The following is a 288,358-nucleotide window of genomic DNA, read 5'->3' as shown; positions in this document are numbered from 1 at the left end:
TTAGAAAAGGAGTTCTAAAATACAGAAATAGCTAGGGGGTCAGATTTTGGTGAAAGGACAGCTGGCTGGTTGACAGGAGGTGACCAGGACAGTTTCTTAAGTTTGAGGCTTGATATTTATGGTTTTTAGTATTTTTATTATTGGCCATGACACAGAAAAAGAATCAGACTAATAAAATGTGCTGACAACATGAACTTGCAATGTCCTCTCCAAGTGGGAAAGGGGATGAGAAAACCACAGAGACAGAACAAGAAGACCTTGAAGACTGAATTAATATAGATGGGCTGAGGTTCAGAGAATAATAGAATCCTTTAGGTTAGAAAAGACCTTTAAGGCCATCGAGTCCAACCATTAACCGAGCAAAGCCAAATCCAGCAAAATTCACTAGTATTATGTGGAAGGTTGTGCACATGTGGACAAACAAGAAACATCGTTAAGCTCATCAATTACAAGTGTTAGTGAATGAGGAAAACCCATAAAAAATCCTTAGCAATAGGAAAATTATAAATCTGAAATAATGCAACTGTTATTCTATATCTAAAATATATGTAGATGTGTGTTTATTTGTATTTTACTTATGTGTATATAATTTATGTATGAATATATATATGTAAAACTATACACAGTAGTGAATCAGGTGTTGTGTTTCAAGCCTAACAGGAAAGTATTTCTGCCATTGTTCAAGATATGTTAAAAATTAATATGATCTGGTGCATACATCCAAAATCCAAATTACACCATCTGTAGCTCTTGAAATATTTGCTGTATTATTAGTCTAACCACATAGAGTGCTGAGTTCTCGTTCTCATGTTACTGTTCAAATTAGGACTGATAATTAGGACTGTTCTGTGTGTCACCTGCAGACCTCTGAATACAGGCTGATATAATTTTTGTATATAGTGATGATCATTTTTTAGCAAAAAAAAAAAGAATCAAATCTCTGTAAGGATACAGAGAAAAGCTAGTAAGATCATCAGGGAGTAAGGAAGCTATCGTAATGAAAATTAGCAAGCAACACAAAGACTAGAGAGACTAAATCTAATAAATAGATTGAGGCAATAAAACTCCAGGGAGAAAGAACTATTTAAGCTAAAGAACAACATTGGTACAGCTCAAGTGGGAATAAATTGGCCATGAGGAATTTAGGCTGATAATTGGAACATGATTTAAAGCCACAAGAGTAATAAATGCCTTTAACAGTGTTCTATCAGAAGAAATGGGAGTAAAAAAACCACAAAGCACTCTAAAGTTGCAGTTTCACCAATGTATGGCAGAAATTATGTGAGGGGGATGTTTGAGGAGCAAGAGACTCAGCCTGACCCAACACAGGCTTCATTTTAGGTTGTTTGGAGTTCAAATCTCAAGGCTAAAGTGCTTACTTGTCTTTACTTGAACCCTGAATAATAGGATCCAAGTCTCCTGACTTTGCATTTCCAAACTTTCTGCTTACCAGAACAAGGCTTCAGGGAATCCTTTTGGTTTCAGGATGTAATCAAGGAACAAAGGCTTTGCAAATGAGTCTAAGGTATTTGTGTTCTGGTGTTGTTCAGAGTTGATGCTGCTAGGAGTTTCTGTCCCATCTGCCTTCACTTTTAAACACTGCCAAACTCACTACAATAATTTACTCATCTGACACTTCAGCAGCAGTCAAATAATTATTTAAGCAGGACAAAAGCAACTCCATCTTTAAATTAACTATGAACCAGAAATTAGAAGGATGTTTCCTGCCCATGCTTGTGTAAGGATTATGACAATTAATATGTACTAATTGGTAAGAAATGTTAGTTAGTCCTACAGAAGCAGTAATTTCACTAAATGTAGCATGGCTGGAAATACTGACTGAAGGAGCAAGTGACCAGGCTGGTCCTTTTGCCTTTGCAACTATTCCATCTTCTATGTAGGTGTGCCCATTGTGTGAATCTCTGCCCTCAGTCAGCGGCTTGTTAAAAAAAAACAATTAACTGCCAAATATTGATCAACGTCTGGAACGTGCATCCATTTTTGATTGTACATTAATGGCATTTATCACATTTATCAGGTATTGCAAATGAGTAACAACTCATAGGGGATTTGCCACATACCTTTTTTTTCTCTGTATGCAAAAAGCATTACAAATACAGCCTTGGGTACTGACCGAGGTCATGCATACAATGTGAACATTGTTCCAGGAAGCCGGTTCCAGCTCAGGAATATTGTCTCCTTGGTTATATATTGCAAATGTTACTGTAAAACAATGTTTAAAGTTGCAATGGCAAGTGTTTAAAAACTAGAAAGCACAGACTTGATTTGGGCTTTTCCTTTATTTGTTCAGTATGGCAGTGTATTTTACAACAGGTTCACATACATTTTCTGCATCTTTGTGCTTCATTTAAGTCTCAGGGTACTGTCTGAAAAGGAATTAAATATATTTGGTCAGACCCTAAATATCCAGACTAATCCTGTCTCTCCTTTCAAAAAAATTCCCCTTTCCAGTATAATTTAATTGTTAATCCTTAAAATAATTAAATTATGTATGAATTCAAGTCAGGTAGAGTATAGTAAAACAAGCTACTTGCATACTTGGAAGCACATATGCTGGCAAGATTTGCTGAGCTCAGGATGTAAAGCAATTTATCTACTTTGCTCAATAGGGCTGAAACACACATTAAATAAGATTCAGGTTGTATAACAGAAGCAGATTTCAGGATCATATTCTTCCATTGTTTTTTTTTTATTATATTTCAGCACCTAATTTTAAATTTTATATAATTTGCTTGGTGTTCAAATAGCAAACTGAATTACAGGTTTGTAAGCAATCAGATTTCTGATGAGATTAAACCACAACCTATAGCAGTTCACCATGTACCTAAAAAGAAATGTTTGTTGTTCAGTTTTTTTATTAGAAAATTTGAATGGAAATTAAATTATACTATAAAATTAAGTTACACCATTATTTTCCTTATGCTTTTAATTTTAAACATTTCATAAAAAGAACACATTTAAAATATGACCTAATTAATTTAGAAGCTATTTCTTGAAAAATGTCTATAACAGCAACAGATGGCAAGAAGAAAAAGAACAACAAATTCCTGTTTTGAATATCATCCAACTTGACAAAGAACCAGCTGCTAAAATAAGTGGTGTCAACATCTAAAATGTACTTTAAAATGAAACTTGCTTAGATCCATTAAATGCAGAATGCTTTAAGGAATAAAAGTTCATGGTTTGTTCTTGTTTATCACTGTTCTACCTACTATTTTTTACATTTTCTGATAACTGTCAACACTTGTCATATTAGTAAGGACAGACAGATGGAAGGGTAACCATATCCACTTTAATAAACAAAAACAAAGTTGTGTATACTGTATGTGATATGGAACAACATAAACAAAACTATAACCAAATTTCATTTCATGAGTCCCTTTCTTTATGAGTTGAGTAGAAAATATATTTCAGCTGCTTTTAAAAAAATGCTAGCATTTCTTTTCTTTATAGCAAAGGACCTTTTAGAAGAAGGCTATCAAAACACAGGTTTAAATCTTTCCTGTTTTATTTTTATTGTGTTGTCTGATGCAATTCTTATTTTTATTAGGATAGGTGCATGCTTAGTACTTTGGTTTTGGTTTTACACTAGACCCTGCTATTCTAAATTAAGCAGTTTACTTTCCCCTGTGTTTTATTTTAACATCTTTGGGTTCTGTCAGGATATTGAAAAGTTTGATTAGAGGGAAATCACATTTATTTAAAATCAAGAATTCTGTCATGGCCTTTAAAGTACAGCCCTGTACTTGGAGTTGTGTCCCAGAGGAAGCTCAGGAACCATAAAAGCCCTCTAATCAAAAAGCAAAGAGGAAAGCTCTGCTAAACTTGGGAGAAAGATGTCATTGCTGTGTGTAGCAGGGTAGAAGCAGGAACTGCTGACAAATGCACAAAGGTAGTCAAACTCCAAAAGCATGCTGGATGCCCTTTATGGAAAGGATCACCAATTTCCACTGCAGGTCAGTAACAGTGCTGGAAATTCAAGACAGATACTTTGATTCTCAGCCATGGGAGGACGCAACATTGACTCTCTTATCCTTTTTTGCCTGTTTTACAGAAGATGGTAGAATGGGGATTGCATAGGGACAAAAAAATGCTCTGTTTCCCTCACATATGTGCTGCAGAATAGGGCTTAGCCTTTGCTTTTCTACAAAGTAACAACAGCAATCATGGAAGGACAAGGTTGCTTTCAGATCTTATTGGTAGTCCAAATTCCAAAATCAAATTCTGCATCTAAGGGTTGCTCATCAAAATGTGAAACAAAACTAATTTGGATCACCATCAAAAACTCAAAAATCAGAAGGTGCCGCCAATGTTTTTCAGGAATTATACTGAAGATTAAAAGAAAGCAAATTAAAACCAGAACAAACCAGAGATGTTATTCTTTCCCCCAGTCATAGAAAACAGCCTTTGACAGCCTCTCTTTACAATTTCTTCTTTTTCCATCAGCTACTAACTAATTGCACTATACTGTCTGAACTCTGCACTACTGACTGTCTGCTAGTTGCAAAACTAGCTGCCAACTTTCAGAAAAAGAAAGATGAAAGATGTCAATTTATTAAAAGAAAAAAATGTTGCATTTCTAATATCTACAATTTAAATTTTTCCTGGATGCGTGGACATCAGTCATTTCTGGGCAGCCCTCCTGTTGTGCTTCCTTTAGGTGGAGAGACCTTTCCTTTCATATTAGATCAACCACCAAACAAACCCAATGCCACCAGGCAAGGCACAGACAGTTACAGCAGCATTGTCTCTCAGCCTTGCCACAGCTTGGAAGCACCTATGGAGTCACAAGAACTAAAGGTGTCAGGGTGTTCAGGATCTTTGCTGCAGAAACTGGCAGCTTTAGTCGCAGAAACTGGGAGCTTGATCCTCAGAAGCTTGTGCTAGGCTTAAGGACTGGGAATCCCTCTACATATCCTTCTAAACAGCATTTCCTAGACAAGTTTTGATAGCCTAAGTAGTCATTCACCTCACATTAATAAAAAAAAAAAAATAAAGAAAAAATCAATCTAACAAAAACCCACCCCCAAAAACCCAATATTTTTTTTCTATAAACTGGAGGAGAGAATTTTGTTGCCAATATGTTTTCCATTTAAAAGATTTTGTTTCAAGCAGATTAAATCATCACCAGTATTTCCTGTAAACTGAAAAAAATATTCTAGCAATCTGTAAAGAAATGTTTTCTTCAATCTCACATACCTCTTTATATACTTAGAGATACATACCCTTTGGATATATACCTAATTGACTAATGGAGAAGCAAAAAACACTTGAACATCCTATCTTTACAGTTAAGGAGAAGACTGGTCTTGAAGACAAGAAAAAAGTCTTAATTATTCAGTATAAAAAAGGGGACAAAGAATCTGCAAAGAGTACATCAGGGATAATGCAAAGAAAATGTATAGTATGTTGTAAGACACTGCTCTGCAGACAGACCGGGGAATGAAGATATTCCTGGGCTAATGTTTCCTCAAGTAATTCCACATAATGCTTTTTGAAGATCCATATATAGTCACGACAGATTTGATCTGCTTGGAAGGCTCATACATTAAAATGCTGTGGTCATTGTTGCAATGTTTGTGTCGCTTTATAGGGATTATTGCCATTTACTGTGAGCAGCTGTCTGGCACAAGGAGACCAAGGTAAAGAACAAGTGAACTGATCTTTAATTTCATTACCAAAACTCATGGCATGATTTTGATAACTTTCTTGATTGTGTACTAGGTTTCCTTATTTTTGCTGGCTAGAATAGCTTCAAATTATGTAAAATAAAAATATTTCACCAAATCCAGGTACAAACAACCAATTTATTTTATTCTTTGTTGAAGTTATAAGAAAAGAAAGGATCACTGCAGAACAAGAACAAGTAGTGAAAACTCAGCCTTAGTGGAAAAACATAAATTTTTCTCTGCTCTATTCCTTTTAGTTGCAAACACATCAACTCCCAAACTCTCTTAGAGAAGTTAGTGACTTTTCCTGACAAGAACAAGTGAGAGAGCACCAGTGGGATTCTTTCAAAGATGTGAAATCTCTTTACTACAGGTGCTTGGGGGAATTCATTATCAGCTTCATGCCTTTCCTCTAACAACAGTCATCCTTCAGGGGAAGGAATCTTCAATATGTTGTTGAAACTGTGGTAGGTCCCTCAGTGACTGAGTGCCATACACTCTGAGCCACTAATTGAAATATCATTTTAACCATTCCTACTAGAGATGCTTTGGTTCTCAAGCTGATACCTCAGTAATTATCATAGGCATAAAACTGGTTTCAGTATTTTATGTCCATAAACCACTTTCTTAATACTATTACTTGTCTCAGTTCTTTGTTTTTATCTCCTTCTTTCTTCATCTCCATGTTTATATGCTTTGCTTTGATACAGAATTATCTGATATGTGCAAGACTGGAAGAGGTAATATATGAGAAAGTCAAGCATTATATATTATACATATATTCTGTTTCTTTATTGTATTAAAATGATAGTGGAAAACAGTCTTTTTTAGAAGCATGTAAAGTTTGAACATGCAAATCAAATCTCACATGATCTTCTCAAAACTGAAAAATTTATGTATATTTTGATGTATACTGTCCACCTATTTGACAAGCTATTCCTTTAATAGCTTGTCAAATAGGTGGACAGTAAAATACCTACACCCAGGACCAAAACAAAAAGAGACTCTGTGTGTTCAAACTATGGGAGCTGGTGAGTGTGCTCTGTTTCCCAGTTTACCACCAGAACCCAGACAATCTCTAGTATCTATGACCTTTAGCTACAATTGGCCCGTACTTAGTCCTGGCTACTCTGTGGCTCTATGCTCCCAACCACAGAAGTCTTGAAAATAAGAAGGAGCTACAAATATATAGTAGAGATTAAGTAGTTGCTTATCATTACCTTTTTTTTTTTTTTTTTTTTTTTTTTTTTTGCAGGGGGTGGGGAGGTGAAGGCAAGGAGGCAGGGAAGGAGTGGTTTTAAGAGCATCTGTATGTCAACACTTCAGTATATCTGATTTTTTTTTTTTTTTTTTTTTTTTTTTTTTTTAGTTTTCTGAACTACCTTTTTATAAGTAGAGTATGCTCATCAGAGCCTGGTGAACATAAAGGCCTATGATAACCTTGCCCATCTAAGATGTGGGAGGAAATATGCAGAATAGTATATTTTTGGTTAGAAAATGTCCTTCACTGCCAGGTTCTTCCCTTGCATATACACAGCTGCATGATGAACAGGAACCCTTGTTAGGGTCTCCTCCACTTTGCACGCCACCTAGTGCAGTGCTGAGAATTATTTATGTCTATACAAAGAATCATTCATTTTGATTGCAATGCTAAAAAGCATAAGTAAAACAACCTTTAACCAGCTGTTTTCACAAAAGTAAATGACTATTTATTATATTCTTTATAATTAATGAAGACCAAAGTACTTACTATGATGAATGCCAATAAATACTGTCTAATATGCAAAAAAAATTTCCCATTTACATTTTAATGAGATTTGAAATGTTAATGAAGGGAGTCTCATAATTAACTTAGTGAGTGTCTCAAATAAAAGTGAACTTTGTTAGATAAATTAATATTAGTTCCTCATTAGGATGCTCTAATAGGTGAAAATAATTAATGTTTTAGCTAATATTCTGAAAATAAATAAGTATTTGTTCACAGTTTGTCAAATATTTCTTAATTATAAACAATGAGCTCATCAGTAACACGTGACCTTTCAAATTCATTCCACATGTAACACAAATAACAGCACTCATATCACACTCTTTTTTTAGGATAACAAAGGATTTTAAGCCATTTAAAAACAAAACAAAACAAAACCAACAACATAACGTATCTTTGTACTCATTTGCTTCCCATTTGGTTGCTTGACAGATGCTGAAATGAGGGTCTGTTGAAGTTCCACTTTTTTTTTACCAAGATGCTTAATGTAATATCAGTTGAGATAAATATGAGCGCAATTGTCTTTCTGTGACAGATTCATGGCATCCAGAAAGGAAATTGATGTCCAGTATATTTACCTGCTTTCATTTGTGAATATTCTGTGAAAAGTGCTCTTTCTGAGTGCTTTCAAGTGGGGACATGTAAAAGGCCCTGGATTTGTTCCATGTACACCCACCAATGGAAGACAAACAAAAGAGGACTCAACCATCTGAACAGCTCACTGCCAAATTGATTTGAAATGGGAAAAAAAGGAGAAAAACACAGTATTTTTGTTGGATCCACCTCTTACTCCCTCCCAAAGATTTTTTTTTTCCTAAGTCAAAAAGAGCATTGACAGAAAATTTTGAAGGATCTCTAGGATTGCACAAACTACTGGATTAAATATTAGATAGATACCTCACTTATTCACATCTCAGTAAGGACTTAGTGAAATCTAAACAGATTCCAGGAGGACTATTTCCTAAAGAAAGTTTAAAACATAAAGGTCACATTATGAATACATAAAAATGCTAATTCACACATACATTCAGGAAGGAATATACACAATTTACTGCAATGCCAAAACAAAATTTATAACCACTGTTTTAACCATTTATCTTGGCATAATGGTATATTTATAGCCAAGCTGTTTAAAATATAAATTGTCCTTGCTTCTCCCCAAAATGTATAAATAAATGAAACATTCAACCTTATATTGCAACAATAGTTTGTTACAACACCCTATATACATAGTTCCCATAACTTCTTACTTAACAAGGTTGATGATCCTGAAAATACAGAAACACATGTAGCTCCAAGGAATACATTGATAGGCATATTTGTCATGTTCAGCCTCTGATCCACGGAAGTGAATCCAGTGGGCTGGCAAGGCTTAACACGCTCTGGAGCACTCAATCCCAGGGGCAGTTAACAAATAGTTCCTTGTGAAACAGTTGTATTGAAAGGTCACAGTATACCTTTTGTGCTTGTTGTGTTAACCTCATAACTTAGTTTGCTTCTGGGGAAGGGAGCAAGGAATATACATCACTGTACCTGTCTGTTTTTCACAGGCCAGCATGATTAGATACCTATGTATAACCACACCCGGTTTGATTATCATACCTCTGAAGTCATATGGAGTGCTTTCAGATTCTGCCACTATGCCCCCTAAATAGGTGCACAAATCACCAATCTGATATTAATAGGTGCTTTCTCTAATGGGTGTTGTCTCCAGCTGAGTTTATAAAAGTAGTCTTACTATGCTTGCTGGATGCAAATTTCTGTTTAAATTTGCAAGACTGCACTGAAATTCTAGCAACTGTTTCAGAAGGAGGCACACAGCCTGCTTCTACTGATGGGAAAAAATATTTGAAGGTCACTCGATTTTCAATTCCTCATTACTTTCTTCTATTCCTGTTCTGTGGCTAAGAGATTGCTCCTGAAATGCCACATCTGCCACATCTCTCTTCTTTTCAGACAGCTGAAACTATTCTGGAATAACTGCAATGTGCAATAAAAGCCTTCAGTATTGGAAATTATCATCAAATTGCTCATGAGATCAGGGCTCCCTGAAGATACCAGGGAGTTGTGACATTGGACCAGCAGATGTGGTCATACGTGACTATCAGGGTTTCTATGTAGTTTTCACATAGCAGACATTTTCCCTTCCAGGTGGAGTGCTCTGTTTCATGGGCAACACAGCAAGTATGGCAATGAGACCAGTGCTGGAATTGCTCACTCACTATTCCTCATCGATGAGGAATGTCATGAGAAGTTTTGAGTAAATCAGCAAGTGCTTACTGCAATGGGAGAGCACTCCTTGTGATGCCTTAATTTTTAGCTTTCATATTTTCCAGATTCTCTACTGCATTAGTATATAACTCTGAACTTCATACAAAGTGTTAGCAAGTTCTCCTCATAGTTTAGTTAGACAAAACAATCCTTTTCCAGCCCGAGAACCAAGGATACCTTTGAAGCTTCAGGGCCAAAAAGTGTAAACAACAGTGAATTGAGGAGAGCAATCTGGTAGGATGGCACTTCATAACCTGAAGCTGTAATTGGACAATTAACCCCAGTATGTAAATGGACCAAAACATATAAAAGTGTGAAAACTCATGAGCCAGCATCCATCCTGGGTGTAGCCCTGGCCAGGCTCTTGTACTGCCCAAGGTGTATCCTTTGAAGGCCTTTTTAATAAATACCTACTTTATTCCTTTAACACTGTCTAGCCTCTGCTCTAGGTAGCCTCTCAAGGCATCACTTGTTCTGTTGAAATGTCAATATGGAACACACAATAGACATTGTAGTAGTGTATTTTCTGAAAATGTCTGTGACCTTTAACATTTTCAGATCTTGTAAGTCTGCTGAGTAATTACATGCTGTTACCCTCTTGTGGTGCTAAACATCTTGATTTAAGTTCAAGCTATTTGACTATGGAGGAAACCAACCTCAAAGGTAAAAGTGGTCTAAGGGAGATGACCTCCTATTCCAGCAACAAACCATAAGCACATATTCCATGGGCAACATATACTGAGATGAGTTCAAAGTCTTTAAATTGAATCAAACACAGATTTAAGTGAGCATTCACCATAATATGGGAGGAAAAAAAACCCCATGAAAGATGGCAAGAAATGGAGATACAGATAATGTAACAATAGCGACCAGACCACATGAAAAATTGCAGTTTTATCGAAGAATAGCTCATGTTATACTGGGTGAAGATACCTTTCTTTCTTGCTTGACTTTTAGAAACATTAATGTGTTACAATTTATATGGAGAGGTTGGAATAGTACCTAATATTTTAATTAGAGATATCCAGCTTCTTTTTAGAAATACTTGGAAAACAGTAAAAGGGACCTACATGTTACAGGATTAGTCTTGACAGATCTCCATACTTAGCAGGCCTGTTTTGCTACAAATGCAAATAGCTAATACAAAGCATCTAAGGCTTAGTGATCTAGCGACATAGCAGTGATTTGCCTTTGGGAAAAATCAATTCTATCAGCTTTGTTAGGAAGCAGAAATTAGCAGTCTTGAACAAATAGTCACTCCTGTAGCAATGTTTATCACTTTCTGAATGACCAGAATAGAAAGACTCCTTTTACTCTGTCTCCTCTTGGTTAACAGCAGATGCAGCCTTCCTTTTCTCTTGTATTTTCCCATCTCTCTGCTTTTCCACTGAGTGATGAAAAATTCAAAACAAGAAAGAAAAACAACAGCAGGAAAACTGTGACTAGGAAATGTATAGTTCTCCAAATGTTCCTCATTTTTCTTCCCAGTCCTTGGGTTAACATTATCCTCTGCATAGAATGAAAAATGTCCCAAATATACTCCCTCTATTTGGCTTAATTTTTATTTTTTTCTTCTTATCTGGCAGGGGACACAAAAAGACCAGGAGAGAAAAGAGGTGAGACCCGCCCTCTACCTTCTCAAAAGGGAGGAGAAATCAGCAGTGGGACTGGTTCTCCTGCAGGAAAGAGGGTTGCGTCCTCCTCCTTTTCCCAACCAAGAGGCAAAGGACATCTTGTTACAGGTTTCCACAAGTTTTCCAGAGCAGAGTAGATAAAATGAGCTTACCAATATTTTCTCCTATCCAAATACTCAGGGATTTTGGATGTGGTAAGTCAGGTAGCACAGTCCAGAAATTCAAGACATGTCTTGCTCTGTGATTTTGAATATGAGTCTTGCCTAAAAATATTGTATTTTGGAAAGGACACATCATTGCTTTTTCTTCTTCAAGAGCAATCATGTCACATCTTCATAATTTGATATTGTAATGACAACTGGTGAATTGTCTATTAGTCTTTATTTTTACTGACATGGTAGAGTAGTTAATACTCTACCATGTCAGTCAGCCTCACCAAACCTTGATGTAATAGAATAAGGTATTGCATGAAATACTTTTCATATGATTGATGCTATGCTAGGTATTAGTAAAATATGGAGAAATCAAACTAAAAGAAATTTAAATCAGTAAAGAGAGAAACAGAAATAAAAGGGATATGTAATATTTTTGCCAAGGAAGAAAAAATTATTTTGAGGTTTGGAATTAATGCAGTATTCATAAAGCCAACTTTTCTATCCTTAAAATTAAAACCAGTCATATTCTCAGAATTTGCTTTGAAAAGAAATTATAATTTTCATTGCTTGAGACCTTTCAAAGAAGCTTTTTTTTATTATTTTATCCTTAATCTTTATATTTAAAATTACTGTTTTATTATACAGATCACATACTTTATAGTATTCTGTTCTAGAAAGATCTGTGAAGCACATGAAACAGCCTTCAGAAAAAACAGTACCATGTGCTTTTGCCTTCTGTTGCAAGTTCACCACTCTTGCTTACAGAACCCACTCAAACTTCAATTAATTGAACATCTTTCACATTCTCCACTTCTACTAAAGCAAAAGAAGAGTGGAAATGGAGGACAACATTTTGAGATTTACTGGGTTTACACAAAGCATTTTTCCCAATTGATTTGGAGTGACTGATACAACTGTGAGTGTAATTCCATTCCCAGTATTTATGTAGTTGGCATTGAAGTTTCTCTGTCAAATGTACTTTGCTAGAGTGAGTGGGAAGATTGGAAGAGACAATAAATTGTCTTGATCACTTTGGCTTTTGAGTTTTTTTCAAAGCTAAAGCAGTTGTTTCCTTTCAACAAAAATTGCTACTTTAGGAACTAGGAAATCTAGTATTTCTCATTTTGCCTATTTGTAGGAAAACTTGGCATGTGTTCTTTCTCTAATTCCTAATACAACTGAGCATTTCTTAGAAATAAAAGGGTCATACATATGTATGTAACTGTGTGTAATACACACAGACATAAACAAAGTCCTGACCATGGGAATGCGGTGATGATAAAGTAGCATTAACTGCTCTCACTTATGTTACTCTTTTCATCTTTAAGGCTTGCCAAATTTAAGAATTTATGGTTCATCATGAGACCAGCCCAGGAAATGGGACTTTTACCTGTATGAATAGTTTCATTGAAGAGAATAGCATTACCCACAGCAGTAAGCAATGGCCTACCTTGTGTTTCTGTGGTATATTTCAGTCAAGTTTATGGGAAGTTTTAAATGTGGGATGTGAATTACTAAGCCAAGTACCAAGCTGTGCTGCGCAGAACTATGAGATAATGCATCCTCCATATGGTAGAATAGAAAGAAGCTTAAAGGTATACATGTAAATATTTCAGAATTAAATCCTAGATAAACATGCCAAATACAAGGAATTTCAAGCACAGTATTCTTTTCTGTAAATGAAAAGCACAGCAGAAATCTAATGAACCCTAAATTAACTGTGGCTGTGCCCTCCTAATCTTAGTATATTACTAAGTATATTATATAATACTTAATGTTAGTATATTATCAGTTAGTACTTATTATCAGCAGGTCTCCAGTACATATACAGACCTTCTTTTGATCTTTGCTGTGCCTAAACTAAGGCAGGAATGGGTTCACGTCTATGAGTGTTTGTAGGAAAACTTCCCAGTCTGATCATCCAGGAGCCAGTCTGGCAGTCACACCTTCACCCCTGGGCTGGGGCTGCAGCCCTTTCTTGCTGGGTGGCTGCAGTGAGCTGACAGGTGCCCTGCTTGGCTCCCTACACACCCCACACTCAGAGGCAGACCACGCTTCCATCAGCCTTAGATTTCCCGTAGCAGAGTCTCAGACATCTCAATCCTTAAAATGATTTTATCTTGGTGCAATAGCTAAATAAGAAAATATCATCTCAAGCTGGTGCCTCTGAGGAGGACCCCAAACAAAGGAAAACCTGAGGAGGACCCCAAACAAGGGAAACCCTGGGCTTTTATACCTTCCCAGTCTAAGCACAGGAGGATGTGATGTCCTCAGCTGCTGCTGTATCTTTGAGAGCCCAGTCCCCTGGCTGGGCCGTAGGTCCCAGGACCTTTGTTCTGCACAGGGTCAGCATTTCATGGACCCTTGCCTGGGGCTCCCATCTAGAGCTCAACCTGGAGCTGCACCCCAAGCTACCTGCACTGAATGTATTCCTCAACAACAGTGAACTTTTTTGTATTTAATTTCAAAATAGATGTCTAAAGAGTCACTTGTAAAAAAAAATCTGCAGGACACAGTGATAGAAAACAGAGTAGGAGAAGTGGTAAAGGTAAGAGTTAGTTTCTGTAATAAATATGTTAAGTCTACAAGTGCTTCTTCTAGTTCTGTGATTTTACATGTATCTGAAATTTTAGTGATGTAAATTCTCTACAAAGAGTAACTGTATCTTAGAAGAATTACTTGTCCAAGGGTTTTCTTCTGGTTTACAGTCAAGTAGAGGTATGAGCAATTAACAGGAAAAAGATATCACAAATCATGTCTTTTCATCTATTTTGCAAAGTGTAGGATTGATTCTACATACCCACTCTTGCTATTCTTCAAATGACTAAGAATCCCTGCTGTCAGAAATACACTAACCTGGATACTGCAAATGTATCAGGACACAGTCTTGTTTATTGGTCTTTTGGATACTTAATTACTAGAATTGTGTTTAGCTGGTAGATATGTACTCTGAATGTTTTACTGGTTTCTGTGATTTCCTCTCCGTATGCAACAGGCAATTGGTTATTTGTCATTTTGCTCCTGTGCAGTATGAGTGCCTATCTTGGCTGTTCATACAATGACAGATAGACTATAATTATTTTAAGACTTGACTGGAAAATTCTTTCAAAACTGTTGCAAATCAGCCCTATTTTTATTTGGAATATATTAAGAATAAAAAATCCCAGTTTATTTTACCCTTCATTTGCACAGAGTATTTTTGTATCATATTTACCTGATAAGGCCTTTCTCAAATTCTTTGGCAATGGGAAATATTACAACAATAACAATAAATTTAAAGGAATGTTCAAGTACAAAGGTGGTCTATATATATACACTATTTCCTACATCCTTCTGGAATCACAGTCAAGTTCTTGTACTTAAAAAAAATCAGTAATGCCATAATGGAGAACCTAATTTCAGGCCGGTTTTTTGTGGGCTGAAATTTGAAGACAATAATTGGTGGCACGGTGCTCATCTGGTTCTATTAACATGTAGCAAAAAGGACTTTAACTTTTTTCAGATGTGTCCTGATGAAGCAAAAGGGAATCTCTGAAAATATGATACTGCTGTATGCCCACAAATCTTGCTTAGAAAAAAAATATACTTCTGGTGGCTGCATCATGATGAAGACATACTCACCAGGTAATGACTCAACACGGCCTTCTGTCTCTTGTGTAAGTGGGTAGGCTGCGGGAATAAAGTTTAAAAGTCAAAAGACAAGAAAATTGCAGCTTTGGATAAAAATTTGAGATATGGTAGACTCAAAGATCTATCCCATCTTAAAACTCACTTGCAACCACTCCTCTAGCCAAACTCATGCTCATTTGGACAAGAACTGAAAGAACAGGGAGATTTCAAATCCAAGCTTGTTTACAGAACAGTGTAATGCCTATATTAGACTTTTCAGTATAGTATTAGCCCTAACCACAGCAGCAATGTGCTTCCACACCCACTGTGGGAGTCCAGAGGAGCCAAGAGCGTGCAGTGCCTGGCCTCAAGCACCACAAAATGATGGGGTGACAATTTTTTTCCAACTAACAGCAGAAGCAGGCCACACAAGCTGTCATCTTCTAACTGCCCTAACATTTCCATAATTTATGCTACTTCCAAGTCAAGTAACTTATACAGGTTTGTTCAGCTTTAGAGAGAAAAAACACACAACATTTTGAATTTGAGGTGTACATTTATGATCAAATTACATTCTATATTGAAAATTCATCTTAAAGGAAGCAAAAAAACCCACAAAAAAACCACTTGCAATATTCTAGATAGCATATGCAATTCTACCTTTACCTTGCATTTTACATGCTTGCAAACATTGGCATTTGTTTGTACTCCTAAAATATATGAGTGAAATTCTAAATGATGTATTTTCTTGAAATCAGAAGTACTGTTAACACATCAGCCATGGTAATGTATATGAGGATGAGTGCCCATGTTCTACCCTTTATGAATCTTTGTGGATTCCTATGTTCATCTTTACAACAAGGTAAACCAGCTTCACTGCTTGTACATATCATAATATCCCACCTATACATTTGTATAGGTGGAATTGATGTCTCAAACTTGAGTCAAAAGATGTGCATGTTGTTATAATACAGCACTGCATTATAAATTACAAATATTAGTTACAAATATTACAAATATTAGAAGAAATAATGTTGACATGTGAGAGTACTTCCCTTTAAAGAAAACCTTGCAGAACACTACAATTTGTTCATATGAAGGACTTATACTTCTTACACTGGGCAGGGTATGAGATAAGATATGAGATATTTTGTGTTTATTTAATATATATCCTAGATTTGGTTTTACTTTGTCAGTCTTAGTTATAATCCAGCTGGAGAAAATGTAAATAAACTCACTTCTTCCATGATAATAATTTTAATATTCAAATACAAGCAGAAAAAAATGTGCTAAAAAGAATTGTGCACAGTTGTATATTTGTAATCAGAAAACCTACACACCTTGAGACTTAGAAAATTCATACTTCCAGACAAAAAGTACAAATGTCAACAGGATAAAGAAATCAGTGATAGAGAGCTTTTTGATGTAGAACAATAAGACTATAAAGGATTTACGCCTTATCACTTCTGGGGAAAAAGGAGTACTGAAATGAAATTTAAAAATATTTATAGCTTCCAAAGCTTCTGAATTTCAAAAGGGTTGTTCAATTTTTGAAACAGTCAGCTTTAGGACTCACAGGTGAAAAATTGTGTTTCCAAAAATTGTGTTTTGGAAAAGAATGAAAAAAAACCCCAAATATAAAACAAACAAACATTTTCAGGACAGTTTTGACTATTTTGCTCTGTTCTATAATGTTTCTTAAATAGGATGTTATTTCAATCTCCATCCCTCCTATTTTTTCTGCAGATATAAAAAAAAAACTTTTAATAAATAAATGATTCTTGAATAATTTGATATTATAATTAAATGGTAAAATCATAAAAGGAGCATCAGTGCCACTTAATAAAGTTTACATTTCCGTATCTAGTGTTAGGACAATCTCCTTAAACAAAGAAATCTGGTTCATACTTTTACAGGCAGTCATTCTGGAAGGTTCCCTTTCTCTTTTCTTTCTCTTTATTTATTTTTTTTTTTAACTGGAGAAATCTCACTACTTGACATTATTTTCTGTACACCATCAAAATGTGCAGACAAAATTTCCCCTAACTGGCAGTATGTATCCCTCAAACACTGACAACTCAGAGACACCAAAATTATTCTATTAAATTAGTAAGAATCCTGATATTTATCTCCTCTAAATGTCACTATGTGTCAAATAGAGTATAAAAATTATATCCAATGATAAGAGTCTCAGTCAAGTTGAAAGATTCATATTTAAAAAGAAATGCCAGGCAACATTTAGAAATAATTCAAGAAATAAAATAACTCTTTTCAATTTATGAGGTATATAAATGGGATATGATGACAATTTATAAAGTTCAGTCTGTAATCAGAACTCCATTTCATTATCTGGTTTTGAAATAAATCACTTTAAAATAGCCCCAACATTTAAAGTTTCATCAGACCTTTACTGAAAGATCAGCCCAACTAAACAACCAATATTTGCTATTATTATCGAATCCCTGTAACTGAGCAACATTTAGCAAGTTTGCATAATCAATACCTCTCCTCCAAGCAGAGAGAGCTATAAAAGCTTTACCCTCTATAAAAAGGTCTGAAACAGTACGAGAAATCCCTATGAGGGCAAACGCACAAATGAAAATATTTACCAGTCAATAAAATGGATCCCATTGCCTTCTGTTTACAAAGCAGGTTGCACACCACATGTAGCCCAAGTTAAATTGTTCTCAAGTTTAAAATGTTTTTCACTAATGTCAAATGAAAAATCTATTCTGCACCTCTGACAATAATAACAATATAGCAAATTTCATGCTAAGTAATATCTTTTCAATTTTTCTTTCTTCTCATCTGTTCCTAAGTACTATTCCAAAGGCATTAATTCACAGTTCTATAAAACAAAATGTTGCATAGTTTTTGAACTTTAAGATCTAGCTATCTTGTTTCATATTGAGAGTCACCTTTTAAATATTTAATTAGTATCACTTTATGAGGTGAGGGTTTTTTTCCAGCTTTTGCAATACTGAAATGATCTCTTTCTACCTGATGTGATTAGCATGAAACAGACAGTATGATTCAGAGATTTAATAAGTAGATTTAAGTTTTTCAAACTTTTATGAAACAGTTGCAGGGGTTTAATTTACTTACACTGCCAGAAGTATAAGTAATATTTTCTTTAATGCAGAATGGGGCAGAAGCCTGATAATCTGGTTTAGGATACCAGGCATGTCCAAGGGAGCTCTCACATCCTTGGAAACTATGGACTTCTTCTGTCATGTAAGAATGCCTGATATTGTTAGAAGGTGCATGAAGTTTTTCTGACCAGAAAAAGGGAGATATTTTTTTTTAAAATGTGCTACTTCCAGAACCTGTTTGCTTGTTGACATTTCCAGGATTTTTACTAATTTTGAGCAAAGGTTTTATTTCATAGAATCATAGAATGGTTTGGGTCTGAAGGGACCTTAAGTATTAGCTAATTCCAACCCCTTGCTGTGGACAGGGACACCTTCTTCTAGACAAAGGTGCTCAGGCCTCCATCCAACCTGGACTAAAATTTGTCATATTGTTTTTTCATGATATGTTTTTTTTTGTACCTGAAAAATTATCTATTTTGCAAGTACTTATTTTTCTTCCATTAAATTCTCATTCTGAACGGTTTCTCAAAGCCAAGATAAAATTTCAGGAGGAAAGCACAGAACAAATTCCTATATAAACCAAGAGCATAGCAGTTGTCTGCAGTATGAGTGATACAGATTGAAATTCATTGAAAGGTACAGTACTGACAGTTATCCACAACCATGACTAACTATAATATATGTAGTCCTTTAGAAGTCTTATTCTAAAATATAGCATCCTTCAAAATATTTTGATACAAACTCCTTGCTATTAGAGAGTTAACAGTTTGAATAAATCAATAAAAAATCCTTTTCAAAGAGGCTGTTTCCTCCAGTGTTTTATTGCAATTCTTTTGTATTGAAGACATTATGGCTATAAGCTCAGCTTTCTTGTTAAAAATGAAGCCATTATATCAATCTTTAGCTAATAAAGTCAGTTTATTTATATGATTTAATTACAAAAATACTTTCTCCAGTGAGACAAAGTAATTTTTTATGTTCTGCGAGTTGTGATGCATACACAGTTCTTTCTTTTTAAAGAACTAGCTAGTGCTATTTAATGCACAGTTTCTCTGAGGAAAAGAGGTAAGGGAAAAAAAAAAAAAACAGAAGAGAGTAGAGTGGAGGACTTCCTATGAAATTTTACTTCATAGTGGAAGAGTTCATGAAATTCATATTTAATCTTTCCTAGACAAGAACTCAAGACATGCATAAGGCAACTGTCTTTCCTGGGCAGTCACACATTGGTCCTGCTTACCCCTCCCTCATCCTCCATCATATCCTGTTTTTTTCTGATTTCCATTTTACATGTGAAGAAAGGCACCAGCCAAACTAAAATTCACATGAAGAAAGGACAAATAACCTGAGCAGGCAGGCTTGTAGCTCCTAGAACTTTACACACTGTCCTGACATATGCACAATCCATAAACCTTAATTTTTGTTCCATTCTCAATGTGTTTTGACTACTTGATCATAGTTCACAGGGACAGTATTAGTCAGTGAAGTCCCATGTAAACTACACAGTAGTAAAATTAGGACACAAGGCTATTGCTTCACATACTACAGCTTTGCTGTATAAATACCTAATCTCTGAAACCACACAGGATTTTGTGCTACAAACTTTTCTGTAAGGGATTCATCTTACTGTGTTTTAAAGAAAATGGTAGGAGGGCATGCTTTCATCTCAAGATCCAAATAGAATAGAATAGAGTAGAATAAAATAGAATATCTCAGTTCGAAGAAACCTACAATGATCTGAGTTCCTGACCACTTCAGGCCTTGTTGTTAGGGTATTGTCCAATTGCATTTTAAACTTGACAGGCTTGGGGCATTGACCATTTGCTAGGAAGCCTGTTCCAGTGTTTGACCATCCTCTTCATAAAAAAATGCTTCCTGATGTCCAGAATAATCCTCCTATTGCCATTAATAATTATTTGACCCATTCCCACAGGCCCTACCTCTGGATACCATGGAGAATGCTTCAGCGCCTTCCTCTCCTTTTCACCTCCTCAGGAAGCTGCAGAGAGTAATGAGATCACCTCTCAGCCTCCTCTGGTCCAAAATAGAAGAATTTGAAGTCCTCAGCAGCTCCTTGTAGGACATTCCTTCCAGGCCTTTAACAAGAATTTTTACCCTCCTCTGGAGGTATTCAAGGATCTACACATGCTTTTTAAACTGGAGGACCCAGAACAGCACACAGTGCCCAAGGTGAGGCTGCACCAAATCTGAATACAGTGGAAAAATCACTTCTTTTGCCTGGCTGGTGATGCTGTGTTCAATGGACTGACAGTCCAGGACTGACAGGGTACACAGTGTTTTCCCTCTGGACCACCTAGGGCATACACTGCTGACTCACACTGAGCTTCTGTCAACCAGCACCCCCAGGTCCCTTTCTACAGGTCTGCTCTCCAGCCACTGTTCTTTCATTTATATTTGTCTCTATCATTACTCCATCCTAGAATCTGACATTTGGACTTTGCAAGCCTCCTGTCCTGTCCCTCAAGAAAGTCAACAGTACCTCCCAGTTTGGGATCATCAGCAAACTCATTAATGTTGCATTAATTCCTGCATCCTGATCACTGATAAACAGATTGAACAGGACTGGCCCTGAGCTGCACCCTGCGAAACATTGCTGGTGACCAGTCACCAGCCAGATGTAGCTTCAATCACCACAGCCCTCTGAGCTCTGCCCTTCAGAGAGTTTTCACCCAGAGCATCCTAAACCCTCATCAGGATGTTGTGAGGGACGGCATCAAACACCTTCCTAACAGGCAAAAAACCTGCAAACATTGCCTTTCTTCATGCATGAAGTGGACCCTATAATAGACATATGTCTATATAAAATTATTTAAAGAATAATGAACTAATATTCTTCTCCATAATTTTTCCAGGAGGTGAGGTTAGACTGTAGCTTGCTACAGCAGTGCCCTTTTTGTAGATTATAATAACATCTGTCATCTTCAAGTCAGTAAGGATCTCCTCAGACTCCCAAGACTTTCATAGATGATTGAGAACAGTCCTGCCAGGACATTTACTCAATCCTTCAGAACTCGAGGATGAATCCCACCCAGCCCTACAGACTTGTGAACTTTCAGCTGATACTGCTGATCCATTATGATTTCAGTGTCCACAAATGGAGAATTCCTGTTCCCAGACTCCTCATCCTCTGACTCTGGGGCCCAGGAAGCCCAAGGTCAGTAAGGATATAAATTAATAAAGATAGAGGGAGGTAAAAAAATGTATTGAATACCTCTGCTTTTTATTCATCCATATTAGTCAGATGACTATCTTCAACAACTATCAATCCAATGGTTTTTAGACCTCTTCTTGCTATTAACATAATATAAAAGGTTCTTCTCGTTACTTGATACAACTCTGTCCAGTTTAGTGACTGTGTTCACAGGGGTTCTTGGATGAGGCAAGAGACAAGAATGTTGACTTCATGTTAAGAAGGCTTGATTTATTATTTTATGATATATATATTACATTATAACTATACTAAAAAGAAATAGAAGGAAAAGGTTTCGAGTCTCAGAAGGCTATCTAAGAATAGCAAAGAAAGAATAACAAAGATCTGTGCCTCGGATAGAGAGTCCAAGCTATCTGGTCTGTTGTTGGCCATTAATTGTAAAGATTCAAGATGGCCCAATCAAACATCCACCTGACGCATTCCACAGCAGCAGATAACCATTGTTTACATTTTGTTTCTGAAGCCTCAGCTTCTCAGAAGGAAAAAAATCCTAAGAAAAGATATTCACAAAAAGATGTCTGTGACACAGTTTCAACTGATTTTCAGCCTTTTAAGTGATCTCCCTGCATATACAAACCACAGTTACAAAGACCTCTCCATCTGCATAACCAATTGATGGATAAAAGATCCCTGAGCACAAATGAAGGAAAATTGGGACAGACATGAAGATATCTGGGAGAGAATTTAGACCTATGTCACTTATCTCAGGGAAGTACGCCTGATACTAGCCATAGCTGTTCTTACCTGGGGGAACTAAGGGTTTGTTCTTTCTAGATGATGCTGTTTGCTTAATTTGTTAGTTCTAAAGAATAGGCCTCTCAAATAACATGAGGAAGCCATGAATTTCTTTCCAACATATTCCAATCACTGTTCCAGTGTTTTCATTGCCATGGTACATCCTATAGTTCTTTTTATAGTTCATAGGTAAACTGTTGTTCAGTATCTTTCCTCAGAAAAGGCTACTACCTGCTTGTTCAGTCTTTTGTACCTAACATCATCTTATTTGCATTGCAACAAACAATACTTTGTTTTTATTTTAAAATAAAATTCAATAACTAAATGCTTTTATTTGTTTTGATATTTATCAGCCCCTCAAATACACTAGCTTTTTGTGCCAATACAGTAGTATCAATGTTAAGATGAATTTATACCTTGAACTATTTGGAGAACAGGAAAATGAAAGATATAGGAAAAAAAGTCTAAAATTGAAAATTACTTACTACTAGATGGGACTCTTTTAGGATCAAGTAGATTCCATATAATACATTCTAAAAAGATTTGGTTTATATACAGCTGCTTTCTTTTGCTTTAATTTCTTATAGAAAGGGATGTACATCATGCCAATAACAGCCCCTTTGTTCAATTTCCAAAGGAAAAAAGAGTACAAATAGGTTCTATTTATTCCTGAATACATATAAAGCAGTGCAGAAACAAAAGGAAAGTGAGTTAGCTGAGGAAGAAAGATTAGTCAGGGCTTGTTTTTTTTCCTCAAATCAATACCTTATAATTTCTTCATTAGCACACAGAGCTATGATCCCTTTTCCATGACATAAAAGATGCACAAACAGATTTTTTTTACATGATGTAATGAATCCCTTGTTGATTTAAAATGATCAAAGAGCTAAGATGAAAGCTTTAAACTCTATGATAAAACATTGATAATTGTGCTGTAATATTCAATATTGTGACCGAAATAAAGTGGTTTTCAAACCTCAAAGCTTTTAAAAAGCCATATATAATATTTTTTAAGTCTTATTGTATCAACAGTTCTATAACTACCAATTATCTACATAAGATTTTGTATTATAACTGCCAATAAAACCTGCAATTATGGCTGCAATGAAGTGTTCCATTTAGATTAAGTAGAAGATATAATCAGGTAAATCAATAAGAATTATTTTAAGCTGTTCATAAATGCTTAAGAAGATTGAATTAGTGTTGTCCAGGGCTTCTTCCATATGTTTGGTTTGATTCTAATTTATGTAATATGTCAGTACATTTAGGAAATTCATTTAAATGCCTATAATGTAAACTTATGGACAAACTTCAAAAAATGCCTAGTAAACAATTACTTGCTAATATTGCAAGCTTTTAATTGTTTGCTTAATTAGCTGATTTAATTAATGTAAATACTGCATTGCTTAAACACTTAAGATTAATTTCTATGGCTTCCTGCCATTCAACAATATATGTGAGATCAGTTCAAACAGAGAAACATGATACTACAGGAGCAGTGACATTTTTTGATATTTCAATTTTTTATACAGCACTTAAATTTATTTTATGCTAAACAGAGCTAATCAATCATTTTAATTAACAACCAGAGGTGGGCTAGGTCTCCCACTGAACTGAAGAGTGATTGCTAAGTTTTGTGTCATGTACTTCAGGGCAGATTTAGCTTATTGAGTTTGTCTGGTTGTTGAGAAAGAGTCTCAGGTATGAAAGTAGCCCCCCTTCTTTCTACATCCAAAGCAGGTCTTCATGAAAAGTGGTATTTTGTTTCGTGAACAGATATAAAACTGTTTAATGTTTGTTTTTAAACTCTGCTTTTGTCACTGTGGGTACCTTTTTGTTTAGACTTCAGGGTATTTTCAAAGCTGTGTGTAGGAGTTGAAAAATTATACATGTGAATCCCATTATTCTCTAACAGGATTTGAATGCATATATTTGCCCTAAGATTTAATTATAAGTCTTTGCAAACCTAGATCAATTAGGCAACTTAAAAACCTGCTCTTTGGGGAAATAACTGTCAGTTTCTCTTTTTCTTTAAGTGTTATTATTATACCGGAAATTTGCTCTAACACTTTTTTCTTTATGGTAATAAAATATATAAAAATATTATAAAGTCTCAGTATTTAAATCAGTCAGTACAGAATTACAGAACTGAGCTGGAAGGGATCTCAGAAGTCCTTGGTCCACCACTTTGCTTCAAAATATAAAGTATAGTTATGTGCAAGATGTTTTCCAGTTCGGAAAGATTTCCTAAAGGGGAGACTTCACAGACTCTGAAACTGGCCCGTTCTAATATATCTTTATATGTATTATTTCAATGTACAAATGAAAATGTTATTTAAACCAATTAATTATGTATTGTCCTATTATCTCCATCACAGAGAACTGGCAACTACTTTTCACTTTCAACCAGTATTTTAGATATTTAATTATTCTTAAATCTTTGGTATTCTTTCAGACAACCAATCCCAAATTGTATCATTTCCTTTCTCTATAAAAACTATCCACATCTCTGATTATATTAATTTTTCTCTTCTGAACTACTTGAATTGTTGGTGTATAGCTTTCTTGCTGGTTCTAATGGCTACTCAGAAGAGGTTACTATATTCTTGCTAAGGTTTCATGTGTGAGGAATAAAGCAGAAGAATTACCCAGCATCTTGTGTGAGCTGTACTTCATTTACATATCGCAGCATGATGTGCAATGCTCTCCTTAACAGCAGCATGACACCACTGATTGATGTGTGGCTTATGATCTGCTGAGGATTATCCTCAGATCCTTTGATATTGAATTGCTATTTAATCAACTCATGTAGAACTTCTATCTCTGTATTCATGTACCTGAAATTACAATCGAAAAGCAGAAGACGATAATTGCCTTTATTGAATTGAATCATTCATTTAAAAATAATTTCCCCCCCTGTTTTTAAAATTATTTTGAATTGTAATCCTACTCCCAGTATTCTTGCAGTTTATACCAGGACAATGCAATAAACATATTTTCTATTCCATCACCCAGGATATGAATGAAGAATAAACTAGAATTCAAGTAGGATCCACTGAGAAGCTTTAAGTAAATCTCCTACCATTGACAGTTTCTCTAAGAATGCCATCTGGTGACCAGTTTCACTGTAACACTGGTAGTCTCATCTATACTACACCTGTGCAGCTTAATTACAAAAATGTGTTAAACTGTGTCAGCCATCTTACTAAGACCACAATATAGTATATTTTGATTCTTCTACTACACATAAAACATTAAATCCAAATTAGCTGTTACTTTATTATCTTTTAAAGTCTTACAAATAATCTGGTCATCAGTCAGCGAGTGGTAAACAATTAAATTGTGTATCACGTATTTTGTCTATTCTAATTGCTGTTATTATTATTATTATTCTCCTTTTTTTCCTATTAAACTGTCTTTTTCTCAGCACACAAGTTTACTCACTTTTCCAATTCTCTTCCCCATCCTACTGTGAAGATGGGAAGCAAGCAAACAGCTCTGTGGTGCTTAGTTGTCAGCGGGAGTTAAACCATGAAAATTGTTTTTGTTGCCCAATGTAGGGTGTGATGGGTTGAGATAATAACAAATCTGACTAGAACCCATAATAATAATTTTTTATAGACACTTATTTCATTAGTTTAAAAATTTCTGGTCACAATGTTGATTTATTTGCTCTCAAATTTTGTGTGCTTGTACTTTCACTTGTCTTGTGTAATATCTTCCTTGTAGTATATGTTGCCCATCATGCTGTTTATCATCCATGAGAGCTGGGCTAATGTTATCATGTTGTTCTACTCTGTAGCGCTGTCTAATGATACTATAGAATTGCTGGTTGTGAAACTAATCTTATAGTTGTACTCATCATAGTCATCATCTCTGTACTTTGTGAGCCATCTATTGGAAATAGCAATAAGGCAGTAAGACCTTGTCAATGACATCAGCTATGCCTTTGGTTGAGTATTTCAGGGAATGCTGATGGAAAGACATGGTAATTTTCCCCTGTTGATAGACCATTTCCACCACTGGCTACCTTTTTCCTTAAATATACTTGCAGAATTATTTCTCAACACTCTTGCATGTTACTTCCTGGTTGTGTTTTAAGCTATATATGTCCTGGTGTTGTTCGTATCTATGTGAGCCACTTTTCCTATCTTTCCAAGTTTCTATCTGACCTAGTTTTCATAGTCTGCATGATCTCTTTCATGGTTTAAGTCATTTGATCTCTTGATATACTTCCTGTTCTTCCTCTGTAATTGGATAGTCTGCACTTCTGCCCTTAGTATTATCTCTTTAGGATTCAGCTGTGAATCTTAACTAAGATTTACTAAATTTGTTTCTAAGTGTTCTGAGTTTGTTAAAGTCCACCTTTTTGAAGTTTATTTTTTATTGTTCATTTTTCTTCCTAAGGATTGTGAACTCTATCACTTACTTCCTAATAAGTAGCATCAAATCTAAAATAGCTTCACCTTTCATTCCTTTATTTTTCCTTTTTTTTGGTATATAACAATTGCCATTCAATCATTCAGGGAACTAGTGACTGGACAAATTGATTATTCAGACACAAATACAGGTTTTGTTAGAAAATTATAGGCTAAGCACAGTAATCTCTCTGGCTATTGCATATTTTCATAGCAGTGATTTAAAAAACTACAGCTTGAGAAAGAATTCCTGCTTCATAACTTTTCTATAAATATGTCCACTTTGTTATGTTTTTAAATTATCCACGGTGATTGAATATGAAATTTCTAAGCCCTAAGTAACTCAGAATTCTTGAGGAAATATCAACCACTTCTTAAACCACTTCTTACTCTGTTTGTGGCCTGCAAGAAACCCTTTGCAAATACTGTGCAAGCCCACAGCCCTGGATGTCTGAAAATATAAATATAAGCAAAGCATTTTTCAGTCATTACTGTTATGGACATCGTCCCTGCAATGCTTTGCACACATATAAGATAAGCATGTAATGCTCTCAGATCAGAATGGTCACCAATTATTGACATAACAGTGTATATCGCTGCATATTTCAAAGAACAGTGGTGATTTAAGGCTCAAGTTCTGATACTACGGAAATCTCCTGAAATAACTTAGTTAGAAGAATACTGCCTCTATCCTATCAAATGGCAAATTTCATGAACTGGCTACACGAACATTCCTGAGATATCATTTTATGTCATTGATATCTAAACATGTTGAGCCATGATGTCAGTGGTGCATTCCATTATAGGATTTCTAAATATAAACAAAAGGTTCCTGACTCCACTCCTCTGAAATCTCGAAAGGTTATGGTTATGATCTCATTCAATTAAATCACTTTACACTAAGTCAAGCAGTAAAGAACAGGACACTTGTAAAAATTCATCCAGCTGAAAATGAAAAAGAAAAACAACCAAAAAACTTCACAATAAATGCATCATCTATAATCAAATCCAAGTTTTATTTCACTGATAAGCACATAAAAAATAATAATAATACATTTGAAAAATTTTCTTTTGGAGAGGGCTGACAGTTTAATGACTTTGAGATGCCTCCTTCAACCTGCATTTTATTGTCATTGCTCTTGAAAAGTAGACTGTGAAAGTAAAATTTGTTACATTCTCTGCATAAACCAATCAAGTTCATAAAACCTTAACTGAAATTATGCAGGCTTATGAACTACAAATAAAATACTTTATTTCTTATCAAGATTCCTCCCAAGTATTCTAAAGTGGATTTGTTCCTTTTTACTGCTACTATTTGCTGTGTTTGCCAAGAATGTGGGAAAATGGTTTCCATCTGAGGATGTTTGAACACATAACATCCTTTGTAGGGTAGCTTCTCAACCAGCAGTCCATGTTGCACTCTGGTATATGTGCTTGTGAAGATGGGGCAAATATTCTTAGGGTTTTCTTCAGTTTTCTTAATCTTCCAACCAAATCCAGGCATTCCCACTTTATGTGAATGCCACAGACATCATCCTGACGAGCTTTTTAATATTTCATGCAAAAATATTTCTGTCCCTCAGGGAAGGTTTAGAAGGACTCAATGACTCTTCTTCACATGTGGCTCAATAGGAATGCATGATACTGCTATTCAGAGACCTCTGGAAGAATGAAACACCATCTAGCAACACTAAGTTGTAGATATTGAGAACCCAGAGCTTTGAACAAATTCTCAAATCCTGCTATTAAGCTTTGTCTGAATACATAAAGCACTCCTACTCAGTTCACCATCTCTGAATTCTGTACCGAGATGGAGCCTGGATCTGTGCCATTACTGGTGTACTGATTCAATTAGGTACACCCATCTGAATAAATGTCCTAGATAGGCTTAGCATGTTCCATTTGGAATTAAGGCATAGTTAATCTGTTAATTGATATTAAAAATTGAAACAGACTTGATGTTTAAAATTGCAGTCAGATTTATTTTAAACACTCCTTGGCTTTTAACAGGAATGTGTTTTAGGTTTGTGTTGTATTTATTGTCTGACAGTTTGAGGTCAATAAATTCGATTGCATGCAGCTTGAACCATATTGTGAGCTTGAAAATGCGCCCTGTTCCTGGTGCTGCCATGGTCTTTATATATGGCTTCTGACAATGCTCTGAGCATCCACTTCTCTCTGAGCGAAATGGAAGTAGAACTGAAACCGGTAATTAAGAGTTGTTGTATGTCAGGTATCGGAGTGAAGAAATGCAAGCGAATCATTATTATTTTCTTTTCAGCATAGAAGTATTGAATTATTCAGTGATGGTTTCGCCAGTTAATGTACCACATTACGATAAAGCAAAGACACTTTTTGATTCCTTTGATTTTGTGGAATTCTAGTGTTTCATGTACAGCAGTCTTTCTTAGTCAGTGGCAGGTTGATACTGATTCACCCTTAACATATATATTGTAATTAATTACTTCCTTTCAGCCTTTTTTTTGGTGAAATGCATTTATGAACAAAAAATATAGCCACCATATTTTCTCATATCCTGCTGCATTTATTAAAAGTTTCTAAATTGTGTCCTCAGGTGAAATACTGACAATGTTTTATTAGTGATTCCTCCTATTTTGTCAGTAATTACAGAATCAATATTTTTAAAAGAAAATATCCACTCCTTTTAGCTATCCAGCAGAATATGACAAAATGCTGTACTACTCCATGCATTTGAAAAGTGGAATAAAAGTAGATATGTCAATTATATAAGCTCCTGACCAGCAGTATGATAACTTTGGGCAAATGCTGTCAGCAATATCTAGGCTGTGAGTTAGCTGCAAAGAGGGCACAGGATATAATTTTCTATAATTTCACAGGGGACTCCATCATCAAATCAGGCTTAAAAGCAGACTATTTTTTCTATTGGTCTTTAAACTCTACATAAAACTCTGTTCTAAATAATGAGTGAAAAATTCAAGAGATGAAAATACCATCTTTAGAACATACTAGCAATGTACAAACATCAAGAAAAGTGCATCAAGAAAAGTGCTAGCAACTAAAATTATTAGGGAAGATATTTTTAAGTAAACTTGGTAAATAAGATTGTCTTGTATGTGTCAATTGTAGCTAAGTGTTCAAATTGTTTAGATTATTTAAAAACCCTCTACTAGTAAAAGAAAAATTTCAAAGGCAAACAGGTGGAATTTCACGGACTCATAGAATGGTTTGTGTTGGAAAAGAACTTTAAGATAATATAGTTCAACCATCCTCCCATCCCTGCCCCTTCCACTAGCCCAGGCTGCTCAAAACCTTGAACACCACCAGGCATGGGGCATTCATCAGGGCATCCTGTTACACAGCCTCACCACCCTTCCAGTGAAGAATTTCTCCCAAATAGCCAATCTAAACTTACCTTCTCTTAATTTAAAGTCATTAAAGTTTCAGTTAACCCCACAGGCCAGGTTGGATGGGGATCACTGCGGGAGATGATAAAAGTGATCACTGAGTCACTTTCAGTAGTTTGCCAGCAGCCCTGGCTAACTGGAGAGGTTCCAGACATCTGGAAGCTAGCAAATGTGATGCCCACCTATAGGAAGAGTCAGAAGGAGGATCCAAGGAACTACAGGCTTGTCAGCCTGACCTTGGTGCTGGGGAAGGTCATGGGTCTGATCATCTTGAGTGCCATTCCATGAAATGTACAAGGCCCTAGGGCATCAGGCCCAGACAGCACAGCTTTTTCAAGGGCAGATCCTGCTTCACTATTCCCCTCCCATGACAGGATGGCCCACTTAGAGGAGGAAGGAAAGGCTGAGATATTGTCTGCCTAGGATTCAATAAAGCTTTGAACACAGTTTCTCATAGTCTTCTGACAGAGAAACTGGCTGCTTGGGTCTTGGACAGGCATATCCTTCACTGGGTGAAAATCTGGCTGGATGGCTGTGTCCAGGAGGTTGTGGTGAATGGAGTTAAATCCTGTTGGTGCCTGGTCACAAGTGGCGTTCCCCAGGGCAGTTCTATTTAATGTCTTTATGATCTGAATGAGGAGACTGAGTGCACCTTCAGGCAGTTTGACACTAGGTTGGGTGGGAGTGTTGGGGGAAGGAAGGCTCTACAGAGATATCAGAATAGAATCACGGACTGAGGCCAATTGTATGAGGTTGAAAAAGGCAAAAATCTGTGTCCTGCATTTGGGCCACAACAACTCCACGCAACATGACAGGCTTGGGAAGGAGTGGCTAGAAAGCTGCCCGGTGGAGAGGGGCCTGGGCTTCATGGTTGACAGAAGGCTGAACATGAGCGAGCATAGCTCAAGAAGGCTACTGGCATCCTGGTTTGTATCAAAAATAATGCAGCCAGCAGGACTAGGGCAGTGATTGTCCTTCTGTGCGCAGCACTGGTGAGCCCTCAACTCAAGTACTGTGTCCAGTTTTGGGCCCATCACTACAAAAAAAGAGCCTGAGTTACTGGAGCATATCCACAGAAGAGCAAAAAACTTGGTGTAGGGTCTGTAGCACAAGTCTGATGGGGAGTGGCTGAGGAAACTGGAAGTATTTAACCTGGTGAAAAGGAGGCTGAGAGGAGAACTTATCACTGAAAGGAGATTCTAGGAAGGTAGAAGTCTCTCCCTTCCCCCAAGGAACAAGTAATAGGACAATAGGAAATGACTTAGAATTATATCAAAAGGAGATTTAGATTGGCTGTTAGAACTAAATTCTGCACTGGAAAGGAGTGTCAAGCATTGGAAGAAGTTATTCAGGGAAGTGTTTGAGTCATCATTCCTGGAAGAATTTTAAAAGTACACAGGTGTGACACTTAGGGACATGGTTTAGTGATGGACATGACTGTGTTAGATTAATGGTTACACTCAGTAATTCTAATGGCCATTTTCAACCAAGTTATTGTAGAATTCTAAGACTCTACCACTATGATTCCATGGTGACTTTATATTGAAAATTGTCTTAAATAATTAGTATCAAAGCAATCTTTGTAAGAATTATCAGTTTCTCACACACCAGTTATACTTAGTTTTTTAAAGACTGAAGATATTGATATAAACTGCATGGGCAACTACTAATTTTAAAGAAGCTGAACCATGCAACTAGAGAAGAAAAAATAAAGACACAATATAATAAATTTGTCTCATGACAAATCTTCAGCAGAGCATTATAATATGAATGTGTATTTAAAGCATGAGGAAAGATCAACATTTTCTTGTTAGACCAAGCTTTAATGAGCATCAGTTCATAAAACATATATCAAGAACTTCATGGTTCTCTTATCGATTTAGCACACATGCTCTGTGAGTATCTAAACTGCATTTTCCTGTTTGCATGGCACCTCTGTGCTCTGTCTAGCTGCAGGAAAGTAAAATCACATTCACCTGCATGTTGGAGGAGTTGAAAGTGTTCAACAAAAGCAAAACAAGATAAGAATATGGTAAGATGAAGACTGAGTGGCCGAGCTGAATGTGTTATGATAAAGGTGAATTCTGTAGTCTCATCACTGTCAAAACATATTTCCTGTATCTTGTCTCCAGAGAAATGTATGTGATTGGTGGAAAAATGCAACTTTCTATCTTCTGATTAATGTAATGCCATTCAGTAACTGCAGATACCACATCCATCTTCAAACAGAAGCATGGTTTGTAATATTTAAGCAGAGGAGCCATGAACAGGCTACTCTTACATAAGATGGACAATAAAAATCTCACTTTTCAGGTTTTTTAATTTGTTTTCTTCAAGATAATGGAAAGCTGTAAATGTATGTAAAGATTAAAATTTAATTATTTTTAAGCTATTCAAACTTATTCAAAATGCTTCAATCACTTCATGAAGCTTGAAACCTCTTAAAACAGCGCCAAATAGCAGGCTGTAAAACATTTTATGTGTATGCATGTGGGTTTTTTTTCAACTTGAAATTTATCAAAAAAACTTTTGATACAAATATTTTTCACAGCCAGCTGAACATGAACCAGCATGTGTCCAGGTGGTCAAGAAAGCCAAAGGCATCCTGGTTCGAACCAGAAATAGTTTTGCCCACAGGACCAAGACAGTGATTGTCCCCCTGTACTCAGCACTCATGAGGTCACACCTCGAATCCTGTGTTGAGTTCTGGGCCCCTCACCACACGAAAGACACTGAGATTCTCGGGGCAGTCCAGAGAAGAGCAACAGAGCTGGTGAAGGGTGTGTAGCACAAGTCTGATAAGAAGCAGCTGAAGGAGCTGGGGGTGTTTAGCCTGGAGAAAAGGAGGCTCAGGGGAGAGCTTATTCCTCTCTGCCTGAAAGGGGGGTATAGCCATATGGTTATTGATCTCTTCTTCAAAGGAACAACTGGTAGGACAAGAAAAAATTGCCTCATGTTTTCCAGGGTATAGTTTGGATATTAGGAAAGATTTCTTCACCAAAAATATTGCCAAGCACTGGAACAGATTGAACAGGACAGCAGTAGAGTCACCATCCTTGGACACATTTAAAATATGTGTAGATGTGGTACTTGGGGACATGGTTTAGTAGTAGACTTGGCAGTGTTAGGTTAATGGTTGAATTTGCTGATCTTAATGGTCATTTTCAATTTAAATGATTCTATGATTAATTTATTTTTATCTTTTATCCAGTGAGGAAAATTCAACACAGGTGAAACTTAATGTTGCCCTTTGTCAGTGAATACATTGTCAGAAAATTAAGACGGGTCTACTTAGCTTTTCCAATCTTAAAATACACACTTTATCAACCTTAAAAAGAAAATCACTTCCCACTTAGTGATTTGACTGAATATTCTTTTAATGGCTAAGTGTAGTTTTGGAGTGTGTTTTTCAATGGATAGTTATTTCTCCATTTTAAGAGGATGATGAGATATTTGAATATCTGAAGAGAACTGAAAACTGGTCCTGTAGCTAAAAAAAGGGGTTTACAACACTACCTACTTTACACCAAATTGGAATAGCAGGAACTCTGAAGAGCAAGCAGAAGCATGATAGACATGGCAATATCCTAACCTTTCTTTAACTATTTATTCATGAAAGGCACTTCACTGTCAAGTTTATAATTCCATGTTGATACTACTTTTGGAATTTGCATTAAATGACATTTTGATTATAGTATTCAAATGCCTGTGCCCTTAAAACTTTGCCATTTATTTTGTATTCAGAAATCTTCCAGCTAAATGTCCCCATTTCCATTTTGCTCTGGATTCCACTGAGACTATATAGGAAAGAATTACTAAGGTTCTCCTTCCCAAAAGAGTCTTGTCAGGTAAAAGAAATTCAAATTATAGCATATTATGCACTAGCTCTTTGATTCTTAGCTCAAGATTATAGTTTTGAGCAAATAAGATGGTGTTTTGTTAAAAATAGACACCTTTTTTTTTTGTTTTAAATCTATCTTTAATAATAATCCAGGACATACTCAGACAAAGCAAGTGTGTGTAGTTATTATACAAATTCTCTGACCATGCCTTTGAGCCATAACCTTTTGAAACCATTGGGAGTTTCAACTAAATAATTAGATACATTCAGTGAGAGAAGAAAATTACTAATTATATTAAAACAGCAACAGGGATATGACCTCAGGAAGTTCTTAAGTCAGAAAGTGCTTGCATCTGCACAATTGGCACCTGGGAAACTATTACTATGCAATTGCCCTGTCTTCTCTTTTCTTAGGCATCTACCACTGACCAGTGTCAGTGATAAAAATGGTAGAATGATCACCTGTGTGAGCAGAATTAAGCATGTTATATTAAGCCTTACTACATACTATATTTTTTCTTTGAGTCAGATGGAACACATTTTGCTTCCACTAAAATTTCTCCTTTACAAAACAGGATCAGATCAAAATATCTGATATTTTGTAAAATGTTTTGTACCTGCATGAACTGTCATCTATCAGATTGCATTCCTCAGGCAGCCAGTTATTTTCCTAAAAGTTCACTGTAGCAAAAGTAAAATGCAAACCAGAATATTTTCCAGAATCATGGGGAGCCTGTGAGACATAGATGATGAAAATTAAGATTTAAAAGCATACCCAAGATGCCTATTAACTTTTAACAAGTATCTTTTTCCTCACTTAAATCTAAAAGCAGTGTTTCAAAAGCACATGGTTAATATTGTATTTAAAAATAAAATCAATATTCTTGGCAACAAAATGTTTCCTTGAGGAGAGAGTATTTGAATAGTTTGCTACTCTTCAGTTTTGAGAATTTTCCTATTCCTGGAACACAAAGCAACACAGAATGTAAGCATATGCTTGAAAAATGAGCAAATCCATGATCTTAATATCTGCCTAAACACTTGTTTAGACCCAGGTTAGACTGTCCACTGTCCTTCAAACTGAAGTTTAGCACAGGGTTAGACCATGACTTTTTGATGAATTGTGCTAAGGCATACACCTCTGTGCCATCTCATAGATCAGAAAAGAAGAAAAGAATTTACCCTGTGTGTACCACATAAAGTTAGTTGTACAAAATACTAAGATAATCCTGAAAGAAAGACTACTGTAGTACATTAGTACAATTTTATGCATTTTATCAAACTGTCTGATGAAATCAGCAGTACTACTTTGCCGTTACTTTGAGAGGATAGTATAGAAACCCAACACAATTGGGCATTAGTGTTGACTCTAATGAAAATTATGTAAAAAATATCAGTGTTTTGTTATGTCTTTTAATTTTACAGAAAATAAATAGTTCAACACTGTATTCCATACAATCTCAGAAGTGCTCAGATGAAGTGTTTTGGTTTTTTTTGCTGAGTAATAACTTTGGAAAATTTTAAGAGAAACCTTTTAGCATTAACTGCACTTGTTCAAGTTTTTAACACACCTTTTATTGCCAATATTTCAAGTAGAACTAATTTGGAGTGTTTTCTTTGCTTAAAAGAAAAGAAAACATGAAAGTTCTGATTGACATGATAATAAGTTTGCTATTAAAATGTTCACTGAAAATCAACTGAATAACTTCAGAGCTGAACATTTCTGTAGAAAGATGAAAGCTAAGCATATTTCACTTAAAGCTGTAATTTTTCAAAGCTCTAATTAAGGCTTAAAATATTTTTTCAATAATTCTACATTAATATTGCTAAAGAACTTCCTGTTATAAATTTGTTGTGGTAGAAAGAAGCTGTAGAATCCAAAATAGAATTATTATACAATTTTTGTATAACGCTAAATATCTTTATCAACATTGGCCTCTAGGAACATTAACTGAATTGTGTGTGTTTACACAATCACAACCATCAAGATCACTGATAAAAACCCAGGGTAGCTAAGCTATAAACCGTTGGGGAGAAAGAGGCTGTTGTTGTGTTAAGGGATGTAGTGTAAGGTTACGGGGCATTCTATTAACCTGACAGCTTAAGGTCTCAAGATTTGTCAAGACTGTGTCTTTCCACATCACCCCCTTCTGATGGCTGAAACAAGTACAGAAGTTTTCCTAAAACACAATTTGGCCTTCTGATATATTTTTCACCATTCCTTCACACATCTTTCTCGTCCTTCGCATTTGCACATAAAACCTAGAAAAACGCTATGCCACAGAATGATCCAGCACCTCCTCATTCACGGTAACTGCTAGTCAGGGATAGGCCTCGAATTGCCTCCCACCCCAGGACTAGAGAAAGTGGAATGTAACTTCTCAAACCTTTAAAAATATCATACCACCACAAGGTTGTAAACACCTACTAAAATTAACATGCATAGAAAAGCAGTGGCACAAGAAATACCTGGACATTGTAACATGGCAACAGTAGTTTGACCAGTGGTCACAGGAGCAGATCAATAGCTTGCTACTGCATCAAATCCCACTTCACCAACTGCACCCCTGTGAGTATTGTTGCATAGTAAAGCACTGGCAGCAGAATAAGCAGGTTGTCACAGCTCTGAATTAGGCAGTGCAGTCAAGCTTTTGCATTGGAGAAAATGTTCAAGGACCCCAGCCCTGAACATGATTTAATTTGTGTGATCAGAGAGTTAATCAGGATGGAAAATTTCATCAAGAATCAAGATAAACAGAGGGCTATCACTTATCTGTTACAGTTTTAAGCCAAATCTGCTGGGGAAATGTTAATTTATTACCAATTGAATTAAAGATGGATATTGTGAAAAAAATAACTAAAATATTCTTCTTCCCCTCCTTTTCTTCCTGGGCTTAACCCCCAAATTCTCTAACCTCCTCCACCCCAAATATGTAGGGGAGTGGGGAATTAGGACTGCTAGTCCATAGAAGCTCCTTCTCTCTCTCTCTCTCTCTCTCTCTCCCTCTCTCTCCCTCTCCCTCTCCCTCCCTCTCCCTCCCTCTCCCTCTCCCTCTCCCTCCCTCTCTCTCTCTCTCTCTCTCTCTCTCTCTCTCTCTCTCTCTCTCTCTCTGTCTCTCTGTCTCTCTCTCTCTCTCTCCTCCCCACATTTCTCCCTGCTCCAGCCTGGGACTTTCACACAGATTGCAGTCATTCAAGGTAAACCTGAATCTGCACGGCCTTTTCAGTTGCCATAGTTACTTCAGGGCACGTCCACCTGCACCACCAGGATCGTTCCCAGGCTTTCAGGAGCCATCCCTGCCGGGTCTCTCCTGCCCCCGGCCCTGCTCCCGCTGTCCCCTCAGGGCTCGCAGGGCTGTTTCTCGCTCGCTTCCCCTGGCTCAGCCCTGGCTGCCGGGCAGCGTTTTGCCCTCCCTTGCCCAGGCTTTCCCCGGGGCCGAGGGGCTCAGCCGTGCCCTGCGCTGGGGCTGAAACTGGAACTGGCCATGTCTACCATGCTGGTAGGTTGCTGGTTAATTTAGGTTAATTGTTGCTGAATCCTCTGACTTTGTCTCACGAACTTCAGGACACCCTGTGCGTAGGACCACAACCATTTGTGAGATCTAATGTAATTAATATTGCACCTAGAGTAAAAGTCATGTCTGGTAACTGCCAGGAATAATGTGATTGAAAATTAAAAGATTAAATTAAATCTTCTTATAGAATCCTGACTAAACAAGTATAATTCATCGTGTATTATGAGAGAATACACCAGTTAATAATAATTAAACTATGTAATGGACTTCAAGCAGTATTTTAAACATGAGCATTCATACTTAAAGCCCTCATACAGGAGCATTATGCAGATGATTCCTATAGATAAAAATGTTGTAAGGAGAGCTGTTACTGAAAGATTTTTTATTTTTGTTTTTAATTTAAGAGCAAAAATAGAAAACCAGCTTTCCTGTTATTTAGATATATAATTAGAGTCCTCATTATAGGCATAGTGGAATTTATTCTGGTGACTGACAACCATGAAATTCTAAGTGACACTCTGAGAACTCTGTCATTTATTTTCCTGCTGTCCAGCTGCATTTAAAGAACTGTCCTTCAATGTCTCGATATGAATACATTTAGACATTAGCTAATGTATCATTCTTGACATCTATTCACCTTCAGCAGTGCATTAAAAAAGACAATAAATATAAAGCAAAGTCAAGGGGTGGTCTTATCTGATGCTCAATATAATACTCTCTCTAAATCCAACCACATAAAGTTATACAGTGCTTCCAAATAGTAATCTGTTTGAGGCTGTAATGTTAAATTCTATCAAGGTTTATTCTTATTTTTAAGGAAAGTTGTTGCAGTATGTTACAAGTCCATGCATCATTACGTACCCCAAAGCTTCTGTACATATATCCAGCATTCCTTTGGAGCAGACTCTACTCTCAGTTCAGCCAGAAAAACTGTTGTCACCACCTGCTTTAGACATTATTAGCTTCACAGTCTGGAACTAAGTGCTTAAACTTCCTCCATTTTGTAAGTTTTTCTGCTTATCCTACTTGCAAGCTCAGTGCTAAGCTCATGACACAATCTCAGTAGCTGAGATGAGAATATCTGTTGAGAATATAAAGCATGCTTGTAGAAGATTGATAAGTCATAGAAATAAAATCATTGTATGGAAATGTTTCCTTCATGCAAATATCACACTTTATCAGATATGTGTCATAAAGTATTACTCCAGAAACTAAACCTAAATTGCACATAAAATGTGGATAAATTTAAGAGAGACATACATAGCAAAGCTGGTACTATTTTTAAGCAATATACAAAAATTAAGCTTGAGCTGCTGCTGTGGCCTATTCACATCATCCTGATCTCTGTTCTAGTCTTCTGATTCCAGGTGTTGTGTTCTTCTCTGCTATTGGCAAATTTTCCCTTCCTTCCTGTGTAATAAGTGACAGTACACCTTCTGGCATACTGGGAATGCCCAATCACTTCCTCTGGGCAGGGGGAGTTTTCCACTGTCTTTTGCAACCCTGTGGGTCCCATGCAGTCCTCTGGTGGAAGGGGCTCAGGAATGGGCTGTGGGCTGTGGCCTCTCCAAGCTGGACCTGTCCAGAGCTGATTTTCAGCACAGCTACAGAATTGGCTTTCCTAGTGGGCACATTCTTCTCCCCCAGCTTTGTTAACCTCTCCTTAGACCTGAGATAACTGGACAAAAGCACCACCTTTTTCTTATCTCAAATTCCTCTCAGGTGGCTTAACTCGCAGCCCAAATCTCCAGGTATTTGCAGAGGCATATTCAGGGGAGGGGAGGTGGTAGCAGATGAGCAGTTCTCCTTTGCACAGTTTGCTACAGAGGGCGAAGACCTTCAGTGAACTTAACAGTGCTTGAGGCAATTGTGATTGTTAAGTCTCTTGCAGCACACACACACACACACTCACAGAAAAAAAGGTCAGTCTAGTTAAAAAGCTATATAGCACTTAAAGATGCCAGTTTACAGAGATGTGAAACAAATCTAAATTGGAATGATTTCCTCAGAAACTTGTCAGTATCTGTTAAGCCTTTACACTGACAAAAGAGAAAACAAACTTAAAGGGAGTATAAAAACCATTCTGAGATTACAATGGATTATCTTAATGTTACTTTATCCTTATTGTCATTAAAAAAGAATTTATTCCCAGAACCTAAAAAATCAGTATTTAATTTTAATATTTCTGCTGAGTGTATGTTTAAAGAATTCCTTAGGGAGGAGGAATTCCGTATTTCTAATGTATCACTAATAGCTGAGGCTGTGTGGAAACACATCCAAGTCATAATCTAAGCACAGTCAAGGAAACAGTGCAGAGTAGGAATGATAGTAGTAGTTTTAAGAGTTCCTTGTTTATAGAGTTTTTTGCACATGCTGTTTTGACTTTTCACCTGACCTGAGTTTCGTACAAAGGGAGACATGAATACCCCATTGTCTTTATACTTATGACTGGTATCTGGGTAGGCTTTAAAAACTTTTTTTGGCAAGCAGTGCAGCACCAAATGTGAAACAGCATGTGCAAAGAGGAAAGAGCTAGAGTATTCATGGTACACAGATTATCAGAAGAATGTGTTTTGGAGCAATTAGGTTGTATACTGAAGCCAATTTCCTAAGTTTTCACCTTCCAGGATGACTAAGCTCTCAGTAAAGGTGGCTCACAGATTTAATGATTTGACTGAAAACTTCTCAAAAAAAGAAACATTCCTCACACTGAGGATAGCCCAAGTGCATGCCATGGTATTGTTTTCTATTTAAAACCAAACCAAACCAAAACAAAACAAAAACCCATCCTAGACATGGGGGTTGAAAAAAGAGTACCTCTAAGATTCTTTTGCAATCCTAATGTTAGAGGTGAGGCTAATCAAAACATAACAAGGCGTTGAGCTATGCCAAAACAGACAAGCTATTAAGCATATTGTCTTAGGAGGCAGTATGAATTTTATCTGGTGCTAGTTCAGTTGAAGCATTTAGTGTAACTGGTGGTATGTGGCACATTAATCAAATGAGAAGCGTTTAGATGTTCTTTGCTTTGTAAATTATAATAAATAAATGGCATTCCTACTTGTTATTTATCTACCTTCAAACTTTAATGAATATTTCTAGTGCTAATTGCTGATTTGCTATATTTAGAGGCAACAGGAACATATGGAGATAATAGCACAATGTGATATTTATGAGGTGCCAGTTCCCTTATAAATATAGAAATTGAGTAATTAGCGTTAGAAATATTCATTGGAATTTCAATGCATACTTTGGGATTTGAGATTAAATTGTGCTAAAGTTGGTGATCCTTGTCATAAATTAATATTTGGGGATTTGAAATTTAATTCACTAGCAGCATGCGTTCAACTACTGAATAATTTAGATAAAAGTAACACTGGACATAGCAAGCACATTTAGTGAAAGGGGAGGCATCAAAGGTCAATTACAGCTCTTTGACAGTGTAGAATTGTTGTTATCACAGATTTTAACACATTTGTTATTTACGCACTATGTCAACCTATTTCACTCCTTCTCTGTCTCTAGTAGAAGACAGGTGATTTAAAGTGAGACTTGCATGTTTTCCAGGTCAAGCCAGTACCTATAAAAGTATGATTTCATTACAGCAGTTATAAATGACACTATATAAACTAAATGCTTCACTGATATAGATTGATTTTGGGCTATTCTTTTAAACCACTAATAATATTTTAAACAATAATAATGAGAAAATAAAGTTGCTCATAAAGATTTAAAATCAGTTTTGTTAACTTGTGCCTTCTGAAAGCATCACATACAACAAAATCTAAACTTTAAATAAGTCAATTATTATAATAAGCCACATCAGACTTAAAAGGTTGAAAATTTAGAAGAAAAATAAAATGCCTGTACACTATTGATTGATTTTGGCAGAAGGCATAGAAAAGCCTTCCAGATGCAACTTTTGTTTGTTAACATACCAAAGCAGATCCAGTGAAGAACCATGAAGATGCTAAAATGATCTGAACACCTGATAAAATAAGGAAATGCTAAAGAGAGCTGGGATTGTTTAATGTCAAGAAGAAAATTTTTGAAGGGATCTTTCCAATATATTTATATCACTTGGGGAGGGAAGAAAACAAAAGAGAGACAGTCTTCTCAGTGATATCTAGTGAGAGACCAAGGGACAATGGGCACATACTGAAATACAGAAAACTCTCTAAATACGAGTAATTGTTTTTACCACTAAAATGGTCAAAACAGGTTGACCAGAGAGGTTTGAAGGCTATATCAGAGAGAAACTAGAAATGTGGCAAAGCACAGTCCTGAGCAATCTGTTCCCTAGTTGGCCTTTGAATAGGAAGGTTGGACTGGATTTTCTCCAAAGGTGACTTCCCTATTTAGCCATCATTCTGTGAAGTCTCTAAGTAAGAATATGTAGTAAGCCTTATTCTTTATATGAAATGCCTCTGAATCGTGATGTTGATGTGGGTAAGAGGATACAATCAAGCAATACCTTCAGTAATACCACAAACATGGTTTTCTATAGGACGTGGATTTATTTGAGATATTTTTAGTTGACTCTTAAGTAGAGGGTTTTTTGCCTTTGTGAAAATATTTACTTTGCAAAGAAATTAAGGTTAAGGACATAAATTAATCACCTTTTGAATTTCTTCCTTAACTATGCAAAAGTGTAGTAAATTCTATTGTGATTATTGTGCTAAGTAGCTTGGGTTTTACAAGAAGCTGACTCCTTATCTAAGTTAAATGTTTGGGAAATTTACTTTCATTAAATTTTATCTATATTCATATCAGCAAATTCATACATAAATTCCTATTAATCAGTTTAAAATAGATTTTAATGAAAACACTTTACAATCTGAATGAGCAAAGGCTTTTAATATATACAACAAAATTTTAACTGATTAATATTGCTGTCCCTAAGTGATAATGGATTTATAAGCTTTAAATCTAAATGCATCTGACTAGTGAATAAGTAAAACCAAATGAGTGGAAGATTTGAAGGCTTCTTGTCATTAAAAATGGACATGAACATAAGGTGATTTTCTAATTAAAGTTAAATTAACAGCCTATAATTCAAACATGATACTTTGGAATCTAAGCTGTGGGTTTATGTGATTCTGTAAGAGAATCATATGCTTCTAATATAATTTGGAAAACTTCATTACGAGAGGGGCATGTCATACCTTAATTGCAGAGATTTCAACTGCAATTTAAAACAGCAGCACATGTTTTCAGAATGAAGATCTCAAAACCTGGCATATTTATATGTCTTTCATTTCATGGTTAGCTTCCATGTTTATAACCTTTCTATATTGATTATGTGGTGTGGTGAAAGTATTCAAAAGCAGATGTGAAGTCCAAGTTTTCAGTTAATTATTTCTATGCCATTATGTGCTACTTCCTGATTTCACATCTCAGTTCAAAGAGCTCATCTAGATGTAGTTCAAAGTGATCACAGAACTACATCACATCATTTGAAACTGCACTGAAATCTCCCTCAATACAATTAGAAGAAGAATTCACCTAATTCAATGACCACTTCTGTTGTAGTATGCTTTTAAACAGATAAATAGCTCCCACAGATTCTGGCTAGACTTCTAAAGGAGAGAAAATTATTTTCTAGTTCTCCTATATTTTTAGAAGACAATGACATTAAAAAAATAAACAAAACCACAAAAAGCCCATGGAAATCTTGTGCAAAATAGATACATTTATAGAAGGTCATTTCCTAAACAATGGAAAAGATAACAAGAGCCAGAACAAGATTGTCACTGTTAATCCTTTAATTGATTGTCTTTGTGTGTATAGAATAGAGACTCCCAAATCAGCTTCTGCATTTAATCTGTTTCTTACCCTCTGTAAAGCAAAACCAAATAAATTCACCCAAAATACATGATAGTCAACTGTTGAATGAATCACAGAACTGCATGAGGAAATTAATACTTCATTACTGAAGCTGAGTCAGAACAATGTATATTAATGCAGGAATAAAACCTGAGCAAGAAGAAAACAGGGATATGTCTATATGTGTTGCTTATCCTGCAGTTAGTCAGGAAAAACAGAAACTCTTAATTTAACATTATGTGTTCTTCACAAGCAGATTTTATTCAGATTATTAATCTTGAAAAATTACTTCCTGATTTTGATACCTTTTAAGCATTTTTAATAAGAAATTTATTTTTAAAGTTCTTGGCGTGAATGTTTCTGACAAATTTTTCCAGTTGTACTGACTCTCAGGAAGCATTGATCATCATGAAGCTAGAAAATTTTCAATACTCAGAATTTAATCTTCTGCGCAAACAGGGTAGATGATAATAAGAAAAGAGTCTCAGAGTTTAACAGAACTACACAGTACATGAAAACTGGGAATATTTTCCATTAACTATTAAACTATTTCTAGCACCAAGGAAATGCTGAGGCACTAGAGTAAGCACTTCTCATGCCTTCATCAGTACTCCTGTGCTCCAGCCTGTCTTTCACTCTAGCTGTTACCTCTCATTTTGCATCTCATTTTTTCCCATGCCAGCATCTCATAATCATTATTATTCCACTCACTCTCTTCTATCAGCTCCTCCCAGTCTGTACTTACACAACCACAGGAAAGAGACGGAAGCCATGCAGCATCAAAAGCAGCAATCTTAACACCTCCTTCCTTTTCCCTGGCTCTCATTTCCACCCCTACTGTGTCTTGTGCTGGTTTAAAATGAAACATGGCTTTGGCAAGGTAATGGGCTGAGAGCAGGAAGAGTGTTTGAAGACTAGCAGATGATGATGGAAGTAGAGTGAATGATTCTTTAGGAACAGCAGCAATTTATTGCCCATTTTGAAATTACTTCCTGCCTTCACAGCATCCTAGTATATCTCAGTGAGGACCTCTGTGTCAGATTCATTTTCCTGAAATATCTCACTTCCTGGCTTCAGACTCTCTTCTGGTGCTTAAAGTGCCTCTACCCTCTTGGCTCTAGTTACCCTGTTTCTTCTCCTTACAGTGTTTTTTGAGATGGACACTGGTGAGAAAAAAAGCTGTGTCTGCCCTAATACCTATAAACAACACCTAGTCTCCTTCACTTCTGTCATCTTCAGTCCAAGTTTCTGGCCAACACAGACAGAAACCTCAAAACATTAGATTGTCAGCTTTAACTGCTTGTGTGAAGTAGGTTTTTATGTGCTTATAAAGTAAATAAATTTTATTGTGTTTTCATTTGAAAAAGAGAGAAAAAAGAAAAAAGTCAAAGTTGACACCAGGATGAATACTGAAATTTTATGTCTTTGTTTCTGGATGTAAAAGTCTTGTAACATAGGTATAAGATTAATTTCTGGGCAGAGCCTCTCCTACTCTTCACTTTTCTCTTTATAAGAAATCAAGTCACCATGGCAAGGTCACCTTATCCAAACAGCGTCATACCAACAGTTAAATATGGCAAGACCACACAAGAAAAGTAAGATTTACAGTGCTACTTTGGGTGATTGTAGACATAACTGACAGCTATTAAAAAAAAAAAAAAAAAACAAACATATTTACATAAGAAACACAGAACTGTAGAATTTAACACATTATGTCTACATAATAATTGTTTTGGATAGAAGTGCCAATCTCAAAGTCCCATATGACCTAATTTGTGTAAAAAGATTTAATCAATGGTAGGAATTTTTGGTCTTCTTGTGAGCAGTGTTAGCCCTCACCATCTTTGCCCAGTCCCACAGGGCTCCTCCTACTCTGCCCATGGCCTAGGACCCCATTTCAGCCCTATGGGCCATCAGTGTCTGCCCCAGTGATGCCACAGCAGGGCCCACTTCCAGCTCTCCACAGCCCTGCTCTGCCTGGCTGTGGGTCCTGCTGAGCTGGGCTCATCTGCGAGCCCACACCCTGGCCTGGCCTGAAGCCATTTTCATCTCCTGTGAGTTGCTGGACACCAGGGGCTGGGGCTGCTCCTGTCCCCTCAGCTGCCCTGCTCCTGGCTGGGGTAGGGAGCTGGGCTCTGGCTGCAGGATTTGCCCTGACTCCTGAGATGAAAACCTTGGCACTCACTCAAGGCCACAGGAAAACACTGGTCCCTCTGCTGCCCTTGCAGGATTTTAGTGTATGGCCATATGAAAATTAAATCACTATCATTTACATTTTGCTGTTGTTTAAGCAAAAATTATTTTCATTACCAATTCTGGTGTGGCCACACCTGGAATTGCGTGTCCAGTATGAGAGACATCGACATTCCAGAAAGAGTAAAGTGACAGGCCACGAAGATGATGAAGGATTGGAGCATCTCACCAATGAGGAAAGGCTGAGAGAGTTGGGGCTGGTCAGCCTGGAAAAGAGAAGGCTCAAAAGGGATATCACCAACATGCAAAAATACCTGACAGAAGGGTGCAAAGAGGACAGAGCCAGATTCTTCTCAGCTGTGACCAGGGACAAACCAGAGGCAATGGGTACAACCTGGAACAAAGGAGGTTCCACCTGAACATCAGAAATTTTTTTACTGAGAGCATGACTGAGTCCTGTTAGAGGCTGTCCAGAGAGGTTTTCCCTTCTGGAAGTATTGAAAAGTCATCTAGACATGGTCCTGACTACCAGCTTCAAATGGTCCCTCCTAACTTCAACCAAATGTATTCTGTGACAAAAAGGAATTGTGCCACAGAAACTGATCTTAGTGTATGGCTTATTTGGCCATATATCTCCCAACAGACTGTATACTGGAGAAAGATTAAAAAAAAAAAGAAACTTCCTTCCTTCATCCTCTCTATTGACAAGCAAGAGTTAAAGATCCTTGTATTGACTGTCGGGACAAAGAAGAAGACTACACCACCAAACAAACAAACAAATAAAAACCACCAAAAAATAGTATCTCTCTCTCCCCAAAACCCCACTCAATATGATCCCAATCCATGCATAGGCTGAGCCCACTGAGGAAGGCAGGAAATCTCTGCCATTGTGAACATCTGCAGTTCTTGTCAATAGCAAAAGTTATGTCAACATCTAATTAAACTGCTGTCAGTATGTCTTTCCTCATGAACAGAGAAAAAGATGAAAAAACTAATTAGGTCATGTTTCCTAGCTGAACAAGAGGCAAGCTGAGAAATTTAAATTCTGAAAGCTCTCTAGTAGGTATCATGAGCACTGCACTGCTCAGACATCCTTGATGGCCTGGAGCAGCTGGAGCTCAAGGGAATTGCTCTCCTGTTAATTGTCTCTACTCGTCTGTTCTTGAAATAGAAGCTACTGAAAACCTAAACTATGCACCCAGTGGTCAAACTTAATTCAAGGTCACAAAATCCATTTGACTCACCATAAAACACAAAGGCAGCAGTTGCTGACACATTTTGCACAAGAAAGCAGCTTCATGATTAACAAATTAAAAGCAGTTATAATATAAAAAATTCGTAATGTAAATCTCAAATTTATGTTTGAGCTATGAGAAAAATATATCTATGCTGTACACAAGACTGCTTTTAGTAGAAATTGATTCTCACCTAAAGGACTAAGGCTTGCTAAGAGCCTCCCAGAGGAATTCACCTAACCTCAATCAAGACAAAATTAATGAAGAAGCAGACATCTCCTGGTATATCTTGGCATATTACCTCAACATGAATTGCTCTGTCTCAACATTTTCACTGAAATTAATTTAATTAACTCATCCATTAATAATGAATGATCTACAAGCCTGAAAATAACCATAGATAATTGCTTTGACTAGAATTTTCCAGTAATCTGCCACAGAAATTGATATTTTCACTCCAGGGCAGCTTTATGATATTAAAACAATATTAGCTGGGGCATACATAGTCTGGTGCATTTTATAAACATCTTACATCTTCAAAAACAAAGTAGAAAAATATTTGTTAGCTTTTCCAAGCATGAAAATAGAAACTGATATTATAATGTATCTATTGGGTCATAAAATTATAACTTTCAATTTACCTTGTCACAGGATGAGAGATTATGAAATTGTGTTAGATCTACTGCAACTTGTCAGAAACTAAGAAGCTCTCATGATAACCAAATCAAAACCTCAAATCTCTTGCTTGACCTAATCTTGATCTTAGTGACCCTGAAAGATTTTACTGGAAATAAAGATATTAAAGCGCATTTATGGATATGCTAATTTTAAAGAGCATATGTGAAAGGAAGGTTAACAATCAAATTCATGCCACTCTTGAACTGAAAGCTATAATATTTATGGCTAATTTTTCATAAGAGATATGTCAACAACCTCATTCGGTGTCAAAACAACAAACAACTTTAATAACACTTTAAACGTGAAAAGAAATATTTTAATTACTAATTTAGTGCTAATTCATCTCTCTCAAAGTTTTGCATTACTGGTGTCAAGATAATTTACTCTTCACTGTTACAGTCTATTCTGAGTATTGCCAGGCATTCAGCCTGGAAAAGAGAAGGCTTCAAGGTGACCTAATTGTGGCTTTCTCCTGAAGAGACCCTGCAAGAAAGATGGAGACAAGACTATTTACAACAGCATGTAGTGACAGGACAAGGGGGAATGGTTTCAAACTGAAAAATAATAGATTTAGATTACAGATTAGGAAGAAATTCTTTACTGTCAGGGTGGTGAGGCACTGGAACAGGCTGCCCTCAGAAGTTGTGAATGCACCATCCCTGGAAGTGTTCAAGGCCAGGTTGGAGGAGGTCTGAGCAACCTGGTCAAGTGGAAGATGTCCCTGCACACAGCAGTGGGTTTTGGAACTAGGTAATCTTTAAGGTTCCTTCCAATCCACACCTTTCTACATTTCTATGATTTATTTAATTTTAACTCTTCCAGGAATTATCATGGGAGTTGACTAATTGAGGCTGTCCTTTCATCTAACTGCATTAATTGTTGGGACAGATTGTGATCAGCCTGTAACATGCTGGGAACTTCCTTTTGTCCTAAACTGTCCATTTTGAATTTCATGCTGATAATATCCTGACATGTAAATTATACAGATTTTTGTTGCATGCTCATTGTTGATAACCTCTTCTGCACTATTCAGTGGAAAAATGCAAACTCATCTATTGCTTCAGTAACTTTTTTTGACTAAATACCCAGTCACACAACTCCACAGACATTTGGATATTGCTGATACATTGCCATTAATTGTACATCAGGAGAACAAGGAATTTACCTAAATAGACCAAGTTCTCCAAAGAAATACTTTCAAAGGTTTCTGAAAAAAAATTAATACAACAAATGACTACCCAGTAGAAACATAAAATAAAATGTGATATTACAGATTTAACAGAAAGACAGAATTCTTAAGGACAAGTTCTGAAAATCAAAAATTGGTGATTTCTTTCTTAAGTCTTACCCAAGTTTTAGATCTTAACATACACAATATTAAGGATATCATCACTCCTTTATGTGGAAACCTTGGAATGAATGTGAGAACATTATGTTATTTACACTTTTGTTACCAAGTTACTAAAAATATTATTATTTTAATATTAAATGGAAAATAGAGTCATAGAAATGTTTAGGTGGGGAGTGACTTATAAGATCATCTTTCCAACTGCTAAAATTTTATATCTTTAACTTCTTGTATGTCTTTGGGTAGATTACATCAAATTTTTAGTCTGATTTTCTAACTAGGCTGTTTTCTAAAATAGACTGATGATTTTTTTTTTTTTTAATGTGACTAATCCAGGTATTTCAGTCAAAAGGCTCTTCCTTTTACAGGTTCTTAGTTGCCTCTTTATTCCATTCTTTATTGAATAACTTTTTAAGTGTAATTTCAAATTGAAGGTTTCATTTATCATCTCCAAAGTACAATTTATACTCTTTTAATGCAGCCAAGAGCAAGAAAAAGTCTACTAAAGTCCGCTAGCTGTTTAGATCTTTACCTGGGTGTTGGGGGTTTTTTGGGGTTATAAATCATCTTTTACGTCTATATTGTTGCAACAGCTTGTGCAATAGAGTATAGACATAAAAATACCAACCTCTTCACTACTGCTCATGAATGTTTTCTCTGAAGCATAAAGCTCCTTCAGTGCTTTGCATGTTAGTTTACTTTTTGAAAGAAGAAAAGTGCACACAGAAATACACCAACATGAACTCCTATCTAGCCCAGAAGAGGTCTAATTGAAATAAATAGCTGAATAGAGATATCAGAAGGAATTACTACGATCACTGTTATGGTCCAAGTGTTCGTTAAATTCTTTTGGTACACAATTAAAAAAAAACCTAAAAACAAAGCCACTATGAATCTCAGATCATTTTCTTTTTATTCCCTTTCTTTTTTCTTCTAAATTACAGCAATGTAGTATTTTCACTAATTAAAAATATATACTCTTTTTACTTTCATCCCCTCCCTCTCCTTTGATTTATTTTTTTCCATTTATGTCCAATAAATGACTTTGTGGCAGCTCAGAGTGGCTTTGTCTTGATTTTATTAAAGCCAGTTTGACCAAGGAAATAATATTTTAAAAACTTGAAACTTTTGCTTAGTACTTGCATTAAAAGCATCCTTCAAAAGGGAGTAGAAGGGGAACATGTCTTGTTCATAATTCATAATGCTGTCAAGTAGTAGAATTATTAGTATCTTAAAATTTTATGATATTTTCAAAAGTAAATTATAAAAATACATTAAAAACCTGACTATATTGCATTTTTCAAACTCAACATATATTTGGACTTAAGTAATAATTAGCATTTTACTAGCATTGAGAAACCGGATTTATATATCAGATAAAGTAATTTTAAAAGTTCAGCAGAAGTCATAATTCTAATTTAAACTTTAAGAAAGTGTTAAAGCTGTGTAAACCAGTGGAGCGGTATGCTAAAGCATCAGTCCGTTAACTAAATTAAACCAGATACCCATTGATTTGAAAAGACATAACATGAGTAGGTGCAATTGCCCCAAGGGAGTCTTTGCATACTAAAGTGTCTAAACTTTTCCAGTTCTGAGTTTTTGTTTCAACAGTAATCCAGGCAAGACTGCAGGTAGACCCTTTCAAAGAAAAATACTAATTTTGCAAGTAACACACCCCCCACCTCTAGCCTCTGGCTTTTTTAATCCATCTTTTTTTCTTTTTATAATATTGTATAAATTTCTATTTCCATCTTTTTAGGGGTGCACGTATTGTTGCAGTTCTTGGAGAGATTTCCTTACCTTATTTCAAAGACCCTTGCTGGTTATATACCAGGAGAAAAGTTTTTTGATGATTTTTTTTTAAGATTCTGTAAGATAAATTTTGCTAGGAATTCAAATGCCTAAACCCACAAATAAATATCAGGTAGATTTAAAAAAAGCCTTCTATTTCCCATTCATTTTGGTAGAAATTAAGTAACAAGGTCATATTCATAGGATTTGATATCAGAGGGCTGTAGTGTCTCTCCTACGAAGACAGAGCTGGGGTTGCTCAGGCTGGAGAAGGTTCTGGGGAACAACCTTCCAGTACCTGAAGGTGGCCTACAAGAGACACGATGAGGGTCTTTTTTATAAGTACATGTAGTGATAAGAAAAGGGATAATAGCATCAAACCAAAAGAGGGCAGGTTTAGATTAGCTGTCAGGAAAAAAAAAAATTACTGTGGGTGTGGTGAGACACGGGGCCTTCTGGGGCCCCTTCAGCCTTATTATTTGATTAGCCATTGATTATTTAGTCTTCACATGACACTGCACACTTTGCTTGACAGTTGAGGAGTGAGAGGGTGACTCACTAACTAGGTTTAGTTAGCCCTTTCATCTTCTCGCTCCTTGATTGTTCCTTATTTAAAGTTCTTCTCACCAGTTTGACCTGCCAGTTACCAGAAATTTTCTTCCCCATCTAGAGAGGTGGATGCTGTCCTTCTAGCAGTCCTTGATCCCCAAAGAGATTTCCACTGTAATAAAAAACAAACTGCTATTAACACTGGCTGTGTAAAGAGTTGCTGACCCTGAGCATCTACCATTTTCCCTCAAATCCTTCCTGATCATTGCCACGATCAAGAAAAAATTCAAAATCAAGAAGTGTCGAGAGCGGCGGAGGAATTGCAGCACACAATATGCGTGAATGGCAAATCCCCAAGTTTATTGAAAACTCACACATATTTATATTGGTGTTAATGAAGCTTATACATATTGCAAAAGCTGAGCTCATTATTGGTTAAAGCACACTTAGATCAACCACACCTACTTCTATCTTCTAATGATTATTTTGTTTCTATGTTTGCATTCTTCTAGCTTCTCTACCTAGGGTATTGTGACTGTGGTCACAAGGGTTTTCAGGATGAAGAAGAGATGAGAATGTTGACTCCATGATCAGAAGGCTTGATTTATTATTTTATGATATATGTTACATTAGGACTATACTAAAAAGCAATAGAAAGGAAAAGGTTTCTTCAGCAGCTAGCTAAGCTAAGAATAGAAAAGAATGAATAACAAGGATCTGTGTCTCAGACAGAGCAAGAGCCAGCTCTGCCATGAGTGGTCAAGAAATCCAAACACCCACAGGAGACCAATCACGGCTCTACCTGTTGCATTCCACAGCAGCAGATAACCATTGTTTACTTCGGTTACTGAAACTGCAACTTCTCACAAGGAAAAATCCTAAGAAAGGATTTTTCATGAAAGATGTCTGCGACAGGGTATCTACATTTTCTGGCAAGCGATTTTCTCCCCCGTCTTCCCGTTTCAGTGAAGGTCACTATGACCTTTGTCAGTGATTGGACACCGGTTACATAATCCCCAGCTTGTTTCCCCTATCCTTATCCATCGGTATCACATCGAAGTGGCTGTTCTCAGCTAGCTAATTATCCAAAAAGCTCTCTACAAAGAAGGGCCACCGTGTCCTTTTCTCTCATCCCCAATGCTCTGTAGTCATGTTTGATGTATTCTAGGTCCATGGCAGTTTCATTGCTACTAACATGGATGAGCACCAAAGCATAGTACTCTAAAGGTCTGACAAGGCTTAGCAGTCATTCCACAACATCCCAGATTCCAGGCCCTGGGAAGCAGCAAGCCTCCCTAGACAAGTCAGTTATGTCAACAGAGGGGGCCTCCACCCCCTGCAGCAGTTTCCCACTTGTGTCACTTGCCTTCCTCCTGCAGAGTCTGATTTCAGCTTCAGCTCTAGTACTTGGTGATGCATACAACACGTCTCCTACACAACATATCTCCTGCATAACAGACCATCTCCTGCTGCAGCCCTGGGCCTCCAGAGTTCATTCAGGAGCCCAGTTTGAGTCAAGGTCTCTGATGTTACAAGGAAACTTGTTCCACTTAGTGCTGGGGGTGCGCCACAGCATATCAGCCCCTTATGGAGACCAGCAAGGCTGATTCCAGTGGAGATCCTGACCTCTTCTGCACAGTTTCTTACACAAAACACTGCACAGACTATTGCACTGTGGCTGTACTCTGCTAGCTGAACTCTAGGTAATTTTAAATATGATGCCTAAGTAAAACGTCTAGTTATTTAATTTTACTTATACAAGGCATCCAGAACTCTAACTGGCAGTTCATCCAACATAAACTTCTGGTGGTCTTTCTATTTCCCAGCTGGAGGTCATGCCCTGAACTGTAGAAAAATTCTAGAGAAATTGGACTGCTAACTTCAGACTAACGGGTTACTAAAATGAACGAGAACAAATCCTGTGAGCCTTGGAAGCATTATTTTCATTCTTCGAAATGGAGTTCTGCTTCATCTTACTGAAGTGACAGGATGTTGTATTAGAAGTGTTGATTTGTACATCTGCAATTGGAATTCTTTGCATGCACATAATATATTATGCCCATGAATAGATGTATATAGCTATACTCCAGTACACTCATTTCTCTGGGATAGATGGAATACTTTATATAGAAAATTTACATCTATATATATTCTAAAAAAAAAAAGTAAATTAAATCTACTTCCCTTATCTGATGTAAGCTTCTGTAAACTTCCATCAATTTTGTCTGTGATTTTAAATTAATCTCATAATTTTCTATTAGTTTGAAATGTTAGGGCAGCTTCACAATTGATCACTGTGTGGTAAGGGTGTTACTGTTTTCTGCAGCTCCCATTGTCTTTTTGTGAATTAAAAATCCAGCCTGACAGTTTTTAAGTAATCTCTTTTAAACTCATTTGCACACTGATGATCTAGTATGAACCACCACTATTCAGAGCAGTGATAAACTGATTACTTGCAAACAGGATGAAAAAAAAATTTAAAAATGTATCCGTATTATATTTGTCCTTTTATGTAGAACAGACAATTTAATGTTAGCATAAAAATGCTAATATAAAACTAAAAGTTGTTTAATTCTAGAGATTTCAGGAGTGAACAAAGAAGTTACTAAGCAGTTTCAACTCAGAATGACTGAAATACTTCTGAACTCCTCTCCACCACCACCAAGCCCTCCAAAATCTATCAGTCTGAGGATGGTTTACTGAACAAGATTTATCTTCACTAAATTAATTTAATTTGATTTCATTTAATGTGAACATGTTCCTTATTTCTACCCCTGTTTTCAGGTTCTGGTATGCATTGCCTTTGGCCATATGGATTCTGGAAGGAAGTCCAGAAGCTAAAGCAAACTCAAATATAAAAAAGAATAGCCTAAAGCTAGAGCAGAGAATGAATAAATTGGAAATATAATTTTGTTCTGTGCTAATATGTGCGATACAATTATATTTATTTTAAGGAGTATTGGAATATTTCCCCCAGTGATGGGAAATGGAAGGAGATATCTAAATAGATAACCAAGCAGGGTTATATTACAAGTCAAGAAATGACATGACATATGGCAGTTTTTCTGCTAATTACAAACCTTATTGTGATGTATTGATTTCAACATCTAATTAGTTATTTGCATTTTTAATTATTGTCCTTTAACATAAATCTAGGACACGTTTCTGTAAAATTCAATAAAGATTTATAAACAAATTCTGCTATGAAGACATTATTTCTCATATATTTGGCATTTTTTGAGTATTCATAGACTTAAAATTTGATTACTCAACTAGAGAGACTGAAATATTCAGTACAATGAAGCGTGATCTTCTAAACTTGTACTAGCTCAAACTATTATGCTCATTTTGCACAGTTTTGGAGCACAAACGTATATTAATTCGGTATCCTGTCACCTAATATTTATCTCCTGTGATTATAATATATTATAATTATAATTATATTTTCAGGATAATTCTAAGTGCAGTGAGCTCAAGAGTCACAGGAAAATTTGCATCAAATCTTTATTTTGTGTAGAAACAACAATCACAAGAGGGAAATAAATATTCTAAACAGTAATTGAAGTACTTCTTCAAAGTTTTAAGATTTATGACAGTTCTGAATTTTCTGATATCTTTAAGATTTTTCAAGAACAGACAAAAATTGTGAGATTTGAGAGACCACAGAATTGAGAGGCATCAAAGCAGAACTATAGCCTGTGAAGACTGACCTCCAAACCAGGAGCATGTCTCCTTGAACCTGTAAATCATGCTTCACTGGCATCCTTACAAGTTAATACCCTTCTTCAAATGAAGGATCACAGAAGCCTTGCAAGGTCTTCATATCCTGCTACCATGGAAACCTTTTACAAAGCCTTTCAACTGAGATGTGAAGAGACTGAGCTGTTCCAGTGCTCTGGATTCCTCAGGCTTCTTTGCTGTCTTCTGGAAGTTCACAGAAGTTCACATTTTCATGACTTCTTACAGATCCTAAAAGGTCAATGAGACCCTTTTTTTGGTGAATTGTATGTTGGAGAGTGAATCTTCATTTGAGCACTGTGTTGAAAATACCTTTTAATTGCTTTTTACCTTAAAGATGCAAATTTTTAAATTCAAAGCTCATTAACAATTTTTGTTTATGGCATGAAAAGTCCTAGGGCATAAAATGATTTTAAAACCATAAAGGATGTCAATAAAAGCCTGAAACAACTTTGTTGCCACCACTGGATATTTCATTCTCAAGCTTTTGAATTTAGGGTATTTTTAAATCTGAGATCCTTATGAATGAACAAAACTTCACTTAAAAAATCTCTCTCTAAAGATTACACAGAAAAATCCAAAACTATAAGGCCTAAAGATTAGAAACAGTTTCAAAAACCCATTAAGTATTTTTTTAAATTCTGTTTACAGATTTTGATATTAAAAAAAAAATAATTCTTAAATCTTTTAATACCATGTGGTGGTTTCAGTTTATCTGGGCAGAAACACCATTTAAGTGTAGTTGGTTTGGTTTGCCAATCCGACTTTCCCGACCAACATACCTATTAATATAGTGGGTTTAGCACTGGCCAAATGCCAGTGCAGCCACTAGAATTATTTACTCATTTTCTGCTCCAAGATCAGAATTAGGAGGACAGCAAAGCAGGGTCTAAACTTTAAAGGGTATAAGGAAAGCTTTATTAACAAAACTAAAAGAAAAATAATAAAAAAAATCAGAATAAACCTTCAGAACACTTCTCCTTTCCCCAACTATTCTTTCTCTTCTTTCTGACAACACAGAGAAAAAATTTTCAGTCAGTTTACCACTTCTAAAATAATCTTTCTTCAGTTCACTTAGGGAGAGGAGTCTCTCCTGTCATGCCATGGAGACTTTTCCACAAGAAGCAGTACTCTCGTGGTTTTAATTTTCACAAATAGCAGTGCACAGAAATCTGTGATCATGAAGTTCCTCTCACGGTTTGGTAGCCTTCCCACAACTACCACCACGGTCATCTCAGCTTATTGGGGTGCAGTCTAGTATAGAACTGCAGCATATATGTTCTAATATAGAAACAAAAGTTTTTTTATGTCTGAGAACAGAGGTTTTCTTCTTTTATCCCCTGGGGCAAGGTTTCGTATCTCTCTCTGTTCAAGCTTCTCATTAGATTACAGCTACTTAAACAACTGCTTGCTTCAATACTGGTGCCTCTGCTCACAGCTATGGCTAGACTGCTCTGGCTGCACAGCTGTTTTCCAGCTCCTGCCATGGTCAATTCCAGCCACAGGGCTGCTTTCTGCAGGGGGCTGCAGAGCCACCTCTGTTCTCAACCACATGATTTCCCACAGTGCCACCAGGATGGTGTTGTTCAGTTATTATTAATTACTACTAAGTAATATATTCCTCTGTGTAAGGGGGCCTGCATTGATTTATCAATGCATAGTTATGGAATTTCCATCCCTGAAACATTTGTGGCCTGAGAGATACAAAAAAACCCACAAATAAATATTGTGGGAAAGGGAGAAGCCTCCAAAGAGTTGAAGACAATTACAGGGAATTCAGAGTGAGCAGTGGCTTTGACTCTCAACTAAAGGTTGGACAAAAAAGTGCAGGAGAACCTGCAAAAGTCTGGAACAGTAGAGCTTGCCTACTAGTTCTTAGTGCAGAGTTCAGAGTGATTTAAGGCATAACTGGTCTTGCCTGAAGCTCCTGTTGCTGCTGATCACCCAAACAGTCTTTTAGAGACTGTCACTACTCTTAAAAACATACAGACCAGTAATACTTTTTAAAGGACAGTGGTATATCCAAACACTTGTGGACTGGAGGTGTGTTCAGTTGTCTTAGGTGGTTTAAGAGGGTCTCAATACTCGAACTGTTGTTGTCTTCCAGAGGAAGCTGCTAGCAGTTCTCAGAGAGAACCACTTCTGTAACTGATGGATTTTCTCTTTAAGTAAAAACCAAGCTATGTTAGATCACGACATACCATCCATTCTTAAATCACAATATTGGAATATTTAACCTCCAAATTAATAAAAGCTTGCAATTTTTTTCACTTGAAAAATACACTTTCATTTACTCTTCATCTTGAACTTTCATTTATTTCACTTCTAAAGTTAAAAGTTATAACTTTTAACTTTATATAAAGATATATATTTCGTTGGTTTATTTTAAAAATCTACAAATTGGATGCTGTGGGAGTATATGTTAATATACTGTGTAATAAGTAAACACTTATTAAGAACTAAACTGTATTCAATAACTACTAACTATTTAAAAACAAAAATGCAAAGACAGAATACTTGCCACAGACATCTCATTCAATGGCACATGAATAAAGTTTGTCTTACTTTGTTTTCTGATTTTAACTACAGATTGAAGATTTAAGCAACTCAAATATTTCTAGGATACTGCTTTTGCAGCACTGTCCCTGCAATCTTTATCTACTGTCTCCACAGCAGCCCACAAAACAGGATTGCTTGGATCTGAAGGATGTGGTATAAAAATCTGCTTTTCCCATTTCCTAAAAAAAAAAAAAAAACCAAAAAAATGCCCCCCAAAAACCCCTTTTCTATTACAGAGCTAGGAAAACGAAATAGGCCTTCTGAATTTTATGAAGAACCAACAAGTAATAAATCTCTGCCTGGGGTTCAGAACATGATCTGAGCCTTCCAGAAATGTAGCACCACCTTTGATGGTGCTATGACTAAGATCTGTATAAGCAGCTATACATCTACATGGGAGCTTCTGATAATAATTGCTTTTAAAAGCATAGCACAGGGGCAGACCAGACATTAGATAGATCTGATTTTTTAAGCTGTGATTTTCACCAAACTTTAAACTTTTTGATACTGTCAGGTGCTCAGTGAAAATTATTTCCTATTAGATTTTCTGTGAACACCAAAAGTAGTGAAGCACCTGAAAGGGTAGAGATGGTCAGCCCTGAAGAAAAAACCTGGTCACTGGAGGACACAGGAATAGCCATGAACCTAAGTTAGCTTCTTTAGAATGACCTCTTGGACTTAATCAAATGTCATTGTGCCAAAAATGTTTCTGAGTATTTCTGAGGTCACTGACACTGACTTTTTTTTCTGAAAAAGTGCTGTGCAGCAAATTTCACACTGAACTTTAAACCCTAGAGAAAAGTCAGGGTTTTAAAAAACAATATGAAGGGGTTATCTTTATGTTCATTCCTCTGTGTGCAGCTGCACAGATTACAAAATAGAGCAGACTTCAGTTAAAAGGGGATCAAGTTCCAGTCAGATATACCTAAGCAGTGTATCACAATCTTATAGATATGACATTTTTACCATACTATCTTTTTATAGTACAAAATTTGATGCTGTTGTAACAAAAAGAAGACTAAGCTATATTTCATAGGCAAGTGGCTTATTCAGTCCACCAGTTCTCTGGAAAAGTTCTTGCTTTTCAGTACAGTAGATAATTTAAATTCCTGACTTAAATTCTAATGCACTGAGGAGGAGCAGTACCTGGAGAGGATACATATTCTCCAAAGAAGCATTTATTAAATCCATTTACTAAGATTACCAATGAAAAAATATCTTACAAGCCAGTAAAATGTATCAAAAATATACTTTAATTAAAAAAAATCAAAGCATTGGCACTGTCAAATTATGAAAGAAACTAGAAAATGTGAAAGATTTTGCAAAGTATCCCATATATCTGCTTTTAAGGAGGAAAAATGAAGCCAGTTAAAATTCATCTCTACTACAAAGAAACAAGTCATGTGATTTTGTGATAAAATTACCACGTATTAAGTTAAAGGAAAAAAAATTAGTCATAGTTGTCATCACACTGACTGGCAGGGTTTCTGACTCTCAGTTGTTTGGCTGGTTCTATCATACTCTGTCAGTATTGTTGAGATGGCACTGTAGAGATGGACAATACATCTTTTCTTCAAGCTTCAGTAGCAACCCTCATTGTTCACAGCTCATATTTATACAGTTTTCTAGAAGCATGATGTTTAATTTTAATTGGTTAGTAACTTGTTACTTGCATACATTCTTGCTAAATATTGGCTAGCACCCGTTCATTGCAGTTAAGTCCTTTCGCTTTTCAGTGCTTTCTTCCTTAAAGATGTTGACATTCTTTTCTCACAGGTACAGGCTGATCAAGTCAAGGACAAAGTTAGTTGTGCCTATGAGGCCTTCAGGTCAGCTGTTAGCTGTCACATTGAGAGGTTTTGGGTGGTTTTTTTGATTCTCTACTTGCTTATTTGAAGGCTGTTGCCAAAGCTAGCACAAAAGTGGTCTCATTCCTTCTTTAGACAATTATGACTCCACTAACTTCAGAGAAGATTGTTCCAAATTTACGCCAGAGAGAGGCAAATAAAGAACAAACTAAAAAGAAAGAGGCTTGATTGACTGCTGTGAAAATGATCAAACAACAAATTCTGACATAGAAAAAAAATTATTAAAGCTCAATCTCATGTCACTGGATCATCTGAAACATGCCACTGGTTTCACTGAGGCTTATTTGTTGGTAGAGCACCAGATACAAGTCTGATGCAGTCATTAGTGAAAGAAAAGCATCACTCATTGATACACTAATAGCAAAAAGAGGTAGATTTCAAGATATGTACGTCCAAAGGAAAAGGAATGACATAGACTTTTTTTTTTTTAATAAATCTGACACACTTTTCATTAACACTGCAGTGGAAAGCAATATTTAAAGCAATGAGTCTAGCATTCCTCAAGAGAATAATTTCCTTTAAAACACCTACACTGCAGGAGTATCCTCATCAGTGTCAAACCGAGGGTAGGTACAGTTGAAAGTGACAGATTTGTTTCTAAACACAGCTTTAACTTCCTTGGCTAAACATTCCTCTCAGAACTTAACAGAACATTTATGCACTCCTTATGCCCAGGTTTTGAGACTATAATTTTTTCAAGTAGCCAAATCATCACAAATTCTCTGAAAAATTAGGAGCATAGTAGAAGACAGAGATAAAAATGAAAAAAAAAAACCAAAACAAACAAACAAAGAAAAACCAGAAAAAACCCAAAACAACCAAACCTGCCCACAGCTTAACTTTATTTATAGTAGTACCTGTACTCTCTCCTCAACTTTCAAAACATGCTTGGTGGTGAGGTTACTCAAGAGTTTTGAATGACATGCATTTTCAGAATGTAATAGCATGTTTCCATTCACCAGGTTTGATTGCTTCCAATTTTAATGTAATGAGAGCGCTAGATCTGCAGCTGCTGCACAGACTGTAATCTCACTGAAGACAAAAAGCATCTTGTGAAAGAAGCTGCTAATCTAAGAAAGGGCGATAAGTTACTTGGAGAGAGCACGCAAATGAAGGTAAAATGGTGAAAAGGAACACAAACTCAGGGTAGGGGAAAATATGGGGTATCTGCCCTGCCCTATGAAACAACTGTGATCTGTTAGAGAAGGGCAGGGTGGTTTAGGAAATGTTCATGAAAGTGGAGGTCAGTTTGGAGAGCGTGGTGGTACCCCTGGAGTCCTGATTTTGCCTGTGGTCCAGACTGTCAAAGGAGAAAGGACAGGTTTCTTTCTGGGGTAGAAGACACTACTGGGACACAGGAGACTGATCTACAGAATCCAAGATGTTTAATCTGTCTTCCTTCTTCTAAACACTTTTCAAACAAACAGAGCAAATTCAACTACACTACCCATAGGCAATGTTAGTTTTGACAAGAACCGTATGACACAGGCCAGATTGTAGAAAATTACATGTCAAAAATGTTAGAGATACTCAAAAGTAGCCAAAGATGGATATTCTTCAGGATGGTTATAATTAAATGCAAACTATTGACTAAATGTAATTTAGTCTGCTTCCAAATGTAATTTTTTTTGCAACGATTACTCTCTAGGGATGCAACTACTACTATTTTTCAGTCCACTCTTCTGATTGGTGTGATATTTTCAAAAACAAAGGTACTATATATCTATATATATATATATATTTACAATAGGAAATCAAAAGCTCCTACATAAAATGTTACAGGGGAAAGATTTTTGTATGCCGTTTATAAAACCCAAAGAGAGTATTTACCCAAAATCTCATCTCTTTTAAGGTGTTTTGCAGCACTAGAGAGCTGATTTTATTGTCTACTCCAGTATGTGAATAGTCAACTGAGATGACAGCTGAAGGGTAAACAGTTTCAGCTGGAATCTTGTGCAATAAAATGTGCTGCTTTTTTTTTTTTTAATTTCTGCTTATTGAAGCCATATGTACCTTACACAAGAAATGACAGCCTTCCATTAATATCTCATTTCATACCCTGACTTAAGTCTTTTTAATTTTAAGGCTTTTTAACTTTCTATTTTGCACTTCTCAATTTTGGCCTCTTTTGGTGTATTTTCCCACTGAATTTAATAAGTGCATCATCTGGGATTTGGTTTGTATGCAAAATTCAGTGTAGAAAATTTAACTTAATCTAACTGTACCATTATGAAACAAGCCCCAAGCTCACCTTTAAAACAAACCAAGCATAAGAAGGCAAACATTTTTGGTATGAAAATCTCCTAATTTAGGAAATTTCTGAATGCTTCAACTATAGCCTGTTGATTAGTTGATAATAGCTTCTAGCCTACTAATCTAAAAGTGTCTCAAAATTTAGGCTAGATTTGACGCGCGTGAACAGCCAAAACCAAAAAAAAATACAACCGGCCAACCAACCAAAAACCTAAACAACAAACAAACAAAAAAAACCCCAAAAAAACAACCAAACAAACAAAAAAACCCCAAAACAAACAAAATAACCAACCTAAAAATATCTGTAAATTTTGAGGAGCAATAAAAAGCTAGATGAAACCTCACTTTTCAGGAATTGTCTTTTAGTAAAGCTAACTGGTGAAGCACAGGAACTAGAATCCTCTTCAGTCTTTCTAACTATGCGGCAATCTGCTGCAGCTGCAAAATTCCTGTGTTGCTGGTCTCATTACCCAATTATAAATGACAATATTTTGTGCCTTCTCTTGTTTTTCTTTGAATTCTCAGCTCAGCATTGTACAAACTTGTTTCAAAGCACTGTATAATCCTGTTATAAATTCATTGCTTTTCATTTAAAGCCTTCAGTTTAATTCTTTCCTGGATGGATCTATCAATTCATTCACTCTGAGTAGCCACACAAGGGCTTTATTTCTGGCTTTTTAATGTGCCAGTCACGGAGAGACATAATATCCAACTGCAGTATCTCAAGTGAGCTTCTACAGTACAAATGTTCACACAACTGCAAGAGAAAAACTTCATTTCATCTGGTGAGGCTTTGGTTGACACTAAGATTAAAGGCTTAACAAAAGCAATGGTCTGCTCTGTTACCATCTGAGAGTTTCTTGCTTCACCGTGCTATGAAAGACAAATGAAGGACTGCCTGACCGTTAACTTTCCCTCGTCTCGAGGGTGGCATGTGATTAAAAGGAAGGAGGGATGAGGAGGTTTGGGATCAGTCATACAAAATATCCAAATCTGTAGCCATAGGAACCTTGTCTTTTGGCCACCAAAGCATCTACCATTCAGGCTGTGGCTTAAAAACTGTTTAATCTGAACCTGATAGAAAACAGACAAAATGCTAGGTAAATGTAGCAGTAAATGAGTGCATTTCAGTATGCTAGGAACTGTTTTCCCTTTTTTGTCAGAGCAAATTAATGCATCATAATTTATTTTATTTCTTGTTCTAGAATTTAGTACACCTATACATAATTTTATTTGTTTTCCACCTTTTGGGAGAGCTTTCATTTTTATTTTTTTACAATTGAATAATCCATTTCATATGGAAAATAAAATCTTTGTCAATTTTTTTCTTCCACTTCAGGGAAAAATAAAAAGCAATGTGTTTGTAAGCTGTTGATAAAGCTAAAAATATCACAGCCAAGTGCAATAATTTAAAGGACTGGATACAATGCTTTTAGTAAAAGTTGAAAACAGTATCTCCATAGGAGTAAAAAAATATTTCTTGTTTTATATACCCATGATTATGATGGCTATTATTAAACTGTCACATCACATCAATGAGTAAACAAGCAGCTATGCCTAGATCATATTAACTATTGTGACAGCTGTAAATACCGCAGTAATGACTCTCCTGCGGGCAATAGAACAGATAAGAAAATGATTGAAGCTCCATGGGCTTGCTACACATTTACAGGTGATTCTGCAACAAGCTAGACAATCTCTTAAGCAGGAACAGCCTGTTTGCCTTAGAGGTAAGCAGATTCTAAAGAGCAAACAGAACTGCATGCTGTTGAGCAACATAACCTTTGATTATAACCTTTTTTTTTAATAAAAATTCAAACTAAGTAGTCAGAATTAAAGTGATTCTGTAAAGAAAAACATCCATCTGTGTCTCTGCTTTGTTTTCAACATATAGTTTGAGGGGTTTTTTTACAGGGTGGGAGGTGGTTGCTTTGTTTAAGAAGAGGTTGCATGCCTCAAAAAAAAATCAGGAATTCCAAATGCAGTTTTCCTCCCCTTCATACACCAGTGGAAAAACTACAAAGATGTGACCCTATGCAATCAGTATTCATTCATGAGCCTTTCCAGTTCTGTGTCTTTCTGCTTGCTTGCTCAGCAAACACCATGCAAGGAGGAAATAACAGTATGTGCCCTATATTTAAATTACTAGGGGCGAAGATTTCTGAGAAAGCAATTAGAAGTCGTGTCCTGGAGAGCCCTGAGTAGATGGGAAGAACATATTTTTTTTATGCTTGCCAACGAATACTGCAAAACATAAAAGGTCAATAATATTCAAGCCTCAGAGTCTTAATTAGCTAATTGCAGTTCCCACTTGCTTCAAGCAAAGATCCGTAAAAAAGACAAAACACAAAATAAGAAATAAAATAATGTTATGAAGCAGTGGAATTAATTTAGTTTTTGAGGAGGTTTTTTTAGTTATTTTGACTGCAGTTTTCATGTGTCTTGCAAATCTCCTCTGATTTCAAAGGGATTTAAATAATGTAGTAGAAATATTAAGATTTCAGTATCACTGCTTTTAAAGCTTTATATCAAACAAAATAAACACCTGAACACATTATTTTTATATTAAAAAAATATCAGGAAGATATTTACTAAGCACTGTGGTTTGACATATGGTTTCTGTTGAAAGATAGTAGTATTCCCTGCAGTTCGTAGAGATATTTTGACTGAGAGAAAATGAGAACGTTATGATTTTTCTGCGTTCAATGTCAATATATGGTGCTTCATGAAAAAGTGTTTTTTATTGAATTCTGATTCTTAAGATAATTTTAAGTTTAAAACTTTTAGAAAATTTCATGTTGAAGATTATAAAAAAGAATTGTAAGTAACTCCTCTTGAACAGTGAAGAAACAGAAGTTGAAAGAACAGATAAAGAAATGTCAGCAAGGTACTATTTTGTGGAAATACTGTGATTTCCACAATAACAAAAGTTTTGTGGAAAATAGTGATAAAAGTGTTGTTCTTTTTTTTTACACCATCTAAATTTTATTTATCCACTTACCTATATTTATATTAAATATAATAATTTAATTAACATGAAATATGCAATTATTAAAGTACTGACTTGATCTTTGAGCTACCTAGACATATTTTCAGCAATGCGGTACAAAAGGCAACCTGAAGCATTTAAACTATCCTGAATTGGCACATCTTTGAATTCAAATACAAAAAAATGTTTAGTACAAAACTTAGAAATGCCATTCACAAGTGAAATCAGCACTTGGAATAACGAGAATAGGCGTCTTACAGATACCTGTGAAAAATAAAAGATAAAGCACAGCTGCATAAGGCTCAGTATATGTTTCTCTCCATACAAACACATTTTGCAATAATTTCACTAAGTTCTTGAGCTGGAGAAGCTATATATGCTTCAGTAACAAAAGGCCTGTTTTCACAAGCTTTGCAGTAAGTAGCTCCAGTGCTAACTGAGCACAAGCACTTGATTTTCCATGCATAAATATGGGCCTGAATATGCAATTTATTCTCTGGTTTAAATGCTATACTTTCACTGACATTCCTCAGATGATATTCTACCAGTCCATACAGCCAGTCTTTGCTATACAGAGACATTTATATTGCCTCCTGTTCTCAAACCCTGCCTATACAAATATAGTGTACCTATACGAATAGGTGTACCAAACTTGCTTCTGCAGTGCTCAACTCATTATGCTCATCCTCTCTCCTCCAGATTTTCCCTCATGTAGCACCTGTTGTTACCACTTGATAAGTTTGCCTCTGCTTTTATAGCTAGTTTTGCTTGAATAATCAAACTTGTCAATGTAATTTTTCTTTCCATTTTCTTTTTCCTCAGTTAAGAAATAATTAAGTCACCTGAACTATTTCATCATTCTTATGGGAGTCATGATGTACACAGAATAGGAGTAAAAACACAGAGGCCATGGAAAGCCTTTAAACAACTGTCCATAACTTATGCAAAATCTAGAAATCATCATTACAATCTTTTGTCACTGCTGTCATTTAGTAATTAATCCTAGAGGCCTCATTTCATTATTTGATAGATTTGAACAGACCAGTGCAATGACAACTGAAAATTAGAAAATCCAGGTCTTAGCCCTGCATCTTTTCAATCCCATCACAACACCCCAGCAGAATACATATAACTCGGTAGAGGAGTGAAACTTGACTACTGAAGGATCTGAGCAATCCTGATCCAGACTCCTAGGACTCTAAAGATAAGGCCAACGGCAGACTTTCAGTGGTCATGGCAATGTCAGAACTGCTGAGGAATCCAATGATGGTGAGGACCATCAAGCAGTTGGATTTCACTTAGATTAGTTGATATTAACTAAAAACTCTGTTTTCTCAGGTACCTGTTTAACCATAACCCATGCTGAAATTGTAAGGTACATGGTGTTTTGAAGCAAGATCCAATTAATCATCTATATTTGACAAGAAACAGGATATCTCTTTCCATTAACTAGGCAGAAGTCAGGCTAGATGACCTCAGCAGAGGATGCCTCTGTTTATGTAAAAACTTCCAAGCCAAGTCTACCATTTTTATTTATGGTTTCTCCCATAGAAGGCACTTCAATCCTGACTGAGTCCACTCATTCCTTTGGGCAGGTCTTACTCCCAGGACAGAAGGACTCCACGCATGCCACTGCTGCTGCTGGTGCTGCACGGGGGGAGAGACACCTCTCCCAGCACCCAACACCTATCAGAAATTTGCCTGGTTCTCTGCTCTGGGTGCTGGAAAGGGGGACTGAAAGTGGTACATGAGACTTGGGTATTCCTCTGCCTCCTCATGGAGACTGATTTGAAAGTCAATACAGGGGCAATGGGGATCCAGTGCTAGAATGAGGGCTGGGGCCACAGGATGAGGGGATCACCAGGGAGCCAGTGGTCTGGGCAGGGCTGGGTGCTCCCCTGACACTACTGCTGTGCTAGGCATCCCTGGCCAGCAAACCTCACAGAGGCCCTGCATGACACCAGCCCTGGAACTGCCCAAACATCCTCCCTTTGGGCACCACAGGCAGACAAGGGGCTGATCTCCAGCAGCAGGGATCAGGGGATCCCATCTATGAGGGGCCCACAGGAATGTGGGCCTTGATGTGGGCACAGGCACCGGAAAGGGTGGGGGGCTCATACATTCTCTTGCAGCGTTGGTGTGACTTCTCCTCAGGTGCTCCCTTTGTCCCTCCTTGTTCCAGCAGGGTTGTTGCTTCACTTTAGGCTCCATGGACAGCTTCTCTGCACATGCTGTAGCACCTCTGGTTGTTGCAGTGCAAATAAGGGCCCAATATTCCAACTCCTGAAATCTTCTCATCTGTCTCCTCTCTTTGATGTTTTCAAACTCACAAAATCTCTCACCTTGAGGATGAAAATGCACAGCAATATTAACCTGGATCCTACCCAACTGTGCCAGACCAGTTGTAATTGGGATTTTTCCTTGGCACATGTCTTTAAAGGAGATAAATTCAAAATTTTACATGACCAGTGGAAAGATTTTGTCTCAGCATGGCCATCTCCACATCTCTCTGCCCAAGATGCCTACATGAAGCAAATGGATTTCCCACTGTGAAGAAAGTGATCAGCCCCAGGACTGGTCATTGCTAAACTGTGCTTGGGATTGCTTCATGCTGACAGGAGAGAAGTAACTGGCAGCTGAATGTGAGACATTGCAGAACACTTATGAAAGGAGCTGTCAGAGGTGCTGTAAGGTTGTAGGCTGCAAGGAAGCCAAAAGCTAGCTGCCTTTTGAGACACTGAGAAAGAAAAAAAGAGCTTCAAGGCTCAGATTAAAGAAGTGATATTCCTCAGAATACATAATATAAGTCCTTCACCAGGGCTTTTGCATTGTGTTTAATATCATCAGAAAGTGTACAGAGAAGCTGAATTGTATTTTTTTGACTGTATCAGTCAAGTGAGAAAGTAATGTGAAAAAATATTGCAGCTGTGTAGATGGCAGTGATCTTAATGCAAAAGCAGTGACATGTTCTCTGATGTTCTTAATTCTCTCAGAATTAAGAACATTTACTTTCATGCCTGAGGATTTAGATAGGAAAGCTGCACTCTATACATCTTTGCCTTTTGAAGAAGTGATAGAAAGCTCATGAAGCTGATGCAACATAGGTATGTTATTCATTGCTTCCTTTCTAGGCCAGTACTCAAAAAGAAAGGAAACTTTCATGTTACCAGAAAGCTATAGAGCAAAATAATGCTGCATCTTTGTGGTGAGGATACTCATACATATATACAGATGATCATTTTCTCTTAAAGCATTCCAAAGTTAAAACAACAGTCTTGAGAAAGCCGGACTCACCTACTCAATGTCCTAGTTACTAAACCACAAGGTAGTCACTCCAATGGAATTTTCAAGGAGTTCTATCTTAATAACATTAGAGCTCTATCTAAGGCATTCTTACAGGGATGCTTTGAATGCTCTCACTAGATGCTCTTAGTAGACTTAGGTTTCATTGCACCTGGTTTGTGGATTTCATCATCATAGAACACATCTCGTTGCTCACATCAAAGCAGTTCAGGGCAAGCAAAGAAAGTTGATGTCCTCCAGAGAACACACAGAAGGTGAAAATAAGATGCCCACAAGTTTTGGGCACTTGGAGGGATGTTGTAAAAGAGATGTTTTTTAGATGTCTTCTTGGATGTACATGCTTAAAGCCAACTTATGTTCTGTTTAAGAAATATACATAATTATTTTGACTGAGTCTTCTCCTTTCTGAAGCCATCTATAATTCTGTGCATGAAATATCTTATTCACTGATTTTTCATTGCATATACTTGAAAAAATGCATTTAGGAAGTGTAACTTTTGAATTTGTTTTCTGTATGATAAAGAGAGCCTACAAATATTTTGGCATAATGCCTGGTAGAAATGATTACAATACCTTACAGGAAATAAATGTAATTTAACAAGAAAATAAAATGAAGGATTTACTAAGAGTCACTTTTTAAATAAATATGGAAATTAAAAGTCTAGATTGTCCTTTTGGCTTTACTATGTGACTGACTCTCTGACTGGAAGAGATTAGCACCTTTCATAATGCAGAAAAAATAAAACTACATTCCCACCAGTAATGACAGATTTTGATGTGTGTAATTTTATATTACATAAATAATATATGATTAGAATAGATATTAATAAATCACAATTTAAAAACTTTTAACATTTTTATTTATAACAAATCAATGTAATCATCTATGTAATTTATCTTTTGTCATACCATGACTGAACATTGGATTTCAATGCTGATCTATTTTTATTTCCTATGTGCAGGTCTTAACCAAAAAGATACTGCTATCTAGCTGTACTTTTGTCAGTTTGCTTTTTTACTCCCCTACCTGTTCAAGAAGACGAAACCTCTGTATTATCTGACCACAAATAGATTCTACTCTATGTTCACCCTGCTAAATTGACTCTACTTCTTCCTTGAAATAATGGATTATTCTGACTTTTAATTGAGACAATCCTCAAATGTAAGCTTGAAGGTTTATCAGTATATGCAGGAGGTACATCAAGAATCATGCTGAAGTTTCTGCCTGTGCTTAAAGTACATGAAAGCAAGCTACAGGAAATGGTTGATCTTTTGCAGGCTTGATTTACACAGATTGTTTTCTAGTCCTGTAATGAAGTTGATTTGATTGTATCTCTTGTAATATTAAATAGCTTAGTGCTGAAATGATAACCTAAACTGGAATTCAGAGTTTGATTTTAAATGTCTATTTAATTTCTAAAAATTATTTATAAATTTTGTTACATTTGTGATTATTTTAGTTCTGCACCAGTAACTGTCATTGAAGTACATGGCGTATTTTCCAGCAATGTCAATTCATCTCTCTTGGCTAAGAGATTTTCTCTGATATTGTAGATGACACTGTAGCGTAGTTACTCCTAGACTGTGCAGCTGAGTTGGGCAAACTTAATTTAGTTTTAAAATGGCAAAACCATGAAGATAAAAATCAAATTATCAAAAAAGGTAGTTTTAACGTTCTGCCAGAAATGTTACTGAAACTGAATTAAAAGAACTTTAGTTGGATACTTTTTCTTTCTTCATGTAAATTTCTGCCTTTTGTGGTTCTTCACAGGATTCAGATTAAGACCCCTTACTCATTAATTTGTAATGTGTTGCTGTCTTCGCTCACATTCTATTGGAGACATAATGAATCCCAAAGCTGTCTTAAGACTGTTGTTAAGGTGGTATAGCTAAGTATGCAGTAGGAAAAATGTGTATTTGCCATAAATCCTCAAGTTTAGTCAACTTTCTGAAATGCTGTCTCTGAACCCCTGTATCACCTCTGTATTAGATTAGAGATCCTGGAATGTTCCTCTGATCTTGGAGTTATAGCAAACACATTGTGGTGCAGAGGGTTATAGCAAGATGATAAATTGCAGCATTTATCCTGCATATTAAATTTACTGATTATCTATGATCCAATAAAATTTGGCTTCTGACCATCTGTTACAAAGAGCTTGGAAGCTTCATTATTAGGCAATTGTTTCATAATTATTCTGAGAACATGTCTAATGTAAATTTTCTCATTTAAATTATATTATAATTTATCGAAGAAGTTTTTAATCTACTTGCTTTTTGCCTAATTGTTTTCAGCCAACATCTGCCATGTATGAAAAGCTAAAAATATATATGTAAAGAGTCATATGCATCAAGGTTCTTCACAGTATTCAGTAAACACTGCAAATGTCCAGTAACAGTTGGTATCCACATAGAAAAAGGCACTAACCATATTGAATACCCTCTTCCAGCTGTTGAGGCAGAGATTTAAGCCTAGGGAGCTGTTTTCAAATGTATTTGGCTATTTTACCATCTGTTATTTACTGACTCTCGGTGCGGTCCTGCTTCTAGTCATGTGATTTGTACAAATCAAGTCTATAGGAACTAATTCCAGAGGAATAGCTGGGATCAGTTATGTTAATAAGGTGGTGAGAATTTGAGGGTCTTTAAAGGAACCTGTAGATATGAAATGTTCAAATTTAGCAGAAAGATTCAACTTCCTTTGAGAACTATCTTTTCTGAAATTATTTTTTTTTTACTTCCCTGTGAGACATTTGGTCTTCCTGCTTCAAAGGAAAGCTTCTTATTGCATAAAGCTTTCAACTTGGCTAAAAATTTGCTCTGTAAATGGAACTGTACACCATTTATTTAAAAGGAGTTTGCAAATTTTGTCAAATAAAATCTTCCTGTCAAGAGTGAGGAGGTAGGAAGCAAACTGCTGAAGAATGTGAGGAAAGAATGCATATTAAATCTATCCTGACTACATACATGATGTTTGAGAAACCTTCAGTATTCCTCAGAACAGGAAGGGGCTTAAATGAAAAAGAAAAAAATAAAATATATAAAAAAAACCCCCAAAAAACAACGAACTAAAAAATCAACAAAATAACAAATTAAAAAACAAAATAACCCAAAAAACCTCAAACTAAACAAAAAAACCCCTGCAACCCAAGCAACTAAAGATATTAAAAGGATAAGAACTATGTAAAGGTATATTAAATCCATTTCTCTGTAAGTATAATGAGTACCTGAATGCTTCAACATTTTCATCTGCTGAAGTGATTTCTGTTATACAAGATGTAGCAAGAAGCACTGGGGTAAACAGATGAATGCTGGGTTAAAATAAGAAAGGCTAATATATTCCTGTAAGCTGTGTGAGATGGATATAAGTAGTTGGCTTTGGAGTGCAAACAGTACTTATAAATAAAATATTATATAACACTGAACTTAAAAAAGAAGTCAATTCAAAGAATATTTAAGGTGGTATTTTCTGAAACCATCCAAGACATAGAACTGGCACATCCATATGTATGTTAGTGAAGTTCATTAGAAAAATGATAGAAAGTTGATAAATACTGAAAGGAAGACTGGAAAGTAGAAATTTTATAATTTGGCAGTCGGAAAAAGAATAAAATTTTTTATTGTAGAATGAGGAAATAGAAATATTTGTAAGGAATTAGTGTCAGGATTGTTTCTAAACATAATTTGGCCAGTGCTAAAAATTTTGCTAGTAATACTCTTACAATTAGAGACTATGAAGAAACAGAAAAAAAATAATCATGCTATTTTCCTGGCATGAACTTATAACACTAATACCAAACCCAAAAATTACTGGTAGAAATATTCTGAGAAGCTCACAGGACAACTTGGAGCTGGGAACTGTGATATCTTCTGTGCACCTGCATAGTTTAAAAGTCATTGCACCCCTTACAAACCTTGACACATTCAGGATAAAATTATGTCAAGATTAATTATTCAGTGATACCTCTTGCTAAATTTAGAGACATAAGCTGGGTTTGTGTGACCAGGTTTTGGTACCAGGGGGCAACGGGAGTGACTTCTGTGAGAAGCTGCCAGGAGCTTCCCCCTTGTCCAACACAGCCAATAGGATCTGGCTCCAAGAAGGATCTGCTGCTGGCCCAGGCTAAGCCAATCAGAGAAGGTAACAATGTTTCTGCAATAACATGTTTAAAAAGCAGAAAAAAAAAAGTTATTGCACAGATCTAATTGCATCCAGAAAAGAGAGGAGTGAGAACATGCGAGAGGAACAGCCCTGCGGACACCAAGGTCAGTAGAGAAAGAGAGGCAGGAGGTGCTCCAGCCACTGGATCTGAGATTCCCCTGCCGTGCATGGAGGAGACTGACACCAGAGCAGGAGTGTGCCCAAAAGAGAGCTCAGAACCTGTGGGAAGCCCATGCTGGAGCAGGCTCCTGCTGGGACCTGCAGACCTGCGGAGAGCGGAGCCCACAGTGGAGCAGGTTTCCTGGTAGGACTTGTGATGCCATGGGGGACCCATGCTGGAGCAGGCTGTACTGAAGGACTTCTCTCTGTGGAATAATGACCTACACTGGAGGAGTTTGTGAAGAACTACTGCCTGTGGGAGGGACTCACATTGGAGAAGTTCCTGGAGAAATGTCTCCCGTGGGAGGGACCAGAGCAGGACATAGGCTCCTCTCCCTGAGCCATGGCAGGAACAAGTGCAATGAACTGACTGTAACCCCCATTCCCTGTCTCCCATGCCATTGGTGGGGAAGAAGTAGAGCTGGAATGTGGGGGGGGAGGGATGGGGAGAAGGTTATTTTTTAACATTTATTTTATTTATCATTATCCTGTTCTGATTTTGTTAGTAATAAATTCAGTTAATACTCCCAAGCTGAGTCTGTTTTGCCCATGACAGATCTCTCCCACTTCTTACCTCAACTCATGAGCCTTTTGTTATATTTGTTATATTTCCTCTCCCCTGTCCACTGATGGACCAGCTTTGGTGGGTGCCTGGCATCCAGTCAGGATCAACCCATTGCAGCTGTTATCAAGACATAGATCTTGGTCATTTCTCTGTCTTAAACTGAAGAGGCTAAATCTCTTTGTTAGCATGAAGATATTTTCTCCACAACTAGGGTTACCCTAAAGTTTCTTTTTATTCTGCAGCCTGGACATAAGAGTCCACTGCATAATTCAGTGTCCCAATAATGGCATTGATATTTTCTTGGGGAAAATCCCTGCCAAAACCCTGCATCTAATATTTCTCTACTTCCACCATTCAATTAGCTATCTGAACAAGAGCAAACAGCTTAGAAGATAACAGATGCAATAAATTGTGCCAAGTAGACTCTCCCAAGCTGTACCAGATGAATGTGTCCTGGCTTGTTTTTCAGTCTTTTTGGTAAAGCTTTCCCCAACAGACAAATTAAATGTTTAAGCTTTTACAGCAGTGCTTCTAATTCCTCTGGAAATCTAAGTATGACGCCTTTATTAGATCTGAAACATATATTGAATCATTATCTAAAGTAAAGTTTAATCTGCTTGAAGATAAAAGAGTATTACAAATAATCTTTATTCTAAAAAAATATGAATGAAAATAATTATATATGGGGTAGAATATTCCATTACCACTTCTAAGTTACCATTTGATTCTGTCACCTTAAGAGATAAATTATGGGCATTCTCTCAGCTGTTGCCAAGGTAGAACTGAATTCATAAATATGTATGGACATGTGTCATTTATGGTCATGAGCATCATAACCTCTGAATAAACAGTATTTTGTTATTTGCTACACAAACACATTAGTTTGTACAGAACCTCAAGCAAATCCCCACTATACATATATAAGCACCTTCAAAATAAACTTCAACTGGAAACTTTATCTTCAAGAAGAAAATCCATTTGTTGAAATTAAAGACAGGAATGAGTCATAAACTAATACGTTTCCTACAAATGAAATAATATTTTCCATTCAGATGTCTAGCAATCCTGTAGGTTCCTACTAAGGGACTTCTAGGACAATACAAAGATTTTAATTGGAATTAAATTTGAATTGGCACTATGTAAGTAGTTTGGACAAAACCACAAGGGTATTTGGTTTTACAAATAAACTTTTTATATGGCTTGTTAATATAACCTCAAGGCAAAGTTCTTACTAGAATTGACAATGTCCTTTCTCATTGCAGAATTTCTATACATGCCTGATTGAAATATCTTTTCTATCACTCTATCTGATATATCTATTATTAATAAGGTATGAAGGGAATACTGCCAGTTTATCAGAGTGATAACACTCATAAAAATCCTGTCCTGGCAGAAAATGAGAAGGAAATATGTACTGGTAAAGTACTGGATTTAGGATCCTATATACAGTTAGCTCAAGTTCAGCTGAAAAATTTGGCACAAAAAGTTAGGTGTCTCTAGCTCTATTTAATAACAAAGTTAATGGTGTTTATCCTTGGAGCTTGGAAGTCTCATGAGGTCCTGTAATGTTTTAAGGATGAAGAAAAAGTATGTGCTAAGACTTTGTTTTTATTTCAGAGCAGTTGGAGGACTTTATCTTTTTGGCCACTAAAACATACTTCTTTTTAGTATGAGGAAATAGAAGGAAAGGGCAAGGTATTGCCTTGTATAAACATGAACTGAATGATAGATAGATTAAAAGTCAAAATCTGTGAAGCTCATAAACATGTGCATAAGAAAATATTTTGAATGAAGCCCAAATAACTTTCTGACACTTGCCAGGATGAGCCTGAATACAGAAACCAGGCATGTTTCAGTTCAGCATCTCTTCTACAGAAACACTTCTCTTATACACAAGGAGCAAGGACTACAGTCATCTAAAATTTGCATAAATAACTGAATCTCTATTAATAGCTTTTGAAGTGTCCTTTATTTAGTAGCCTAAGGAAAGATATAGCACATATTAAATTTAGACACTAAATAGCCCCTATTTCTTCTATCATGCACCACTCATAGCCCCTATTTCTTCTATCGTGCACCACTCATTCCCTGTCTTCTCACTTGTGCCTAGAATAGTCATCCCAGGCATAGTTTGGCAAAAAATTCTTCCTGCAAACATACATATTCTGTCTCTCATTTTAAGATAACCCTACCTTTTCATCCGTGGATATAAAAATAGTCAGGAATTCTATTCGCGAGTCGAAAACCGAGGCAGCAGCTTCCCCTGCTGGCTGCTGAGGAGACGAACTCGCGGCCATTCCCCGCCGAGCCCGCCCTCGCCCTGCTGCTGCGGCGCAGGTGACGAGGGTTCAGTCAAGGGCAGCTGCAGAAGGCGAGTCACATATCAGGGTTTTTCCCAGGGAAACAGTTCATCAGTGAACACTGAGATATACTTAGTATCTGTCAAAAGAAAAAAAAAAAAAAAAAGTATGCCGGTTGAAATGCTGTTTAGTTCTGCTCTGAGGAACTCTGTACAATTGCAATAATTTTAAATATACAGGCTGCTTGCATGAACATTTTAGACTGCCAGCACATGCCAGTGTATTTTAGGTAAGTGGCTAGTTATACATAGCTTCTTTCTTCTTTTAGGGTCAAAGATGTTCTCCGAAGGCAACTATAAACAGCTGTATGCATTTCTGTGCTTTGCTTCATCAATAAAATCTTTCTAGCTCCTTTTCACTGTATTTTTTGGATATCATAGTATGTACATTCTACCAAAATGAATGGTAGTCATGCAACACTATCTGCTGTATAACTTATAAAGTATAATTGTGCCTGCAAATGGATAAGTGTTGACATTGCTGTCCGCAGGACAATACCCTCTCAACTACTCTGCCTTCTGTAATAAAGCATGCAGCAAATCACCTGCAGGGCAGAAGATAATGGACACAATGGTGCAAATTGTTATGGTCAAGACTTTCTCATTTAGCTTAAAAGAAAACCACAGGACCTTATCAGCCCAAAGGAATAGCATTGTATAGTATCTCACTCAAGGTCAGGCCAAACATTTTGGATAGACTAGGGGAATTCAGCTGCTATGAAATTTTTGAGGATTTGTGCAACCATTTGTGTAACCACCAACTGTTTATAACTAGTCACTAGGCTAGTGACTGATCATGATTATTCAAGAGGGTCATGCAATGACCACTTAAATCAAATGATTACCAGAAAGCTTTTACTATCAAATTTTATGTGTATTAATATATTTTTATGACCCCATTCACTTCAAGCTGCAGATGATGAGGAGGGAAATGACAGACACAGTTATCTGAGTCTCCTGCTGTTGAAGTAAAATAAGAGAAAATTGCATTTTTCTATTTTTTAAATATCATTTTTACTTTGCAGTGCTGAACTCCTCTGATGTCTTGTTGCTGGCAATACTATTTCAAAGCCACTTTGAAAGTAGGAAGGTCCTTGTATTCCCCTCCATCAGCCAAAAGCAATGAAGCATTACAATTCTCTGCCCATTCTATTAATAGACTTGCAACTGAAGCAGAAGAAATTCAAGGACTTTCCTTTCCTGACACATTTTACAATATCTCTCAGCACCATAGCAGAAATCAAGGTACAAAGCTTACATGTCATTTCTGATGAAGTAGAGCATTTATTTAAGAAGCTGAAAATTGATTACACTTATTTCCTAATTCCTTTGGTAATGTCTAAGAGTAGCATGGTCTCAAGCATTGTAGCACTTCCAGAGTTGCACTGAGTATATCCCATTCAACAGTCAGTGCCAGAAAAATATTGCAAGAGCTATTTTCTGCAAAGCTAATGTGGTCATGTTCACACTTATGTGAAGGAATTTTCTTCTGCAAGAACAAGCTGAGTCAAATGTTAAGGTATGGATATGATCTCAGAATATAGCCTGTGAAAACAGAGATAATGGTGGCTTGCCAACAGAAAGTCTAGTGGAACAAATTTCCTGGGTTTTCTAGACATCTTTATTTACAGATTGTAAGGCCTATATTTCCCATCCATATAAATTAGATACAATTATCCTTTCTGGTGACACTGATTAACTATATACATAAAAAAATTACTGTAGTATGAGGAACCTCCACATAGGACCTCACTGTAATCTTCTACGCAATCAAAACCCTGACACATTTACTTTTCCCAAGACTTAAATCAGTATCTGCATTTGTTCTCAGATCTTAAGCATATAAGCATGTTTTTATGTGGCAGACAGATAGGAGTTTGTTCAATTTCTCTTTCCAGTTAGACATGTCTTAGATACAAATAGATTTTGGGACCACCCTTTGGATGACTCCAGAGATTCTCATCAGTTTCCAATATTTCAAAGGTTTGAAAAGCTGTTATTTTGTTAATGATGTTAAAGACAAAATGCGAGATGAATACCCAATTTTAAAACCAGAGTAAGTAAGTGCATTAATATTTGGGCCAGGATGATCCATCTTTCTGAGAAAATACTGATTCTAGCAATCTGAATTAAATTTGTTGGAATTAATACAGTTGCTGGAGGAAATAACTTGGAGAAGGTATCAAGAGACCGCTTTATAAACATGTTTAAATCCCAGCTAATATTTCAATATCTCTGTAAATACTGCTTCTTAACAACAATCCATTCTAATTACATAACAAAGCAGTCCTCCCTCAGTGCTACATAATATATGATAAACTGACATTTAATTGAATTCAAATCAGAACTTTCTTTCTTGATGGTATCTTTTTATACATGGTTTTCCTTAAGAATTTGGGAAAAAGTAAACATTTAAGATAAATGAAGTTCTGCAAGGTGTCTAGAAAGTACTCAGATTAAATCCTAGTCACAGCAACATCATTGCAGTCATGACATAGAGAGGTTTGTACTTTTTTTTTTTCATATTGGAAAATGATCCCTCCACTTGGTATCAGGAAAGAAAGTACAGAGTATGTTAATATGTATTTTTTTTCTCCTGAACAGCAACTACACATAAATATACACATAAATACCTTAACTAGGATCTCTGTTATCAATTAAGAAAATTTACCTATGCCAGTACATGGTAAACTACCAGTTTGCCTGCAGCTAAGGACCTTTGACAGTCAGGGTCAGTTTTGAAATGAAAATTTGGCCTCTTGTTGTTAAGACGAGGATGGACTTGTTGTCTCCTCTTGACAACACAGGAACTTGACAATGACACTCTATAGATTTAGCTAAAGACAAAATTGAACCCCAGAGGGATAGGATGAGCTTAAGGGATTTAATTCCGATTGAATTGAATTGTTGAATTGTTGTGTGACTAAATCCTTAGGTCAAGTTTGAAATGTTCAATCCCAATGCATGTACCTAACAAGAAAGTAGCAATTTTACTCTTCATTAAATCAGGGAAAGGTCATGGCCTCTGTATGGTATTTATATGTCAACAAATAGTCCTACTGAAACTTGCTGCATCACATACCAACCATTCCCTCCTTCATCACCACATCCTCATTTTAGTTTACTTTCATGGCTGCCAAGACTCCTATTCCTGTCTTGATAGGTACAGATATAATAGAGGGGTAGCAGTGAATGTCAAATGTCTTGAATAGTTGGGCTATAACAAATGAGATGTAAAAAGTAAGGCTTAGCAAGTTTGCCAAGATCTTCTGATGTCTGCGTCTCTCACAGATGATATTATAAAATGAACAAAGAAAGAAAATTAAAATTTTTTAAAAATCCAAGAAAAAGTAAAAAAGCGAGGGGAGGCGAGGCTCCCTTTCAGTGATTTGTATTTAGTCTTACTGATACTTTCTTACTTATATACATAGGGCAACTGGTCACAATGAGACAGGAAAAAAAATAACAGGCAGAAAACTCTAGAACCTCACTCAAAGCAGAAAACGATTGCTTCTGGAAGGGGAAAATAGGCATGATTTTAAGATGAAATCTCAATATATTAATTTACCAGACTACATTTATTTCTTAGCAGGCAGGACCTCTGAAGGTCCCCTCTCATTTTGATAATTTTGGACGTCATCAGATATAAAAGTCATTTTTGTATGAGTTTCAGTTGCATAAATATTTATAGGTCCATTCAATTTTAAGGGTCTCAGCATTTAAAACTCTCCACCTCTTAGGGCTAAGACAGGTTACCCACATCTCAAACAGGTTCTCTCTCCTGTCTTGTCCTGTTCTCACCCCCCCTTTTCTTTTAGCAGTTCTATTGTGTCTCTAATATGAAAAATTAGTAAAAGTTGCGATAAAATTACAAGTACTCTGTAACTATAAACTCTTCTTGTGCCACTTGTAGGAGGACAAACATTTATTCACTAGTGTTTTCATGCCTATAGAAGAACTCAAAGAGCTCAAAAGTAATAATGATTTCTTTTGGGGTTTATTTTTTTTTTCTAATGAAAATGCTTAATATTTAGTCTTACAGCAATTCTTAAATGAAGAAAAACATGAAATATAAGATTTATAAAGCTCAGTTTAATATCAGAAAAGCATTTATCTGCTAGTCTTCACAGAGAACAAATGATTCTTAATTCTTTCCTTTTCTAAAAAAAAATTGTTTCTCTCACTTTTTTCTACCTTTAGAAAGCATAAACCATCCTTCTCCAAATTTTCTTCTTCCTTAGATGGGATGCTAGATTCTGACAGTATTCTTGTCTTTCTATATCTCTATGTCCCTTTTTTTCCCACCTGGGAAAACCTTTCTCATTTAAAACCCATAGGCATTGTGCTTTGTGCACAGGAGTCAGATTACCTGGGCAACCCCATTTTACTCTTACTTTTCACGTGAAAGAGCTGCTCACCTTACTGAAGCAGAAGATGCTATTAAACACAGGTCCCCCTTCTTGACTTTCATTTGATCTTACACACACAAGTAAGTGTAAGAGATAATTATTTTCTCCAGGATCTTCTATGAGAATTTAGAACTCAAAGTACAAACCAGGCAAACCTAAATGAGTCTGATTCACTGTTTGCACATAGAATTTTCAGAAAAAGGCTTACACTAAACTGTATGAATAATAAAAATACTCTGACCATTTCAATTTTCTGTGTATTTTGCTCTTACTAACTGCCTTTTTAGCTTGAGCATGGAACATTTGGAAACAATTCTGCATCAATTTTTATCTACCCAGTCCTATTGGTCAAAATAGTATCACTGCATCTTCAGGTGTTAATAAAGCTAATGAAATGTAAAAAGAATTTACACTTAATAGTTTTTCAAAGAAATAATGCTGTGAAATTTAATGAGCCTGTAACATTTGGAATGATTTTGCTTATCTAACCTATAAGAATGGAATTCTGCAAAAGCTGCAGTAGATATACTTGTACAGCATGTCATGGGAAATAGTGCAAATGCTTTATTCATGAGATCCTATTAGAACCCTTGCTTATTAAAGCATTGATGTCTCAAAAGGGTTTACAGTAGCTGTTACTGAAAAATAACCCTTCCCTCCATCAAAAGAATTAAGAATTGAGAAATGTAAACAAAAGCTTGTACTGTCTCTGAGGGGAGCACTTGAGCATATATTTAAACACCCTCCAAAGTTTCCTGTAATTGTGTAAGAAAGATAAAGTACTCTGTGGTAATACAGCAAACTACTTTAAGGAATATGATACTGTGAGATATATTTCAGTTGTATTAGCCATGGTAGTTAAAGCTATATACCAAATTCAACTGATATGCAGTTGATGAAGAACCAGAGAGACAGAGCACATGAAAGCATCTAAATTATTCTATGATTCTATCTCTAACTCACACAGGCCTCTCTTGTCCAGTCTCGTACATGCTGCAGATGGGCCTGATGATCACAAAATTGTCAGGTCTGCTGGGGAGCACTCCAGGTTTCACACCATGGGCATAACCCTTGAAAGGCAGCAGGGATAATGGGCATAAAACTATCATTACATTTTTTCTGCATGAACCAGAGAAGACTGGAAGACCTATCAGTTAGAGTTCTGTTTGGCAATGGTAGAGAATTGGAAAATATGTTTCTAGTGTTTCATTAAGAAAAATTTGTGTGGAACTTTTGCTGACTTTTTAAAACCTGTCTCCAGGTCTAAGAAAATCCAAAGGTGGTTCATAAATGAAATTTGTTCTCTCTCTTTCCCTTTTATTCACTTACCAAGCAAGTATTTTTCTGAAGTCCTTTCCCCAACCTTGTGTTAATGATATTTAATTTTTTGGTTGATTGGGTTTTGTAAAGTCTTTGGAATTCTTCTTACATTGATGTTACAAAGCACTGGATCATGAGGTTTTGGCCCTTATTTTCAGGGATCTGTTTCTTGCATTTCTCCATATCCCAACTTAGGGCTCTGTGCACTCCCTTATTCCTCACATTTACATTGCTTCTCACTCTATTCTTTCTTCTTGGAGAGAAGACAATTTAGATGTCAGCGTGTTAACTCATATGGGGAGAAGGACACACTGAGAAATAGAGAAACAGATACTGAAATAATAATCATTATTGGGTGGCTTAAATGAGTCATTTCAGCTACAGAAAAAATCCTCAAAACTATGGCTCTGCTGAACAGATGAGAGACTTTTACACTTAAACAGAACTTTTACACCTTATTTTTTTACTTTTTATTTCATATTAATCCCATTTCTGTTACTAGTTCTAGTTTTTCTGATACCTAAAGCCAGAAGAACATACCACAGCCTCTTGAAAGTATACATAACTGCAGTGGAGACAATAAGATAGCTCTCTCAACAGAGTTTCTTCTAGTGGAGAGGAAATACGCACTCCCAGTTGTCCTGCCAGCTCAGCTACATCATCTTCCTGAAAATGCACAAACAGTTAGGCCAACAGAAGAATTCTGTGTTCAGTGAAACTGCACTGACATCATGAGTTTTGAAGGTGTAGTTGCATTACATAGAGCATATGCTTTCTTTACCCACAGCTTTGACACCTTGGAAGAACAACTGAGTTCTACTGGTGGTGGTAGATGAGTACCAACACACCCTGCTATAGCTATAGCTTGAGCACTCATCACTGGTAGCAGCTCTTATAGCAAAGGCAGCAGAAGTGCAATCGTACCCTCTCTGCTGCTAAGCCTCCTCTTCCAGTTCAAACTCACAAACACCTGTGGCTTAAGTTTAGACACTGAAAAGACCATTTGAATGGTTCCGGCCCAATCTTTTGCTCCTTCTGGGAAGGTAATAATTTTCAGAAGTGAGGCAGGCCAGACAATGAGGAACCATAACATCTCTAACTCTGGCAGCAAGATTTACTGGAGCATGGTCTGTATTTCTGGCAGCCTCAGTCAGAACAGGTAAACTCAATGTACTTGTACTATGACATTCTGAAACACCTGAACATTCAGAGCTGATGAGTTGTCACTCTGTCTTTTGCTCACCTCAGTAAAAAGTATGAAGGATATCCTCATATTTCAAAAAAAGGTCTTTTGCTCACCTCAGTAAAAAGTATAAAGGATATCCTCATATTTCAAAAAGAGGTCTTGAAAGAATTCAGGAATGAGCTTAAATATAGTGTTTGCAAAAATACATTTTAAGTATCAGTTTAAATAAATATTGTTAATTTCTGTACTGACCTCTTATATATTGCAACCTAAACATCATGTTTCACCTCAGATACAGTTCTAAAAGGTTTTTGTAGGCCTCCCTATCTCTTTTTGAATGAAATTTCACAGTATTCATCTGGCACACTCATCCATGGAAATGGATCACTCATCAATGGAAATGTTAAGTACAGATAAAATTTTCTGTTCCTAAAACTTTACTTTGGAATAAAGATATGATGAAATAACAATTTATGGCAAATCTAAAAATGACAATCATGAATGTTCTACCTCCTGGACTAGCCCAGGAACTAGTTTCCCCAAAAAAAAAAAAAAGAACATAATCATTCATTAAGAGAGGGAAGAAAAGCAATGGTTGACAGTCAACAGGAAAATCAAATTAGACCTACTCATTATTTAAATGTTTTGATTTAAAAGACAGAGCTGTTAATGAGCTACCAAGACCTATAATCTGTGTGTCCAATTTCAGCAACAAAAGGAAAATCCTACAATAGATTTGAAAGAAAAAAGCCCACACAAACCACAAAAACACTTTAAATGTCAAAATATTGGTATTTGTTCAGCTTTTGGTGGGTGGTGTTTTGCAGTAGAAAGATTGTTTTGCTGTTTTTCTCCTGTTGATCTGCCAGCTATACAACAAAAGATTCTCTGAAGTTAAGCTACAGTTCCCCAGAAATAATACTAGGATCAGTCCTGCAATGTCTGATCATATATGATAGTGAGGGTAATTTTGCACAGCTTTTTGGGGAGCTCATGGGGAAGATTCTTGCAGAGCTCATGCATAAACAAAATGAAATGTCAGAGAGAACATGGGGCAATTTCAAGACTGAAAGGATGCACAGTGCTCCTAAAAGGGTACCTAGTTGTTAGTGAAAATATATTGCTGAATACAAGGATGAGAAGTGAAATGTATCTCCAATAAAAAAAATATAGCAGTGATATGCTCATGAAGCTGCTTGTGATTCTTGTAAATAAATCTCTTGTCCCATATTGTAAGCAACCAAAATTATACAATCTAATTGTCAGAAAGACAGGATTTTGCAAGCTAATTGCAAATAATGTAGCTGGAGATTCAACAATTAAAAGAGCAAAAATTGAACTAGAACAAGAAAAACAGGATCCCAAGAGATTAAATTAACAGTTTCAAATATGTATGTCTCATCATGGCACTGGTAATAGCTGATATATCTGTGTCATTATAATACTGTAAATTTAGATGCCTGTGACACCAATAATTAGGTGGTGATATTACTGCATTACTGCATCCTCTATAGCAATAACTGTGCTGTGCCTCACTTGCACAGTTCAGTGCATTTCAGCTTAGTCTTCTCACCCTGCTTTTACCTTGTCAAGCTACAGCATTCATAACCTGTGTCCAAAATGGCAGCAACAACATTTACACTAGTTTTGCCTCTCTGATGGGGAGGGGAAAAATTTGCAAGAGGACCGTGTTTTAACCCCACACAACCTGTGGTGCTTTTAACTTTCAGGAAAATGTCAGAACAGAGATCAGGTAGATCTCAGAAGAGTAACAAAGAGAAGGTTGTCTGAAGGTAGATGCACTTGAAATAACAATGAGGTCTGTGTGTGTTCAGTGTTAGTTTTGCTATAGCCTCTTCCAGAGAAGTAGAAGCTCTGTCCCTTTAACCATTACAGGATGGTTATTCATAAGGAGAGAGAGTCTTGACCTCCACAGCAGTACTATGAAATCCCTCAGATGCCTTGTCAAAAAGGTTTAATAGCATTGCAGTACAGGTGATACTGTAATAATTTACTTTTTGTTAGTAGTAACTCAAAAGGCTCTGAGGATCTGAACTCTCACATGAAGGAACCATATCCCAAAGCTAACAGATTAATGCACAGTTAAAACTTTTGGCCTTTTCTCCAGTCAAACTTTTCCCTTAGGGATGAATGGTTTAATACAGCAATCCAAAAATATATTCTGTCAGATTAGGGAGGGAAAAAAATTCACGCATCACACAAAGTTTGCTAAAAGTAACTACTAGATCTACATTGCCCATAAACCAATGCTTCTAGATCAGCTAGATAGCTTTATTGACATTGTAACCAAGATGTAGACATACCTTATTTTACTACAATTTTGGAGCAAGCAGAAGACAGACAAAGGCAAAAGAACAGACAAACATGTCCCACAGCTAGTCAGCCTGATTATTAAATCTCAGCATTAGAGATGATTGTTGAACAGCTGAGTTCTCAGGGAAACTAACTTAGAAAGCACTCATTCATTATGACCCTGTCCACTCATTTGTCTTGAAGTTAAACCATCTGTCTAGGATGATATTTTTGCCTAAATTTGAAAGAAATTTCCCTTATGTACTTTGGCTATGAAATAGTCATTTATTACCAGGCCATTTTCCGTCTGTCACAATTATTATCAAATTCTCATCTGAGACATATAAGTGCACTGTGTGTCAGTGCAAGACCATGTGGGACCCATGTGGAAGAAAATAGCTTTCCTCTCATTTATATTATCAAGCTTATGACAATAAAATTGTATAAAATCCATTATTATGGTAGTGAAAATGTTGTTTCATCAAGTGATGAACATCGTGTTAAATTTATGAAAGTGAACATTTTCTCTCTGTCCTTTCTAATTGGACAAACAAGTTTTCTTATGACTTCTAACATAAAAAAATGCAGAATCCTTTACTGGCTTCTATACTCAAGAAAAATTAATAGGAAAGTAAAATACTCAGATCTTGGTCATGCTAAAACACTAGGACTTCTATTATTGATTTTAATACAATCATCAGCATCTAGAAATTAGTATAAAAAAGCACATGTCAGATTATTGTGCTTGCTCTGAATTCTTCATGCCAGGTCCAATGCTTAGTAAAGCACCTAAAATACAGTCATGTCCAATCACCACCAATAAGAACGTCATAAGCATCCTCCTGAAAATTCCATGTGCATCCAAAAGATAGCTCTCAATACAGGATATTTCTTAGTCCTCACTTGTGGCGCACTCTGTCTCCCTCTGTTTCTTGCAAGTTATTTGCATGCTGTAGATCTTGCAGAAATTTGGAGAATATCTGACTATATCTTTCCACTGGACATATGAGTAGATATTCCCATGAGTAGTGTTGGGGTTCTCCAGTCCTGAAAAGAGTTTTGTTTTCTAGTAGGAAGGACTATATGTAGCAAAGCTTTTTTTATATTACATATTCAGAACAGGCCTTTTCAGAGAACATCAAGCTACTTCAAATTGGATTTTTCAACAGCAAATTTAACATTGACACGAGCATGATAAATAGAACTGATCAGACAGGAAAAAATGCTGTTTCACTGAAGCTGAAACACTCTGACACATCAGTTTTGATAAAGTTTTTGTCAGAAGGGTGAGAAAAAGATTAATCATTAAATTCTTAAGCATGAGTGCAATAACCTGTTTTGAGGAGTCCTACAGAAATCTAGCATTTGATTTCTGATGATCCCTCTATGACATTAACAGGCATCTGAAATGAGAAATTCAGTTCAATAGGAAATGAACTACTGCATCAGAATCTTCTATACTATAAGTGCAAAATTAAGCCCCAGGAAGTCTCCTTTGCCAAAGGCTTACTTCTTACCATTTTCTTAAGAGTTATTGGTTTTTATTGGCTTTGAATATAACCTAACACAACTTCCATCTCATCTGAAGCCCCAAAGCACTTTGTGTGAATGTTTAATAATGGCCCTTCATTCATAAGATCAGTTTAGTTCTGTTACTTGTGAAACTACTTACTAAATATAAGACATTCAAACATCTCTAGCACACCAGATGATTACCATTGCCATTATGACTGTCTTCATCTATTCTCCTCAAAGTTCAGAAGGGTATGATTTCTTCCCAAAATGAGAAATTGTAAACAATGTTTACAAACCATAGACTAGTTATTTGCTTGGGATATTTAAAATACATATAACCCTGAGAATGAAATAATTGAAAAGCAGTGATTACTTAAAGCTCATCAGGCTGTTTCTTGCAAATTGTTACTAGAATTTGGGCTCACATTATCTTCTTTGAGCTGCCTAAGTATGAGGCATATAGTAAACTTCTCTATTGTTTATAAAGAAGTTTGTTACATCCAAAAGACAATTTTACCTATTCAAAAACAATTTACTAGGCTGTGGTTCACTTTAGGGTAAGCCAGAAAGGATTTGAGGAAAACATTTATTGTGGTTTAATGGCACTCATCTACAACTAGTTTGAAGTTGAAATAATAAAATCAAACTAAATGTTGGAAAAGTATATAGCAAGCATGCCAGATTTTGCACTCTATAGTAGACAGCTACAATTTGGACATCACCAAGTTTCTCATCACCAGCATTTGTCCTGCAAATCTACTTCTGCTTGTCCACACTACTACTCCTTCTGTAGTCATAGTCAGAGACAGAAACTACTCTCATTTCCAGATCATGTTTGTGCACTGCTGGCAGCCTGCTATTTAATGAAAAAGCAAAAAAAAAGAAAGATCATGTAATGAGGTGTGGGCTGGTCACATAGTATAGGGAGTTTCCCCAGAGAAGCAAAACCAAAAATGTGAAGTTGTAGCACACATCTGCTCTTCAGTTAGGATGCGGACATTGTGATTTCCAGGCTCACTTTTTGACACAATCACTTCCACAAATGAATGATACAAAACGGGCATTACAAACAATGTGTTTGAGTTATAGAAACAAAAATAGATGAATTCATATGAAGTACTTGCATATGAAAAAGGATTTCTACAGGGGTGCTTGCAGAAAACCAAAGGCATGAAAACTGTGAACATGGTTTCAATATATGGTCATGCCCAGAGTGTCCCTACCCATGGCAGAGGGAGCTGGAACCAGATGATTTTTTTAATACTCTTTCCAACCCAAACCATTCTATATCATATATTTCCCACTTGCCTCATCCTAGAATTTGCAGTTTCTGGTACACTTCAATGCTCCTGCTCTGAGAGTGCCTAATTCAGTGAGATGATGAATACCAGCTGAGGGAGCAGTCACAGCTAATACTGATTCCTCTACAAAGGGCTATGGTTCAGCTGCTTGGAGGAAAAGGCTCACACACTGTACAGCCACTGTGCCAAGTTTCAACAGGCATGGCAGAGACTTGCTGGGCAACTTTGTAATGCCACCACCTGCCTTGCACTGAGGAAACTGCACACAAAATTAACTTGGCCTGAACACAAGCATTAGAAAAAATATTGCCAAATTACCTTCTAGTTCTGATCATATCTCTAAGTTTAGTCTTAGGCCATGGCACTAAAAAGTATTATTTCTTGCATTATAGCTTAGAATCAAGATACTATCTCTAATAATTATTATTCCAATCATAATTAAATGTCTTACACTTCCAGTTTTAAATTGGAGTGTGCAAAACTTATAGAAGCAAGCAGTTTCTATACATTTTACTGGATACAACACGAGGAAGATTTTAACTTCTAAAATGTGAACTTTTAAAAAGCTTTTTAAGTTTAAAGCATATATATTATCACTTTTCCAAGCAATCAAATAAACACAGCACTGTATACTATGTGCATGAATGATACATTGAAATTACTAAGAAGCTCTGATTCACTTTCTTTAATCAAGGGAGAAAAGTAAACTAGAACTGCTCTGAAGTATTCTTCCTCATCTATTATTTTACAGGTTAAACGTTTATTACATTTACAAATGATTTACTGCAGAATTTTTCCCTAAGGTGTTTGCAAATTCGATGTCACTATGAAAGATTAATGTGTGTTTAAGCAAACCAGAATAGCCTAATTTAATTACTTAGGAAAATTCTTAAATAATGCTTTACTGACTGCTCAGCAATTAGATGCATTGCCTTAAGAAATATAGACTTAACATGTGGCATGGTGAATCTCATTTGACAAGAAGACATTTATTTTCATTTCTTTGTCATTTTCTTGTAAAAGCTTCAGGTGTACAGTACAGCTGGATTGAGCGAGATTTAGGTGCACTGATGTGAGGAATTACTGAAACAAGAGGATGGAATGCTGATGCTGGCAAACATAATGGTAAGTTGACCTGAATGTGGTTAGACCCTGGGATCCTGGCAGGGCAACGTGGAGTCCAGCAGTTCCCTGAGCAGGTGGGTGATGCCAGGGCCCGGCTGTCAGGGCCAGGGCAGCCAGGAGGATCAGGGTATCAAGCCCCTCCCTGGGGACAGGGATGGACCAAGGCCAGAAGAGGGTCTTGCAGGACCCCATAGTTTGGGGCCCCCATGGTCAGGCCAGACAGGGATATGGGGACCTGGAGAGGGGCCCCACTGTGGCATCATTGAGGCAGGGACTGCTGGCCCCTTGGACCTGACTCAGGGTCCTGGGCCATGGCCAGAGTGGGAGAGCTGCAGGCACTGGGCAAGAACAGTTTAGGACAGTTTTGGTTATAATTGTAAGAATTCAGACACAAAAAGTGAAATTTTTCTCATCAAACTTCCCATATGTATGATAGAGACAGAAATAGCCTTTAAAGACAGTAGGAAGATGTTTTGAGACGATGCTACATATTCATTAAACTATTCTGATAATTATAGTCTGTGTTTTGGGCCAGAATCTGCCCATAAAAATGACTAGATAAATATTTAATTAAAATAACATTTTTCCACAGCAAATGACATTTTACTGCATCTTGATCAAGAAACCAAATTACTGCTTTGTCGCCTATTCAAAGAGAACAAATTGTTAGATCTGTTTATCCATCAATTAATGTACATTGATACAATGCCACTAATAGTTCTCTCAGTGTGAACAGTTTCAACATACTCTCCAATGAAATACAAAATCAGGCTTCATTTAGTACTTGTGCTATATTTTGTTTGCCACATCTATTTATTTATATCTGGAATTTTACATATATTATGTTCAGATATTTTCCACATGCTGTGTAGAGAACTTTCTGTTCCATCTGATCTCAATTCTGAATGTATTATTGATTTCAGTTGCACAAAACCTTGCCTATTGCTTGTTTAGAAGGTTTTTTTTTTCTTTTCCCCCCAACAGGATATTTTATGCAGTCCAGAGAAGCTGTAGCATTCTGTTTTTATTCAGTCTACAGTTCAGCAGTTTGTCAAATCCATATGGTGCAGATAATCTAAAGCCTTAACAGTATTAGATAGAATACAAAGAATATCAAAGGAACTAGGAATGGAAACAATAATTTTTCAAGGCTTTTGATATATCTGTCATGTAAAAAAGGGTTATGAGGATCAGAAAGTGATGGTTCAATTAGTTTTATCTCCTGGGACGCAGAAACAACTGGAGAAAATTACATTATAGTATTAGAAGTTTTGTTGGTTTTTGGGTTTTTGGGTGTTTTGTTTTTTATTTTTTCGAGGCATGCAGTAAAATAGTTTATGTGCATGTGAAAATATGATCTGTGCATTTTGATTTTTTTGCTGCTCCTTCTCCATTTCTACATCTAATTTATCGAATGCTCCCATTATGAAAATTTTTATATACTCTGTGTATCAAAACTCAGTGTCATCAGCCACTCCTACACTTGTTGGCCATCCAGAAAGACACAGCTGTCACCCGCTGGTCTGACTTATGCCAGAAAAATCCAGGTGAGCAAGAGAAGTAGTGATGCATTGCTGACAGAAGATATTAAGTGAAAAATGCAGGGAGGTCATTTGATTTGCAAGTACTCACAATATACCCGATTTTATCTATGTATTTTCAAAGTGCTCATCAGAACTCCTTTCCTTGGCAAACCCCTCTACTCCAGCTAGGTTGTGGAAAGATTGCTGAGAAAATTTCCAGTAAATATTTCTACCGGATAGAACTTTCTTCAGCTTTTAGCTACTGGTTCAAGGGAAACATACTTGTTTCCCTTGAAACATACATACAACATACTTCCAGAGCAGTCTTAAATAAAGCAAAACAAATATTCTGTATAACCTTTTTAAGGGTAAGAAAGAGATTTCCAAAGCTGCAGAAAAAGGATGCTCTGTGGTCTGTGCTATGAATATGCAAAAAGATTTTAACTTAAGATTAAGATTAAAAAAAAAAAAAAAGAAAAAAAGCTTAAAAGCTTGAGAATTTTCTTTGAATAATTGATCCAGATTTTCCTGGTCTAGAAATACTGAGGAAATTGTAAAAAATCTAATTGATCCTGTAAGATGTCAAATCTATTAAAAAAAACACTAAACTCCCTCCTCTCCCAAAAACAACACCAAAGAAGTTATCTTTTGTTTCTGCCATTTCAAGTAAAAAGAAAAGACAACAGTTTCTCTAGTTGTCTGGCCTTTTTCCCCAACAGAAGTGTGAGATTTGTAATAAATGAGCAATGGACAGTTATCACTGCTCTGCAAACATTTACAGGAATATTAACACTGAAGATCCATGCTTGCAACACAAATTGGCAATTTCCTTAAAAGATATGGAGCTGCTTCTAATTCAAACAGCAGATATTTTGGTATATTATTAATAGCTCTAGCCTGGGTCATTATTTTATGCTGACAATACTTGCTTTCAGATAGGAAAAGTGAAAACAGCTCAATCCCAAAGATATATGAGTCAGAAGAGTCCTATCTAATAAAATATAGGAACTGAGTATCTGGAGCAGCGGTACACTTCTCATCATTCTGCAAGACTCAACTTAGAGGGTAACAGTAGTACCTGTAGAGAAGATACAAAAGATTCATTTGACATTAACCATCAAACAAAGAATAGACAACTAAGAAACACTTTTCAACTTTTGATGATTCAAAAATTTTAGAGTGATGAAATAGATGGCCACTCTGAAATAAAAATATATGGATTTTTTTTGTAGAGTGTTTTAGCCTACTATCTTAGTTTCAAGGAATAAATGATTTTTCAAAGAGACCAAAGTTTTGTCAGACATGTACTTGCTATGTGATTCTGAGTTCCTAAGTAGTCTGGCATAAATTCTGTGGGAAATATACTGGAGGTCTTTGTCAGAAAATCATATCTGCTTGAAGAGGCTAAGGAACAGGTTATGGTTCAGACACTGAAGGGGGTAGGAGCATTCCATCCAGAGATGTAGACTAGAGCACATAAGCTCCAGTACTCAAAGAGTGTATAAAAAGAAACACTTTAAAACTAATCTATCTATACACTGTTATTTAAGGATGCACATTTCTCAGCTATTATTCATTACTGTGCAGTGACTAAAAGTGCAGGTACTGACAGTAGTCAAGTTTGTTAATATTGGTTAGAAAGAAAACTGTAGCCTGAAACCATGATTGGATGGAAAGAAAATGAGTTAGGTTGCATTCTGAGCAGGTTATTTATTACCAAATCATGAACTACTTCTGTCCTAAGAACTAGTGGTCAATTGGCCCAGAGGGGTACTTTATCCATGCAATATTTTGTCAGTAATACAAAATAATAAGTAAATGTGGCTCTGTTGCTATTTATAGTTGTAATTAATAGGCCTAAATATAGAAGTCTGAACTTGATTGGAAACTCTGATTCTTTATTCAGAAAAATGCTTTATTTAGAAGAAAGCACTACCTCCTCCTTGTGAGAGCTTTACAAAAGCCACATATAATTGTTGTATGTGAGAAAGCCTATTATCTTGACCCAGCTGAATTCCAAATTCACAGGAGATTAAATATTTTGTCACTGCATTTACATGCGGGAGGTTCAGAAGTGTCCAGCTCAAAAAGAAAACCTGGACCTATTGCCATCATCCATTCCAGAGCAACTCGGGCCCGACATGCAAAGCTGATCCTTGTCCACCGGCTCACAGAAAACCTTCGAAGCACGCAGTGGCACTCAGTAACTAGCAAACCCCTCTGTGAAACCGTGTAGCTGAAATGATTTTTCAATCCATTCATTGACTAGAGAGAATAAATCCGATTTCATCTGTACGGGCCGAGGTGTCCCGGCGGTGGCAGCAGTGCCGGGGCAGTGCCGGGGCTGTGCCGGGGCTGTGCCGGGGCAGTGCCGGGGCTGTGCCGGGGCAGTGCCGGGGCAGTGCCGGGGCAGTGCCGGGGCTGTGCCGGGGCTGTGCCGGGGCTGTGCCGGGGCTGGGCCGGGGCAGTGCCGGGGCAGTGCCGGGGCTGTGCCGGGGCAGTGCCGGGGCTGTGCCGGGGCTGTGCCGGGGCTGCCCGGGCCGGCCCCAGGTGGTGCCAGCGGCTGCAGCGGCCCCAGCGCAGGGCACGGCTGAGCCCCTCAGCCCCGGGGAAAGCCTGGGCAAGGGAGGGCAAAACGCTGCCCGGCAGCCAGGGCTGAGCCAGGGGAAGCGAGCGAGAAACAGCCCTGCGAGCCCTGAGGGGACAGCGGGAGCAGGGCCGGGGGCAGGAGAGACCCGGCAGGGACGGCCCTGCGGCCTGGGAGAGAGCCCGGCCGGGCAGGTGGACGTGCCCGGAGGGGACCTGCAGCCATGGAGAGCCCACGCTGGAGCAAGCTTATCCCGAAGGACTGCAGTCTTTGCCAACGTCCCAAACTGCAGCATGAGGAGAAAGGAGCCTCAGAGAGGCGCTCTTAATGGACTGAATCAGGGATGAAAGACTGAAATTGAACCTGAGGAAAGGGGAAATGAGCAGAAGTTATTTTCAGTTTTTGTCTTTGTTTCTCACCATCCAACTCAATTTCAATTGACAATAATAAATTTGTTTTCCCTAGGTCTTTTTTGTCAATAATGGTGACTTGTAAATCCCTGTGTTTATGTCTACACATGACCTTTTTACCTTAGTTTCTGCCCCTGTTCTTTGAGGAAGGGGATTGGGTGTCTGGTGGTTGGCCATGGCCAGCCCATCACACAAACGAAATAAAAATAACCAAATTTAAATCAAATTGCAATATTCCTTTAAACTTCCACCAGATTCAAAATCTAGTGTGTAAAATATGGCAAATAACAGGTTTTCTGTTAAAGAGGCTTTATCATTTTGTGTTGTTGAACTCAGGAGTAACTCCTCTCTAGCGTTAAGCAGTGTTTCAGATGGGCTTCATGAACGCTCTGTATCAGTTTTGCAGATAGTGCAACCAGGTAATCCTGTGTGACTCATACACATTGGTCTCGTTAGCAATTGATTGAAAACTTCAAATTCTGCAATGGCAATCATAATATTCCAAGAGAGAGAAAAATGATAACTTCCACGTTTCTTTCAAAAGCATAATGAAGCAGGAGCCTAACATGCTGTGCTGGAAGTCCATTACACCCTTTAGTGCAGGTTTAAAGAATTTTTTAAACAGAATTTTAGTTTCTTTAATCTATTATACAAGCATTAGCAATTGTATTTCTGCTATGCTTTAGATTGCAGTACCAGGAGCAGTGAAAATGTTTTTTGGGTTTTTTTTTTGATCTCAGTAGTTTCTTACATTATCTCATATAATTTCTATGGTCTGGTTTGTTCTGCTGGTTCAAAGCAGCATCAGGCACCCAGGTTTTGCACAGGTCCAACAGAGGGTCCTAAGAGAAGGCTCAGGATTATTAGCAGTAGCAGCGATATCTGCACAGCAGTCCATTAATTTTAGTAGAGGTAGAGCCTGGGGTTTCACATGCATGCTTTGTTACCTTAATGAACTGGGATAAATATCTTAAATATCCTGGTGAGGCTTGGTATTCTCTGATTTCAGGTTTGCACAGATTTCTGATGTAGTACGATAGAGTGAAACTAATGCAAACCGTCAAACTTCTAGGTACAAGCCCTTTTGTCCTGAAAAATCCCTCTTGAATAAATAGTAAAAACATCTCAATACAAATGGTATACCTGATGAAGATGGTCCTGCTGTGGTGTAATTCTGTTTTGTAGGTTAAAATACCACATCTATGAATACTTTTAAAAGGTGATTTTTAGACCACTAGTGGGTGATTATTTCTACTGGAGAGCTCTCAATTTGCTGTCAGATTCTCTAAAGTGAATTTTTACATACTCTCTCATATCATCTGCCATCAGTGACTTTGTATCCTATTAGTTGTCCTAATATGCTTGCAATATTATTTTTCCTGGCATATTCCTTGTACAGGTGACACACTGAGGAGCAACCTTTCAAAACTCAGTGAGGAGCAGTATAATGAAAATATTTACCCACAGTTACTTACTGTGGTCTGATTGGCACCTGTCCTGAGTGTCTATTATGCTGCATTAATTTAGACTTTAGACAGTCAAAATAACAATATAATACTATCTGGGCTATCAAAGTTGTACTATTTCAAAAATAGTGTTTTATTATTTTTCTTTTAGGCTAACTTGAATTTTGACCAATTTTTCTGTTCTACTATATTTATTGAGGAAACTCCTTACTGGTCATCAGTCAATTTATTAGTGAATTTATTAAGCTGTCCTGTGTTCCATTTTGAGAATATAGCAGTTAACAACAGTGTTTGTACTTCTGGCATGATCTTCTGCTGATAGCTTGCTTTTATAATGTCTTCATAGATTTTCTGTGTCTTCAGGAAAATCGAGGTATCTTTTGTATCTCATTTGCTGCAAAATGTTCTTTATGACACCAACTGACATTAACTTAATGGGTTGTTTCTCCCAAATTTAACATTTAATTTTAGTTCTAAGGATTTCATACTCACTCTCTGTTTCCATCAGAAACATAAATTTCTCATTTTCCCTACACTTAAGAGGATGCTTCTTCTGTCTGTCAGAACAGTTGGCCCTTCTACCTCTCTCATGTCACACATTAAGGTATCATTGTTTCACTGCCATGAGTAGGACTTAGCTTGTTTGCAAGTATCACTTTCTATATGAACAGCTCTGGGCTCATATCTCTTGGTTAGCTCTCTATTTGTTAGACAAAATTAAAACTGTGTTGTTAAACTCACCGTTTAAAGTATTTTTGAGATTCTGACTCTGTAAGTTTCTCCTCTGAGGGAGGGAGGAGGGAGGAGAAGCTACTCTGGGTATCTCCAGGCTTGTCAATCATTGCTTCTAATATTTCTTTTTAATTGTTCTAGAATTTGGGGAGCAGATGGATACTGCTGATGTTTTACCCTATGTACAGGGCCCACAGCTGGATTTTGATTCTCCTTTCAGGTTGCTTCCAACTCAGGATATTCTAGGAGGTTAACTTTTTTTTTTTTTTTTTAGGTTACTATTTTTCTCTGAGTATTTCAGATGTTAGCTCTTTGAATTCCTGTCTTGTAAAAGCAGTTTCTTAATATTAACAACTGGTAATCCATCATCATTTGCCTCAGTGGGTTTCACATTTCTCCCAATTTTTTTTTTCATTTTGTGAATAGCTTCATCCTCAGAAAAACATACCTGAAAGGCCTTGAACAGCATAACTATACTTTTTATTTCTACTTAAATAAGCTTGCCACTTATATCCTAATCTTTTGTCCCTGTGTATATTAGAAAATGAGTGACTTTGTAGCCTGCAGGTCATTTATCTATCTCAGGTCTTAGAAAGTTTCAGCCCCATTAGCTTCTTCTGCTTATTCAAACTTTCTGAGATTTGCACATTGATTTCAAAGTAGATGAAGTCATCTTTCTTTTTTTAAATTCTGACCCCTTAGTTAGAGTTCACTTAAATTGCTAAAAGAACTGAATATCCTGTTACAAATGATTTTAAAGCATATTTTCGGCAGCTGAAATGCAAGAGCAAGAATTCTTCAATCACTTCATTTTATCTTGGAAAAAAAAGACCATAATGAAACAGTGGAAAAAGCTGCAACTGTTGCTTTAGTTTTACAGAAAAAAACAGCATACCTATATAAGACACATGATGTATTTATTATTTTGCTAATTGGTTTGCATCAAGTCTTCAGTAATGATATCCATCATCACTACACTGCTGAAGTCCATTTACCATGTCTACTAATATCAGGTGCAGGTCAAACCCTTGATAAGATAAAATGATTTACTTTTCTGGCTAAAATGATCTTTCTAAAGACCATTTTGGAATAAACAATGTTATGTGGCCAAATTTTCTGAAATGCTATTGGCTCTAATTCAGTTACTACCTTTTTATTATTAAGTAAAAACTTTTTTGTATTTAAAAGTTACATTAGTTTTGGTTTTAAAAACAAGATTCTTGGAGCATCCTCACAAAACTTGGTTTGGATCAAGTATTTTGCTCTTTAGAAGAAATTTGGAAAACTAGTCACGATTTTTTTCTAGGCAATATATTTAATAGAACATTCACAACCTTTTAATTAGCTGGAAATTAATTTTTTTATTACAGTGTAGCACAGAATCATTTTAAATTGTTTTATTACATTTTTCGTTCAATCAAATAACAAAATACACATAAGAAAATATTCAATACACAGATTATTTTTGGGTAATATTAAAGTCCACATATATATGTGATCTCTAAGGGTTTCCATTATATACAATGGAAAGCAAGCTGGAATTTTAGAGTTAACAAAAGGAGGGAGTTAACTGCCTCTCATTCCGTCTGTATCCACAATGATGCGTTGTTGATATCTTTTCCAGGATGATGCATTTCAGGAAAATCCCACCTTCTAGCAAGGTTCTGGGGGAGAGATTTGGTCCTTGAGGCCTGTCAGAGAGCCTGTAGGCTAAAACTGAACAATTATTTTACAGTAGATTTCTTTTTTTAATCAGGTCACCATTCTTTGCTATTTTATTTTGTTTTATTTTATTTCAAACATTATGTTTCTCTAATTGAATTATTTGTCAATTTAATTATTATTTCTCTATTGAATTATTCTGTAAATAAAACTGTATAAAATCCAAACTCTTTGAATTTCAGCTATACTTGAACCTAATCATGAGTTGTGAATCTAATTCTTCTTTTCTCTCCATTCCTCTATTTCTTTGCTCCCTCACATCAAAGGACTGGGTATAGTTTGGGTGTGGCCAAAGTGTAACAATAATCAGACACAGGAGAACTGTGGGATGGCAGCCCATGGTTAGTCTACGTCTTTGGTAGTGCCTTGATTGAATGTTGTCTTTCTGAACATCTTTATTATTTCCCCATTTGTATTAATGTGAGAAGTCCTGTTTAGCTTTTGATTACTCAGTGAATTGGACATTCTTCCTCCCCAGATATCCCATTGTCTGTTATCCCATTCACTTTATCTCACTCACAGCACACTAAAAAACCCACAAGCTAAAGCCTTCAACTAGTTTTCTGAACAGCACCAAGATCTCACACAGTTCTGGCCAGCACGCTGTTTTCAGTCAGTCATCCTCCAAATGACAAGCTCCTTAATTTCCTTTCTAAACATCCAGAAATAGTTCACTGTGGGACTCCCCTCCTGGCTCCTTCCCTGTTTGCCCTAACTAAAGACTTGATTCTTCATGCTGAATAGCTCCTCATACATTGCCCTGTCTGTTAATTATCTTTTGATTGACCCCCAGCTCTGCCAGCCACTCTCTCCGTTCACTCTTTCAGAACTTAACTTCAACTCATATCAAATTCTACTTCATTAATGACTATCACTGTCTCAATACAGAAAGCTTCTCAAAATTTTTGACTTCTCAAACTAGATTATGTGTACATGTCTCAAATTAATTTCACTCCCATTTGAGAACTTGCCAAGAAGATACAGCACATTTCTATGACTTAATGTGGCCACAAGCCATTATTTCAAATGCAAACAGTAATTTGCTTTACTATAGCCTTTAATTAGTATGCAATTAACCTGGATATGTCATCACTACATAGCTATTATTATTAATTATTCTATGCTAGCCAGGGCAGCTGGTTTTCTCTTATGTTTCCTCAAATACCATTAACAGTAGATTTCTGAGCACTTCAAAAATCCAAACTGTGCCCAGATTGTTAATGTTCTCTGACCTTTGGGGAAGCCTAATTAGAATAGTTGGAGAATTTCAAATGGAAACAAGAGCATAGCAATTTATAATTAGGCTTAAACATTTGGCTCCAGAAATGGTTCAAAGGAAGTTAGATTTCCTTGGTGGTTTACCACGCACCTAAACAAAATATTCTGTACATTGAAGATAAATCTGTTAGAATATGATGTGTAATAAAGAAAATTAGAATTGCAGCCATGGGAAGGCCATCCTAACATCAGATTTTGTATTTTACCAAAAGCTACCCACTTTTTGTCTCTTTTCACATTAGTTATCTTAGTTTCAGAGTCAAGTTGTTTGGAAGCAGGAGGAAACTAAAAGCACTTTGGTATTGGACTGATAGTTTGTCTGAGGGAAGGAGGGATTGAGAAAGTTTTGTTTGGAGCTATATTTAAATTATGTCAGTAATATCTAAGCAGGATACAATTACATAGAATAACAAATCTGTATCTTAATCCAGATGCAGACCTTCCATCTATGATTATCATTACAGAAAGTACAGATGCTATCACTGCTTCCCTGGAGACATTTAATGGAAATAATGACTCATTGATTATTTAGAATTATTTGATAGATTCATAGAAACATTAAGATTGGAAAACACCTCCAGTATCTTTACAGTATCTTTGCATTCAGCCTTTGACTGAACACCGCCTTACAACTAAACCAAAGCAACAAGTTTGTCCATGTCCAGTTATTTCTTGAATACTAGGAATTTTAACTACACCACTTCCCTGGGCAGGCTTTTCCAGTGCTTCATAACCCTTGCAATGAAGAAGTTCTTTCTGAGGTCCAGCCTAAACCTCCCCTGGCATTGCTTGAGGCCATTTCCTCTTGTCTTGCCACTAGCTGCCTGTGAGAAGAAGCCATACCCACCTGGCTGCACCCGTCCTTTCAGGCAGTTGTATATCAGAGCAATAAGGTGCCCCCTGAGCCTCCTTTTCTCCAGGTTAAGCAAACTCAGTTCCCTCAGCTGCTCCTCAAAGGGCTTTTCCCCTAGACCCTTCACCAGCTACATTGCCCTTCTCTGGACACACTCCAGCACTTCAATGTCTGTCCTGCAGTGAGGGGCCCAGAACTGAACACAGGATTGAATGTCTGGCCTCACCAGTGCTGAGTACAGGAGAACATTCACTGCTCTGGTCCTGCTGAACACAATATTGCTGGCACAAACCAGGATGAGACTGGCCTTCTTCTGGGCACAGCTGGATTACGTTCAGTCAGATTTTGACCAGCATTCCCAGGTCTTTTTCTGCTGGGCATCCTTCCAGCCATTTTTTCCACAGCCTGTGGCATTGCATGGTTTTATTGTGACCCAAGTGCAGGATCTGGAACTTCACCTTATTGAACCTAATGCAAGATGGGACATTGGCCTTGTCCCATCATTCCAGCCTGTCCAGATACTTCTGCAAATCATTCATACCATCCAGCATATCAACACTCCCACACAATTTTGTGTCATACAAAAATTCATTGTGGGTTCACTTGACCCCCTCATCCAAATCCATTTTCTTACACAATGTTATTGCACAAAAGGAAAATAACAGAAACAGGGAACTAAGATGCAATTGAGCATGGTGTGAAGAAAACCCAGTTCTAATATTGTCTCTATCATTGTCATCTACAGGGAAGGATCTGTGGCTCAGAGCTCTAAATTTAAGTGTTTCTAGTCTGAAAAAGCATGTTGAGACTGTGAGAAGACGGCAACACTGTGAACCCAGCAGTGTGCAGGGATATGTTGACTTAGCTTTAGGTGTTAGCTGCTGAGCTGAAAGCATTACAGCTGGATTAGGCTCATGCTGTATCCTCACTTGCCAGTCAAGGCAGGCACAATTAACCCAGCTCTAACCTTGCTCTGCAGAGAGCCCTACCTCCACCCCACACCACAATGTGTATTTGTTCCCTCCCTTCAGGAGCCAGTTCATCAGTCTCTGACACAGCGTTGCCTGAGTGAGGAGGCATGCTTAGCTGCCATTAGTTACCATTTCCTGCACACCATTCATTTTTTCCTCATTGGTCATGTCAGCTAACAGTCTGCAGAGGTTCTTTCAGTAGTACCATTTCTTCTCCTTTGTGTAGCCTCCAGCACAGGGCTAAGAATGAAAAAGGAAAATCAGTGCAATCTCAGCAATGTGGCAGTGATTCCTCTCCCCACAATTTGAATATGGATTGATCCATGATCTTCTCCTAAATTAACACAGTAAGAGAGAAAAGCAGATTTTTCCACTAGGACTAGATTGGTTCTAAGCCAAAACCATCAGTATCCTAGTGTATGCCGATACTCAAATTTTAATGAAATAAATGCCATGAGTACCAGTCACTAAACAATGATTTCAAAACAGCTATTACCACCATAGCAGCATTGATGTTTTGCAGATGGGTTAGTTATCAAATCTCATTATTGCACCTAGATACGATTGTTTAGACATTAAGGTATTGTATTAAAACCTAGTAGGCACTACGGTAATTAGCTAGTAGGACTATAATTTTTAACCTAAAGATGCAGACTATTTTTTTTTTAATCAATAGCAAGAAATGAAGAAAGAGTCAGACAATAAACTAGGAAAATGTTCTGTACTGGCTGTTCCTCCCAAGTAGTGTTAATTAATGCTTCTCTCATTTTTGGTCCAGGGGATGGGTTGCTTAAGATAAATTTCTCTACTTAACATAGTTCTGTGATCATGCATTTCATTTTACCATTTTTATCAGAAAGAAAAAAAAAAAACAAAAAAACTTCCATGGAGCACAATTTTAAGTTCTCAGAACTCCATGGTAAGTAAATACAAGTTAAAGCCCTAAGATAATATCATTTGCAAGCTCTGAAGACTAGGAATTTTGTATGTAAGAAATCTGTGAAAAATAGATTTCTTACATGCTTCCTGCAGATTTCAACATGCTTCCTGCCTGTGATTTTCATGCCCCATTTCAGGTTAAAGGATTGTGTGATGCACACAGTGCTGTAAGAATTATTCAAGGTTCTGTTGCCTGTTACTATTAGTGGCATTACAGTAGAGAATTGAGGGAAAGCCTTGGAACCAGTGTATCTGCCCATGGCTGAGTACGAAGGAGTGAAAAAATGTTCTTCAAGTTCTCAGAACTCCATGGTAAGTAAATACAAAGTTAAAGCCCCAAGATACTATCATTTGCAAGCTCTGAAAACCAGGAATTTTATATGTAAGAAATCTGAGAAAAACCTAACACCTTATGATAACCCATATGCGTCCTGGCTTCTCTTTTGTTCTCATTGTTATATTGACCTATTTTCTAAGGATTTATTACTGCTTATCAGATAAGTTCATGAAGTATGTGTAAAAAACACACTGGTTGATGCACCTTTTTTTCTTGTTTATTTTTTTTTTCTTTGGATGACTGTATGCTGTAACACACAGCTTATCTTTTTTCTCTTTTTTTTTTCTTTTGTGAAGCATTTCTTTTCATTTGCCTTAGTATTTAAAAAATATTTCATTCAAAACCTGGAAAAAAGAATGAGGAATGTGTTTAAAAGTGTACTTTTAAAGCATCAGTCTACTAGCATGAATCTGTAGTAAAAAAATGTTTAAAGATCTGGATGAAATTAATTTTTTACTTCTGGAAATACCTTTCTCCCAGATTCTATGCAGCTTTTATCAGTAATATTCCAAGGTCATGGTCATCCTTCAAGATCTGATTTCATGTTTTTATGGATATTTCTGATAGCAAATACCTGATGAAAAGCACTGGCATTTCATGTCAGTGTTGGAATTAGAGAATGGTCTATTATTTTGCTCTTGTGATTTATGAGAAACCTAGGAACACCACATTTATGTCATCTAAATCTCTAGAGTGTTGTAGACTCCTCAGATACAGAAAAAAAAACTCCAAAAGATTCCTTTTTTTTTTTTTCAGGAAAAAGATAATAAATACCAAATAATTCTACACTGATGGGTATTATATCTTTGTATCATATCAGGAATGAGTCTTGAAAATCTGTTTACCTGGCAAGTCACTATTTTGTCTTCTCTGAAAAGGTTTTGCCTTCCTGATTTGTGTAAATAATTAATGTTCATTAATGACTTAATGGTCACAAAACAGATCTTTGTAATTTCATAAAAAATGCTGGAAAGTATGTGGGAAAGGAGACATCCAGAAAAGTGTACACTCTCAGGTACAAAATCATTTACTTGTTCTGGAGCATAAAGTCTGCTATTACCTATAAAGCTGGCCACACATTTCCCTTCTAAAAGTACAATATGGCAAGAGATTTAAGATGCCCCTTGGGATGTATTTCTTTTGATTTTTAAGTTCTACCCTCAAGTGTTCTTCGCAGTGTAATTCCATGCAGAATTTGCTGATGCATCCATAAAAAAGAGGTGTTTCTAATCTTAAATTTGACCCAATGTATTCCATCTCTGTCCTGTTTAGACCACGATTTCTAGACCTAGGAATCACTTCTTAATCTCTTTTCTTTGTTCACAGCATCATTTTGACAAACATAGATGAAAATGGATCGTGGGTGAGTGTCATTGAGTCAATTCAGATTAGAAAGGTTTCTATGGCCTCCTGTCCCATAACTCTGCTACCATTCCTTGGAAAAGGATTCACTTCCTTAGAATTCCTGTCTTTGAAAAAGTTGATTGTGATTATTTATTTGTTGAAGAGGTGCTTTATTTTTAGATGTGTAGTCAGAATATCAGCTGTCAGCATCTATCTGTGCAGGCATGCAAAAGCCAGTATAAATCTAGAATAACTGTATATGCTCAGTCATTTCTTGCTGCATTCCTCATTTATTCATAATTCTAATGAAGCTTCATCTCTAACCTCAGCATGGAATGGATCAAATTCTGAGCCTGATATCTATAACAGGTTGGAAAAATAGCCTTCACAAACTAACCCAGGTATAACTCCATTGCTCTCCTTGCACATAAAATTTTATGCCAGCTACAGAAATTCAAATTTTAAGATACTATTAGGTACTGATTTATGAACCTCAGAATCAGTAGTCATAGTGTCGTAGTGTATTTAAAAAAAAATTGTATTTTCTAAATCTGATTTAGGCATTAATAAAGTATTTTGTATCTCTGTTTCTCTCACTGGCTATTATATTTCTAGTTCTACTCTTTACAATTTAGCTACATGAGGATAATGTACTTTTCTCGATTCAAGCTGCTATAATATTAGCAACACAGTTGGAAATATTCTTACATAAATATGCATATAGTCCCTTCGTTGCATGTTAGAATAACATCCACAAAAATGGCTGCAAGTTTCTGATGCTCTGTTAATTGGAGCCAGAAATGCTATCAAAATTTATTTAAAACATATTTGACTGACAAGTAATATACTCTAAATTACTGCTGATATTTTTGACAGACACATCTAATTACTGCTAATTAGTTCTGAATAATTATAAAATTACATGTTTACATTGATTAGTATGCATCAAAGTGCAAATGGTCATTCTGAGGACATAATTTATAGTTCCAGATAAAGGAAAACAGGCAAATCTGGTATTGAAAAAGAAAAGTCTGTGAACAGAAGTGTTTCTGCACATAATGATACACTCCACATGGCTTGCCAAAATAGGGCAGTATTTGCAACAAACTAGAAGCAAGTAAAACAGCAGTTCTGCTATAGACTGAGCAGTTTTTTCAGCTCTACATGAATTAGCCATCATAACTAAGACTGCCATATTTTCTTGAAGAAATAAGTAAAAAAAATTCATATAATTCTTTGGGAAAAAAAAAAAAACCTCAATTTCTCTTGGAAGCTCCTTCCTTCCTTCCTTCCTTCCTTCCTTCCTTCCTTCCTTCCTTCCTTCCTGGACAATAAAAAGCTTTCCTTTACACAAGGGAAAGCTTTCAGTGAGGGTAAAATAAGAATACCTGTGTGTAGCTGCATATACTCAGATAAATTAAAAATATATGAGGCAGTATGTTCAGTTACACTGGACAGCTAGAACACATGAGGAGAAGAAAATTCTCCCTGTCCTCCTGCATTCTTTTGTTTGTGTTTGCTCAAGAGGTTATGTCAAGAATTGAGCTAAAACCCATCATGCTTCCTGCCTGTGATTTTCATGTCCCATTTCAGGTTAAAGGATTGTGTGATGCACACAGTGCTGCAAGAATTATTCAAAGTTCTGTTGCCTGTTACTATTAGTGGGATTACAGTAGAGAGTTGAGGAAAAGCCTTAGAACCAGCATATCTGCCCATGGCTGAGTACAAAGGAATGAAAAATGTTCTTTAATTACAAATTACTTTATCCCTCAAAGCATATTCCAGAGCTCATCTCAGGCCTCTAAATGAGCATAGAATAATAAATGAGCAGCACATTCCTGAATCCAGTAAAATGTGCCCAAAAGGCTGGTCTAGCCCTGCATTCAAAAGATTAGAAATGTATCTATAAGAAATGTATCTTTTGACTTAGTGGAATATTATGAAAATGCAGTACAGAATATCATTTGACAGATCACAGTGACACACAATGTCTTTCAAAAGGTAAGAAAGTCTGAGACTTCTTTTATTGACATTGAGGCATCTGACCAATTCAAAACAAGAAGCAATTTTTCTTATAGGGATTGATTGGTTTTGGTGTTTTTCAGCTCCTTGCTAAAAATATCCCTCCCCCCGCCCCCCCCCGAATGAAATAGTTTAAAAAGAAAGATCTGTTAGAAAGAAATCTGTCCCCTGCAAGTTTCTTCGCTAAAGCCAGAGCTTCTTGGACAAAATTCCCTACCTTTGTTATTCAGTGAATTTAATGATCTGAGGTAGTCATGAGTTTACCCTGGGAAGAAGGTGCTGCTTATTAGCAAAAGCACGTGTTATATAGTGTGATCACTCAGTTTTGTAGCTTTGCAGAGGCTTTGTTCGAACATTGCCTAATGAATGTCTCTAGCCTTAAAATATTCTGTTGTCTGGAGTGTTCTGTAGAGTCCTATCAGTTGAATTGCAGCTACACTACAGGTGTATTTGATCTGGGGTTTCTTATAACTGAAAGAATTATGAAAGAGTTACATGCTGACTTTACTTTCAACTAGGCACATCTGGCCACTATTAGTTAAAGAAAACTATCTTGCTTCCTAAGCAGATTTTATACATAACAAAATATCTAACTATCTAACAAACACACACACCAAAAATAGCCCACCAAAACAAAGCAAACAAACAACAACAACAAAACAAAACAGAATAAAAATCAAAACACCTTTTCTAATTCTCTTGTATTTTTAATGATTTTTTCCAGCTATAAGCAGTTTATGTGTTTGAATAAAGAGTGCCTAATCATAAATTATATTTACCAGCCTACTTTGTCATGAGTTAATGCCCAAGTTCATCAGGTATCAAAACGATGCTGTTGACAGAGCAAAGAGACAACAGATCTTCCCCTCATCTCCTTATGAGATGCTCAGAAGGCACAGGTTAGGACTGTGGACTATCTGTCCTGGGACTTAAGGGTTTTTAAGCTACATTTAACTGCATTTGAAATTATTAGTGTAGAATGAGCCAAACTATCCCTTAACAGAGAGGATGGATAGAAAAATAAAGTTCTGCAATATCTAAAAGCATTACATGATAACGTGCCATACTTTTTACACCAATTTTGCTTTACGGGTTTCATTTGAAATACAAGGCTGAGCCTGGAACAACTAAGAATACATGAATAAAACTGTACCCTTAATCCAGGTTAAAATGTGCTCTTTCTGCATTTCAGTCACTGCAGTGCCAGCCAGGAAATGAGAGTGATAGGAAAAAGACTTCAAACAAAACTCAAGTTGACTAGGCTACTTTCATGGAAGAAAGTATCTTTTTACCTTTCTGCATTACCAGACAAAACTAATTTCATTTGTGAATCATTTTCTAAAATGTAAGGTCATATTACAGAACAGTTTATTCTATGTGCATATAAAGCTTGTAACATCTTCCAAAAAAGGGACCAATCAAGCATTAACTTCTCCTCAGAGTATTTTTATTTCTCAAACTGTTTATTCCTTTACATGCTTTTATTTTTTGTGGGTGTATTTTACTCTCCTGCTGTAAACATTGCCCCACAGTTGGATACACAAAATTAAATCATTTAATGGATTTGTGGTTCAGTTGATTGAGGTCCCTGGGTCTCTCTGCGCTCCTGGCAGCCATCTTATTTGGTCTGTTACTGTCATTCACTGTCATTTCCACTTGGCTGGCGCCTGTGACAGGTCAGATTACTGGATGTGCTCAAAATATGATATGAAAGAGAGGACTGTGATTCTGATACTGATGGGTAGCGCTCTGCTTGCTACAGCTATCTGAGGAGATCTTAGTAAATGCAGTTTCCTCAGGCTGTTTGGGGAGTCAGTGAAAGAACTGATGGTAAATTGAGGGACCATCTGTGTACATTTACTGATAAGCTGATGCTTTCTGAAATGCATTTCCATTACATGCGTATTGTTAAGGGCAGAAGCTGGTTTTCTGACTCAGGATTATTTTATAATAAGTTACATATTTAAACACTGGCCAAGTTGAACACTGTTTCATCTATCTTTTGTACATTTATTTCTGTTCTGTATAGCTAAACAATTTCAGGTTTTGGGTTATTAAATTAATTGTGTGGCCTTTCTCTACTTCCCCTACCACAAGAGCTCCATTTTCTCACAAAATAGCTACATAATTTAGAGAATATGCCAAGATTTTTTTTTATAACAGTTTAGTGAAAGAGCTCAAAATATTTAATATATGTGCTATTAAAGAACTTGACAGTTTGCAGAAGAATTTGGAACATTTCACTGCTAGTAGTTGTGATTCAGAGACAGATACTGCAGCAGCTTCGGCAACTGCAGTCAGTGAATTACTGTGACTCAAAATAGATTTATAAAAATAAAATTTAAAAAAGTCGGTATGCCAATTATAAGACATAATTCTATTTTCATCCAGAACTAGAAAAAAAATCTAGTTCTGGATGAAAATAGAATTGTAAATAAAAATGATGACATCTCAAAAGATTAATACTAATCTGTTTTTTTTTTTCTTCAGTAGATCATAAGAAAGTTATAGTAAAAGAGAATATATATTTCTATAAAAATGTCTCTGAGTTTTCATGGAGCTTTGTAGCTCATTTAGTTCAAAGTGTGAAGCCAAATTTATTGGCAATGCAGCATTAAATGTAAATGTGAAATTGACATTTCATATAAAATGAGAACTGGGATGAAGTTAGCCAGTCTGCTTTTGCTGTAAGGGTAAAGATAATTAATAACTCAGTTTGTCACTATTGTGAGGGATCTAATGTAGATTATGTAGAATAAACAATGCTTAAAATCATGACGTACAGGGATTAGATGCTCATCAACAAATGGACAAATTTGATTTCCAAATTTTCTGTGTTCTCCAGTCCTACCAGATTTTGTTATAATCCAGAAGTGCTTACTGTTATAAGAAAGAATTTTGATCTCTGTTGTTTTGTAAGGACAGTCACGCATGTACAAACCCTGCTTTTTCAGGAACTTAGTGTGGATACTTTTGATCATAAGAGATGTTATTTCTCCTGTTTACACACCAAAAAGGGGTGTGGTTAAAAATAAATTGGCCTTTCTTTTACATTAACATGTGGTTATAGGGCTAATAATGATGTATAAAACCATTTCTATGGTCTCTTTGCACAATGTATAAGATATAAAATGTCACTCCACCAAACAGCTAAATTTCTTCTGCTGAAGAGTTATTTGGGAAAGTGTAAAATACACTGCAGAGGACATGCAGAGATTTATTTTACATTATAAATGGCAAGTTCTTTCTGAGAAATGTTTCAGGCAAACCAGAATATTTATTTTCAACACTCAAAATCCTGCAGAAAATATGTAGCCTGAAGAAGTGGAGCCAAAATCTATTAAAAGGCCTCATCTCTGATGAGGTTTTCTGCTGTCTGATGATTTGTGCTCAGAAAAGTAATGAAAAAGCCACGAAATAAAATAAATTGATGTAGCTGTTATGTAGCAAGACAGAATTATACAGGAATAATAAAATAGCTGTGAAGAAAAATATTTTGAAAGTATTTGTAAAGACTGATTTGAAAGGAAGAACAATAAAAATGTTTTGTTTGCGATTTTTTTGCTTATATTGATCCAATGTGAAGAAGTTTCCAAATATTTTTTATGCATGACGTTTCTTGTCTTGTGCCCATTACTCTGGATGCCTTTTTCTTGTCACAGAAGGCAAGAACTTCTTTCCCTATTCAGCTCACATCTTTCCTGGCCTCATGGGATCATTTTGCACTCTGGAGGATGTGAATATCCTGGCAGATACTTCCTGCCTTGGAGAAGAGGTGCCAATGACTATCTCTGAAACTCTATTAATATATGCCTTCTTTCAGCTGTCATCTGGGAGTGTGAAGAGAATGCAAAGGAGCAAAGCTGGTTCCATTGACACACTTCTTTCTTGTCCCACTGACCTGTCCTTGCCCATAAAGTCAAAATTCAAAGAGGACAGCTGATAGTCCCTGATGGAAAATCTATGGCACACACAATTCTCTAGGATATGTACCCAAGACCTTCAACTATGTTGCGATTTTACCTCAAAATGCCTACCATAGTCTCTTTGCTCCCCTTAAAACTAGAGGACCTAGAGAAAGGGAGTATGGTGCCTTTATGTGGTGACTTCATCCCTCACAGACCTTTCTACATCTAGCAGGAGAAGAACAATAGCATTTGGGAAGATTCTGGAAGTAGGCAGGAGATGGGATTCCTCACAGATAAAAATTGAGATAATTCTTTTAGGTATCAGGAACAAATTAATGAATTTTTCAGAGCAAATAGATTTGGGTAGATGACATTGTTATTTGTGTCTTGTTACCTGCCTACATGAAGGTTTTCACTAGCATTTCATGTAATTTAATATGATGGGTTGCAGCAGAAATTCAAATTACAATCGTGTCAGCTCCCTACTTGTCTGGTACATCATGTAAGTCTGAAACCATGTGTTAGCATTAATAAACAGCAAATTTATACCTGCAAGAAGACAGTAATTTCATTATTAGTAATCTCTTTGCTAAGGCAGATAATTCACTTTCCTCTACCTTGTATTAAAGATGAAACAGAATTGTATTTTTACAATTACTGGACTGAGAGAAAATTAATGTCTTCTCTACTGAAAAATTTAAACCTTCTATTTTTCCTCTTTCAAATCTTGCAAGAATATTTTATCAATTACTTCAAAGAGAGGAAGAAAAGTATTATAATTAGACAGTTTATGGTGCATAAAAGCTCAGAACATAAAAAAAAATCTAAGTTATTTATTTAGTTGCTACTGTCTAACAGAATCAAGACTTTATATACTGCATAATTTATACCTTAGTAGAAAAACACAGGTTAAAGGCTTGCTAATTTATTTTCTCCTGCAAAAGGAAGTTTAAATTAAGAACCCTACTGCAAGCCTCACTCTGTCCATCTGTGCATATGTTATCCAGACCCTCATCCAAAAAGACATTTTTCAAACTGAGTACTCTTTTTTTTTTACTTTTTCCCCTTGGAGTTTATGTCCCTCCTTTAGTGCTTTGAAAGATCACACTCTATAGAAGGGGTTAGTAATCTTAGGACTGGCACTGCAACATGTAGAAGGTCATACAATGATACAAGTCACTTGAAAAAAATCTGCCAGATTCTGCTGTAAATATTACCTGTTGAGTAACATATTTCCATTCAATGGAATGGCACCATCAGCAATACTCTGTGCAATACTCTGTGTTAGATACATAATGGTAGTAACTGGAAAAGTGTTTACTCTGTCTCCTTTGATGACAGTCAGATGATAGAGTGATGGTAGAGGGAGGGACTCTGCACCTGCCTGAATTAGAAAGTTAGCAGATCCCAAAGCTGGAGCATTGCTGTAGATGCTACAACTGTGCTACAGCCCAACTAGCTAGCACTCCCCCAAACCAGCACCACTTTGGAGTCAGCATGGCAGAGTGACTGTCCTTAGCAAATATTTTGCATCTAGCCATCTGTTTTCCATGCTAATTGCATGTGTGCATAGTTTCTTGTGCCAATTTTCCTCAGCACTAATGAATGGTCTCAGGCACTTTGCTTCTATGGATGTAGCTCCCAATCCTCATATACACCATGGCTGGATTCAGTTTAATGTTAAAAAGCAGAAATCTTTTCCCTAAGTTATTTCCTTGTTTACAGAAAGCTGCTTAAAAGTTTCTAGGACTGAACAAGTACTGTTATGTGTGCTAAATTTACATCACATAGAGAAATATAGACAGACCAAAACAATTGTTCACTTACTAACAAGCCACATTTGACATGTGGTAATCCTTAGTTTTGCTTATGTATTGGCTATTTTCTACCATTTATTGTAAGTTTTATGCAGACTGTATAAAGAAAATGTGCAATCTAGAATTTAAAATATTTCTTACTTCTCTTACTGGCCCACAAGTGCAATTCAAGAACACCACGGTAATAGAATCATAGAATCACAGAATGTCTTGGGTTGGAATGCACCTTAAAGATCATCCAGTACCAGCCCTCCTACCTTATACAGTGCCACACATATTAGTGATGTCTGCAGCCTCTTTTTGGATTGTGTTCAATTAAATGTTTCTGATTATCTTAAGCTTTTACTTTCTTCTTCTTCTCTGTCACAGAATATTCAGCTGCCGTCACAATCTTTGAGTCATATAACCTTGCTGCAGTGTTAGATTTTTTCTTTCCTTTTTGTTCAAAATAGCCAGTATCTTCCCATCTTTGTACCCTTTCCACTTTAAAAACTGTAATAAATTTATAATGCCCTTTAATTTCATCTATAGCAAGTTGTCATATAAGAAAACAATCCTTTTTTAGTTCTTCTATCCAATTTTCCTTTGGTTGTATAAGTAGTACTCACCATTCTTTGAGAATGTGCATTGTTCAACATGCCAGATGTAAAAAAAATTGCTTTAGTTTTTAAAACCCAATTAAGTTTTACTTTCTGACAATGTTTAATGGAATCTCTGGTTAATATCTCTGAATGTGGCAGCTGAGAGAACATGGAAAAAATTATGTAGACTTTTGTTTCATTACTCTAGCAAGTTTTATACCTAGGAAAAAGAATTTCCTTAGTTCTGCTTTTACACATTTTTCTTAGTAGAAGATATTTTTTACAAAAACGCTGCCAAATTGTTCTTGGGACAGTGATACTTGTGAAAATATGATCAATGCTTTGGAAAACAAAATTATAACTGTATATAAAACAATGGTTAGTACAAAAATTCAGTTTCCTAGAAATATATTTTTTTTTTATTTCCAAATCATCATTTATAGATGCATGATCATATAGATCTTGATGCTCCATCTCAAAATTTCTTGAAGTGGAACAGGATCCCTTCAACAAGTCCACTTATATATCTGTATCACATGTTAGCAGAAATTTTTATGGAAATGCACTGACATGGAGAGATATCATTATTTCAATATACTCATACATTTTATGAAAATAAAGATAAAAAGACATAAGCAATCCATTAGCTTCTCATTGTTATTACTTTATATTCTGAACCAAAAAACAATATATGCAATTGAGTATCCTTTAATTTATAAAAAATGCTTCCTGAATTCGATGGATCTAGTAATTTTTAAGGGCTAAATATGAGGCTAGCAAAGCAAATCGCACAATCCAGATTCTCTGCTGAAATGTAGTAGATGAAGCAGCTCACAATTCATCCTGATTGCCAGTCCGAATTCAAGCTTTTCAAAGTATGTGGGGCCATCAGAAATCTTTCCTGATTTCCTCATTCATCAGAAGCACAATCAGTGGTGCTGGTAATGATCCACAGATTCCATCCTCAGACTAATAGCACAGAAAATAAAAAAATCAGCCGTCACACATTCACAGAGATATTTTCCTCTGTGAACAAAGGCACCAAAACATTGGGCCCTGTATAATTCTGTAACAATCTATATGATTCATAGATGTTCAAACATGATTTAAAAAGTGGTTCAAGCCCCTGGTTCAAAATGGAATACTGTCATCATCTTAGGACTTTTTTCCATTTCTTTGGGGTTGTCAGGGATACAATTTTAAAAAATCCAATCTAAAATCTGGAATTTATAAAGAAAAAAAGACTTTCTTTTTTTTTTAACTCATGTATTTATTACAGGTCAGGACTTTGTTTTTTTTTTGTTTGTTTTTTTTTTTTTTTTTTTTTTTTTTTCTAGGAGAACCAATAAATAAAATAGAAATAAAAGAATCCTAAAGTCGCATGGGACAATTGCATCACACATTTTTGATATGGAATTATTTACCTTCAGCTCGTGTGTTACTTGGTAAAAACTTTCTCTCCCTTTTCTGTAATAATTCATTCTATTTGCAGCCCCCAGTACCTTCAAGTGCTGCACACAACATTTGACAATAAAGTTATTAATGGAAATATTAAATCAGCCTCTAGGATGGCCCTTAGCTAGTTTTACCAGTCATGTCCTTTAGGGAATATTTCTCTTTCTGTACACTGTGTTTTGCCAAATCGTTATTTACAAATCTTATATTAGGTGATACCTTTTCCACCTTAAGTAGTCTGTGTATGGCACCATAGCTTTTAGTGAAATCAGAGTAATCCAGAAGGCTTCAAATGTCAAATACCCATGTGGCATTTTATCCTATTTTCCTTTTACTTTCTGATCTTTATTCATTTCATCAGAATGTTTTCTATGATCCTGTATAATGCTGTTATGATATTTATAAGCCTATGATCAGGTGCTTTTTTTATTTCTTCCTTTTAAGTTATCTGCAAGGTACCTGAAGATATTTTTGTTTCTGGTCATATGAAGCGATGAGGAATTCGTCAAGACTAGCCTGAAGAGCAAAAAATGGCACTACAGCAATTTACCTCTTCTTTTTTAGACTTTGGCCTGTCAGTATTCAATACATCCTCTATTACTGAACACTTACTTTGCTTTCAGCGTAGGGATGTTTTTATACTCAGAAGTAAGGATAGGAGACAAATCCAACAGCTTCTAAGAAATATATGCATATCCTGCCACCAAAAAACTGATACAATCAAAGCCAGGTAAACACTTAATATGTTGCCACATTTTCATATTCACACTCCAATGTGTTTCATGTGGTCTTGAGATTAGTTTTAGGAACTTCATAATTTCTTTTTTAAACTAGACTGATGTTCCTTTCTTTCTCCACTACTCTTTCTTGAGAAGATGATGAGTATTTTAAATTTCACAGGCATTCCTGAAAAAACCCAAAACCCTAAATTCACCTCTCATGTAATTTAATTTAGAACACTGAATTGAAATGTGCACAAACATAGGGAAGATATCTTCTCTAAGGAGTTCAACAAACATCAGGTCTTGCTCTCTCAGATAATTTTTTTCCACATTCAAGTAGATAAGCAAAGTTTTTAAAGTGTTACAATGACTTCTATGTACCTGATAGGATAAATCAGAAGTCTTAGAATAGGAAGTGCACACATGCTAATTTTATTCTAGAGATATTAGAATACACACCTGTTGAATCTTTAATGAGTGCTTCCACTGTAACAAAAATTTCAATTTATTCATAAGTTAAAAAGTCACAGCTAGCAAGGACAGGAGAAAGCAGTCATTAACAAAGAAGCAAGTAAAATATTAGGAAATTTAAAGGAAATCTGTGAAAGGGAGGTTGAGGTGGGAAAAAACATGTTTTAGAACATCTTGAGACAACCATCAAAGCTGGCACTGAGACTTTCAATGGGTGTTTTTCCGACAGACTTTTATAATACAAATATCACGCACTGAGTTTAATGTGCTGGAAAACTAATATGTCTCACAGAATCATAATATAATAAAGGACTAGCCTATTGAATCATGTGTTATTTATTGCTCCCTGAGAAAGGATCAGGGATTTTTTTTTTATTACTTCCATAACGGGCTTTTCCAATAACTCTATAATGTTCTGTAGTGAAAAATCTTAACTTTGAAGTTTTTCTAAGTTTACATTTTTACCAAAACTTCAGCAGAAGCTTGTCTTGCTTCTAGAGTCTGATCTAAATCTAGGTGAAGGCAATGGAACCTCATAACAACTACAACGGGAATGAGACAAAAGTCACATGCAAGCCCTGATCATATGGTTCAGAACTTACTTTCTATTCTACACCTCAGATTAAGGGCCAGTGACATTTACCAAAGCATAGCAGATTTGCTGAAAGTATGCAGATTTATCAGCATGTTGTAACTTTGTAGTCCAAATCTGAATTATAAAAAAAAAAAGTTGCTTATCTCTAACATTTTTCTTATTTCTTTTTCTGTCATTTTATTTCTGTATCAATATTAACAACAGAAATGCTATGTTACACAGAACATGAGCCCAAATCCTCTTAATTCCCTTGCCAAAACTGTGCTAAGTAATCAATTTGTTTCTAACATTTAAGAGCCATCTTAAATTCTAGCTCAAGCACAGCTGCTTTTTTGTACTGAAAAATACAGACTCAAACATTCACAAAAGAACATAATTTATCTTAATGATGGCATACTTGATGCATTACTGTACAGCACACAGAGGGCAGCAGTCCCACTGCTGGCTGATGTATAACTTCAGAGCCACACGGAATGCAGACCTAGAAAGCTAGAGAACAGACAGCTAACAGGACAGGACATATTTCACAGGTCAGTGTCAATAAACTGACTCTGGCTTCTGGTCTGAATCACATATCTCCAGGTAGAACTATAATAAAGAGCACATAAAGCTTTCCTTTTTTTACTGAGCACACAAAAGGGAAAACTAAAGAAATGTCAGCTAGATGGATGAAAAGAATAGCTTTTAATTTTTTTTTTTTTCACTAAAGGTAGAGATGCTATTTAGGAAAAGAAAAAAAAAAAGTGAAACTACAGTACATGGAAGAGGGAAAAGAAGAATAAGATACACCCAGCTGGCATAAATGAACATAAATGAAATTAAGTTGCCTGAACAGCAGGAAACACAATTTGTGCCAGAAACTGTCAGATTGATCTCATCTGTCTCTCAAACAAGGCTATCAATCATTGTCTCATCCCTGTCTTCAGCATGGTTTTTCTTACCTCCATCTGGCTGTACTTTGGCAGTGGAGTCATGTTAGCTGAAATTCACTGTATCTCTTTGCTTATCTTTTGTTCTTCAGAATTTCAGCTATTTCTGCAAACCCTGGAAAAGTATTATTATGCCTATATTATTGAGCAATATGCAGATCCTGGGCAGGAATGGAGGCTGCATTGCCTAATGAACACAGACTTTGACTGATCCTCACCAAATCTGAATTTTATTTCTACTTCTGCTGTAGACAGTGAAAGTCTATCCTTCTATGTTTAGCTTTCCTCTATCTGCAAGATCTCTATTTCTATGCTGAAACCTTCTTTATCCATTATGAATTTCACAATTTATATATTTTGCATGTATTCATGCATGTAGTACTTGCAATAGTAAGTAATATGCCATGTATTTTAGGTTTTTGTAATCTGGGAAGAGGCAAAAGATACTTCTTTAGAGAAAGAATGTATAGTTTCATTACTGTATATGAATACAAAATGCACTTGCATGACTGTTCTCTGTTCAGGATCTTACATCATTAGGCTGTAATACAGAAGGTAGCATCAGGGAACACTGACATCTTTCTGATCTGTAAAGGAAGGCAAACTTGGAGTCCAGGGTGGCAGCAAGGCAGGCAGGGCAGTGATATCAGCGACAAGGGCACAGCAGTAAAGCACCCAGACAAGAGGAGCAGAGCAGTATTCAGGGTCAGCTATCTGACTTGGCATTGCCAGGCAAATTCACAGTGATGATGCACCTCTGAAGTCCATCCAGGGTGCTGCAGGTCAGTGGTCTGGCACAGATCAACAAGATGCTTAAATGGGAAGCAGAGGCATGGATGCAGTATAGCTCAGGTAAGGACTACATCTGGGTGGCTCAGGATAAATGCCTCCCTGAATGAAAGGGGGCCAGCACTTTCAACGGGGGTTCTCTTACAGCCCTTCTCTTACATCTGCTCTTACAGCTGACCTTGAGCCCTCACTGCCAAGTCTAGAGTTGATGGCAAAATTCACTCAGGGCTTGGACATTTAGTGAGTAAGAAATGTAGGTAAAGCCTACTTAATTTTTATTTTATTTTAATATATTCCATTGCATAAGTGTGTGATAAATTGTATTGAACAGTGTACTCTAAAGTAACTGTAACACTTGCTTAGAAAGATTTAGATAAGCATTGCTCAAGTAATTGAGCAGACTGACTTCTCTTTTCCTGTTTGAAATACTCTTACACCTGCTAAGTTTTCAGAGTTCTTTGTGACAGAAATGGCAAACACCAAGATCTTCAAGATATTTCTTCATCAAATATGCTTTACAGAAAAAGATTTATTGATTCATACCCAGTAATGACTCAACCCCAGAAGTCATTAGCAAATCAATTCAGGAAGATTACCTTTGACTCTAATAGTAATTCCATGCACGAATGGTTTAAATGATCAGTCTGGCAAGATACCATGTTTGCTTACCGTTTAGAAATTACTGTATGACTAACAGCTATAATCTGAGAAATAGCTCCAAACGCTTTCTGTCCAATATGTCTAATACTTTAGTTTCTCTGATCAGACCACATGAATTTCTGAATTCTAAATTGCTATGCTTTTTGCTATGACTTACACCTTTCAAAGATAATTCCCTTAAATTTAGAGCATGGATTAAATTGACACATTATTTTTCAGCTTCATAGATTTTCTTAAAAATGTACTTCATCAGTGATCTAGGACAGCAGGACAGTGATAACAGCAGTGCTGCAAAAGAAGACATATTTCTTACAGAAAGCATCTTCACTGTGCTTTGTTAGGTAATAACATTGGAGCTGAGGTAGGAATATTGTGAAATTGTCTGCTTTGTATGCATAGTAATTACTTCCAAATAAATGTTATCATTACTACATAATGTCAGTAACCCCTTTTGGTAAGTTGGAACTAACCACTAGAGCTTTCTTTCAGGTCTCAGATGTCAGAACAATGCAAAGTACATTGAGGAAAATAGTAGCACTGGGTTTATCTTTCAGACTGATAGAAATTAATGAATAAAGGAACAGTCAATATTATTGATAGGATGTCTCAAACCAAGAGCCTGGAAGCTGTTCTTCTCTGATGTCAGTGGCTTATGATGATTATTGACTTATCTTTCTGATTTAAGTAAGACTATACCACTAATGCATTTTTCAGAACCTTTTAAATATTTGATCAAGGATAACGTAGATTATACATCAAACTACTTGGAATAGCACAGTAAGATGCAAATGCTGGACAGAAAGTCAGTGAAAACTTTGATTGCTGTCAAAAAAGAGATTACAATAGTAATGATCCATCAGATTTCCACAACTATATGGGAAAGGTAGACTACATGTATATCTGGTTTATGAGACTCTAATTAAGGTATCATCAATTATGAAGATGTTAAAAATAGACCAAATTTTCTCCTCATCTACTCCATGCATTGCTACAGCTGCAAAGAAAGTGGACAGGATCTAATACAAAATTTAAGCTTATGGTTGGAACAAAAACTTGAGAAAAAATGATAAATATATTTTAATCATGGAGAGTGCACTGTAGGATAACAATAGTATCATGAATTTGTCATGACTTTTTGTGAGGAAAGGGAGTGGCTTTCACCAGTTTGAACAACTGTGAAGAAATGCACCAGCAATAATTTAACCTACACTGTTTTTTAGATTAATCGTATCACAAATGTCTAAACTGTCCTTGTTATGGTCATGTGAAATAGCACAATTAAAATCATTCTTGGTATGTGCATTTCTCATGCCCAGTGATTTCACAAATGAAGTGAAAGTCTGAGTTTTCCAGACTTTGCCTGTTAAAATTGCTTCCTCATATACTGCAGTCAAGCAAGAAACCTTTATCCATGATTGAGAAGAAGCCTTAAGTACTATTATTCAGGCACAATATCCTAACTTAATCCACACATGCATATTTGTTTAGATGCAAATTACTGGGTTTTACATTGCAAGTAAAACACATAATTTTTAAAGATATCCACCAATCTTTTTATACTGTAAAGTATCTTGAAACATGTTTATGACTCCTGCAAAATACAGCTAATATTTTTCTGTACTTTATGTTTCATCCATGATCATGGAAAAATAGGAAACTGTTAATGTTACAATTCCTCTTTTGATATTTTCTCACCAAAAAATGGATGCAGTTTCTCACTTCCCCATTAAACACCACATTGTTTTCTCTTGTTGTTGTTTTCATGATAAAAGAAAGATGTAGAGCTACTACAGGACTGCACCAGGAATCTCACTGACAACTCAATTTACACCATTATAAAAATCAAATACAAAGAATAAAACATTTGAATGAAAAATGTCTGAAAAGATCACCAATTGTGAAAATCTTTAAATGTTTATGTAATGTGAAACTTCCCTGAGTTGCCCATATTACAGTGATTGAAATGACTGGGTTATTATATTTCTTAAGAGGAATGTTATGTTAAAGTAAGCATGTAAAATAATAATCCCTGACAAAACAGCAATGTTGTGACTCACTCTTAAAGTAAAGGAATCTTTAATTCTCTCAAATTTCCTCTATCATTAATAAATGAGAACATGGGGCTTGTATTTAAGCCAAGATAACAGATGGTTGGTCTGAACTTAATTAGTCAAGAAAAAGGCTTTACAACAATGTGTTTTCACACTATGATCCCTCTTGTCCATAAAAGTTGATGAAGCCTAATCCCAAAAATAACAAAGTCAGTGTTAGTCCATCCACTGTCTTATTCACAGATCATGCTCAGTTAAAAGTGCATTATCTGTCCTTTGTGCTTCTTACTTGGCCATGTCCTTAGGCATACACCTAAAGGAAAGCACGAGCAGTTTCACAGGACATACCTAAATATCAGCATGCACAGTCCCACAAAATCATTGGCGTGTCCTTATTGAACTGGAGTCTGGGGGGATCCATGGGTCTCAAAATTATAATCTGCATGTTGGCAAAACAGTTTAATGAGATAGCTCTGATGATGGTATACTGCAAAAACAATCTACATGCAAAGTAGCATGCATATTTAAAATATGCTCTCATAAGCTTTGGAACTTCTCAAATAATGCAGCTGTATAACATACATTACTTTTACATGAACTTCAGTTTGATCCACATCATCCAGCTCTTTATCAAAGTAAAACACCTTCAGAATCAACTTTCCAGGATGTCATACAGGTTAAACAGACAATATCACCAAAATTTTACAGAATTATACCAAAAGTCAGCAGCTTATCCTACAGAAATGTAGTGTATCAGAAAAAAAAAAAGCCCTATTGAAGACCATAAAAAATACATTAATTTGATGTTTAGTCTCTTTTTTGTTTGGTTGTTGAATAGGATCTTTTTTTATTTTAGCCTTTACCATTTGATTACCCATACTGTTTTTTTGTAGCTCAAAAAATTTAATTGCATTGATAGAAGGGAGTATATCATGGACATTTATTTATCTGAGCAAATACAGCAAAGCTAAATCAAAAAACGGCTGTAAATTTAAAATTTCACCATATCTTAGCTCAATCCTTACAACTGATTTTAATGAACTGACTTTTTCCTTTCACACATCTGTATGGCATAATATTCAGCTCATTAGCTTCTTTAAAATTTTATTTTTGCATAGGCACAATTTTAAAACACTGCTAGTATGATTGTCCTAGTTCATTTTATTACAAATTAAAATCCAGCATAACTGTCAGGATCTTAAATTTTGAGCCTGGTGGAAAATTCCAGTGAAATCTAATAGAAAGCTACACTATATTTTTAAACTCTCCAATATTGTTTAGTCTTGTATCCCACTGTTGTAATTAAGCAAGACTAAAGAATACAAAAACAAACAATACAAACAAAAACCAACAAACCAAAACAAAACAAAATACAAACCCCAAACATAAGAAAGCAAAACAAGAAAAGAAAACAAAACAAACAAAAAAACCCCAACCCCATCATATTTTCAAGCTACTAATGAGTCAAAAATCATACACTATTCATTAAGTACTAAAGCAATAATCCTCAGCAATCTTTTGCATGTCTGAGCTAAATGTAGAACTCTGGGAATACTCTTGTACTTCTAAATGAAGAATTTCCTTATTCAATATAAGAAAGGTCAGCTGTTTGTACAGCAATATGTGAATTAACAGAAAATATTAATAAATTTTGAGAAAATTTTTTAGCAATGTCTCTAGTCCGTCCAGAGTTTCTGTCCAGTTTTGCCTAGATTGGCATACTTGCTTTTAGAACCTGAAACTTTGTCTAAATCACATGATGCCTTTGGGTTTTTTTCCTCTCTTTTTTTTTTACAGAAAAAATCATGGAGATGAGTTCTTGCTTATAAGATTTTTCCAGGAGTGTGTGCCTTGGTATTCATTAGGGAAGGTAAAAAGTTCAGTTTATACTAATAGGAGTCAAAATTGGTTATATTTTTCAGGAGGGTTTCTAATTGTTAGCTTAATTTCCAGGAATGATACAGCTATTATTTTCTTCTTAAGAAAGGAAGCTTTACATTTTATACACTCTTACAGAGTATTCCACATTGACTCTGGTACAGGACTTTGGGACTTTATGGCTCTAACTGCAAATCAGATATTTCATAATACTTATCCAAGTGGAGTGAAAACATTCAGGATTGGGCTGGCCCTGAGCTTTTGTCTTCCATATTTTGAAATGCTATTAAGAAAATTCAGAATTCTCCTTTAAAACTGGATACTGTCCAAAATCCTTCCATTTATTATTCATCTTTTCAAGCAGAATTCTAGGAGCAGTTCAGTCTTTCTAGGGCATGTTTCCAAGTACTTCATCTCAACAGCCTTTATTTATAACCTGAACTCTCACCTGTTAACAGGGGCTCTTTTTGTTAAATTTTCTGTTTCCAGAGAGTTACAACCCTGTCTTAGATTAAAGAAAATAAGAAGAGGAGACAAGAAATGTCACAATATATTTTTATGTTTGTCCATTCACATTTGCTGATTCTTTTTTATGTCTTTATAATCTTCTCAGTTATCTTTCAGACTTTATTTCCCAAGCCTGAAAGTGGATTTACCACATGAATCTGGGAGTCTTGTGGCACTTTATTCACCAGCATTGACTACCATAGTGCCTGTGGTCAGACGAAGTTTGCATTCTGCTGATCTGTTCCTTTAGATAGAAAAGCCATTTCTGCTCTCTCATTTTTTATGCTCTTTCCAAGTACAACAGATTTTACTGTGCAATCCAGTCAGCCTGATTTTTTTTAATCCCCGGACTAACACAACATTTATTATAGTGACGACACTTTTTGTCTTATTAGCATGTGAAGCCATTATAAAAGCATTCATTACTTTTCCCTGAAGACAACAGGTCTTATTATTAATGTCTTGACTATTAACAAGAAAAATAAATTTAACAGCCCATCATGCTTCTTTCTGCATATAGATCAACCAGGTCTCAATGGTTTCATCTTTATACTCAGTAATTTATTTGCAACAAAGTAGTACTCCAACAGCGGACTATTAAATAGCTCCCCATAAATGCCTCGCAGCCCTGTTATGTACTCCATCCAAATGACTGTGCAATCTTTAACAGAATTCAAAGTTATGGCATTTCTTGGAATTATGTTTCATAATCACCAGGTTACTAAAACCAGCCAATTGTTTCACTGGGGTTTCATCAGAAAATCTTGTGTAACATGGCTGATACAGCTTTGGTGTTATAGACCCTTCAGTATGAATCCCTATTCATAGGGACTGTTGCTTAAGGGGATTAGTTTTTTCCAAATTTAGAGGATTTTTGCTACTTGTGACTTTTAATAATTGCTGCATCCAGCAGGAATAACTAAATAACTTTTACAAAGCATTTTAGAAAGTTTAATCATAGTAAAAGTAAAAAGAAATATGTCCTCCTCATGAAGCTTTTTAATCCTCAAGTAGAAAACTTTCAAGTCAATGGCAAGTGACTTTGAAGCCTCAGAAAGGACTTTTCCATCTTCTTTATTCATATCTGCATAAAACTGATCACCCACAGTTCTCTTCTTATTTTAAAAGCTTACTTAGAACTATCCCTGAGTCCCTATTAAGCTTTCTTGTTACAGACAGAAAGGTTTGAATGGAGCAAAAGGAGGTACTCTCTTCCAGCCATCCTCTGAAGTGCAGGTGTGACAGAGAAATGCTACGAAAGTGGTAGACACCACGGCAGTGCTGCACCTTGCTACCAGCCTGGCTGCAGAGCTGCTTCCTAGCACTGGTCTCTCCTGTGTTAAGCCAAAGCCTGATGCAGTCTGTCACTGTATAACCTAAACCAGGTAAGGAAAGGTGAAGTTTCATTATAAAGGTGACAGCTTGCTTAGCTGAGTTTTTGTCAAAGTTTTAATATTTTATTGAAGACATGAGGGTTTTATTGCTCTCTTCTCGAGCAACAATCCAGATAAAATCCATGATATTGGAGAAAAAACTTATAGTATCTATAGCACCATGTAAGAAATTTATAAAATATTGACATCTTTGCATCCTTAGGAAACAGAGAATGTCACTATAGGACACGAAAGAACACAAGCACACACCACTGTTCGGAAGGTGAAGAAAAAAAGGGAAGTTTATTTTCTGACTCCAACATTTATAGTTTTCCAAAAGTGACAACAGATTGGAGGGTGACAGTGCCACCTCTCCAATGACACTGGTCAAACCAACAGTCCATCAACTCTCTCCTCCTCCATCAAGGAATGCAAACCAATGAGTTATTTACTGGAAGTGTGTGAGAAAGCTCACTACAAGAATGTCAACATCAGAAGGCTTAGAAAATCTTAAAAAAACAGGGTGACAAGAGAAGTTCTCCTCTTCCTAGAGATTCAGTAGCTGCAGAAGATCACAGTTAACTGTAGCATTCTAATATAAATTAATTTCTTACTGCACAAATGTTAACTGGAGCTCTATAAATTAAAGCATTCACAGCCTTGTGAGAATAGGTAGGGAAATAAAACCCTTCTCCATTCATTAATCATAAAACCCTTCTCCATTTCATTAATCCCCTTGTAAGCCATCAGTTAAGCCTGCACTAAACAATGCCAGTAAACCTCTTAATCCTAGGAAACTTGCCCATTTTTAAATAAAAAAACAAAGCTTAATAAATTCTAGCATCATGATAATTCCTAAAGTGTAATATAAATTCTTAAAACATTCTCTCAAATTAATTTCAAAGAATTCTCCCATTTTTAAACCAATCCTTTTTCCTCTCAATCACACTAGCATTTTTTTGTCATGTCATAGTTTTAAGAACTGAGCTCCTGTATTTTTTAAAGTTTCTTTTTTTAAATTTTGTTGTTATTGTTGTTGTTGTTGTTGTTGTTGTTGTTGTTGTTGTTGTTGTTGTTGTTTGTTTGTTTTTAATTGAATTGGGAGTTCACAAAAATTGTTAGATTCTCAAAATTTGAAGTTTCTGGTCAGTTGTGACAGCCACCCACACTAGGTACTATTCACCCTGCTTCATTGGTCCCCTTACATTCAGAATAAGGCATGAATGAACCTTTGCTGTTTGAAAATACATGGAAGAAACAATACTAAATGACTATGACATTCACAGCTATCACTATATAAGTTTTAAGAAAATCTAGACTCCTCTTATTAAATAAAGGCATTGGTTTAACATCACATGATATCATGTAAACCTCAAACAATAACTGAAACTCTCAAAAAGCTCACTTTCTATAAATGATTATAAAGAAATGAAACAATTGTAAATTATAGAGATGGACATTTTCCCTTGTCTTTTTTTTCAATATTAGCATATTACTTTTAACTCTCATTGCTTCAATCATGAGGAAGGAAAACCTTCCCCTAATGGGTTAAGTGACAGAAAAATGTGAATTCAGAAAGATTATGTATAATTGAAAATGTGTTTATATTTCAAAACATTTATTTGTGATTTTTCTCCATACTGTCTATGTCTATGCAGTATTTTAAAGAAAACAAGGATGCACTAGATTTTATAACTGACTAATTTATCTGTGTTTTAATGAAAACAAAATAGTTTCATGTTCTGTATAACCTTTCTATTGTTATCATTCCAGTTGGTACCTTGTCACTCATGGTATTCCCCAGGGCTCAGTTTTGAGTCCAGTCCTGCTCAATGTCTTTATCAATGATCTGGATGAAGGGATCGGGTGCACCATCACTAAATTCATGAACACCACCAAGATGGGTGAGTATTGAACTGCTGGAGGTTGGAAAAGCTCTACAGAGGGATCTGAGGAGACTGAAACCGATGGTATGAGGTTCAACAAGGCCAAGTGCTGGGTCCTGCACTTGGGTCAAAACAACCCATAAAGAGCTACAGGGTGGGGACAGAGTGGTTGGGAAGCTGCTCAGCAGCATAGTACCTGGGGGTGATGGTCAACAGCTGGCCCAAGATGAGCAAGCTCTGCCCTGGTGGCCAAGAAAGCCAATGGCATCCTGACCTGTGAAAGCAAGAGTGTGTCCAGCAGGACCAGGGCAGTGACTGTCCCTCTGTACTCAGCACTGATGAGGCTACATCTCAAATCCTGTGTCCAGTTTTTCACTCCTCACTCCCAGAAAGACATTAAGGTACTGGAGCATGTCCAGACAAGGACAATAGAACCGGTAAAAGGTTTAGAGAGTAAGTCCTATGAGGAGTGGAGGAGGGCTAAACTGGGTTGTTTAGCCTGGGGAAAAAGAAGCTCAGAGGTGACCTTATCACCTTCTACAATCATCTTAAAGGAGATTGTAGCAAGGAGCGGTTTGGCCTTTTCTCATGGGCAACTATACACGAGGAAAGAGGAAATGTCCTTAAGCTGTGCTAGGGGAAGTTCAGGTTTGACATCAGCCAGAGATTTTCATGGAAAGAGTTATTTCACTGTCCAGGGAAGTGTTGGAGTCACCATCCCTGGAAGTCTTAAAGAAGCAACTGAATACAGCACTCAGTGCAATGGTCTTGTTGGAAAGGTATTGATCAGTCAAAAGTTGAGCTCAGTGAACTCCAAATTAAACTATTCTGTGATTCTGTTATTTTTTCCTTTATTAAGAGTTCAGTGAGGCATCTTCATTCCTCAGTTTCCTCACTTTATCAGGATGCCATTGTCCTATGCACAGGATTATTTTAATGTGTACTATTGTTCCCATGTTCACAGTTTCCTGTGCATAGAGTTGGTTGTGCATGACACTGCATAGCTACATTCTGAAGAGATGAAGACCAGTATTACTAATTTTTCTTGTTGTTTAAGATTTAACCACAAATGCAATGAAATAAGTTGTCCTTACAGATGGATATTGTGTAAATTTTTTTTGTACTTTTTTTGCTTCTAGTGAAAATGTTTCTGAGCCAAAGCCTACTAATATATATAAAAGTAAAAATTTAAATTTAGCTAGAAATCTTTCTTTGAACTTGTATTTTTTCATCAACTAAAATTCAAAAGGATACAATAATAAACATGGAAAAGAAATTTAGCAAGGTTAAAAATGAAGCATGGAATAGTATGACATTGTGAAAATTAACATTTTTCATCGTTATTTGTGCATCTTTGTCCATCCTTTTTTTCTGAATCTCAGTTCAGCATATTTATGAAGTGTTTGTCTGTATAATAAATCCAGATTTATCAGCCTTTATCTCCTGTGTCCATCCATCACAGACAGATCTCCTTATCTCTACCAATCTGAGATAGCTCCTCTTCAGTCACTTCATCCATCACATTTAAGATCCTCTCATCTCTTAGTCAAATGCTATCCAAGGAAACACCAAGAAAAATGAAAATCCTCTTCTTTCTGACTTTAGCACCATTGTGGCTGCTTCCTGTTCCACTGGAACCATTTATTGAGGCGAGCATCTGCTATGCCAATTTTTAGGGACAGGTTGTACTCAGGCTTATCTCTACACAAGCTGTGGCTGTGCATATACAAAGTGAAATTTTCTAAGGTAGCAACTTTAGTACAAGTTTTGTAAAATAGCAAAATTCACTCCTTATGCCTAAATAGGACAACTTGCTGATTTTCATGTTCGTGACACAAAGTTTTATTAATTTCTTTAAAACCAAACAGAACATTCTTGATCTTCTTTCAGATGAAAAACAATGTGATTTCCTTAAACTAATTAGAAGGAACCTTTTGATCATTTCACTAAAACTCTCCAGAAAACAACCCTGAGGAAGAAAATTAGCCTTCAAATTCCACCCAAACAATTAAATTTTGGCAGTCTTGTAAAAAGCTTATAAACAACTGAAATACTTTTCTAATAAATCAGCCTTGGTTTGTCTCAGTTATAGGTCATCATTACAATTTTAATTAGATATATGTATGATTCATATATCATATGTGCTGTATGTGTGTGTTTTTAAAACTCAACTAAGTAATCCTCTAATATATAAAGAACACCAGTGTTTTTCTTTGATCTTTCTTTGTAGTTGATTTTCTTCAAATACTGTATCATCTTAATAATTTTAGTCTTACAATTTAAATAATGCTTTAAATATTCAAAACATCATAAAGAAAATTGGTGTGCTTTTTTTTAGATGTATACTACGAGCCAAGTCTGCAGTCATCTATTTTTTGATAAGGACATTAGGAAGAAAAGAATGTAAAAAAGTTACCTATAGTACAACCACTGAAGCTGCGAAGCAGATTTTACAAAGGTTCTGGGTGCATTAACCAGCTCTGAAAAGAAAACAGCTGTTTCTGGGTTTCTTGATCCTTTAGAAGGATACACTGCTTGAAAATATCAAGGTCTATATTATTGACTGTAAGCGATGGGGGGAAGAAAATTCCACTATTTTACTATTTGCAAATCCTATTGCTACATGAATGAATGTGCATTAATGCTCTATACCATATACTAATGTGTGAAAATATCTGGATAAAAGAAAGATTATATCATCGTATCAAAGAGAAGGCAATTTCTTGAGAAATTATAAATGTAAGTTTAAAGACAATGACCACACACTAAAATGACACAGGCAAAAAATATGAAATAGCTTTTTATAATATAACAGATTTACACTTGTTGTGGGTTGACCCTAGCTGGAGGCCAGGTGCCCAGTAAAACTGATCCATTACTCCCTTTCTCGATGGGTTGGTGAAGTAAAAATAAAAGAGAAGGGTCCTGGATTTAGATAAGGACAGGGGATATCACCGATTACCTTCACTGGCAAAACAGACTCATCTTGAGGAAATTAGTTTAATTTATTACAAATCAAAGCAGAGTAGGGTAATGAGAAATAAAGTAAAATGCTTAAAAATCTTCCTCCATCCCTCTCTTCTTCCCAAACTCGACTTTATTCCCAAATTATTTATTTTCCCTGCCACAGTGGTACAGTGGGATGAGAAATGGGAGTTCATGATCAGTTCATCACACGTTGTCTCTACCTTGCCTTCCTTCTCATGGAGACAACTTCTCACATTCCTCCCCTGCTCCAGCAGGGCCTCCTTTCTAAGTGAGACAGAACTTCTCCAACAGAACAGAATCTCCATGAACTTCTCCATGGAGTCCTTCCCTTGGGGTTCTTCATGAACTGCTTTAGTGTGAGTCCCTTCCACAAGGTGCAGTCCTTCAGGAACAGACTGATCCAGTGTGGGTTCCCCGTGAACCCACAAATGCTGCCAGAAAATCTGCTCTGGCTTGGGGTTCCTTCTCAGTAGAGATACAGGAGCCTGCTCCAGAGCCGGTTTCTCATCATGACAAAGCCTCATTCAGGCAAATCCACCTGCTCCAGTGTGGGATCCTCCGTGGACTGTGGTCAGACAGCTTGCCTCACTGCTGCCTTCACCAGAGGCTGCAGGAGAATCTCAGCTCTTGCTCCTGGAGCACCTGCTCCTTCTGCAGTGACCTGGGTGTCTGCAGAGTTGTTCATCTCACGTATTCAAGCTCCTCTCTCCCAGGTGTTGTTGTACAGGATGTTTTCCTACTTTTTAAATATTTTATGCCAGGGGTGCTGCTGCTGTCACTGATAGGCTCAGCCTCAGCCAATGCTGGATCTGTCTTGGATCCATCTGGCATTTTCTCTGTTAGGCACAAGGGAAATTTCTGACAACTTCTCACAGAAGTCACTCTGGTAGCCCACTCCTCCACTACCAAAACCTTGACATGCAAACCTAATCCAAGTATATTGTCTTCATTATCTATGGAAAAGTAAATGACAACACACTTTAGCAAAATACATCATGCTTGTTTTGTGTGGGTCTGCTATCATTTTTCCATTTCACATTTTCAAAAGGGATCTAGGCTAATTGAACAGGAAATTGTTCCTGTTCTCTCATCAGAGCCTTTATTGCCTTCGATAAATAGTCACTCTCTTGGAAAAATATTGATTTTTGTTGTAAAGCTTATTGTTGATCTTTAGCAATGGTTCATGTCAAGTCATTTTCTATGTTTATTATTTACTTCTAATAGCATTGACAAACCAATTAGGTGCTGACAGTTCTACAGTTTTTCAGATGAGAAATCATGGCCCTTTCTCATTGTAGAAAAAGGTTACAAGACCCCTTTAATGAGATTCATTTGATTTCTTATTAGCAACAGATGCAAAACTCAAGTACATTTGACAAAAAAGAAATAAAGTCATTAACTTGGTCATCAGTATGTTAAAATAAGATCTAGACAAAGACTTGGAAGATCAAGAAGGGACAGAATGCAAGATAGACTGAGGGTTTTAGAAGAAGTCCACTAAAAAGAAACAATTTCAATACAACATTCAAGAAGGAAACGAGAACAAAGAATAATTCTTTCTAGTTATTGATCTTTAGGAATTGGTATTATTTTGCAACAAAATGTATACCAATTTTACAAGGCATCCCAGGTAACCCATTAAAAATGTTAATATTGCTTTTGGCAATAATTTGTGAATTAGTGCTGAATCACAGAGAAAAAAATAGAGGATGTGACCGCAGGAAAAAAAAACATGAGTTATTTTTTCTGGGTTTTGCGACCCATGCTTGAGGCTTAGTTCTGAGGTTTTGATTTTATCTCTCCTGTTTTTACTTTTTTTTTTTCTCTTAGAAGCAAATAATTTTGTTATTTTGAATATTGCTACACTTCGAAACTTTCCTTGAGGAAAGAGTGAACCCCATAAGCGTCTGAACAGCTTTACTGATGGAATTAATCCCATTGAAGGCAACAGCAGAATGTACCCAAATACAATGGTTGAATGCACAGCTACAGTCACAACAATAAATAAGAACTACAAACAAAGTAAACAAAGATTTTTACATATGTAATTACCCTTTAAAAATAAACTTTGAAAAAAAAAGAAAGAAGGAGGTAGAATTATATTTAAAAGGCATATTGGTGATCATGTTTCTTTTTGGGGAAGAGGAAAAAAATAAAAGATCAAGTATATGTTTTTTGATTTCATGATCCCTTTGGGTCAAGGCTTTAGTGTTTAACCTAGAAGACAGATTTTCAAGATTTTGTCTGTTAAATTCCCATGGTGATATCTGCTAGGTAAGATTTAAAGTTCTGTATCACAGACTGTTCTGGTATGAACAGCTTTCTAATAGAAAAGTAATTTTTAATCTACAATAAAAATATAGTAAAAATGTGCAATATAGGCATAAGTTGTTTGTTTGTTTGTTTTATTAGTAATTTAAACAACAAATAGGAATAGATAGTTTTTTAATGTATTCAATAAGTTTTAAATTAGCTATTGAAAACATAACCTTCAAATAGGGTTTTGTATGTAAAACTACACTGAAAGGCATGTTATGTTGTCTTGCTACCTGTATACTTTACTGGTAGTTAGCATATAGTGACTATTTGAGTTAATTTAAATTTTATTTCAGTCACTTATTTCAAAATATGAGCATAAAAGTTATTTTACCTGTTGTACTGTACTAAAATTCTCCCACAAATATACAGAAATTTATGGAATAGAGAAAATGCTCTTCTATTATCCTTGCAAGTTCACACACTAAATAGTAGCAAAGCAATAATATAGCTCAATAAGGTCTACAGCTCAAACACACAGCTTCATCAACTCTTAGTGAACCATAAAGGCCCAAGAATGACAATGCAAATCAGTCTTCCATGTACACAAAGCACAGTGAGACAGGAATATTACAGGAATAGTTTTGTCTGGGTACAGAAATAGTTTCAGATAATGAAAGTGTCACTAATTCAATATTGCAGGGGATTCTTCTGCATGCTCCATCAGGTGGAATTGGAAAGAACTTAACGATCCATTGTGGCTCTCAGTACATTTCAAAATGCAAATAGACTTATTAAGTTTCTTCTAAGGCAGCCAAAAAAAAAAAAACACACAATACTGATTGTGTCTCATGAGATGCTTATTTTTATATTCCACTGGGGGCAAAGCACACAGTCATTCATACAAGCAAAGATCTCTTAATTCTACAAAGACATAACATTTTATGCATTATGCTTCATAATTATTATTTTACTGTCATCTTGAAATTCACAAAAAACCCAAAAATACTTCAAGAAAATTTCATGGAAGTTAGAAAATAAATGTTTGGCTATCCCTATGGGATAAATTTACTCCAGAAAAACTGTACGTTTTTTCTGATTGCAGACAATATATGGGACATAAGTGGTTCACAGGGATTTACCTTTCATTTTTAACCCCAAATCAAAAGTTCAATTTAAGGCACAGGATATATTTGCCAAGAAACCTGCCCACATCACTTAAAAAACCTGTCATACAGTAAATGCTTTCTGTGGAAAAAAAAAATCAGAGTTGATATCCTGGAGAACTGGTACAATTGTTATTTAATAGAAGGGGAAAAGCAATAGTTTAAGTGGGTAGTCCAAAAGGTACTGAAACTTCTGTCAGGTCTTTTTATTTCTTGTTGATAACTATTCTTGTTTATTTCTGATTTTTCTGGTTTTACAGAGAAGTATGACCAATTGCTTGCCTAAAATTCTTTTTTAGGAAGCATCTTGGAACTATTTGTCCCATTATCACTTATTTTGGGTCATTACTGCTTATGAGGTAGTGGGAAAGACAGTAATGTGAAGCTGGAGAAATTATAATGTAAGTTGGAAGTTAAAAAAGTAAGCTTAATAAGCTTAATAAGTAAGCTTAATAAAGTAAGCTGGAAGTTAAAAAGTGATTTGAAGAAATCAGTATTTGGGCTTCATTTAGTCTGTGTTCACACTTTAGGCTATGGTCTAAAACTCCTTTGCAAAAATATTGTGACTCTTTAAATTAAAAAAAAAACATTCTCAATCATCTTTTCTGCTAATCTTGGCTTAAATCTCCTAAATATGGGACCTCACTCAAAGGTCTAATTTGACCTTTGAGTGAGGTCCCATATTAAATCCTATGTTTAGAAGATTATGCATACCCAGCAGAACAGTCATGTGCCTTGGCTGATAAATAAGAAGAAGGGTTTGTATAAAAATACATCATTGTGCAAATGCCAAACATCAGTACTTCTGCTTCTAGTACAACTCTAAAACAATTTGAGGTTAAGTTTCTGGCTAAATGCTGCTATTTTAATTCCTTTGGTTCTTCATAAATGTGCCGTTTGGAATGGCAGAGTGCAAAATTTTTTTTGAGGTAGAAACACAAAGACATCCAATGCAGATATAGATCATGACATATTATCTTTAACAGAAATGAAGAATAATGGATAAGTAAGAAATTATCTCTTCCTGCTTCACTCGACTTTGTTTCTCTCAGGAACTTCTAATGTGGTGAGTGTTTTTTGTTTTGTTGGGTTTTTTCTTGTTTGTTTGTTTTTTGGGTTTTTCCCCCATTTCTAACTTCTAATATTTCAAAGACTATATCTATGTCAGAGGGGGACTTAAACTAGTACCAAACTACTTTGTAGTAAAGTTCTAAAACTAGTAACACAATAACATCTTTGGAAAATTTCTACTAATACTCAAGTAATACCCTGGTATGTATTTTTTCTATTACCTAATATGGCATTATCTACTAGCTGAGATTAAAGGAATACTGCAGCTTCTAACCATCTCAATTTATAACATTTTCTTGAAGCAGGAATGACACTTAATAACTGTCTAATTACAGCGCACATATCTGCCTTTATATTTTCTTTTAAAACATTATATATATATAATTGTATGTTCTATGAGCTAAAACTGAGTATTTAGGGTACCTGAATCTGTAACCTAATTTTGATTTGCTCTTCTTTTCCACATAACACACAAGTATAAGCAACTACATAAAAGGCTGTCATTCCTGAGAATGCAATCAGCCATAATATGAACATTGCTTTGAGAATGCAGCACCGAAACCTTCATTTTGTTTAGTTCAGCCCTTTAGAAGTCTTGAAGCACAGGAACAATTGCAAAAGTAGAAATAGAAGAACAAGAATTGAAAGAACTTTCATCTTCTTGGCTCATTAGCTCTGAAATGAGGAGGTATCATGATTGGTCATAAAGGTGCCTCAGAGAATGGAAAAACTGCAAGGAAGCAACTATAATTAGTTTCCTTTTTGTTTCTTTCTTTTATTTTCTCTTTTGCTTCAGGGAAATGTGCTAGGAAAATTATATTCAAAACTGCAAAGACATCTAAATTACAAGTACATCTTAAAAATATTCATAATTTCCTTCAATTATTTGAAACATAGATGTAATTTTAATGATGTGCTCTACTATCTTATTGCCTTCACCATGTACACTATGTTTTAAAGGACCTACTGTCACCAATAGGCAGGTCTGATAATTATATAAATAATCAATATTTAACTGACAGCATCCCTACAGTTGCCAGTCAAGAGTGACTCAAGAAGGAATTATTGAAAAATAGACAACAATCCCATCCTCACAACACAGACATAAAAATATGCCTTTGCCTTGGAATTTTAAAAGGATTGGAAGGCCTGGGAAGAACTAATTTCATGATCAAAGCTACTCCTGAAAAATATTTCGTCCATTAAAATTGAGAAGTCCAGACTTAACATTTTCACTAACTGTTGTTATAGTTATGATAACATAGAATGTTCAAAAGAAGGTAGATTCTTGAAAAGAATAGTTCCAAATAAGCTAGAGATTTAAAGATTATGAACACTTATAAATTTTAGAAAATGCACATTCTAAAATCTTAAATCTTGGGGTTTTTTATTTAGAAAAATGTGTGAAAAATGAAACTTTAGACAGAATGATGATTTTGATTTTGTTTTACAAAATACATGGGTAAAATGTTGACTCAAGTGAAACACATCTACTTCATGTTAATTATTTTAAGGTTGGTTTGACTTGAAGATATTTGACCAGGAAATCTTGGCTACCTTTTGCAATATTTTGCATTTTAAACAAAACCCTACATTGAAAATGCACGCAGTAAAATATGCTCAGGAATCCTTGGTTAACTCAGTCATCTTGATTATATGAATGAATATGAAAAATATATATTAATCTCTTCCAGCCACCAATTAAGGGATCAATGCCTACCTAACACAGGAATGAGTCACAGAAGTAAAGGTCAAACTCCCACATTCCCACCAGCCTCATGTACCCATTCCAGTGCAGGAAAGACCAAGACAGCACTGTAAAATACCAAAATATTTCATCTTACTTGGAGAATTTATGAAGAAAGTCTTCAAAAGTGATCTGTTACAAGGGAAGTGTAAGAATGTTGCCTAGGGTCAATGTCAAAAGTGAGACACTGAGATATTTGGGGAGAAAAAGTACCTACCACTTCAGGACTAGGCAAGCAGTTATTATAAAGTTTATCCTTGATTTTCCAAGGATATTTTAATTGGCTTCTTTCCAAGAAGCCAATTAAAATATTGATTTTCTAGTTTTCCTAAGATATTTAATCAAACTGGAGCTGGTAAGGCACTGTTTCATGGTTTGACTCAACCTAGGAGATTTTCTTATGAGAGGGTAATACACTCATGTAAATTCTTGTGGATTTACATAATGTCTTAGAATATTCATTCTGATGAAATCTGAAGTACCTGAAATGAAAAGAATGTGCAAGATTTAATTTTAAAGGAAACTAGTGTTTCAAGGTGTTCTGGATTTCTGGGCCAAGGGGAAAGAAATTACTTAATAAAATCTAATTAGAAAGAGACTTAGCACATAATTCCATACTCTGATGGACAGGAACTTGTAGTCCCTAAGCCTAACTCAAGATTTAACATAGATTTCATACTGGGTTAATAAACATCAAAAGTAAGTACTTTTCTCATTATTACTCATTTTCTGGGTGGGTTGCTCATGTTATTTTGGAATGGTCTTTCTGTTCTGTGTTACTAAGCACAAGTCTGTGTGCCATGGTCTCTGACAAGCTAGCACATGAACAGAGGGTTGAAGATAACCCTCTATTAGAAGGCTTGTGAGCATATGAAGAAATATTTTCCATTAAATTATCACCAAGTAAACTGCTTATCTGCATGGGGGTCTTAAGAATAGTTTTAAAAGACTTTTGTCACCAATAAGGAAAAGTTAAGAAAATGAGGAGAAAGATGCAATTAATATTGCAGCTATTTGACTTAATTTCCAAATACAGAACAATCAGTATAATTCAAAGTAGCTAAGAAACCAAGTCAGAATCTTATGCTTTGCCAAAGGAACCTTCATCTATTGTCCAACTTACCGGGGGTAAAAATAATTTCTCTTTCCTAAGTGCTGTGTTTCTTTTTGGTTTCCAGCCTTAAAATCCAATTAGAGCTGTCAGTGAGTAATTAAACCAACTAATGAGATGTTATTTTAAATTACAATCCTACTTTCTTTGAACTGTTTTTGCACTAAACCTTAACTACCACAACCACATTATTCTGATCCCTTTATAGATTCACAAGCTTATTTTCCTCTGGGTTGTTTTTAGTTAAATATCACCCTCAGTCATACTAAGAAATAATTACGTCTTTTTAATTGTAGCTTTACAAAAGCCAAACCAACCCAGACCAAATAAAATGCAGGTTCAGGTCCACTCCATAAAATGAAAATTATCCAATACTACTACATCACTACAATACAGCTAGCTATTGCATGCAGATCTTTGTCATGTAAGAAATTGTCTTATTCATTTAACTTTGGCAGTCAGGTGTGTTGAATTTCTTTTGTCTAAGTGCACCATTGAATATACTGTAAAGTCATTCAAATGGGTTGCTGACCTATTTCTGCATGTATTTTAGATGTTAGTAATAAAATTATAGTGTCTGAAGAACATGCACCATAGGGGTGGAATATTTTTGTTACTTTGTGCTTTGTGCTTTGCAATACTGTTTTCAAAGCATCTACAACAATTTATGTATTCTGTGTTGAACCAAGTAACAAAGAAGATTAATGCAAAATGAGAATATGAACAATAATTCTCATATGCTTTCTAAGAAATTATATTTCAGCTGTTTTATGGATGCATAATATGAATAAACAGTTCCTTTAATATACAGATTTTCCTCTCTATCAATCTGCATCTTGCAGTGATTTTTGCAAACAGGACATTTATTAACATCATCTGCTCTCCCTCTATCAGTGTTTGTTAAGAAAAATTGTTGAGAGCATCCTATCCCATTCAGCAGCACAGCACTGTGAGCCACTCTTCTGCCATTACCACCACTGAGAATGTAGTGTTGGAGGGCCCTGAGCAAAGCATTTTCTTAGACACTTTCATGCCTATGGCTATGCAGTTTGCCCTCTGGTCTCACCTTAACCCTCATCATGTCATGCTATGGTCCCCTACTCTGAACTGGTAGGAGACAGCTGAACTCCATGCCACAGGAAATAGTGTTTCTGAGCAGCATTCCCTCCTTTTCATTTTCCCTTTCATTCAGCAGAACCTCAGGAGCTCATTCTCCCACTCTGGAGTACAACGAGCCCCTGTTCTTTCACGTAGAGCTGTTCTTTCACTGATTTGAAAGTAGCGGCCTCAGGGACCCCTGAAAGCTTGCACCGCTTTTCCAGCTCCAACTGACAAGTCCAGCTCTCTTTTCTTTCTATCTTGCATCTTTCTCTGCACACTTCAAAAGCAGTCTGTCGATTTCTGCCAACACTGTTATAAAGGGCCACAAAGGATCAGGAATTAGAGATGAGAAGTCTCATGTCCGCTTGGCATGAACATCTATACCCCTGTTGCTGACCTCAAGAGACTCCAAAAGTGTCTTCCCTTCAGCATCCCTGACTTTCTTTGTTGAACCTAATCCCTATGCTGCCCGCTGTGTCCGACTACCCAGGCATCCAACAGCACCAGAACAAGGGAAACTCCTCACAGCATCTTTCCCTGGCTTCTGCTGGCAGGGAGCTCAGCAAGCACAGCCTCCCTCTGTGTTTCCCTGGCCTTGCACAAAGAACAGAAACCCAGAGGGGTTTTTTCTCAAGGTGCCAGTCTGCCCCATGGGAATCTACTGAAACAGATTTTCCACCAATGCAGAAACAGTTGTCTCTGGAGATAGCAAAGAACAAAAAGAAGAAAAGAAAATACAGAGAGAAATACCATTTTCCCTAGAGAAAGGGGAAAACAGCTTTTTGGGAAGGGACAGGAGGAATTCCTATATCTTGTGGTGGGATTTAACAGTTCAGAAAAGGAACATTAGAAGCAGTAAGAATCAGATGAGAATTGATGCAAAGAGAAGCATGTTTGTGATATGGAGTCCTAAAGAAAATCTGAATTTTTCATGCATTTTTAAATCTTTACCTGTTTTGTGGTCCTGTGTGAAAACACAGTGTATGAACATGTGTACAAAAAACTCAGGGAGGGGGACAAAGTCAGAGATAATTTGTCATTATTTACTCAAATAATCTGTCTTAAAATCCAGAAGGAGGTTAGGACACATCTATGCTGATATCCACAGACCATCTGAAAGTCACTTTGCTAATCTGAACAGCACTATTTCACAAGATTCAAAGACACAGTTCATCCAAGCTAATAGACACTGCCTCTCTCCAGTTGTCCAGTGCAAATCAGCATTATTAATAAAGGTCTCATGTTCTGTGCTGTGACTTCTATCTTTTTGAGTAAAACAGAATGAAACCTTGGCTGATATATACAGAAATCCTAAGGTATTCAAGATTTATTTCAATTAGGCCTTGAATTATATATCGTGCTATTCCAAAAGTACCAGATTTCACAGATATTTGTGCAATATTAATGTAAAATCACTCACAGCAGCAACATAAACCCTAAGAATTTTTACTGCTTTTTATATCAACCATCACCAAATTCAAATACTGACCAGTGTCTAGGTCTGACTGCTACAGACACTTGACACTAAGGTCTTCAGTCTTTTGTCTACCGCAGGTGGAATTCTGTTAACACAGGCTGAGCTTTAGGTATCTTTTCAAGCATCAGAAGCTGAATCCAAACTGCTTCAGAGGAAATGATTGAATATGCCCCTAGAATATAAATATGAAGGTGCAGGAACTGCCTTTCCTTGGTTTTCAAAGTCCATCCTTGCCGAAACCTTTAATTATCTTTGAAGTCAGCTTTCTGCCACTGTTCAAGCTTTCTGCACAAACATGCCATATATAACAGGGTAAATGTTATCCTTCACCAAAACTAAAGGCCAGTTCAAATATCATTCTACGGTAAAAATATGAACGTATTAGCCTATTCTCAAGTTATCTTAAGTTTTCCTCAAAAATATTAACTTCAATTAAAAATAATATGCCATAGAAATTAATTTGTCTAATTATATTAGTCTCTAATATCTCCTCAACAGAAATTAAGCCTAATTAATTCCATGCAGAGTATCTGAAAACATTTCTCTGACTTATATTAAACTCAGTACTCATTACATCTTTCTGAAATCTCAAAAATATTACTTGGTGCCCTCTGGTACTGAAATCTGCAGAAATTAATAGGAATTTCTGCTTAACCCTTGAATGTGCAAATCTATGCATTACTCATCAATAAATAGGAAAACAAAAAAACTTCATGATCAAACAAAAAACAGACAGAAAACTATAAGAATATCTATTTGTCCAGTATTTCCTAATGAAATACTCTTATTTTTGCATCACTGCCACTGAAGAAAAGACAGCAGGTAAGATGTGCTTCTAAAAGCAGTTTCAGGTTTTTGATCATGTCACCATCTTATCTGGCTTTGATACAATCTTTTCTGTAATTTTTGTATTTAGTTTTGGACTGCATCTCAACAACTGCTTTAAAGTCAAATTTACTCTGAAAAAATGAAACATTTTAGAGGTAAGAAGCTCCATCTACTGGATATTTAGATGTATATTCTACTTTTTCTTTTTTTAAATAATCTTATCATTTCCATCTTAATTAATACTCTCCCTCTAATGCAAATCTCTTTATTTTACATTATTAAAAATAAATAATTTTCCAATCATATTATTTACTCAAAAGAAAAAAAATGTAAGGAATATCTGAGTTACAGCTTCATTTTATTTCCTACTTGAATTTTATTTCTAGATAACTTTATTTCACACAATTTAATAAAGTCCTCAAAGTCTTTTAGACGATAGAGTAAATTAAGGCTTAAATGTGTATTTGCAAGTCTTGATACACATCCCTAAATTTTCTATCAGATCCAGCCAGAAAAAATAAACAACATAAAGATCATTCATGTAGATTTTGCACAACATGGCCCATTTTTCAATATTGTGAGGAGGAAAGAGTGCAGAACTTTCCCCTTTCAGGCCTAAGTATGTTCCAACCATTTTTCTGAAGGAAAGTTATTTTATTTAAATGAAGGATGGTATCAATCTTTTCAGCTACAGTCGTGTTATGAACAGCAGTTGCCAGAGGTCCACCATGAAAGTGCAGAGCAAGCACCAGTGCCAACAGATGACAGCTTTGACAGAGAATATGGGTAATACAGTTGCTTTCTGCTCTGACTCAGTTTTCTATCACCTGTGCCGCAATATCTCATGTACAAATATTCAGACCACTGCAGAATCTACTTATAAGTCATGCCCCACATCATTTGTCAAAAGGCAATCACCATTAGAAACATTTTTTAAGTTTAAAATTGGGGCTTAAAGGAAGGAAAATGTTTGCAAAGATTTACTCAACTATGACGAATATGATTTATGTTTATCAAAGTTTAACTTGGCTCCACTTAGCATTTCAGGCAGCTGATAAATTAACTAACATTATTTTTACATTTTCCCTTCCTTTCCTTTATGTTTTCAGGTTTTTGGGTCTCTCTTTTGTATGATAAGAAGTGAAAATCATAGTCTTTGAAAATGTTAATGCGTTCCTGAGCTGTACATTATCCTACTGTTCACTGCCAAGATCAAGCAGCAACGTTGCCTTTCATCCTACACCTGGCACTGTTTTATGTGTTTGCAAAGAAATATTTGCAGGGCGTTTTAGAAATAGTCAGCATCTTTAATTAATTTTCTTCACACTACATTTTAATGGAGTACAGATGTGTTATTTTCTGGAGTGGGCAACACAGAAACCTTAAATTTTAAAATCAGTAAAGTATTTCACAGTAGGTCCAGATATAAAACAACCCTTTTTTTCACAGGGAAATTAAAATGTCTTGCACTTTAGAAAAAAAACAACTAAAACCAAAGGAAAGAGAGAGAGGGGATTTCTCTTTGCAGATTGACACAGTCCCATGGCAAAGGATTTGCAGAAATGAAAGGGTGGAAGCACTTCATAGTTATCTTTCTTGTTGACTGAACTTCATCAAACACTCTGGATGAGCTCAGCAGAGAGATAAGGCATTGGCACACTCTTCTGGCTCTGTCAGGTGGCTGCATTGTACACACAGTCGTCTTAAAGTCAAGAGAGTATTATTGACTGGAGGGATACACGTTTGCTGCTTTATCCTCTACCTCTCTTTCCTTGCTCAAATAGACAAGAAAGTATGCCATCCCCCTCCACATACATGCACTATTACACAGCCCAAAAATCCCCTTGGAATAGAAGGCATTTTTTTCCCAAAAATGCTTAGAAGTGATTGCTACAATTTTTAGAGCTTTTGCTGGAAATAAAGCATGATTCTGAGCCATTAGCAGCTTCAAATAAGCCTTTTAAGAAAAACTTGGCATATGTTGATAAATTTTATTGACTATGAATTGTCTCATATTTTTCTAAACCTCTATCCCTATAAGTACTAGAGAGCAGACATGCAGAACTTCATTGTGTTCCAGAAAGTATAGACATTAATATCATTATTCCATACCAGACTTACTAAACTCTATGTGCATTTTGTCTGAACATACAAATGCACAGATCAGACATTTAAACAACTCTTGCTGCTTCACAACTGTTATAAAATATTAGCCAATGCAGAGCCTTCCCTTCTTAGAGTACCTTTTCTAAGTTCACCACAACACAGCCACTCAAACACTCAGACACAGATCATAGGTGTATTTTATAATTAGAATCCTTTCTGAAACAGAAGTTAAGGTGTTCCCTAAATACAGAGGTAACTCAGAGATATAGAGCATATAAAAGAAAAATTATGAAGGCTAGAATGCAAAACAGAAATAAGAAGGGGAAGAAAAAGAAAATTTGGAAAAGGAGCAAATCGAGATAGAAGAAAAAGTAGCAAGGAGACAATATGGAGGTTAAAAGACTGATATCTGAATGAAATCTTACTTCTTCTAAATAATCTTTTTTGTTTTGTTTAATTTTTTTTGTTTTGTTTTGCTTTCCTCTTCTCTTTAGATAGTTGGGAAAAAATATCCAGTGGGGAAAAAAATAAAGATGAAAAAACTGGAAAGATCAGTAAAGACTGTTCAGTCACAGGCAGAGATGAGAAAAGCAACAGATAACAGGAAAAGGACTGAATTTGCAACTGCATGTAATGGAAAAACCTCAAACCATTCTGGAGTTAGATTACTAAAGTCTGAGCAGCTTCTGGTGATTTCATGAAATCTCTTTGAACTATACTTTGAACTGAATAGTAACTTCTCTCATTTTCCGTCTCCTTATGAAAATGTAAATATCATGTTTTTATAGTATGGAAAGTTCTACACCACACTAAATAACTGTCTTGTATTTTTACTAAAAGAAAGTTGTTACCTCTATATTTTTGTTGGTATGCTGTTATTGATGGCATATATACACTTTATAAGAAAATTCAATATGTTCTTCCCAAAACAGCAACAACAGTAATTTGAAAGTATTAGTGAATCAAATTCTATTGAGGTCCTGCTCAAAGTCTGAAACCCACAGGGCTGGACCTGAAATTTCAAATCCCTCTGTAAGGGGGAATGAAAAATGTGTGTACTTATAAAACTTTCATTTTTTTCTATTGTCCATATGAACCTACATATTGATAATATTTGGTGCTTATCAAAAGGATCTTGAGAGTATCAGAAAATCTGAGGAGAAAAACAGAAGAGAGGCCCTTCTTCTTTTGAAGACATACAAAGGCAGTAGTGATTTACAAAGCCTTGGTCACATATCACACAAACTAACCCCCAAATCAAGTGTTACAAATCTAATTAATAGCTGATATGAGTTCAATGTCGTACTATTGCCAAGATAATTAATGTTTTTTCAGCAGCATTAGAGCTCTCCCCTTAGTATTTCTCTCTGCTAGCAAGCACAGCTTATGTACAATTAAAACCTTTTGATGCAGACCTTGATTTTAATGATGTTTGTCAACTTCCAGTTGAGAAAATTGGTCACTTTTGCCTTGGCTTGACATCAGATCCAATTTACATTAATTACTTTTCAAAAACTGGTTTATTTTACTTTTTGTGGCCCACTGCCTCTGGGACTGTAGTGTCTGAAGGGTTGTTGCAGTGCTTCTGTCAGTGTGGGGTCTCTCATGGGAATAGTAGTGCCTTATTTAAAGAGAGAAATACCTACAATTATGAAACTTAATATTTCTTAAAATCAAATAAATGCACACAATTTACTGGACATTTTGAATTCTTCAAAAGTATGTTGTTGTTTTGGTTTTGTTTCTTTTTTTTAATTTGTTCGCTGGACAGTTAGGTTTTGGGGATTTTTGTTTTCCTGTCTGGATTGAAGAAAAATATTTCTATTGAAGTACTGACAATCCTCCCTACAGAAAAGCTGTGTATTGTGCTCAACTTTACATTAGATTTGGAGTACGCCTTTATTTGTGCTGAAGTTGCACGAGCATTTAGGGTGCCTGTAGTTCCACTGAAATCCATCCTATTGAGTTAATAGTGAATCCTAAAGTTAATAAAAAGTTTAATATATTAACTAGTGGTTCACATGAAAGCGTGCAAAGATGTCGCATGGGATGCTAAGTAATAGGCAAAGTAGTTCACTGGGCACTTTGATACTTTGCTTCAGCTGCTTGAGAGATTTGGGATTGAATTCAAAAAGTTATCTTGATTTTGAGGTGGGAATTTAAAAAGAAAAATAAGTCCTCCTGACCAACACAATAACTAAAAACAGTACTTCCCAGGTCAAAGTAACAGCTATTCCTTCAGATTATTTATGAGAATACTTGTAAGTTAAAGCATGCATTCATGAGAATTGCATAATTTATATGGATTTTAAGTGAATGCAAAAGATCATGTGGACCTTGGGCTTTATGAATAAGAGTGGTTTATTTGGGTTTAGGTGAATCTGTTCCCAAATGATTTCTGCTAAGCTGAAAAAATCAAGTTATTTTATTTTGACTGTTCACAAGTATTTCCTTCTGTTTATTGGTTAACCCATCTCAGTTTAAATTTATACCTTAAATCATAGAAGCAAAATTTTCTCAGGAAAAAATATCCAAAGAAACCAAGCCTGTCAGACTTAAACCTCCATGCCATAGCTTTCCATCTATAAGATTTGGTGAATTAATCTTTGATTTCTCCTATAATTTTTCAGTTTTAGGTGTTGAGACTGCAGGGTGCTAATGGGTAAAATCATCTTTTGTCTGTGAACACAGTAAGGCACTAATTTCAGAAAGGGCTTCCAGGTGCTACTGTAAAACAAATTAGTGTTATTAGTATGTAATTCTTGCGGTATATTCATCCATATAAGCAGTGAAGTGTCTTCATTTTCTTACCTACTTTCAACATGTCTCTGAATGTGAAATGATGTCACATAATTCTAAAGAACATGCTAATACTCATGATAATCAAAGAAGAAAATTCTAGAGGGATTAAATCATATTCATTTTTACAGAATGAGCATGATAAAAGATGCTGTTTCTACAGGAATACAGAGGTAGTCTAATGTTGAAAATCCTCAAATCCGTCTGAATCTCAAGTTAATTAAAATAAAACTTTCTTGGTCATGCTCACTAAACTAATAAGAAATGTATCAGTTACTCAGAGTTACAGTATGTGCTTTTACATTTCCACTGGAAAGCATAATACTAATGCAGATGCTTATCAACAACAAATCAGAGGAGTATTTTGAGATTTTCTGTGTAAGTCATTTATTTTAAAATGGAAATATGTCTCTCCCTAATCTAATGCAGCTGATCTTATTCCAGACAATCCCTTTTAGATTTTCATATTTTCAGTATTTCACATTTTTACAACTAGGTTTAATTAAATATTAAAAAAAAAAAGTCTTAGGGCTATTTTTAGGTTTTGCATATTAACCGTACCCTACATACATTACTTAATGATTCTACTGTCTGAAATTATTTCAGTCATGACTGCTTCATTGATGTGTTAGCACTGAAAAATAAAAAATAAAAATTCTTTTGGATTTTCCACGATTACGCAGTGATGCTGGTCTAAGGTCTAGGTACTGAAATATGACTTCAGCTTCAGATGCAACCAGAAAATGCTGTGGGTCTCCTTTAGTATTGATATCTAAAACAAGTATATACATGACATGATGCATCTGATATCCTTCACATGGCTTGTTTGTCGCTACACATGGCTTCTTCAATCCTGAAAACAGTTTCCAGGAAAGTTAACAGGTTAATTTATCTGTTTTAATTCCAATGAAGGTTTTATTTAATTTTTTTTAAATTTCCAGTAAAATTCTTTGATGAACCTTTATCCACTCTGAGTATTTATGTTGGTGTCAAGACATAGCATGCTTGACAAGCTTAAGCAAAGGCTTCCTATAATTCATTCAAAATCATACCTGCAACTCTGACTAAACTGGTATTTTAAAGACAGGGCAAAGAAAAAAAGTATTTGAGAAATGGTTAAACATACTGCATTTAGATGAAGTGTAATGTAATTTGCTAGCCAGAGGATATATACTATTTATGGTTTGTATAATCAATAAAAGAAAGCCTTTCTGGATATTCCTTGTCGGATTCACACATTACCCCCAGAATGACCTTCATTAATATCTACATGTCAGAAGTGGAAAAATCTTTCAGGGTTTGTGCTGTTTATAGTATAATATGTCAATCAGTTTCATGGACTGAAAGTGATAGAGTGGCTGTATTCATCATGTTGATTTGACAAAATCACAGAATGCAAACAAATTTCTATTCTGTGACTTAACTATGATGAAATTTATTTTCTTCACTGAGTTCATTGGACAGCTGATTAAATATATTGCAGCAACAGCTGTTCTATGTACGTGTAAATGTGCTTTGACCACTAAATGAAGTAGGAGGTTTGACAGAGGATACTTCAGCCAGGAAGAGTGATGGGCTTTCATTAGTCACTATTGAGATGGCTGATTTTTCAAACCCAGCATGTTATAATAGTTTTTTAAGACATCATCTGGACATGGTCTTGATGTCAGCTAGCAAAGACTCACTGACAATTCATCACAAGTTGCAGAGCAAGGCTGGCAAGGACCCAGGGGAGATACAATCAATGAGCCATAGCCCAAGACTACTGGGAAGGAGGAAGTGGATGAAATACTTAGAATAAAGTGATTAGCAGCTTCTCCTGTGGCCTGTGTATATTATATATTGGACTTTAACTAACAATCCCTGTCAAATTTATAGACTGACCCTCTTTCATCACAGTTCTACAACCAAAAAGTTACAGAGACTTTTTTACAGAGTTGCAAATACCTGTATAGAAAAATAATCTTTTAACCTTTAATCCCTAAATCAATCTCCTTGAAAAAGTTTGAACCTCAGCCACCTACTAACCACCCAGAAGGGCTGGAAGGGTTCGGTGAGATGTTCACTCTCAATTCTGCATTATTGAATTTAAATTGTTCACCAGCTTATTGAAATAAGATTGTGTATGCCCATCTGGGCTGTGATTAGTGATGATTTCAAAAAAAGAGTAAGGCAATAAAATCAGCATCAAGGAGGAAATAGAAGGCTAATGCTGTGTGGCTAACAGAGAAAGCAAATACCATCAGGCACCTTGAAGAAAGACCTTCAATCACAGAGAATTAGAGATATTTTCCAGTAATTCACGACTTTTGTTTTCTAAAGTTTAGATTTTTATTTTGAATAATTTGCTTCATATAACTCTTCAAAGCAAACTTATGTACTTCATAGTTCTCTGTATGCTTCTTATCAGAACCAGATTACAAAAGACATTGATCTCTGAATTTTCTTCAAATATCAGCAGTCAAATAAGAACTTTTTTAACTCTTATATTAGAATCCAGAAAAGTATATAAGCACACAGCATATTTTCATGCAGTGATACTGTTTGAGCAGAAGGCTGCAGTAGAAGATCAGGTTGAAGTGCCCCTGGAGATACACAAGTTTTGTTTGAGGATTTTTTTTCTTACTTCATCTTTGCCAGTAAGATTAACAGCTACCAGAAATATTTACAAAGAGCTTTGGTAGCACACAAGCTTTTCTCACAGAATCCCATCATTAATTGCAGATAGGATGATAATCTACATCATAATGAAATTTTACCAAGATACAGTATAAAGAAAAAATATCTAATTCATTCAGACAGATGTATTCTGTCTGACCTGGTGTTTGAAAAAATTAATCATGCATAATGTCTATATTAAAAATATTTATACACAAAATGTGTAGAATAAAAGTATAGCATAACCTGAACTCAAAAATTCAGTTAATGATTAGCCATCTTTAAAACAATTAGCTCAGAATAAAGAGCTGCAGAAGACAGCTTTTACTAAACAACTTTCTGGAAAGACAAAAACATTTAGAAAAATATTTATAGTCGGTGACATTCGTAGTAATCATCTGATGTTTGAGAAAATGAGCATTTTCCTGAAATAACAACCAGGTCCTACTTATTTTGTTTTCTCTGTTCATTTGATGTAATTCATGCAGCTGCTGCTAACCAGAATAGTTGCACTTCACTTGTATCTGTGTGGAAGTGCAACTCCTACAACAAGAACAATTTAAAGCTTTTTCTTAAGAAGGATAATGAACTAATTGCAACATTACTGCTAATGAAACCAATTCTTTCTTCTTCAGTTTCACCTTTCATCAGATTATCTCAAAGATATTCTTAACCACTAACTGTGTGGGGCAGTCAATTTTATGCACTTTATATGGGAAATTATGCAGCTGAGAGGGATTAACCAAGTCTTTAATGGGCACAGAGTGGGCAAGCAGCAGAACGTTGTATTAATTGCAGTATGTTGCTCTCTTCCCTGAAAATTTCCTCAGTGTCAGGTTCTATACAGAAATAAAAGCTGGTTTAGGAAGTTCTGAAAGATACATACAATACAATACACTCTACATGGTGGAGTAGAGAGCCTCAGCTGGCTTTTAGTGAGCTGGAAGATGTGCAGATACTTGTTACCACCGAGGTAAATCTCGGGGTCTCTAGCTGGTCAGTGACCCTGAGATAAGTTAGAAAATCTCTTTTCCCAGCCTGACACTCGAAGAAGGAGTCAGAGCTCTTCAATTCTCGGTCTCAAGGTTGTTTATTGTATCTTATCTATAAAAATCTTTCTCCTGTCCTGCCGAGGTCCACTCAGCAAGACAGTCCGAGGCATTCTGCCTGCCCCCGGGTGGTGTTGTCTCTTTATACTAAAAACTACGTATAGTTTACAATTACTTTCCAATACCTATCACCTATGTCAGACAGTGAGCTTCTACTCTAAACCAATCTAAAAGTGCCAACATCATAGCAGAAGATGGAGACCAAGAAGAAGGAGAAAATCTGGACATGACCAGATTCCTCCATCTTGCCCCCTGAACCCCCATTCTGAAAATTTCAAAAATCTATTTTTCACTCTGTGATAAATTCACTATCATTCTACTTAAACTTTCATGGCTTGTAATTCTTCATACAACATTGGTAATAGTTTTTTCCAAGGGCTAAATCAAAGGCACAGGGGTCTTGGGCTCTATGCCAAGGTCTCTGAGCCCCCTGGGCAGGGATATGAGTCCTCCAGGGCAGCCAGAGGAATTTCCTGAGTTCTGACAGGTAAAGGTCAGGGCAACATCTGTGTAACAGATTAGGAGCTACTCTACTTTCTTACCTGAACCAAAGCTTCTGGCATCAGCTGAAGCATTTCCAACATTGCATTAGCTTTTAAAAACTGTAATTTTTAAAGCTGACATATTTAGTGTGGATGTGGCCTCATTCTGAGTAATGTGTGCAGATCTGGGTCCTCAGAATTTAAAAAGACTGTTAAGACTGCACTTGAATGTATCCAGAGAAGGAAATCAGACCTGGTGAAAAAGCTGAAACAAATGTCCTCTGAGGACTGTCTGTGCTCTTTGTGGTGGTCTATTTGTAAAGAAGGAGGTTAAGTGGCAACTTCATTGTCCTCCACAGCTTCCAAAGAAGAATAAGTTGAGAGGGAGGTGCTGGCCTCTTCTCCCTGGTATGCAGTGACAGGACATGTGGGAATGGTTCAAAACTGCAGAAGGGAAAGGTCATATTTGATGTTAAGAAGCATTTCTTTACCAAGGGGTTGGCCAACCAGCAGAAGAGGCTTCCTAGACTTTTAGTCAGTTCTGAAGAATTTGGGCAGTTGTATTAGATGATCACTGTAGGTTCCTTCCAAATCAACAGTTCTTTCTAGCCTAGCCCAGCCTAGCCTAATCTAGTCTATTCTAATATAACACATTATTGAGACGTTTCACTTATCAGACATATCATATAGAAAATATGCTTAAATATTTTACAGTGCTTAGTTAAAAACTAATTCATGCAAGTTTCATTTCCTTGCAAGTATTTTCCTTTAGAAAATAAAGAATTTTAAAAGTGAAGTTGCTTTACCAGAAGAAGCTAATTTCAATGGAGGCTTCTAATGCATGCTAAGCTGACTTTTTCACATTCTCATTTTCAAAATTTTCCTGGTCTAAGCTACAGACCTCTGAGCAGCTCACCTCACCCACAATGAAAGAGAATACATGAGAGATCCTAGAAAGAAATCGATGTTTTTAAATTTCATTTTCTTAGGAAGCTATTGTATATTATTTTTTATTCTTACTTGGAACAAATACCAAACATAGTGAAGTATCATGAATCCTTTTAAATGACAAAACAGTCCCAAAACCTATGGCGGGGTTTCTTGCTTGTTTGCTCTCTTATATCTCCTGTATTTGTATTGTTTGGGAAAAAAAAAAAAAAAAAGAGCAAACAGGCTAATAGGGATTATTAGGAATACAGTGGAGTATAAACCAGCATAAACTACCACTATAAACCCATCACGTGGTCACACCATGCATACTGAGTGCAGGACTGGCTCCCCCTGCACAGAAAGGATGTATCTGGATGGAGCAGAAACAGAGGGGAGAAACTGTACTGGTTTGTGTACAATTGCAAAGAGAAGAACTCTAACTGGACAAAGGGCAGGCAAGGAGGCATATTGTTTTTATTAAGAGAAGTCTAACTGACTGGGAAAAAGTGAATGTGAAATTATTCACTGCTATTTTCTGGAGTAATAACTAGTGAGTATTAGATTACATAAAGGCACTTTGTCCACAAAAGAAATGTACATTTAAATTTTAAGTCATCTTTGCATGGAATTTCAAGTATTTCAGGGTTGATTAGACTAATTTTTGGAAGAAAACTGCACTGAGTAGCATTAAATACAAAGGCAACATTTGTGGCTAGAAATTGCAAAAATTACAAAAGATCTTGAGACGCAAGCTGTGCAAAACTGTGTAAGTGTTTAGGAAACACTACTCTACACAGTGCCTACTGCTGCATACTGTAAAGGCAACCAGTCAGGGACTTGGTCCAGTTCAGCCTTTTTTAATCTTGTACTCTCATATGCACAGAGAATTACTTATGGACAAGTGATTAGGACAACAGTTTTAAGACCTAAGGTCTCCTGAGCATATTCCTTTTCTGCAAATCCAGATTTCATCTCAGACTGAGAAATCTAGTTGTCCACTGTCTACATGTGTCCTCCATCCATAAAATAAGCATTTTTTCTGCATCAGAAGTCTTTAAAATATAAAATGAATTTTAAATATAAACTACATTTATATTGTGAATTACTATAATGATATAGAACCTTACAGGTCTCCAAAACTCCCAATTAAAGAAGAAAAAAAATCTCGTCCAAAGTATTCAAGTCTCCTTAATCCTGTAATTTTTAAACTTTGGACAGTATGAGCATCTAATTAAGCAATAGCACATACTTAATTTTACTTCTACATTTAGATTCCATCTTTCTTTCTGTCACTAGAGGAAATGGTAGAACATTTCATGATGCCTCTTTAACAGGGACAAAAGAACAACAGGGAAAAAAGAAGTGTTTTCTCCAACATTCCTGCCTCTACCTCTTGTGTTTCCAATGCAATACTGTTAGGACTATCACACATGGGAAGAAGCAAAATTAACAGAACAGCTGCTTGCACTCACTCCAGCACATAAGCTGTCATTTATATCAGAATTCCAATAAGTCTAGCAGTAAAACAAATATGCTCTTGCTGTGTTTTTTTTTCATCCTTCCTCTCTACCTGTTTCTTATGTTTTTGATTCTGGCTTGCCTTTCTCTAATTAGGTTGGGATTTCCCTGAGAAACTTTCCTACAATATCCAACCTAGGCCTCCTCAAGGGCACATTTCCTTTATAGAATATTGCTTCCTGTGTCCATAACTTCTGTTCTAAATGAGTGACAGAGTCAAATCTAAACCAGCAGCAGCTACTGAAGACAGTCAGCCCCTAAATATTTGTTTCTTGACAATGAAGTGGGATTTCTGTCTGGAGTAAAGAAGGGTGTGAGGAACTCTGTAGACTTTAATGAAATACTTGAGTCCAGAGTGTCAAAGAAACATGCAAAGGCAACGGTGGCGTTCAACAATGGTCTGTTAAAATTCACAGATATTAATATAGGTCTCAGCAGTCTAGGTTCTTCTCAGAGTGCAGTGAAAGATATGAAAAATAATTAAGGCTTGAAATACAATATATTTAGTCTTCATTTTGACAGTGTCTTTTGATTTCTTTCCTTCACTATTTCTGAGGAATTGTGAAGGGGAAAACATTTTGTTGGTATACTAGAGGTAAAGATGAAAACAACTGTCCTTTTTAAGGCAAAGTAAGATGAAATGAACTTGATTTATGGTGAAAAAAAAAAAAGGTTGCTGTGAAGAAAAATATACAAGAAACTGCAGGGAAGAAAATAAAAAGACAAGAAAAACTGTCTGTGATGCTCATTGCTGTTGAGCAGCCACCAGCTGCTTTGGAGAGGCAGCCACCAGCCTCTTCTCACTTCAGCAGCCGTAAGCAAAACTGGATCCATGTCAGTTTGACGGGGATGGAACCTGTAGCTGTTTTGCTGGTCACAACTCACAGTAGTTTTGACTGAATGTATTAGATGCAATTAAAAAGAAAAAAAAGTAGGAAAGAAGGAAAATATGAAAAGGTTGAAAAAAGGTGGTAAGACGGAATTAGGCAGGAGAGGTTCCATGTTCAACTCATGGATGTGAGATTTAGCCAGCGTAATTTCAGCATATCAGCCAGACCCTTTCTTGTGAGTTATCTAATGATTCTTCCTGGAATGGTATACAGAAGGTTTGGTTCCTCATTTGATCCCCCCAAGGGAGATGGATATGACAGCTGGGCTTTGAAAGCTTATTTACCATTGTTTTTTAAGAAGCTTTTTTACTGGTAGCAGTTTCAAATTATTGAAACCAGCATCCAAATTGCTAGAGCATATTTTTCTTTATTAGTTAAGTCTATATCTGGGACATATACCGTAGCCTGTTGATTTCCATTTTCACACTTGTTTTGTTTATTATGATTTTGATTTTAGTTATTTTTGCTTGGATTCATCTATTTTCAACTGTTTATTTTTTCCTTTTTTTCAATGTAACATATTAGAAACACAGTAGGAGCTTTTTTATTTGGAGAGCTTGTAACATAGGCAGATGCACAATATCACAAGGAGTAAAAAAAGAAGGAATAAAAGAAAGAAGAAAGAAACACAAAGTTGATAGAAGAAGAGTAGGGACTAATAAATGCCTATTGCATATTCATCTGACACTTCTAGAAAAATCTGAGTTTGAAACAATGAGCTACTGCTTTGGTGCAAAACCTTTCCCTTAATTCCTTTCAAGCACCATCAGGCTGGAGGATGACATCTGTTAAGCTTTTTTTTCCCGGAGTCCTGTGAAACTACTGACCATTATCTCTGATGCCTTTGCCAGGAAAATTGTTTGAAACTATTATAAGAAACAGAATTCAGTGTATGGATACTGTACACTGAGAATCAGTCAACATATTTTTTGTAAGACACATCAAAGACATCAAAGATGTGATGGAGTTCCTTGAAAAAGCTAGTGCATGAATAAGGGAAAGGCACTTGCTACAGTCTACATGGACTTCCAAGTAGTCTTCAACATGATTTATCATCAATAATTCTTGAAGAAGCAAAATGGCCAAGAAATAACAAGATTTCATATGGATTAAACTAGTTGAAAGGTAAAAGTCACAGAAGAAAATATAATTTTTCATGACACAGGAAAGACATTGGTGGAATCACATGAGATGTGCTCAATCTTAAGTTCCTAACTGATATGGAACAATCAGGGAAGTAGCAAAGGCTGTTAGCGTATAAAACTAATCACAATAGAGCAGTCAAATGCTGATTGCAAAGAATTGCAATAATGTCATTCATGGTACTTTATGGACAAAAATAGGAGGTCAAAATTCACTATTGATACAGTGTAACACACTGGAGAGAAAAAAAAATCAAAACCCAGTCTCAGTCTGATATATGCAATGATGTGCTCAGAATTTCTGGAACAACAAGCAAAAGAATGTTCTTGGAGCTCTACAGTCAAATGCCAAGAAAACCTAAGTTCAATACAGGCAAAAATGTGTAATGTTACAAGCTATTCAGAAAAAAAAAAGGAAAATAGAGAGAAAATATCATTTTACCACTGTGCAGATCCATCATACGTCAAATCTTGAAAATTATGTGTGTTGTTAGTCCTCTCAGGGGACAAATGGTCAGCAATGGTGAGAAAAGCTATTAACAGCTCATACAAAGAAAAACTGAATACATGAGGCTTCTTGAACCTGCAAGATACAGGACTGAGCAAGAAACTGTGTAGGAATACCAAATTATAAATAGAGAGGTTGAATATGAATGGAATGTTCACTGTGTTTCCAAACAGAGGTATTAGAAGTCAGCACACACAACAGGCACACAGTCCAAAACAAGGGGAAGTCAATATATATTTAGGATGTGGAACTCAGTCCCAGATCATGTATTAGAAGCTGACAGTATGGTTCAAAACTGGAGTAGAAAAACTAACAGAAATAAAAATCACATTGGACTCTTGACTACAGAGGTGAAACATCTAAAAGCATCTGAGACCTCACTAGAATTTGAAACATTATTTAAATGAAATATATATATGAACCTTCTAATGACCACTATTGAAAACAGGATAGGAAGAGATGGAACTGGGCTCTGCCTCACTAGGGCTTCCTGCTTTGTGAACCTTTGTCTGCTCTATTCAACTAAATGTTGATAAAATTGGCTCCAGGCACAGTATTACACTGAGCAAGATTGTTCCAGAGACTTACACTGCAGTTTGCTCTTGTTACTGTAAGCATAACTTCATATAATTTGATGAGAACATGCCCTGTCTTATCTAGGTTGGTAAAGGCTACACAATGATGAATGAAAGGCAAGCAGAAGACATCAACAGGTCCTATGAAGCAATTTCAAAAGCAGTTATCCAGCATGTTCAGCAACAATGGTTGTGCTATCATTCCTTTTCTGCTGGCTATAATATGATAATGAATAGTAATATATGGATGTAATTATTATACCAAACAGTATATCTATGAAAAATATCCCAAAGTGTTTTCTCTAGATACATGTACAATTTTTTGCAACTTGGTTCAGTTCTCAAAATGCTCTCAATCTGTTCAGAACATTCCACTTGCTTACTTTTTTCCCTGACTGCCAAGGGAAGTCAAGGCATTTAATGCCAAGAAATTTCCTAATTTTCCCATTCACACTCCCTCCCTTTAAAACTTTGCCTTCAAACCCACTCAGGACCCCACCTGAGATATGGATTTTGAATCATAAAACCCAGAAGACAGAGAAAATCCATTGGTATCTGTAGTTGTAGCACTTCAATAAGGGTCTTTTTTAAGGTTTAGCTTATGCAAAGACATCTCATAGATGGCAAACATCTTATTAGAGTTATTAGGCAAGTTTCTATAGAAAAGATTTCGTACAAATACAAAAGGATTTATAATATCTTCAACTTACATGAACAATATTTCTGTTTATCACATTGTAAGTATTGGTTCAATGCACATGGTTGATTGTGTGAAGCTAACTATCTTTTATTGTCACTTGTGATAGAGTAAGTGTCCTGAATGATCAACTTACTGAGCTGTAAGCATGTCACTGTAGCTATATTTATAAAGACTTATTCTAGAAAAAAAAAAAAAACAAACTGATTTTATAGTGCTCTGCTATGTGTATTTCTGGTTTGTTTTTAAAGCAAGATCATTTCTCCTAGATTGGGAGATTGAAATAATAAATTATTTAGCACATAATTTTTTACTACCAATCTATTCACTGTGCAGAGCTGTAAATGTTTTTTTTTTTTGTAAGTAATCACCAATACAGCAATTATTCAGGAGACAAATAGTCAATATTTTTAAAATGAAGGCACACAGAGTTATTAAGTGAATTTATCCTTACCCTAAAATGTCCACAAAAATAAAATATGTTGAGAAGTGCATAAATAAATTTGTAGAGCATATATATATATACTGTATCTTTTAAAATCTCTGAGACATCAACACAATCTAAGAAAGAAATGAATGCTGCTGTTCTACTATTAATATAAATAATTCTACCTTTTTCTACTTGTAATTACATTACAGTACAAATAAAATTTGTATAGAAAATCTCAGGTACACAGTGAACTTTATATGTAGAGACCTACAAATCATTTTAATCTCTTAAGTGTCAGAAAATCCCTGTACATTGTAAATAAAAAACAAAAATGCTTGTTTTTAGTCCATACATATTCATTTTTAACTTGGATATCCAGAAGCAAGAAAACAAGACTAACTGACTTTTGTGAAACTCGAGAAACATATGAAGGTAACTTTATTATTTTGAAAATATTACAAAACTCAAGAATGGCTTATCCTAAATCTTAGGCTGTCAATGTCTAAATGACTCCATAAAGTAAAGCTTTCTTGCAGGTAGGTTCTACACACAGCATTCAATTCTAGCAATTCTTTAGTATTTTTTATGGCTACTTACCCTTGGAATATTAGGATGATTTTTTGGTTTTTATTTAACTATATAAAACCAATAGGTAATATTGAAGACTGAAATATTCATTGGATAGGGTATGAGACATTTGTTTGCAGTACTGTTTCACCATTGCTATACCTGGTCTGATTTTGAAACCGCATTTGTGTTTTGCTGATACAGCATAGGAGCTATGATAAATTCAAAAATTCAAATTATCCAGCAGGACCTATTAGTGTAGAAAGTCTTGCTTTGTAAAAGTTTTCAAAGTAAAGAAATTGATGAAAGACAAACTCCACTACATTACAAAGAAGTAAGAAAACTGAGGCATTATTCTTTCACATGGAATTGGAAGATGTGCAGACTGAAATTCTCAAGTTTTAGTAAGTCATCCTGAAAAAGAAGAGAGGTATTCAAAATGCAGATGAAATTACTGCTTGTAATTTTTATGAAGGAAAGTGAACCCCAATGTCATGTTTACATATCTTCTAGATAAATTAAGGAAAGGCCAAGGTATTACATTGTGCAGAAGCCAGGATGGAGAGTCACAATTTTAGCTCTTCAACAGATACACACAAAACACACAAGGAAGGCAATGCTAAGTCTCAAAACTTTTCTCTCTTACAGGAAAGAAAACGTAAGTTCTTATTGCTATCCTACTGAAGAGAACACTGACCAAATTTTATGTCACAACAGCCTTCAAGAAAAAGAAAAGCCCTTAAATCTGGCTATACTCTTATCTGAGCTCAGAAAAAAACACTTCTACTGCTTCTTTGTTTTGTTAATACACAACCAATTGGACCCATGAAAGCTTCTATTACAAGGAAAAATTACTCAGTCCATAATCCTAATAATAGTAATTACCAGATTTACCAGGAAAACAAATGCAATGAAAAATTAATTCATTCTTCCTCTGATCACTGAACAAATTACAATAAATGGAAAATCATTTCAGATTAATAGTAATTTTACAGAAATAAAATGCTGTTCCAGATCTGCACTTTTTCTCTGTGTTCAATATTTCACTCCTCTGAAAAGGAAAACAAACAAAAAAGACAGTAATATATAAGAGTTTAGCTATAATGAGTTCCACATTCTTATAAATTAAGTATTGTTCAGTAGAGGCTCGATTACAACAAGACATCCTGCTTTGCTGGAGGCTGAATATGTTCCTGATAGAAATCTTTACACTTTGCAAGGTGAGTATAAGAGGTACTAGCTCTACAAGGCCTATGTGTGAGCAAAAATGTACAATCACAAACAACACACTAAGAATTTCCAAGCTATTAAATTTTCTTTGGTGTCAATCCAGCATAGTTAAAGCTTTCCAGTGATCCTGACTGTAAGACCATCATGCACATGGTATAGAGAATATAGGAATAGAGGCCCACACAACAGCATACATGAACAATCCTCATGCCTTCTGCTGTGCTGTACAAATCCTGTGTCTCTGGGATAAGCCTTTTAGAACTTGCTGCCCCGGTGTTCAGTGTGAAATGGACAGTCTTGATTATGTCCTGATGTTGACAGCTGTGGGTTTTGGTTTTTTTTACCATTACAAACTAACAAAAGAAATTTGAAAGGATACTAGGGAGAAAGAGCTGTCTCAGAGAGACTGCTGTCCACAGGGTCCTTCATTCTGCCTTCTTCTGGCAGCTGATTTCATTTGACCTAACAAGAAAAACCCAGTTATTGCCTCTCTGTGAGAGAGAATTTCCAGATCAAGCACAGAAAGGATTGGTAAGGCCTTGCAGTGCTTCCCTTAGCTGCAGAAAACAACCAAGAAAGAGCCAGGTCTACAGGGAAGTTATTTCATTATCTGGAATGTATGAACTTTTACCAGCAGGAAATTAAGGAAGATGATTTTTCTTACCCTGAAGCTGAAGTGCTGTGCATTTGGAAGTAAAGGGTGTAGCCACAAATAAAGTGCCAGCTGATAGTACATTGAAATTTGCTGTACAGTCCAAACCTGGTCAGCATTGTATGCATCCGGTGTAGTGGACTCCTGCAAGCAAACAGGCACAGATAGATGTTCAGAAACTTTGGAAACTGTGAATTTTCCCAATATTCTCAGGTAAATCCCAACTGATTTGTATCTATCTTCTGAGCACTCTCTTTAGATTTCTTGTTTACAATGTAAATATACAATCTATGTTAAGCAATGGATATAGGCAGAAAAATTCCACACACAAGGGAAAAAACCTTAACCCAAAACAAAACCAACCCCACAATCTTTTGTATATCTTCCACTATAGTAACAAGCAGGCTGTCTTTGAAAAGCAGCATTTGACAACATAACAAATTCATATGTGAGCCATTCACTGTTACATCCTCCATTATGAAGAGGTTTGTAACACATTTAGGAGCTCATAAAAATCAAGAGAGCCTGAGAAACCTTTAGCTAATGCTAGTCACCTGCGTCAGCCATTATTTTATAAAGACACAAATATCTCAGTAAGGCAAATTTCTCCATCTCTGATCAAACCTGCAGTTGGTGTTCCTGGTATTGTTGAGCAGATCTCAACACATTATTCTTACACTGACACATCCTTGTGTGTTTGAAAGGAGGGCACTTGGCAACACCTTTGTCCTACTTTGCTCTGCTTCATTTATTTTTCGATCTGAAATTCCTCTGGCCATGCTTATTAGTGCCAGTCAGTATAGCCCCATTATTTCAAAGGAACTGCCAACTGCACTAAAAACGAAGCCTTTCCCGAGACAGAAACTTGCTTCTTCTAGTCAAGCTTGATTTTATTTCATTAATGTGCTTGTTCGTGTTCTGCCTAGATATCTATCTGCAAACTTAGCTCTCAGAAAAAGCTGTTTTTATCCCTAAAACTTGGGCTCTCAATTCATACACTCACTCATCCAGACTTTGGCATCTCAATGGGTAAGGCAGAGATATGAGTTCACATAACTCATTTTTTATTGAATTTGGTTGAAGATATCGAGTGAGACAGCTGCAGAAGTTCCTGCCTTTATCATTATACATCTCCAGAAGGGTGTGGGGTATTTTTGTTTTATTTGGCAAAGAAAGGAATGAAAAGAAACAATAATTTGTATCTGTCATAACATTTCAGAAGCTTGTTTTTTTTCTGCAGCCCTCATCCTGTAGCTACCAACTTCTATTCTAAATAGGAAACCAGGATTCTAAGGAGAGCAGTAGACTGCTTATTAGAAAATAGGTTTAAATGAAGTCTCAACACAAATGAAAACTTGGGTTTTTGGGGTTTTTTTAAGTAAGTATTTAATCTAGGCCCCTGTGGCCTTTGGCAAGGACAAAACAGCTGGGAGATATCTTCTGCCCTTTAGCCACTTGACATTAAGATGCAGAAAAAATAAAAACCAAGGCCCAAGATGATGGGGGAAATTTTGCTTTAGAGATTGGTGAATAAGATTTAAGTTTAACTCAGTCCAAAATGTCAAGAAGCCTTATTTCTTATCATGGTGAAAAAAAAAATACAAGAAAAACACTTTGAGTCGAATAGAACATTTTGTTTCATTTTGACCTATCGAGAAAAAGAATGTGATTGTGTAACTTGAGCTGATATTCCCCTCTTTGCTGGCTGATTCTTTCTTCCAGGTACAGAATCACAGCTTGAGTTGACAAAGTGCAAGGGGAATTTTAACTCCTACTGAAGCAGAATATAACCTGAAAAGGTACAACATGTGATATTTCATCTAGCAAGGATCTATTTTCATATTGAAATAAGTGGAATAGTGTTTATTTTAATAATGAACAATGGCCATGCTCCAGCCCAAATAAGAACAAGTAAATTAAGTGTCAGAGAGAAATGCCTGGCCTCTCAGGAAAATTTCAGATGTAAGATTGCATATAAAAGTCCACGTCTTCTGTTAAAAATCATTTGTATGTAAGGTTCATCTTTACATTAGGATAAAACATAATGAAATCTCAGGGATGCCTACATCTCACAGGTTCTCACCCCTGTCTTGCATTCATGCTTCTGTGACTAACAACATTTAGCTGGTTCAGTTACCTATCTAGCTAAAACGTCATGCAAAACATAGAAAGACTGAGGAAGAAAACAAAGCAAAGCCAAAACCTATTTCTCCAAGCCTGGCTGTTAGCTATTAGTCAGGTCATTAGCATGTAAGGGTTAATGAAGGGAACAGAGATTCTGACTCCATATCATTGGAGAAGAATTTTGTATCCCATTGTACCTTATTTTAATTTTTATTTTAAATCAATCAATTGGCCAGCTGATAACTGCTGTTCCTTTCTGACTGTAATGATTGCAAGGAAAAATACCATCCATATAAAAAACCTTGATATATTCCAAAGAATTACATCTCTCAGTGTAATGCAAGTCACACTGGAGCTTTCCTCCAAGCCTACTGCCAGCAGTGTATTGCTATTTGTTCCTGGGCTTCAGACATATTTTTTTCTAATAGTGTTTTTAACTAGCTGTAGTTAGAAGAGCAGTTTACAAATAAGACTATTTCACAAAAGAATGAATCTCAGTAATGAAATACCATATTTATATAATCCATTTTTCATTAAAAGAAATGGAATGGGTTCTGTAACACTTAGAAACTAGACATATGCAGGGGAATAGATACTGTAATCATTCATTAATTTTGAATAAATATTTGAGTTACAATATTGACCTGGTTGGTATTTTAATTGCAATTTATTGATTTTATTTCTGCAGATCACAAGCTTGTTGCATTTAATTCTACAAAGTCCCGCATGGATGCACCAGTATATTTGAACTTGCATTTTCTTTATTGTTTCCTTCCTACATAAGAGGAGGAAAAAGGAGAGAAAAAAGGAAAAGTAGAAAAACAAAAAAAAGGCTGCCTGATGATGAAATATGCTGCAAACTGAGAATAAAGAAGGAATAGGAAAAAAGAGTAGACAGAATGTGGAATGGTGAAACAATGTGGAAATAAAAAAAATAGTGATAAGAACAATACCATACCTTGAAAGATAACAAAGAACGAAATCATAGAGGGAAAAAAGATAGATGAGCCTAAGGAAAAAGCTCTCCTATTTCATGACAGATTTTTTCCATTCAAACAGTCAGGTTTGTTCTGTAGTTATACAAGTGTGCAAAAGATTTCTCACTATTCTTTCCCACCTCCCTCCAAAGCACAAGTGCACTTTAAGTGAGGAGAGAGCTACTGACTTGCGCATTATGTCACTTGCCTTACAGAAGGATTTTGATGTTCAAGTCCTTCCTCTATCCAGTTAGAATGGGACAATATATGCAAATACTGTGCTAGGTTGTAGGACAAACCTCTGTGAAAGTTCTTTCTTTTTTTTTTCCCTTTTGGAGCATTAATTATTAAATAGGTTTACCTGAAGCTCAAATTCCAAAAAATCTGAGCATATATTAAAACTCTCACAGAACTACTGTGAGAGGTGTAGATGATAAGTTGTCCAGTGATAATTCTCCTTACTTCCACCTTTCAGCCTTTCTTCCTCCTAGTTACTCCCCTTTCTCTGAGAATCATTCCCTATTCATACTTATTGGCAAGCTGCTAATATCAATGTACTTTGATGAAACGACAAGGTTTGGATGAAAAAACAAAATTACTAGGAAATGTTTTGACTAACCTCTTCTCAGGCCAGGGCCATTATGACTGAAGGTCCCCTGAGGGCCACAGATACTGGACACCTGGCTGCTCCTTAGGGACTCTTCTTGGGATTTTCACAAAGATGGTTAGCAGTGACCAAAAATGTCAGGGTTTTTTGTTACCTTATTGCAAGGATCAATGAGAATTCCTTGTTGTGGAAGCAAGTTAATTTTCAAAAGGGAGTTTTTTTGTCTATTGACAACTAATATTTCTGCCTTGTGAAATATGGAGGCTTTTAGTTGTGATACTGATGGGATTTAAACACTGGGGAAAAGGCTCTGCCCTCACTAAGTGAAATGTCTGCCTTTTTCTTCCAATTCTACCACTAGTTTCAGAGATTATGGCAACTCTTACATAGAGAAGAATCCCTTGAGATTATTTGGATTCTGAAAACAAGTTCTCTCATGAAATGTGCAAACATTTAATTCTGTGTTTGCAAAACAGAAGGACAAAAGGGACTAACTATCCTCTTGTCTTTCAGAAATAATAGGATACAAATATTTATACACACATACAGTCTCTGGAAAGCTCACCTGAATGCCACTGAAACATTAAGCATAACCAATTTTCTGCTTTCCTTATATCTGGAACAAATTTGTTTATTCCGTGCATAATTCCAAAGAGATCTTCACATGATGATGGTCTCTGCATATCATATACGAGCCTAGTGTTCTGCTCACCTTGGCAGAACTCCTTACTTTGCGGTGTCTAATGCTACCATTTATTAGAAGTATGCGAATGAGTGCATAGCTAATGCTCAACATGAGCCACAGTGCCTCTGAATCCCCAATTTAAGCATTGCTGTCTCACTGTAATTCAACTTCTCTGAAAGCTGACCAGGTCTGTGGAAAGGTGTCAGGCTTCTTTTAACACAATATTTTGCTTACACTGAAAATGTGTAGCTCCCTGGACTAAGAAAGGAAAGGACTGGGAGAAGAGATGGTCAGCATAAGTTCCAATGCTTTCCCTAGTGACGCCTGAATGTTCCTTAAAAAACATAAAAGAGAGTGGGTCATGAAAATTTTAGGTCTACCAGAAAAATTTTTCTGTTTCATAAAGTTATCATGAAATAATCCAAATGAATTCTCCTGTTTAAAGTCCCTAAGCTTTTCTGACAAGGAGGGACTGAAAGAAACATTCATCAGGTAATTATATGCTGTAAATTTTAACTAATTCCAATATAAATATGAAAAATAAACACTATTTCACTTTTGTTATGTGACTCAGTTTTTTTAATGCTATGGAAGAATTTTTTCTCACAGAGCTAATCAATTAAAATATATTAATTTATATTATATTATTAGGTGTATTTTATTTTTAGTATAAAGTTATGCATGTATATGTACACAGATCTGTTTAAAAACCCCTATAAGCAAACACTTAAAGAAGGGAAGAAAGAGGAGAGGGAAGTGAGGGATATCGATATAATGGATTGCTTGTTTATATATTTTTTTTAATAATTTGTCTGTATGAAAAACATGACTCACTTTGGGCTGTTCTACCTATAAACTCTTCAGAAAAAAAGTGTGATACCTGTAATGGAGTATTAATGCCTGTTCCATTTTTATTTGCAACATAATTTTGTTTGATTTTATAACTAGACTAAAAATACAAGAATTCGCAAATTCACAATAAATTGAATATGAAATAACATTATTTAAGACCATTCAGCATACTAATAACACTATCAGTGTAGTAAAACAAATATAACACAGTTAAAGAGGATTATTTTCTGTTCATCATGTTGCAAAATAGGCAAAGATTCATTCCTGGTCACTTAATGATTTTCTTTTCCCCTATGGTCTATTAGTATTGCAGGATTTCTGAGACAGAGGAAAAATTATGCATGTTAGTTCCACTGCACATCTCAGAGGAAAAGTTTTCTCATTACTTTGCTGAAATGATTTCTTGCCTATCAACCCATTCTTTGCTAGAGTATATAGTGTGCCACCACCTCACTTTAGCTTTAATTGTACTCATGGGAGAGTACACATTAGTGTCACTAAGTTTAATAAGGGACCTCTGATAGCCTCTAGCTGCCTGTCCTTCCACCAGTGCTTCCTCTGCTTTCACTCAGGCAGGATAAAATCAGTTTAAATCAGTTTCATTGAGTATTTTAAGTATAATGACAAATCAAAGTAGCGTAACAGGAAGGTCCAAACATGCACCTAAGTTGTTTTAGTGCATGGGTTAGTCACAGGCTAAGTAGAAAGTGATAATGTTGTTTTCTGAATTATCCCTTTCTTATACAGGTCTCTACCCTGCAGGGCTAACTTCAGTTAGGGCAAGAAACAAATATGGACTGAAGTATTATCTTACAGTAAACTGTTTCTTTATAAACTCCAGTCCTGTTTATTTACTTAAATGAAGAGGAACTATATGGATGAAAAAGCATTAATTTTCCAGCACTAAAAAGTGCACTACCTTGGCATTATAATGAAAGCAGTAAACCTAAATTTAGTACCATGACTTCATTGACAAGAAAAAAAACAGAACAAACCAACCAAAAAACCCCAAACAAAATAAAACAAAACAAAGCAAAAATGAAACAAAAAAACCAAAACCAAAACCAACCAAAAAAAACCCAACAAAAAACAGAGAAAAAAAAATCCCCTATCCCCACACCACTACTTATAACAGTTACAATATTAGAGAATTACTCCCTAATATATTCTTAGCTCACCGACAGTGCAAAAAGTAGGCTACAAAGACACATTTTAAATCTTTATTTTCTTCAAGAACAGAAAAAAAGAAACTTTTTCCTTAACTGCAAGAGGTATTTCTGAGCAGCAAGATCTCCCCTTAAACACCTGCAAAACTCTGTAATGATTAATCAGGCCTCCTTTTAAAATAGTTCCAATTTCAGACTTCTGTGAGATGTGGGGTCAACATTTTTATTCTGTCAGAGATCTGAGCTCATCTCCCCATTCTTGATGATTTGGATTAAGGTCAATTTATAAAAAGCAAAGGCAGTGACCATGAATAAAGCTGTTCTTAATGAAGCTGGAGCACTTACTGAAGCTATTCTGCCTTCTTTCAGAAACTATTTTTAAGCTAAAGCTCCCACCCTTGCATGTGATGTTTGCATCACAGTCAGTCTTGTGCTTGACTATTTACCTTGCTGATCCAGACCCCGTCCTGCAGACTGAGGATCTCATTACTCTGGATTTGCCAGCTGATCACTGCACAGTGGTTAACCTTTGTTGCTGTGTGCAGACCTAATTTCAACCTGATGACTCAGTTTTCTGTCTTGACCGAGATTATATCTTGTTCCTATGGACCCTTCTGTCTTGCTCAGTCAGGGCATGATGGCGCCCTTGCTGGTGCCACCACTGCTGGTGCTGCTGATGGCACCATGATGGACCCCTGGGTCCCCTTCCCTTAGGGAACTGTTTGCCCTTGCTGTTCCCAACATGGACTACACCCTATTTGAGATGACACACATTTCATGCAAACATCACCACCACCCCCCTCCAAAGCTACTTATGCATAAAGACATAAAATACTTTGGACCAAGTTTGTTTCAGTTTGTTTCAGAAAACCTCAATGAATAGAAACAATATTCTGATCTTATTTTTAGCCTTGCCTTAGCTCAATGCTGTGTTAGTATTCTCTTTAAAATAGATTCTCTTTCATCCAAAGCTGATAAAAGTTCTACAGTTCTAAATGTTTTTATTAAAGGTATTTGGAGGCATTAGGTCTAGTATTACACACATTGAGTGAGTATCCTTTCAGGTGAAACATAGGAAAATGGTAATAGTGGGAGAAGTCTTGAAGTCTTTAAAAGAAACACCATTTTTCTTTCATATATTTCTTTTTTCCAGTGTGCATTTGAACTGCCCATGTAATTACATATATTTAAAATTGAGGAGATGAAATATCTTCTGAAATTCCTCTCTTACGTGGAAAAAACAATTGAGAACTATTATATTCTATACAAAATTATAAGTCCTTTTGTAGTGTTCATTCAAAAATCTGGAACTAGGAATTAAATTTATCATAAAACTGAAACAAAATAGTCTAGATTTCACTACTTTCTAGACAGGATGGTATCTCCCAACATCAATATTAGCATTAGTTGGTGCAAATATTGAACAATTTTCTACATTTAAAACAACATTTTCATGAATGCCTTGACAATAGTCAGGGAACAATGTAGTATTTCCATTTCAGATGAGTAACAATTAATTTCTCTCAGAAATATAGCTACTCTGTCGCTCAAGGCATCACTAACCTTTGAGACATCTGGACATTTCAACTAAATTTTAATTTGTTTCTCAACAGGAAATATTGAGATGTGGAGAACTATGAGATAGTCTTTAAGAAAGAAGATACCTACGGCCTTGCTGAGACAAACAATATTCCATGAGTTATTATAAGTGGTAGTATGACATTTTTGTGATACCTGTGAAGCAGTCATCTTGCTGCTTCATAGTCTTTACTGGCAAGAAAGTCCCCAGCTTTCTGCCTATAAATTGTGACAGAAGTATTTTCTGATCTTTTCCAAATAACATGCTTGCTTACTTCAGGCAGTCACAAGAAAGTGAAAACCTGTGAAATCTACAGTAAATGTCAATGCTTACTGTTACTTCACTATCCCAATAAATCTCTTTTTCTGCTCACACAAATCAAAAAGCTTTTTAGGGTGTGTACTCATAATGGAATGTTTTCAGCACTGACACTGTCACAGTCACAATCTGCCTTGATTGTGTAACTTGACAGAGGTGAAATTGCAGAAGAAACACCTAGGTTTAATATAAGACCATGACAGGCTGTGAACTGTGAATCTTGGCAAATTTGGACAACAGTTCCCTGATGATGGGTTATATTTAGCTATCAATCAGTCTCTTGCAACATTTATTGATTAAAATGATCTTTAGATAAAATGACTATATATATGTACTATAAACTTCAGCATGAAGCTCTTCAAGCAGGTAGAATAATAGAGCTATTTTGCAAATATATATTGAAAAAAAATTATAGCAGTTCAGTGTCAGTTTAAATCTTTTCTAGATGGAAATTTAGTAATTTTTATTTTAAAGGTAATGCATAAATGCAAACTATATTTATCTGAGCTGAAGTATGCAGGGCTCAATCTAAAAAAAACAAAATGTCTGAGCTCTTTTCTGAAGGCCATGAACTTTACTCATGTAGCTTGTTTTAGCTACCTAGGAGTGTCCTAGGGGATTAGAGAGCCAAAGTACATGCAGCTCCTTGCATTCCAAGCATGTTCATAAGTCAGAAGTACCAGTCTAGGAACTAAGCACTCATTGCTCCTGACTTAAAAAAGTTTTAATTTAAGTTCTCTGTTGACAGCCTCACATTATTTTTGTCTTTGAAATCCAAAGAATCCCTTTTGTCTTTGCAAAACTACATCATAAGCTGTGGAACTCTCATTATTTTCTCAACAACCCATGAGAAGTCTCAGCAGTGTAAAAAGAACTCAGAGGCTTGACACTCCAAAACCCATCTGATAAGTACATTGACAGACAGTTTCAAGGCTTGCAAGAAAGACCTATTTTCATACCAAGTCCCAAGGTCTAAGAGCATGCACTGGATTATTTCAATAAACTTTACCAGTGTCCATGATGCTTTACTATGTCCATGACTAATACAAACAATTTATATAAAGACTATAACATATCTCAAAATATTTTTGTTTTTCACAGAAAATTTTCTTAGTAGCATAGCAAGTGCACAAGCAAAGAACAGAAATCATCTACTGTTTTAAGTGGCAAAACTTCATTACATGGTTACATGCCATGTGTTTTCAGTCACACCGTTGTAGAAAGCAATTCTTTATCTGTTTTTTTTTTTTTAATCAAAGAACAGTATTTCTGCAGGTTAAATCTACACTTGAAGATTAATCAAACCTTATATTAGTAAAGACTACTCTGAACAGATTTGATCCAGTCAGTGTCTTCCCTTTATTTGTAAAACACGTGAATTGAATAAGAAGCACTGTCTTACACAAGAATCAGCAAATCACCCTAATCCTGAGAAATTCAAAGTATTACCAATTGTAACTTGGATCAGTGAAAATTAAATTATTTGACTTCTTTAAAAGGAATAGTATTTTTAGAAATATGGGCAGGTGTTAAAGTTCAACTGAAAGACAACTACCAAAGTTCTTAGAATTTTAAGGAAAAAAGAACACAAAAAGGAAAAAAATTGAGAAGTGATTTTGGTTTTGATCAGATTTTGTTTTTCAGTGAAGAAAACTCAGGAATATTTTTAGTTAACCAAAATATTTTGCTGTCCTTGTAATGGAATACTTTGTTTGCTAACTCTGATAAGCCTTTTTTTCATTTTACATAAGTTTTTTAAGTAATTTGCTTGAAGGATATCAACTCTAAACATGCCTATACTCCTGTATTTTAAAGTTATAAAAAGGCAAAAACTTACAAAAAGGCAAAAAGAAAAATATCAGCTTTTTCTTTTCTGAGACCTGAAGCTTGTTATAAGTGTGCATTTTTTTTTAGTCCTTCATAATTTTCTTTTTTCCTGTAGCTATGCAAAACACAGAGGACAGAATGGAGCAAGAACTTGTGTCTGAGGATCACTGGGTTTAGGTAGTTAAAGAAACATTCTTGGAAGGTCTGTCTGAATCAGTCAAACTGCTCCTTCCTTGCATAAGGGTATTTAATTTCCTCATTATATACCAAGGTTGTATTTTGGGACCTTTCACCTCTCCTCTGTCACAACACATCTCTATTCCTCAGTGGATGCAGCTTCTTGTCGTTACTGACCATACATCAAAACTTTTTCTCATTGGTGGTACACTCAAGCACACAGCCTGTTTTGTGAGTACACTCACAGAGAAGTGTTCTGTCCTTCTGTCCATGCTCATTACAGTTTTCTCTGTTCTTTCAGGAAATTCAATGGACCTGGTAGTTTGGGTGAATCCTGCTCATTACAGTTTTCTCTGTTCTTTCAGGAAATTCAATGGACCTGGTAGTTTGGGTGAATCCTGCACAGTACTGAATGGCCTATGGTCCCAGAATGTTGTTACAGGTCCATCAATCCCACCCACATTTTTTTCCTAGAACTATACTTGTTTTTCATAGGAAAGTAATTACTAGTCTTGAAGAAACTGTGAACCAAAGAAATTGTCTCCATTCCAGAAGCAGTTATATCACTTAAGCTGTATTAATAGCATCAAGAAACACAATTTGTACAATTCTAGTGTACAAATAGATAATTAGGAACCTAAGATAATAACGGTTTAAGGATCAGCCTCAACGTGCGTTATCATTACATTTTAGTTTTAGCCATGGAATCCCATTTTCTTCCCCCGTAACCTTCAAGGTGAATAGTATTAAAATACTTTATACAAATATCCCAAGCAACACAGTGAACAGGCCCTTTAGTGTTAAAGAAATGTATTGTTATTGACCCTTTGAAAATGCCTGAAGTTTTTTAGAGCTCAATGTAATGACAATCATGATCATCTCAATCACTGAATTATGGTGATCTGGATCTGACTAGCAGAAGCTTCTGTTTTAAAATAAATCATGATTTTTTTTTCTTCAAGATGTTCTATGCTTTTCATTTACCAGTACTCATTCATGCATCTTACTAACTAAAGTTGTAAGTGAAGAAAATGGTACAGTCACTTAAAACAGATGTAAATCATAAAAATCAGGGATTCAAGGAAAAAATAGCATATTCTGTGATTCTAAAGCAGATGTGGGTTTTTTTCAATGACACATTTTGGGTTTTTTAGGGGTAAACGAACCCACCACTTCTCTTAAGAACATATGTTGCTGTAAAACTTCTTCCAGACTCAGAAAAATGTGTCTCTCATTGAGCTAGTGCTTTGATTTCTATAGATATTTCCCTAGGTTATCATGTTTTATAAAATGCTGTTCTAATTTTTTTTTTTCATTTTTCCCACACATCTATTGTCATGCTCTTTCTCGCCCTTAGGCATTGCTCAGCCAAGCAAGGCATAATTCCATCCTCTTCCTTATTATATAATCTGCTGAAATCCCATTTAAATTCTTATCTGTCAATACCTGTCTGGTAGAGAAAAAGATCAAAAACCAAGTAGTATATTATATGTACATTCATATCAAAGTCCCATAAATAGACTTATTACCATATTTTCATGCGCATGAAGACAAAAAATAAAAACTTCCAATTTCTTTTCATGTAGGTGAAACCTTCTTTATAAAGAGTCTACTGCAACCTTGAACTGCATTATTTCTGAAGCCACCTAGAGTCATCCACTTCTAACCCTTACCTATGTGGAAAATTTTCCCAGTTGGCTCTCATTTTTATTTTCTTGCTCATTCACAACATACCTTCACAATATTCCTCTACTCTTATCAGTATCTCTATCACTTGACAAAATAATAGCCAAAAATATTGTTTATTTGCTCTTCTGGGTCATTATTGAAAATGTCAAATAACAAAAAATCAACAACTGTCACTGCAGTGTCCTCAAGAAATCTGTTACACTGTAATGGTTAGCATTGTGCTTGCTGTGCTTTATAAAAATTGTGACATTTCACTTGCACATATTTATTTTCAATCTTCCTTCTGTAATATAGGTCAGCACCTGTTCTTTTCAATACCTTGACTTAAACCTGGGGTTTATTTCCACAATACACTAAATACTTCCGATCACCCTCACTTCAAAAATTAGCATTTTTCAGGTTGGGATCTGAATGCCTCGTTTCAGACTTGAGATCAAAATGTAAGAGAGCACTGGTTGGTTTTCAACTTGCAGTATAGATTTTCATATTCCCATTTCACAATAAATTATTTCAAGATGACTATTTAGATGAAAATTGAACAGCAGTAGATGGACTTCAACTTTCAGAGGAAATCTACTGAAATAAGCAAGAATATAAAAACCAAATCTAAACTACATTGCATTGCCTGACTGACATGGAAATAAAAGGTTAACACTTTCTTTTTCTCTTGGTATCTTAAAAGCAATTCTAACTGGCTATTTCAGGTCCATATTTGCTTCAACTGCCACATAACAATCATCAGTGACTGCTGTGGGGCAAAGAATGTTTTCAGAATTAGATCTACAAAATACTCATTGCTTATAAGCAAAATGGTTCAACTACAGATATTGACAATCAAAAAAGCCTATTGTGTGTAAATAGGATGGAGTGTCTATGGGCTGGTTTTATAGACCCTGTCTGTAGTAAGGTTTCTTACCTTGTGTAAACTCTGGGGTACTCACAGAAGGAAGAGTTGCCAGTTTTTGCTTTCCCATCATGGCATTCATTGCACAGCAATACTGTTACAGAGCTACAAAAATAAAACAAATGAAAATTGCCTCTAGCATTCTGAAGATGAGTTTCATAATAAAGCACTTTCAAAAATTTTAAAAGCATTCATTCTCTTGAAACTTTTGCATATTTTATTTCCTTGATGATATTTAAAAATAAACTATAAGGTTTGAAAGTGATTGTCTCATAAGATTCATGTGTTTGTTTTGCACATATTGCAGCACACCAGAGAATATTTAGAGGAATTTTTTAATGATCTTTGTCAGCTCTGATATAGCCAAAACTGCCTGAAGTTACTTCCATAAAACAAAAAGAAGTTGAGCTGTCTTTCACAAACAAATAACAGGAATGATGAAACTAGAGATATCTATGGGGTAGTCATAGAGTTTCTGTACAGAAATGCAAAGGGAGAAAAGTAGCTCTTGTTACTCAGGTTTCCCTGTGTGATTGTGCAAAAGAAAAGATCATATGTGCTGTGATTTTTCAGTTACAGAAAGATTATGAAAAGATGGGAAAGAACAAGGATGTAGGTGACAAGAAAAGTTTAAGCATTAATAATGCCCCTGCTCCCTGTGCACAGTATTGATTGTTCAGTACCCTGTGAAATCATAAGTCTTCACAACACAGATTATTAATTTTAAAGTATCACAATCTCTTGCACTTCTGTCTCATGTGAAATGCTTTTGGGCATAGCTGGCTTTGCGACTAAAACAAACTAAATTTTGGGGTGTTTGGTTGCTTGTTTGGGGATTTGTTTTTGTGTTAGTTTTCTTAAATTTTTTTTGCTTGGTTGGTTGGTTGGTTGGTTGGTTTGGTTTGGTTTTGTGGTTTGGGGAGGGGTTCAGTTTTTTTTTTTCTGTGTTAGTTTTTGGGCATTTTTTGCAGGGATATTGTGTTTTTTTAAAAAATAATTTCCTATTGTTCTAACAGGAAACTGAAAATGCTCTTTAGAATATTAGAACCCCATTAAAAATTGGGCTAAGCTGATTTTTCATTCTAGTAGTCATTGCCTTGGCTTTTTGCCTGATCACAGATCAAATTGCTCTTCCCTCTCTTGCATTGACCTCTTTTCATCTTCTGAAATGACAAAAAGGCCACCTGGCAACACAGACCAGTTCTCCAATCAGACAAGTCAACTGAACACCTCATTTAAGATTCTGGCAGGTATCAGACCTAAAGAGGAAGGCAGACTCATAGATTTAATAAAAATACAGATATTGATCTAGTACTGATATCCAACTGTGATGGACAAAGACTCTTCAACAGTTTAAAGTTAGAAAGTGTATGTTTATTGCAATGCTGGGCAGCGTGTGGGATAACTCCCAAATAAACATCGTGATTTACAGGTGATTACAGAGTCCTTTTATCTATACTAGTATTGAATACCCAAAATACAAATACATATTCATAACTTTGGTACATCCCATTCTCTGCTACATATGGTAATTAGTTCAAAAGTTATTAAGACTGCATACTTTGTTCCTTTAAATGGGTTGGTGGTCCCTTTCATGGGGAGGGGTCCCAAAATGAGGAAGTAAATGAAGTCTTCCTCGTTCTGACCTTTCTACCTTTTCAACGCAAATATGACAAATGAGCCCTTGGTAGAACTCCTACTCCCCATCCTCAACTGGTTTCAGAACAGAGGAGGCCTACAATTGTCTTATGTTTCTAAAAGCTATTTATCAGTTTCTATATCCTTCATTATAAACCCAGCTAACCAAACATTGTGTTGACAAGTAATCGATTATTAGTTAACTATTAACTCTTAACTTCATCAAGGCCTATCCATTTATTTTAATTAACTCCAATAAAACTTATCTCTAACTAAAATCTTAGCTCCTCTAAAATCTCTAAATTCCTTAAAGTTTATGTCTCATCATGTGGTTCCAAGTTAAGGCTGTAGGAGATGGCAGAAGATGGCATTTTCACCTTCTTCAGGGAAGAACTGTTAAACCCTCTGAGCCACAAGCCATAGATTTCAGCCATCCTATAGAATGAACAGCCAGCAGCTGTTCCTTAAACAGCTTCAGCAGCTACATTTGCAATCTTGTGCTACCACTGTACCTTCTTTAATCACATAGAAACTGACCAAAAGCCTGTTTGTAAGGAATTTTTTTTGTCCTTTGTCCTGTGTGATCTGTATTCAGCCACCTCTATTTAGATGGCAAAATGTCTACATGAATTGTCTTTGCTGATGTAATACTGGAGATTTCGCAATCCAGGGCTACAGCTATTGCATGTTCTGATTACAGAAATAAATTTAAAAAGAAGAAATAAAAATTAATGATCTACAATGTACATGACAGTGATGGTTAGAAATTTTTCAGTGGAGCTATTATCTAAAGTATAAATTTGCCAGAGTCATTACCAAAGTAAAGGGTTACATTCTGTTAAGTTTTCTGAACTCAGAAAAAAATGCCATCTGGCTGTGAATAAACCTTTATTTTGTAGTATACATGTCTGAGTACCTGAGGTGAACTGCTTTGGTGCCAGCACAGTTCAGAGCAGAACACTCTAGCACAATGCACTGGGGGTTTTCCTGAACCAGGAAAACCTCAGGGGAGTGGACACATGCTAGCAGCCTGCAGCTCCCATTGTGGCAGCTGACAAGACATGGGCAGGACCAGGAGCAATGATGGGGGGCCATGCCCCCAAGCACAAAAGGTGCCTCTAGGGGATGGATCAGTGCTGGCCAGGGCAGGATGTTGCTGACAGGGCAGAGGGGTGCGCAAGAAGGGTGCTGAAGGTGTCCGATTGACCAGGGAGCAGTGGTAACCACCTGATGGATGCCATGGCCTCTCTAAGCTTGGCACCCACCACAACTGATGCAGTTTTGCAGATATCTCAATGCCAGCTGCAGGGTGAGCGCTGCCCTTACGCCAGGACCACTGGGCAGACATGAGCACCCCTGTGGGAGGTGTGCCCAGGTACAGGAACTCCTCTGGTTAGAGACAGAGCTCCAGGAGGAAGTGAGTAGGTTTAGGAGTAACAGGAAGTCCAAAAGAGTGACAGACTACTGGAATCACACCTTACCTTCCCAGGGACAAACCTATCAGGTTGACATGATGTGGATGATTCCCGATCCTCTCTCTACATGACAGAACATGGTGCCCTAATGGAGGAGGGGGATGGAGACATCTTCCTGTTTGGCTCAGCAGTTACATCTCCTCCATGACTCTCCTGCCCTTCCAGGTGTCCTTGCATAACAGTCACAAGGTTCTGCAAGTGGAACCAAACAATTACAAGAATGGTAGTTCATCTGGCTTGGAATGTCACTGGGATTAAGTCAGCCTTATAGCCCACATCAAAAGCACTTTCATACATTAAAAAAGATGGGTCATTGTCATAGGAGACTCTTCTGAGGGCCACAGGAGGCCCAATGTGCCAATTAGACCCACTTCTAAGGGAAGTCTGCTGCCTCTCTGGGTCCTGGGCTAAATGAGTGATGAGAAAAGTTCCTAACCTGGTATGATCTTCAGATGATCCATTATTGATTTTTCATGGAGTTGCAATAAGAAGTCCAAGGACAATCAAGAGAGATGTCAGGGCCTTGGAACAATCCCTTAAGGGGTCAGGAGTACAAGTAGTATTCTCCTCTATCATTGCAGCTGCAGGAAATGATTAGGGAAGAAACAGGCAGACGCAGCTAATCTATACCTAGTTCTATCACTGGTGCCATTGGCAAAATTTAGAGGTTTTTGATCGTGGTTCAGTGTACACAACACTAGTTCTATGTCCAACAGATGGGATGCACCTTTCTCAGAGGAGAGAAGGTATCTTCACATACAAGTTAGAAGGGATCAAAAAAGCAGCTTTAATATAGTTTTGAATGGGGAAAGGGATAAGACCAGGCTCACTGGAGTTAAGTCATGGGGCGTCACAGCAATGTTTGAAGAATGATGTACTAGCCTGCTGCAGTTTTCTGCTGAGTGCACTGGAGCACATATGAAATATCTCTACATTAATGCATGCAACATAAACAAAAGGGATAAACAAAAGGAGCTTGAAGCTTTGGCCCTGTCACAGAGCTGTGACATTGCAAGTATAAGCACAACCTTTGGGACAATTGCTGTGATTAGGGTACTATGGGGGATGGATACAGGCCCTTCAAGAGGGATAGACAGGGTGGGAAATGCTGAAGGATGATGCTGTGTGTGGGGGATTGTATGCTGCTTGCAGCTGGTGATGACACAGTTGAGAGTATCTGGGTAAGGAGGAAGCAAAAAGCAAATAAAGTAAATGTTGTGTAGGAGTCAACTAACATCCACCCAGCCAGGATTATGACACTGATGAATAATTTTACAAGGAACTAAGAGATACCTCTATATCAGCTGCCCTTATCCTTAGGGGTAACTTTACTTCCAGGACAATATACAATATTCCCTGAGACTCTCAAACAGGGAACACAAACAGGTGCAGGGAATCTCTGAAACATGTTGAAGATAACTTCTTGGTGCAGGTACTAAGGGAGCCAGCTAGGAAATATGCCCTCCTAGATTTGTTATCTGTAAGGGAGAGACTCATAGGGATCTGTCTTGGTCACAATGACTGTGACAGCTGAGTTTCAAATTACTAGCAACAGAGGAAAGGCTGTCCCTATGCTTTTTTTCCTTCCAGTCACAGAAGACAAATTCACTGCTGCTGTATGTCTAAAAGATGTGCTGGAAGCCAAGTACCACATGCAGCAAAACCACTTACTATCCCTCCCAATCACAAACTACAGCTAGTAACAACCTGCATGTATTCCTTCCATAAAGTGATTTGTATATAAATAAGAGTGAAAAAATTAAGGAATGGAGAAGAAAAAGAAAAAGAAAAAAAGCTCTCTATTTATATGGAAGAGCTCCATTAAGATGTTTACGTGCCATCTCACTTGGAAGGAGCAGGTACAAAAAACTCCCTGTTCTCAGCTCTAACTGTTAAGTTTGTCAAAAACCACCAAGCAGAAGAGAGCATCTGTTCTGACAAAGTAATACTAATATTCAAAGAGTTGAGGGTAGATAATGTGGGAGTGAGAGCATTGGTCCCACCTCAGAAATTAATAATCTACATAGAAAACTGGAATTTAAAGGCATTTTATCCAAGAAAAAGGACGGATATAAAAGCTAACATCCCTCTTATGACAGAATCTCTCCTGCACAGGATGAGAACATTCCTGAGACTGACCATGTTGGAAAATAAGCTTGTAATCTAGATAGAAAAGGGAAGAGGAATGACTTGAAACTGATGACAGTATAGTACATTAAGCATCTTTTACTTTCAAGTCCACTATTTTCATCTTTATAAACCCTTTGTAGGTTTCTTGACTACTTCGGTGTGGGTAATTTTCTCCAGAACCATAATGGTAAGTGGATATCTTTCCATACATCCAGAAAGGTAAATTTGCAACTGACAATACAGAAGTCAGAGACCACTTTTTTTTCCTGTGGACATCATTGCCTACTAAAACTATGTGCTTTATTGGCATACAGCTGGGAGAGCACATGGATAGGACAATTTAGAATAGCATGGAGAAAATTTCTTAAAATTTTCAGCATCTCAATTCTCCAGCAGTTTTTAATTTCAGATTGTATATATATGGTTCCTTCACACAGTAAAAGTTGCATGCAAGTCTTTCTTCATATTCATCCCATGGATTCATTTTGCATGCCCTCTAAAGCGCCATGAACATTCTTTTCCTCTCTCTGGCCTAATTAATTTTTTTCATTCTCTTCTGCCTAGTTACATAGTCTCAGAAGGGCTGAACCATCTGTAAGGTGTCTTTCCTGGGAAATAACAGAATGTGTTTGAAGTTCCTTGTGCAAGCAGGAAATTAAACCTGGATCTCCTACTGCCTGGCCAGGTCTCTGACCAATACACTGTTAAAAAAAAAAAAAAAAAAAAAGGAAGGGAAAATTTCCCTTGTCGTATTTGAATTTGAAGGAAGACAAGCCAAGGTGTGTCCTTCGGACTAAATTAAAACAGCAGACAATTCCTGGGCCATGTATCCTACAGAGAAGATACATCCCCATGGTGTGTAGTGAGGTATGAGAGGTGACATCGTGATAAATCCTCAGAACTTCTGTATCAACCAGCTAAAGACAGCTGAAAAATGATTACTTAGGGAATGTGCAGATACCAGCTGGCTGTCACTTCTCGTGAAATCCATGCTGAGGCATCCATCTCTATCTTAACACAATTCAGGTTTCCATCCTGGATATTGGTACCAGACTAAGACTCAGATGCTCTGTAGCCCAAGGATCATTCACTTCTACATGCTTTCAAGAAAGGGAAAGGAACGGGAAAGGAAGGGAAAGGAAAATCCCACACCACACCAGCACTTCACTACACAGATGTGCCATTATTTCAAATGCATTCAAAAATTATAGAAATGCTTGAATATGTTCAGGGAAGAGACACATAACTGCACATGAGACATAGATATTATTTATTTAGTGATAAAAAGGGACTTTTATGAAAGAACTTATTTATGCTGCAGATGAGCAAATTTGCAGGTGAACTCCCACAAAAATATTTTCATTTTTCTACTACTGCTTTCAGGGGAACAGTTCAGTGTATGATCTTTGTAAAAACTGAGCATATAGTGGTAGAATATAAATTTCATGCCATATTTTAACTCAGATGCACCCTGAATTTGTAATTTATTCACAGCTAGTTTAATGAAACTAAGTATAATTAGAATGATTCTGTAACTACAAGTTTGCTATTATGGACACTGGCATTTATCTATGTTTCTGTGAACAGCTTTGTATAGGAATTATTAATCTTAGTAGTAGATACATTATTAGTTAGATACTGAGGTACTGCACAATAAATCTGACAAACTGAGCTGTCGACACGTAAGAAAAAGATGTCATTAGCAACAAACATAACACTTAATGGAAGACAGTGTAATGATAGAAATATAGTCAAATGCTGCATAATTAATAGAAACACTAATTTTAGCATATGGCTGCTTTAAATGGAAGACAAAGTATACTGAGGAGAGGAAGAGAAACAGAAAAGAGGGAGAAGTTTGCTAGGCATAGAAATTAAGACCAGTTAGCTTTGAAAGTTTCCCATTACCATAATACTGAAATTCCAGGCAAATGATGTTCTATAACTGCATAAAAAACCCCTCTAAATTAAATGTTTACTCTTGTTTCTGTATTAGCAGTTTTCATATGTATTAGCTCCTTCTAGATGAGAATCTTTAAATGCCATGTCAATGTCTTAAGTGACTAATGTTTGGGAAAGTATCACTGACCTCTAAGACCTAGAATAAGAATTATGTTGTTACATGCTGGTAACTGTACATTTTTAAGTAGTAAATTTTTTTCAAATTAGCATATATTGCCTTTCCTTCTCTTGTGGAAAGCTATAAATTCTCTTCATTTTGTAAGGGTTTTTCTATTTGCTAATGATATCATTGTATAATTAAATTGAAATACAAGAAATTTCTTCACAAATATTTTTCCCAATGATCATATCTTCCTTATAGCCCTGATTCCCAGTGGATATTTAAAGTCCTAGTTTCTCATTTGAGTTATTAAAAACATGAATACTTATATTTTGTTTATCTGCTTAGCATTCTACAGTTTCTTACTTCTAATTTCAAACAGACCGCATCTGATAAATCTCTGGGTTTCTTGCAGCAATGTCCACTGCTGCCTAAATGTGCTGTAAGTCTGAACAAAAAACCCCACTTTATTAAATTCTTCATAGTTATTAATGGAAAGCATATTCATGTTAAGACACTCATTTGGACTATTTGAAAACAAAAGAATTTGTAAGGGAGTTCTAAGTTCTCAGACAATATTCTGATAACCTTTTTTATACCAGAAACTTCAATTGTGTTTCAGGATGCAGGAAAAAACCATTTCATTTGGTAAGATTATATTTATACCGTGGGCATTTTTCTTGCTTTTACAGGGAAAACAAAATTTATCACTGGCTTCTCCATGAGCTATTTATCCCATATCCACGACCTAGGGAAGATCAGTAAAGTATATTTTAAAGTACATTATAATATACTTTGCCCAGTATTGGTGTTATTTTTAATATATGCTTGTTGGATACACAGGAACTACAGAATATACACTACAGAGAAATTTATTTCCTATGATTGATAAATAAAAGTTAGGAGAAGAGAGTTTTGATAGGAATTGGTTTTTATCTGAATATTCTTTGGTTCAACAGAAGTTCCAAAAAAGAAGGGCATACATTTTTGATAGAGGATGGCAGAACATAGATAAACACAAAATATATATGAGTTGGCCAGAATAATTCATATTGCTTTCTTAAATTTCTGAGGAATTTAAGAGCTTGTATATCCTTGAAACTTCAATTTCTTTCACTATGTCAAAGCCTCACCTATCAGTGGAAGTCCACTGAAAGTATATTGGACTACACAGACTTGCTTTTACTCCGACAGTCTGGTTGGTACATAGAACTTTCAGTCTCTCAGTAGATAGATAACACAACATTGAGTAAATTTTTTACCCCCAATTTACATTTAATCGGTTTTTGTTCACTGTTTGTTTTTTTCCCAAAGTATTGCTCTGTTCCCACAAAGTAAATATTGACTTTGAAAGCTTGTGTCAAATGAATTTGGGGAGCTCTAAGAGGCAAAAAATTGGCAAGGCAAAGATGTTGAAAAGAAGTACAGACTGATTGATACGTAGCTGAAATTTATTTGGAAGAACTCCCTTCCTGACTTCTTGAGGGGGTTTGACCTTGGTTGGACACTGGTGCTCACTCTGGAGAGGGGAGAGAAAATATAATGAAAGGTTCATGGATCAAGACAAGGACAGGGAAAGATAACTCACTGATTACTGCTGCAGGATAAACAGACTCAACTTGAGGAAAACATGTTAATTAACTACCAATCAAAAGAGTAGGAAAATGAGAAATAAAACTAAATGTTACAACACTCCTTTCTTCTTGGGCTTAACTTTAATCCTGATTTAGTATTTCCTCTTCTCCAGTGGCAAGGGGGCTGAGGAATGGAGCTTATGGTCAGTTCATCACATTTTTTCTGCCACTCTTTTCCTCCTTCAGTGAGAGAATCTCTCCCCAGCCCCTGTGTGGGGTCCTTCCCATGGGCTACAGTTCTTCATGAAATGCTCCATCACGGCTCCCTTCCACAGGGTCCCTCTCCAGTGCAAGAACCCCATGGAGTCCTTCAGGAACAGCCTGCTTCAGTGGGGTTCCCCCATGGGGTCTCAAGTCCTGCCAAGAAAACCTGCCCCTGCATGGGCTTCTTTCTCTCCAGGGCCACTGGTCCTGCCAGAAGCCTACTCCAGCATGGGCTTCCTACAGATTCACAGCCTCCTTCAGCCATCTTCCTGCTCTAGCATGGTCCTCCATGGGCTGCAGGTGGATCTCTGCTCCACCAGGCACCTCCATGGGCTGGAGTGGCACAACAGCCTCAGCAGGATCTGCACCACAGGTTGCAGAAGCATCTCAGCTCCAGCACCTGAAACACCTCCTCCCCTTCCTTATTCACTAATCTTGGTGTGGCCAAGGTTGTTTCCCTCACATTTTCTCACTCCTCCTTTCTCTGGCTACAATTTTCTCCTAAGATGTAACACTTTTTTCTTTTGCTTCTTAAATACCTTATTCCAGAGACACCATCACCATCCCTGACAGGCTCAGCCTTGGCCAGCAACGGGTCTGTCTTGGAGCCCATTGGTATTGTGTCCATTGGACATAGGAGAAGCTTCTGGTGACTTCTCACAGAATCCACCTCAGTAGCTCCCCTGCTACTAAAATCTTGCCTAGCAAACTCAATATGTTTCTTTGCCATGTTGTGTTTTTTTGTGTTTTTTTTTTTTGTGTATTTTTTTTTATGGTGTCATGGCAGCCTCACATTTGCTATGTCACTACCAAAACAGGCATTTTGAAATGCATTATTTAGTTCATAACAGATTTACTATTACTAACACTTTACTAAACTTTACTAATTATGCACTAACCTCATTGACCTCATGTAGGGAAAAAAAAAAAAAAGAAAAGCAGACCTTGTCAATCAAAAAAAAAAAAGAAGTTAATAAACACATGTCCTATACTTGTATGGAAAAAAGTCAAGTACAAAAATAGTCTCTATAGAACACGACTATTGTCAGACCATGCATTTATTAAACTGACTCTTGGAAAAAAAATTTACGTAGCATAAGTAAAACTAGCAGAAGGTATTTCCAAGTTTCTAACTGAGAGTACCTTGCTTATATCTCTTGCTACAACTTTTGGATGGCATGATCACAGAAACATAAGGCAAACCTAGCCAAATGTCATTTGAAGCTGAGTAAAATTAAGGGAAAGAATCCCATAAATAACAGTTGTATTTCAGTATGGCCCAGAAATTCTCAGAAGAAGGTTTAAAAAGAGTTTTCTTGAGAGCTCTCTGCATGCTCCAAAGCCATTGGAAAATACCATTTTTAGTTGTAAAATTGCATCTTAGAGACTGGCCTTTGCATCTCCACTAATACATATCCCTTTGAGCACTTCACATTCATTACCCACAGCTGCTGTATTGTGACTTCCACATGGAACATTTCCATTTGAGCACTGGGAAGTGTGCTTACTGTGTCAGTGTCAAGTAAAGCACAAAAATTAGAGAAAAAAACTAATCCTTTTCTCTTCCCCGTCTAAACGTTCCTTATTTTCACAACAGGGAATGCTTTCAAATACGTTCTGAGGAGGTGACTGTCACTGTGGGTGGGCAGGATGGCTCACATACCTGCTACAGCTGTCTCCACCACTACAGTTCCCTCTGTCCTCTTTCTCCAGCAAACCTTGCATGGACAAAATGCCCACTCTGGCCTGCAAGTCCCTGAGGAGCTCCATCTCCTCCCTGAAAATGCATGCTCCCTTCTCTGCCTAGATAAGAGTCTGTGGCACCTAGCAGGGTATCTCCAGCACTGGTGCCAGGGTTTGCTGGAATCAGTTTCCACTGGATTAGGGAGGTTCTCATGTGCATGTGTTCATGTCTTGAGAGGCTGACATGGAACAGAGGCTAGATAGAGCTAAGAGAATAAAGTAGGTATTTATTAAAAGGCCTTAAAGGATACACCTTCGGCAGTACAAGGGCACGGCTGGGGCTAAACCCAAGATGGATCCAAAATGGACAACCGGTCACGAGGTCTCAGACTTTTATAAGTTTTTCGTCCATTTGAATATTGGAGTTAATTGTCTAGTTATAGTTTCAGATTACTGAATTCCCATCCTGTTTGCTCTCTTCAGTTTCCCATTGTTTATACCTTTTGGCCTGAACCTTGTAATGGTTGTCCTTGGTCTCAAGCTGGAAGAGGATTGTTTTGCCACCTATCCTGTGAAGAGAACCTACTGACACTTACTATGAAGCTCAGAGCTACACCCCTAGGCAGCACAGAATAACATGAAAGCTAAAACGTAAGGCATCAATGTCTGGCCCACAGCCTGACACATTTTTAGTCCCACCTATGACATTCATCACTTACAAATTCAGCTTCTCATTGATGCAAAATCAGTGCCTGAAGCACAGAAATATAAATATGTGCTTCAGCCTAGAGATAAAAGGTAAATAAATGCTTCTGTTAAATACATGTAAATGCAGCTTCAATGAGCAGATACAGCTAAAAACTAGATGAAGTTATCTTGTGATTTTCCACCTATGCAAGGCTGAAAGAAAAATGCTGTTAAATCTCTATAACTAAAATATGAGTGAAATCTTACATGGTGAATGTAAAATACCTTTATATATTTTAAAAATGAATAAAATAATTTTTGACAGTAAAATAAACATAAGATAATGAGATGATGACAGTACATGAACTGACTATCCATAAAGTAAAAATTAGTGATGGCTAAGAAGAAAGCAATAATGACTTGTTACATTCACATAAATCTACACTTAGCTCTCATTTGGTAGTGGAAGCAGCCAAGTAGAAAAGGATATTAAACTTATGTCAGACAGTTGAGGACAATCTGTTTGAGTTATTTAGTTGCAATCTGCTCTAAACGAATGCTGTGCTCACATAAATGATATTTAAACTAATTCTGGTTTTGTATAAGATATTAGGGGAAGGAAAAATAATCACATTTTCTTCGTGTCTTGATTATTTGGACTAGTAAATGCTGCCTAGCTCTTGCTGGGGAAGAAGTTTTCCTCAGAAGAAAAGAACACCCAATATATACCAAATTTTGCAGTAAAGTGCTTCTGGCTGCAGTTGCAAGGGAAGGGCAACTTCCCTTGAAGACTCTCAGGTTTTCTCTGAGACCCACATCTTCACTATCAAAAGAAAATCCATACTTTCTGTGGATGCCAGTAAGCACATTTATAACCATATCACCCAAGTGTACTTTAGCAATATTATAGGAAGGTAAGGGAAAAGAGTGAAGGCAAGCAATTCTGCCAGGTAAACCTCTTCTCTGATTACATAAACTCGAGTTCTACTAAAATGTCCCACACCTAATAATTAAATATCAACCTAAAATCTTACCCCCCTAGTGCAGATTTTATGTGCTCATTCTTCCCCTCCATCTCTCCATCATTAAAAAGAACTATTAGCTCAGAACACTTGACAGAAAACATTTTGAAGCATCCATCCAAATTAAGTTTAAGGAAAAAATAAACTACCAAAGGCATACATCAGAAATAAAAGATGCACTGCTGTATTCTAGAAAATGAATTTGTATTAACTGAATTCAAGATGAGGACATTCTGGTCTCTGTTCTTACAAAATAAAATGGCCATGAAAGTAACTTTCTGTCTTTTGTGCCAAAGTCTGTAACTCTAATCACACTGAATTTTCCAAGAGAGAAAAAAGAGGTAATGCATCTTAGACTTACTCTAGGTTCTCCTGTGTAAGAAAACCAGATTACTTTAAAATATACATCAAAAGCTGGTTGGCCTCATTGCTTTTTGTTGACTTCCAGAACACACTGAACATTTTCCCAATGCTGGGCATTTAATAAGGTGTAGGCATACTGAGTGGGTTTTAATAGCGGGTAAATGGACCACATTAAATGAAATTTTAAGAGCTCGAGCTAATGAAACATTAAAAAGTGTGATATTTTAAATGTCATGGCTTTCTAAAACTGTGTCTTTTGATCTGCAGCAAGCACCTTGATTCCCAAACAGTTTTTGTGCTCAGTGCAGATGTAGGGAGAGTGTCTTGTTTCTGTATTTGTCTTCCCCCCCCACACTATCCAAATATGGTTTTAATTGGCAATTAATTAAAATAAGTTTCTTCAAGTCAAGCTTGTTTTGGCCATGATGGTAACTGGGAAGAGATCTCCCCATCTCTGTTTCAACAGACAAACTTTTTTCTTTATTTTCTCCTCCTGTCCTCTTGAGAAAAAAGAGTGAGAGCAGCTGGGTGGACATCTGGAAACTGGCTAAGTTTTGACTATGTGTTCAAGTAAACAAGACCCTTAAATCTTATAGTCTTCAAATTGATATTCATGTAAACTCACTTCTCATCAAAAGTACTAATCTGTTTTGAAATTCTTACATGATCCTCACATTTCAAATTTGTCTGTGAAGAGCCTTGGAATCCATAAGATTCATCAAAAGAGTAAAAGTTTACACAGGAGGGTAATGTTCGAGTAAATATATCTAGTATTGAGAAAATTCAAGATATCACTCTCTTAAAGAACAAAATTGATTTATATGAGCACAATTTACAAAATTTTCTTTGAAATTTTATTTTATTTCTTTCTATTGAATTTTGGGAAAAAAAACCCTGTTGGAGTAGCTCAGGTAAGCCTGCATAAACAGCTATTAAAATCTTTACTGCAAAAAATGAGAGTGAATAACTTTGGTAGTGCTTGACATAAAAAAAGTAAGCTAGGCTGCAGTACCTGTTCTATTCTGGACCAGTAGTACAAAGATGACCTTTTTGACACCCTTAGGGCAACATCAGACCCTTCATTTTATGTCTTTCCAGTAAACTTATTTTGTCATGACCATTAAATCCTTGAATACACTGAGATATAAATTAATTTCTTTAACTTTTTATTTTTGAGCTCAATTTTCTTGAAAACCATGACAGTGTATTAAACACATATGTCTAACAAGAAAACTTCCCCTTTTTCTTCCAGCAATGATCTGTTACCTGAAATTCTGTAGAACTGAACATTATAAGAATAAAATTCCTCTGTTTAAATTAATCAGTAACATACAGTATCCCTAAAACCACCTATGTCTCTCCATTGAACTTAACATTAACATTTACATTGGGCTCCAAATACAATGCTAAGGTGTAGTGATCTATGTTGTTTCCATGCTTTTTTTTGTCTTGTCCTTTTTTTGCATCATTTTCTTGGACTTCTTTCTCCTTCTATTTATTTTTTCCTAAGCCTGTGCCTTTCTTAAATCCCTCTTTTTAAGTATTTTTTGCTCTAGCTGTTGGACATAAGCAAGTTTATCCTACAGCTCACCCCTCTATTTTTTTGGGCTATAATACAAGGACTGGTGGAATTTTAATATTCTTGGTATTGGGCAGAAGCATTTTTCTCACAATATTAGAAACAGGATTTGATCTTTTCTTATGTCAGATTTGCTTCACGGTAGTACTACAGGAAAGAGGAGGAAGAGACTTTAAGTGGTGGAAGCAAAAAATCAGACCTCATTCATTTAAATAATCTTTTTGGGGTTTTTTTTACATTATTGCAGTAGAAAAATTGTACACAAGAAAGTTTTTGTTTGCACAAAAAATGAATTCCAGGTACTATGTCACAGTAAGAATATTAAATGAAATTATCCAGTGCACAACAAAGCTGGTATAGCATCCTTGCTAATCTCTCAAGTTAAGAGGAAATATTTTTTCTCCCCACACACTGAAACATGAAATATGTGACCTTTAAAAGCAGTGACAGATGCTTTAAAAGGGGAAAATAGTGGGTGTAATGTGTAAAGTATGTTTTGCTGATAGAATTGCTTTTTATATTGTGCAATCTGTCACAATCACGTTAAGATGGTTGAAAGAAATCAGTGCAACTTTTCTACTGGAAAATGCTGTTTTGTCAGCATTTGTCACCATGTACAAAGGAAAACAAAGGGAAAAAAGTCAAAATATTTTAACTGGCATGGGTATTTTTTCATTCTTGGACCATTCTAATAATTAATTAGTTTTAATGTTGAATGCATCTGCAAAAATATATTTTGACATTTCTGAAATTAAGTACTTAATTTTTTTCCCTAACAAATTATTTTTTAACTTTAGATCTGTATTAAATTAAACTTTAGGTTAGATTTTTTATTTCTTTCATTCATCAGTTAAACATAAGAAAAAATCCAGCAAGGGGTTTTTTGTTACCCGTGCCTGCTCTCACTTTGTAGTGGTCTGTCTAGAGCAATTTTCAAGAGGGATAGATATATTTCATATCCTGTGCCTATAAACTCTCAGCTTGGACAGTGTCTCACAGAAGCCAGGTAACTGAGGAAGGGACAGAGATATTTTAGAGTTCTCCACCAAGACTTAATAACTGGTTCTGTTTAGAACAGAAACAACTGACACATACTGCGAGTCTTTCCATTCTGCACAATGATTGCAAATGACAATAACAGGTATTTGCAATGAAGGAGACTTAGTTTGTCTATTAACAGCATTCCAAGATGGGGAAGCCTAAGAAGATGTCATCTATAAACAAGTCACCCAATGTTTACAACCTGATAAGTCAAAAATCCAGTTAAATATGCCTGACATTCCTTCAGCATGGGATGGTGAATTAGGTCTTTAAAACTTCCAAAATACTGTGTGTCTTACTGTAAAAAAATTATTTTTGAATATGGGAAATCTTCTATTTTAATCTTTCCACTCTCTGGGGTACTTGAAGCCTGGCACTGCTACCATCACGCCTATTGCATGGTGGTGGAAACAATAGCAACAGAAGTCAGACATATTTGCTGAATAGGCCAATACCTGAAGGAACTCTGTGCAAGTATCCACCTCAATGAATCATTTCATTACTTCTTTTACAGAGAGAGGTTTTAATTTAATTTCTAGTCTGTAATTTAAAATTCGTCTTCCTAAGGTGTTAGTTGCTTTAATCTGAACTAGAAGTTCTGCTCTTTTACACTTCGTTATGAATTCTTCACTCGCTTTTCCAAGAAACAAGTTGAAAAGATCTGTGAGCCTGTGTTAGTGCTTCTGAAGTTCAGTTGAAGTGAGTGTGCTGCTAGATCAAATCACTACATTTTTATGATCTCACTTTCGCCTGATTTCACAAAAGGAGGAAAGCATGCAGTTTTCTGTCTTAGCTGGATGTGAAACTGGCTGTTACTCTTTCACTTGTTTATGCAGTTTGAAATGTATAATCTACTGATAGATGTACATGCACTAGTACATGCGTTTGTTTCACCTACTTAAAAGTTTTGCTGTCTTTCACTGTAGAAGGGAGTTTTAATCCCCCATTCTCATCAGTCTGTCTAGTTTTACAAGGGATATTCCAAGAGCTAAAAAGTCTATTTCAACTTTTATGAACTACTATATTACTTTTTAAAAAATGTGAGTCAATTTCCATTTAAAGTATGACCTTAAAATATTCTTAGAATCTTTCATGTGTGTTAGAGAAATGTCTCTTTCTTAATGGTTTCTGAAGAAGTAATGCATCTTTTCCTGAAATTGTTTAATTGTTTCAATAAATCATAGAATCATAGCATGGCTTGTGTTCGAAGGGATCTTTAATATTGTCTGGTTCCAACACCCCTACCATGAGCAAGGACACCTTCCACTAGATCAGGTTGCTCAGGGCCCCATCCAATCTGGCCCAATTTATATATATATATATATATATATATATATATATATATATTTATATATATATATTTTTTTATAAATAGTATTTTAATTCCAATAAATATACAGACATGATTCTGAAGACACAAATGACTTGCAGGTTTAACATCTACAACGATCTGATATAGTGAGTACTTCTGAAATAATTTATAAAGGAAAGCTTAAATGGCATGTTAAATCATACTTTAAAAAATCAATAATTACCTTAAAATCACTTAAATTCATAAAAGGATCTACAGTGGTTAAAGATTCGCTTCATCATGACATGAAAACTACATTTATTCCAAAGTTTTTTGTATAAGTAGTCAGTTGATCCTGGGTGACAAACAAGCCCCCACCCAACTGCTCTCTCAAACTTTCTCAGCAGGCTGGGGGAGAGAATGGGAAGAGCAAAAGCTGTAAAAGTTCATTGTCAAGATGAAAACAATTTAATGTTTCAAGGAAAGACAGAGATAAACAAGTGGTGCTAGAGCAGTGTCTCACCAACCGAAGTGGTGAGCTCATCCACAAACAAAGGCTTCTTTTGGAAAAAACACCTCACTTTCATAGAGCTTATCTTTTTGGTTACTTTGGTCACCATCATCCTCGTATCCTGGCCCAAAGTCTTGCCTGCCACCAGCCTACTGGAGTGGGATACACAGGCAACCTTGATGCTGCGCAAGCACAGGTCAGCAGTACCTAAATCACCAAGTGTGTTATCAACACTGTTTAGATCACATGTCTAAAGCCCAACAGCATGTGGATTGCAATGAAGCAAATAACTCCATCCTAGCCACACTCAATAGAGCATCAATGATCTTCATTACATAGAAACACTGACAATTTATGCTGTTAAAGCTATCTCCTAACTCCATAAAATTTATGCAAGATTTTTAAAGTTGCCATTTGGCAGCATAACACAATTTGCATCCTGCCCAAACAGTCTACTTCACACTGCTCTTAATTTTCTTGGTTTTTTAGGGATACTACTGTTATGAAAAAAAATCTGTACCACCTGGGTTAGCATAAAGTAAGAGTAATATTTTAATAAAACCTAATTAAAAAATAAATAGTCAAATAGAACCAGAACTAATTAGTTCTGGTTGAAATTTAGACAGAAAGATGTACCAAGTAAGTGAGAAAGTTATGCATTTTGCTAACATTATAATAGATTGGAAAAGACAGAGGAGTAAGCTATAATTTCCATTAACAATATACCCTTATTTTTAAAAATAGAAACAAAATTAAGTGTTCCAAAACATGAATTTTAGAAAAAATACAACTTTGTGCAAGTTTTGATGTTAGTAGAATGCAATTATTTGTCAATCACATAGCAATTTCTGATCCATGTTTAGAAATATACATACTGTAATGATGTGTTATTAGTTTAGCACATTATGCATCCCTCAGTGACTTTCATCTGCCCTTACTTACATATACTTTTATCCTTATTTTCAATTTTTAGGATTTCTTGGCTATCCAGGTCCTCTTTGCTAGTATAAGAATGGGCAAACAAAAGATTTAATGTTCCAAAGAACCTGGTATCATAATTTTTCTTTTAAGGAAAACAGATAATTGGAACTACTTTTAAAGACCCCAAGTTAGAGGAGCACAAGATACATCTTCGATAAAAGATTTTCCCAAAGTAAATTTCTCTCTAACTTTAAATTTCTACAAAGTGTAGAATATTTGTAGAAGGAATTTTAATAAAAAACATTTACAGGATGTTAAACTGATGTAGACATCTATGAGAGCAAGTATAGAAGGCCTTCCTTTGTGAAACTGTTTTTGTCCTTTGGTAAGTGGTCCCTAGCATCATTACTTTTTGATCATGCCTCAAGTGAAATGTTACACTCTAAAAACAAATGCCTTATAAATTGGCTTGGGAGATATGATTATACCTGTGCCAGCTGCTGTCTTGCTCTTGAAAATGACAGTTGTGTGACTTTTCTATTTTTATTCATAAATAGTCTTTTAATTTATGACCTGCCACTTGCAATGTATTTGTAACAAGCAACAAAATAATTCAATGGGCTTGACAAAGCACAAGGCATGTTAGCTAGTGCTAGTTTTACACATTTAAAAGTACAGAGTTTATAAGAAGTAAAAGCAAAAAATGAGGGGAATTATAAAAGCTGCGTTATCAAGTGTATGCACATCAGAGTAATAAATGTGGGTTTCATTCAAAGCAGTTATTTTTCTTGGCATATTGCTGTTCCATTAGAAAAAAAAATAAAGAAGAAAAGTTTTGGAAAATCTTCAGTTAACTTGTTCATCTTTCTTGCTAAAGGATGCAATACAGAACACAGATACATGGTTGTTTCTCTCCCAGCATGAAAACAGCTGTTCTAAGTCACTGAGGGCACAGATATAATAGCTAACAACCATTGCACATTGATCAGTTTTACCCCCTTACAAGTCCCAGATATCGAGCTGCATGATTTCAGGGAAGTGAATGAAATTCTTGTGGTTTAGATAGAGGGTGTTTAATTATGTTCTAATTTAATTCCATTAATTCAATTAAAATTAAACACAAAATAGGTCCGTGTGTTTCAGCAAGAAGTCGTAACAGCATGAAACAGGAGCTCAAGTAATTTTGTGCATCACAGAAATTTCACATACATTCTGACCAGCGCTGTGGTTATTTTGGGTACATTTGCAGAAGTAGTCACACCACTAAGTGTACCTACCTTAACAGCTTAGTGTAACACTAAGCTGTTAAGGCCCAGAGCTGTCAGAGTCACCTGGAGTCTCTCTGACAGACCCTCTGACCATTGCTGCAGAGTCTACATTGAACATTGGACCTGCGCCTCTGATCTCAGCTTGAGCTGTGCTGTACAGCTGCATCTGGGCCTGTGTCCTGGAGGTGTCTCAGACCTATGTTACAGTCAGCCTGATCTCCAGCTTTGTCTTCTAGGTGGAAGAAATCTCCTTCTTTGTCTTCTTGACCCTATATTGCATGTCTGTCAGCCCTGTCCTCTCCTGATTCATATTTTCTCATTCATCTTGCCAGGTTAACCTCAGACCTGAGGCATGAGGTCACCCTGTTTAGGTATACAAACTGAGGGTCGATGGATCCCATCTCCAGCTTGGTCCTTCTTGGGTCCTGTGGGACTGTCCCTGTTGGTGAAGGTACTGTCTGACTGGGAAGTGGGATCACCCTTGGCTTCTGGCTTGTCATTCCTCATGGAGAGGCTCCTGCTGCTCCTAAGATAGAACTCTGACAATAGCTGAGAGGCCTAAGGTGAAACAAAGCTTCTGGAGCATCTGGCAGTGGTAGCCAGATTCCCTACTCCTAGACACTGATGCATTGTCTTGTGAGGGCAGTCACTGGCCATGAGCACCTTCATCCATGAAATGGAGTCCCACATACCTGGGACAATCAAAACAACACGCACTGCAGAATAGGAAAATATAAAAATCACATGCCTGCCCTGTGCAGCAGCAAATCCCAGTCAGCTGTGTGCTGGAGGTGTGGAATGGCAGGAGCACCATTTCTTCATGGTCAGGGCTGCTGTCCTTGTTTGCTTCTTCCATGAATTGAGTTTTGTATTCCTGCTTTGAGCCCAAGTTAGAGTTCATGTGTAACAAATGACCTAATCTGTAGGGACGGTTGGATGTTAGTAAAACTGCCTCATCTGCAGAGGATCTTTGATACAAATTGTGTAAAATGATCTAATCTGCAGAGTCTAGTTTAAAATAAATTTTTTATGATAATATTCTTTGTTGTGTTAGTGTAGTACCAAGCAATCCCTCAGCAATCTGTTTGTCTCTATAGAGCTGGGTGACAGCAGTGTGTTCATGCGTGAATGTCCCAAAAGACAGAAGCCATGTTCCAGAACATAAATGTTGGAACTGATAATGCATGATAAAGGACTAATTTCAGTGCTCTGGTCTTTCAGGTTGTTAAACTAAAGTTGAGAGCTTGACTTGGTTTCAGGGTGGCAGCAATTGTCAAAACTACTTCTATTACTAGACAAAAAATAAAATCATATCCTATAGACTATTTTTCAGCCTCCATCAAGCCCTAATTTGAAGAGTTTGACTTGAAGTGTCCTTCTAAAACTCTTAGGTATTAAAACAGATGAATATTATTCTTATGATGATGATTTCTCAAGAATTCTGGGCAGCTTTTTCCCCATAGAATCACAGTTTAATGTGTCAATCAAGTGATAAACTAAGTACCCTATAAATCACTGAGCTGTCATTTTGTCGCATTTTCTGTGGAACACCTTGACTGTTCTTATCGTGAAGAACTTTTCTTTCAAAGTTAGAATAAGGCAAAATACCTTTTTGTGTAAGTTAATTGCTACACTTGAAGTAAAATACTTGGATTTTTTTTTCTTAAATTCATCACTAGTTACTTGTGTTATACTTTTTTGCAGAATTCAGCTTCTAATACTGCTCAGAAGAGGATTGCTTTCTCATACTGAGGAATAGTTCATACTGAGGAATAGTGAGCACTCTTGTGAAGAAGAAACCATCTCAACCTTGTCAGTTGACAATCTCAAGCAACAGACAGTATTTGCTTAGAGGAAATAAGGGAGATAACATGATATTCACAGAAAATTCTGTCCCTATCTTTTAAATACAAATGTAGGTTTTGGGATTGTCTATCTTCAGCTTTCTGATAGACCCTGCTATTAGCAATTGGCTTGTATAAACAAATCTTTTTACATTTACGAAAATTTACTTTCCATAGGAGACCTGTCGAAGTAAACTGTCAAAAATTTACACTATAATCAATAGATATAGGCTGTTTTATATTTCTTAATTTTGTAATAAGTCGATGACGTCTCTGAAGTGACTGATTCTGTGCTAACAACAAGGCAGCTTGCTTAAGGCATAATCCACTAAGTTAAATGGGCTATAAGGGGAGGTTAAGTAAGTGCACATCAGAACAGAGGTGCTTCATCATCAAGAGGAGTTTCTTACAGATTTCTATCTGTAGGTTTCTTAGCTGTAGCTCCACATCTCAGTTCTGCACGAGCCAGAGAGCTTTCTGAACCTGAGCTAGAAAGAAATTCAACTCTCACAGCGCTTTCAAGTCTGAATACTATACATCTAAGTTTGAAGCTAACCAAGATCAAACAAAGAGAATATGGAGAAGAGGGCCTGCCTGCCCATACTGAATGTTGGTTACTTAAAGTAGGTTTGATCCTATTCAATTTGCACTAGTATCTGCAGAATTTGATCTATCCAGCCCCTTAGGTGGCATGCTGACAACCTTCTTAAAGATATGATTCTTTCTTTACTATTTGAGTCTTTTCCAAAGCCTACAGTACCTCAGCCTTCATAAGTGTCTCACCTCACTCACCTCATCCACTCACTGCATGTTACCCATCCTGCTGATTTGATTCCCCTTCTGAAAGGTCTTGTTTTGTATTACTGCCAGCAAGCTATAGAACTTGAGTGACAAAAGGAATTTTTGACATATTGACCTTTTTGCCTCTTCTGTTCCCTATGTTGCTGCTGTGCTCCAAGCTGCATTCCCTGCTTCCTTCAAAAATGCTTTTACTCTTCCTCTTGAGTCTATAAATATTACAAATTACAGACTGCTTGTGCTCTTGTCACTCATTTTTTATGGAATTTCTCCTGTCTGCTACTGTTGTACTAAATGATCCTGGTATCAGTGCCCATTTCTGAATTTCTTTTTCATGCTTGTGTGTTGTCAAAAAATGAGTGCAGACTTACTACCATAGTATTCTTTTCTTACACTTCACCTCAGTCTGCCAGTATTTTTTGGGAAACACCCAACATTCTCCTTCAAGTGAGGTAAACTGCTGGTCTATTTTATTCAACTGTTTTTCTTTACTTCTACTTTGGAGTCTGCAATGCTCTCTTCCCAGATCCTCTTTTTATGTCCCTTTGCTCCACTGTACCTAAAGTTTCTTGATTATCCATTTATGGCTCATTCTATACCTGAATGTACTGGATTGAGTTATGCACTGGAAATCCAGGGAACACGGTATTATGTCATAAGTCTTTCAGAAATTGCCTTTGAAAAACTCAAATATCCCGATTTATTGAAGTATTCCTTTCCTTGCTGAGGCTGAAATGATAGATTTTCTACCATCACTTCTATATATTTCCATTTTTACACAATTTGAGTATTTAATTCAAGGTTTTAAGAGATTTCCATAATAAAACTGCTCAAGCACCACTAAAAAACATCATTAGTGACACTTGTGTGAAGTAACACCCATAGCTACCACTAACCAGAAGGTGGTAACAATTTCTCAGTGTCCAGCAACAAAAGAGGATGCATCTCTGGAAGAAAGTTTTGCCTCAGCAAGATGCCTGCCTTTTTTGAAAATCCCTACAGTTTAAATAGATCCAGAGCATGTTTGGAATGTCATAAAATACAAGGTATTTCAAATGAACTGAGGAATGGCCCAACACTTACCTACTGAACTTTTTTAGAGACCTTTCTCTTATTAGGAAACTTCTATTTTCCCTAACCATGTGACAATTACTGAGAAGTACCTGTCAGAAGTAATTGCATGGCTTCTGGCCTTAGTAGGTGAGAGGCAGCTTTTTCATGCCATGACCTCATTGCTTATCAGAATTTCTTGTTGACAGCAGCAGATTCTTCATGTTAAAGGCTATTCAGTGGTCAGCCTCTGATTGTTTCTTACTCTACCAGGCGGGCTGGCTTAGGTCTGGCCACTTTGAGCTTATCAGATATTACCTTTAAGTTGGACTTTAAAAGTAGTTTTCATGTTTGCCATGTCAAGGTTTGGATTAATAACTGGCTTCACTTTTGCAGTCTGATATAGACATTTCAGAGATGAGATTTTAAGAAAAAAATCTTCTAAATTTTGAGTGTTATTTAAGGTACTAAGTAATCAGTTTATATTACACACCATTTCATGTTTTTACTTCTCAGTGTCCCTGTCTTCCTTTAAAACAATTATGTTTTATCTTTATACCCATGTCTAAATTTCATGCTTGCTTGTCATATTTTTGTTTGGTGGGAATCTGGGTGCAGTATAGCTATAGGCAATATTTTCTTTCCATAAAGATGCAATCATTTAAATGACACCTCCACTGATCTGGACTGGATAGAATAGAATAGAATAGAATAGAATAGAATAGAATAGAATAGAATAGAATAGAATAGAATCTGCTATTAAATATCATGTTTGTAGAAGTTTAATTTGTTAGCCGTGGACTTTACTTGTGCAAAACCTTTCTGAAATGATCACTCTTCATTTGTGATTATGCTTTTGACATAGAAAATTTCACACTCAAAGCAGAAGGTTCTTGTTCTAATTTTTACTTCTCATGATTCAGTCTAGAAAATAAATATGCACATTTCAATTACACAGATAACACCTGATAGACTGTGACCTACCGTATCCATGTAAATGAACAGGACAGAAGACATTTCTTTTTTTTTTCTAATTATGAAGAAAAGTTTCAAGGCTTTCAAGTCTGCCTCATATTGCCAGATAAGACTGAAGAGAGAGAATTGCCAGAGAATTCTGAAGAACCTGCCTTCCTTCCCCAGTGCTTCCTTTTTTGGAGCAGGGTACCCATTTGCTGACCAAGTTAATAAAAAAATATTTGTTAACTGTCCATTTTTTTTTTTTTTTGAGAGAGATGGATCATTTTTTTCTCAGGTGGATCTCCTGAGGCACTTCCACTGAGACCTAAAAACAAGATTCCTCCTTCCTCTGAGGGATACTACTATGCACTCATGTTAAAGAGAGAGGATGAGTGCTGAAGTTACTGTCCACTGAAGTGTTCAATATCGACAGAATTAGCATCTAGATAGCATTTGCATCTTACTGTGTATTTATAATGTGTTCATCAGCTATATCAGCTGCAGGTTAATCAGCTGTAGGGCCAAAATTATTTTTGAAACCAAGTGGATCAATACTACTGCTCGCATCTTTCATTCTGTTTAAAAATATGCTGAGACAAATTGTAACAGGACAGATAAGGTTACAGTTGCATAATAGAGAAAGTTACATTATGCAGTAAGGGATTGTATATAGGAAACATGAAGGAGAGGACCTAAAAATATGGTAGGGCTTTTCCTTATCCCATTTTCTCAGTAACCAACCACCTTGCAGCTTTTCCTTCTTTTTCTTGGATATCTAAATTTTGTTTGAATTTAATGTAAGATTGCAGTAGATAGCTATGAGGTGAATTATGTCATGTTATTTCAGGAGTTCAGTTTTGCTTTTGTTTGTTTTTTTTTTTTCTTCCCTCTCCTCAGACTCTGTTTCCTTCCCTTGCTTACAGTGTTGGTTTTTCTGCATTTGACTGCTTGACATATCCTTTGGCTTCTTATAAGGAAACAGGAAGAAGTGTTAGATCATGGCACTGACATTGCTTGTGAATGACAGATACTTGTCTTCTTTGTGTTGTGTTATTTTAGTTTGTTCTGTCTGAATTATTATTTTAGCCCTTCTACTTGAGCAAGGCGATTCACTGGAATACCATTTCTATTAATTGATACTGTGGCAATAGAGACACTCAGAAAAAGACAGTTCTGACACTTGCATTAGGAAAATTTTACCTGTCTTCTTGTTTTTCATATATGCAGCATCAATTTTGTGGCTACTAACAAGTATACTCTACAGTCTTATGCTTTTGAATGCTTTTTCTTTGTGTCAGTTTTTGGAAAAGATAAAAGCAAGTAATTTCAGACTGTAAAAACAGAATCAGTAACATGGAGACAGCAGTCATACACAGATGTCTGTTGTTCAAGAACTAAGCATGAGATGCACTTCTGGAAGGAGAATGTTTAATGGATTGAAAGCCACACATAGAATACTGTTTTACTCTTGTAAATTTATTATCAAGCACTTGTCTATTTTCTTACAATACATGAATTTAAAATCAGTATGCAATGTTCATTTTTGCTCTGTTACTTTATGTCACTTACCAGGCTATTCTCACATTCTTGTTTCTTCATAACAGCACCAAATGGCACTGCAGAATTGGACCACTGCTTGTCTGAAATTTGGAAGTGCATGGGTTCCATACTCTTCTAAATGGAAGATTTCACAAAACATGCAAACATCTTCTAAACTGAAAATCTATAGTTTCATGTTTTTCTTTTCTTTTCTTTTCTTTTCTTTTCTTTTCTTTTCTTTTCTTTTCTTTTCTTTTCTTTTCTTTTCTTTTCTTTTCTTTTCTTTTCTTTTCTTTTCTTTTTTCTTTTCTTTTCTTTTCTTTTCTGAGAACATGACAAATTTTTATAAAATATTTCATAATAATGACATTGTCATTATTCATTTTGTAATTTCATATGTTCTTTTTCTGAATCTTGTGCTTAATTCAGTAAAAGTTACTGGTTTCCCAATTTAAGGCATACTTTGCAAAGCACCCTTAAAATCTTTAAGGTGTTAATTCTCTCTAATCTCATTTCAGATGACTTGGTGGAGAATCCCATACCTTTAGGAGGATTGTATACCTGTTGAAAGCCATGATTTGTGCAGTGGGAAATTTCTGGGCATAATATTTATTTGAAAGAAAGCTAAGAAACTTTCAATTTTCTTGAAGTTTAAGAGTTCAGCAGGGCAGAATTATTTTACTGAAGACAGAAATAGAAGAGATGTACTCCGTGACATTCAAGGGAGTTCTTTTCTCATTTTCCTTTCAAGACAGGAAACTATCAAAATTGGCAAGAAGGCAGCTGACATGATGAGGAAAAGCTAGAGTAAATTAAAAGCTCCAGAGACCAGAAAACTAATGGTGGGACAACCATATACAAAGCAAAGGGGTGTGATGGTCAAGGAATCAAAAAAATAATAACAAGGGTTCTGGAGGAAAGCACCAAGTAGAGCATGCCTGTCATCACCCACTGATTTCAGAAGGAAAGCAGACAATTGGTGAGGCTTCACAGCATGGTGAGAGAGGAAGATTAGGCAAATTCAAAAAAATTCCTGCTGGAAAAATCCCTGGACATTTTTTTTTAATTTGTCAGTCCCAGGTTAATCTGAACACCTTTCTACAATATGGGAAGCAGTAAAATGGGTAGTTTAGTGCAGGATGAGTTTTGCTGAAGAAATAAGCAAAAGCACATGGGAAAAGAAGGACCTCAGCTGAAGTATTTTGGAGCTAAAGTACTATTTGAGGCTGAAAAGAAAAGGACTTTTCTAGCCTAAGCATGGAAAAGCTGATCCCTGCCAGCTATAAACAAGGAGCAAATAAAGTGAATCAATGTCCTAAACCATGGGGACAGATGCAAAAAAAAATCCTTTCTCTTCCGTACTTTTAAACCATGAATTTGAGGACCTTTAACTAGATGAAGGAAAAGCACATAAATCAAACTGCAGAAAATCAGTCAGACATCACAAAGATTTCTGAATTAGAGAAAGAGGGACAGTGCTTGACGAACACAGAAACTGAGAAAATCCTTGTGCATCCTCAAATGATGGACCCAAAGAAAGCTAGGGAAGTAATCAAAGTATATTATACTATATACTCCCCTACTCAGAAAGCTGTGTGTGTGAGCAGCAGTCCATCTGAATTGTACAACTGACAAAGAAGTACTTGATAGGATTCAATCTGCTGGACACCATGCAGAATATGATACACAAAGATAATAGTGCTGGGAAGCAAGAAGATAAAAGATGAGTAATCTTAATGAGGGGAACCCAGGAGGGCAAAAACAAGTGCCAGATTATTTTGTAGCTACAAATCAGTCCTAGCAGTGTGAGTTGAACATGTCTTTGTTCTCACTGGGATTGAATGCTGGAGATGTCACAGCTCCCTACTTCAGTCTGCAACTGGAGAGGCAGTCAGAAGGAATTGAGTGAGATGAATAAACTTCAAAATATTTCTTAATTTCAGGAATATGAAAGCAAACAAGTTTTGGAGAAGATGAAAAATTATCACTGTGCAGAGAAAATAGGCAGAAGAAGAAAGAGAATGACTGTGGGGATTGTGGCAGACTTTGTGCTGAAGGTTATATTTTATATGTTATATGGAGCAAGCAGCTGGATAATCTTTTTTTTTTTTTTCCTTTTTTTTAGATACACGTTTTGGGGACTTTGCCTCTGTTACATCCTTACATAGCTCTGCAAGATGTTTCCTTGCAGTGAGAAGATAGAAATTGAGTGGTATAACTGCATGCTATATTTGCACACAGTTTGTCTGTGTATCACATGCAATGTTTAATTAAAGGTGAGGGCTGGAAAATGGGAAGAAAAGCCGCTCCTTGGTTTGTCCAAGGATGTCGACCTGGGATGGAGTGAAACTATCTGTGGGCAATCTGTCCTTTGGATTCACTGGGGGTGGGGGTCACTTCTTGTAGAGCTCCAAGAGGAGCAGTAAGAAGCAAAGACTACCATCTTTTGGAAATAGTGGGACAGTGAATAAAAAGCCACAGGGGTCACTCTGTGATTTTTGCTGCAAGTCAGGAAATCCTGCAAAGCTGTTGTACTACCAGCAAGACTGGAGAAAAAGGCTGGTGTTTGTCAATGGAAGAGAAGTCAAAAATTTGTTTTCAATGCCTTTTGTTGTAATCTGTGACATTCCAAAACTAAATTTCATTTATTTGATTGATCTGTTCTTGTTTGAAAGATGATAAACCTAATTGTAGGGATTTAATGCCACTTAGTAGCTTATATTTTAGAAAGCAAAGAGAGCAGTTTCTGTAAAAGGCAGACCTGAATTTCACAATTCTTCTCAGTCAGGCTCCAAATTTATTAACTTTTGTCCCACAGATGGGCTGGAGAACTGAGAACTTTTATAGCTTCTGGGAAAAAAAATCCCTGTCCTGAGTTGTCAGAGTCCAATACTTATTGGCCAAGCTCTTTTAGATACTCCATGCATGGAGGCTGCAATGTTTAACGTAGAATTTATGTATTTGAAGATATTTCACATACAGGATTTCTGATTTAGCAGAGCAATGTAAAATATATTGATAACATAATCCAAATGGAAAATCTAAGTATACACCTAGAAATATGGCAATTTTAATTTCCTGCTCATTTGCAAGGTGACTTCCCTATCAGCCTCTATAAAATGCTTACCGTCACAATTCTGGGCATCCACCCTTGTCAGGAAGAAATACATGGGTTGCAGATAGCTCAAGCCCTTTGTCTACTTTGATATATCTTTGCTTATTGTTTAGTTTTTGTCTTCTGTGTAGGGATGAATCATGTATTCACCCTACCCCTCTATGATTGCTCAACTAACTCAGGAAAATATTCACACTCTTTAAATTAACTCAAGGAGCTACCAGTTGATGCATTAAATTGTTGGTAGGTGTTTACCTAAAACAAAGGCCTCCCTCTGGTCCCCCTTGTGTTGAGATGAAGTCAGCTTATTTGCAAAAGCTGAGTTCAGTCGCATCCTGTTTTATTCCTTGAACTTCATGGATATGAGCCCTATCCCTTCCCCTCTGAGTTTAAAACCCTAATAGGGTTTTATTATTCAGTCGTGTGAGGTGACACATGAAATGAAACTGAAATAAGATACATTTGTGAGCTGTAAAGTAACAAAATTGTTTGGGTCAGCAGAAATTCTTAATTTTGAGAATTTTTGCAATGATTCATTTTAGTGCTGACCTTTTTCTGATTGCTTTTAATATACATTCTATGAAACTTAAAGTAAAAAGGTCACATAGAAATGTTTGTTTGCTTTAATATATGTTAGAACAAGTCACTTAGGTAATTGCCAGACATGCTCCACTGATGCTATATTTTAAGCAAGAAATGAAGTCACTTCTAAAAATTTACTTTGTTTTTGTGCAATCAGAAATCTTTTTCAAGTTGTCCTATCTTCTACACAGTAGGAAAAAACCTACTAGTCAGCTGCATCTAGCATTAAAATGGCTAGAGCAAAATATGCTACTGTTTCACTGAGGAAAAGATCCTAGGCCGGTTACTTAATAAATAAAGAACCAACTGCTATTCTTCCTTTTCAATAAATAAATGGTAATGATAATTTTAATTTGAAATTATTATGTTGCCAAAATATTTTTTTAAGTCAACAACCTGATGCAATCTACTGACACAGAGGACTTTAATTCAAACTGGATTTCTGGCATTTATCCTCAGCCTAATAAAGTAACTAAGGTCTTAAATCTTATGGTTTTATGCATTAATAAATCATATTTTCCACTGTTAAAGAGTTTGTATGATGGGGGAAAGTAGGTCTTCATTGAATATGAAATGTAGGCACATCATGCTTGCTTCAATTTGTAAAATGGCACATAAATAACATTAATGCTGTCGCTGTGCCTATATCATTTTCTGGGAACCAATCCCATGATGCATTCCCATAAAAGCATCCTTGTGGTGAAGCAGCTACAGACTGTAGAGAAAGTCATCAAATGACTCAAAAATAGTTCAGATCTTGATGTAATAGCACTGATCCGCAAAACACCTATTCTCTGTTCAGTAAGAAAAAGGGGGTTGTAGAATATTTTTTAGACGAGTAGTACTTTTCTGTGCTAGGAAGTGACTTCATCAAAATCAAATTTCCATCAACCTCATAAGCAATTAGAGAAAATGTCAAACTCCTGATAATATCTAGGGAGCTGGTTGCCATTAGAATGTATGATAAGTAGCATACATGTGAGATGGCAGTTGAATTAATATACTGGAAACCTTTCCTTGATTAATCTATAGTATATACATCACATTAATCAAGGAATCTTTCTACTAAGTTCAGTTTTATAGGTGTTTTACTGTCAGAGATTTTATAAATGGCTATGTCCATCCTCGATTATCATGGGTGTTCTCAAGGCCAAAGTGAAAAGTTATTAGATTTTTTTCTCCTTCATTGTAGGTTTTCTGACCTTCTGGCTATACTGGGAGGAACATCAAGGTAAACAAACTATTGAGAGTAAAGGGTGTGGTCTTACTGAGAGAATGGTTTAAAATTTACTTGTGGTGTCAGCTGTTTTTTAAGCAGCCTCTTTATTGCATTGAACTGCTGTGTCATACATTAAATGACTAAATTACTTGCAAGATATGGAACATTTTTCTTCAAATGCTTTTACTCTAAAACAGAAAAGAAATTATTTCTCTAGTAATTTGTATCATGTATTCTCATGGAATGTCGAATGGTTTGAGCTGGAAGAGTCCTTAAAGATCATCTAATTTCAATTCCCATGCCATGGCAGCAGGAGGGTGGGGGTAGTCTTTCACTAGACCAGCTTGCTCAAGGCCTCATCCAATTTGGTTTAGAACACTGCAAGGGATGGGGCATCTACAGCTGCTCTGGGCAACCTGTGACAGTGTCTCACAGGAAAGAACTTCTTTCTAACATCTGGACTAAACCTATCCTCATTCAATTTGAAGCCATTCCCCCTGTTACTACATGCTCTTTCAAATAGTCCCCTTGCATTTTTCTTGTAGCCTCTCTTCAGGTAGTGGAAGGCCACGATTAGGTCACCCCAAAGCCTTCTCTTTTCCAGGCTGAGCAGCCCAAATTTTCTCAGCCTTTCCTTGGATCCCAATAAGAGAGGTATTCCATCTCTCTAACAATCTTGGCTTGGTGGTCATCCTCTGGACTTGCTCCAGACAGGTTCTCTTTGCTGTGTTGGGGACCTGGAACTGGATGTAATATTTTTCTTGCTTTGCAAAAATATCACATTTCCAGCTATATAGTATGCTCAATATGACTGTTTCACATTAAAAGGGATATGTATTCTTATGTATGCTCAGTTTGCACAAATACTTAACTGAGCAGTATTTTCAGTTTTAGTTTTCATTAGTGGACATAGTGTTAATCACAGAAATGTAGAAAAATCTGTGCATAAAATATATGTCTCCTTTTGCCTACTCTACTTGTAAGAGTAATTTGCTGCTCAGTCTCTCAAAGATTGGTTTCAGTTTAGCTGCTCAAATGATAAATTAGTTTTAAATCTCCACTGTCTAATGGTTATAGTTTTCATTAGTATTTGAATGACAGATGTCAGTTAACAACTAGTCATAATGCTCACCAGAGAACTGCATACAAAAAACTATTTATTCAGATATGACAACTTGGCACAGTCCAAGAAGACAATCTGTAAAGCATGTGCTTTATTTTCCTGAAGGATTTACTTTTCAGTATGCGTGTCTCAAAATTATGATGGCTTATGACATTATGGTTTGAAGCCTTGGAAGTGGTTTCTAGTTTCTCAAAAACAACCAGCAGGATTGTGTCATTAAAAAAATAATTAAATCTCTGAGGAGTAATTTGTATTAAAACCCAAACCCCCAGAAAACCCCCAAACCAAACAAAAGAACTACTCTGTATTTTCTGTTCTGCAGTGTTTCCACTGTAGTGAAGAAACTAAAGACAGAGGTGCAGCACAGATGTTTTGCTATATTTTAACATTTTGAAAAATCTTTTATTCTGTCAAATCTCATTTTGGAAAGGGCAAAATTCTTAAAAAGAAAAGACTGTATCCCAGCACACATAAGATAATAATTAAGTCTCTTTATCTTTTATACTCTTACTGGTGATGATTTAGAAGCAAGTTTGGTATGGGTAATAGCGCTGCAGGTTTTAAGGTGAATACTAGAGAAGCTTAAAGCAAAAGAGCCTTAAGCATGCCTGCAGGGAGATTCATTTTAGCACAGAGAGTGAGTACCTTCCACAGTGATATATTAAAGTTCACAGTGCTGTAATATCACATGGGACCAAACTGGAATGGTTTCACTGAAGGCAGCAAGAGAAGTTATAAGTGACATTTGAAACAGGTCCTTATGTTTTGTCCCAGGATTTTGTTTGATGCATATATAAGCATGATTATTTTTAAACTTATTTTGGAAGCTCACCAGGCAAACAGGCTTTTTGCTGATCATAAAAAGGTTACAGCCAGGCAGTGTAACCTCTCAAATATAATGGATGTTTCAGGTGCATACAAGCAAGATTTCCTGTGTGCCCTCACTATGCAATGCTGATCTATTGAACCAGACAAAGAAATAAGTTATTCACAAATGCTGCTGCCCAGAGGCAACAGGAGAAATGAAAGTAGGGGACCAGCTCTTCAAAGGTTGCCGGCACTGATTGTCAGTTTTGCCCATTTCATACCTTGTTTCTGAGCACCACTTCAAAACAAGGCAGGTGAATATAATTCTGCCTTTCAGTTTAAAAAGTATTGAGACATTACAAAAGCTTGTTTCAAGTGGAACTGAAATTATAATTGCGATAAGACAATGAACTAATGTTTCATACTTCATGCATAATGTCTTTCAAAAGAAACGTAACAAATCTGTAGTTTGGATCCCCTCCGTTCTACCCTCTTAATAAGTAGTTCTACGTACCTTTGAAATGCTCTTACTTTGATCCCTTTCCTTGTGGATGAAAAGAACCTTAACCTCATATCACAGAGAATGAAACTCCTGGATTTAAATATAGACATACATGTTTCTTAGGACCTGGTCTTTAAGAAATGTGTCTTTCTCTTTTTATATTTACACTGACTGACAATAGACAATGTTAAGGCATTCAAGACAGTTTTATAAGAACAAATTTATCAACAGTGAAATGGTATTTACCCAATTCATAGAGGTATATCTATGTATTCAGCCACTGACTGCATTTTTCAACTCTTTGATCAGACTGGTACATTTGAAAATTGTAGCTCTTGATCCTGAATAGTAATAAAAAGACAATCCTCAAAACAAAGCCTTCTCTAAGGTGTGATTATCCATGTGGCTCACACCAATTATTTCAAGCTGTTAGTGCAGCCCATTTTCTTTGCATTAAAAAAAATAATTAGACTAATCCTTGGGATACCCCTTAGAGAAATGTTTAAGTAAGAACTAATTAATATTCTTTTTAAAAGTGAAATTCTTACAATGATATTTTACTCTTGAACATGCTTATTTCAGTAATCACTTGCACAGCATCACAGTTGTGTCCTCCTGGCCACTGTGAGGACAGGTGGTAGGTATGTATTTGAATCAATACTGGCAGAGAGTACAGGGCTTATTCTTTCAGTCTGCTTCCAGCTGTTCCAGTTGTTCTCAGAAATGATGGTCTTTCTCAGTCCTGAAAACATAGGAAAAGTGCCTGTAATAATTAAATTATTACTTAGAGCAGATCAAGACAGTGGTCCAGCATCTCCTTTCTACATAGAGCCCTCATTATCATTTCCAAGAGTTTAACAAATTTGTATACATCGTCTCTCATGTTCCCTTATTAGTTATCATCCTCTTTAAAATATATAAAGATTAAACAGGGAGTGTTCCTGCTCTTATCATCAACTTACCAAGTGCTCACACTTCAATCATTAGGAATATGTTTGGTTTCTGCTTTGTTCTATTTATTGTTTCCTTTTGTTTATTTATTTGACTTTGATTAACTTGTTTATTTATCTTATTTTTTCTCAAAAGATCCTTTAAGTATTCTTCAGTGTGTAGAAAGATATTTTGTATCATCAGTTTTCATCAGTTCTTTGACAGACCACATATTTCTCCTCATTTTTTTTTCATTTTATGGCCATTGTATCTTGGTACAGGATCTTTGTATATCTATCTATCTTCTAGAGCTTTACTTCTGTTGTACAGCTGCAGTAAAATTTACTTATTGTATATTGCCCTTCACTACCTTATTATATAATTTTCTCTCTTTGCAACTAGCTATAGTGAAAAGTGTAGAAGTTTTGGAGATTGTATGTTATAATAATGCTAAAAATGTTCTATCACAATAATAGTTTTTAAACAGAAACATGGCTGTGACTCATACTCAGGTATTCAATGCTACTCGTGGAAATGCTAATAAAGTACATTTATTCATTTATTTTGTTAATACATACCTTTGGAGAATAACATTAGGGATTGATACAGTTGATGAATAGTCTACATAAGTTTATAGGCGGAGGCTTACTTGACCAATATTGACTTATGCCTTGTCAGAAAACACACATGACATAAGGAGAAATTATCCTTTCCAATGCAGACATTTGTAGTTTTCTCAGGCAAGCCTGTTAGTTGCTAGCAAATGCCCAAAATTAATTGTTACAGCCTGTCTGTTGAAGATGTCTATACCAAAACAATGCTGGGTTTTTCAGGCAGATTTCTTAAGACACAATATTATGTTCCTTATTTAAATTGCTAACATTTAACAGTGAATAGCAAGATGTATCTATAAGCAGATACATTGATTGATTGCATTTCAATGACAGTGGGAGGTGTTTAAACCTACTATGTTTGTGCACTTCAGCTGGAGCTGATAGTTTTGTTTTGTGTCCATTAAATAGTACATGGGAAAGAAAATCAGACCAAAACAAAGGTATTTTGTTGAAAAAGTTTGCAATTTTGCTATTATCAAGACACTACAGGAATGTTTGAGTATTTGAGAAAAGGTCTGACCTGGTAGAATGCCTCAAGCTTCATCAAACAGATCCTTGCTTATCAGAATATTGTTTTTCTGAGTGTTTAAATACATGTTACTTGAAAGAGAAAAAAAGTCATTAATTTACAGTAATCTGGGACAAACTTTGTATTTAAACAAATATATTTGGTACCCAACACGACATTACCACATTCATTGTTCTTATATGTTCAACATTTCCTTGTTCAATGCACTTGCCAAACCTAAGATAGGAAATAAAAATTTTCCTTTTGATCATATTCTCAATAATTATTTTTTCCAGATGCCATTTCCTTTCAACAAACCTGCCCCTGACAGAAATAGGGGTTTTTTGTGTCTTTCACATTGCCTCTTCTGTAAAAGAATATGGGCTGTGGCTTTTTTTAATAGTAGACCTCTGCTGTTTTCTCAAATTCTGCTGTAGGACACATCTCTCCCTTTAGTGGAAGATTTAGACAAGTTGAAACACATGAAGTAGATGTACAAATAAGACAGATTTTTCATCGAATATGCCTATTTTCCAGGCTGCTTTTGCAATCCTATACATTATCCTGATTTTCTTCCTTTTCTCTCCTGAAACAAGCTGCAGTTTATTTTGTGGGTGAGATTAAATTATATAAATTATATAATAAAGGAATATTCTATATTCCTTTTATTCCCATTTATTTTCCCTCTCCATTCAAATAACTCAATATCTAAGTTACTGTAATCACTTAAAGAATAAAAGTGATTTTCTGGGAAATTATAACAGGAATTAAAAGAATTGTTTTATTCATTGTGCAAATTCACAAAATGCTTATTCTACTAACAAAGAAAGGCTGTAGAAAAGAAACAGCAATTTCAAATACATGTAAGAGTTTTCAGGGGGAAAAATTATTAATAAAATCTAATACACTAAAAGCTGAACTAATTATTAAAAGTATCTTTCAACAACATATGTAGCTGAAGAGACTTAAATGTGACAATATTTTTACAGTGAATATTTCAGAGTCTTAATTTTTGTGTACAATTCCCAATTGCTTCTTCTGTAACATGTCTTTGGTACTCAGGAAACTCTGGAAGCTCTTGTTGTAGGCTGCATATACTTAAAACACACTTTTCTGATGAAGTTTCATTGAGAGACTAGATTCAGTTTTCTGACTTTTGCTGCCCCACACTGGGATTACAAGAAATTACTCCATAAAAATCTAACTGGAAAGGAAAAAGCCAACAGAAAAGCAAAGTAAAGGTATATGAAAGTAACGCATTTTGGTAAGTTTCCTGTAATTTCTGTAGTTCTGTAGTTTCATTTATCCTTAATTGCAACATAGCCACACCAAGTTTTTGTGCTTTCTGTGAATCTGTGTTTTTCATTGTTTACCAGCCATTCTCTGTTTGCTAGTTTCCCTTCTTTCTTTTTAATTTCCATTTTACTATACAATTGCAATCACAATATGATCTCAGGTGCTAACAGTTGTATCAGTTTGTCGATTTTATGGGGCCACATTTGCAATTATGTTGTCAACAAAACAGTCCAAATCATGAAAATACTTCTACAGGACTATATCCCCCAAAAAGTGATAAATCACTGATAAAGTTATGCCTCAGTCCATATGTGGAGGATCACGCATAAGTATGTAAATAGGTTTTGCCTCAAATGTTCTGCCTGTTGAGACAGGAAAGCATGAATGGAAGAGAAGGTCCTGGGAAGATGGGGCAGCCCTGTTCTGAGCCAACTTCTATTTCTGCTTTGGAGCTTGTGCTCAGTGTGCCTGCATCAACTCCCTCCTCCCTCTGACTCACTGCCCGGAGAGCTCTAAAGGGCTGTCTGTGCAGGAACAAACAATGTAACATGAATGGTGTGAAAAACATATTTTACTTAATAGGCATGTACCAGGCAAACTAAAAAAGGAAGTGGATCAGTTCCTTTCTCTCTCCTTTCCTCCTCCCACACCTGTTGACGACAAATCTGGACCATCCATGCAGCTGGATCAATGCATTATCTAAGGACTGGTGATCTTCTTTCTTCTCTTTCTCTCTTTTCCGTCTTTATTTCTCTCCTCCCTTGCTTTGTTTTGGCAAAGTGCAGCTTTCATATTCTTAACATGCGCTCTGTACTGAAGTTTGCTGTAAAGATTGGGAGCATGTTAAAGAGTGTTGTAAAAGATAAGGACTTGTTAAGCCAACATTTTTAAGACTACACAGTGGGCTGATTGCTGGAGTCAAAGCCTAAGAGTTCCCTGACATGAGGACTGATGTCTTTGTTCAGCTCAGTGAGAATTTATAACAAACATACTTGCTACCAAGCCTGTCTTGACACCAAATTCAGCTCATGATCATGGTCTCAGTTCTAAGCACATTTCTGATGTAAACTGAACTGTGTAGCTCAGTCCTTAAATGATTATGAATATGGTAATATTTCTTGACTGGATGAAAGGTTTAGATTTGGAACCAGAGTCCCAGAAGTCTTCTCTTTGGTCGAAGTGTAGTAGAGGCAGTAATAGCAGAGTGCTGAGACACAGGATGCTTTCCTGAACAGTTTTCACAGGCTCTGCTCATTGTCATTGCTCGTCATTCATGGTTATGGCCCAAAACACCCTGCTTGTGTTCAGTCTGAACAGTTGGTTTCATCTGATTAAATCACAGTTTGGGCTAATGATGAAAGCTAATTGACTGAAGCAAAATACAGATTGGACTGATGGACTGGTGCTAATGGAATAAAGAATTAAATCCTTGAAAGTTAAGGGAAGGATAGCATCTTTTCCTATAAGTAAATCCAAACTTTTGGTCAAGTTTGGATTTATCATTTGGGATAAGTAGTTGTTACCAGGACAAACAGTGACCAAGATGCACATATATGCTTAACTAGAAGACTTCAAAATTCTTTCCACTTAGAATTTGGTAATGCTGTTGATATGTTTACCTTTGAAATATATGTGTCCTTTATGAAGAGTTTAAATCAATGACAGATGAAAAGTAGTATAGATGTTTCCTTATTATGCACATGTTTCACTCTGAATACTATCAGTCCTTTGTGATCCTTCAACCAAGTGGTAAAAGAGGAAGGGTAAGTACTTGCTTATTTGTGAGATGGTCTATTATGGCATCTTAATTTTAGTATTAAAGAGTTAATTAAAATTAGAGGAAGAATTTATCTGGTTCTGTGTTTCAACACATGCAGGTAACCAAAGGCACCATCAAACCACAGCCAAAATGCAAAGAGTAGATTTATTTCATGACCTTGCTGACAACTCCAGGCAGCAGAGACACATAGGGACACAGGCTCTGTTAGACTCAGCTCATCCTATCAAAACTGGCAGGGATGGTGGTGGGGAACATTGCTGCCTGCCTCACTCTAACAAAAGAGTGCTATGTGTGTGTTTTTGAGTGCGTTATCTCTCCACAAGAATTCAACTTCTCAAAGCAGGGAGAGGATGAACAACACCAGGTACAAAAATGGAGTTTTCCCACACTGAATTTTTTAACGTTCTCAGCTGCAAGGTCAATTGAATGAAACTATTCCCTCCTCCTCACAAAATCTTCCAGTTTTATCTCTTTCTTCCCAACACTGGTTTTCCATACATCTTTAAGTAAGCTTTCTCTTCTTGATCTGTTCTGGTTTTGGCTGGGGTAGAGTTAATATTCTTTACACTATAGGTCAGAGTCTTGGATTTGTGACTAAGAGAGTGTTCGTACTACAGTGATGTTTTTATCATTAATGAGTACTGTTTACACAAATTCAAGGCCTGTTCTGTTTCTCACACGACCAACACACAAAGAGTTGGGAAGGGACACAGCTGGGACAGCTGATATTGACTGACCATCATATGGTATTCCAGACCATGTGATGTTGATTCAACAATAAAAGCCATGGAGAGAAGGCAGAAGTTGGGGACGTTTGAATTGATGGTTTCTGCCTTCCAAACTAACTAGTACATGTGATGGAGCCCTACTTTCCTGGGAATGGCTGAACACCTGTCTGCCCAGGGGAAGCAGTGAATTAATTCCTAGTTTTGCTTCGTTTCTGTGAGCAGTTTTTACTTTCCATCTCAAACTGTCTTTATCTCAACCCAAAAGTTTACTATGTTTTAGCCTTTAGATTTTTTTTCCCCACACCACCAGGGGAAAAATGTAAATGGCTAGGGTGGTGCTTAGTTGCCATCTGAGGATAACACCACTACCTTTGGTTTAGAAATTGTCTGAGTATATAGCTTTTATGAATATATTTATTTGAAATATTTAAGACAGATTTTTTTTTACCCACTGACATTGTAGAGAGAGCAATGATTTCAGTTGTTAACTTAAGTTCCTGCCAGACATCTTAATAATCATGCTTCTAGTGTCTAGATCAATGAAATAAAATAATGCTTCATTGCACTACTTAAGTAATGTATTCAGTTTTATCTGAGTAAAAAACCTTTTTCCTTCTTCTGTTCATCTCCCTGGTTTACATGATTCAATGACAAGTAATGAAAAGAAATATTTATAGCAAGCTGCAGCCTCACTGACACCATATAACTAACACTGCTCTTTACAACAGTGCACCCAGGAGTAAAAGTGAAGGTAATTCCATGATACAGACCTTTCACACACTGATGATTTTACATAGGACAAAAGAATAAAATTCACTTGTCATTAGCACAGCACAAAAACATGTCAACAAAGCACTGTTTTTCTCTCAAAATCAGTTGATATCTCCCACCACAAAAAAAAATCATGAAGGAAAAAAATAATACTTTTCAAGAAATATTCTTATTCTTTAGTGCAGGAGTTTATATCTGCACAAAAAGGCTGTTTCAGACAAGATCTCAGTCTGAGCTCTGGATAGGTACATGTTTAATTCTATGTACCAAGCAATTGAACTGACACCAGTAATATTTCCTGTTTTGATATTCTCAGTAATATAAAATTAAAGATTAACTGTGAAATGTTGTGTTGTTTTTTTTTAATATAGACTTTGTCTTCAAAACTGAACTTGCATAAACTTTGACAGTTACTTGTATCTCTCTACTATATGGACACTGAGCATTAAAATAATACAAAATTAGAAATATCCCAAAATCACTGTTTGTAGTGTTTTATCAGTGCTTTTCCAGTAGCTATGATTGAAATAATAGACCTTTTTTTAAAAACTTCTATTTTGCTATGCTAATATTAAACTGAGAATTCTTAAACTAATTTTGAAATAAGGAAAGATCTTGATTAAAACCTTGCTTATAAAGTTTTATAGCATCTACTACTTAGCATCTTTGGATTTGCTCTGTCATTGATTCTGGTTAGGAATAACTTTTCTTGCTAGATGCAGGTGTCTGAATATTATTATTGAATATTTTGGACTTTCCACTCCCTGTGCTGGGCTTCATGTTCATTCACAGAGTTGGTGGTCAGTTTCTTAGTTGCTTAGGTTAGGAAATGACAGGTCCTTGGAGGAGAATGCATTCGCTCTTCTCAGACATTCCTGGAGACAGCCACCTCTGCAGCACATCCTCCATGGAGTCTGCCTCAAATCTAATGACTTGGCTGCCAAGAAGCAGTCTAAGATTTTGCTGCTTCTTTTGCTTTCTGTCATTGTCCTCCTGTTTCAAAAATATCAGAGCAAGTGTTCATTTTCATTTCATTTCATCTCCAGCATTCATTTTCATTTGTTTCTGTGACAAATGCAACACTCCACTTTCTGGCATGGAGTGCTGCATTTGAGATCTTCTATGTATATTTTAAAAAAAGAGTTTTAAAAGAAATATCTTTATTATCAGGCACACATCTATATGTGAGTGAGCTTGCACAGCCTTAGCAATATTTTTGTCTTCTAACAAATTTCTTTGATCTTAGTTTTGTCTTTTTTTTGTGCTCTGGAGAAATGATTGTTTGGATGCAGTACAAATGAGTTTATCAGATGAGTTCACTCTTGAGTCTGACAAATTATGTGAATTTATTTAAACTAACATTGCATGTAGAAAGTCTATGTATTCACTTTTCATGCATTTTGTAAGAATTTAGTTCCTCTCTACTAACTGAACAGGGGAGGGAGCAAAAGTACTGTTCTGATTTTGTTCATCATTAATTCACAATGACTTAATGTGTAGGGAAAATCAACTCAGGGTTGCTATTTAGGCCCTCTTTGAAAAGACAAGTTGTTCTTCTTACTCTTCCAATTCTACAGCTCCACTTCTCACCCCAGTGTCTATTTCTACTTAGAACTTAAGCATCATCCTTCCCAGAAAGCTAAGATAATTTCTCAGTTTAAAGAACTTATGACTTATTAGGATACAAATCTCCTTTTCATAATCACAAGAACAAACTTCCCAAAATAGCTGTAACATGCCCGTGGTACAAATCTTTGTCCTCATAGCTCACAGTAAAGTTTTGAATGCTCAGCCTCTTCAGTGAAACTCAAACTCATACAGAATGAAAAAAACATCTACATTTCCCAGTTGCTTACACAAAGTGTTATATTTGGTATTAGGAATATAACAGTCTACTCAGGGAAGAGCTGTTACTTGATTACTGCTCAGAATAGAATTGTTTAGCTATTGATGAACTCAATTGGGCTATAAATCAGAAAAGACAGGCTAATTGTGCCTGTCACCTACCACACATGAAAGGGAGGATGTGTTCACAGGAATTTTTGCCTTCTCACAAACTGGAATTGCAATTCTTAATTTTTTCCAAATAAATAAATTGGAGAACAAAGCTTAGGGCTTTTGCTGTCTGTTGCAATGACATAAGCATGCCAATGTATAAGTATTTTACACAAATATTAGCAAAATTGCCTTGAAAGGGGAAAAGAATATGTTACATTGCTGCATCTGAACATGAGTAAAGTGCCGTAAACAATAAAAATTCAGTAAATAGATAACAAGATAAACACAAGAAAATTTTGCTGACTATAAAAATATGAATGGTTGGCAAAACTACAAACAAGATAAGCAGCACTGGAAGCCTGTCTTGGAGAGGGGTAGATAAGCAGCACAAAAACATTGTGCATGAGAATGAAGAAAAAAGAAGACAAGTCTGTTTCAGTTCAAGCTTCTTTTGCTGAAAAGCTCTCAAGTTTGATCACCTCGACTTCTGCAGCTGAGGCCACCCAAGACAGCATCTGTCATTGCTAACTATACAGCGTCAGCTCTGTGGTCTTTGTATCCTCACAGCTAATTTATATTCTAGGTGTCAAAGACAAACAGTTTTGCACAGAAAGTGTTGACAATGTATAAGAAACAAACATTAGGATGAAGTGTGTTGACAATAAATTTATGTAGTAATTTTCTATTGTAAATGTAAAACTGATAGGATTTATCAGTCTTCTAAAATCTTCCCTCACATCGATCTGTAACTTCCTTCTTGTTAAACACATATATACATCCAAAAAGAAGTTGTTGCAAAAGTTTTTAAAATAACATGAGATGTCACTAAGCTAAATCTTTTAAATCTTGTGGCATTTTATTCTTAAAGATTTCTAGCAAGACAGTTGGAGAATAGATGACATTAGTCACTAAATGAAAGTTAACTCATAAAGTTTATAACCTGGGAACATGCTAACATCTTTTGTTTCTGTGAATTATGTCGGGCACTTAAATACATTTTCTGACCTGACAAAATACTGAAGATCATAATTTTGCAGTGTGTTTGTACTGTCTCAAAAAACATGCTGAAATATTCCACAGTAATACAATTTCCAGACATCAAGCTATCACTATCATAACAGTTTTTGACTATATATAGTTGCCTAATACTAACAAATAAAGACAACACAAAGTTTACAATCTGCAATGTTTCCACAAACTTCCTTGGATGACAGAGATAAAAACTCAGCTATGAGGATATTATTAGGGGTTTTGTGCCTCTATAACAGGAACTTTCTGGGACAAGCTACCTCTATTCTGACAAGTGTGTAAAATAGAAGTCCTTCTTCCTCACTTCTTTGTGTTACTTTTAAACTCCTTGTAAAATGTTATAAGTTTAAAACTCCAGAGATGAGCCACGAGGTGAGTTCACTGCAGCAGGGGATGGTGGCAGTGCTGGTGCTGGAAATGAGTGAGCAAGAGTGCTGGTGCAGGGCTCTTTTCATATCTCAATAAGGAAAACCTAATGATAAATGGCTTAATAATTTAACTGCTTTAGTAAGAAAGAATGAGAAGACAAATACAGATAGAAAGTGTTTCATCTCTTCATATGCTGGGCACCCCACATTGATGCATCATTTGGAGCTGAATGGATTTTTCCCACAGCAGTTTGAAGAGCAGGTGTTGTCCATGGAGAGAAATTGATCCTTCTAGTCATCTGAGCTATCCTGAGAACAAGATCACAAGAAAGCAATTCTGTTTCTAAAGGATGCTCTCGTAGGACTTCCTGCTGCACTGTGAGCTAAAGACAATGCCAGGCAGGCAGTATAATTGCAGGTTCCAAGTTGGATATGCCTTCAGGCTCCTCGTGTAAAATGAGCTGGCCAACTTTGTCCTGCAGACAAGGACTGTGCACCACCACAGAGTCCAAAGCCATGCTGCACAGGCAGCACAGCACAGGCCTGACCCTGCTCAGGTTAACTTTATGTGGATCACTGACTCCTAAAAGTGCAAGTGTTTCTTACTTAGAATCAATGCACTGGAAGAATAGAATAATACAAAGAGTTGATTTTCATAAAGGAGCAAATTAGAAATAAAATAAATGTGTATCTTTAGTACAGTTTAATAAAAAATACTTCAATGCATATGTTTTCCCTATAAAACTGAAATAGATTTGGACAGAAAACAGGTACTTAAAGATCATGACCTTGGTGGGAGCAGTTCTATACATGAACAGTAGAAGGGCTCCATGTACTTAAGTTTCACTATTTTTTATTAGTAGATATCAAGCTGTCTAAAGGGCCTGGTCCTGTAAATGTATTAGCAGTATTCATAGCATTGGCTTCAGCACAAAGCACAAAAGATGATTAAACTGAGAAACAAGGAAAGAAGGAAACTAATTCAAGAATACTAGGGCTTTTGTTTTCCCTTTGTATTTTTTTTAAGTCTTCAGTCTCCAATAAAAACAGTGTGACAGTGAATTAATTGGCTTCACTGTGTGTGTCTAATGCAGACATCTGAGTCTCATGAAGAAAATATTTTTCAGTCCATATTTTCTTCAGCTTTATCCATTGGGTGACACAAGGATTTTTCCTGCTTAATATCCCCTGAATGTTAAAAGTCTTTGCCAGAGGCATTCAAAAGTGTACCTAACATTGTGTTTCCAAGATGGGTTAGAGTTTTCTGATTGTACTTTGAGCTACATGATGCAAGCCAGCTCTTAAAGGAAAGCTGTGTCAGTTACAGCTATGCTATGCTGGAGCTGAAAATCTTGGTGGGGAGGATAAAATGATGAAGCAGCTTTTGGAGTGAAGCTGACTTGTGCCTGACTAGTGTGAAGATGGACAGAATGGTCTTGGGTTTATTTCTGAGTCATTCTGTGATTTTGAAGTTTCTGAAATATGCTAGTCTTTCTGCCAGCTTGTTTCCATAGTCTTTCCCTACCTCTTTGCTTTTTATTCTCTGCTCCTGATCATGCAATCCTACCTCTTCATTGTACTAGTCTGGAGCTTTCTGGATCTCAGCTGCCTATCCACTTTGTGCTAAAATATCTTTGAGCACATTACTTTGCCAAATCATCTTGCAATTCTTTCTTCCCCTCTGCACCCTATGCTGGGGAGTCTTTCCAATTTGTTATTTACCAAACACTTAAAGCGTTTAGAGTGGATAACTCACTTGGCAATAGCCCCATTCTTTTTTCTTTTTGTGTATCACTTAAGTTTCTCTCATCTTAATTAATTAAATTTGCTTACAGATGGCTTTGATAAGAGCACAGGCATAAGCAAAAAGTGGTGGAAGTATACCATGAGGTATGAGGAATGGAGATGGAGCAGAAGTGTAGCTTACCACTTCCAGGAGCCACAGATCCTCCTGTTTGCTAGATTTGATGGAACTATGTTCCTCAAAGAGACAAGAGTAACTCCTGCCTATGAATGTCTTGAAAATGTTTGTTCAGGGAACAGAGGTGGACAATGAAGAATAAGATTCACCAATTAAGTACATTTTGGATGCTGGAACTGACCAAGTTGGAGGCAGCTCCTACAATGTTCTGTAAATGCTGTTGGAGGGCATTTCAAGATAAATCCAGGTCACATCTTGTGTAGTGGAACAAACTGAAGTGTAACCTCCATGATAAGTCTAACTTCCATAATGTACCTTATCCTTTAAGTAACATGGGCATGTTTGTTGGTGGCCTGCACAGAGACATATTTCTTACAAGTCCTAATGCTTTTGAGAAAAAATTCAGTAAATTCAGTAAACAGTGTAAATGCTGTTACTTAAACATTTAAATTGGTGTCTTGGTGTTGAAAGTTTGGAATGCTTCTGATATCCAAATTTATCTGTTTTTAGCCTCCCTTCAAATACAGCTGTAGATAATAATTTTTCATAATCTCTTCATATTTTTTGTCAGTACTGGCTCTGGAACTTCTTGTGGCATAGAAGTTATCATCTATTGTTCTATAACACCAGCAATGACTGAAGCTGTCTCTTTGTCTCCAGAGCCTGACAGATTGATCCATTTAAGTTGACACATATATCAGCACGTTTTTCACCCTTACTCTATTAATCTATGCTTCACTTGTCTCAACATCTTGAGAGCTATACTGCTTTCCCAGAATGTCTCAATCAGCTCTGCTGAAATTGTGAACAGACACTGCCATTGATCTTGGGAACTAATACAGTGTGGTGTATTGTCAGACCTTGACAAACAAATTCTTTCCAGATGCCAAAGGGCCCATAGTGTTTAATGGGACCACTCACTGTGTTGTCCCACAGTCCTTGGCCATAACTCTCTCATGTCTCCAACTGTGCATATTTTTCTATGCATCAACTAATGCTCAGGCTGTTTGGAGGTGGTTGAATGTCACTGATGATGTATTGGTTTATGTATAGCTTGCAAGGACTTACAGCCCTTCTTAGCAGTAAGGAGTTTTATAAATATGAAATGCTTTCAGTGGCTGCAGATTTCAGTTTGCATATACATAAGGGTCAAATATTTCCAATGGGTCTGTAAATGTAGCCATTTTATTGCAGATATTTTAATTGAAGTAAAGGGTAGGTAGGGAAAATCTTAGTAAACTAGTTTACAAATTACAGAAATAAGCAAGTATTTTGCAATCACATGGTACTTCGTAGATGTAAGAAGGAAATTTTTACTATTTCTCCAATACAATTTTCATGTAAATTTCAAAGAATAAATAATCATGTCACTAAAATAGCTACATTGCTACTATCAAAATAAATATTTTTTTCTTCTTTCTGATTAAGACTTATTATGAAAGGACTAATGTAAAAGAAATAACAACAATATAAAAGACACTACCAAAATATGAAGTAAAACACATAGAAAAATAGGCAAGTTAAAAAATAATGTGACAAAAATGAATTGTTTCATGTCTGTTTACACATGTACTAGAGTCAGAATATATTTTTGAAGTGCATTCAGAATATATTTTTGAAGTGCATTATAATCTGAAAATGTTTAACTGCTCCAGCAAGTGTGGAATTGAGCACATTAATCTCTGTGTCTTTTTACAGGACAAACTAAGACAATGTCTTATTTACATTCACTTAGTAATTATGTTTTCATTATTTAGTGGTTGTAAAATTTTCTGATTCTGGGCTGTGTAGAAGGCCTGCAAAAATTTCAAGGATGCTTAGTAGGATTTGCCAGTGTCAATGTGGATTGACTATTATCACAGAAAAATTGTAAGAACCTATATTGAAAAGTAGTATTTAGAGAAATGCACCTTGACCATGTATATTTAGTTGAGCATCTTGGTAAATATATTTCATCACATATGTGATGAAATATATCTCATTATATCTGACTGTCAAATCAGAGATCCCTTTTGGTTTTGAGCATCCATCTTACTGTATAACACATATAAAGTAGGCACATATGCAGAGGGTCATATTCTGAAATATTTTTAAAGGGCTTGAATATTTGTTACCATTGTTAGCAATGCAAAAACTATTTGGCATCTTTCACTGTTTGGTTACCTGGCAGGGTTGGCACTCTCTCAGTTTAGCAGACACCTTAACTCAAAATATTGGTAAAAAAGGATTTTCCAACAGGAGGAGCAGCTGCCCTGCCGTGTTTGTTATATTTCAGCAGTGAGCTATTTGAATATTGCTTAAAGGCTCACTGAGTTACAAAAACTGGTTCTGACCATCCAAATACCATGAAAGAATAATGCTATGACCTGTTGTCATGATTTGACACTGGCCAAATGCCAGGCACCCACTCACCTTCCCCACAGCTGGGCAGAGGAGAGGGGTTCCTGAGCTAAGAACCAGGAGAAAACACTCCAAGGGCAAAACAAAAAGGCTCAGCTTAGAGGTACAAAGTGAATTTATTAGTGACAAAAAGAGAGGAGGATAATGAGAAGTAAAATAAGCCCTTGAAAGACTTTGTCTTCCCCCAACCCCTCCCTCCTTCCCACCGACAGTGCAGGGAGACAGGGCATGGGGGTTTGGTCAGTTCATCACCTGAGGTTTTCTTCTGCTGCACAGGGAGAGGAGTCCTTCCCCTGTGAGATTGTGGGGCTTCACCCATTGAAGTCAGCTCTCCGTGAACTTCTCCAGTGTGGCTGCAATCTCATGAGCAGCTGTCCTGCCAAAACTGCTGCAATATGAGCCACTCCCAAGGGCAAACCATCCTCCCAAAACTGCTGCAATGTGGGTCTCTCTCTTTCCATAGGGTGCAGTCCTCCAAGGCCAGGCTGCTCCAGCCTGGAAGCAGGGCCCCCTCTCTCCACTGGGTCTCCCACTGGATCACAGCCTCCTCCAGGCATCCACTGCTCCAGCATGGGCACCTCCCTCATGGGCTGTGGGTGGATCTCTGCATCCCCCATGGATCCCCCCAGGCTGTGGGTAGATCTCTGCATCCCCCATGGATCCTCAAGGGCTCCAGGGGCACAGCTGATTCACCATGGTCTTACCATGGCCCTCAGAAGAATCTTGGCTCTGGTGCCTGGAGCACCTCTTGCCCCTCCTTCTGCACTGACCTTGGTGTCTCCATGTTTTTTCCCCTCACATGTTCTCACCTCTTCCTCTTCTCTGAAAGGAAAAAAAATGTGTCCCCCTTTGTTTTGATTTTCCTAAATTTGTTATCACAGAGGTGTTACCAACCTCTCTAATTGGCCCAGCCCTGATGAATAGCATGTCTATCTTCAGAGCCATCAGGGATTGGCTCTGCCAGACATGGTGGAAGCTTCCAGCAGCTTCTCACAAAAGCCATCTCTGTGGTCCCCCCACTACCAAAAACCAGACCACACAAAACCAACACACCCAAACTATAGAAAACAGGTAGAGAGATTCTTCTGCTCAGCAGTGTTTTAAAACAAATTAGAAGGATAATTTATTCTGTAGGTTTATTTATTTCAAAATTATTAAAAAAAAAAAGAAAAAAAAGAAAAAAAGGGAAATTTACATAGATATTGTGCTGTGTAATTACTTTGGTGTTCCTGCATGTACATGCAGTACTTATATTATGTTCCTTCCTTCACATTACTTTTTTCCTGAACCAGATTTTTATTACCCATGCAGTGTTCCCATTGCTACTTTGTTACTCTGATTCCCTTGTGACTTTTAGAACAAATTTTCTCTTTCCTTTCTGACAGGAGGCTGCCCGGTTTCACTTTCTGCCACTGAAAGTATCTTGCACTGTCACAGTCTAACTGTGCATGGCATTCTCAAGGTTTGAATCTGTCACTTGAGTCTCAGTAGAGTATGCTACCAATTTTAAAACTTGCTGTTTTTTCTTTAGGCAAAGAAATGTTCAAGTAGCTCTTTTTAAAGGTAGATTGTCACTGCACACAGTGGTAGATGTAATATTAGTAATTATCCTTTAGGAATTAGTCCAGTAAAACAGGAAAAAATCTCTACTTCTGTCTGCTCTCCCTGGAGGCTTTAAATATGCAGAAAACTGTCTTCATGTTCCTTTTCTGAAGATTTAGTGACTAAGTTTAATTAATCTTTGAATATGGAAATGAAATGAACTCTGAGCCCTCTCAATTCAAACTTCTGTGCCTGGTAGTAGCATAGTAGCAGGAAATCAGACACTACTGTTTAGGCAATTGTCAAGCATGTCATCTGTGAAAGAAAGTTTATTTCTCAAGAATGTGAGGCTTAGAAAAATTATAATTCATATAATTTCTCCCTATATATTTTAATTCTCTTGGGCTAATTTCAATGGAATTTGATGGAAGAATAGCTGTACCAATTAATTGAGCTCCTCTAGGTCTTTTAGCGGATGGAAGGAAAAGGAAAGAAATCAGTACCTCCAGTGTAAGTCTAACATGTAACAGGAACACAGCTGGCTAAAACCCATCATAGAAATATTGTCAGATATTGGTGTGGAATCCAGAGGTTGGCTGCTGCTTGCCTAGACTAGATGGGCATTCTGAGTGACAGAGAAGTCATTGAGAGTAGTTCATCAGGGTCTGGAAGTCACAGGGTAACTCAAACAAGAACCTGAAATATTACACATATATGAATATTAAGCCAGATTTCCCCAGGCTTTATTTATTTCTGCACTCAGTGGACCAGCAATATGTGATACAAATTTGCAGAGATACTACTTGATTAAAAAAAAAAAAAATTGGGCTTTTTTTGTTGTTGTTGTTGTTTGTTTGTCTGTTTAGTTGTTTTGGGTTTTTTGCTTTGCTTGGTTTGGGGTTTTTTTGTGTTTTGGTTGCTTGATTGGTTGGATGGTTGGTAGTTGGTTTTAGTTTATTTGGGGTTTTTTTTGGGGGGGGTTGGTAAGAACTTGTGGGTTTGTTTTGTTTTTTGGGGTTTTTTTAACAGATAAACTTTTGGCCATAATTAGCAGAAAATGAGACAAGGCATTTATGAACTGACACCTAAGAACTGGTTGGAAATGAGTCTGCTCTGTATACCTTCTTCCCCTGAAATAAGTTTTTATGATACTCTTAAGGGAAAGGAAAATCTGTTCTTTGACAGTGCAGTAAGTTATTGAACAACAAATTTCTCTCACCAGGAGAATTATTATTTATGTTCATGCTGAACAGAAAGATATTTAAAACTTTTACTATGTTTTCATTTCCTGTTTTTCTGGAGGTGAGGAAGAAATTGCATTGTGCCAGAAGTCCGGAGTCTTGTTTTCCTGATTCTCTTTAGATTTGCCATATATTTTTAGCCAATTTCCCTAATCACTCTGGAAAGCAACTTAAGTCTGAATTTATCCACACTACATGCCTGACTGGCAGTCTCAGGTGATTATAGCGTGAACTGGAATCTTGTTCACTAAATCACGATTCTGCCACACTTACTTACTGTTTCTGTGCAAGTAGCTAGACTGAAATGAAGCATGACTTCTCTTAATCAAAAAGAATTCTAGATCTAAATAATTTATTATCATGTTTAAGTGCAAGTAACAATGAGGACTTTCCATGCATGTGTTTTCAAATAGAGTTTTTGAGGGAAACAGATAAGGTTCCTGCTGTTGTAGGAATTAGACATAGTTCTGTTGGCCAGAGTTTCATTAATGGTGCAGAAATTTGGCAGAAGATAAAGCTTCTTTCATTCCAGCTGCTCCTCAGAAATCAGAGGTGCTTGTTGCATCTGCACTTAGTTTCTGATTTCACCTCTTTTGCATTCTTAGGGATGTGAAAGGTAATATATTATTGGGGCTTAATGAGAATTGTGGTGATTTCAGTGAAAATTTATAGTTTATAAAAATGTAAAATAAACACTTTGTCCTCTTCCACCTACCAATGTGAACTTAAAGGCTGTCTGACCTTCACCAGAGAGTCTTTGTACTCATCTCCTTGAAGAACCAAATTCAGAGCAAGGCTTGGTATGCATGGCAAAGGAGGAGAGAGTGTGATGGCTCATCACTGGGTTGTGAGGCCTCTGCTTCACCCCAGACAACCTTCAGGTGTCAGCCTTGCTCCAGCAGGTGCAAGATCAGCAAGAAGCCCAGCTCGTATTTGTTCAACCAGCCTCAACAATTCTCCACCAACCAAATGCAACACTGTAGTAAGTCTGAAAATTTATCACAGCTATAAACACTTTTCTGATATTTTCCTATGGAAACTGATAAGCATCATTAAGAAGTTAATTTTTTTTAGAAGCGGGGGGAAGAAAACAGATTTATTTCTCCTAACTGACATGAAGCACTAGGTTAATACAATAGGCTTAGAGTTAATATAAGCTTTTGTTTGGTTTCTTTATTTAATAGCACATAATCACAGAACCACAGGATGGGTCTGGCTGGAAGGGACCACAGTGGGTCATCTGGGCCAATCTCCCTGCCCGAGGCACAGGACTGTGTCCAGATATTCTTGAATATCTTGAGTGAGGGACACTCCAGAACTTCTCTTGGTAATCTGCTATAGTGCATGGACATTACAGAGAGTTGTAGAATATAGATTACATGTAAAATATTTTTAAAGTATTCTATTCTCTAGTTAATGTTGCTGCATATAATATTTTTACTGTGATTTGCTCTAAATGAATTTAAATTCTTGGGTGCCTGATGTATTGCTGGATAGCTAACCTACTATGATCTTATAAAAAAGTCATTAAGCATTGCAGTGAATTATGTCTGAGTAACCTGTCAAATCCTCAATTATTGATGCTTTCTATCAGGTTCCAAAAATATGCTGCTAATTCTGATGTCTGCATGAATGGAAACCCAGATCAGATGAGTAGGAGGGCTGCGCAGAAGCATAGTTTGAGATGCTGGTTTCTTCAACTCAGTGGAAAGGGCAAGACAAGGAGCCAGAAAGGTTGGGGTGTATCTCCTGAAAAGCCAAAGAAGGGGATATTCTTTAACAGTTGTTTTCAGAGTAATAAGAAAATGGCCCAAGCACTGCAGCACTTAATCTAGATGAGATAATTATGGGTGAATAGGAAAAAAACACACAATGCTAATACAACCAAGCTCTTTGCCACAGAAGAAATAGAAATTTATCTGTTCTTATTAATACACAACTTCTATAAAATAACAACTCATGTATTGCCATACTAGTAGAACTCTATATCCCACTGATTTTGTGTGAAAAGAAGCCAAATACTTACTATGCAGTTTTTCAATAGACTATGGAAACATGTATTCCAAAATGACTACTCAGAAGGCTAGAAGTTTCTCTTACAGAAAATAGTTAGCAGTAGTATTCATGTTGTTTAAAAAATTAAAACCAGTAGCTCTGTAATGAATAAAAAGCAATTTCACCTTTTAAAATCAGATTAAAAACCTGAACTATACTAGATAAGTAATGAGAATTTGTAAAATGGAACTAATCTTCTCTAAGTAATTCTGAGAAATATATTGCATTAAAGACTTTGAGGTAATTTCTTATACTCTGCCTCTAATCATAGGAACATGATAATATTTCATGTTTTACCCTAGACTAGTATAATTTGCTGATTATCTGAAAAAAATGTTCTAATTTAGAGAAGTACTTAAGTATGTTCCTAGGCTTCTGGTACTTAATATAAAACTGGGAATTTAGACATTTGAGCCATCAAGCGTGCCATGTAATAATTAGACAACATGCTCAGAATTGTTGCTTTGTAGCTGCCTTATTTTATTTAAATAAGAGAATTGTTGCTTTTTAGATGCCTTATTTTATTTAAATAAGGTGGAATAAACCTTTGGCATTAAAATCTTTGTGGTGGTTTTGTGTGGGAGGCATTCACGGAAGCGATGCAAAGCTTTTGACATGCTTCTGTGAAAAACACATGTAAAGAAGAGAGAAACTCAGGAACTCTCTTTTTCTCTTCTGTTTGGCAAAGGGGCATCAGGGGCCCGACTGGGGACCCCCTGCTACAAGAACCCACCAGGCCCACCATCGACTGCCAGGCAAGGAGAGGGGAGGCCGTGGGGCTGAGGCTGGGCCGAGCCAAGATTCTACCACTATGGAGGTTCTCCTGCATCTACTGGGCAGGGGGAAGGAGAAGCCACCTTCCCCCCGGCATGCTGCTGCTAAGTTCCAGTTTGGCTGTTGGGATCCTCACCACTCTTCCTCCTAGCTGCAGTTCCTGCTGTAAGCTGCTGAGCCTGGATGGGCTCAGGTGAACATCTGTAGGCTACAGGTGAGATCTTAACTCTTTTAGTGCTTCAGTTTTCTCTCGAGTGAGAGAAAAGAACAAACTGTAAGCATGTAAAGAAGCAACATGAAAACATTAAAGTTAGTGAAAAAAGAGTTAAGTCTCAGATGGGAGGGATGAGGAGATGTTTTGATCTTGAGGCTCTTTTTTTCCCTATAATGCATGGGGAGATGAAAGTGTTTAAATTGTAGCAATTGAGCAAAGGCTTCTATGCTAAAGTAAGCAGAATTTAAAGTAGCTGTGATTTTATGAAAAGTTTGAACAGGGAAAGAGAGAAAGTGATGAAGATCTTGTACCCCTAGGAAGAAGAAGATTTCAGAGGTAGATAATGAGAACTTTTGCCTTTGAACAGCTCATCTTTAAAACAATACCCCCATAAGTTGACATGGCTCATAAACATAGGTGTGGGAAAAGCTTGTCGAAAATGGGAAGAACTTCACAATTGCAGATTTCTCTGGACTGCTGCTATTCTTGAGAGAGCCACAAGAGAACTGTTTTCTTGTGAAGAAGTCTCCATAACATTAACTAGTGGGGCTTCTCTCCCTAAGTGAACTGAAGGAAGACTATATTAGAGGTGGTAAACTGACTGAAACTTTAAGTTTGTTTCTTTACATTGTCAGTGGGAAAGAAAAGGTTGCAGAGGGAGGAGAAGTGTCCTGAAGGTTTTGTTCTGATTCTGATTACTGTTTCTTTTACTTACTGTTAATAATTTTTTTCTTTATATTCTTTTAAAGTTTTGAGCCTGCTTTGCCTTTCTGCTAACCCTACCTCACAGTAAATGAGTAAGTACATTCTAGTGAGTGCACTAGTAATTGGCCAGCACTAAACCCACCACGCACATTAAGTACATTAGCCAGAAAATCTCAAATTAGCAAACCAAAGCCATTACAATCTTTAAACAAGACAAACCTTCTGGGAAGATATGACCCTTCAAGATTCAATAAAACATTAATTGCTGCATCTGTACTCACATCTGTAAGTAGTTTTGGCTGTAAGAATCTTTTCTTTGTAAACCTTTTGTTACAGAAATGTTTTATGTATTCATAGTGACAGAAAAGAAATTTCTCTTGTTATTTTTTTTTCTGTTGCCCTTTGAATATTCCAAGAACACTTGATTGGTCCTTTTTTTGCAATAATTTGAACTTTTTGTCTGTACCATATGCAGTATGCATATAACTTGAATTTATTTCTGATGATATCACGATGGCTGTCATTAGTGTACATGGCTTCATCTCCTCCTTTTCTGTGTGGAGCTCAGATACAAATGGTGCAGGCCAGCTGTTACTGGGTAGGAATATGCAAGGAACTTGAGGAGTAAGAGCACTGGAGGAAAGATGAGGGAATGGGAAATTTTATATATGGTTGACAGATGAATGAAGCAATTTAGTTCTGTGAGAGAGTGGTTCAGAGGTAGTTGGAAGAATAAAAAATAAGAGAATGTGTGGATAAATATTTCATATACTTACAAGGAAAAGAGTAGCAAGGTGTAATACCTTTACTGTGGTGGTAAAGGAGCAAGAAAGAGGCAAGACTCTCCCTTCAATGAATGTGTGTTACATTCATTAAAAATGACATTTTAAAATGCAACTTGATGAATTGGAAACTGAAGATGATTAGTACATGAGTTAGGAAAATATTTTAAAAGAACATAATACATTTTGAAGCCAACTGCATACTATTGAACCAGTCACAATAAAGGTAGCATAGTGATTGTTGGCAGAGGATAGTTTATTTAAAAAAATTAAAAAAAAAGAGAGAGATCAGAGATCAGTGGATCCCCACAGTATGTGTTTTACTTTTCAAGCTAAACATGTGGAAAATCTTAGCCACCAATAAAAATGGTTTAAATTAGCTTGTAATGTGTATGCAGCAAATTGCAAGCTCTAAGGGACCAGGAACTTTGATTTAAATGATAGATGTAAAAATCTGATGCTCATCTACCACTTTTATACAAAACTAATCCTTATTTCTCGGCAGAATTTAATATCTTTTGTCTAAGCTGTGTATAACAAGCAGCGAAGTGAGGACTTGAATGAAGAGGACTTCTAAAAAGTCATTAGAAATGCGTGGCTTGTTCGTTAGCTTGATAATATTTCTAGAGGGAAAAAAAAGAGATGTTGGCAGGATGTAGTTCCCTGAAATAGATTTTATTCCTATTTCCAGTAAAAAAAATTTTTTTGAAGATTTGTATGAGAAACCAATTGTTTAAAAAAAATGTTTATTTGCATGGATAGACTAAAAACATTAATGGAATACTGAACGTATTTAAAATTTTCCTCCTTCTTTCATTTAAAATTTTGTATTTTGAAGGGACTCACTATTCCTTCCTCCCTCCCTCCCTTGTTTCCTTCCTATCAGTTTTGGAACTTTAAGAATTGCTTGGATCACACATTTTCTTTTCCCTCCATACCTTTGCTCCAGGATGCGACGCTTATGGAAACACACCAATTACCATGAAACATTTGACAAAGTCACTAGAATTGACAGCACTGATGCTGGATAGCATATTGGAAATGACAGCCATTGACATAGTACTGGAGGGTTTCTGTACATTACAATAAAATGTTATATTGGGAGATATTGTCAAGTGCTTCCACAACAACATTTGTGCTTTTTTCATTTTTATTGTGTTTGAATAGCCTCTCCGGTGTCTGTGAGTACTGTGTTCTGATAGAAAATAGTTGTAGTGACCGAAATTGGAAAGGAAACTCTCAATAGAGCAGTGCCACTACTTTAACCACAGGCAGTGGCATAAAAAAAGTCTGAATACACAACTTGATAAAATTTTCTGTTCTGTCTTTTCTATGAGCTGAGGGATTAAAGCTGGAATAATACTCAGAATAATTAACTGAAATAAATTTGTGACTACTTAAAGAGAAGAACACATGCATTGCCACTGAATATTAATGTTACTACAGATAACTGGTCAAGAAAGGAAAAAAAATTTGAAATGTTTGCCAACAATGTCATTGATGAAAAATAATTTTTATTTTTCACCAATTTACTGGTGTGATTCCATGCTGAGGCTGATGGTACATCAGAGCAACACTGCACAGTTTTTTTAATAACTTTTGATGCAGAGCAGTCTGCAAAAATTTTCAGGATTGAAAACATTCCTTCAGGGCAAAAGACTTGGAATCATTGACTTTGAATGAAGATAATCTGCAAAAGACTGACTGCATCATTTGTACTCAGTTGTGCTATTGATTTTGAACAGACCATGCTTGCTTTTTCTACTGCATGAGTTAACAGTGTTTGACTGACCTTGCTCAAACATACTAGTGTTGTAAGAACATTTCTTTCCTGTCTTTCTCTTCTTTTTCTTTTTTCTTTTTCTTTTTCTTTTTCTTTTTCTTTTTCTTTTTCTTTTTCTTTTTCTTTTTCTTTTTCTTTTTCTTTTTCTTTTTCTTTTTCTTTTTCTTTTTCTTTTTCTTTTTCTTTTTCTTTTTTTTTCTTTTTCTTTTTCTTTTTTTCTTTTTCTTTTTTTCTTTTTCTTTTTTTCTTTTTTTTCTGAATGCACAGTGATTTTATCGTTCTATGACTTCTATTTAAACAGGGTTTTAAAATCAAAGGTGAACTAGTACCACGTCTTTCCAGCTAGTTACATTAATGCTTGTCAAGGTAAAAATCAGAGTTATGCAATAGATCCCCTGCTCCCACCCCATTTTAAAGTCTATAATAATAGAATAATAGAACAGTTTGGGTTGACACAGACCTTTAAAGGTCATTTAGTCCAACCTTCCCTTGTAATGGGAAGGGACATCTTCAACTCAGCCAGGGTGCTAAGAGTCTTATCCAATCTGACTTTGAGTGTTTCTGGGGATGGAACATCTACCACCACTCTGGGCACCTCTTCCGTTGTTTCACCACCTTCACCATAAAAATTTTCATCTTTATATTTAGTCTGAATCTACCCTCTTTTATACTAAGCCCATTACACCTTGTCCAATCTCATGAAGACCTGCTAAAAGGCTATCATTTTCTTGACAAAGAAGTAGCTTAGTGTAGTGAGAGCTTTGCTTTCTGTAACATGTAGCTGGTTTTTAAGCAGAGGACATTGTCATGGGCAATGGAGCAAAAAAATGGGATCCTTTACTTTATTTTTCACTTCATCCTCACTTTTAATTAAAAATCAGAAAAAAGGAATTGTAGCAGTTACATTTAGCACTCATTTACCTCTGTTAAGGAGGGTGCTTTGATGCACCTAATGGGTACTGCAAAGTCAATAACTCCTGAGATGAAAGGTCATTTGAGTTAACACTTATAAACATAAATGTGATGCTTTATTAACAGTGCATAAAGCACTAATGGATCACACACTGTATCAAGCATTGCAGTGCCAATATAATCCATTGCCGTAAAGGCAAATTATTGCTGCAGGAGCACAGAAGCTCCACTGTTTCAGGTGGTACTGTATATCTGATGTGTCAAAACAACAGCGGCAATGCATCAGATCAAGAGCAATACAAAATGTCAAGACAAAACTGAGATTCAGAAAGGGAGGAAAAAACACTGGTTTTGAAATTTAACAATGACAGACAGTATAATGCAGAGTTAAAAGAAATGTCAAGCAACTCTGTGAAGCTGCAGTTTGGAAAGAAATCTGATGCATAAGAGGCTCTTTGTTAATTTGTAATAAGATCTTCATCATAGCCTGTTTAACTGTTTACAGCCTGAAAAATCTGCATGTCTATACACTGAAACATATCATACTTTGTCTTTTCTCATGTAAACTTTTTATTCTTAAAAGTCTGAGGAAAATAGGCTGAGTTTTTTGTTTGTGAGAAGAAATTTGGTTGACAGAATAATACAAATATGCTTGTAAGAACCTTGACTCACTCTCATTTCGTAATGACGTATTTTTAAAATTTAAATATTTTTAATATTTTTTTTCTTATTTAAACAAATCCTGGAATTAATTTGACTAAGTTTACATCTCTCTTTTTAAGCAATTTTAAAGGAATGGACATACAGAATGCTTGGAGGTAGTACTGCAGGTTGCATGCATTGGAATTGTGAGTTTGTGAAAAATCTGTTTGGAATTATTTTGCAAAATTTGGCAGGATATGTGAAGTTGTTCTTCCACACTGCTAAGAAATTTTAAAGCCTTGGATGGTATACTGACTTGTTTTAGGTGCTGGACTTTGGGGAAGGTATGAATAAAGGGAGATCAAAGAGAATAAAAATTATTCTTGAAAATATGGCATCATTGAAAAATATGAAATCAAATGGGACTAGATAGAGAAACCCAGGCATGGAGGATGAGAGAGGAAAGGAGGGCAACATTAAGAATTGGTAGCTTAATTTAGTTTTTGGAGGCATCTAAAACTGCCAGCCGCAGGCAGAGAAAGAACATAAAAGAGGTCATCCATACCCATGTACAAGGACTAGTGAAATTAAAACTATCAAGGAAGGTTCACATTAGAGATAAACAAAACAAATTTTCTAATATACTGGCACTTAACACTTTGGAGATTTTACAGCATTCATCACTGTAAACCATTTTCTTTGAGACAGGCCAATATTCATTAGAAGTAATGTTGATTAGAAGATGGTCCTTTGTAAGAGGGGAGAAAGGATAAGACATGGTTAGAATTTGACAGCTGTGAATGTAAGAATAATGTTACAGGGAGGAAAAAAGGCTTTGTGACTGCCTAAAGTGTGTATTTCCTAGACTGCTGACAGCTGAGAAGATAACAATCAAATAAAACTGTGCATTTGGGGACTTTTTCTAATGGCATTTTTCAAAAATAATTATAAAAACATTGAAAACCATGGTTTGTAAGAGGTATACTGGTGGTCTGTATTCAGATTCTCCAGGCTTCCTTGCTAAAAAAAGGTTATAGCTGGATGAATTTTCATAAAAGGTGAGGCATATAATTATCTTTATATAGTGCATCAAAGAAGTTTATCCCTTCCTTTCAATAAGTTTATATTGAATTGCAGCACACACACATGGGATTATAAACCATTAATATTTCATTGTTTTGGTGGTTTTTTTTGGTTGGTTTGTGTTTTTCTGGGTTTCGGTTTTTTGGTTTGCATATTTTTTTTGATTGGTTAGTTCTGTTTCCTTTTTTTAAGGCAAAACCAACAGATAATGGGTGTATAGAAAACTTTTTCAAATCTAATGTTGTTACATGAATTTATATTGAAGGCTATTTCATATATCAGCTTGTCCACAAAATTCTGTAGATTTGAAACTATAGTTTTTTATTTTTCTGTATGATTATTATATGTAAAATATAAATAACAATTTTATTAATTAAACTTAGCATAATATTTTGAAGAATAGTATCATGGCTTTTGTTTCTGCTCTTCATTAAAGAAAACATAACCAGGATGAGTAAAGATAGGGCTTGGAGCATAGTTCTTTCAAAAGGATTGATCTGAGTTGTTTGGGACTTTTTGTAAACAAGCCAGATGAAATATGTGGTAGCTAGGACTTAAGATGTGAAAGTGGCAAATCTAATTACAAGCTGATTCAAAAAAATGTCAGTGAAGGAAAATGGCAGTACTATTTACATAATTTACAGCTTTTAGGGTTCTTTTTATCATTTTTATACCTTATTATGGAGAACAGGAATAAGATGATGTTCTTTGAAATGAAATTCCATTTATGTTTTTCATGCAGCATTTTTATAAATTATCTGAATCATTCTAGCTCCTGATTTTACCTTCCTGTGATGCATTCCACATAAGGCTTCTCACCACTTTGTCACACATTACTGGCTAAAGAGGCTCATAAATATCTGTGATATTTTTTAATGTTTGCAGATAAACTGTTGGGTAAATTTATGTTTGTTTGTTGTAGGTATGACAATCCTTTCACTGACCTCACTCAGCATATAGTAAATGAAGATTTTATTCAGCCTATGAACACCAATTTTGATGTGGATGCTTATGCACTTGATAAGACTGTAAAAAAAATCTTAGTGAGCTGCTTAAAACTTTTTAATGTCTTACCTAATAGCTGGAAATAGCTTCTCCCTTTGATATAGGAAGAAGAAAGCAGTGAACTTAATATGCACTTCCTTCTTAAGACAAAGAGCAGCCTAAATGTCGTCAAGCAGAGCTATTGCAAAAGGTTTCAAGCGTGGTCCTACCAACTCAGAAGAGAAAAAAACCCCATATTATAAAATTTCCTCCTCCTTCCCAATGCTCATTTGAATACCTCTACTCCTAACTTCCTAGTCTCAGTTTCCCTTGTTTCACCAGTCATTCTTTCCCAGTGCCTTCAGCCCAGTGACAGTCTGTAATACCTGTCTGCCACTTCCAGATATCTTGTTTTGCTCCTCCACTCCTTGTTGCTGCTTCATTTCCCTCTGCTCTGGCATGGTCTGTAGTCCTTCTCCATGTCCTGGCCATTCCAAAAGCCACCTGCAGGCCTGGTGTGGGTCACCTGTGGGCTGCATCTCCTTTGTCATGGAATGCCTTCTTCCACAAGTGCGTCTCCAGCCATGTCCTCAACAATGTCCTCTTTCATGCATTCTGTTCTCCCTTCCACATCTCCTGTACCTTCCCCACCCCCAAATGCTGCTCTCTCTCAAACATGCCTGTACAGAGATGCCATATATCACAGGTTTGGTTGGCATTGGTCTGGTCACAGCAGTGCCAGAGGCAGCTGGAATGGGTTGTGACTGGCAAAGGGCAGCTCCCGGACCTGCTGATATGTGCTCCCAGTCATGCCCAGCACATTCCCTCAAGAAAAACATATTTAAGATGTCTTTGAACATACATCCTTTATAAACTTTACTTTTCATATCATCATCATATTAATACACATGCATTATAAATCCTGTTCTTCTTTCAGGATCTCAGTGATCTCTCACTGCAACCCTGTGCACATCTTCTCAGATAAAGTGGCAGAGTGTTCACCAGCCTCAGCCTGGGAACCAAGTTACAGGCACTCACATCATACACATCCATCAACAAGGAGTCATTCAACATTTTAAAAATTGCCCCTGCAAAAGGTGGAATTGAAAGCAATTATGAGGCACTTCTTTCCCTCTCTGTCAGGGCCCTGGGGTGCTAATGGACCTTAAAGTCCTGACCAGCCTTACCTGAGGCCTCCTAGCCACACACCTTGCCTTTGGGCCAGAGTCCCTTTTAAGCTCAGCTGGGGTGGATTTGTCCCTTTTAAGCTCAGAGGATGGATTTGTTTCCATCTCAGCCACAACCATATTTAATGCCAGCCAGAGATGCTACTGTGACCCTGACCTGTGGACTGGCTTCCCAAGTTGGCTTCAGACCTGTGTCATTACACAGACTTGTTGAGTGATCACTTTGCTGTGTGTGATCCCAGCTGTCCTCACCAGACCTGGTCCTGAATGTGCTCCTCAGACTGACTTCTGACCACATTGCTATGAAATTGAGTGGCCATCAAGGCTCTTGATTGAACCTAGCTGCCACCTCTGTTTCTGCACTGCCTGCCTTGTCCAGGTACCACGGGATGGGGCCCTGCCCTGCTGGCTGTATTATCACCCTCAGCTCCTGGCTTCTGAATGTCTTGTATCATTCCATGGGTATTGCACTGTCTGACTGCTTGTGCTGTGCTTTCTGAAAAAAGTTATAGTTACATTTTCTGCCTCAGTAAAAAGCCAGAATGCCCAACAGTCTCCTGGGCCCATTTGGCTAAAAATAGCTTTCCTTTATGCTGCCATCCTAAGTCAGACTAACTTATCAGCCTTATCAGTGTGTCTCTCTTCTTGAGTTCCTTTGTGTTTGTGATACATGCATTAAATTGCTTATTAAAGTAGATCTCTTCTGAGAAGTCATTATATTATTTTAATGGTTCTGCTGCCTATTACCACAATCCAATCTTTGAGCCATTTTCATACTGTATGAACCAATGTTCAGAAGTCAGTACAGATGTGGTCAGGGCAACTGATGCTCCTGAGCATCTTTAAAGGATATTTTCAGTGTCATTGCTTCTACAAATCAGAGTGTTTAGGCCTTTTGCAGGTGTCAGCTCCCCATCTGGAGGGATTCCAAGCAGTATCTTGTCATCTTGGTTTTGTTTTACAGGTTCTGTTAGTAAGCAAACTTCATTTACTATCAGAATTCAGTTCATTGCCTGTTGACGTTTCAGTAACCCAGGGAGTCTAGCCTTCCTCATATTGTCAACCTGTTGGGCACTGATTGATACAATGACCTGGTCTGCAACTACAACCAACATGTGTACCTGTCCATCTCGTTAGTACATGCCCAAGGCCTATGTTTCTTGTGTGGGCCTTCTTAATTTTGTAGTATTAAATAATAAATCCACCACTGAAGAAACTACAGATTACCTAGCATGTTTTATTTTACTTTGGTGCTGATCCTCTAATCAGTACATCCCCAGTATGGAATAAGGGTTCAGCAGATGCCTGCTGCTGTAAAGTTTGGTAGATGATGCCCAACAGTTTCAGCTCCAGACCAGACAGTTTCAGGTGTGTTATCATAGGCCATACAGCTAATCTTGCACTGTTCTCCCTCCATTCTGGCAGGTATATACCTCCTTGATCAAAAGGATGTCTTCACAGGTTATCTGTGACACCAGAGGAGTGTTAGTGACTGTGCCAAGGCATCAGAGATTTTAGGTCCTGACATCCTGAAATCACCACCTCCAGGGTCTCTCACTGTCCTGTAAATACACTGAGCAGCCCAACCAGCTTCAGTCTACTATCACCTTATTTCTCATTCCTTCCATGGGTATATTTCATCCTTGCAGAATGGAATGACCTATTGGCTTTTTCTTCCACCCTGTCTTGGTCACTCTGTGCAATACTCCTTTTTTAAGCACATTCCTCTTCCTCCACATACATATCAGTTGAAAATGTGCCAACAGTGCACCCATAGCCTCTTGCCAGGTCAGATCTCTGTGGCACTCCACTTCTTGCTGATCTCTGGGTGCAGTACAAGCCATTAACCACTATCTTCTGAACCTGATCGTCCCAACTACATTTTTATTGATCATGTTGTCCACACATCCAGGTTATAATATTCCTCCTTGTCTCCACTGTCCTGAAATCACCTGCTACATTTAGCTACAGACCCACGCTTTCCTTGTTCAGCCTTTGAACACTGGTGTAGTGGTAGAAGCTCCTTTTGCTGCTCCTCATGTCCTCAATTTCTTCTTTTTTAGTGAGGGATAAAATTCTATGTGGAAATTTGGTTCAATGAATGACATTTTGTCCAAGACATAGAAATACATGAAATGAAGGGATATGTTACAGTTAGAGTCATTCAGAAAAGCTATTCAACAATAGCAGTATGATTGTTCCTATAACTGCATTCATAATGAGAAATACATCTGTTGTCATCATTTAAGTGCTACAAGCAATAAATTTTCCTCTCCTAAAACTTTATAGGAGCAATTATGCTTTTTTAATGAACTCATTAGCATTACATGGGGGAGAAAAAGCAGGTTGTGTGCTGTATTTCACATCGTTATATAGCTGTTGTGACTATATTCCTTTTTATTCAAAATTTTCTGGAGACAAAAGTGATTGAGAAAAGGTTTTCTGTAGACTTATTTTTTTTTGATATCAGCTTCAAACACTGAGTGAATACATTGAATTCAATGAATACATTGAAAATTCAGGTTATGACAAATAAGACTTCTTGACAAAATCTGACATTTCAACTTATTTTTCATTTGTGTTTATTTCTTTCAACATTATTGGATTGATAGTACCTTTTCCTCACTCTTCTTTCTTAATGTCTTTTTCTTCCTCTCCCACCCCATTTTGTCTGAGCTTAGGATGAAAAGCCTCAGGATGTGAATTCTTGTCATTTTTAAAGGAAAAAAAAAATTTAAATTCTTCTCCCACTCCTTTGCATTTTCTTTTTTTTTTTTTGCCTTTTGCATCCACTGCTCTCCAATCTGTTGCTATATTACTTTATTTTTAATTCATATACAAACTTTTAACATTTTACTCATCCTAAGATTTGCCTTACTGTCAGTACTTGAAGCATTTGCACGTCATGTAATTATAGAAAATGAAGTGCTTAATGAGTGAAGGCTTGGTGTTCCATCCTTTAACAGACATTTAAGACTTCCTAAATATACTTTTTAGGTAGTATACTTGTACATTGGCTATGCTAGGAGAAGATAATTTTTAAACAAATACTTTTTTGGCTTTGGAAACAGGAGTAAAAAATTCAGTTCTTACTGAAAATTCCTTAGAATTTTGGGCACTAATTTATCAGTTTATAAGATATCCTTCAAAGTTCGTCTGTTTTTGTGATGAAGTTACTAAAATACTTTAGCCATTAATGGCAGTATCAATAACTATTTTCTGTATGTCTTCGGATAGGAGTCTTTTGATGGTAAAAGCTTTTATTTTGCCTTCGTTTCTGTTTATTTGCTCTAAGATTTTGGGACTATTGCAGAAAATAAGGGAAATCTCTCTTTACAGGATTTTTTTTTAAATAGGACACAGTCCACTGCATTTAAAATTACTTGAAACAACTGCAAAATCAGATGCTTTCTCTTCATTCTAGATGTTGAAAAGTAAAAGAAACTCTTTCTTCTACATTTAAATTAATCTAGAGATGTAGAGGAAATGAATCTTCTTTCAGTATTAAATTATTAATGCAAATAACAGAAGAAAACAAAGCTGCAAGGCAAAGTAATGGTTTTGATCAATTTTTTCCTCTATTGTCTCCATTGTGTTCAGTTGACAATGCTTTCTTTTGTTCAGCATCATCTGCTCCTGGAGTCTTGCTTGTATTTATTTCAGTATAGTTGCATTTTTGTCTTTAGGATGCTATAAAAGTTTTAAAAATAAATTTAAAATTATTTTAAAAATAAATCAATATTTAATAAAATATAAAATCATGGCATCTGCTAGAAGTAAAAAGAAAAATTAATTCTGGCTCTCAAACCCAAGTTGTTGACAGGTTTTCCTTCCCTGTCAGTAGGAGAGAACTTGGAGGATCTTTCTATAGGGGTATGATGGTGGAGGGAGACTGCAGAAATTTGAAGTTTAACTAAAATTTCTGAGTTTGTGCATGAAAGCTTTTCCTAAGTGAAAAAATATGGTTTGCATTACCATATTGTTGTGCTCCCACTTTAACATTTATGTTTATGTTTATGCAGTGACTTGTATCGGGGCAAAAAGGAATTTAGGCCATGTGTAGTTGCTCATTTTGTATGTCTTTCCCAGTAGTCATCTTGTGTAACAAGCAAGCAGTGTCCTACCACTGTTTTTCTTCTACAGACACCAAACCTGCCATTCTCACCCATTAGTTGCAAAGAGTTGGATAAGAGGCTGGTTTTGATGTTGCGTTTCCAGAAGCCATTCATATTACTCTAAATTAATGCTCAAATCAGAACAGGTTTGATCTGTCGTGTTCCTGCATTCAGCCATTACGTTAGGTAATAATCAGCTCATCCCAGAATTTTCTTTAATCAGCTTAGAGCATAGATCTTAAGCTGTGGTTCTTTATCCCTACCCTTCTGCACACTGAATGGCATCATATTTGCCAGCCAATAAGGAAACAACCTTATGTTGCATAAGCTTTAATATTTCATCATGCTTACCCTGCACATGTTATTGATGATGGATTACATACTCAGATCCTGCTGAGATCCTGCAGATCAATTCTCAGTAATTGCTAAATGACTGAAAACAGTTTGATGGCAGTAACCCTGTTATGCTTAATCTCAGCTACCCACTTACATTTTTGTGAATGTTGTTAATGTTATGCATTCAGATCAAGTTTATTCTCATCTTTCATATTACTCAATCTGCATGCATTTATTTTCCACAGCATCTATTTGACTGAAAAAGATGGGATAGCATATATCCTGTGATGACTAAACTGGACTCATCTGCCTGCCTGTCACTCTAAAATAAATTGAATGCAGGTAAACTCTTTCCCAGATATCTCCCTTTTGACCTACAAAACTTATCAGCTACATATGCTTTACAGCTGAGACAGCTGGTCTACTCTTCTGGCTTTTGAGTTGACTCACCACCACAAATGGCAGCGTTAGCTTTGTCAAAGTAGTGTTTGATAACTGTCTGCAAAGAACTACTGATTATGTAAACATATGGCTATCCATAGAGAAAATAGGAGACCTCCTTGCCCCTGAAGCATCCCTGAAGCAAGAGATTTTGTGTAAGTTTTACTGATATTCATGTTAATTTTAAGGGTTTATTGCAGTGTTTCAGTCCTTTAATTTACAGAAGCTTTTTTCTTTTTTTTTCCCAGTTTAGGTGAACAGTTGTCTAATGAAAGCTATAAATTCTCCATGGATGATTAGTGAAATGGCAGAAAACCCCATGAAGATACCTAGGTTACAGTGCCTATGGCAAAAAACTCATGCGTATGTGTGTGTCCACCACAGGTTTAGGCAATGAATGACTGTGAGTTGCCAGCTGTGATATGATTTTCAGAGACAGGATTCAGTTTTTACCCTTCTCATTCAATTTTCAGTTCTATTCTTTTTACTTCTAGAAATTGCAGGCATGAGTTTCTGAACAGAATAGATTACCCTCTGGGTACTGCCTCTTAAGTAAACTATGTCCTTTGGGCTTTCTTAAATGTTCAGATTAAATGGTTAAGATGCTACAGAATGTTACTTTTATACATGAAGGATCCTGAAAATAGATCCAGTAAGATATTGAGGTGGTCACCAAGTGTCATGCAGAAAAGATTGAGGAGAAACAATGAATTTACTTCCAGGTCAAGCCTGCACTTGAAAGCTGAAGGATCTGTTTGTGACTTCTGTTAAATCACATAAGACTACACCCACAATAAGGAGTCCTGAAAACTGCCACCTCAGATATTATATTCTGTTGAATGTTCTTAAAATATTGAGACTGCTATGATTTTGTGCAAAATGTCTTCACTTGAACCTAATTTCTAATTTGATCCCTGCTCAGAATTTCTTCCATGCCACAGCAGACAAGCAACCCAGTGAGGCTTAAAAACTGGATATTAATCTATGGAATATTTTGTGTGCTTGCACAAAATATTTTTCAAACACTGACCCAAGATGTAGGATTTCAGAGCTGCAAATTGTAGTGGAGCTGAAGTGAATTATTAAGCTGAAATAATTATTAAATCAACAAGTAGAACCTCTTGTCTATCTATTCTCACTTTTTATGCACTTGATACACTTGGGGAGACCACAAGCTATCACACTCATACTCTGGTTTCATAAGTACTTTTATGCAGGTTGAAACAAGTTCATCGGTGGAAATCAGAGAAACTTCATTGTTTTCATATAATCATTACCCAGTTGTTGAGCAGGCTTCTGTGGAAGGTGAGGTAGAGTTTCAAATTCTCATCAAATATGGAAGATACCAACTTTTCATAATCTGTGCCCAGTGCATTACAAGGCTTGATGGTGACATAGAGCTCATCATCTTTTCTGGAATTACAGCTAGGAGGATAAATGGAGAAAACTTCCTGATTCCAAAGAGTATGTTTCATTAAATACTGTGTCTAAATCTAAATGTTGAATCCGAGGGGCTGTAGTTCTAGGGTCTAAATATTAGTCAAGAACAGTAAGAGGAGAATGTGAATATCTGATTTCTGTAAGTCATCTTCTGAAACTTCTTTTCTATAATAAAAAGTTAAGGAAACTTCAAAACCATTTTTTTTCCCACAAACTTGCCTTTTCTGCATGTTACCACTTTAGCTGCCTTCATCTGCCATCTTGTGGTATTTTGGCCTAATCTCAAGTGTATAGAAATGCACATACATTATTTATTATATTTTAAAAAATTTTCCTACCTCACATTTGTAATTGCCAGAGTGATACAATAAGATTTTACTTTTGTGAACTAATGAATACACTAAATGAATTTTCATACATTATTTTATTTTTAATATGGGAAAAAGTAAAGAAAGACTACAAAATCAGCCAATTGCAAAGTAATTCTTGTTGAACATATTTCTGTTTATTAGAAATCATATATATTCAAATGACTTTTTGACTTTATGTTTACTTGTCTCACTAAATTAACACTTTTCAATTCAATAAAATAAAACAAGAATAATGTTTCTTGACATTTTCAAAAACAGTTACTGATAAAACTAGTAGAAAGGCATTGTGAACACATGTTAAGCTTAAAAGTACATCCTTCTCTCTCTCTGAATTGTTTACAAGATCCAGGTACATTTATAGTGGATAATTTAGTCAAAAACATCATTGCAGTGACTCTGATATGTTGATGTGTTTATTAATATCTGTCAAACCTATTCTCCTATTTTTATTACCAGAAGCTTAATAGGAAAGGGCAGGACAACTTGTACTGGAAAACTATTGGTACCCCATTAGTATTTAGCCTCTGATAAATTTAGATACATGCTTATGTGAAGTATTTATATTAAACACACAGGCATATTAATGAACTTTTGTCTTCATTTTGCCAAAGAATAGCACAAGAGTGTTTAAAATAGTAAGCAGAGGGCAAGATGTAAAAGCCCTTTTGAAAATTACCGAAGTTGAGTGCCCTGATCCTACAGTTGGTTTCAGGCTGAATTCTGTTAATCAAAATAAAATTATATGATGCTTAAAACTTCTGCTTCTTTGGATTTATCTTAACTCTTCACCTAGCTCAACTTATAAGTTCTAACTTTACAGTGAAGAGCTGCAATATTCCTTCCTGGATCTGTCATGTGTATTGATATATAGGACACATAAAATACATGGAAAAAGTACTTGTGAAAAGTTAATTATAAGTTTTTATTCATTTTCTTAGGCTAACCTTTTATATATACTTAAAAGCATATAATTGTGACATCTTTCTTGTATTTTAATAGTTTGGAAAGCTACAGAAAATCTAATATTTATTAGCAGGTTTGGTTAAATATAAAACATGATTGCAAGCAATTCCACAAATATTATCACTGACATTAAAATATATATATATATATATCTGTGAATATCTGGGGAAATTTATTTTTTCAACTCATTCTGGACTGTTAACTCTCCTACTTTTTTGACAATGAGATATACACCACAAGATTATCTATGTTTGGTTGGTCCCTGAAAAGCAGTTTGACTCTAAATCTAAGCACGTTTTTTTCCCAAATGCAGTCAAGCCAACATTGTGAAGTGATATAAGCTAGAAAAATCTCCTTGCTTTAGAAATATATTATAAAGCATGCAAAATCTAAACTATTAACTCTCCATAAGGAGATGGGTGTTTTATTTCCAAAAGAAGATAAAAAGGAATATTGTTCCCAACTTTGAATGAAGTTGGCACTTCATTTCTGAGTATTAGGCAAAGGTCAATTCAGACACTAATAACAGTAAGATTCAATATTGCGATACTGTGGCACAGACCATGAATTCCAGATTTTACCTCTTTTAAAGCTCAGTTCAGTTTGACACCCAGGAGCTCAGCCTTGTTAAACAATTACCTTTTTTGTAAATATCAGTAAAACTCAGAATTACTGAACTTTGAAAATAGGGACAATTTTTTTTCCAAATACGAAACAGATCCATAAGACTTATTATTTTGATGTTCACATGTCACCATCCATGAACTTTTCCTCTGGTGACCACCTCCATTCTCTTATGAATGAGCAAAGATTTCTTGTCTGGGTTCTATCCTCTGTGGAACAGGAATGATTTATTCATATGACCAGTTAAACATGATTTGCTGCCAATTTCTAATTTACAGTCCTGTTGCCCCTTTGTTAAAATGAAAAGATAAAGCTATCCCATGTAGTAGTCAGGCCCAGGTGTAAGAATTATTTCATATGCAAGAGGATAAAAATTGTCATAGTAACTGTCATGATATTCAGGTGTCCATGACTAAAAGTAAAAAAAGAAACCCAAACAGGTGGTTATGACTCTGTGATTCATTCACTCTATTGTCTTAAATAATGTATCTAGAGAAAGAAATCATTTTACTATGGAATAGAAAAGGTATTTCTACTTTTAGACCTTGTGATAGCTATATAAAAGTATAAGAAGTTAACAGAAGCTTAGATGGGCCCCAAAAAAAGATGCTAATGTACAAGTGTACCATACTTTTTTATTATTATTTTTAAAGAGTAAATTGATATGAAACACATATCAAAGCATATATTTGGGCAATTTATTATATTTCCCAATTAGAACAGCTTAACTTATTCTTAAATACATTTTCAGAATTCAGATTTGGTGATCCTGCTTTTACTGTTGCAAGTGATTTGCAGTAATAAGTTATCACTAACTGAACATTGTCAAAGAAGATTTAGTATTGTGTTGTTCACTGATTTGGGCATAAGAAGATAAGGGAAATAAGGTTTAGTCAGAATGACAACTCAATTCCAGTGATATCAAATTTTTCCTTGATGTGCTCAAGAAACAGCATTGAATCTGTTAGATGAACAGTAAAATTACAAGGATTTTTAGAGATTTATTTAGTTTTTTTTCCGGTGTCTCCTTCTATTCTTACAAAAATTCAAACAGAAACCACTGATATCAAGTGTTTTTATAGAGATTTTTTTTTTAATTGACAGAGCTTTTTATTAAAATTTGCTAAAGTTAGGCATAATCTATCAAATGCAGTCATAGGTCATATTTTTTCTTCAACATACCTCAAATATTTTAAATCCTTGAGATAATACAATAATTTACTATTTCTATGGTTTGCACAGGGAAACAAGTGCAAATTGGCATTCTATAAAAATTGTATCACAAGAAAATGAAAGTCTGTAAGTCTTGCAGTTTCAGTTTTGGTTTACTGAAGACACAAATGTATTTAAGGATTTGCAGCACAGTGTTAAAATGTTTCAAAGCATGTTCTAGGGGAAAACAGGTTACAACCTTTTTGATATGACACCAAATACAGCAAAACACAAAGGGAAAGTCTGTAGTCAATCTGCATAAAAATGCCCAAACTATACTAGTTCTACAATCAAGTTAATCTAAAAGAAAAAAATATAAGATGTGGTCTACATCTTTTGGACCTATTATTGTATAGAGTGTCAGTATTTTAATAAGTAAAGACTGCTGCATTGGATTGAATCTGAAGTAGAAGCTAAAAAAAGCAGACTGAAGTGTTATATATTGGCAGTTAAAAAAAAAAGAGAAAAACACCACGAAAAAAACTGTTCAAGCATTTTTTCTTTGTTTTCATTTTGTTAAAAGACTCATTTGAACTCTGACTTCAAATATTAAAGAATTTCTCTAAGATATCTGATAAAACAATACTTAAAGTTTCTATTAATAAGTTCAAATATTTAGTTCACACACAAAAAAAATAAAAAGTTTGCAATATCTTCTATTTCACTTTTATGTTCTTTACTGACTCTCAGTCATTTGGTACCTTAACCCAAAATGAGTTATCTGTTGTAGTTCCTTTAGGACCTTGAAACTTTTACCTTTAGATTGAATTTATTTTATTTCTTGCTCAAAAATACTAAATGAAAAGTGGGACATTTGAAAAAGTTGAGACCCTAGGGAATTACTATAGTTCAGGTATCAGCATCTGTCTCAGATGGAGAAGTGTTTTATAGCCAAGAGAATTTGTGTAACTGCCAAGTTAGAATAAAATATATTTACTGGCTATAATACTGAAGCAAAGCAAGTACACATATGTTGATTTGTTTTCATGTTGAGCTTTTCAGAGGAAGCCATGGATTCCTTTAATGGCTGTTTCTCTTCCTATATTAAAACACTATCCCTTTTTTTTTAAGGAAGGTGCTATAAAAAATGTTGGTGTTGTGACACAATATTTCTGCATCAGCCGTATCAACAGTATTGCTGTATGACGGCTTAATTAGGTCAGTCAAAACAATATTATTGAGGTTCTGAAAGATCTTGTGGAGTGATTTCTGACTCCCTGTTGGCTCTCTAAACTTGCGGAAAGATTGGAGCTTCATTATGAATCTCCTGACAATAAGTAGCAATCATGTCACTGGCAGCTTTCCAAGGCAACATGGGGGAACTTATGGACTTGTCACACTTCCAGGGTGTTGGAAGGTGCCAACCCAACTGTGATTCACTACTGATTGCTTTTGCTGTCACAGAATCCTTTAAGGCTTCAATCCTTTGGGGAAATCTCACGGAGGATGCTTGGCAAGATGTAAAGTGTCAGCTAAAGCATCATGTAACAGGGTAGATAATTTGGTAAAAGCCAAGCTGTTCAGGTTTTTTAATGGTTCAATCTGAACCACTACTGTTCAACTTTTTTTTTAATTAAAGTAATTAAGAGGGTGGTTGTAATGAAACACCTTTAGTAGGTTGTTTTCTGTTTATGAAACAATATGAGGGTTCTAAATACTGATTATTCCCCTCTCCCTTTTCCCTCTAAGAAATTGCTAATAGTTCATATTAATTGAGCTAGTTATCTGCAAATCTGGGACTCTACTGGGGCTAGCATAATTAAAGAAAAATCTTTGGGTAAAACAGCAGGATCTGGAGGGATTTTATTGGTTTATAAAAGTTTTGTGCTTAGAAGAAATGGCTTCTTATCTCTTATTCCTGTATTGGAACATATTTAAACACACTGACAAAGATGTTGGTCCATAGTGTAGTTGTATATGGTTACCTAAATTACTTTGGATATATAGTTAGATAGCTGAGAACATAATTTACTGCTGTAGAAATATTATAGGAATTATAACGATGCACTAGATTTCTTCTATTAATCAATTCCAGTGAACTATTTTAATTTTATTGTAGTCATTAAGGAATATAGGTAGTCACTGTGGGATACTTCTTTGCATGCAAGGATGTAACAAAGCAAACTACATAGTTCTAAATATTTTGATAAATAATTGGTTAATCAGAAGAGAGTTGAAATAAATTCACATATTTAAACCTATTTAGTATTTTAGAAAGACAGACAAATTTTTGCTGTTCTGTACTGACTGCTCAGTTTCTGCATTAAGGAATTATTAGATATTGAACAAGCCTTGGGAGACAAACCTTACAGAAGATCTGATATTGTTTCAATCTATCTTCCTAAATGTCATATGCTTGTATTTAAAACCCCCAAATATGTACTTTTGGCACAAGAGACAGGTGATTAAGGATCACAAGCTACGATAATATTTTAAATAATTTTAAAAAATATCTAAAGGGAAAGATGAATGTGTCTGGGCATGAATGTGGCACCTCTATTTTGTAGGTTCTAATAAAAAAAAATATAAATACTGCATTCTGGAATTGACAGCTTTTTTTGTTCCCCACTAAGTAAATATTCCCACATAGACAATGATTTGATAATCATAAGTTCATGATAAAGCGACTAGGACACTGTTGGAAGGCCTCCTAAACTTCAAGGCATATGACCACAGCTGATAAAATTTTAGGCTTGGTCTGAAAAAAAATCTAACAGTATTTGTTACATAAAATACTTCAAAGATGTTCTGGTACAAAGCAGGAAAGGAAGCAAGCTGAGGAAGTAGGTTAGTTGTTTGAATGACTGATTATTATCTCTGCCTTAAGGGACAAGACTAATACCCTGAACAGAAACCTGTTTAGCTGGGAAAGTCAAGTAACTATTCTCTGAATTTGGTATTCTTATGCCTTTTGGAAGGAATAAGCCACTGTGTATTCTTCAGGTCAAATGTGATTTTTTTTAAGCCATCCTGTACAGAAATAGGAAAGCTTGGAAAATACAGGCTGTCTGCCAGCAAAAGATTGGGAACAAGTTAGTAAGAAGAAAATGCATCTTAGTTACAGTATTGTCAAATAAATGCAAGAATGACTATATTATCCCTCAAATTGAACAACAGAATATTGTGTACTGTTTTCTATGGTGATTTTTTTGTATGAATCTATGCAGAAAAGCCACAATTGGTCCAAAAGAAGCTGAAGTAAATGTCAATGATCTTGAGTTATAAAATAAATATTACTTTTCATCAAGGTGTTAAATTTACAGCAGCACCACTTGGCCTTTTATCTCTTTCTTTAGTGCTGTACATGGGCTAACAGCTCTTCGCCTAAAACTCCTCCTCTTTGATCTTAAAAATGTAATGTTGTGTTGAAAATAATAGTATTTTTTTCAAAGTAGAGAGAAAATGGTCATAAGTGAGGGCATGCATGTTAAGCATTTTGTTTTTCCACGTTTTACTACTAATTTGATCATGATCAACAATTTCAAGCTTTTATTTAAATTGTGAAAATATCATGTGAACACGCATTTAGATCTGCTTTTGTTCTAAAATTTAAGTTAGTGTTCACAGGGATGAACCAAGATGAAATGAAATTAATTTTGTTGAACTGATATCAGTTCTAAACTGTGAAGTAATTACTTGGCTCATTAACAACAGACAAAGGTCTACCTGAGTCATTCTATCAAACTTTGAGATGAACCTTTTACATTTCTCTTCTGGTTTTGGCTGGAATGGAGTTAACCTTGATAGTAGTTGGCATGGAGCTATGTTTTGGATCAGCTTCATTCTGAATTAATTCAAATGACAGTTGTCACATTTACATCATGCTTATTTTTAGAGGTTTGTCTTATAGGCCTAATAGTCATCTTTTACCAGGAATAAGATCAGCTTTGGTCAAGATATTTTGAGTTTTTAATGTGCTTTTACTTACATTCTCACATTATATTAATTTAAACTTGTTAATAAATGGAGTAATCTGGCTTTTGCAAAGTTTTATTCCTTCAGCTTTACACTATTTCCAATAATACTAATTTTTAGCGGAAATAATATTTGTCATTTTTATAGCATTTTCCATCTCAAATGAATTAACCTGCTTCACATACTTTATATTAAAAATGGCATGCCTTTTTCACTAATGAAATTCAGTCAGACAATATAGCATTAATGGACAGGTTTTTTTACCCTTTTTCAGTCTCTATGCTGCCAACCACACTTTTAACACTGAAATTTGTTTTTCTGCAGACACATATGGCACTAACATTAACAGAAATATGTGACAGTTGTGCTAATCAGTAGGATATTGATTGACACAGAAGATTCTTAGACCACAAAGCATACCAAGAATAATATAAATATTTTGTTCTTATTGCTAAAGAACAGCAACAACAAAAACAACAACAAAACTTTGCAACAAGTTAGGAGAAGTAGTAGGATTTTTTTCCCTTTTAATTTTTTTTTTGGCTGTTAAGAGGTGGGGAATGCTTGGAAGGGATAGATAGAGGAATGACTGTTGAAAATAGAAGAATCCTCTAGACAACTGAGAAGATGAACAGAAAGTAGATTAAAGGGATCAGTAAAACTACTTAAGAATTTTTTTGCATTTATAGAGAGACTAGAAAGGAAGTGATCTGTTTTAACCTTTGTTGGGTTTTTATTTTTTAAAGTAGCTGTAGGGATTGAGGGAAAAAATACAAATTTTAAGTGTTTCTAAACTTTCTACATCATCCATTTTTTGCCTCAATTGTCTCCATTAAGACTTTTGGATTTTGGGTTTTGTTTTGTTTTTTGTTTTTAATTGTTATCTCTATTTAGAATTATTTCCATTGCTTTCCTTTCCCTCTTAGCCAATATTTTTTGAAAGTAAACAACTGAATTTGACTGTACGTGTTTAGGTGCACAAAATAAAGATTTCTGAATTGTGATTGACATGGGCATGGTGGCTATGTCCTCCTCTTGTTCCAACCTGTAATGAACATGTCCTTGCAGATATAGAATCAGAAGCTAAAAGCTCTGCCCCTGAGCAACTAGAGTTGCAGAAAATCCAAAATATCCCTGATGTGTGAATTTTAAATGTTTATTTTAACATGTCCAGTTTTGGAGCAAAGCCGAAGACAAATTGTCAGGGAATGTTTTAGGATAAGTATTCTGTGATTTCACAACAGAACATACACTGCATTAGAGATAACTTTTTCCCTTCTCAAGTAATGCTTTATTTAACTTTTGCTTAGGTGAAATCCAAAGATGATGTCATGGCTTTTCAATAATGAAAAGCATTTAAATATTTAATTTGAAGGAATGATTAGTAATTTTCATGATTTAGATAGATGACTTGCAACATGGGTAATTTAAGCTATCAAGTTTTATTTGCCTATTTGAATACCCTTGTAGGGAATACAGTGGATATTTTGATGTGTGTCTCTATCATCATGTCCAATGTATTTTCTTTTACTTGTGTATTTTCTGCTGTAGTAGAAGAAACCAGCAGGAATCAAAAGCTTCACAAAACTCTCTCTCTATGCATGATGTGCATTTTTTTAAGAAATAAATCCTAGCCATCTTGACAATGACTATGACAAAACATAGTAGAATGTCAGTCTTTAATAGGAGCATTAGCAGTTCAAAAGATGTTAGCTACTCTTTCTCAAACCTTTGAATTCTAAACTTACATCATCATTCTTTACTCCTTTCTCTTCCCAGACTATTTCTAGTAAAAGAGAGATTTATGCATAATTATGGTTGTTAGACTACATTATGAAAGGTGCATATCTCACATCGATAGCTTGTTATGGGATACTTAAGATAAATCAGTGATCTTTGCCAACATGTGCCACTCAGACATTCATGTGTACATAAGTATTCAGAGTTGTAGCTAAAAATACTAGTGGAAGCTATCAAGTAAATGAAAACATTCTAATGAATTCAGCTCTTATTAAACTCACCCACAGAAGTCAGGAATGTTGCTTAATATTGTCATGAACCTAGGGCTAAGTTCTTATTTGTGTAAGAAATGAACTCATATGAACTTGGAAGTGGCTGCTAATGCCTCCCTTATCATGTTTATGTGTATTTTTAATACTAACTGGTCAAGAGATTATCTGAAATGTGCAAAGTATCACTTAGTTCCTTTAATATCAAATGTAATGTTATTGGAAATATAGACAGCCCTTGTATGAAATTACAAAGTTGGCATTTCTCTCTTTGAGGAAAAAAAATTGCAGATTCCTAGGCATTATTTAAAATCTGTACCATCAAATGTTACTTTTGTTATTGTATTAAGATGCTGGAATGTGTCCATTCCATGCTGTCCAATGAAGGGCAACAAGGCTGGTGAAGGGAACACAAGTCCTCTGAGGAGTGGCTGAAGGATCTGGGGCTGTTTAGCCTGGAGAAAAAGAGGCTATGGGGGGACCTTACCATTCTCTACAAGTGCCTGAAAGGAGGGGTAGCCAGGTGGGAAATGGCCTCTTCTCCAGCTAGCCAGTGACACAGTGGCTACAATGACACAGTCCTAAACTGCGCCAGGGGAGGCTCAGGTGGGACATTAGGAAGAAAATCTTCACAGAAAGGGTAATTGAGTATTGGAATGGCTGCCAGCCAGGTGGTGCAGTCACTGTCCCTGGAGGTGTTTAACAAAGAACTGGATATGGCAACTCAGTGCCATGGCTTAGTTGATAAGGTAGTGTTAGGTCACAGGTTGAACTTGATCATCTCAAAGATCTTTTCCAACCTAGTTAGCTCTGTGTGGTTCTATGATCATTTATCTGTTTTTCATAGCAGTGTGGCTGCTGCAGATGCATAACAAAATTTCCATCAGTGTATGTGCACAGAGTTTTTGTCGTGAGTTACAAACAAGACAGTGTATGATATATTTTTAGAAAGCTGTGGAAGCTTATTTTGTTGCCAAAGATGGTAATTTAGCCACTGCATAAAGCATTTTGGGGCGACTAGGGGGAGGAGAAAGTTGCATGATTTTCAAATATGTACATGATAAACACTCACAGGACAATGCATTTGAATTCTTAATATAATATGAAATCTTTATTTGGGCTTAACTCGCACATGACTAGACTTTAATATTTTCAAATTTGTTTATGTATATTATCATTTTGCTTTTAATATCTCCATTTCATAAACAGATTTACGTCATCCATAACTTTTTGCTAATAAAACTTCTGGGACCTGTTTCTAATATTGAAGACTACAGGAGAGGTTCTTCATTTTCTTTGCCCCCACAAATAGCTGAGAAAAAAAATTGATGTAGCATTTCCCAATCCACCTAAAGCTTTACTTCTCAATGCAATGTTTTTAGGTGAGGTTATTAATGATATGATCAAAGGTCAAACATCCCTCTTTATGGTCTTGGCATCATAATTTACTACTAATTACAAAATAAAAACTATTATACCTTTAGAAAACAGTTGAAGACTTATTTCTGTTGTTAGTTGGTTGGGGTTTTTTGAACTCTTGCAGAAGAGATGAATTATTCACATCATTTTAGTTAGTGATTGTGGATGAAAGAGGCCCAGTTTGTGAGGGAAAACAGCTGCAGAGTGTGAAGGACACAGTGACCTCAGTACCAAATGCCCTTGTTAAGTCTCCTTTGAACGGTATGTACTGGATTGATTGCCCATTTCAAAAAGGATGCCCATATGGCAGAAGAATGAGATAGCTATTCCTGTTCTATGGAAGAGCATCAAGAACTAAACATGTGCCTTGACTGCTTTTTCCCCCATTGCCAATTAATTTTAGCTTCCTCTCATTAGAGTAGCTTTCATGAAGTACTGAGACAGACTTGTGGCACTTATTGTTATGAATTGTATTAAACTTAGCAGAACTGTCCATATTTGAAAGGTCTGATAAAAGTTTCATTCCTAGAATTCAACTAAGAGAAAATCCAAAAATGTATTAGAAACAAAAGATATTTTCCCCTCAGATTCCCCTTGTGAAAATAGAATGACAGAGTTGGCCAGCAGCAGCACAAAATGAAAGTCTAGGAGGGATTTTGAAACAGCCTTCTGGTAATCAGTGTCACAATATAATCTGACTGAATCACATTTATAGTTCAAGATGTTACATAAAATGTAAGCTTGTCTGGATCCTTGAAGCAGACCAGGTGGAGCTGAGCATTTTTCATTTATATGTTGCTTTTTCTAGCTTTAGGCAGAGTTCATCAAGTGTATATGGCCTGTTATTTAAACACCTGTGCTATCCCATTGTTGCACTGAGGCCACACATCAGGGAGATGCGTAGGTAGGTAGTTTTTAGCCTCAATGTTCTTTAGGAGTTATCTGGGAGAGGTTCCTTGGGAGGTTCCTGTGCTTCCAGAAAAACATGTAATACAAAAACTAATATAACAAAAAGCAGACAAGAGATGTATGTGGCAATTTTTTAAAGTATATTCATTAACAATCTTAGTACTTCAGTAAAATATATGATGCTCTTAAACAGCTACCATTTTTCTGATACAAAATTTTATGGTCAGATTCCCTGTAAGTTGTTCTCAGTCTTATCACCAAGATGTTGGGTAAAAACCCAAGCTGGTTTTAGCTGAGATAGATTATTTTCTTAGCAAGGAGCTAGATTTTCAATTTGTGCTGAAACAGTGTTGGTAATACAAAGCTGTTTTTGTAATTGCTGAGCAGTGCTTACAGAGTGCCAAGGCCTTTTCTGCTCCTCTCCCTACCCCTCCAACAAGGAGACTGCGGGTGCACAAAAAGTTGGTAGAGGACAGAGCCAGGACAGCTAACTCCACCTGACCAAAGGGGTATTACAGAACAAAGGACATCATGCTCAGCATATAAGGCTGGGGAAGAAGAAGCAGGGTGCATCTGGAGTGATGCATTTTTCTTCCCAAGTCACTGATACCTGGGATAGGGCTCTGTGTTCCTGGGGATGGCTGAACACGTTCCACATGCCTGCCCATAGCAAGTTGTGAATGACTGCATTGCTGTGCTTTGCTTGTTTGTTTGGCTTTTGCTTTCCTCATTAAACTGTGCTTATCTGAGCTCATGGATTTCCTCACTTTTATTCTTCTGGTTCTTTCCTGAGGAGGGAGAGTGAGTGAGCGAGCATGTGGTGCTTAGTTGCCAACTGGAGATAAACCATGATGCGAACAATCCTCTGTCCAGACTTTATTCCATAAGTATTAGTGCTTGTATTCAACACTTCTAGCATGACTGAGATTTTACTGCCACTTTTGCAGTGAAAAATCGCCTCAGATGTTGTGATTGGTGTACTTGTTTTGTATTTACTATAGAGCAGGTATCATTCAAGTCCATCTTATTAAATTAAAACACTACTGTGAGTATCCTCATGGTTTTGCTTGTTTGGTTTTGGGTTTTTTTCCTTAGCTCTTGTGTTTCCATTATTATTTCAAATTCATAACTTTAAGAAAATAAATAGATGAGGAGAATTAAATCAGTGGAGTAAACAAAAAGATGAAATTAGATATTTTTGGAATGAGATGTGCAGGATTTTAATACTTTTCTGTAGTTTCCAAGAGACTTAACATGCTGCAACATTGATACTACTTAGCAATTTAATTGTCTTCATTGGACCATACAGGTAATTTGTAACTAGGTGTGACCATTAAGCACTCAGCATGAATTAAGGAGACAGTATTTGGAATAAGGATGATGTCTTAGTCTAATAGGTTTAGTTCTGATAGCCTGGCTGGCTTTCTGCACATTTAATTTCCTGTGTGCTGCCTGTCAAAGTGACAGGACTAATTTCATTACTTTCTTCATCTTCCACATGTCAGACAGAAGGACAGTTTTAGTTGTGGGGAGAAATGCCCAAATGTGTCCTTTCTTTTTCCTGCCCTTGACTTTTGAGATCACCTTTCCCTTTAATAGCATTAAGTGCCAAGTAGGAGGGCACAGGCTGCCCCAAGCACATGGATGGGTTTCTGCAGTGTGTGGGCCATGCCCCTTTCATGCATGTGAGGAAGCTGTTCATACATTTATCTAGTTCTAGGTTGGCTGATGTCACCCAGGTTTTTTAAGATTTTCTAAGCCTTCTGATATTGACATTCTTGTAGTGAACTTTCTCACACACTTTCTGTAATAACTCATTGTTTTGCATTCCTTTATGGAGGAGGAGAGAGTTGATGGACCGTTGGTTTGACCAGTGTCATTGGAGAGGTGTCACTGTCACCCTCCAATCCGCTGTCACTTTTGGAAAACTATAAATGTTGGAGTCAGAAAATAAACTTCCATTTTTTCCTTCACCTTGAGAACAGTGGTGTGTGCTTGTGTTCTTTGGTGTCCTATAGTGACAGGCTGATTCAGACAGCAAGCAGAGCACAAAGCTGAGACTTGATTATGAACTCAAACAGCACTCTGAGTTAGTCAGTAGTTGTGAAAAGGCTACACAGGACCTATCAAGATTTGGCTTAAAATCTAACTATGTCAACTACATTAGGAAAACTAAAGATTTTATCTTTATTTTTTTAAATATATATAGGATGAAGGGAGCATAGATATAAAACAGGCACAGATTCATTTTGGTGAACTGAGGCATTCAGTCATTGAAGAGATCTGTGCAGTGCGAGACTGGGAACTCTGGTGGGTGAATTGCTTTTTGCAGATATCCTCTTGACTGATTTTAAACCTTTAAGCAGATTAGTTAGATGCCTTAAATTAACTCAGACTCTTCAGGAAAAATTCAACTTTTTATTTTAAAAATTTGTTAATTCTTTGCTAGGGAAAAAGACAGATGAGAGCAAGGCAGAGGTAAGCAAGGCAAACAATGTTTAATGTCTTTACTATCATTAGTCATACAATATTTTAAAATATGATGAAAGACAAAAGTTAGATAGATGATAAATAAACAAATTAGTTTTGGATTTGCCAGGAAACGCTGCACAAAGCTACAACTGAGGACAAACTAGCAATCTTCAATGTGATCTGTAAAGAAACATATGTATGCAGGCAATATTATTTCTAAAAAGTTTTTTTAAATTTTTTTCAAAATATTTTAGAAATTGAAATTAGGAAAAAAACTCCGTCTTTTTTATTTTTTAGGAAAAAAATAACCAGACTACCAAGTTGGGGGTTCTTTTGCTTGGTTGTTTGGGGTTTTTTTGTTTTTGTTTTTGTTTGTTTGATTGTGGGGTTTTGTTTGTTTGTTTGTTTTAGGTTGTTTGGTTTGGTATGGCTTGTTTATTTCTATGGGAGCCATTTAGATGCAGAAATACAAGCATGGACCTCTTATGAAAGTTATTTTTCAGAAAAAAATAACAGCTTATTTTGAATTTCAGATTTTATTGGAATAAAAGCATGACATTGACATGATTTCACACTAGTACTAGTAGTAGTGTATCATTAGATTTGTAACATCAATTTTATTACATTCAGGTTTGGGTTTTCTTAATCTACTGCCTTTATTTGTAATGTAAATTTAATTTAACTTTTGAAAAGTATTAATTCATTTTGAAAGTCCTCAAAATATCCTTAAGTCCTTTCAGAACTGTTTCTTCCTTTCACAAGTATTACCACATTCACTTTTGAAGGTCAAAATACTTTCAAGAGTTTTACAGGCCAGATGGTAATGCCTTTGCATTTGTGCTTCAGACTTTCACACTGTGCCTCATTCCCATTGAAATTAGAAGGAATAGGACATCTTGGCATGAGTTCATACTGTGTTAGTAAGGCACATTAGAGGACAGGGACTATCCTCTCTTTGCATTAGTAATATTCCTACTTGCTTTGTTGCCTGCGCCAACATATTGTGTTTCCCTTACAAAGAGTAGATTCCAAGCAACTGTCTCTTCCTGTTTCAAATAGAGGAATAAGAGGAGCATGGAGAGAGTTTTGGATGAATTTTTAGTCTTGTGTCGCACTCAAATAGTAGTTTCAGAGATATTTTATTTTTTGGAACTTAAGCTCATGCATTATTTGGACTACATCCAAATAATTAAACTATGTCCTAACTTTTGAGAATTTTTCATATTCTTGTTCTTGTGGTAGAATTTATATTCCCAAACTATATTAAATTTGAAAAAATGGTAGCCTTTTAGTGGAATTTATTTACTTATCTCTTTCACAGATTTTAGCTGCATTTGCTATGCGGCATAGCTGTAACACCAATGGTAATTTTAATTTTATCTAGTTTCAGTTATTGAAGTTTAACAAAGCCAGGAATGCAAAATTTACTATGTTAAAAGTATCTCAGAAACACACAGATGAACAGCTTTTTTTCTGTTGGAATGCAATTCATAGCTGAATTTAATATAGCTCACATTTCCAGTCTCCTTTGATGGCATTTTTGGTATATATTTTAAACAGGCATTCAGTTTTGGTTTTTATTAAAGATGAGAATTCCAGGAATCTAAAAGACTGAAATATCTGTATTACAAAAACATATTTTGCCATTTGCATTCCATATTTTGTAGGGCCTTTCTATCCAGCTCTTGAAAAGTTAGTCAAATTCTTCCACTTTTCAGCTGTTGAGGCTCTTCATAAGTCAACAGTTGCACCTGGTGTCTCTTGGAAATTAGCATTATTCCTGGTATGATTCAAACTCAGCACTGATCTTCATTGTTCCCAGATGCCTTCACCTGGCTGCAAGTTCCAGATGCTGTCTTTCCTAGCTGAGACCACCCTGCAATCCCCTGTAATTCTCACCATGCTTAGTGACTCAGAGAAGGAGACTTTGTGCAGCTGATAAAAGTGAAATTAGGTGACATCTTTGACTGTCACCCTCACTGTTTGTGCCTCAATACACATTGACTGAAAAAAAGACAAGCGCTCCTCAGTAAGTTCTTCCCGTTGTACAGGAACTTTTTAGAGATTCCTAACTTTGTGTTGTTTCAAAGAAACAGCAGAGAAGAAGAATGCAGATTCCCATGCTTTCCTGGATAGGAAATCAAGGCTGAACTTGTTATGCTTTAAGGAAAAGCCTGAAACAAATCCAAGTCAAACTACTCTAATGTGGTTTCCTATTTGACATTGAATGTCATTTTAGAAACCTCTGAATTCCACTTTACCTCAAACTGTGCTCATTCATATTACAGTATCCATTTTCTCATTCTCATTAAATTACTTGTGGATTTTGTTCTTTGTCTTTTTCTGTTTACTCAATATTTAGAAAGTAATGACAGGGCTCCTTTTGGTCAATATGGTTTCTATCAGCATCTTGTAGAAGTTCTAACTACAGATTGACAAGCTGTGATACAGAATTGCTGATGTTAGTGGAGTCTACCTTATGCTGATATTTGTGATAATCTGTGCTGAGGTGGGCTAATAGAATTTATGCATGCTAAATTAAGTTCAAGGAGTCTGAAAATACTGTACAAGTTATGAAAAATATTTTCAGATATTCTTGCCATATTTTAACATTTCAAAAACTGTTTATTTGTTGTAAACTTGTGTGACCATTTGCTCAAGACATATTTTAAATGAATCTTGAGTTCCCACTAAGATTTTGAAACAAGTGAATTAATAAATGTGTTTTGCTATTTATGTTAGTTTATCCAATGTCTAAAAACCCCAAGAGTGTTAACTTGTTGGGCCATGTATCCAGTGTAAAGCCTATACCTTTCTGTGCTTAAATCCAAAATTGCTGTCTGGCATGGTGAAAAATTTTATTTAGCATTCCCTAGTGAATAGAATAGAACATAATCTCTGTTGGATTAATCTATAGCCATTTCTACTTTTATTCTAATTATCCTCAAAGGTGTGGTTTTATCTCTAGATAAAATTTAGCTATAACAGGTTGCATATTCAGGGACTAGGAAGCTGGGTTTTATACTTTGAGTCTGATGCCAATGTAATAACAGACAACATGCTAAAGGTTCACTGTCTGATTAGCTGTCTGTCTAGGGCAACAATATGCATATAAAAATTCTGAAGTTACTGATGCCTTTAATGTAATGTGCTTAAAAATATATCAAGTATGTTAGCATTTCTCTAAATGCTTCATTCTGTTCATTCTGTGAGTAATGAATTTACATTTCAAAACTACAAAATATTCCACCAAGCAGAATTTTTACTTTCCCAGTGAGTTAAAGGTCAAAATGTATTGCTACGTATGAAGGCCTAGTATTTATGTCAATCAGTTTGCTATAAGAGTGCTCATTATGCTGGCAGTAATGGTTTATGTACAAGCTTGTGTGTGCCTATGTGGGCAAACACATCCATTGCAAACTTTTCTATTTTAGTTTTGTTCTTCCACAGCTGTTCCTACATATATTTTTGCTTCAGTAATGAAAGAGAATTCTCTGCCAAGTCAGCCTGGATCTGCAACTGTAAATTAGGCCCCTAAGGATTCACAGAATCACCACTTTAATTTTCAGATTTTCTAGGGAAAGATACGTAACAGCATTTCTAGATCACGTCCCAGTGCTTTGTGCACACACACAGTGATCAACTGGAGATAGCCATCCCATGAAATATAAAATCACTTCATCTTGTCTGACTTCCAAAGAGTTTAAATCCTCAATTGAGAGAGAAATTATGAAAAAGAAATGTTTGTGGTTATGTTTGGGATCATGCTGGTTAGCCACCTGCTAACCAATCTATCCCTCTTTAGTTTAAATGTTTTCTCCTCCAATAAGTGTGTGTTCAGCCTCAGGGCCCATCAAAGCCCCATATCTATGTTTGCTGGGTTTGCGATGTGCTGCACTCAGCTGCGGAAAGAGAAATTTCTACAGTGTTCTCTGCCTGCCCTTGTGGTAACTGGCTGGCTACGTAAGAGCCAGCTAGAGATTAGCAACTACTCATAATTATTTTATAATAACATTTTAGTCACGGTCTTTTCTTTGTTAAATGTAAACATTAAAAAAAAAGTTAAGAAAGGATTTTTTCTCTTTTTCATCTCAGACATGAAATATTCTTTGTACAGAACCAGAACTTTGACACTTTTCTGAGGCCATGGGGTTTAGCTTTTTAGCATATCCTTCAAATTTAAACTATAGCATCAATTCTGTCAACATAAAATACTTAAAACCTGCCTATGAGATATGCAATTATCTGTGCAAAATATCCCAAACTTTCCAAACTTGTAAGCTATTGTAATGCTATGGTACAATTGTCGGCGTTTTTGTCTCACATAAACTTATTTCTCTAATCTTGGAATAATAGTTCTGTTTCTGAGATATGTCAACCTTTTTTCTCTTCAATCTTAGGTGAGGAGCTCATTTATAGAAATACTAAGGTTTTCTTTCATGACAGCAAGGGTATAGTGAATGCTTAATAAATATTAAAAAGCTCCATCTGCCAGAGTAAACTAGCACAGGCAAAGCTTCCATGTCCTCTGGAGGTGTTTAGCCCAACATATTTAACAGCAAATCACTGTTCCAGGAAGTCATATCCTGTTTTATATGGGAATAAACTGAATTTTTCAAGGCAATAAGTTATGAATTACATGCTGCTCGGGCAATCAGGTCTTCACAATGAACAGTTTTTCTTGGTAGTATGAATAAAGTAGAAAAGATGAAACTTTTTTTTTCCCTGAGTCTGTTGGAGTGTAAAATATTGCCTGTGTAGTCAGTATAATAGATTGTAGTGAGGGGTTAATTCCATTCAGGAATGAAATCTAAGGTTTCTAGAGAGTGGTAACCATGTGAGGTTAATAACTTGGCACAACAGCTTCTTGGGAAATCTTTTTTTATGGTATAGCTAGCTCTGACAAACGATGACTATATTTGTCACTTTGCATTCTTGTTCAAATGGTATCTTTTATTCTTCATTTTGCTCCTTAGGGGGATTGCTGAAGTGTGTGACTGTATTTGGAAGGATTAGACTATCAAAGGGTAAAGTTATCATTCATATGAATGTCATTCTTCATAGAGTATATAAAATGTGAAATATATCAGGTGGTCCAGACTGGAAAGAATCCACAGAGATGCTTTTTCCAGCAGCAAAGAATGATTGTTTTGCTTTCCAGAATGCCAATGAGTGCAACAACAGTTGCTGTTCTAGCAGATCTTCTTCAAAACTCATTTAAAAACAGGGGGATGATGGGAGAAACTTTTTCTTTGTGGATTTTAAGTGTCATAATAAAATGTGCAAGCTCAGATTCACAGTTTTCCACTTCGCATTTAGCTTTCATCTAGAAATAATTAAGCTAAACTGTGAATACTGTTATACTAAAACTGTAGTTCAGCTGAACTAAATCTGAACACCAGACTGACCTAGAGAAAGAAAAAAATAATCTTGCCTCCAAATCTTAAAAGTTTAGTTTAAGATTTGATGGCATGGAGCTTTTTTTTACTTGCATTTACTGCAGTATTTGAGATGTCCTGAGTTAAATGAAAAACTTATTGACTGTGTGATTCTCCACCTTTTGACGTACTACATTCAATCAGGAGTTGTTTTTCTTTTTTTTTTCTTTTTGTCTGTCCTATCAATTTGAGCAGAAGTGATAAATGAATAGATGATGCCCACTTTCTCCAATTAATGACCAGAAGAAAGAAATACGTGAATAATTTTGAGATGTGTTAAAAACACTCATTTCTCTCTGGATTTGCATGACTGAAAGCATGGAGTGAAATTTGGGTAAGAATACAATATATTATGCAAAATCATGTCATGTTAAACATAGGCAGGATAAGATGGATTTTTGTGTAGAAATAACCAGCGGCTTACAAGAGTCACATTGAATCCTATAAGTTACATGGGAAATCTTTTAAAGCAAATTCCAGAACCTGCTATTTTACTTGATTAAAGTAGCTTGGCAATGCTCTGAAAAATACACAAGAATCACTAAAAAATTAGTTTCCAAGATATCTTGTATTGACCATACTTTTTCAAGTTGATCTTTTTCTTAAGACCCTTGCATTTATCTTTTCTTTGTAAATCAGGTCTCTGAGAGTGCAAGTAGACCAGGAAATCAAGACATTAGCAAACCACTGAAAGACAGCAGGGGACAGTGGATGCTTTTTTTGATGTATTACCCATACTTACAGCACTTCATCCTTGTGGTATGGATCCTTTACAACATACAAAGGAAGACTAGAAATCTTCCACTTTCTAATATTTTCCCTAACATTTGGTCATTTGAAACATTTATCGTACATAAAAATAAATCTGCTTCTGTCTTAACATAGAGAGAAAAATCAAATTATTCAAAGATATATCCAATAAACTAGAGGAGAATGACATCATAAACTAGAGGCACTGGGGAATCAGTACAAGGTTCACAATTCCTAAAACTCTCAGTGATGAAGAATGAACATATTTATTTTTTTACAGACTGTATGCAAACCAGTTCAGAACAATTCAATCTTAATATGTGTATTTAAAAGGCATCTGGATAGTTTCTGCTAGTGCCAGATGGATTCAAGAGATTATTTAGAAAGCACAGTTTTACTTCACATGTCACAAAGAATTATTTTGAATCGCCTGTTGACTTGTCAGTGGGCCTGGAATTAGCTAAAGAATCTGTGGCTGATGGTTTTTGTTTTACTGAAGTGACTGAACAGATACAGTCATAGCCTGATTAATTTATATCTATATAAACCTATTTATCATAGGAATTTGATTTCCTTTCTAGTGGCGACAGTAGTAAAAGTCTATGCTAGTGATTTCAGTAAAGTCAGAGAAACAAAGGTATGATTTCTGCTCCACAGGAAGATGTATGGGTAAAGTTGTATTGGGTGTATTTACTGGTTTTTTATTATTGATATTGATTGTGTTTAGAGGCTGAAGTAGAAGTGGTATTTTTCCACTTTCCTGAAACAAAGTTTAGCATACAAATATAGTTGGATCAGTAACATGAATGTTTCTGGTTCAGTATAGCAGTAAAATGCATTCATGTCTGTGAGGACTGACTGTCACACAGATACGGCTGCCTTTCATTAGAGTGATCATAACTCACTATTAGAGTAGGATACCCAGCTCAGCTCCTTAGCATGTGATATGAACTTCATACCTGCAGCTAGAAACCCACAAGCTGACGATAATCTGTTCTCGACTGTCATCCCTATTCAGCAAATATCTAGCTTTTGCTCAAATCTGTATGCAGAAACAACTTTTTTTGGTTAGATATTTTAAATTTTTCCTTACAGATCAAAAGACATGTACTTCTGGCTTGATATAACATTTTAAAATCACTAGGATTACACTGGTTTTAAAATTAATTGTACTTGGTGTTGTTTAAACTTTATACAGTTTAAAATGAATTGCGTTTGTTCTCCTACATGCAAACTTTTTGCACTTCTATATGTTTCAGACATCAAGAATTCAGTGCATGTGTCATGTGATACTATCTGTTAACAATATTATTTACAATATGCATGAATTAAGAAATCTTTTTAGCACTTAGATGATCCAGCTAACTTCATATTTTTAATATGCCTTTTAAAGCTCACATCAAGAGATCTTACATCTAAGGAAATTATTATGTTACATGCAAAAGTGAAAGCTTGTCTCACTCTTTAAATAAACAAGTGTGAATACAAAGTTTTAGACATTGGATTTTTGGTTTGGTTGTCATTTTTCATACACAGCTTTAAAAATTGCACTGCAGCCCTGCTCCAGGTCAAAAAGCATATCAGTAGCTCATCTTCCTGAATAGCACCTGGAAATTCCAAGGAAAATCACAGAAGAAATGTGAGGATTGCATGTGTGTGACAAAAAATAGTTTATCAAGGGGATTCCTGAGCTGTAACTTTCATGTGAGCTATTACTCTCAATATTAATTTTTGATCTGTTTTCTGGCTTTACCTAATCCCTTGCTGATAGTTTTTATCTTGATAGGTTTCACAAGAAATATGTGGAAGGATATCAACACACTTTATAATCTCTTTTCACTGTAAAAACTGTCAATTTATTCCAGTTTTGCATTCTATATTTAAATAAGTATTAGTTTAGAACTTGGCTTCCTTTTATATTTCACAACACTTTAATTGCTTTATTTTTCTTGGTGAATAATCTTATAAAATTCTTTCAGAAGACCAAGCATGTTATATCAACTTCATAACCCAGATGAAAATGCTTATTGTAACACTGAAAGAAATACACTGTGAAGAGCCACGTCTCTACATTGCCTTCCCTAATATGACAGAACCCTGTTAGTTATTTAGAATACTAACTGCTATAACTTCTGTCAGATAGGTTGGTGTGGAAATTAGGTTTTCACATCTGTGTGTGCCAGTTTCACCTCTGAAGCTGTGCTTAAATACCAACGTAGCATTTGCCATCTTTCCTTCCTGTGACACCGAGCTTGCTTTACACATAGGAATTGATATTTAACCAAGGGTTATGGCTGAACACGGACATCAAATTGCTGCAGAACTGTCTGATCTTATTGATTGACTGATGTTCAAAGTATTGTTTTGCTTTGTGCTATGTATTGGGTTAAATTTTAAAATCTCTGAGCCTTTTCTCTGACGGTGGATTCCCATGCAGGCTTGGTCTGAGAACTGTCTTCCTGCCAGTAGGAATACATACAGTTAGTTTAGCCTTTCTGCAATAACTTTAATGTCACTGTTCAATCCTTTTACCACTTGATTATGTGCTCTCCTGGCTTCCTGTTCTATGGGTTCCATTAAGGGACACATTTTCAGAGACATAAAAACTTGTAGGCAGCTCCTTAACCTCTTGTGATATTAATTTAAAATGCTAGAGATTATATTGTTGGCTATTTTAATTTTCTACATTTCCTTGAACATATTTCTGATATATTGTATCTTCTTCCGTGGTTTTTTTTTGTTCTTTTCTTTTCTTTTCTTTTCTTTTCTTTTCTTTTCTTTTCTTTTCTTTTCTTTTCTTTTCTTTTCTTTTCTTTTTTTTTTCTTTTCTTTTCTTTTTTTTCTTTTTCCTGGGGAATAGAAAAAGGGGTCAAAGTGAAATGCAATGGTAAAGAGGAAGAATGAGTCAATGTCAGTGTCTAGTTCTTATGTCTTTAAACGATCTTCACGTTATATACAGGAATTTTACATACTCAAGTGCTCCTTTTCTTATTTATTTCTAAGTTACATTTTTGTATAGTTTCTCTTTTTAAATCCTTAGGACTGACTAACTGAATGCTTTTTGAACTTTGTTATTTCACAAAGCAAGCAACTCAGTCTCCATGCAGTTCCTCATGACACCTTTCATCTCTGTCTTCTTAATAACTAATTCCCAGTTGTGTCAGTGTCTCGTCTTATTGGCTGGTACCCTTGTCTTTGGAGGAGTATGCCTGAAGCAAGAGGCTGTAGGATGTATCTATATTCTGATATCACAAACTTTTTTACCTTTTCAGAGCTCATGTCAACCTCAGTCAGGCTAGAATTAAGCTTAGAGTCAATGCTGAGATATGAATTTCAAAATTCATATCCGTAATATTTAGTGCCTAGGACATATTGTACCTTTTTGTCTTCAAAGGTCACACAGTTCACTCTGGTGTATCTGACCAGAAAAAGGTGAATGAACTTTGCAGAAAGGACAGAGAGATATTTTACTGACAAAGTTTGAACATATTTTCATTTCTAAAGGTATAAATACAGATTTAATGTCCTCAGACATAGCTGCTAGATATAGCTATGCTTGAGTTGTTGGACTGTGATAAACTCAAAATAAAAAGGGTTTATTGAACAGTATCATTTGGTCACAGCTGGTCTGGGCTAGAGTGTGCATAAGATGAAACACTGTTGATAAAGGGATAAACAGAGTCGAAAAACTCTCTAATGCAGAGTAATGCAGTAACATTTCAATATTTATCATATCCTCTTATCTGTATCACTAGAAACTTTCTAAAGCCCTGAACCAGCAGATTTGCAACTGCTGTGTTTATGGTTGCTTTTTAAAATAAATTTAACTGGCAATGGGTTCCACAATTTAACCACAATATGAGAAAGATAATTTTATCAGTGAACCAGTTGTCATCTTTTCACGTGGTTGAATATTTCTCTGTCTTTGAAACAAAGAATGCAAGCATTTGCTTTAAATAATTTTTCTAATTTTTATTTGCTCTGTATTTACTAAGTAACCTCTTTCATCCTTTTCTTTAGCACAAGCAATTCTCACAAATTTCAATATTTTCTCAGATTCTTGACCATTTCTATCACTTTTCATCAAATGTTTTATTGAGCCTTCCTTCCTTTTGAGGAGCTCTATAAACAGTGTATGAATAAGTCTCAAGAATCTACTGCAAGGTAAATAAGGGAAAGATATCACCACCTGATAGGGAAACCACAGCAAAAACGAGGAAAGAAATACATTATTCGAGAAACATTCAGGTACAAAAATATCTAACTCTGTATGATATGCACCAGATATCCCTTTCTTTTGTGGGATTTAATTTAGATGCCTTGCTTAGTCATAAGCTCCTCTGTCAGGAGCTGCCATTTTCCAGTGACTACATAAATTCATACACAGGGAACCTCACATTTATAAATTAAAGGCCTGAAATCAGATGACCTGAATCTCTTTCCAGAGAGACTGGAAAAAGTTTTTTATGTTACTCAAATCAGTAGTTGAACACCTTTAAAATTCTAGCTTTGATTTTCTAAGGATTAAATAGGACACCTGAAGCCAATTAGGAAATAGAATCCAGGTTGTCTTTGCTCAAAACTAGCACTGCAACAGTTATTCTACTTCTCTATCCTATAAAATATGCAAATTTGAGCATTCCAAGTCTGGCTTTCATTTTTGCTGTAGTGTCTAATTAAGTAGAGGGAAATATAAACAACTGTGACTTTTCAGAAAAAGGTGCTTTTAGTCACACAGTTACAGATCATGCTCACAATTCCTTTGTACTAATGCCCTATTCATTGAAATGATTTTAAAATTATCATAGGAAATAATAATTTAGTAAATAATGATACCCACAGGAGAACGAAAGTAAACCAAACCCATTTTTATTTCTCTTTAATATTCATAAAATTTTAGTTTGCTTTTCTTCTCAAATCTATTTTTGAGCCTAAGTAAAGTGCCCTCCTCCCCTAAGCTATTAAATTCCTTCCAGTCTTTTTTTTGTCCTGATATGCCATTTCATTGACATGTTGGAATTAGTTCAGAGATCACAACTGCCAAAGCCCTCTGACCACACAGAGCTGGCCCTCCCACTGCTGTTGCTGTTCAGAGCATCCACAGCTACAGCTGCTCAAAATGAGATCAGCCAGCTTATTCTCTGGGCTCTTTTCACGATTGCTCCTGTGGCTGCTCTGCTTCCACCTGCTCTGCCCTGAGCAAAGTGTTTCTATTGCACAAATACTCAAGGACCGAGATGAGTTCCAGATGAGGTGCCCGGGCTCTTGCCTTCAGCCTTCAGTGGTGGTTCAGCATCTATATGACTGTCAGGGTCTGAGTTTCCTTCCCATCAGAGAGCTGGGCATAAGAGGAAATCTGCTCCACTACTGATTTATTGTTCTATATTTATCAAAAAGGCACTGCTTAGTGTCCATTATACTTCTCCTTTTTCCTGTCTAACATAATTAGAACATTTTTTCGCGGACTGTAACTTAATAATAGCACACTTATAAATAAATGATTAATTGATGTCCTAAGCCTGTCTTGAACTTAAGCTGTATTTATTTATGGAGTGGTTTTTCTTACTGATGGTAATAAGTAAAAAAATTAGATGCTTGCTGAATGTGTTGATGAATAAGTATATGAAACCTATTATCTCTATTTAACAAAGTAATTAGTTATTGAAGAATTTATTATCTAAAAATATATCCTTACTATCAAACCAGGAATTACATAGAAAGTTTTACTTTAAATTTCTATTATTATTATTTTATGGTGTGATATATATTTCATACTTTCAAGATCCTTTTTTTTACAAATTAATTCTTCTAAATTTCAACTTTTACATCTTCAAAAGAAACAAACAGCAGAGCAAAATTTGGAGTTAAATTGTATCAAATATATTAAACCATGTAGGTCTATTTGAAACATCTGTAGCATTAATGGTGCAGCTTCTTCTTGAGCAGTTACTCCCATCCCTGGATGCAGCCTATTATCCAATACTGATACTGAGCCCACAACAGTTGTTCATTTATTTTATGCTTGTGCTAGTTAATTTGTTTGTTTTGATATGAATTTAATGCTATGGGCTATGAGCAATAGCAGCGCCCCAGTAGTGTTAGTGTGCAATTTAGGAAAAGACTCTAATCACAAAGTGACAGGAACTACAAATTCCTACCTACAAATTCCTATTTCTACCCTTCTGTCTTTCAAATATTTCTAGTAACAAATCATCTAATTAATTCATAGCATTGGGTGGGATGCCACCCACTAGAACAGGATGCTCAAAGCCCAATCCAACCTGTCTTTGAACAATACCAGGGATGGGGCAGCCATAGCTTCTCTGTGGAATCTGTTTGGATGCCCTGCTACCCTCTGAGTGAAGAATTTCTTCCTAAAATGTAATCTATATCACTTCTCTCTTAGTTTGATTTCAATTCACATTTCAGTAACTATTTTTTATGTATTTCGACTCATTCTCTCTAGTCTCATTTCTCAAAAGAAAAAAAAAAATTGAAGACTGCATCAATTACAGACTGAATCAAGTAGAGACCCTTCAATTGTTTCCACAATCCAGTAACAGAATATTTTCATCCCTGAGATGCATGTCACAGCAATTTTCCTGTTTTATCTTTTTTGCTGGCTCCTAGTACACTCTTTGAAGGTGCCCCAAAGCTTAGATTGAGTACTCCACTCCATTTAACTCATTTATGAGGACACAAGCAAAGATGATTACCTTGTTAGATTAGTTCTTGATTTCTTTGTACATGCTTTACCTCAGAGAAATACCAAACCAGCTGGCATGCTTCTATGTTAGTCAGAGAGAAGCTTGTTTGGCATAACTTGTTTCAAAGAATAAAGAAATATCCTACATTTATTATTAGGATCAAGTTGTCAGAGTGAGACTTTCTAAGAGATGGCCTTTTAGTACTCTTAAGTCTTCAAAAGAGCTGCTATTTTAACATGTTCATCTGAATGAATAAATGGGGAATAAAATCAAAGACTTTAGGGATAAATTGGGCAACTAATAAAATATGTGTGACAGGTATATATTATACAAGTGACTGGAACTTTTCAGCGACACTTAACAGCACACCTTTGTATAATGTCTTCTAATGTATCTCACCTTTTAAGAGAAAAAAAAACAGAAGCCCTTAAAAAGAAAATCACAGACTCTCGTCTCTGATGTAGGTAAGGACTTCAGTAGTGCATTTGAATTTTCATGATGCTATATTCATTTTTTATTTCTATTATTAGGATTTTGATATAGATTTTTTGCTACACTTCATATCTAAATAATGTTACAATTTGATTAGAAAATTTCACTTCATTTCTCAGGTGCAGTGCCTTCAAGGAAGTTAAGGCATTGTAAGCTTATCAAAGTAGGAAACCTTTAGTAAAGCACCAGAATCACAGAAGATAAAGCACATATCAAAAACCACTTCCATATTCCAGAACTGGTTTTTCTGCTTTTGTTGCTATTTGACTGGTTGTGTGGGCTTTGGTGTTTTCTTTTGTGAGTGGTGACAAAGTAAGAGAAGAAGAGTTTGTGAAACTAGAGAATGAAAGCTGAAAATTGTTCAGGGGTGAATTTCTCACCTGATAGATTGCCTGCCTACTAATACTTGCAGCTGTCAATTTCTGCTAGCATCTGTTGAAGATTGTGTCACAAGGGGGACTGCTGCACCCATAGCATGGGCATCCAATGTTCCTATGCAGGAGTTTCTTCCATAAAACTACATCTTCCTTTGATGAAATGGAAGGATGGTTTAAAAGCTCCATCCCATGTGAGGGAAGTGGTACCTCTATTTCCTCTATTTCTTGCAACAAAAAAATTAGAAGAAATTGAAGGGGATGAAAGGACTGTGCTGGGAAATATTTTTTTTTTTAATGAGAATAGAAAGGAAGAGAAAAACACTGAAGAGATGGAATGAAGGAAACTTTTTAGCAGTGAAATAGGGACACCTTCACTTTGACTCAAAAGGGCATCCATAAGAATATAATTATGTAAATGTCAAGAAGGCTAGAAGTGGTTTTAATGTTGTACATTAAGATATATATTAATAATATGATGGAATTGGGAGCGGAAAAGACTATACTAAATAGAATGAAAAACGTTCTGACAGGAAGATACATTAGGCTGTAGAATCGTTTTCCATAGGGAAGACATCACTTAAGGGCTTTTTCTTCCATCAGTATATTCCCCAATTCTATGAAGATTCATATTCAGCTCTTCGTGTCCAAATGGAAAATTAAACAAGAGAGATAATTTCAGCAAGTCCCGAAGTCCCTCAGTAATTTTAAGGAAATTCAGTCACATCCTCTTATCAAAATATCCCTTGCTGGGGTTAAGTATAGACACCGCTATATATATTTTATCGAGTTACATTTAAAAAAAAATAATTAAAAAGTGAATATCTTTCTCTGAGTTTAGATGTCAGGGTTTTTTTTGTGATAGGCCTGTCGTGTTTGGTCCTTCTTGCAAGATTTTGGGAATATTGGCTGTATCTGGACTACAGAATGCATGCACACAAAATGTTTAAAGTGCCTGTTTCCTGGACTTTCAAAGTCCAGGGTTCAAAGGAAAAGCTGCTCATTTCATTGAGGACCCAGAGCTGCATTTTCAGGTTCAAAATATCAGTGATCTGTGTGAGGCAGAAGACAAACTGAGCCTGAAGTCTGAGATCAAGTCTGAGCTCTAGTCCTGGAGACAGGGTGTCTGTTTCTGTTATTGTGATTAAAGCATTGGCCTTTGAAGTAATGGGGCATATCCAGAGGTATGGGAACCTCAGGAAAAAGTAGGTCTTTGCCAGAAATAAAAAAGTTTTGAACATCAACTCAGCATACGGTTTTTGTTCTGTTTGTGAGATTCATTGTTTGTTTGTTTGTTTTTGGTTTGGTTTTTGTGGTTTTTTTGTTTGGTTGGTTGGTTTTTGTTTATTTTTTTTTCTGGCCTACCTTTTTCAAACAAATTTTTAGCCATTGTTTCAGTTTTAAAATTAGGCATATAAGATGTTTCCTCCTTTTTTTTTTTTTTGATTCTTTTATGTCACTTTCCTTAGGACTGTGGTTTGGGTTTGGGCAAGACAACTTTTAAGATGTATTATGTTTTATACTGCAACTGTGAGAGAAAGGATTTTCTACTGCGCTGCCCTTGGTCTAGAAAATCAGGATTTAATTTACTTCTCTGTCATAAGTTATCTATATGGGATAAGGCATCTTGAGATACAAAATGATTTTTCAGTAATGGGCACAGTTGAGAAAGACCTTCTTAAGCACAAAGTGGAATATAAATATATAACTTTGAGGGTTGGTAACCACATAACTTTTTTCACACCAACAGAGAGATGGTTGCTGCCATCTATTTTATTGTATTGATGCCATTTGTTTTACAATTTTTTTGTTCATCTTCTTGTGAAAAAATATAGGTCTCGACTTTTAGATTATTTTAAAGGCATTAGGTTTTCTCCTAAAATTATGCTTCTAGGTAAACAATTGTGGTTATTAGTGTCTAAACTATTGATTAAATAGCACAAAAAAATTCTCACATTAAAACATTGTGTGTCTGTATATATATATTTATGTCGCCTTTAATTGCCTGGTTTAGCTTATTTTCTTTTGGTAATCCAGAAGGTACTCTACACATTCCTATGTGTCCATATACAGCTTCACTGCATACTACATAGCACAACTTAAATGAAGTGATAAATATTAAGTCAAATAAATGAGTTTAAATTCTCTGAGTAACTGAATTGTATTGAACTGCAGGCGTTTTGAAAGTTTTAGCAGAACTTAGTCTCATCAATAAGTCTGCAATCCTTTGCTAAGAAGCTTTGCTCTGAAACTCTCTTGGGGTTTACTAAATGAATTTAAAGCAATACAGATACCTTCCAAATCCCATAACAGAACTCACAAGTAAGCCAAATAAGCTGGAAAAATCTGTTAGTAGGGAAAGGCAATTCTTGTTGAATTAATGAAAACTGAAAATACTTGAATTCTCTGGTTCTTTTAGCCTGACTTGACAAAAATCTCTGAACAACTAACTTAACAAAGACAATAGAAATTGGGCTAGCCAGCTGTAGAGATGTTGGCCAACTACAATAAATTAAGCTATAGATTTACTAGGTAAAAAAAAGAGGAAAAAAAAAAGGGAGCTAACTGTGAAATGAAGTGCTACAACCTGCCAACCTGGAAGCAAATAGTCCAACAAAACCCAAGTACAATAAAAAACTCCAGTTTAAGATGCATGTATGTCTGTGATTATTTAACTGAAAAGTAGTTCACCACTTTCCTTATTGCAGCTGCATATAACTTATGAAAGAAAAATGTGAACTAATCTTCAAAAAATCAGTTCTCTGAAATGTAGTGTTGGGACCCAGAATCCAAATATATTTATTTAAAAGTATAAAAGAGCATACTGAAAATGTTTCATTGTCAAGTTCTGGACACCAAAGTTCTGACACCTCAAAAATATTGAGGATGTCCCTCTATTTGTGTTGCATCCAGGAAATAAATTGGTGTTTTTTTTAATAAATGGAATTTTAAGATCTGTGTTGAACAAGATAATCAATTGCATGAGTTTCTGTTTATTTCTTTAACTTAAAGTGAATTCTCTGTCCATCTCTTGACTGCATCTAATTGTCCACTTTGATATATATATACATATATATATACATATATATGTGTATATATATATATATATATGTGTGTGTATATATATATATATATATATATATATATATATATATATATACACACACCATAGTTTCCCAAACCATGTATTGTACATAGTTTGCAAATGGAATTCAGAGTTTAACAGAAGCATTAGGAATAGAAACAAATAGGCAGAATAAGAAAGGACAGCAGGCACTGTGTTTGATGAGCCATTAGTATCAGAAACCAGTTACATGTGTTCTAGCAAAGTAATGAATACACTATATATTTTCCCACTTGTTTTTTTTACATGTTATAGTACAGACTAAGAACATGGATTAATGAAGATGTATTTGAAAGGATGAATTCATTTAAATTTAAATATTATAAATTTTAAGATCTATTCTATGAATATTGCTGAGGGATTTTCACCTGGTCCACTTTGGTTTGGCCTGGTTGTTTGTGATGTTTTTTCCGTGCCTAATGAAATTAGTATGTTTTTAATTAGGACACAGCAAAAATGCAATGATCATCTTGGCTATGTGTAATGGAGTTCATTTTTACAGAGTAGGAGTTCCTCTCTCAAATGTGTCATAAATAAATGAAACTGAAAAGGTTTACTCATTGCTCATTTTAACCTTGTCCCCTTTTTAAATTTTTTTTAAACTGAAGTTGTTGCTGCATTCAAATCAAAGATGAACTTATAAAAGACCAAAGAATATACAGTTATGTTACCAAAAAAACTCCTATTTCTGTAAGTTTCAAATGTTGTCCCTTTATACCTCCTTTACCTCAATAATGTTTCACAAGACAAGCTTTTACAGAATGATCAGCATTTCTGTGGTCTTAACTAGTATTTATTGGATAAAATCTAATACCTTCCCCAAAACACTGTTTAAATTTCAGTCATGTGAGCAGTAGCATTCATGAAAAGTAATGCTTCTTGCTCTCATAAAACAGTTTATAGAACAAGAAGATAAAGTATTTGTGATTGCTGTTAGTATGGTGTTACTTTGCAAGGTAGGACTTTGTTTAAAAGCACAACTATATCTTAATTTAAAATGGGTTCTTCGAGGAAATTAGTACTGTTGCCAACACTGTACTAAGTTTCTATGTTTATGTAGTTATTTAAAGAGTTTTGACCTTCACAGATTAGATTATTAGTAATTTCTTGTTTTGTTTCTCTTGTAAATTAAAATGTATGACTGTTTAATTTCCAAAGTGTCTAGAATCATTATCCCCATATTTATTTCTTTATTAATATAATTTTCATACTTTTTGCATTTTAAATGAGTTTCCGCGTTAAATACTTTGTTTCCTACGTTCAAGTATTTCCAATGCCCTGAAAAATTTGTCTTTTTGCCATTGATCCTGCCCCAAAATTTTTCAATGGGTGAACTATTGTACCATGTACTTGACTACAAGGTTTCTGAGGCAGGTTCCTCAAAACTTATATCGTAAAAGAATTTTTTTTCTGTTTGTTTATTCTCTTGAATTATTTTAGAAAAAAAGATAGTGGCATTCTTATTTTGCAGATGCCAATGGATTTGCTCTGTCCTCTATGGTGTAGAAAAACCCCAAGGAAAGACACATTGTCTTTTTTATTTGGTTTTTTTCAGAAGAAATTATTAATAATAATATTTCAGTGTCATTCTAAACTATATAAAATTAATGGAAATTATTTTTGGAGTTCTTAATTATAAGAACCTTATGAACTTGGCATTTTATTAAATATAATATCTGTTAATCACTGTTCTCCTGTCCTGTGATTAGTTAGCTAACAACCACAGAGCAATGTAAAAACAACTTGTTCTGTAAAATACTTGGCATTTACATTTGAACTCATCTAGAGACCAAAATAATTATAATTTAAAAATATTTCAACAGCACTCTTTCCAGATAGCACTATATGTCTCCTTCAATTAGACAGTTTTTAATGTAAAGAACAAGCAAAATCCTAGGCAAGGCACTTATTTATACATATTTTCTATAATTGTTATGAACAAAAATTTTTTGTAAGCAACCTATAAATATAGGTTGACTTTAATATGAAGTAAGAGTACTCTGAAAGGTAGGCTGATAGGAAGAGCTGACAAATATGAAAGTAAGATAGAAGGTCTAGAGAGATGTAATTTCCTAGCAAATAATTATCCCCAAGCTGTGTAAACTTGCTTAAACAAATATTTTATCAAAATCAAACCAATAAACGAAATAGCAGATTTACCATTTCAGCACAAGTGTCAATAACTGAAGCCCATATGTTTGCACAGGCCAGCCTCACAGAAGGATAACTCTGTTTGGCCATGCTCTTATCAGTACCAACTGCAGTCAACATCTATCTTTACCTGCTTGTATCCTTTATGAACAGAAAGATATCAAAGGAATATATAAAATAAATGTTTAGTCTTGCTTACAATCCCACTGTATTGTAATGTCTCCTTCTCTAGAGGCTAACTCTGATTTTGTGATTCTGAGCAGGAAAAATATTCCCTCTGGTCCATTGCTTACAATATTGGTTATACAGCAATACATATGGAAGACACTTGTATTTTAATTCTTCATTGCAAAATTTGCTTTTACCATAGATGTCATAACATACGTTATGGACTGATTGCTGCTTGACAGACAAGAAAAAATACACTAAGGGACGATTTTCAGACCAAGTCCCAGCACTAAATGGTGATTAAGTATTGCAAAGAGTTTAAGTATTGTCATAACTTTATCCAGAAGAACCAATTAACCTAAAATTGGCTAGGTCTAGGATCAGTTATAGAAATTTGGGCCTGAATTACATTCAACTACAGGAGATAAACCTGTTGTTTAATCACTGCATTTGAGGTTTTTCAACATATAATCAGACTTTTCGTTGGGAGGAAGTTCCTAACATCACTGATTGCACTGTTCACCAGTTGCTGTCTACTGGAGAAATATCTCAACAAAAAGATACCTCACAAGAAGTATCTCTCTTTTGTAATATTTGGCGTACCCTTTTGTGAGTGTGTGTGTGTGAGAAAATATGTTTGACATAATATCCAAGCTAGAAATATATTATATGGCAGTGAATCACATTAATGTTTATTTTCAGTCTTTCTATTCGTTTCTGCCTTTCATATTTCCTGGCCTTAGCTTTAGATGATATTTTTTGTCCAGTACACGCTGATTTCTGCTAAGACAAAAATAATCAAGTACAGAAAGTGGGAGAAATTTTAAGTTCCAACTCTCTGCATGTTTGGAAGGTACTATAGACATAATTGGGGCACAAATCATCAAACTGTGTTCTGTTGCCTAGCACTGTGTTCTGTTGCTTAGCACTGCAGCTGCTTTCCTATTTCTATCTCAGTGAAATACTGACTCTCATCTTGCCGTTATCCTGCAGAAAGTTCCAAAATCCTTGTGAAATCAGCATTCTTCAATTTAATTAGTCACTGGTAGTAGACTAAGTTGACTGGCTTTGGTTGTCAATTAGAGGCTCTTGGATTTTTGTGATTGTATTCCCATGAGACTCTGAGATACAATTATTAAATCACCTCAGTCCCACCTGTGATGATTGCTGGTGCCAAATTTCTCAGCTCCTAAATGCTTGTTTGCATTGGCAACACTTTTTGTCCCTTTCTTGTTTTCAGGATAGTGATTTAACTTTTCTTTTTTCTCCACCCTTAGTTAAACTTGGTAATCAGAAGAATGAAATCTGCATTGAAAGTAAAATTATGAGCATGTATCAGATACAATCAAAGCAATTTCTGGCATATTCCTATCACATTGTTTTATAAATAAAAAAAAAACTCCACTGTATGTGTTTTGTCCTAAAGATTATTAGAGTCTGATCATGTAATTTAGATGATCAATTGAAACAGTCAGTTAAAGATAAACATTATCTTCAAATAGTCCTGGTTGTGATGCATTGGGAAGAACATGTGGGGTAGGATCCTTTAGAGAAGTACATACGAAAGTTTCTGCTAGAGGGCAAAATAATAAATCCTCTCTCCCTGAAGCTTACAAAGTGTGACTCCCTCAGGTGAATCTCTTATGAGCATATGTATCACACTGCAGTAAAAAACTTTTTTAAGTGTACAGAGTGTAATTCATTCAACATAAATTTGAAACAGTTTTTTTTCAGGTAAATAATTTAGTCATCTACAATATAAATGATGCATTTATTTTAGCAAGAAAACAGAAAGCTTTATCCCAACAGTTTGTAAATTGTTAAAGAACTTAATTTCACTTGCTGTCAGTCATATAACTGTAAATTAAAAAAAAAATCTTTTCAATCAATATGAGGCATCGTTTGATCTTAAACACATTCTGGGGTGAGGTCATTTAGATAACTACAACGCCTCCTGAGGATCTGACTGAAAGGTTTTCCACTCTGAGATGTTGAGATGGTGGAAAAATTGCCCACCTTTAATGGACAACATGTCTGAAAAGGATTGGCATCAAGAGTTACACATTTGAGCGTGAATCTTACAGGTTGCTTAGTTTATACATCCAGTATCTCAGAAGAAACAAATGCTTTCACATGTCTCTGCACATGTGCACATTGCAGACTTATCTTTGTAAAAATGTAAGAGTTAAAGTTCAATGTCTTTTCTACTGTATGCAAAGCTAAGAATGATGCTCACGTTAAAAAAAATAACAAAAACAAACATAGCAAATAATTTTTATAAGTAGAAATATATGCAATTTACACAAGTCAGGAGAAGCATAAAAAAGTTAAGCCCACCCAGATGGACTATCAAGTTAGAAATTCTTGTTGTTTTGATAGAATGGTTAACATCAAATGTCTTGATGTTCAGATAGAATGGTTAGGATCTCTTGGCCGATAGTCTTGCATTTGTACCTAAAAGGAAGAAGATGATGTTATGACACAAATAAGTATTTATTTGTTCATTTGGTTTTCTTTTTAAAAAGCATTCCTCAAGAATATTTTTAAATCATATTTTGTTCCTTCTATCTTCATGCCATAGTATTTCAAATTGTATCATTATTTTTGTATCTTTAGTTATCCTTACTTTCTGGGTTTAAATTTGTTCTGTTATCTGATTGCTGGGCTTGGGTTTTTTTTTCCTCAATAAAGGACGTTCCAGTAAAACCCATACAAACCCTTCTTTGTATGAATCACATCAGGCCAAGTTTGGATCCAACTGAAATCAATACACTTAAACTTTCCTAATTTTAATATAGAATAAAAGTTCAGGGTAAGAGAACTATTTTGTTTATCTCCATGATTTGAGATCTAGTATGAATAAACATTTATATACTTCTAAACAAAATGCGCCACATACTGTTTAGAAGTATATATATTTAGAAGTATATATATATATATAATATATATAATATAAGGTTTTAAACCATAGTGTATAATGTTTTATTAACTAGCTAGAGGAATGGACAGATAAAATATGATACTAAAGAGAAATTCTTTCCACGACTGAGATTTTTGGCAGATAGGTTAGGAAAAAGCAGATAGAACAACTTCCAGTTGCTACTTGCAACTTGGTTTGGTAGTACATGTTCTTCTCCTATGGATGCTTTAGCAAATACTGAATATGGATTCTGCAGAGAGTTAGTAATGCATTAGAAAGTTTTGGCTTTCATCAACGTGGGTTACAGTAGTAAAATCAAACCATTATAGAATTATTTGCTAAAAAGTATATTTTTGAAAGAAATATGAAATATCTGAAATATCAAAAAAAATTTTGCTGAAATATCAGCAAAAATATTGCTGCTTGCTATTCCAATGCTTATTGGTTTTGTAACATAAATTTAAGATTGTACTATGTACTTTCATAGGCAACTATGTAAAAGGGAATTTTATGTCTCAAGTAAAGAACACCTTCCAGTCCCTTCATTTTGACAGGCAAGGTATTCTAAAATAAATTGATAAAGTACTTGAATCATTCAGATCATTCTCAACTAAATTTAAAGTTCAAGTGATTAATCAATAATGTAGTAATAGAATTTTACACGTAAGTTAGACTGATATGGATTTTGTAGCATTAATGTCATTTTGTGTTAGAATGAACATTCACCTCAACTTGTGCATTAAAGCATTTTTCTTTTTAATGCATGTATATCCCAGTAAGTCTTGTTACTTATGGAATCTTATCCATGGGAAGACAAATGCTCTAAAGAAATGAATGATTCGTGAGGGTTAGTTAATCTCTACAGCATGATTTATAATCCCATCTTGAGTAGTCAGATACAATATTACTACGTCTTGAGCAGGAAGAAATGCAGTGATATTTCACTGTTAACTGTCTTCATTTCTGTAGTTGGTACAGAGTCTTCCTACAGCCTCATTTGCATTTTTCTTTGTATGAATTGAAGTACAAAGCAGTGGAATTCTTACAGTGGAATAGATTTTCAACAGCAAAAACAAGGTCACTTAACAATACTTGCTGAATGGTTTACACTCTCATCTCACAATTAGTTTACAAGTCATATTGTTCTCTTTGCAACTAGAATTTTTTTTTATGATTCTGAAATTGAATTAGTCAAGACTAAACATTAGTTGGTTACTTGTCTGTTTCAGTGGAGGTCCCCGTGGTGAATTAATCTGGGCTGACCAGACTGCCACTCAGCTGCTCTCCTCAACAGGACAAGGAGACTCATGCATTGAAGTACAGACAGAGACATCCCTTACCAGTTACTGTCATGGGCAAAACACACTCAATCAGGGGAAAAAAAAATCAGTTTGCCACCAATTAAAATAGAGTAGGACAGTGAGACTGCTGTAGTCAAATGCTCTCCCCAGGTTGTGTTACACTGGATTTCTGATTTAGCAGAGTGACACAATATATAATGAAAACACAACACTTGCAAGTTACACTTGTCAAACTATAGCAATAGTAATACACAGTTCAAACACAATACTAATGTATTTCCCATTGCCAGTCTTTGTGATACATTCACCCTCCCAACACTGGGTGTCCCCACATGCCAGGAGGGAATATGTGGCCTGAAACCAGCTCAAGCCTGTTGCTTTACCTCCAAATTATTTTGCTGATTGTCTGGGTTTTGTCCTTTGCACTGGCTGAAGATGTGTTCATTCTCCCTATACTGGTCTGATCAGCTGAGGGAGGAGCTGCCATCTCCAGCCAATCCATGCAGCTGTGGAGAGCTGTTATCTAAAACAAAGGCTGCTCTCTGTCCCGACTGTGCTGAGAGTCAGCTTCTTTGCCTCATTCTCTGAGCTTCCAGGACACATCACCTTTGCTCTGCCATGTCTGAGGGGCTCAGCTGTGCCCTCCAGTGAGGTCAGTGAAGCCAGCTGGGAACATCTGGTCATTAAATGTTCATTCTCCTCAGTACATCATGCACCATGGAACAGTATGAGTAGGTAATGACTTTGATAGGGAAAATGTGTGCTAATGTCTTTACAAACAATTCCATGGGCGAAGGGATGGGTGTTAACGTCTTTGAAATGGGTCTTAGTGTCTCTATAACTTCAAGCAGCAGGTTTGTTACAGAGCCCAGGCACCTTGGCTCCTAAAAGAGACACGGAAGCCTGCACAAGCCTTAGGGAACTTAGGGACTTTGGGGTAAAATAGTAGGTTCAAGGAAGGATATGTGGTAGATGGTTTGGGAAGGCTGTACCTTCCTAGCACCTCATCCAATGGGGAAAGGAGCAGGGCAACACGTTGCCAGGAGTTTGGGATAAAAAGAGGCTGTGCCCTCCAAAACCAGGAGAGAGAAAACCCTGTGGGCATGTGCCCCAGTGGACTCGCTCCCTTTATTCAAATAAAGTTGCAGGACTCCTCTGTCTCCTTTATGGACACTGGCTTTTCATGGTGTGATTTTCTGCACACTTTCTTCACTTTAACCTTATTACTATAGGTTATTTGCAGTTAGAGAGTCAGCGAATTGTATTTGGTTTCCTTCAGATAACTGGGCATTTAAATGTGCCACTCACTAAGTTGGAACTTACTCTGCATGTTCACATCCCCAACTTGTACAAGGCACCTGGTATTTTTAAACCACATTGTACAGGGGTAGGGATCTGTGTGAAAGATACCAAAAGAAACTTCTCCTTAAGGAAGAACTCACTCAGCTGTTTGGCAGAAGCTGATTTGACAGTTATGTAAATATGACTTGTGGATCTGTGTTTTGCTTCTTGTGCCTAATGCTCTTACCCATTTATTTTCCTCTCAGTCAGTCTGTCTTTACCATAATTTAGATACTGCCAAATAGAGAATGTTGTTTGTCTGATGTAACTTTATACTGAAACAGAAATGTTGAATACAAACTGTATTCATAATTAACACCAAGTATAATTAAGAGTCTTAAGGGAGAATAGCTCCTTTCCAGTGTGCTCAACACTTTCCCTAACAAGGCAACAGGTGGGCAGAGCACTTCTGAGTACATTATCAGTAAACTGTGAGTCCTGCTTGGTTTTAAACAGGTGCATCACTGCAGAAGGGTGAAATAGCTTTCAGCTGTCTCTCATAAACCTATGCATAGCAGCTTTGTTCAGGCAGAGAAGCTGGGTGTGTTCTCATTCAAGCCTGCCCAGGAGCTGAAGAACAAGGACATGTGAACTTGCTCCTGTCACTGTGCTAAATGTAGTTAAAGCCATCACAGCTGAGTCAAGGAAGGCAGGTACTGGAATTATACAAATTCTAATGCATTCTGTGACTCAAATGCTCTTTGGAACCAGCTACAACCCTGACACAGACACAATGTACTTTATTGTCCCCAAACTCTGCTGTGCTTTAAAGGATGAGTAATTCAAGTCAGTGTTCATTCAAGCACGACTTTCCATTGCTTGGCAAGTATGTGTTTGTTATGAGGGATTTATTATTAGGTATCCTAGCTAAGATAATGCAATTTCTGTTTATGGATTCAGTTGATTGTGGATGTCTAAAAAGTTCCATTAAATTTAGGAGGAGAGCTATCAGGCATGGGGTGGTGTATTTGTATTTCCATATTACAGAGAAAGAAAAAATCTGGGACGTTTCTGTACCAACTGTACCAGTGTGTGTTTTTCACCTTCCATAACCATCATTTACTCCAGGAATCTATGGAAATAAAACATCAAAACAAATATTTAGTCATAGGTAATCAGAACGATTCTCATAGTCTTTCATTTTTCTGATATGTCATGTTTATATAATTGTATGAATTTTATGTTCAACTGTGTTTTTGAATGTTCACAAGGTAATTATATAATGCATGAGGGTGAAAAGCTTGTCTAGGTAGCCTTCATTAGTTTACAAATATCAATTTATCTCTTTGTAGGGATGACTTACATTGCAGTTGTAGAAAACACATTCTTTTACATAACCAAATAAACCTGAAATAATGAGACCTTCAATCATATGATTTGTTGTTATTTTCTCTATTATTGTTGTTCTTGAGGTTAATATTTTCTAGTTGGATGTGGAAGGTTAAGGTTGCAGTATATTGTTGTAGTGCATTAAATAGTTTATGTAGTTGTTGTTTTGCACTGGGTGATTGGAGATTTGCACTGAGTAGTCTTTATATTGCACTGAATAGTTTATGCTATATCACATGGTTTGTTCTTCCCTTCCCATGGGATTCCCCTCTCTTATTACATGGTTTTTCCCTCTCCCCTGATCAGTTCCTCCCCTTGCCCCTCCCATCACTTGTACCCATTGGCTGTAGTCCTTCTCCTCCAGCCCCCTTCCCCAGTTCTTAAAACACCCTGGAGGGAACTGGCCTGGCCTCTTTTCCATATGGTCTCTTTTCCGTATGGTCTCTTTTCCACCTGGTGGGTCTCCTGGAAATAAACTGAGGACAATTATCCCCATGTGGAGAAGAGGGCTTCTCATCTTTTGCCTTTTGTCCATGTAAGATCATGTGGGCTGAGGTCCACAGCTGGCCGGATTGGACCCGAACAGCCTGTCCAGACACGGATTCTTACAGTATACAGTATATTGCAGAATTTATCATTTAACAACTTCCTTTTTTGAGGCTTCTCAATATTGTCAATACTTTTAACCAAAGACAAAAAAAGGGAAAAAGTAAAACCCTCTCAGACTCACATAATTGTGATACCTCACATGAGTGAAGGGTATGCTATTGTCATCTACAAGGTATTGATGAGATATTAACCTACAAACCTTTTTTTTTTCCTTGTTTTTCTTTTTTCATTTTTGTTAAGTTTTAAATTGACTGCAAAAATAAAGTAGCTTACATAAACAGGGAAATTTAAGTTGGATGTTAGGAAAAAGTTTTTTTATAGAAATAGTGATAAAGTACCACAGTTGGCTGCCTGGGGAGGTGGTGGAGTCACCATCCCTGGATATGTTTAAAAAAAGATTGGATGAGGCACACAGTGCCATGGTTTAGTTGAGGTGTTGGAGCATGGGTTGGACTCAATGGTCTTAAAAGTCTCTTCCAGCCTGGTGATTCTGTGTGTGATTCTCTGTGTGTGTGTGTGATGTGGTCTCCTAAATTTAAAAGTCATAAGGTAAGGTTTACTTTGAAGATTAACTTATATTAATATAACACATATATGATAGGTAGATTGCTTTGGGGGCTTGTTTTTAATAGTTGGTTTTACTTTTTGAAATGAAGCTACTTTTGGCCTCCTGTTAAGAAATAACTGCAATGAAGTGAATATCTGACAATAATAAATTACATCAGTAAAAAGAACTGCTATTAGTCTGATTCACAGAAGTCAAATTAATTCCCTCAGCCTAAGCCTGATCTTTACACTGAGCAGTGTAATCAGAATTATTTTGATAGCTTGAACTTCCACTATGAATCGTTGCCTAAGTGAAATTCTAGTCACTAATCACTGAACCATTCACTGTGCAGGTTGCATATGGCTTTGTTAGCAATTACATTATTTTAAATTGAGAGAATTACTTGGAAACACTGTTCACTGAAGATTCAAACAGACCAGAGCAATTAAGTATTAGTTGCCAAAGGCCTTCTGTTACAATTATCGGATGGTACTTTCACTATAAATGTTCACGTACCTGATCCTGATCACTGGAGATTCCTGACTGATGTCTAATAAACATTCACAATTTCTCACTAACACCAGTAAGAGTGTTTAATAATTAAAAAAGAAAACAAACAAAACCAAAACAACAGCAAAAAAAAAACAAAAAACAAACCCAACCAACCAACCAAACACAAACCTCCAAAAAAACCTAACCAAAAAAAAAACCAAAAAAGGAAAGAAGAAGAAAAGTCTAAGTTCAGAAAGCTGATGAAGAGTGTTCACGAGTTGTTTCTTCCAGGCACCCCAGTAGTAGAAACCCCATGTGATCTCATTCTATTTCCATCTGATGGAGTCCCTAAGCAAGGTCAAGTTGCTGTAGTCTCTGCCATTATTAACTGTGACTCCCTCAGTATAAGACAGCTGTAGTTACTCTAAGTTATTGCTTCTGCAAATTTACTGAGTCAGTCCTATTATATTTATAACAGATATATAATGGACTTAGAGATCCCTTGAGTCTCTTGCTGTCCCCCCATTAAAATGGCTTCTTTTCAAAACCATGAAAAAAAAAAACAGAAGGCAGGCTGAACTTACTTGAGGGGAAAGGATGTGGTGGTGCAGCAGAAGCTGTTGAGACCACGACCTTCCCAAGAGTGTCTCCTCTAGGAAAGGGATAGCTCAGCGAGCACTAGACGCTCGCACTACCGATGGTGATTGCAGGTCGATGGAAAAAGCAGGTGGGAGGGGTTCTTTCTTTGGAGTTCCAGGAGTGGTGTATTAGCCAACACATGGAAAGGGTCCCGGGACAGAAGAACAAGAAGCATAGGAGGGTTCAGGGTTTTATATGGGACAAGGGAGGTGGAGCACCAGGTCTGAGGGCCAATGGGTAGAAGGAATAAGGGTGGTACCAAGGCAGGATACAGGGGAGCAACCAACTGGGATCCAGAGGAAGAGCAGTAAGGAATGGGGACTAATGGGGAGAGCGGGAGCATTCTAGAACTGTGGGGAGAACAGGTGTGATGTAACTTGGGTCATCAGTATATTACTGCGTGGAACTGTGGGAGAGCATCTTTTTGTTCCACTTGGACCTAAAGGGGGCAAGGAACATTCTAGAACTGGGGAGAACAGGGGTGATGTAACTTGGGTCATCAATATATTACTGCAAGGAGCAGTGGGAGAGCATCTTTTGTCTCACTCTGACCTAAAGGGGTGTCGCCTCCCAAGGCATCCCCACCTCAGCATCTCTCATTATGTCCTGGGGTGCAACAAAAGGAAGTAACAATGGAGTATTTAAGCAATTAGTTTTACCAATAACAGCCAGTACAGCTTCCACAGTAACTAGTGTTCAACTCACAGTTTAAGTATTTTAGTAAAAAATTATTCATTTGCAGCCGATGTGTGCTGGTTTAGGCTGGGCTGGAGTTAATTTTCTTGACAGTGGATAGTATGAGTCTGTGTCTTGGATTTGTGCTGAACACCAGCTTGGTAATACAGAGATGTTTTTGTTATCCTGAGCAGGGCTTGCACAGAGCCAAGACCTTTTCTTCTTTCCGCAGTGCCACTCTGGTGAGAAAGATTGGAGTGCTTGAGAGCTTGGGAAGAGACACAGCCAGGACAGGTGACCCAAAATGACCAAAGACTGTTACTCCAGACTGTATGAAATCATGGGCAGTATATAATGTGGGGAAAGAAAGAGGAAAGGGGGGGCATTTAAATTTATGGCATTTGTCTTCTCAAGTCACTGTTACACGTGAGTGGGCCCTGCTTTCTTTGGAATGGCTGAACAGCTGCCTGCCCATGGCAAGTGGTGAATGAATGCTTTGTTTTGCTTTGCTTGCATGTGCAGCTTTTGCTTTCCTTGCTAAACTGTCTTCATTTTAACTCATGTGTTTTCTACCTTTTAGTCTTCCAGTTCTCTCCCTGATTCCACTGGTGGAGTGAGTGAGTGAGTGAGTGAGTGAGTGAGTGAGTGAGAGTGAGTGAGTGAGTGACTGCGTGGGGCTTGGCTGCTGGTTGGGCATGTACCACAACCTACTTCAGTAGGGACATTGGGCTTTTATGGTCTTACTTCCAGTAATTCTCTAAGTGGAATGGAGCCACAGACTAGATGTGAGGTGAGGTGTCATCTTTGACTAGAAAGAATTAGGGACTAACACTATTGTATTTGTAGACTATACCAGATTCACTGTAGCAAATTTTAATTACTAATTTCCATTCTAACAAATACTGAAGCTGTTTAAGTTATATTTAACAATTGCTCTGTAACTATAGAGTGGAAAATATGGCTATAATTGCATTTTATAAATGTAATTAGCTATAAATCCTGAAATCTAAATATATGCAGCCAGCACATTGCTTTTATTTCCAGCTATAGGATAAAGAAAAGCTTGAGAAATGTGCTTCTAGGGGAAATCATATATATTAGAAAGCCATCTATTTAGAAATTTTTGGCCAAAAGTACATTAGTAATGCATTGAATAGCATTCAGGGAGATTATAAATTCAGTAATTGAAACACAAATTATGCATGCTTATTATTTATGAAATTTTAAGTATTGCTTAAATACGTCAGAAAATGTAAATGGCATTTAAAACAATTAATTATTCAGAATGGTGAAAATGGAAAAGCTAGAAAAGCACTTTACTATCCCTGAAGTGAAACTAAATAAATTGAGAAGACTCTAATTTCTTATGCTGTTTAGGCTTAATGTAGCAGCCTAAGTTCTCTGGGTGAACTACTGGATGTAATTCTGAAACATGCAAAGTATGCCATAATGCCTGTTCTTGTTTGTGATGAAGAATTCTCATAATGTACTTGAATTGGATCACCAAAGCATTTTACCCTTTCGTCTTCTCTTAGAAGAAGTGACTTTGTTTTAACAAATAGCTGTTGTAAAATGGGAAAGGGGGAAGATGGGGGTAGGGGGCAGGGCTTGAAAGGAAATATCACTGGCTTTGAACCAATTTATCATTATCTCTTTTTCTCTTCCTCTTCTTCCACTCCTGAAATACAGATACTAAAGAGGATGTGAAATTAGAAGAAGACTTAACACCTTTTGATAACACTACCTTTAAATAGCTGTTAATACCAACATAGTGAGGAGGGAGATTCAGGCCCAATATATTAACATCTCTAGGAATATACCAACATTGTTGTTATTTAAAGTGATTTTCTTAAGATTTCAGCACTAATGGTCCTAAATAGCTTGAGAGTTCCTTTGCCTCAAATCTATACTATTGTATTTTTTATATTTTTTTTTTTCTTCAGGGCACGTAAAATATCTATAGAGTTCAGGAAAGTCAGGGAAATGATCTTAGTAAGTCATCAGAGGATTTAATGTAATATCTCATACACAGTGACAAGAGGATAGTCCAAGAGTTAATCAGATTTATAAATGGGGAAATTAGGAGGATAATGAACTGATAAATCAGTAATAAACCTATTCTAAAGAGTAAGACATTTTTGGCTCTCTTCATTAAGATTTGTATCTCCTAAAGGAAAAGAGATTCCTTAATGCTAAGCCTTCTAGAAGTCACTGTGACCTATTTCTGAGAATAAAATAAAAAAGATAAACTTTCCTTTTAAATTCATAGGTAGGACAGAGAAGTCACAAAGGGATTGTAAACTTATTTTCTGCAGATAGCTCTCATGCTGTTTTAAAAAAAGGTAAATGGACTAGGGCTCCCATTGATTCAAATATCAAATCCCATTATAATGGGTGTTCTTGAAGCTTCTGTGATCCAGTAAAAGATAAATTCTAAAGAAAAGAATTAATCCTGTAGATGGATACATCCCATTATCAACATGTATGCTAAGATGAGCTCATTGCCTAATTTTTCTGGGCCCAAAATATATATTAATATTTCCATCCTACTACTTTCCTCATAGAAACTCTCAAAGATGTATTGAAACATTATTAAAAGTGTAAGCAAAATTTTGCAAGTTTTCTGTATGAGGAGAATGTGCTCTGTCATCATATAATTTAGAATATGGTCTGGATCCCTCTGCAGGAAGTGAAAAATTCCTGAAGACTTATGCAAGCAGGATTCATTTAAAAATATTAGCCTTCATATTTGCAAGTTGAACTTAAGGACTTTTTCCCTTCCTCATTTCTAATATATGTGTGATAATCAGTTTTATTTGTTGAGTAATTCTGCCAGTAATAATGGAACTGTGGATGTAATGATCCAGGAAATCACTTGCAGTGCTGTCTTCCTTATCTTCCTGTAATCACCCACTGATCTAAGTGCTCAAGGTACTGGTAGTTTTAAGCTGACTGGGGAAAAAAAAAGTATAGAAAATTTATGTAACCATCTCAGACAATTTTTGTTCAAAAGAGGAAAAAACTAAGTGTCAGATTTCCATTGAGTTTGGAAATTGGTCTGTTGTCTGTATTCAAAACAAAAAATGACATTAGAATTGACAATATAACACAGTATATAATGAATTAAAATTAATTGTGAAATTTTAATAGACTGGTTAACTAATTTTTCACGTTGGCATTCAGACCAGTTTGGGGCCTGAGTTTTAGCCTGCTGATTGAAACAAAAATTAGCAGCATGTAACTAGGATTCAATATCAAAATCCAAACAGAAAATCTACTGAAATCTAAAAAAGCATATAGTCTTCTAAAATAGTAGTATATAATAAGTACATTTTTTTGATCTAATGAAAAAAACAAAATGTAAGTCTTCTCAATGTCAAAGAGATATTTTGCAGCTAAACAAAATACTGGCAAGACAGGCTTTATTGTGACCCTGGATTGACATTATTAATTTGGATCAGGAGTTAAACAGCCAAACATTTTCTCTGTGACTATAGACTGATACTGATATTTGAATGCAAAGAAATGTCTTTTGTGATCCGGTTTTTAATAACAGTTTATTTTAAATAATAAAAGGGAAAGATCATTACTTGATCATTCATCACTTGATTATTCTTTCTACCATCATTGTTTTGTATTTACTAGTTTATTTTTTCCTAACCGTGAAAATAAATACTCTGCTTAGTTCTGAAAATTTTACTCTGGACTGTTCTCCACACTTTATACTAAAATGGTTATTTTAATCTATCAAAATATTCTCTTTTCTTTGTAATACTGCCCTCTGTTCCCCTTTGCATAAAAGTTTATTTTCTCTCACCTAGTATTACTCAAGTGTAGAAATTGTGCAACTCTTACTTTACTGTAAATACTCCTCCACCATTAGAAAAAAGTTGCTTATCCCTTATCAAAGTCTTAATGGAAGTTTATGAGATATGGAACTAAATGATGTAGACAAGAAAATGGATAAATACACTTGGTAAACACAGATCTTTCAGGGAAGTTAGTTTGAATTTTGATGATGTTTTAAAAAAGTTGTCTGGAGCTATTTCAAAAATTGCAATTATTTGCTCACCCTCCATTGCCCTTTGACAAGTAAGTACTAGAACCTAAGTGATCCATCCCACAGGCACCTTTCAGCAGAGCAGAAGTACAGTGAGAAACATGCTGGAGAAACACAGTAGTTTGGCTGCAGATGCACACTCAACCTCATAAATTGCCAGAGGTAGTGGTGGGGGGAGTGATTTAGTGTCTATTTTTAGTTCTGCTCCTCCTCTTTTTCCATAAGCCTGGCATTATTTAATGAGTGGGTTTACAAGTCAGTTAAGTAGGAAAGCATGAAGCAGTCCAACAGAGAGGAAAAGGATCTGTGCAAGAGTATTTTCCCATGACACACCTAGTTCCTCTCGCCAAACTGTACATGCACCATGCAGAATTGATGACCTGTGTGAGAAAACAGAAAGCTCCTTCTGAGTCAGCTTACAGGATTTCCAGCCTATATAATTACCTGAAAAAATTATATAAATTGCATATGACTTTATTTGCAGGAAGCCAATATTATTGGTGTTGGAAGAGTAGCAGGAGGATTAATTCATAGTGTCAATACCAAAAGATGACAGGTGCCTGGTAAAAATCTCGATGCATCAGACCCACATCATTATTTCTATGTGAATACATTAAAATAGTCCATATCTGTCTGGTTTTTAGCACAGTCTACAATATAAGAGTGCATTTTGTCATTCTTATTCCATGAAATATCTGAGGCAAATACAGGGGGTTTTTTTTCACTTTTTCCTTAAAAAACCCCACCCTATCTAACTTTTGTGGAGATTTGGGTTCAGCCATACTGGAAAGGCCCAAGTCATTGTTGTGAAACATATAAGCAGAGTTTCAGGAAGCTGGGGGAAGGACTTACTGTATTCTTCTCTTGCCAGGAATGCATGGATGTGGCTGCATATTCAGCCAGTCTCAGCTACTCTTCCTTTCATTTCCAAAAGCAACATTCAGGCCAGAAGCTGACAGACAACCTCACAGTTTGTTCATGGATGCCTGTCAGAACAACATAGCACGGTGTAACCAACATATGAAACTCGTGGTTTTCTTCTGTCTTTCTTCTGGGAGCACATGAGCTTTATGTGAAAATATTTGGACAGTGGAAATAGAAATATTGAGGTGGGTTTCATTTGAGAAAAGAGATGGAAGAACAGCATTGGTGAAATCGCATGGGATCCCATCAGTAAGATTTTATTATGCAGTGCAGTTGTACTGACCACCTACAATGGTAATTCTGGTTTTTCACTAGTAGTGAATAACTTGGCACCTTAAGGAGCAAAAAAATGTGGTAACAAAGGCTTGTCTTCAGCTGCAGGTGACATTGTGAATGTCAAAAGCTGTGGGTCTCATTTCCTCAGCTAATAAAGGGATAATGCTCATTTTCTTAATAACACTGTTGATGTTTACTTTGTTGATTAAATAAAGCCTCTACATAGTCTCTAACAGAAGCTGTTCCTGAAATGAGTACAGTTAGAGTTATGGGTGGAGGGGAAACATAGGGATGTGGGAATTCAAATTACTTCTGAGCAGTACTAGACCTTAGTTTTGGTATTGCTCATGTTCTTTGTGTTACTACATATGTACTCCAAGACTATGATAAAATTCCTGACCCTAGTTCTAATGAAGGTCATTCACTACCGAAATGTGTGAACATCATCACATCCCTCATTCCCTCGAGTTTGAGCCACATCAGAAGATTTTGAAAGGAGCTTTTCACTTTAGGGTTCTTGCAAAATTAAATCCACAGGATTAAATCCATGAACTGAACTGTTACATGTATGTGTTTCTTTCAAATTAGAGTTTCTGGCAAGGAAGTTGCAGTGCCAACTTATATTTTTATCATCTAAGATATTAACTGGAATTTATCAAAGTTTTCCCACTGTCTGAACAGACAGGGTCATCTGATCTGCAGATAATTAGAAAGCAGGTGTTGCCTTTTCTGCAGTCCTTTTAAGATCATAAAACAGTTGTGCTGCAGAAAGAATGTGAATCTTTTTACCATGTATTGAATAAATTAAGGATTTTAAACCTAAAGAATTTTGTTGCTTATCCCAAATAGAATTCTTTTTTTTTTCCCTCATAGACCTCAGTAAGAATCTCATGATATTTTTTTTAATTGAATAAATCCATAAGGGTTCTAGTATATATCTCATCATCTGCCAAGTACCTCACTTTTTCAGCCAGGGAATTCACAGGGATTCTCTATTCCTAAAGTTATTACACCTGGGGCTGGAAAGGCTGTTGGGAACACGGAAAAGCCCAGCTTATAAAAATGCATGCCAACCTTATGCATAGAGTTTGTTAGGCTAAGGTTCACCAAGGTCTCCACATTGCAAGAATTCAGTACTCTAAAAGCAAGAGATAGGTTTGAACCAGAGGAAGAGAAAAATGCTAAATACTCCTACTTCTCCAGAGTGGCAGCTGTCTTTGAAAATGCTTGCTCATCTCTAAGGTTAGGCTGAAATCAGCTAGCTTAAGTTTTTATCCAGTACATGATTGATCAAAACTGAAATACTTCTGGCTCCAAAAAAGTTCTACAATATTGGCAGCACAGCCGTATTTATTAAGAAGAAAATTGTGCCCCTAGGTTTTCACATTTCCATTTCATACAGTTAATGCACTTCCTCAAGAAACATTTTATTGTGATGACAAACTGAAAATAACTAAAAGGAAAATTTGAAAAATATAATGAAAATAATCCTTACTCAGTGGAAATAAAATACATGTACTGTATAATCTCATTGCATTTGTTGTTTCAAATTATGTAAATACTCTATTGTCTGACTTCAGATATATTTATATGTTTAAATTACTCATTTTTCACTGTTCACCTTAGGGGAATCACAAGTTGGAATTGAGGAAGCAGGAAGCAAAATACACACACACAAATATAAAAAAATTCTTAGCTTAAATTGAAAGTAAAGACTCTGGAAATACAAACATCCCAGTCATATAAATTGCTAAAAAATCCTGATCAGCTTTTTTAGTCACGCTTCAAGAAATGTACTCTTTTCCAATAGAAACCTGGGTTTTTGAAAGTAATAGGAATATTTACTATTTTTTTTGATCCCTAGCAGTGGAAATAGTGTGATATTGCTTGTGAACTTCTTTGGAACAAGATGAAAACATTTTTTTCATGAAGTTATTATTAAAAATATTATTTTTAATGCTAATGTAGTTAGTTGTTAACGTACAAAAAAATTACTGATTGCAGAGAGAAATAGGGTATGTTACTTCGAGTATGTACATTTATTAAAAAGAAACCAAACCCAAACAAAGCCAACAAAATTCCAAACCCACAACTGCCTCAAATATGTGTTAATAAAATATCAAGGTAAAGAACCATGATCAGAAGGCAGGAAACGGAACATTAATTAATCTTAAATATTATAGCCTGGACTTCATGGTTTGGGCAGCCCTACTAGCATGCTCACATGCTTTCAGACAGCCCAGAACTTTTTTCTGGAATTTGCAATATTAAACTTATCAGTAAATGTTAATTGACTTCATTGACTAGGAGTATGAAGAATGGTGCATTTCCAGGCCCTGACAGGGCTTAGTTGCTCGCATGGTTATCTGAGTAGTCCACAGCAAAAAAAATATGAGTTATTGTAACCCAATTTCATCTCCTCTTGAAGACAATGCACATTAGTTGCCCAAAAAGATAAATGGAAGAGTTTGTGCCATTCTTCTTGTGTGCCAGATTGGGGTGGTACAAGTAGCTGAAGTAAGGAGTGGAAAAGCATCAGTCTTTTTTTTCTTTTGACAGGCGGGAGCTCAGGCCCAATACAAAGCACTCTGAAGAAAACATTCACCTCAAGATCCTGACAGACCATGCAAGTTTAATCTGAACTGTGTAGTGTTGTTTCCAGCAAAGAGCTGATAGGAAAAAACTTTTTGAGTGCAGCATCATAATTTGCCATGGATGTATTTCTAGCACTCCAGTATTAACTGTTGCTTTATTTTGAGAAGATGACACCAACAGCTTCAGTATTCTACATCTGTGCATTTCAAGTTTCATAACATACCCAACTTCAAATATCTTTTTAATTATCTTTTTTTTTTCTTTCCTTTTATTTTTAAAGCCAATGAACTTAAGAACACCAAAACACCAGGATTTTTGAAAGACAGTAGAAAACACTATTGGAAATAGTATTACTATTTGAAATGCTGTCTAGAAAGGAGTTGGAATACCTTCTGATTTTTTGAATTTGAGGCCAGCATTTTTATTAACAATTGGGATAGTTGAAACTACATAATAGGCCTTATCTCTGACACCAGAGAGATGAACTTAGTGTGGGAAATCATATGCTTCCTAACTGAAAGATGGTGATTTTCCTTTCAAAAGTTACTAGAATTTCTTGTTTTGGGGGGCCTGGAAATAAAACAGTAGGGGCAGAAAATAAAGATAAATATATATGAATGAGTGAACATGAGGATGTGAGGGTAAATTCTTATGTAAACAAACCTTGACATTAATCTTATTTTTCCCTCTACACCTTCAGTTTTACAGAGAAGAAACAAAATAGTGGTCTAAATTATCACATATTGGAGTTAAGTATCCATCTTTGTTATTTAGAAATCTTATATTTCAAGATAGCATTTTTTCCAAGGACAATACATAAAGAGAGCTGTTCTTAATGAGCTGCCTTGTGAGAGATTTATCAAAACTTGACTACATAAGAAAGCACATCCCAGGAAGCTGAGTTGGTTCTTTCAATAAACCCACCCATAGTACCCATATGAAAAAGAGTAAAAAAAATTCTTTAACTGGCTTCATATTCTCCCTTGTAGTAATGCGAAAAAAATAAACAAATTCTTTACAGACAAAGTAAAGTTTCATTTCAACAAAATGTAAAAATTGAAAGATATTGCTTCACTGTAGAAAGAGAGTTCTTTGTAT

This window comes from Molothrus ater, chromosome 1 (genome assembly GCF_012460135.2).
Source record: "Molothrus ater isolate BHLD 08-10-18 breed brown headed cowbird chromosome 1, BPBGC_Mater_1.1, whole genome shotgun sequence".
Lineage (NCBI taxonomy): Eukaryota > Metazoa > Chordata > Aves > Passeriformes > Icteridae > Molothrus > Molothrus ater.
This window is presented reverse-complemented; position numbering follows the sequence as displayed.